The sequence below is a fragment of the Dermatophagoides pteronyssinus genome, unplaced genomic scaffold, assembly GCF_027571235.1.
Source record: "Dermatophagoides pteronyssinus isolate colony J.1.1.1.1 unplaced genomic scaffold, Derpt_VIB-CSIC_2022.12 sq0018, whole genome shotgun sequence".
In the NCBI taxonomy this organism is placed as follows: Eukaryota; Metazoa; Arthropoda; class Arachnida; order Sarcoptiformes; family Pyroglyphidae; genus Dermatophagoides; species Dermatophagoides pteronyssinus.
Window position 1 is genome coordinate 464,062 of NW_027461542.1, and position 213,143 is coordinate 677,204.

At 28.5% G+C, this 213,143-nt stretch overlaps 47 protein-coding genes and 2 long non-coding RNA genes across 67 annotated transcripts; 27 read left to right on the forward strand and 22 right to left on the reverse strand.

Annotated features, from left to right (window-relative positions):
• The first annotated feature begins 939 nt into the window (after positions 1–939).
• On the forward strand, positions 940–2,328 carry LOC113796907 (methionine aminopeptidase 1D, mitochondrial-like). Its single transcript, XM_027347201.2, has 2 exons — positions 940–1,601; positions 1,678–2,328. Exons 1-2 carry the CDS (start codon positions 1,011–1,013, stop codon positions 2,053–2,055), a joined length of 969 nt encoding a protein of 322 aa, XP_027203002.2. The 5' UTR covers positions 940–1,010; the 3' UTR covers positions 2,056–2,328.
• Positions 2,329–2,439: 111 nt separating this feature from the next.
• Positions 2,440–7,776, forward strand: LOC113796900 (cholesterol transporter ABCA5-like). Its single transcript, XM_027347194.2, has 6 exons — positions 2,440–2,632; positions 2,713–2,922; positions 2,984–3,179; positions 3,255–5,857; positions 5,933–6,436; positions 6,515–7,776. The coding sequence occupies exons 1-6, from the start codon at positions 2,444–2,446 to the stop codon at positions 7,700–7,702; spliced, it is 4,890 nt and encodes a 1,629-aa protein (XP_027202995.2). The 5' UTR covers positions 2,440–2,443; the 3' UTR covers positions 7,703–7,776.
• Positions 7,777–7,842: 66 nt separating this feature from the next.
• LOC113796902 (poly(A)-specific ribonuclease PARN-like) lies at positions 7,843–10,084 on the forward strand. Its single transcript, XM_027347197.2, has 2 exons — positions 7,843–8,929; positions 9,002–10,084. The coding sequence occupies exons 1-2, from the start codon at positions 7,957–7,959 to the stop codon at positions 9,808–9,810; spliced, it is 1,782 nt and encodes a 593-aa protein (XP_027202998.2). The 5' UTR covers positions 7,843–7,956; the 3' UTR covers positions 9,811–10,084.
• Positions 9,986–10,845, forward strand: LOC113796909 (protein Abitram). The gene is given in 5 exon segments (XM_075822626.1): positions 9,986–10,095; positions 10,097–10,200; positions 10,280–10,412; positions 10,487–10,633; positions 10,701–10,845. Coding segments are annotated over 5 exon segments (537 nt in total). The 5' UTR covers positions 9,986–9,990; the 3' UTR covers positions 10,749–10,845.
• A 1,002-nt stretch (positions 10,846–11,847) lies between these two features.
• Positions 11,848–17,902, forward strand: Chc (clathrin heavy chain). Its single transcript, XM_075822617.1, has 9 exons — positions 11,848–11,989; positions 12,059–12,364; positions 12,435–12,911; positions 12,981–13,142; positions 13,220–13,507; positions 13,572–15,521; positions 15,579–16,581; positions 16,646–17,046; positions 17,109–17,902. The coding sequence occupies exons 2-9, from the start codon at positions 12,323–12,325 to the stop codon at positions 17,811–17,813; spliced, it is 5,028 nt and encodes a 1,675-aa protein (XP_075678732.1). The 5' UTR covers positions 11,848–11,989; positions 12,059–12,322; the 3' UTR covers positions 17,814–17,902.
• Positions 17,903–17,954: 52 nt separating this feature from the next.
• Positions 17,955–20,452, reverse strand: LOC113796903 (beta-1,4-glucuronyltransferase 1-like). The gene is made up of 4 exons (XM_027347198.2): positions 20,026–20,452; positions 18,701–19,964; positions 18,406–18,632; positions 17,955–18,319 (listed from the first exon to the last, which is right to left on the reverse strand). Exons 1-4 carry the CDS (start codon positions 20,212–20,214, stop codon positions 18,125–18,127), a joined length of 1,875 nt encoding a protein of 624 aa, XP_027202999.1. The 5' UTR covers positions 20,215–20,452; the 3' UTR covers positions 17,955–18,124.
• A 188-nt stretch (positions 20,453–20,640) lies between these two features.
• LOC113796908 (uncharacterized) lies at positions 20,641–22,188 on the forward strand. 2 transcript variants are annotated; one of them, XM_027347203.2, is made up of 4 exons: positions 20,641–21,319; positions 21,388–21,673; positions 21,763–21,850; positions 21,973–22,188. In XM_027347203.2, exons 1-4 carry the CDS (start codon positions 21,298–21,300, stop codon positions 22,186–22,188), a joined length of 612 nt encoding a protein of 203 aa, XP_027203004.1. In that variant the 5' UTR covers positions 20,641–21,297. The 2 variants fall into 2 exon arrangements, with proteins under 2 accessions (XP_027203004.1, XP_075678740.1); XM_075822625.1 differs by having other exon boundaries at positions 21,970–22,082.
• LOC113796887 (uncharacterized) lies at positions 22,142–24,523 on the reverse strand. The gene is made up of 3 exons (XM_027347176.2): positions 23,459–24,523; positions 22,668–23,383; positions 22,142–22,571 (listed from the first exon to the last, which is right to left on the reverse strand). The coding sequence occupies exons 1-3, from the start codon at positions 24,480–24,482 to the stop codon at positions 22,269–22,271; spliced, it is 2,043 nt and encodes a 680-aa protein (XP_027202977.2). The 5' UTR covers positions 24,483–24,523; the 3' UTR covers positions 22,142–22,268.
• A 114-nt stretch (positions 24,524–24,637) lies between these two features.
• Positions 24,638–26,871, reverse strand: LOC113789265 (uncharacterized). The gene is made up of 3 exons (XM_027338781.2): positions 25,836–26,871; positions 25,085–25,776; positions 24,638–25,017 (listed from the first exon to the last, which is right to left on the reverse strand). Exons 1-3 carry the CDS (start codon positions 26,869–26,871, stop codon positions 24,733–24,735), a joined length of 2,013 nt encoding a protein of 670 aa, XP_027194582.2. The 3' UTR covers positions 24,638–24,732.
• An 84-nt stretch (positions 26,872–26,955) lies between these two features.
• Positions 26,956–29,432, reverse strand: LOC113789266 (uncharacterized). The gene is made up of 3 exons (XM_027338782.2): positions 28,341–29,432; positions 27,607–28,268; positions 26,956–27,551 (listed from the first exon to the last, which is right to left on the reverse strand). The coding sequence occupies exons 1-3, from the start codon at positions 29,344–29,346 to the stop codon at positions 27,267–27,269; spliced, it is 1,953 nt and encodes a 650-aa protein (XP_027194583.2). The 5' UTR covers positions 29,347–29,432; the 3' UTR covers positions 26,956–27,266.
• Positions 29,433–29,462: 30 nt separating this feature from the next.
• On the forward strand, positions 29,463–31,825 carry LOC142645694 (uncharacterized). The gene is made up of 2 exons (XR_012846766.1): positions 29,463–30,872; positions 31,269–31,825. It is a non-coding gene; the product is annotated as an uncharacterized LOC142645694 (long non-coding RNA).
• LOC113789267 (uncharacterized) lies at positions 30,812–34,216 on the reverse strand. Its single transcript, XM_027338783.2, is given in 4 exon segments — positions 30,812–32,624; positions 32,679–33,352; positions 33,406–33,537; positions 33,540–34,216. Coding segments are annotated over 4 exon segments (1,479 nt in total). The 5' UTR covers positions 33,925–34,216; the 3' UTR covers positions 30,812–32,336.
• A 338-nt stretch (positions 34,217–34,554) lies between these two features.
• On the reverse strand, positions 34,555–36,981 carry LOC113789276 (uncharacterized). The gene is made up of 3 exons (XM_027338794.2): positions 35,912–36,981; positions 35,177–35,844; positions 34,555–35,111 (listed from the first exon to the last, which is right to left on the reverse strand). The coding sequence occupies exons 1-3, from the start codon at positions 36,909–36,911 to the stop codon at positions 34,827–34,829; spliced, it is 1,953 nt and encodes a 650-aa protein (XP_027194595.2). The 5' UTR covers positions 36,912–36,981; the 3' UTR covers positions 34,555–34,826.
• Positions 36,982–37,335: 354 nt separating this feature from the next.
• On the reverse strand, positions 37,336–42,796 carry Fs(2)Ket (Importin subunit beta Fs(2)Ket). Of its 2 annotated transcripts, none has more exons than XM_075822619.1 (5): positions 42,102–42,794; positions 41,975–42,033; positions 40,157–41,909; positions 39,177–40,080; positions 37,336–38,863 (listed from the first exon to the last, which is right to left on the reverse strand). In XM_075822619.1, coding segments are annotated over exons 1-5 (2,757 nt in total). In that variant the 5' UTR covers positions 42,142–42,794; the 3' UTR covers positions 37,336–38,862. The 2 variants fall into 2 exon arrangements, with proteins under 2 accessions (XP_075678734.1, XP_075678733.1); XM_075822618.1 differs by lacking the exon at positions 37,336–38,863 and adding an exon at positions 38,895–39,043 and having other exon boundaries at positions 42,102–42,796.
• Positions 42,797–42,962: 166 nt separating this feature from the next.
• Sec61beta (Sec61 translocon subunit beta) lies at positions 42,963–44,060 on the forward strand. Its single transcript, XM_075822627.1, has 3 exons — positions 42,963–43,119; positions 43,504–43,715; positions 43,787–44,060. The coding sequence occupies exons 1-3, from the start codon at positions 43,117–43,119 to the stop codon at positions 43,875–43,877; spliced, it is 306 nt and encodes a 101-aa protein (XP_075678742.1). The 5' UTR covers positions 42,963–43,116; the 3' UTR covers positions 43,878–44,060.
• Positions 43,801–46,866, reverse strand: LOC113796935 (glycerol-3-phosphate dehydrogenase, mitochondrial). The gene is made up of 5 exons (XM_075822621.1): positions 46,716–46,866; positions 46,447–46,616; positions 46,030–46,377; positions 44,425–45,960; positions 43,801–44,347 (listed from the first exon to the last, which is right to left on the reverse strand). Exons 2-5 carry the CDS (start codon positions 46,546–46,548, stop codon positions 44,144–44,146), a joined length of 2,190 nt encoding a protein of 729 aa, XP_075678736.1. The 5' UTR covers positions 46,549–46,616; positions 46,716–46,866; the 3' UTR covers positions 43,801–44,143.
• A 307-nt stretch (positions 46,867–47,173) lies between these two features.
• Cdc27 (cell division cycle protein 27) lies at positions 47,174–50,401 on the reverse strand. The gene is made up of 7 exons (XM_027347233.2): positions 50,036–50,401; positions 49,893–49,968; positions 49,364–49,825; positions 49,004–49,297; positions 48,022–48,935; positions 47,682–47,952; positions 47,174–47,605 (listed from the first exon to the last, which is right to left on the reverse strand). The coding sequence occupies exons 1-7, from the start codon at positions 50,057–50,059 to the stop codon at positions 47,487–47,489; spliced, it is 2,160 nt and encodes a 719-aa protein (XP_027203034.2). The 5' UTR covers positions 50,060–50,401; the 3' UTR covers positions 47,174–47,486.
• A 175-nt stretch (positions 50,402–50,576) lies between these two features.
• LOC113796884 (uncharacterized) lies at positions 50,577–54,072 on the forward strand. Its single transcript, XM_075822620.1, has 2 exons — positions 50,577–52,251; positions 52,377–54,072. The coding sequence occupies exons 1-2, from the start codon at positions 51,502–51,504 to the stop codon at positions 54,045–54,047; spliced, it is 2,421 nt and encodes an 806-aa protein (XP_075678735.1). The 5' UTR covers positions 50,577–51,501; the 3' UTR covers positions 54,048–54,072.
• Positions 54,073–54,408: 336 nt separating this feature from the next.
• Positions 54,409–61,237, forward strand: LOC113796936 (uncharacterized). Its single transcript, XM_027347232.2, has 3 exons — positions 54,409–58,126; positions 59,076–60,382; positions 60,454–61,237. Exons 1-3 carry the CDS (start codon positions 55,113–55,115, stop codon positions 61,215–61,217), a joined length of 5,085 nt encoding a protein of 1,694 aa, XP_027203033.2. The 5' UTR covers positions 54,409–55,112; the 3' UTR covers positions 61,218–61,237.
• A 171-nt stretch (positions 61,238–61,408) lies between these two features.
• Positions 61,409–63,057, forward strand: LOC113796932 (uncharacterized). Its single transcript, XM_075822624.1, has one exon. The coding sequence runs from the start codon at positions 61,540–61,542 to the stop codon at positions 62,791–62,793; it is 1,254 nt and encodes a 417-aa protein (XP_075678739.1). The 5' UTR covers positions 61,409–61,539; the 3' UTR covers positions 62,794–63,057.
• A 67-nt stretch (positions 63,058–63,124) lies between these two features.
• Positions 63,125–65,143, forward strand: LOC113796931 (uncharacterized). Its single transcript, XM_027347226.2, has one exon. It carries the CDS (start codon positions 63,575–63,577, stop codon positions 64,655–64,657), a length of 1,083 nt encoding a protein of 360 aa, XP_027203027.2. The 5' UTR covers positions 63,125–63,574; the 3' UTR covers positions 64,658–65,143.
• Positions 65,144–67,164: 2,021 nt separating this feature from the next.
• LOC113796960 (electroneutral sodium bicarbonate exchanger 1-like) lies at positions 67,165–80,243 on the forward strand. 6 transcript variants are annotated; one of them, XM_075822614.1, is made up of 13 exons: positions 67,165–67,367; positions 75,015–75,316; positions 75,381–75,668; positions 75,735–75,932; positions 76,185–76,487; positions 76,949–77,064; positions 77,115–77,302; positions 77,382–77,859; positions 77,928–78,061; positions 78,144–78,321; positions 78,405–79,295; positions 79,364–79,540; positions 79,629–80,243. In XM_075822614.1, the coding sequence occupies exons 2-13, from the start codon at positions 75,037–75,039 to the stop codon at positions 80,238–80,240; spliced, it is 3,843 nt and encodes a 1,280-aa protein (XP_075678729.1). In that variant the 5' UTR covers positions 67,165–67,367; positions 75,015–75,036; the 3' UTR covers positions 80,241–80,243. The 6 variants fall into 6 exon arrangements, with proteins under 6 accessions (XP_075678729.1, XP_075678728.1, XP_027203060.2 ...); XM_075822613.1 differs by lacking the exon at positions 67,165–67,367 and adding an exon at positions 69,043–69,266; XM_027347259.2 differs by lacking the exon at positions 67,165–67,367 and adding an exon at positions 70,763–70,881.
• Positions 74,221–75,009, forward strand: LOC142645676 (uncharacterized; the record flags this gene model as incomplete). The annotated part of the gene is made up of 1 exon (XM_075822538.1): positions 74,221–75,009. A coding segment is annotated over exon 1 (306 nt), but the record flags the coding sequence as incomplete, so codon positions are not given.
• Positions 80,244–83,718: 3,475 nt separating the features above from the next.
• On the forward strand, positions 83,719–91,272 carry LOC113796933 (uncharacterized). The gene is made up of 10 exons (XM_075822535.1): positions 83,719–84,059; positions 84,125–84,789; positions 85,084–85,715; positions 85,823–86,468; positions 89,327–89,388; positions 89,489–89,575; positions 89,659–89,914; positions 90,013–90,337; positions 90,495–90,633; positions 90,771–91,272. Exons 2-10 carry the CDS (start codon positions 84,286–84,288, stop codon positions 91,156–91,158), a joined length of 3,039 nt encoding a protein of 1,012 aa, XP_075678650.1. The 5' UTR covers positions 83,719–84,059; positions 84,125–84,285; the 3' UTR covers positions 91,159–91,272.
• An 891-nt stretch (positions 91,273–92,163) lies between these two features.
• On the reverse strand, positions 92,164–95,243 carry LOC113796882 (uncharacterized). The gene is made up of 3 exons (XM_075822537.1): positions 95,169–95,243; positions 93,246–95,080; positions 92,164–93,009 (listed from the first exon to the last, which is right to left on the reverse strand). Exons 1-3 carry the CDS (start codon positions 95,199–95,201, stop codon positions 92,856–92,858), a joined length of 2,022 nt encoding a protein of 673 aa, XP_075678652.1. The 5' UTR covers positions 95,202–95,243; the 3' UTR covers positions 92,164–92,855.
• A 1,765-nt stretch (positions 95,244–97,008) lies between these two features.
• On the reverse strand, positions 97,009–100,939 carry LOC113796934 (uncharacterized). 3 transcript variants are annotated; one of them, XM_075822623.1, is made up of 7 exons: positions 100,285–100,939; positions 100,098–100,195; positions 99,879–100,013; positions 99,490–99,658; positions 98,770–99,381; positions 98,460–98,692; positions 97,009–98,393 (listed from the first exon to the last, which is right to left on the reverse strand). In XM_075822623.1, the coding sequence occupies exons 1-7, from the start codon at positions 100,706–100,708 to the stop codon at positions 98,277–98,279; spliced, it is 1,788 nt and encodes a 595-aa protein (XP_075678738.1). In that variant the 5' UTR covers positions 100,709–100,939; the 3' UTR covers positions 97,009–98,276. The 3 variants fall into 3 exon arrangements, with proteins under 3 accessions (XP_075678738.1, XP_075678737.1, XP_027203031.2); XM_075822622.1 differs by having other exon boundaries at positions 98,770–99,658; positions 100,285–100,938; XM_027347230.2 differs by having other exon boundaries at positions 98,770–99,658; positions 100,098–100,183; positions 100,285–100,933.
• A 2,043-nt stretch (positions 100,940–102,982) lies between these two features.
• Positions 102,983–105,301, reverse strand: LOC113796881 (uncharacterized). The gene is made up of 2 exons (XM_075822536.1): positions 104,312–105,301; positions 102,983–104,253 (listed from the first exon to the last, which is right to left on the reverse strand). The coding sequence occupies exons 1-2, from the start codon at positions 105,291–105,293 to the stop codon at positions 103,031–103,033; spliced, it is 2,205 nt and encodes a 734-aa protein (XP_075678651.1). The 5' UTR covers positions 105,294–105,301; the 3' UTR covers positions 102,983–103,030.
• LOC142645674 (uncharacterized) lies at positions 104,790–106,211 on the forward strand. Its single transcript, XR_012846748.1, has 3 exons — positions 104,790–104,887; positions 104,984–105,505; positions 105,604–106,211. It is a non-coding gene; the product is annotated as an uncharacterized LOC142645674 (long non-coding RNA).
• A 181-nt stretch (positions 106,212–106,392) lies between these two features.
• Positions 106,393–109,127, reverse strand: Gle1 (Gle1 RNA export mediator). Its single transcript, XM_075822629.1, has 3 exons — positions 108,595–109,127; positions 107,211–108,524; positions 106,393–107,123 (listed from the first exon to the last, which is right to left on the reverse strand). The coding sequence occupies exons 1-3, from the start codon at positions 108,679–108,681 to the stop codon at positions 106,434–106,436; spliced, it is 2,091 nt and encodes a 696-aa protein (XP_075678744.1). The 5' UTR covers positions 108,682–109,127; the 3' UTR covers positions 106,393–106,433.
• A 372-nt stretch (positions 109,128–109,499) lies between these two features.
• Positions 109,500–118,592, forward strand: clu (clustered mitochondria protein homolog). Its single transcript, XM_075822628.1, has 6 exons — positions 109,500–110,252; positions 112,792–115,751; positions 115,822–115,965; positions 116,033–116,845; positions 116,919–117,044; positions 117,109–118,592. The coding sequence occupies exons 2-6, from the start codon at positions 112,941–112,943 to the stop codon at positions 117,784–117,786; spliced, it is 4,572 nt and encodes a 1,523-aa protein (XP_075678743.1). The 5' UTR covers positions 109,500–110,252; positions 112,792–112,940; the 3' UTR covers positions 117,787–118,592.
• Positions 118,593–118,691: 99 nt separating this feature from the next.
• On the forward strand, positions 118,692–119,538 carry LOC113796879 (uncharacterized). The gene has a single exon (XM_027347169.2). It carries the CDS (start codon positions 118,692–118,694, stop codon positions 119,505–119,507), a length of 816 nt encoding a protein of 271 aa, XP_027202970.2. The 3' UTR covers positions 119,508–119,538.
• A 637-nt stretch (positions 119,539–120,175) lies between these two features.
• LOC113796878 (uncharacterized) lies at positions 120,176–134,677 on the reverse strand. Of its 2 annotated transcripts, XM_075822523.1 has the most exons (3): positions 134,568–134,677; positions 122,870–124,005; positions 120,176–122,806 (listed from the first exon to the last, which is right to left on the reverse strand). In XM_075822523.1, the coding sequence occupies exons 2-3, from the start codon at positions 123,821–123,823 to the stop codon at positions 120,485–120,487; spliced, it is 3,276 nt and encodes a 1,091-aa protein (XP_075678638.1). In that variant the 5' UTR covers positions 123,824–124,005; positions 134,568–134,677; the 3' UTR covers positions 120,176–120,484. The 2 variants fall into 2 exon arrangements, with proteins under 2 accessions (XP_075678638.1, XP_075678639.1); XM_075822524.1 differs by lacking the exon at positions 134,568–134,677 and having other exon boundaries at positions 122,870–124,242.
• Positions 134,678–136,329: 1,652 nt separating this feature from the next.
• LOC113796877 (serine/threonine-protein kinase stk11-like) lies at positions 136,330–137,874 on the forward strand. The gene is given in 4 exon segments (XM_027347166.2): positions 136,330–136,678; positions 136,680–136,960; positions 137,034–137,504; positions 137,577–137,874. Coding segments are annotated over 4 exon segments (1,182 nt in total). The 5' UTR covers positions 136,330–136,546.
• LOC113796922 (uncharacterized) lies at positions 137,855–139,864 on the reverse strand. The gene is made up of 2 exons (XM_027347217.2): positions 138,600–139,864; positions 137,855–138,540 (listed from the first exon to the last, which is right to left on the reverse strand). Exons 1-2 carry the CDS (start codon positions 139,798–139,800, stop codon positions 138,002–138,004), a joined length of 1,740 nt encoding a protein of 579 aa, XP_027203018.2. The 5' UTR covers positions 139,801–139,864; the 3' UTR covers positions 137,855–138,001.
• A 122-nt stretch (positions 139,865–139,986) lies between these two features.
• Positions 139,987–145,600, reverse strand: LOC113796876 (uncharacterized). The gene is made up of 10 exons (XM_075822521.1): positions 144,917–145,600; positions 143,018–143,191; positions 142,856–142,956; positions 142,694–142,782; positions 142,579–142,632; positions 142,213–142,506; positions 142,077–142,143; positions 141,790–142,008; positions 141,447–141,723; positions 139,987–140,953 (listed from the first exon to the last, which is right to left on the reverse strand). Exons 1-10 carry the CDS (start codon positions 145,545–145,547, stop codon positions 140,298–140,300), a joined length of 2,562 nt encoding a protein of 853 aa, XP_075678636.1. The 5' UTR covers positions 145,548–145,600; the 3' UTR covers positions 139,987–140,297.
• A 5,470-nt stretch (positions 145,601–151,070) lies between these two features.
• Positions 151,071–151,958, reverse strand: LOC142645688 (uncharacterized). The gene has a single exon (XM_075822606.1). The coding sequence runs from the start codon at positions 151,956–151,958 to the stop codon at positions 151,071–151,073; it is 888 nt and encodes a 295-aa protein (XP_075678721.1).
• Positions 151,959–154,521: 2,563 nt separating this feature from the next.
• On the forward strand, positions 154,522–155,114 carry LOC113796912 (uncharacterized). Its single transcript, XM_027347207.2, has 2 exons — positions 154,522–154,614; positions 154,686–155,114. The coding sequence occupies exons 1-2, from the start codon at positions 154,537–154,539 to the stop codon at positions 155,112–155,114; spliced, it is 507 nt and encodes a 168-aa protein (XP_027203008.2). The 5' UTR covers positions 154,522–154,536.
• A 126-nt stretch (positions 155,115–155,240) lies between these two features.
• On the forward strand, positions 155,241–156,863 carry LOC113796910 (RUS family member 1). The gene is made up of 5 exons (XM_075822603.1): positions 155,241–155,356; positions 155,443–155,635; positions 155,712–155,950; positions 156,025–156,146; positions 156,212–156,863. Exons 1-5 carry the CDS (start codon positions 155,333–155,335, stop codon positions 156,816–156,818), a joined length of 1,185 nt encoding a protein of 394 aa, XP_075678718.1. The 5' UTR covers positions 155,241–155,332; the 3' UTR covers positions 156,819–156,863.
• Pfdn2 (prefoldin 2) lies at positions 156,810–157,676 on the reverse strand. Its single transcript, XM_075822604.1, has 3 exons — positions 157,425–157,676; positions 157,235–157,358; positions 156,810–157,177 (listed from the first exon to the last, which is right to left on the reverse strand). The coding sequence occupies exons 1-3, from the start codon at positions 157,577–157,579 to the stop codon at positions 156,938–156,940; spliced, it is 519 nt and encodes a 172-aa protein (XP_075678719.1). The 5' UTR covers positions 157,580–157,676; the 3' UTR covers positions 156,810–156,937.
• Positions 157,677–157,850: 174 nt separating this feature from the next.
• On the reverse strand, positions 157,851–159,277 carry LOC113796911 (dehydrogenase/reductase SDR family member 4-like). Its single transcript, XM_027347206.2, has 7 exons — positions 159,043–159,277; positions 158,781–158,961; positions 158,631–158,708; positions 158,537–158,560; positions 158,280–158,472; positions 158,090–158,213; positions 157,851–158,029 (listed from the first exon to the last, which is right to left on the reverse strand). Exons 1-7 carry the CDS (start codon positions 159,189–159,191, stop codon positions 157,915–157,917), a joined length of 864 nt encoding a protein of 287 aa, XP_027203007.1. The 5' UTR covers positions 159,192–159,277; the 3' UTR covers positions 157,851–157,914.
• Positions 159,278–160,905: 1,628 nt separating this feature from the next.
• On the reverse strand, positions 160,906–164,689 carry LOC113796917 (uncharacterized). Of its 3 annotated transcripts, XM_075822600.1 has the most exons (4): positions 164,298–164,686; positions 163,872–164,222; positions 161,402–163,359; positions 160,906–161,332 (listed from the first exon to the last, which is right to left on the reverse strand). In XM_075822600.1, the coding sequence occupies exons 3-4, from the start codon at positions 163,197–163,199 to the stop codon at positions 160,923–160,925; spliced, it is 2,208 nt and encodes a 735-aa protein (XP_075678715.1). In that variant the 5' UTR covers positions 163,200–163,359; positions 163,872–164,222; positions 164,298–164,686; the 3' UTR covers positions 160,906–160,922. The 3 variants fall into 3 exon arrangements, with proteins under 3 accessions (XP_075678715.1, XP_075678716.1, XP_075678717.1); XM_075822602.1 differs by lacking the exon at positions 160,906–161,332 and having other exon boundaries at positions 161,397–163,359; positions 164,298–164,689; XM_075822601.1 differs by lacking the exons at positions 163,872–164,222; positions 164,298–164,686 and having other exon boundaries at positions 161,402–163,389.
• Positions 164,690–167,704: 3,015 nt separating this feature from the next.
• On the forward strand, positions 167,705–175,693 carry LOC113796898 (uncharacterized). Of its 4 annotated transcripts, XM_027347187.2 has the most exons (17): positions 167,705–167,855; positions 167,936–168,664; positions 170,902–171,275; positions 171,340–171,513; positions 171,589–171,765; positions 171,826–172,002; positions 172,077–172,256; positions 172,389–172,658; positions 172,884–173,063; positions 173,224–173,406; positions 173,466–173,642; positions 173,715–173,891; positions 173,952–174,128; positions 174,202–174,381; positions 174,451–174,627; positions 174,696–174,935; positions 174,997–175,693. In XM_027347187.2, the coding sequence occupies exons 1-17, from the start codon at positions 167,834–167,836 to the stop codon at positions 175,426–175,428; spliced, it is 4,026 nt and encodes a 1,341-aa protein (XP_027202988.2). In that variant the 5' UTR covers positions 167,705–167,833; the 3' UTR covers positions 175,429–175,693. The 4 variants fall into 4 exon arrangements, with proteins under 4 accessions (XP_027202988.2, XP_027202989.2, XP_027202992.2 ...); XM_027347188.2 differs by lacking the exon at positions 172,884–173,063 and having other exon boundaries at positions 167,706–167,855; XM_027347191.2 differs by lacking the exon at positions 172,389–172,658 and having other exon boundaries at positions 167,706–167,855.
• Positions 175,694–177,672: 1,979 nt separating this feature from the next.
• On the forward strand, positions 177,673–183,248 carry LOC113796924 (ABC transporter G family member 20-like). 3 transcript variants are annotated; one of them, XM_075822631.1, is made up of 4 exons: positions 177,673–177,858; positions 179,920–181,062; positions 181,156–182,847; positions 182,914–183,248. In XM_075822631.1, exons 2-4 carry the CDS (start codon positions 179,946–179,948, stop codon positions 183,159–183,161), a joined length of 3,057 nt encoding a protein of 1,018 aa, XP_075678746.1. In that variant the 5' UTR covers positions 177,673–177,858; positions 179,920–179,945; the 3' UTR covers positions 183,162–183,248. The 3 variants fall into 3 exon arrangements, with proteins under 3 accessions (XP_075678746.1, XP_075678747.1, XP_075678748.1); XM_075822632.1 differs by lacking the exon at positions 177,673–177,858 and adding an exon at positions 179,430–179,838; XM_075822633.1 differs by lacking the exon at positions 177,673–177,858 and adding an exon at positions 179,852–179,876.
• Positions 183,249–183,404: 156 nt separating this feature from the next.
• Positions 183,405–183,949, forward strand: LOC113796925 (uncharacterized). Its single transcript, XM_027347220.2, has 2 exons — positions 183,405–183,473; positions 183,549–183,949. The coding sequence occupies exons 1-2, from the start codon at positions 183,450–183,452 to the stop codon at positions 183,906–183,908; spliced, it is 384 nt and encodes a 127-aa protein (XP_027203021.2). The 5' UTR covers positions 183,405–183,449; the 3' UTR covers positions 183,909–183,949.
• A 13-nt stretch (positions 183,950–183,962) lies between these two features.
• Nmt (N-myristoyl transferase) lies at positions 183,963–186,024 on the reverse strand. Of its 2 annotated transcripts, XM_027347212.2 has the most exons (5): positions 185,869–186,024; positions 185,125–185,814; positions 184,602–185,052; positions 184,347–184,535; positions 183,963–184,263 (listed from the first exon to the last, which is right to left on the reverse strand). In XM_027347212.2, exons 1-5 carry the CDS (start codon positions 185,913–185,915, stop codon positions 184,105–184,107), a joined length of 1,536 nt encoding a protein of 511 aa, XP_027203013.2. In that variant the 5' UTR covers positions 185,916–186,024; the 3' UTR covers positions 183,963–184,104. The 2 variants fall into 2 exon arrangements, with proteins under 2 accessions (XP_027203013.2, XP_075678750.1); XM_075822635.1 differs by having other exon boundaries at positions 184,347–185,052.
• A 5-nt stretch (positions 186,025–186,029) lies between these two features.
• Positions 186,030–186,984, forward strand: LOC113796919 (YEATS domain-containing protein 4-like). Its single transcript, XM_027347214.2, has one exon. The coding sequence runs from the start codon at positions 186,058–186,060 to the stop codon at positions 186,844–186,846; it is 789 nt and encodes a 262-aa protein (XP_027203015.2). The 5' UTR covers positions 186,030–186,057; the 3' UTR covers positions 186,847–186,984.
• A 160-nt stretch (positions 186,985–187,144) lies between these two features.
• On the forward strand, positions 187,145–189,342 carry LOC142645695 (beta-galactosidase-1-like protein 3). The gene is made up of 2 exons (XM_075822634.1): positions 187,145–188,553; positions 188,617–189,342. Exons 1-2 carry the CDS (start codon positions 187,212–187,214, stop codon positions 189,258–189,260), a joined length of 1,986 nt encoding a protein of 661 aa, XP_075678749.1. The 5' UTR covers positions 187,145–187,211; the 3' UTR covers positions 189,261–189,342.
• Positions 189,343–189,443: 101 nt separating this feature from the next.
• LOC113796870 (beta-galactosidase-1-like protein 3) lies at positions 189,444–191,582 on the forward strand. The gene is made up of 2 exons (XM_075822520.1): positions 189,444–190,853; positions 190,934–191,582. The coding sequence occupies exons 1-2, from the start codon at positions 189,509–189,511 to the stop codon at positions 191,530–191,532; spliced, it is 1,944 nt and encodes a 647-aa protein (XP_075678635.1). The 5' UTR covers positions 189,444–189,508; the 3' UTR covers positions 191,533–191,582.
• On the reverse strand, positions 190,867–193,950 carry LOC113796869 (alanine--tRNA ligase, cytoplasmic-like). The gene is made up of 3 exons (XM_027347158.2): positions 193,155–193,950; positions 192,896–193,090; positions 190,867–192,843 (listed from the first exon to the last, which is right to left on the reverse strand). Exons 1-3 carry the CDS (start codon positions 193,730–193,732, stop codon positions 191,586–191,588), a joined length of 2,031 nt encoding a protein of 676 aa, XP_027202959.2. The 5' UTR covers positions 193,733–193,950; the 3' UTR covers positions 190,867–191,585.
• Between the last annotated feature and the right edge of the window lie 19,193 nt (positions 193,951–213,143).

Sequence of the window (213,143 nt, forward strand, 5' to 3'; positions counted from 1 at the left end):
CTTTCCGATATGTCGATATTGTTGTTGTTTCAGTTGTTGTTGTTGTCGACGACAAAACTAAAAAAATATATATTCTTAACTTCTACCACCGAAGAAGAAGAAGAAGAAAAAAAATTCATTTTTTTTTCGGGCGAGTTCGTAATATGCTTGTGTGTGTTTGAATTTGACAAACAAATTTTACTATTTAAAAAAAACCCGATATAGCAAACATAGTGGTTCGGAATTTGTTGTTGTTGCTGGAACGATGATCGGAATCGAGAATTCTGAATGAGGAACGGTATATAGACTTTATTTGGGGTTTCTTTTTTTCGGGCTTGCTTCGACGGAAATCCCAATTTTTTTTTATTTCACATTTTTGGTTTGGGAAAAACCTTTGTTTTTTTGTTGTTGTTGACTAAAAGATGATAATAAAAATGTGTTGACCATCATCGATTTGATGATTTAACCAAAAAAAAAAAATGGTCAGATTTTTTTTCATTTTTGGTGAATAAAAATTTCATTCGAAAAAAAAACTTCGAACAAAAACAAAAATTTGTTCGAAACTATTTTAACCAAATATGTAGTCTCCCAAAAAACACGACCTGAATATGTATTCTGTTCATTTTTTGAATATACAATAATGTTTATATAGCCAGTTAACAAACCTTTAAGTCTTTCTTTGGCTGGTTCTATATAACCGGGATCCCAGTGTTTTCAATGTTTTTTTTTTTTTTTTTTTGTTCCATCGATACAAACCGAGAGAGAGGTGATCTTTGGATATATTTTTCTGTCAAAAAAAAAAAAAAAAAAAAATTATCGATGATTATGATATGGCGTTTTTTTGTTTGTTCTCGTTGTTCTGGATCATATCTTCAGAGACATCTTTTGATCATGATCCATAATTGTTTTGGCGCATTTTTTTTCAAAAATCAAAATCAACTATTTCGACCCATTTGGTTTATTTGTTCGAATCATCTGATATCGAACGTTTTTTTTTGAGCCGCGGCAATTTTTATTTTGTTATAACAAAAATGTTATCAATTTGTAAAAATAATTTTATAATTTTTCGAAATTTATTACAAAAATTTAATCATTATAATAATTTAGTTAAGCAAAAATTTTTTTCAACAACCAATTTTTTATCATATGAAATAATTGAACCTAAATATCCAATATCATCTATAACAAGAAATTTTCCCCGAGATATTCTTCTACCTGATTATGCAATAAATGGTCAACCAAATAAACACAATAATTCGAATTATGTTAAAAACCCTAATGATATTGAAAAAATATGGAATTCATGTAAAATTGCTAAAACAATTCTAATGAAAACTGGTGAACAACTTAAAATTGGAATGACATGTGAAGATATTGATGATATTGTTTATAATCTTTGTCTTTTACATAAATGTTATCCATCACCATTAAATTATAGTGGTTTTCCTAAATGTGTAACCACTTCGGTTAATAATATTGCTGTACATGGTATACCTGATCAAAGACAATTACAATCGGGTGATATTATTTCTATTGATGTTTCTATTTATTATAATGGATTTCATGGTGATTGTTGTCATACGTTTGCAATTGGTGATTGTGATCAACAAGCTAAACATCTTGTATGTAATTTTTAAAAAAGAAAATGATTTTTGATTCATTGAAATCTCTATTTATTCGTTCATTCTTACAACATAGATGAATGTTGCTGAATTATGCCTTTACGAAGCAATAAAAATTTGTCGATCTGGTCAACGAATATCAGCGATTGGAAAAACAATTGAAAATATTGCCCAAAAATATGAAATGAATGTTGTTAAAGAATTTTGTGGTCATGGTGTTGGTAAAGATTTGCATGAAAATCCACAAATTCTTCATTATGATAATAATTCTGAAGAAATTATGATTGAAAATATGATATTTACAATCGAGCCGATTATATTGGAAACATCAGCCAATGTGGTTATGTTTGATGATGGATGGACAGTAGCAAGTGAAAATGATTGTCGATCAGCACAATTTGAACATACAATTTGGATTCGTAAACATGATTCGGTTATATTGACTGAAATTTGAAAATTTGGTTAATAACGTTATTGTTTGGTCGCTTTCTAAATGTATCTTATCATCGATTTTGATCTAAAAAAAATTTTTCTCTTTTTAATTAATTCTATGGAAACCAATGTCAATGATGATGATCTTTGATTATCGATCTTTATCGATAATTTGATTAATTTCTTTTAATCCAATAAGAACGCGTTATTTTAGTGGATTGTTGTTGTAATTATTCCTTGGAATATTTTCATTAAAAATAATTTAATTAAAATTAAATTTTTTATAACAACCAAACGATTTTTTTTTTGCATTATAAAAATTGTAAATTTTTCTTTCAATTTTCGAAATTGTAAAGTGAAATTTCAGCGAGCAAGCAAGAAAGTGAAAAAAAAAACGAAAACGTTTAACAATGGAATCGTTTGCAACAAGAACACCGTCGTCTCCATCGTCAGAAGAACAATCATCATCAACAACAACAAATCAAAAGAAAAAACAACGTACATTCGAACCAAGATATATATCATTTCGTCAACAATTTTCAGCATTAGTTATACGTAATGTAACTATTAAAAAACGGCAATATATTAAAACATTGATGGTTAGTTATAGTTAGTTTTTTGTAATTTTTTTGTAAAATAAATTTATAATTTATAATTTATCAATCAATATATTTTCTAGCAATTATTATTTCCATTATTCATATTAAGTAATATGTTTTTTCAAAAACCGGATTTTGTTATTGTAAAACAAATTGATGATCCAATTATTGATTCAAAATTATATGCACCACCATATTTATCATTTTATCAAACATGGTATTTTATTAATAATAATGTATTTGATCAGGAAGGAATGATAAAATTTATAAATACTATTGATAGAATTGCTGTAAGTTTTTATTTTTACAAAAAAAATTTTAAATTACAAATTTTTTACAAAAATTTTTCAGCCAGTATTATTTCAAACAAAAATCTATTATAATACAACATTTCGTACATATGAACAATTTGAAAAATTTCATCTACAACAATCATTACAGGAAAATTTTTTATTAATTTCATTTGATTCATATAAAAACCGGACGATTGAATATACCATACGGATGGAAAAACGTTTTATACCGGTTATGCCGTTAGGTGGTGTTGGTGAGTGTTTTTTTTTTTTGAAAAATCAATGAATATTCTTTGCGAAAAAAATTGACTGACCACTGATTAACACAGGTGATTGTGAAGATAATGGTATAATGGCCAAACCAACATGTGATCCATATAAATTTTTTACATATGGTTTTTGTACAATACAAGCCATTATGGATACAGCAATTATAAAATTTATGGATCGTGGTTATATAAGTAATATTGTACCGAATTTTAATATCGGTATATTTCCACAACCATTATCATTCAGTATGAGTAAATATCATATGAAAATGGTTATAAGTTTTATAACATTATCGTTTATGCCATTTTTTTCAATCGTACCAGTATCATTGGTACAGGAAAAAGAAAAACGTATTAAAGAAGCAATGCATTTGATGGGTATGAAAACATTACCATATTGGTTATCATGGGCATTTGTTGAAATAATGCTTAGCATAATACCTTGTTTATTAACAACATTTGTATTTGTTTTATTTGAATTGACAATATTTATGAATCCATTATATTTTTATATAATGTTACAATTATATTCATTATCATTAATATTGATTGGATTTTTGGTTAGTGTACCATTTCAAACAACAAAAGTAGCATCGATTGCAAGTTCATTAACCGGTTTTTCAATACCATGGTTATTTTATGGTCTTGAATTAATGGCAATATCAATGGAAATGGAAAAATATATGGCCATATTTTCACCATTAGCATTTGCATATACAATTAAATATTCAATGCTGACTATTGAACATATACCATGGTATTCATTAACAGAATATTCACTTGGTTTTGGTATGATTATGATTATTATTGATATCATACTATATACAGTATTACTTATATTAACGGATATTTTCCTAACGAATCGGGAAACATTCATAAATACAATAATACGTTTATTTAAAACACCGGTAAAAAGTGAAAAATTAAAAGAATTACAACGAAAACGACGTCCGAAAATTGTTGATATTGAAACAGTGGATGATGATTTACAGGATGATATCCTAATACGTGTACGGAATGTATCGAAAATTTATGATAAATTTTCCATTGCTGTTAATGATTTATCAATGGATATATATGAATCACAGATAACAGCTTTGTTGGGACAGAATGGTGCAGGTAAAACAACATTAATCAATATGATTATTGGTTCAATGCAACCATCATTCGGTCAGGTTACGGTTTGTGATCTTAAAGTGGATAATATATTTCATGTTGCCGATTTACGTACACGTTTTGGTATTTGTTTTCAAGAAGATATTATTTTCGATGAATTAACACCATTGGAACATTTAAAATTTTTCGGACGTATAAAAGGTGCAAGCGGCCGGCAATTAGATCAGGAAATACGTTTCCTATTGGCACAAACTGATTTAACAGCTAAAATGCATCATACGGCCGGTGTATTGAGTGGTGGACAAAAACGTAAACTTTGTACAGCGATTGCATTGGTTGGTGGTTCACAGATAATAATGTTGGATGAACCAACAAGTGGTGTTGATCCATATTCCCGTGAGAAACTTTGGTCATTACTGCGTTCGTATAAGAAAAATCGTGTTATCATGTTAAGTACACATACAATGTATGAAGCCGATGTATTAGCCGATCGTAAAGCAATTGTTGTTAAAGGTGCAATTCGTTGTTGTGGTTCATCAATGTTTCTTAAGAATAAATTCGGTGTTGGTTATCATCTTCGATTGGAAATTGAACCAAAAACTGTTGATATAAAAAATGTTGAAAACATAATGTCCAATCATATACATGGATCGAAACTGGTACGACAAACACAAGATGAATTATTATTTACATTACCAAAAAATGAAACATTTAAATTTCCAACATTATTTGAATCTATAGATAAAATTATCGATACAAATCAAGGTATACTTGGTTATGGTATAAAATTAACAACATTAGAAGATGTTTTCCTGAAAATCTGTTATGAAAGTGATGAAATATTACAGGAACAAATTAATCAAACAACATCAACAACAAATCTAAATGTATTTGATTTTAATGAATTGAATAAGATAAAATTTAAACAAAATTCCTTTCTAGTAATGTGGTATTTATTTGATGTTAAAATGAAAGTAATACTTCGGAATTGGCAATTTTTAATATCAATCACTATACAAGCATTAGTAATTGTATTTTTTATGTTATTTACATCGACAAGATTAATTGAACAAATGCCACAACGTATCGTATTGGAATCAAATCAATATCCCGATCAATCGATTGTTTATTCCGGGCCGAATATTAAAAATGAATTAAAATTATTATCCAATTCATTTCGTCCAATCATACATGTTGATAGTATGATTCTGACAAATTTATTGGGTAAACATTATGCTATTACATATAATCATACTACCGATAATAATAAGGAAAATGAATTTGATTTTACTCTATTATTTAATAAATCATATCAATATGCATTACCAATATTACAAAATGCAATGACAAATATGTTATTACAAAGTGGTAATTTAAATAGTGATTCAAAAGAACATTTAAATCGTATTCGGACGGCTAGTTATCCATTACCAGATCGTAGTAATTCATTGGAAGATGGTTTAGATATGTTGTTTATTGTTATGTTTGGTATGTCATTGACACAATTTCCAGTTAATCTGGCAGCCGAAACGATTAAGGAACGTGATGTAAGTATAAAAAATTACAAATTACAAATTACAAAAAATTTACAAAAAATATTATATTTTTCCCATTACAAAAAGGATAATGTAAAAAGTTATTTAAACATAAACGGTATGAAAATATTACAATATTGGCTAGTAACAACAATGGTCGATTCAATTACATTCGGTATATTTGTATTTACAATCATTGTATCGACATATTTTTTCGTACCATTATCAATTTATGTAAATACATTTGCATTTATTTGTGCAATGATATTATTAATATTATATATACCATGTTCAATAATGACATGTTATGTATTTTCACATTTATTTAATAAACGTGAAGTTGCACAGGCGTTAATGTCAAACGTATCATCATTAATAGCCGGTTTTATGTATATTATGTCATATGTCATACGAGTTATATTCAAATCAAATGTATCATATCGTATTAATTATTTTATTTGGCCATTTTATATACCATTTGGTGCAATGCAAAGTTTAGTCTATGTAACTAGAGAACAAAAATTGGAAGATTTTCCCAGTTTTGGACCATATTTTTATTGGAATAATAATGTATTACCGGCATATGTTGCGGTAAGTGTGTGCGATTTTTGAATCATGAATTTTTCACTGAATTTTGCTGTTTTTTCTTCCGCAAACAAACCGCCGCAGATGATTGTACATTTTCTGATAGGAATGATTTTGTTACCATATTTAGATCATATGAAACAAGAACGACGTTCATTTAAATCAATAATTTGCTGTCAGAAAAGAAAAGATCCAAGTGATGAACCATCGATTGAAACCAATCCCGAAGAAGATTTACAAATGGATGAAGATGTTTTTGAAGAAAAATTACGTGTAAAACAAATACTACGATCAAAATTCAAAAATGATAAACCATTATTAGTGATTAGAAATTTAACAAAAGAATATCCAACCCAAACAGCAGTGAAACGTTTAAATCTTACTATGGAATCTGGACAGATTTTCGGTTTACTTGGTCCGAATGGTGCAGGTAAAACTACCGTTATGAAAATTATTGTACGTGATGAATTGGAAACATCGGGAAAACTTTATTTGGAAGCAGTTAAATTTAAAGATCGTTTACCACCAAATTTATTAGCATATTGTCCACAGGTTAATCCATTTTGGCCGGATATTACATTGATTGAACATTTATATTTATATGCATCGATACGTGGTGTACCGGGTAATCAAATGAAAGAAATTTGTGATAAATTAATCAAAGCATTCGGTATAACTGAATATAAAAATCGAAAATTTCGTAAACTATCCGGTGGTAATAAACGAAAACTTTGTCTACTAATATCAATATTAGCCGATGTTAAATTGACAATGTTGGATGAACCATCAACCGGTATGGATCCTAGTTCGAAAAGATTAATGTGGAATTTAATAATAAAAAAATTCGATCCAAATGGACCGAATAGTGCAATGTTAACAAGTCATTCAATGGAAGAAATTGAAGCATTATGTACACGTTTAGCTATTATGGCTAAAGGTAGTTTAAAATGTTTAGGTAACATACAACATTTAAACAATAAATATGGTAAAGGATATTTCCTTGAAATTAAATGGAAAAAAGGTTTTGATTTTGGCCGTATACAACAGGAAATCATTTCCATTTTCCCTGATATGCGTATTAATGAACAAAATCCTGAATTAATTAAATTAATTATACCACAAAATAATGTTAAATCATTGGGTGATTTTTTTCATACAATGGAAAAATTATCAAATGATAATCCTGAAATTGAAGAATATAGTTTAAATCAATCATCAATTGAACAATTATTTATTGAATTTGCTAAAATACATGAATATATTAATTTATAATCACTTTTTTTTCATTTTTGTCAATTTTTTTCATTCAAAATTTTACTCAAAATAAAATTTTTTTCCATTTAAAATTCCCTCTTCCTTTTGAGTATCGATATTATCGATAGATGTCGTACGGTTTGTGTTTTCAATTATTCGATTGTTTTGGAATTTCGAAGCACATTTTTTTTTCGTTTTTTGGTTGTCAATTTCCAATTTCGCATTCAGTTTATTTGTTGATTTGTCAAAATCATTATAAAATAAATGAAAAAATGGATATTACAAAACGAAATTTTGTCGAAAATATTGAACAAATTGATGAACAAATTTCCGATTGTGATTTCGTTTCAATTGATTGTGAATTTAGTGGTTTATTTCAAAATCAACGACGTAATAATGAATTAGATAATTATGAACAACTTTATCTGAATACACGAACGAATATAAATCAATTTCAAATATTTCAATTTGGATTATCATTGTTTAAAAAATTACCCGATGATTATATGTATGATTGTTATTCATATAATTTTTATATTTTTCCAACCAAATGTATTTTTTTACCTGAAGAACAACGTGAACGATGTTTTCTTTGTCAATCATCATCGTTAACATTTCTTGTTGATAATGGTTTTGATTTTAATCGTATGATTCGTGATGGTATTACATACATTCCATTAAATCAATTGTCAACAGTTGAAACAAAAATTAATGCAAAAATTCAAGAAAATCAATTGAAAACAAATTTTATTGAAATTGAAAAAGATGAAGATAAAAAATTCCTTGAAGAATTGAATGAAAAATTGAATAAATTCATGTCTAACGATGAACAACAAGAAGAAATATTACCACAATGTAATTCATATTATCGACGAATCATCTATGAAACTGTACAAAAATCATCATTTAAAGATTCGATTCAAATTTCCACCGGGAAACAAGATAATAAAGGTTCTTTGATATTGAAAAAAGGTACACCGAAACCAAAAGATGAACAAACAAAATCATTATTATTTGATAATATTGGTTTTACATTGATTATAAAATCATTGATTAAACATCAAAAACCAATCATTGGTCATAGTTTATTTTTTGATTTATTACATATTTATAATTTATTTATTGAACCATTACCGGAAAAATATGATGAATTTAAATTATCAATCAAAAGTTTGTTCAATTCAATATATGATACGGCCTATATTTCATTGAGTCCAAAATTGAAAAATTTTTTCCCACAAAATGGTAAGTGTGTGATACCCCATTATCACGGTATTCGAAACTAATTTGATCTTTTTCATTTTTCATATCCAAAAGCATTGAAAAAAGTATTCGAAACGGTAAAAAATGAACCATTTTTAGGAACAAAATTTTCATTAAAAAATTCATCAAATTTTGATGATGATAATCGTTATCATGAAGCTGGTTATGATTCATTTATAACTGGTTGTTGTTTTGTACAAATGATACGTTATCTTTGTGAGCAGGAAAATTTATTGGAAGATGAAAATCTACTTAACAATAAAATTTCGAATGAATTTCGAAACAAGATTTCTATTTTCGGAAATTATGATATAAAATTCCTGAATCTTCAAGGCAACGATGAACCATTAAATCGTAATCATATTTTTCATTTAAATTTTTCAAAATCATTTACACGTAATGATTTGAATGGAATATTTTCGGAATTTGGTGGTTTATATCGTATTGTTTTTTTGGATGATGAATCAGCATTTTGTATAATGAAAGATGAAAATAAGATTGGTGATGCTATTGAAGCATTGATTATAAATCCAAAAGGTTATCGATATGCATTTAAAATTCAACATTATTCAGAATTTATGAAACAACAAAAAACAATCATCAATCATGATAGAGATAATAGCAGTCCACAAATGTCGCAACAAACACCGAAATCATCAGCTAAATTGAAACAGCATCATACACCGACAACAACAACAACACCGGAACCGATAATCGATGAATGTTTAGTAAACAAAAAAATCAAGTTGAATACAACATCAACGAATATTGTTGGTGGTGGTGAAAAAAATAATCATTCATCATCACAATTGGTTGAAAAATTATTTGATGATAATATGTCATGGACGAATGATTGTCATTGATTTGATTTTTGAATCTTAATCTTGTTTGTTTGTTTGTTTTTTTTTGGTGAACATTTTTTTTTTAAATTGAAAAATTCTAAATAACTTTTCTCGTATAGATTTGGTGTTTTTTTTACCAAAAATGATGGCCATATGTATGTGTTGATAGAAGTGGATTTTGAAAAAATTTTTTGATTGAAAATGGCTTCAAATTCGGATAGTATTTTTGATGATATTTGTAAAATTGATAATGACAATGATGATAAAAATGAAATAAAATCAATGTTAAAACAGATACGTATTATAAAAACCATTTCCAGGCGTTTCTGAACGTTATTATCAATATAATATTTATACGAAAAGTAAAGATGGATATAATTATGATCAAATTGTTTTACAACATTCAAATCGGTTTGTGTGATTGGTCTTTCTCTTTGTTTTGTTGTAACCATTGTTTTAACGAGAATTTTGCCTTTTTTTTCAAAAAAAGCATTGCAGTCATTTGTCTATCACCATTACATGATATAATCTCAAAGAAAAAATCAATTAAAAATATTGATTTTTTTGGTAATAATAAACATGTAAATAGGCTTGATAATAAAGTAAAGGGAAAAGGAAAAAAGGTTTGTAAAAATTTTTATTATTAAAAAATCGTTAAAAGGAAAGAATTTTTAATTTTTTTGTAATTTACAAAAAGGGAGCACAAATGGTTGGCCAAGAATCGATTCTTTGTACAATTCATTGTCAAGATGGTACGACATATCCAATAAGATCTTGTTTACGTGGTAAAATTATTGAAATTAATAAATGTTTAGTTAATGAACCATCATTAATAGTCGAAAAGGTATACAGAATTTATTTATTTAATTATAAAAATTAAAATTTTTGTAAATTTTGTTTTGTTTGTTTAGCCTTTAACCGATGGATATATAGCAATTATATTGCCACCATTTAAATAAATAATAAAATACTGTAAATAATAATAATAATATAAATAAATAATGAATTTTGTTTTGTTTCGTTTTTTTCATTGAATTAAAATCATTTTAAAAGAAATTTTTTCGATCTTTCTTCCAATTTATCCAATTTTGTTTGTTTGTTTTTAATATATTCATTACGTTTTGTTTTTAAATTTTCTAAACGATTATTTAAATCAATTATTTGTTGTGGAATTTGATCAATATTATCCAATGCACATTGTTGATCAAATGGTATTTCAATTTTTCTTGAACAACGATGTAATTCTGTATCCAAATTGTTTAATATTTTATCCAAACGTAATTCATTTCGTTTTAACTGGAAATAAGAAAATAAGAAAATAATGTCCATGATTAATTTCTTCATTTAGATAATCATCTAAATGTTCTTACGTGTTCTTCAATCGAATCGACAGCTTCCATTTCTTTAAAAGTTTTTATAATTTTTAATTACAAAAAAAAATTACAAAAAAAAATTATCAAATCGAACAAACCGAAAAAAAGGCGGTTTACATTATATTCGTCTGTTTTGACTTGAATGGTAACACCCTACTCTGTATTCAATCTATAGAGCCATCTATCGATTCACTTGGCTAAACAAATCGCCTTTCTGATGAGTTAGCATAAAAAAAATGAAATAATCGAATCGAATGTGTTGTATACATGCCCCTTCATTCATTATATTCGTCCATTGTATTTTTCTTCTCAAATTTTTCTCATTTTTCCAATTTTATCAAAATAATTCTGACCTTTTATCATTCATTTTGTGTTTGTTTGTGTTCATCAATTTGATTTAAAAAAAATAAAAAATTTTCTGTGTTTGTTTTTTTTGACATATCCATAATCGATTACGTGGTATAGTTTTTAGAGAATATATTTGACAATTAAAATACACACACAGTGCTCTGACAGCCGCTCTTTCATCGTTGTCGTTGTCGTCGCTATCTCATAATCATCACCTGAAATTTTACTTGTATATATAGTGGCGCTTTTCATTTGTTTGTCCTGATCAACCAATCGATGTCATCATTTATATATAAAAAATTCATTGGCTGTTTTATTATATTTGCTGCTCCTTAAAACCAACCAAACATCAAAAAGGCTCCACATCTCATACACAACACAAATCAAGCCAAATCGGTAGTCGGCGTTTCACATTACAATTTTTTTTAGCTCTTTCTTTCGTTTATATTTTTTGTTAATATAAACTTCATCATCGTTTGGTCTGTTTGATTTCTGTTTGATTTTTCTTTCTTCTTCAATTTTCTATTTTTTAATTTTCACATCTTTAGATTTTCTTCTCAGTTTTTTTTGTTGGTTTGCTTGGTTTCATCAATCTTAATTGTCAAGAATTCAATCTAATTTGGTTTTTTTCCCTTAATTTTATTCATCAATTCTTTTTTTTATACTATCAAATTCTTATTTCCATACGTATTTTTCTTCTTTTCGAAGCCCGGTGCTAGTCTGTGTTTGGACTGCATCTTCATTTTTTCTTAAAGAAAACGTTTCGTTCATATTGATTGGTGAAATACAAAAAAAAAGAAAAACGAACGAAAATGTCTCAAATACTTCCAATCAAATTTCAGGAACACCTCCAGGTAGGAATTTCGTTTTTTTCTGCATTTTTTTCCATGATTTTATCCGTTTTTTCTTTTAAAAATTAAATAGTTAACCCAGATTGGTATCAACCAATCGAGCATTAGTTTCAATATGCTCACTATGGAGAGTGATAAATTTATTTGTATTCGTGAAAAAGTTGGTGATTCATCACAAGTGGTTATTATTGATATGGCAAATCCAACAACACCAATACGACGACCAATATCAGCCGATTCAGCCATTATGAATCCATCAACAAAAGTGATTGCATTAAAAGCACAACGTACATTGCAAATATTCAATATTGAAATGAAATCAATGATGAAAGCACATACAATGGAAGAAGAAGTTTTATTCTGGAAATGGATTAATGTTAAAACAATTGCATTGGTTACTGAAACTGCTGTTCATCATTGGTCAATGGAAGGTGATTCTACACCACAAAAAGCTTTTGATCGTCATGCATCATTGAATGGTTGTCAAATTATTAATTATCGTGCTGATCATCAAGCTAAATGGCTTGTTTTGATTGGTATTTCGGCACAGGTAATATTGACCATATATGAAGCCAGAATTTTCATATTAATCTGATGTATCAATTTTAAAAAAATTTAGAGCAATCGTGTAACTGGAGCCATGCAACTTTATTCTGTTGCTCGTAAAGTTAGCCAACCGATTGAAGGACATGCCGCTGCTTTTACAACATTCAAATTGGAAGGAAATACTGAACCATCAAATTTATTTTGTTTTGCCGCTCGTACAGCTGCAGGTGGAAAGGTAATAAGAATTTTTTTATCATTTTTCATATGTTTGAGTGCAACAAAGTAATTGACAAATTTTATGATATATAATAGCTTCATATAGTTGAAGTGGGTACGGCACCAACCGGCAGCAAACCATATCCAAAAAAACAAGTTGATGTATTTTTTCCACCAGAAGCACAAAATGATTTTCCTATTGCTATGCAAATGTCACCTAAATATGATATAATCTATTTGATTACTAAATATGGTTATATTCATTTATATGATGTTGAATCCGGTACTTGTATCTATATGAATCGTATTAGTGCTGATACTATTTTTGTTACGGCTCCATATGGACCAACTAGTGGAATTATTGGTGTAAATCGTAAAGGACAGGTATGATGTGTTTTGGAAAAAAGAAACTTCTGTTTGACTAATATTTAATTTTATTAATTTTAAGGTTCTATCGGTTAGTATCGATGAAACTAATCTAATTCCATACATAAATAATACGTTACAAAATTCTGAATTGGCATTGCGAATCTCTTCGCGAAATAATCTTCCTGGAGCTGATGATTTGTTTATTAAAAAATTCAATAATCTTTTTTCAACTGGCCAATATATAGAAGCGGCTAAAGTTGCAGCGACTGCTCCTCAAGGAATTCTTCGTACATATGAAACAATTCAACGTTTTCAACAAACTCCAGCGCAACCTAATCAATCATCACCATTACTTCATTATTTTGGCATTCTTTTAGATCAAGGAAAATTAAATCGATATGAATCATTGGAATTATGTCGACCGGTTCTTCAACAACAGCGAAAACAATTGTTGGAAAAATGGCTCAAAGATGATAAACTTGAATGTAGTGAAGAATTGGGCGATTTAGTCAAACCGGTTGATGCAACATTGGCTTTGTCTGTTTATCTGCGTGCAAACGTTCCGGTGAAAGTTGTACAATCATTCGCAGAAACTGGACAATTTAAAAAAATATTTTTGTACGCTAAAAAAGTAGGATTCCAACCAGATTATCTTAGTTTACTTCGTCACATTATTCGTAGCAATCCGGATAAGGCAACTGAATTTGCACAGGCAATTGTTTCGGAAGAAGAAAATCTTTGCGACATTAATCAAATGGTTGATGCTTTTGTTGAAGCCAATCTTGTTCAACAATGTACTGCTTTTCTATTGGATGCTCTTAAAAATAATCGTGAAGAAGAAGGACCTTTACAGACACGTTGTTTGGAAATGAATTTGGTTACTGCACCACAAGTGGCTGATGCCATTCTGGCCAACAAAATGTTCAGCTATTATAATCGTCCTTTGATTGCTCAACTTTGTGAAAAGGCTGGCTTATATCAACGGGCATTGGAAAATTATACCGATCTTTATGATATCAAACGAGCGATTGTTCATACGCATCTTTTGAATCATGAATGGCTGGTCAATTATTTTGGTACATTATCGGTTGAAGATTCATTGGAATGTCTTCGAGCAATGCTTACCAGTAATATTCGACAAAATTTACAAATTTGTGTACAAGTAGCAAGCAAATATCATGAACAGCTTACTACAACTGCTTTGATTGAATTGTTTGAATCATTCAAAAGTTATGAAGGTTTATTCTATTTTCTTGGATCGATTGTCAACTTTAACCAGGATCCGGATGTTCATTTCAAATATATACAGGCTGCTTGCAAGACTGGTCAAATTAAAGAAGTTGAACGTATTTGTCGTGAAAGTAATTGCTACAATCCAGAACGTGTAAAGAATTTTTTGAAAGAAGCCAAACTAACCGATCAATTGCCATTAATTATTGTTTGCGATCGTTTTGATTTTGTTCATGATCTAGTGCTTTATCTTTATCGTAATAATTTGCACAAATATATTGAAATCTATGTGCAAAAAGTAAATCCTTCACGTTTGCCAGTTGTTGTACGAGGATTATTGGATGTTGATTGTTCGGAAGATGTTATTAAACAATTGATTATGGCTGTAAAAGGACAATTTTCTACTGATGAACTTGTCGAAGAAGTAGAAAAACGAAATCGCCTCAAATTATTATTGCCTTGGCTTGAAACACGTATCCATGAAGGTTGTCAAGAATCAGAAACACATAATGCTTTGGCCAAAATCTATATTGATTCCAATAATAATCCGGAACGTTTTTTGAAAGAAAATCAATTTTATGATAGCCGTGTTGTTGGAAAGTATTGTGAAAAACGTGATCCACATCTAGCATTCATTGCTTATGAACGTGGACAATGTGACAAAGAACTCATTGGAGTTTGTAATGAAAATTCTTTGTTTAAAAATGAAGCTCGCTATCTAGTTAAACGACGTGATCCGGATCTTTGGGCTGAAGTATTGCAAGAATCAAATCCATACCGGCGACAACTTATTGATCAGGTTTGTTTTTTTGATAATTGTTTTGTATGTAATGACGAAATTTTTTCTTTTTTATAGGTGGTCCAAACTGCCCTTTCCGAAACACAAGATCCCGAAGATATTTCAGTCACAGTGAAAGCATTCATGGCAGCCAATTTGCCCAATGAATTGATTGAACTTTTGGAAAAGATTGTATTAGATAATTCGGTTTTCTCGGATCATCGTAATCTACAAAATTTGTTGATATTGACAGCCATCAAAGCTGATCATAGCCGTGTAATGGAATATATAAATCGTTTGGATAATTATGATGCACCGGATATTGCAAATATTGCTATCAATTCGGAATTGTTTGAAGAAGCTTTTGCTATATTCAAAAAATTTGAAGTAAATACTTCAGCTATACAAGTATTGATTGATCACATTAAAAATTTGGATCGAGCATATGAATTTGCTGAACGATGTAATGAACCGGCTGTTTGGAGCCTTTTGGCTAAAGCCCAATTACAAGAAAATATGGTTAAAGAAGCAATCGATTCATATATTAAAGCAGGTGATCAGGTTAATTATATGGATGTGGTAACTACTGCTCATCGAACAAACAGTTGGGAAGATTTGGTTCGCTATTTACAAATGGCTCGTAAAAAGAGTCGTGAACCATATATTGAATCCGAATTGATCTATGCTTATGCCAAAACAAATCGGCTAACTGATTTGGAAGAATTTATTTCTAGCCCAAATAATGCAGATATTTCTAAAATCGGTGATCGTTGTTTTGAAGATAAATTATATGAACCGGCTCGTATCCTATATGATAATGTTGCTAATTATGGAAAATTGGCCATTACATTGGTTCATTTGCAACAATTTCAAGGTGCTGTCGATTCAGCTCGTAAAGCCAATTCAACTCGTACCTGGAAAGAAGTTTGTTTTGCTTGTGTTGATCACAATGAATTCCGTTTGGCTCAGATGTGTGGTCTACATATTGTAGTTCATGCCGATGAACTTGAAGATTTAATCAATTATTATCAAAGCCGTGGATATTTTGAAGAATTGATTTCCATGCTTGAAGCTGCTTTAGGTAAGTGGTCATGATTATCATAAATATTTGTGTTTTTTTGAAAGCTAATAATCCATATTTATAGGATTGGAACGAGCTCATATGGGCATGTTTACTGAATTGGCTATTCTTTATTCCAAGTATAAACCGGCTAAAATGCGTGAACATCTTGAATTGTTTTGGAGCCGTGTGAACATTCCAAAAGTTCTTCGTGCCGCTGAATCGGCTCATTTGTGGTCAGAATTAGTATTCCTTTATGATAAATATGAAGAATATGATAATGCAATCATAACAATGATGAATCATCCAACCGAAGCATGGCGAGAAGGTCATTTCAAAGATATGATCACTAAAGTGGCTAATGTTGAACTCTATTATCGGGCTATACAGTTCTATTTGGATTTCAAACCTTTACTTTTGAATGATCTTTTGCTTGTCTTAGCACCACGAATGGATCATACACGTTCAGTGAGTTTCTTCACCAAGGTAATGTTTGTCTTTTATTAGTTACGACTCTATTATCTAATTGTTTTTTTCATGATTCTCAGACAAATCATCTACCATTGGTAAAGAATTATCTTCGTTCTGTTCAAAGCCTAAACAATAAAGCAATCAATGAAGCATTGAATGATTTGTTTATCGAACAAGAAGATTATCAAGCATTGCGTACCTCGATCGATGCTTTTGACAATTTCGATACGATCGCTTTGGCACAACGTTTGGAAAAACACGAACTGATTGAATTTCGACGTATTGCTGCTTATTTATATAAAAGTAATAATCGATGGAAACAATCAGTGGAATTATGCAAAAAGGATGGCCTTTACAAAGATGCCATGGAATATGCAGCCGAATCAAAACAAGCAGAAGTGGCTGAAGATCTTTTGCTATGGTTTTTGGAACGTAAAAATCACGCCTGTTTTTCAGCCATGCTCTATCAATGTTATGATCTGATTCGTCCTGATGTCGTATTGGAATTGGCCTGGAGACATAACATTATGGAATATGCAATGCCCTACTTGATACAAATACTTCGTGAATACACTACTAAAACGGATGAATTGAAAGAAACTGTTGAAACCAAGTTAGAAGAATCAGTTCAAAATGAACAAAAACAATCATCCATAGTTTATACACAAGATCAATTAATGTTGACCGCACCACCCGGTATGATTGGAGCAGCACCACCAATGTCCGGATTTCAACCACAACCACCACCCGGTCAACAATTCTTTCAAAGTTATGGAATGTAAAACCAACAACAATATCTTTCCAATACCCAAATTACCCAGTAATTTATCTTTTATGATTTATTATTAATAATAAAAAAATACAAATATTATATCCATAATTCCAATTATTATTTGAAGAAAAAAATAAATGCTGGCACGATATATGTCTGCCATCTTGATTTTTATTCATTTTATAGAAGAAAAGATAAATAAATGTTCAGATTAAACAAAAACAAATATATAAACAATATTTATAGAATTTCAATTTTTTTTTGTATAGAATTGGATGTTTTTTGGCTATTTATCAAAGAGAATCCATGATTTGATTTTAGTTAGCAATGATTTTTGTTACCATATTTTTTTCTCAATTCAGCCAATACCGATGTATAGATTTGATGATTATATTTTATATAAACTAAACGTTTTTGATCATCTTTTGGATGATATTTTTTAATACCGGGTGCATGTACAAGAAATGCATTATCCAAAATCAATAGATCATAATTCATCAAACACATTTGATACATCTGATTAAGGAAATGAAGGGGAAAAAATAGATTAAACATTCATTTATTGACAAAGTTTTTTTTTTTTGGTTGATAATCCAAAATACCTGAGACATTTTATCACGTTTTCCTTCCCATGTTAATCTTTCATCATAAAATGGTTCATCATTAGTACCAATATAAAGCGGTTCCCATTGATTACGATCATGTGTACGTTTGGTTATACGAAAAATATTCAACGTATTATTCTTTGGTATATCGTTGATCCAAATATTTCGATCGGGAAAATTTTGGCATTCATCACAAACATATCGATGAAAGAATATAGCATCCTCTGTTTTTTTTGCAAAACAAAAAGATCAAATTTACCAAAATGAACGAAAAAATCAACAAAAAACGTACTTGATTTAAAAAGTTTGGATAATTCTTGTTTAGTTTTTGGCGGTTGTTTAGTTGCTTTTACTTCAAATATAGGTAAAACATAAACATGTGGAGATTTAACATTGATCACAGGTAAAAGTCCTTTTTGTTCACGTTCGATTAAATCAAAAAATGCCGGAATAATACCAATATTTGGATATAATTCTATATCCGAAGCAAGTAAATATTTAGATTTTGATGATGAACGTGCAACATTACGTAGAATATTGATTGGATATGGAAGAGATTTGTTTGATCGAAAATCTATATTGTCGATTTTCAATATTTTCATTGTTTCATCTAATGATTTTGTGCAATCAAATTTATTTGTTTTTAGAAAACTATTTGGTCCGGAAATTTTGGCACTAGGTGGAAAGGCAATATCATAAACAAGATGCCAGAACACATGTTTGGCAATACATTCATTGGCACATTGACGTAGATAATAGATCATATTTACTGATAATTGAAAATCCTCTCCAGGTGCATAAACGGCCAACGAAATAGGACCATCCCAACGTAAACATAATTGTTCGGCATGATGTAAAAATCCCGGTCCACCTTGTGTAGTCAATGTTATTGTTCGACTATAATCAAATTGTCCATTACCGATAATATAATTTTTCAATGCTTGATATTTATTGCCTCTTGTTTCGGTTGTCCATGATGATGGTTCCAAATTAATATTATCCGGTATAATTAATTGTGAAAAATTTTTTTTAACATGTAAATTATGATCCATTATTTGTTTGATTACATCTTTGTTAAGTAAATCATCTAATGATTCTTTGGCAGAATTATCTTTTTTATTATTATTCTGATTATCTTTGGCTTCAATCATATCATTGATTTTACCATCAGCAAATGAATCTAAATCCATATGAATAATACTATTCTGTTCATCAGGTTTAGCACCTAACATTTCAATTTTTAATTTATCATTTTCATCAATAGATTTTTCATCTTCTTCAATACGTTTATAACTAGAATCATCAGCATTATTTTGGCTTTGTATTTGAACCGGATGATTATTTGAATCAAAAACTTTATCAATCGATTGATCATTTGATTTTATCATATTTTTATCATTTGTAATGACAACAGTATTATCGGGATTTTCTTGTCGAGATTGTTGTTGTTGTTGCTGTTCGGAATTTTGATCCAATTTTTTATCAATCGTTTTGACTTGGTTCATTTGATTCGTTCGAACATTTTCAACAATATGATCATTCGATGTTTGTTCATTCTGCCGATTCAATTACAAAACATTAGTAAGTAATACAAATTTATAATGATTATTAACTTACTTTGATTAAAGATTTTTTCGGTTCATCATCATTTGTTTGGCTGGTATCATGTGGATAAACAACATAACGACGATAATTTGTTGATAAAAATAATAGATAAATACCCAATAAAATATTGAATATAATCAATATTTTTAATATATAATGTGAATCAAGACGAAAATTTCTTAAATATCTCCATTTAAACATTTTGACTACACAAAAAACAAAAACTACAAAACAAAACTACAAAACAATGGAATAGAAACAAAAATTTGTCAACTTTTCATCACTTTTTCGAAATAGTTTCGTTATAGATTCGCGCTCACTTTCTTTTTTAAAAAAACAAACTGTCAGTTTATAGAAATCAGATTAATCATCCATCAACAGGTATATTCTATTGTTTAAATTATGCATATCATTGCTTTGATTCACGATAAATTACGTATCAGGCGCATCATTTAATTCATTCATTCAATATAATAAAATTGTCATGACCCCATTGTTGTTGAAGAAAAATTTATCTTGACAAGAAAAAAAATTCATAGCGAGCCATACAATCAGATAGCGCCATCTTTTGATTGAAAAACTTTTTTTTTCAAAATGATCAATTTCTCTTCATTCGAAAAATTTCGAAAAAAATGGATTAATCAAGCATTTGGATTTTGATCGGGTCATTTTCATTTCGTAAAATCGTTGATGTGTTTTGAAATCAGAAAAAAGCAAAACTTGTTTTACTATACTTATTGTCGGTCATCTGATTATGCATTTCAATTCAATTTGTTACAGATATTTTTGTTTGTTTGCTATTGAAAATTATCGGTTACATATTGAACATCATGTCAAAAATGATCAATTTGATGATAATGATAATATGGTCAATATGTTCATGGCTAATTTATAATGATCATTACCATTATTATCTCGTCGTTCGTTCGATTTTGATTACACGTTGCTTCAAATCAAACAAAACTGAATGATTGAATTGAATGTTTTTCTCTTTTCTTTTGCTTTCGATTAATCGATGTTTCGAAGGATTTCGCGAATCGAACAAAAGTTTCATTAACATTCATTATTATTGTTTTATTCAATTTGATTTGAAATTATTTTTCTTTCTCGTTCACACACACTGGCTATCTCTATATTGCAAATCAATGGTGATCATGAAATTATCAAGTTGTTTTTTCTGGGAAAAAACTTTCATTGGAAAAAAAAGTGTTCAACGTTCAAGTTTTACCTTGTTTGATGAATTTATTTAGTTTTGAATTTACTTATAATATTGATTGATTGATTATGAATGATAACAACGATACAGGTAAGTGTTTTGGACAATAATATTTTGTTGTTTGTTTTGTTATATTTTCGTTTGTTTTTTTATCATAGATTTAATTGTACGCAAACGAATTATCAATCATCGTAATAAACAAATTGAAACAAGAATAAAAAGACATGTGATTATTGAAAATGGTCAAATGATTTTGGATAGTGGTCCACAAGTAACAACTAAAACAATTGAAGATACCCGGCAAGAATCTGAAGAATATGATAAAAATGGTCAACAAACTCATTATACATCGAATGATGATGATGATCAAATAAATAAAAATGATGATGGCAATAAAGTTGTCAACGATACAAACAAATGTCATAAATCAAACTTAAACAAAACGTAAGTTTTTGTGTTTTCTTCTTTCTTGGTTGTTTGTAATTATCATTTATAATTTATAAATTCAAAATTTAATTTCATTTATCAAATAGATATTTGTTTGGTGAAGATATGATAAAGAGAAAAACAACAAACAGGATTAATATACCAAAATATTATTATGGATCAAATCCGTCAAAGGTAATATAATTTTTGATGATGATGATAAACTATTTTCTGATGATAAGAAATACATATTTTAATCATCATCATAATCTGTATTTTATTTTATTTTTTTTCATTATTTTTTTTCAAAAAAGTAGAATTTTAAAACCGAACATTCAACAATGATGAAGATGAACAACAATTTGTTAATGAAAAGTAATTCAATAATGAATGATAAAGCAATCATTGATGAACAGGATTGTCAATATGCATATGAAACGGATCGTTTTAGTCGAAGAATTAATCCCAAGTATGGTAATGAAACAAATCATCATCCTGAATATAATAAACGCACACAATTATGGTCGTTATAAATGTGTCAATGTTTTTATTTAAAAAATAGTTAATTTTATGGAATTATTAGTTGATTTTTTATAAAGAAAACAAATGTTATTCAAAATATTGAATATTCAAGATTATCATGAATTTTTACATTTTGATGAAAATATTCAATCAATTCATCGATTGATTTGGTAAATGAAAATTTTTGATCAACAATCAATGCAGCAAATCTTGAACAAGCATCACGTGCAAATTTCAAAGCATATTCCATTGGTGCAGGTAAAAAACTTGTATAAAAATTATTATAATAATAATGACACATTGTAAAACAAAATTCCTGTAATTGTTCAATAGTAAAATTACAATCATCGAAATATATTGTATAATGACATGGTTTCCAACAATGTTGATTTTGCTAGATTATTTTGACAAAAAAAAAAAAAAATAGAAAAAAAAGAAAGTTTAATTAAAATAAGTTCAAAGGGAGTAAAAAAAAATAACACTTGATTACCCATTGATTATTATATTCAAATGTTGATGGTACAATATTGATAATAAATTCTTTCAATTCATTATCATCAGATTCGGGATATAAAAAATTCATATTAACACTGATACCATTGTTGTTGTTGTTGTTGTCGTCATCATTCATACATGTTGAATTGATTGGCGGTAAAAAATATGTGGATGTATATTTATTTACGTAAATAATGGTTAATCGAACATCTGTCAATGATTTGTTGGTTAAAACTTTTTTAAAATCACCAATTGGAAAATTTTGAAATATAATTACAGTACGGGGGAAATAATTATTTTTTTCATAATATTTATCCAATAAATCTTCAAACATTTGTTCATAAATATTATCATTATAATCTAATGATATTTTATTAATCGATATATAACTTGTAAATATATCATCCACAGTACCGATTAATGAATGAAAAATTAATTTAATTTGATGAAAATGTTGAGCAAATTCATTAATGCCAACAATCATTGTTGTATTTGTATTCAATGGAAAACGTTTCCAATGATGTGGATGTACGATATTTGGTTGGCCACCAATTCTCAAACAAGTTTTCATTACTAAACTATCCATATATTGATTATTATTCAGATTATCCGAATTATTATCCGTACGAAAAACTTGATTTGCAATACCATAAATAGTATTACCATAGTATTTGATTAATTCATAAATTTCAACATCACCAAGTTTACTTCCTATAATGAAAAAAATAAAAAAATTTTTGAGTAAAATTTACAATTTAAAAAACAAAACAAAAAAAAATCACAAACCACGTGAAATGCCAAAAATAACCAAATCAATTTGAAATGTTTTCAAATTGGAAAAAATTGCATCAATTTCGGATACATTTTCCACCTGAACAAATGTTGAAATAAAACATTCTTTAAGATTAATACCATAGAATTTTGAACGTTTTGAAAAAAATTGTTTAAATTTTTCCATTTTAAATGAATTATAATTTTCATCCAATATGAATAATGCCCATGATAATGATTTTGGTGGTATCAAATAGAATGGTTTATGATCATTATGATGATCATTATTATTATCATCGGGTAATAATTTTGGTTTAATTAATTTATAACCAATCGTTTCCAATGGTAATAATGATAATTTTATACCATAATCCGATATACATTTAGATATTTCATCAACACATTTCAAAATATATTGAAAATACAATTGAAAATCAATATTCGTTTTTTCCGTCATTACACTGCGAACATTAGCTAATTTATAAACATTGATAATGTGTTCATGACAATCGATAGCAATCACTGATCTTGTTATATTTAATAATGATAAATTTTTCATTTGAATTATTGATAATCGATAACCAATACAAATTGATCGTACTGGATATTCATTTATATTGATTTTTTCCGTACAAAATATTGTAGAAATTTTTTTACGTTTTTGTTCATAAAGAAATTCGATAAAATTTTTCAAATTTACATCCATCATCATCATCATCATCATTTCGAATGAATTGAATGTTTGAATTTTATACAAAATTAATCGATAATTTTTATGATGAAATTCAAATTTTTCATCATTATAATTTGGACAACGATTAGCCGGTATATAGATGTAATCATTTTCATAATAACAATCATAAAGTATTCGAAGTATTTTTCGACAAAATTCATTCAATAATTTTCGTAAACAATAATAACCATCGATTCTTGGTTCGACAACAAATTTATATTTATTAATTTGAACATTTGATGAAAATGTTATTGGAAAATAATTTGTTTTCAATTTTATCGGTTGATTATTATCGTTGGTGATCATTGTTGGAAACAAATTTGTAAAAATTTCACGTTTTACAAAACTTTATTGGAAAAAAATTTTCTTCCTTTTCGAAAGAACATGCCGGATATAAATGAAAATACAACCAAAAAAAAACAACAAAACAATAATAGACTCGAGAGACATCTAGTGGAGAAAATTGTTAAAACAGAAATTATAAAATTTTTTTTATTTGAACGTTGATAGATTTTGTAATGATAAACAAACAAACAAAAAAAGTGAACATTTTCAATCAATCATCAACCGAATATTCAAGATTATCATGAACACGAACAATTCGGGAAAAATTTTTAATAATTTCATCAATCGAATCAATTGGTTTAATATCATTACGACCAATACATCTTCTTGCTGCTTTTTTGGCAAATTGTTGAGCCAATTCAAGTGAAAATGGTACATCATTTATATAGAAATTATCAAAATAAAAATGACACATTGCATAACAAAGATGTTTGATTTGAATATCAGACATTCCCGAATCATCATTGATTACTGTATATTTTGTTGTTTTGCATCGCTATTTGGGAAAAAAATAAAATTCAATGATTAACACACTAGACTTTTGTTTTGGTTTGGTTACTTACGACAGCTTCGTTTCCAATCTCAATACAAATAGCAAACTCTTTTGTCGAACGATTTAAAATAGGCTGTTGAAATTTAAGATCAACACAAGTCCCGATTGGAACTTTTTCGTCATCATTCTTAATGAAACGAATTGGTGAAGATTTATCAATCGAAAAGCTTGTCACTTTTATTCGTTCATCAATCGATTTAGCAGTAGTTTTTAAATCCGTGTATTGATCGTCGTGAATCCGTCTTTTTCCATGAAATATGATAATATTTTTAGGATATTTGCCATGTTCTTTATGATATTCTTTTAATAAACTTTCAAATATTTCTTCAAAGAGTTGTTTATCGTTTTGTTTTATTGAAACACGCTCGATGGAAATGTTTTGACAGAATTCGGTATCCATCGATGCCACAATTGAATGTGAGAAGAGATTTTTACGAATATTATCAAGCTTGAATTGATAACAAGAAGTTCCGACTACCATAGTAGATTCTGGCTTGAAAGGAAAAGCATTCCAATAAGTAGGATCGATTATATTTGGTTGACCACCTAGTTTCAAACAAGATTTAATCGCTAAGCTGCTATAAAATTCGGGCATTTCTATATTCCAATCAAGTTTTTCAATTAAAAATATTTGAGTGACAAGTCCATGATCACTAGTTGCATTTGATTTGATCTTTTCAAAAATATAATCGCTTCTAGAACCTAAATTATGAGAATTAAAGTTTCAAAATTTTTAATTATTATTGAATGAAATAACATACGTCCAGAAAGTCCAATGAAAACAAAATGAATATCACGAATTTTTAAATTTTGAAAAACTGTAGCAATTTCCGAATCATTTCGGATGTCAACAAATTGTGTTTCGAAACATTTTTCAAAATTCATTCCAAATTTTTTTGCTTTTTCAACAAATGATTCTTCAAATTTTACCATTTTATCTGAATCGAATGGATGAAAACAAAGAATGGCAAAATTTATCATGTTAGATGGTTTGCTGAAGAATGGTTTATCCGGCGAGTCTGGAATAATTTCTGGATGAAAAAGTAATGTTCCGTTTGTTTCGAATGGCTCCGAATGAATCTTGATACCGAATGATTCGATACAATTTTCAATGTCTGAACGACATTTTCTAAAAAATTCAAATTCTTTTTTAGGGCCACAATTTAATTCGTCACCAAAAGTTTTATCAGCTTCTTCAGAAATAGATTTCTGAAGAAGCTGATAAAACTCAAAAATCTGAATCTTTCCATCATAAAATATTACTTGTCTTGATATGAGAATCAATGGATCTGGCATCGGAATGATTGAAAATCGAAATCCAACAATAACTGAAATTCCATCCTTTGGGAATGGATATTCGTTTAGAGCAAATGTTCCATTATTTATCAATTTTTTCTGTTTCTCAACGAAGAATCGAAATAAATTTTGCAAATCTATTCCAGCTTCAGCCAAAGAATTGAATTGGCCATTATATTTTAAATTTATTGTAAATCGTTCATTACGAAAACCTTTTCGTAAATTAACAATATTTTTACGACTTTGAGTAATGATGATTAATGATCGTGAATAAATGAAACCATTTTCATAATAACATTCGATTAATACGGATGAATTTTGTTTAATAAATCTTTTCATAATATTCCGTACATCATTTTCATCATCAATATTAGGTGATATTCGAACACTATATTTATAAATGATGATTGGTAAAAATGTTAAACAAAAATAATTTGATTTTACAATTAAATTGGACATTTTTCCTGTTTGATGATGATGATGATGATCAACAGATTTCATCGAATGCAACAAATCGATCGAATGGCTCAATAATGGAATAACACAAAAACAAAATATATTTTTTTTCACTCATTATTAACAAAAAATAACCAAAATAATCTTTATTGATAAAATTTTTTTTCCCTGATATTCGAATCAGTGTTTAGCAACAAAATCTAATGGTGACACCTATACAAGTCACAAATACATTGTATATACATCTGTATGGAGACATGATGCAATAATGACTAGTGTTTGTTTTTATGATAAAAACAAAAACATTTGAAATATGAGCATTTTTTAAAAATTGATGACGTAATCTTTTTGTTGTTGTTGTTGTCTGTTCAGAATGTTTAGATTTTCATCCATAACCATATATGACCCGAATAGAATTTATATTATTATTATTCAATCAATCAATCATCAACAGGATATTCACGATAACCATGAATACGAACTTTACGGGAAAAATTTTCAAAAACTTCTTCAATCGAATCAATTGGATTGAGTTCATTTCGACCAAGGCATCTTGTAATTGCTGATTTTGCAAAATATTCAGCCAATTCAAGTGGATATGGTATATCATTGATATAGAAATTATCAAAATAAAAATGACACATTGCATAACAAAGATGTTTGATTTGAATATCAGACATTCCCGAATCATCATTGATGACTGTATATTGTGTTGTTTTGCATCGCTAAGAAAAAAAAATAAAGTTCAATGATTGACAAGATTTTTGTTTTGTTACTTACCCCGCCATCAGCACCGATCTCAGTACAAATGACAAACTCTTTTGGCCAACCGTCAAGCTGAACCAATTTAACACAAGTTCCAATTGGAACATTTCCATCATCATTCTTGATAAAACGAATAGGTGTAAATTTATCTACCGAAAAGCTTGTCATTTTTATTCGTTCATCGATTGATTTAGCAGCAGATTTTAAATCTGTATATTTTTTTCCATGAAATATGATAATATTTTTAGGATATTCGCCATGTTCTTTCTGATATTCCTCTAATGAATTTCGAAACATTTCTTCAAAGAGCTTTTCATCGTTTGGTTCTATTGAAAAACGTTCGATGCAAATGTTTTGACAGAAATTTTTATCCATTGATGCTACGATTGAATGCAAAAAAATATCTTCTCGAATATTATCGAGCCTAAATTGTTGAAAAGAAGTTCCGACTATCATAGTAGATTGTGGCTCAAAAGGAAAAATAATCCAATAATTAGGATCGATTATATTTGGTTGACCACCTAGTTTCAAACATGATGTAATTGCTAAATGGTCGAAAAATTTTGGTATATCTACAATCATATCTACTTTTTCAATTATAAATATTTGAGTGACTAGTCCACGGTTATTAGTTGTATGAGATTTGATCTTTTCAACCACAAAACTTTTCCTTGAACCTAAATTATGGAAATTAAAGTTTTTTAAAAATAATTTTTTTAAAGTTATTATTATAAAATGAAATAACATACGTTGAGAATATCCAATGAAAACAAAATGAATATCACGGATTTTCAAATTTTGAAATACTGTTGCAATTTCCAAATCATTTTGAATGTCAACGAATTGTGTATCGAAACATTTTTCAAAATTCATTTCAAATTTTTTGGCTTTTTTAACAAAAGAATCTTCAAGTTTTTTCATTTTATCTGAATCGAATGGATGAAAACAAAGAATGGCAAAATTTATCATGTTAGATGGTTTGTTGAAGAATGGTTTATCCGGTGAGTCTGGAATAAGTTCTGGATGAAAAAGTAATGTTCCGTTTGTTTCGAATGGCTCCGAATCAATATTGATTCCGAATGATTTGACACAATTTTCTATTTCGGCACAACATATTTTAAAAAATTCAAATTCTTCTTTTGGACAACGTTTCATTTCTTCATTAAATGCACTAACACTTTCACTGGGCAATGAATTATTAGAGATATGATATTTTCCATTATATAATACTGGATGTCTTGATATAAAAATCAATGGTTCTTTAATCAGATTGATTGATAATCGGAAACCAACTGAAATTCTATCGTCAATTTGAATAAAAATACCGGAATCGATTAATTTTTTCTTTTTCTGAACGGAGAATAGAAAAAAATTTTTCAAATTTATTCCAGCTTCAATAACCGAATTGAATTGGCCAATTTGTTTCAAATATATTGTAAATTCATTATAATATAAACCACAACACCATTTAATAGCTTTGTAATCTATTTCACGAAAATTGATTATCGTACTTGAATAAATAAAACCATCTTCATAGTAACAACCAAGCCATGATAAGAAATTTTTTTTTATATAACATTTTATAATTTTATCATAATCATCTTTAGGATAATTATCTGGTGTTATTTGAACACTATATTTATAAATAATGATTGGTAAAAAATCTAAAAAAAAATAATTTGATTTTATAATGAATTTTGATTCAACAACATTTTCATTGGTATTTTCAATATCCAATTCATTTTGAGCAGACATTTTCGATGATTTTGATGCAACAAATATGAATGGTTCAATCAAATGACACAAACAAAGACAGCAATCGAAATCGATTTTCTGTTTGTTTTTTGTTTAAATAATTAACAACAAACAAAATCAAATACTCATCATTTTAAAAAAATTATCATCTTTATTGACCGATAGTTTTTGTATTGTAATGGCGTTTTAGCAACAAAAATCTAATGGTGACATTAAAAGTCATGATGCATGAGGTGTCAAAAAACTCTTGAAATATGAACATTGAAAAATGATTTTTTTTTTGTTCACTGAAAAAAAACCATTGCCCAAAATAGTCAAAAATCGAAGTGGTCGCACATTTTTAGTCAAAATTGAAGTTAGTCACACACATTTAGTCATTTTAATGGACAGTCGCAGTAAAATAGTCAAAAACACTAATAGTCACTCTGGATTAGTCAAAATTCTGATTAGTCGGCCTGCATTAGTCAAATTCTGAATTAGTCACATTTACGTTAGTCAAAATTCTGATTAGTCAACCTTCATTAGTCAACCTATTATATTAGTCGCTTTCTCGTTAGTCAAATTCAGATTAGCCGGACTGCATTAGTCAACCTATTATATTAGTCGCTTTCTCATTAGTCAAATTCAGATTAGCCGGACTGCATTAGTCAAATTCAGAATTAGCCGCTTTCACGTTAGTCAAAATTCAGATTAGTCGGCCTTCATTAGTCAACATATTATATTAGTCGAGGAATTTTGGTCAAATTTCAAATTAGCCGGGCTAGATTAGTCAACTTTAAAGATTAGTCGCATAAGGAATGGTCAACCGGTTATTAGTCATCGTGGAGCATGCTCACTTGATTATTTGACGGACTTGTAAAATTTTTGATTTTTTCCAATATTTATTTAACAATAGAAATTCACAGATATTTCCGTTTCAGGCCAATGAATTTGTACTAATTATTTATGGATATGATAGACTAGTGAATGTACCTATTAGGGTTAATATATTTTATGAAAATTCTTAGTTTTTTTTCAATAATAAAGATTAATAAAATTCAAAATTATTAACCTCATTTTGCAAATGATTAAGATAATCAAATTGCTAACCTAACATAAAGGGAATCCGTAAATAACAAACTCAAATTGCTAACCTAACATAAAGGGAATCCGCAAATAACAAACTCAAATTGCTAACCTAACATAAAGGGAATCCGTAAATAACAAATTGGTAAATTGGATTAGTAATTAATATTTGTTATAAACGGATTCTCTTCATTTGGTATTATCATTAGTAATGAAATTATGATTTAAAATTGCATAATTTAAATTCGATTATTAATGCCACTGTTTGGTTTTTTGATTTTTCCAACTTGACGCATCGAGCAAAAAGTTCGAAACACGCACGCCAACTCAAAACAGTGCTTTAGAAAAACTAAAGTTCGTTTTCAGTTTTTTTTAACATGTGGTCATTGTTTTTCTCACATTTTGGCAATTGTTTTAATTATCGAATTTACAATGAATTGTTCCAAGAGGATATTCTAATGGCAAGTTCAGTTTTTTATAAATATAAAATGTTGATTCTCGTATCCAATTTATCTAAAATCAATAATCATGAATTGCGGGATAAATCAATATGATTACCCTCATGTTGTGCTAAATCGTTCAAGTTTTTTTCGAGATCATTTTTATGTTGGTGATTTGTCTCATTGTGCTATTCAAGAATAGTTGGACCATGTTTACCAAAGTGTGTGAGAATTTAATCAGGATAGGTCAGGTCAAGTTAGGAACATGGTTGAGTTATTTCCTATTGAATTAGCACAATGATGCATATTGCTGACATGAGAATGATCACTGATGTTGAACGATTCAAATTATTGATTTTGATACGAGTAATTTTTTAACTGGTTTCACCATAAATTAATTTTTCTATCATTTCACAGCAATGGTATCGGATTTACGAAACTGGAACCTTGATGATCAAGCCAAAATTCTTAAGAAATGAAAAATTATAAAAAGTTGGGCTGATATTGGTCATTGATGGTCAATATCATGAATTTTCAATGGTCATTGGAGATACTGATGTGAAATGGTGGATGGTTTCGCCAAATTTTGGTCATTTTTTTAAACCTATCGTTTAAACCAAATTATCGAAACATCCGTCTGTTTTTTAAATTTTTTGATAATCAATCAAAGAAAAATAAATTTAAGACTGGAGAAGTTTCAAAAATTTTTTTTGTTATAAAAACATGATCAAGTAAAACATGATCATCAAACAATCTTGGACAATTAATCGATTTCAAAGTGATAAATTCTCTGGTTCTTGCATAACCCAAGAAAGATACAAAAGTTAATTTGATAACACTTGGAATTGATCAAATCAAGAAAGTATCGAAGACCCAAAGAATTCAAACATATCTTTCTAATCATTTTGTTAATTTGTTAAAATTTTTATCTTTAAAAAAATAAATTTTTATATAAAAAATTGTAAATCGTAAAATCGTAAAAATTTAAACAGTATTCTGTATTCTGGATTCTGGATTCTGTAGGATTCTATATAAAAATTGCTATCCGTTCCGTTGACTAATCTAGCTCGACTAATCTTGCTGGGCTAATGAATCGTTGACTAACCTAGCTCGACTAATGAATCGTTGACTAATCTAGCCCGACTAACAAAAAACTTGACTAATCTTGCAGGACTAATGAATCGTTGACTAACCTAGCCCGACTAATAAAAAACCTGACTAATCTTGCTCGACTAACAAAAAGGTTGACTAATCTTGCTAGACTAACAAAAAGGTTGACTAATTTTGATATGACTATTTACAATTTGACCATTTTTCATTTGACTAATTTTCAAGATTAGTCAATGCATTTTTATCTTCAGAAATATTATTAGTCAAAAAGCAAATTAGTCAAGCTAGATTAGTAAAAAAAATTTTCAGTGTTGTCTGTTTAGGATGTTTTGATTTCCATCCATAACCATTAATGATTTACATTTAGAATTTATATTATTCATCATCAACAGGATATTCAAGATAACCATGAATACGAACTTTACGGGAAAAATTTTCAATAATTTCTTCAATCGAATTTAATGGATTGATTTCATTTCGACCATTGCATCTTGTAATTGATGATTTTGAATTTTGTTCAGCCAATTCAAGTGAATATGGTACATCATTGATATAGAAATTATCAAAATAAAAATGACACATTGCATAACAAAGATGTTTGATTTGAATATCAGACATTCCCGAATCATCATTGATTACTGTATATTTTGTCGTTTTGTATCGCTATGGAGATAAAAAAAATTTAATGATTAACTTGATTTTTGTTTTGTTTCTTACCAAACTATCAGCTCCGATCTCACTACAAATAGCAAACTCTTTTGGCAAACCATTTAAAATAGGCTGTTGAAATTCAAGGTCAACACTAGTTCCAATCGGAACTTTTTCGTCATTATTCTTGATGAAACGAATGGGTGAATATTTATCGATCAAAAAACTTGTCACCTTTATTTGTTCATCAAGTGATTTAGCAACAGATTTTAAATCTGTGTATCTTTTTCCATGAAATATGATAATATTTTCAGGATATTCGCCATGTTCTTTCTGATATTCCTCTAATAAATTTAGGAATATTTCTTCAAAGAGTTGTTCATCGTTTGGTTTTACTGAAACACGTTCGATGGAAATGTTCCGACTAAAATCGTTATCCATCGATGCCACAATTGAATGAGAGAAGAAATTTCTCCGATTATTATTGAGTTTAAAAAATTTAAAAGAAGTTCCGACTATCATAGTAGATTTTGGCTCAAAAGGAAAAGTGTTCCAATAATTAGGATCGATTATATTTGGTCTACCACCTAGTTTCAAACAAGATTTAATTGCTAAGCTTTCGAAAAATTCTGGAATATCTACATTCCAATCTAGTTTTTCAACTATAAATATTTGAGTGACTAGCCCATGGCAACTAGTTGCATGAGATTTGATCTTTTCAAAAACATAATCGTTTCTAGAATCTAAATTATAAAATATAAGTAATTTTTAATTATTATTGAATGAAATAACATACGTGCAGAAAGTCCAATGAAAACAAAATGAATATCATGAATTTTCAAATTTTGAAAAACTGTTGCAATTTCCGAATCATTTTGAATGTCAACGAATTGTGTATCGAAACATTTTTCAAAATTCATTCCAAATTTTTTGCTTTTTCAACAAACGAATTTTCAAATTTTCCCATTTTATTTGAATCAAATGGATGAAAACAAACAATGGCAAAATTTATCATCTTAGATGGTTTGCTGAAGAATGGTTTATCCGGAGAGTCTGGAATAATTTCTGGATGAAAAAGTAATGTTCCGTTTGTTTCAAACGGCTCGGAATGAATCTTGATACCGAATGATTCGATACAATTTTCAATGTCTGCACAACATTTTCTAAAAAATTCAAATTCTTTCATCGGGTCACAAAATTGTTCATTGCCGAAAGTTTTATCAGCTTCTTCAGAAATAAACTTATATTCATAAATCTTAATCTTTCCATCAGATATAATTGTATGTCTTGATATGAGAATTAATGGTTCAGGCATCGGAATGATTGAAAATCGAAATCCAACAATAACTGAAATTCCATCGTTTGGGAATGCAAATTCATTTTGAACAAAAATATCGGTTGTTAAGATTAATTTTTTCTGTTTCTTTATGAAAAATTGAAAAAAATTTTGCAAATTTATTCCCGCTTCAACTAATGAATCAAATTGGCCAATATTTCTTAAATTTATTGTAAATCGATTATTGCGAAAACCACTACTCCAATTAACAGTTTTGTATCGAATTCTATGTGAAAAAATTAACGAACATGAATAAATGTAACCATTTTCATAATAACATTGCGACGACAATAATGTTGAATTTTGTTCAATAAATCTTTCTATGATATTGAAAATTTCATTTTCACGATAAATATTCGGTATTATTTGAACACTATATTTATAAATAATGATTTTCGGTAAAAAATTTAAACGAAAATAATTTGATTTTACTAGGAAATTTGATTCAACAACACTTTTATCATTGGATTTTTCAATATTCATTTCATTTTGAGAAGACATGATGATCAAATTTCAATGAAACAACGAATGTTCACATAATAATAGAATCACAAACAAACATCATTCAATGTCTATAATCGACAATCGATTTTGATACTGATTATTTAGAACAAATATTATCTTTATTGGTAATTTTGTATTGTCAGGGCTATAGATATTCTAATGATAACATTAAATCACATTACATTAGTTTATGGAAAGATGATATAAACATCCTGTAAACATCATGTGTGTGTTATGATGTGTGTTTAGGTAATTTAAAAAAAACTTTTGAAATGTCTGCATTAAAAAAAAATGTTTTAATTTTGTTGTCTGTTCAGGGTGTTTAGTGTTTTTAATCCAATGCCATATATGGCACAAATAGAATTTGTATTATTCAATCAATCATCAACAGGATATTCAAAATTATCATGAATACGAAGTTTTCGAGAAAAATTTTCAATAATTTCTTCAATAGAATTCAATGGATTGATTTTATTTCGACCAATGCATCTTTTAGTTGCTAATTTTGCAAATTGTTGAGCCAATTCAAGTGTATATGGTACATCATTGATACAGAAATTATCAATATAAAAATGACACATTGCATAACAAAGATGTTTGATTTGAATATCAGACATTCCCGAATCATCATTGATTACTGTATATTTTGTTGATTTGTATCGCTATAGGAAAAAAATTCAATGATTAACTAGATTTTTGTTTTGTTTTTTTTTCGTTTGTTACTTACGACATCTTCGCTTTCGTTTTCACTGCAAATAGCAAACTCTTGAAACTCTCGAGACTGTTGAAATTTAAGGTCAACACAAGTTCCGATTGGAACTTTTTCGTCATTATTCTTGATGAAACGAATAGGTAAAGATTTATCTATCGAAAAGCTTGTCACCTTTATTCGTTCATCAATCGATTTAGCAGCAGATTTTAAATCGGTATATCTTTTTCCATGAAATATGATAATATTTTTAGGATATTTACCATGTTCTTTATGATATTCTTTTAATAAATTTTGAAATATTTTTCTAAAGAGTTGTTCATCGTTTGGTTTTTGTGAAACACGTTCGATGGAAATGTTTTGACAAAAATCTGTATCCATCGATGCCACCATTGAATGTGAGAAGAAATTTTTTTTTCGATTATTATTAAGCTTAAATTGTTTAAAAGAAGTTCCGACTACCATAGTAGTTTCTGGCTCAAAAGGAAAACAATTCCAATATGTGTGATCGATTATATTTGGTTGGCCACCTAGTTTCAAACAAGATGTAATTGCTAAACTGTCATAAAATTCTGGTTTTTGTTCATTCAATTGTAATTTTTCAATTAAAACTATTTGAGTGACTAGGCCATAATCACTAGTTGCCTTATATTTGATTTTTTCAAAAATATTATCGTTCCTAGAACCTAAATTATTGGAATTTAAGTTTTTTAAAAAAAATTTGCAAAATTATTATTGAATGTAATAACATACGTTGCGAAAGTCCAATGAAAACAAAATGAATATCAAGAATTTTTAAATTTTGAAAAACTGCAGCGATTTCCGAATCTTTTCGTGTGTCAACGAATTTTGTATCGAAACATTTTTCAAAATTCATTCCGAATTTTTTTGTTTTTTCAACAAACGAATCTTCAAATTCTTTTATTTTATTTGAATCGAATGGATGAAAACAAAGAATAGCAAATTTTATTGTATGGGATGGTTTCCTGAAGAATGGTTTATCAGGTGAATCTGGAATAATTTTTGGATGTTGAAGTAATGTTCCGTTTGTCTCGTACGAATTAATCTTGATTCCGAATGATTCGACACAATTTTCTATCTCTTCACAACATTTTCTAAAAAATTCAAATTCTTTCACTGGACCACAATTTAATTCACTGGAAAAAACTTTATCAGCTTGTTCAGAAAACAATTTAAAATCATAAATCTGAATCTTTCCATCAAATGTTATTACTTGTCTTGATATAAGAATTAATGGTTCAGGAATCGGAATGATTGAAAATCCAAATCCAACAATAACTGAAATTCTATCGTTTGGAAATGAATATTCATTTTGAACAAAAATTCCTGTATTTATCAATTTTTTGCTCTTCTGCATGTAGAAATGAACAAAATTTTGCAAATTTATTCCACTTTTAGCTAAAGAATTAAATTGGCCAGCTTCTTTTAAATTTATTGTAAATCGATTACTGTTAAAACCTTTACCAAAACTTACAATATTGTTACGAATTTGATCGGAAATGATTAACGATCGTGAATAAATAAAACCATTTTCATAATAACATTCAGATAATGATACGTTTTGTTTAATGTATTTTTTTACAACATTAATAATTTCATTTTCATGACGAATTGTAGGCATTATTTGAACATTATATTTATAAATGTTGATCGGTAAAAATTTTAATTGAAAATAATTTGATTTTACCATCAATGTTGATTCAGCATTATTAATATCATTAGATTTTTCCATGTTTCAAGATGAAATATTCTTCTTTAAGAAAAAAGGTAACCACAATAATGTTTTTTAAATAATGGATCAAATCCAATTTTTTCCCGATCTATTTATATATCTTTACAAAACAACTTATTATTCTCGATAATAGAAAATGATTTTTTTTAATTAGTAATTTTTGTATCGATACCCATAGATAATCTGTAAATGCATCGTTAGGTGTGGTTCAAATGCATTATTATAGATAAAATAACAAGTGTTGTTTTTTTTGAAAAGTATTTCTTTATTCCAAAAAAAAAAAATCCTGGATAACAGATTCCAAGAAATGATTTCCAAGAAAAGTGTATGTGTGGTGTGTATGTGTGTGTCTGGATTAATTAAATCAGACAATAAATGATTCTGTTGGTAATGTTAATCTTAAAAAGTTTATTTTTTTTAAAAAAAAGTTTCACTTACATACACTCACATACATACACACAAACTCTTTCATACATTTTATATCACTTGCACACCTGTTTAGATCTCTTCTTAGGAGTCCATATATTTCCATTATCGTTACTAATGAATATCCGTTTCCATTGATTACATCCAATGTTTCAGAACAAACACTTATACATAACCATAACCAAAATCAAACACAAACACAAACACAAACACAGACAAACACATCGATAGGACCAGAAGAGATCACAGAAAGTTTTGAAGAAAAAAAAATTTGATAATAATAATCTCATTCATTCATTCATTAATTTATAAACCTAAAATATTGTGTAACAAATAAATTAATTAGTGTATCGGTAGGGTTGGTTTTTAAAAAAAACGATCAATCAATAACGATCAACAAGAATGATTGACACAGAAACAAATTATTCGAATCCGATCCAATCAATCCAAAACTTGAATGATCATCATCATTGATTTTTAATGAGAATTTTTTTTTTTAATTCATTCATTTTTGTTTGTTTGTAAATTTGTTTATGGTGTTAAATTATCACATTTTTTTGTTTGTGTTGGGGATTTTTTTTTTAAATTTTTAAATCACACTCACACACACTCTCACTCTTGTTTTTTTTTTTTTTTTTTGTTTCATTAAAATCACACACACATATTCCATTTTTCTGGCACAATTTTTTTGTTTTAAAGAATTCTGTTATTCTTTTTATGGTGAAAAAAAAGAGTTGAAAAAAATGGCAGCTTTCATCATTTAATTTTTTTTGTTTTTGTTTTTTTTTCTGTTTGAAAATATTAATATATCACACTCATACAAATTCTTGCATACAATCTATTCTTTTACACACACACACACTCTCTCTCTCTCTCTCACACACACACACTCACTCACATTCAAACATAACTTTGATAATTCATTCATTGACAAAAAAGAATTTTACCGAATGAATTATCAAAGTTATGTATAATTAGATAAAATCTTTATGATAATTTTGTTGTTGTTGTTGTTGTATAATTGATTATTATGTGTGTGTTTGCTGTTGTTATATATTTTCATTGTCATTTGTTTCTATTTAGTGTTGTTGTTGTTGTTATTGTTTCACAGTATTCAATGTATGCATTTATTTATTATTTGTTTGTTTGTTTCAATGTATAAATTGTATTAAGATGTAAACAAAAAGAAAAAATTATGACATAATTTGTTGTTGTTTAAAAATGTTGAATGCAATGTTTTTTTCGATAGATTTTCCATATATGATCAAATGTTTTTCTTGTTTTCATCATCATCACACTGTGTTAAGATCAATGCCGTTGTTGTTGGTTGATTGATGTTTGTTGTTGGTTGTTGCTGTTTGATTTGTTGTGATTCGAAACGACAGATTTTGGTTTCCATTATTGTAACAAAGAAAAATATAATAAAGATAATAAACGGATATGAATGCAGATTTTAGTAGATTTTTTTTCCAACTTCTAATCGATTAATATTATCCAAATGTTTTTTTCAACCAAACAAACAGATTCTGTAAGAAAAAATAAAAAAAATAGAAAAATTTTTGTAAAAATTAATCATTGAGAATTATTTTTTTTTATCAACACAACAATAATCATGATCAAAATGTTTCATTTGTAAAACACGTGGTATCATTGATGTTATAGTTGTCGAAACATTTTCATTATTATCCACATCAAATATTCCATTACTATAAACAAAAAAGAATATAAAAAGGAATGCTTGATTACCTATTTTTCCTAATCTAAATCCGGATAAATATCATCAAAAGAAGTTTTGATTGAAGAAAAACAAAAAATTCAATGGAATAATCGATAACTTACCATGAAGCAGTAGCTGTATTATGTTGCATTTGTGCATTACCAAACATTTGCTGTTCAGCTGCTGTTTGATTCAATGTTTGTTGACCACCTTGTTGTAAGGCTTGTAATTGTGTTTTAACACGTTTAATTTCACGTACAGCAAAACCAATCGTACCACGAACTTTACTCGATTTTGAACGTTTACCACGTGCAAACATTTGTTGTATTTGTGGTAATTCACATAATGTAAGCATATCAGCACCAAATACATTAACTAAATCACCAATTAAACCGGCAGCTGATGATATAATGCAATCAGGTAATTCTTCCCATCGACTTGCAAGTGTAATCAAAAATTGATTGATGAGCAATATATGTGGCTGTAAAACTTGTATACATTTTGGATGTGGTCGATCTTCATCACCTTTTAATGCTTGTACAATGCCAGTATAGGCAAGTAAAATAGATTCCCAAAGATCATTTAAATATTCAACAAGTTCATAATTTATATGATTACATGAATTTGTTGTTGGCATTTGTTGAACGCTTGTATTAACAGCATCTACTAATGTTTGTAAAACATGATTTAAATATTTTTCAAATTCAAATCCAATAGCTAATGCAATATCGCCAAAAACTTTCAATACTTCAGATTTTACTCTTGGAATTAGATTACTTTGTAGTACTTCAATCAAAACAACAATTAATTCATCTGAAAATTGTGCAATATCATTTTTCAATGAATGACATAAATCCGAAACAATACCAATCGAAATTGAACAAAGTTGTGAATTTTGATAACTTTTTAAACCAAGAAATAGATAATTTTTAAATGTTGGTAAATAATTTAAGAATCCTTTTTCTAAAACTTCGGCCAATGTACCAGCAACAAGTAATGCATCTTCACTAACATTGCCAGTTTTTGCTATTGAACAAAAAAAAAGCAGAATTAGCATTTTTTAAAAAAATGTTCAAAATGAACAAGAAAAAAACAAACTTACAACTATATTCAAGAATATGAATCATAGCAGTCATTATGGCATCGGATATTTTAGGACCATCTTCAGGAATCATTTTTCGTAAAACCGATTGTAATGCTGAACAAAGTAATGATTGTAATTCTAATAGATTTTGATCCATATTTCCAGTATTTTCCAATGAAATAAATGAACGATTTAATCGATCCAAAATAATCATTGTTGTTTGTCGTACAATTTCATAACAATTTTGTGGACTATTTTTTATCATTTCCATTATAGCTTCATATGCTGATGAACGTAAATTATTCATTAAAGCATCTGGTCTTTCGGTACATTGAAGTAAATGATTAATAATATATTGAAAATATTCGGATAATGCATTTGAACGTGGATTTTCATCAACACCTTCAGCATTACAAGCAATATCATTGGCACTTTCCGATAATGAATTAAATGCCAAACATGAATGAACAGCAACACGTGGTTCAGATTTAAGACCTTCAATAAAAACATCCAAAACTAATTTTAATACATCAGGTTTGAAAATTACTTCGGATACTTGTTGACAAATTACTGAAAGTACCCACATAGTAGTGTCACGTACACAAACCGAACTATCATGTGTAAGATTTATTACCGTAGGTAATGCTTCTGTTACTATTGGTATTAATTGATTTTGTGATGGACCTTCCAATATTGAACCTAATGCCATCATTGCTGCTTCACGATAATGCCAATCAGGACTATTAATTTTCGATACAATAAAAGGCAATACAATCGGTGGTATATCATCACCAGTACAATTAGCTAATAATGCTAAACAAACTGATGCTGCTTTACATGGATTCCATTCATCTTCATCCGAATCTTCTTCTTGTTGTGTTAATATTTTTAATAATGATGGTACTAAAAATTGTAATGCACCTTTTGCATAAAATTTTGATGTACGTTGTGGTGGACGACCTTGTTCTTGTGCTTCAACTGCTTCATATTGTAATTCAATTTCTTCTTCACAAACATTTGACCAAAATTCAATACCTTGTAAACAAATATCTGGATGTGTACTTTTAATTGCTTGCATTGTAATTGGAAATAATGCTACACGCATATAATGTTCCATATGTTGATAAAATAATGACATTATTTTTACTAAACATTGTAATGCGGCTACCTGAACATTAACATCTTGACATTGTGTTGCTTCACAAACTACTTGCATTATATAATGTCTTTCATTTTCAGTATCAAAATTTGCTTTAATATAATCCAATGAATTTAATAAAGCAGTTGTTGCTGTTAATTTAATAGCATTGGATTGTTCATCTTTACGCATATTATTTACAATAGCTGTTAACATTTCATTTGATTGTCCAACTAATAATGCTGGATTTACTTCTTGACGTATATAACCAATTGTTTCTAATGTAGCAACTTTTGTCTGTTCATTAACATCTGGTCTAGTAGCATTATCGGTTAATAATTTTATCAAATCTGGCCATAAATTATGTCTTAATTCAATAGCAGCAATATATGCAATACATTGTGATGATGATGATGGCCGTCCAGTTTCAGTACCAAGACTATTCATAACATTGATCTTAATCTGATCACGAATTTCTTTCGGTAATGATAACCATTGTTGTTGTAAACGTGTTCTTTCTGTTTCATCTTTTGATGTAAGCTGATTTTTAAGCTGAAGACCAGCCAACATACGAACATAGCCATTTATTTCTTTATTAACCAAAACTTCTGATAATGATTTAAGATATTCGGGCTATATGAGTGAAACAAAAAATCAATTTTAGTTGAAAAACATTGAAAAAAACCCAAATTACATACCAAATTTGAGCGACAAAATTGTTCCAACAATTCATATGCTTGTCGAATTTCATTTTGATCTATTTAGAGAATAGAAAAAAAACAAAAAAATGATGCAAAAAATCATCAAAATTATCAATATACAAACCTTGTGAGATGGCTTTTTCAAGAATTGGAAGAATAGACATTGTTGTTGTTGTTATTGTTGATTTGATTTGAATACAAATATTCAAAACACAGAAAGCCAAACGACGAGGAAAAACAACCAGAAATTAAATTATCAAATTGTTGTCACAATTAAAAAAAAAATTTGGTTCGAATTGAAAAAAATTAAATTTCTTCTTCTTCTTTGATTTGATTTTTGTAATTTTGAGTATATTAAATTAACAATTAAAAACATTTAACATCGAAAAATACATGAAATGGTAAATATGTGTGTTTGTTTGGGTGAGTGAGTATGGTAGGTACCACGTTGTTGTTGTTGTTGTTGTTCGAATAATCAAGCCGGTCGCAACAACAATAATAACTGGTGATGAATTTCTCGTTTTCTTTGATGAAATTGGAAGAATAGAGAGTGGGAGAGAAAGGGGAGAAAATAAGCCGGTGATATATGGCGTATATTGAAAAACGCCTGAAAAAAACACGCACAACCTAATCGCAAATCGAAAAAATAAAAATCACTTTTTTTCAAGAAGTTTTTGCGATGAAAAACAACGACAACGACGATAAAATGATTTAATAATGATGATGATGATGATGAATAACGAAATTTGGAAAAGAAAAATAGAAGAAAAAAAACGTTGTTGCAAATTATAAAATCAAAAAAGAAAAAAAAGGCGGATAAGACTTTTGCAAAAAAAAAAAAAACAAGCGAGCAAAAACGGCCAATTTTTTTTTTTTTTTTTGTTCAAGAGGAGGAAAAAAGAATATATGCGCGCTATTGCGGATAGCATCATCCATCCAATGCCATGGCACATTGTAAAATTCATAGACATTGTTACGTCATTTTGTTTATGAACATCTCTCTCGTTTATCGAATGAATTTTACAAACAGGCCACGCAAACATTTTTTTTTTTTGTTGATCATCATCATCATTATAAACTTGAATTTAATCGAAATTTTTTAGTTTTTTTTTCAAAATTTAAATCATCAATTAATCATCATGGTAAACATAAAAATGAAAAAATTACCTGCCATTTGCGCATTTTACGATAGATTTTCCGTCATATAGTTTCATTTTTTTTTCTTCTGCAAATTTCGATCGATTTTTAATCGATCGATAATTCCTATTTAGTGTTTTTTTTCTTAATTTCTTTTTTTTTACTTTGTCATTTGCAATTTCTTATATTCTCATTTCCTTTTTTTGAATTAATACATTGCTCGCTATAGAAAATTTGTTGTTGTCGAATTTTTTATTCGAAAATAAAATTCGCTAATTAGAATAGTTTGTATTTTTCTTTTTTTTTCGCTGATTGATTGAATCGAATTTTTGTTCGTTTATTTCATTTTCTGATTTTTGATTTTTGATTGCTTTAATCCGTTTAATTAGCCATCACCAAGTTCAACATCAGTTGGTGCAAGCGGAAGATCACCAAGAGCAATGGGAGGTGGACGAGCAACCGGAGGTGGTAATAGTGGTGGTGGTACCGTTAGACAACGTCGTACTGGAACATCATCTGCTGCAGCAAGTGGACGATCAAGACCAGCACAAACAACCGGAATGTGGCATTTTTATACAGATGATTCACCCGGTATCAAAGTGTATGTTTTTTGATGTATCAAACAGATCCATCATCCCTTTAATTCATGTCTTTAATCCTTTCAATCAATAGTGGTCCAGTTCCAGTTTTGGTAATGAGTTTAGCATTCATTGCAAGTGTATTTATGCTTCATATTTGGGGAAAATATACTCGTTCGGTTTAAAATCGATAACCAACAAACAAACAAACAGCAGATTTTATCACCAGGACCAAAATTTATTCAATTTTCTTTTCTTTTTTTTGTGCTTATGTAGTCATCATTCTGATGCTAAAATATCATTTTTATATGAACAACAACAACAACTGAATGTTTAATGAAATAAAATTTATGTACAAAAAAAATGAATATTTTTCTCCTTTGTTGATGTTTTTTTCAAATGAAAATCAGTCTGTTTTGGTGAATTTTTCATTTTTTGTTGAAGAATTTATCTAGACACCACCACCACTTCTTTCAACCGAAATTCTTGATTCAAGATTCAATGCTTTTGCAAAACGATTATGTACGACAACACCATTCTTAATGCAGCTCATCAATTCCAGATATTCACCAAATTCAATTCGACCATTTTGATTTAAATCAACTTCGGATAATATTAAATGTAGATCATCATCAGTAACTTTAACACCTTGATCCTATTTGTGGAATAGAAAAAGGAAATTTGAATCAAACGAATAAAATCAAATTTGGTTGATTTCCGAACAAAACTTACTTTTAATGATCTTCTTAGATCATTAATACCAATATAACCTTTACGATCACGATCCAAAACATGAAATTGTTTACTCATTTGATTAATTTCATCTTTTGACATTGATATTGGTAATTGTGATCGTATCATTTGATTAACACTACGACCCATTTCACTATTTAGAAATTCTTTTGCATTATTCAATTCTTCTTCTTGTTGTTTTTTATTCCATTTAAGTTCTTCACTCATAATTTCAACAATACGTGGTAAAACTTCTTCAGTTGCTTGTACATTTAAAAATGCTAAACGTGTACGTCTTGCTATAACATCAATAGCTGTACATGCATATTCTCTTATTGCATAACGAACTTCAGCTTCAAGATATGGAAATTCAGTATGTAAACGTCGGCCAACAACTGGCCATCTTTTACCAGTAAGTTCTGCTAAACGTGCTACCGATTTAGCTTTATCACCATATGTATTAGCTAAATGCATAGCAACATCTTCTTCCAGACCATAATCTTGTACTAAATTTATATGTGTAGTTGGTGTCCATCCTTGTCCACCTTCTAATTTCAAACCAAGTGTCATACATTTACCTGCATGATTAAGCGTTTCAGGATTATCTTTTATAGCAGCATCAACTGCTTCTTCAGCCATAACACGATATGTTGTCCATTTTCCACCTGCAACGGTTACAAGACCAGTATTTTTACAAACATCAATAATATGATTACGTGCAATTGATTCAGTATTTGGTTTAGATGGATCTAATACCAATGGACGTATACCAGCCCATGCTGACATAACATCACCACGTCTAACATCGATTGTACCCGAAAGATAATGACGAATTTCATTCAATATAAATTGTATATCCTGTTCAGTTGGTGATGGATGATGTGTTACATCACAAGAACGATCAGTTGTACCGGCAATTGTCCATTTTTCCCATGGTAAAAAGAAAATAACACGACCATCACTAGTTGCTGGATCTAATAAACCCATACTTGATGGACTATAATAACCAGGTAATACAATATGTACACCTATACTTGGTTGACAGATTTTTCTTTGTGTTGCATCACTCATCTGACGTATTGAATCAGTAAATGGACCAGTTGCATTAATAATAACTTTTGCATTAACATTCCATTCTTCTTTTGTCAGTTGATCTTTTAAACGAGCACCAATTAATCGTCCAGTTTCCGGATCTTTCCGTAATGAAACAACCGCTACATGATTTGCAACTGTAGCACCATATCTTGCAGCACTTAATGCTATTGCAATATTCATACGTGCATCATTATGTTGTCCATCATAATAAACAATAGCCCCCTTTAATGATTCTGATTTTAACATTGGAAATAATTCCAAAGAATTTTTTTTCGATAAAAAATAACTTGATTTAAGATTACGACTACCGGCAACCAAATCATATGCTTTTATTCCAATCCAAAAATATGGTACCTGCCACCATTTATAAACAGGTAACATTATTGGTAATGCTGATGATAAATGTGGTGCTATATCCAAAAGATTAGCACGTTCTTGTAACTATTTGAAAATATTTAAAACAAAAAAAATTAACTTCTTTTACGGATTTCCTTTTAAAATGTTACTTACAGCTTCACGAACCATATGATATTGATCATAATCAAGTTTTAAAATAGCTTTTTGTAGATAACGAACACCACCATGTATTAATTTTGTTGAACGACTAGATGTACCGGATGAAAAATCATCCAATTCAACCAATGCTGTTGATAAACCACGTGTTATTGAATCTAATGCAACACCACAACCAGTTGCACCACCACCAATAACCAAAACATCATAAACATTATTTGGATCTTTTAATTTTTTCAACATTTCCATTCGACTGGGTAACATTTTCATTGGAACTAATTTTCTTTTCTGTTGTTCTTGTTGTTGATCATTTTGCTGTTGTTGTACATCGGCAACAACATCTCGCTTATGGAAATAAGAAAATTTTTTAAATTACTACACCAACCATACAGGTAAAAATTCAAAAAACCAAACCTGATTAATAAAACGATAAGCAGCATAACCTAAAACACCGGTACCGGTTGTATAAAGTAAAATTTTTCGAATTTGAAATCGAGAAAAATTTCCGGTTGCCATAATCAATCTATGAAATCAATGAATTCTTTTTCAGGAAAATCTTTGGAAATTTTTCTGTTGTTGTTTTTCTGATTGAGAAATTGTCACATCACATGGAATTTTTTTTTGATTTGAAAAAACAGAAATTATCAAAAATGAAATTAGTTTAAACATTGAATGATATATACCTTTATCATCGAATAACTTGAAAACACATTTTTCCCTCTATGTGTGTTTGTGTGAAAGAAGTTTTGCAAAAGTTTTTCAATGTCAAAAAACAACAAACAAAACAACAAACGGGATACAGCAATTAATATCTATTTTCAATTACAAAGATAAACAACGAGATATAAACACACAACATAAATAAAATGAATAAAATGAATGAATTTTTTGCAATGCGAATTACAAAAACAAAAATTCATCAATAAATGAAAATAATGATGATAGACAAATGAATATTCCTATATAGAGAAAAGAGTATCACCATCAAGAATCTTTTTTTCATTGAAGGTTAAATATATCCTCTATATAGTCAGTTATGGTTGAAAATAATATGCTGCGAAAAACACCGAAAATTCAGTTATTTTCAACCATTTTTCTCTTTCCCATCCTCCTTTCACTTTCAATTTAGTTTCAACAAATCTTCACCACACAAACACATATTTTTAATGATAATAATCAAATTATAAAGGGTAAATTATTTACATATTGTAATTCGTCTTGTTTTTGTTTGTAAATTTCCACTAATATTTTTTATATATTAATTTTTTTGAGAAGAGAAAAAAATATAATTAAAATAATCACAGCATTTTTTTTTTGTAATAGTAGAGGTTATAAATTTCTTTTCTCATAGAAAAAAAACACAGAAGATAATAATAATAATATTTTTTATAAATGTAAAATAATGGATTCAAGCTTTTTTTTAATTTATTGTTGATTTCGATTTTTTTTTTCATTCAAATATCTTCTTCGGTTGCATTCGAATCGATTGGATATTCTGAATCAATTTCATCATCTTGTTCAAGTTCTTCTTCATCGATTTCAGCATCAATTAATTCGTCAATTTCGGCCATATCTATGATCAATGAGGGGTGAAAAACATGAAAATTTTAATTTTTTGTTTCAATTAAAAAAGAAAATCAAATACATACCAATAGAATTATCAATAGAAATATTACTATAATTACTATTAATTGGTCCAGTAATATATGTACTTCGTTGTGTGAAAGGTGTTGTTGTTGGTGTTGAACTCATTTCGGATGATGTATCCAAATGACCAGTATGTATAATTAATTCTTCTGGTGATGTTTGATTTGGTTCGGTAAATTCTTTATGTTGATTTGCTGATCCTTTTGGATCGATATGTACGGCCCATGAAAAATTCAATAAAGCCAAATGTGTTTCACCACGAATTTTGTGTATCTAGCAAAACAAAAATGTTATTACGATTGAAATAAGAAAATGATTTTTCTTTTTAAATAAAAAACTTACTCTACCGATCAAAAAGAATACAACCGATTCTTTAGGTACCATTGTTTTTAATTCTTCTAATTCGGCTAATGATTGATCATATTCTTCCAAAGAAAAACGTATTAATGCACGTTGATATTTAATATTAACATTTTGTGGATCAATTTTTGTTGCTTCATTCAATAAATTTATAGCATCACGTGATTTTTTTAAATGATGCATTAGAATAGCTAAATGACACATTAATATTGGATTATATGGTGATATGTCTAATGCACGTTTATAATTTTGATATGCAAGATCATATTTTTCTTGTTTATAATATATTAAACTAATACCACACCATGCATTATAATGTCTTGGATCAATACGTGTTGCATTTACAAAACAAGACATTGCATTATCTAATTCATCGGCCGATATTAATTCATGACCTAATAATGTATATGCATAGGAAAAATTTGGATCAACTTGAATAGCACGTTTTAAAAATTTTATCGATATTTCATGATCTTTTTGTAATGAAAAACAATTTCCAGCAACACACCATGTTTCTGGTGCTAATTTATCAAATTGAATTAATTCTTGTGATAAACATGATAATTCTAATTCTTTTTGTAGATGCCATAATGCTGTACTATATATTTCTAAACCTTGTAAACGATATGGTTCAATTTTACGACAATTTTTAAAACAATTTATAGCATCTTCATACGAGCCCATTTCAAAATGACAACGGCCAATCATTGATAATACAAATCCAGTATTATAATGATTTGTTGGTAATTTTTTAAAATATTCAATTGCATCACGACAACGATATTCAGCTAAACGTTTATAAGCGATTGCAAATTTTTTTATCAATTCAATCAAACAATTAGCCGATGAACGTTCTGATGTTTTGACACCATTTTTTGCTATATCAAATGGAATAACTATAATAAAAAAACAAACAAACATTTAAACTTAAATAAAAGATCAACTAAATCTCAATAACAAATACCTTGTATGGTGGTTGAATCATTTTCATTATTATTTTTTTTAACAATTTTTTTACTTTTATCAAATGATATTTTACGACGACAACGTTTGACAGGTGTAACTGGTCGATCAACAACAACAAGTTTTTTTGCTGCTGAAGAATTTTCCTTTATTGAACGTTGATCAGAATTTATTAAACGACTACTACGACGTGTTAATATTGATGATGAATTATTTTTAACCGTTACCGGATTGACTAATGTTTGTTCATTATCAATAATCATTTGTGTATCTTGTTGAATAGATTCTTTGCGTCCTGGAAAAAATCAAAAAAATCAAATTATAGAAAAAAAAACATCACAGACATTTTTTGTCAACATACCACAGGAAAATTTTAAATCCAATTTTTCTGCATTAAATAATTGATCAATATCCACTTTGGATGGTTCAATTTGTAATAATTTTTCATATGAATACCATAAAAATGGATTCAATTTTAAGCTTAATGTATAATAATGTGTAGAAGCTTTTGTATCTTCAAGTTTATTAAATAATTGTCCCAATAATTGTGCAACAAATGATGCATTTTCACCATAAACATGAATTAAATCTTCTTTTGAAAATATTCTATCCGATAATAAATCATCATTGATTGGTTCGACTAATAGATTGGCTGCTTCTTCAATTTTACCCAAATGAAAACAACATTTTGCACGTAAAAAATGACAATTTGATGATTTATGTGCATTATATTTATTACGTGAAAGAATTGAATAAGCAACATTATATTTTCCCGAACGATAATATGCAGTTGCAAGTAAGTATAAATTTTCTTCATTGCTTGCTAAATTATAAAAAAAATTATCATTTTTTTTTGAATTTTGAGCAAAACAAAACAAAACAAAACCTACCTTCAGCATAAAGACGTTCGGAAAGAAAAATTGCATCCGGATAGGCATAATTATCCAAAGCAAACCATATGGCTGCCTATATTCGAACAAGAAGAACATTCACTTAAATTAACAAATTCAATCCGAAAAAAACGAATAAATACCTTGATTGGATCCTGTATAATCATGATTCAAATTGATTTTCACTTTCACTATTCAATCTGTGAAATAATTATCAATCAAAGGTGGAAAAAATGAATGAATGAAATGAATGATGATTTGTAAAAATTAAAAACAATCAATCAAAAAAAAAAAAATTCTTATGTTTTAAACGAAAACAACAAAATTCCGTTTTGAAAAAAACAAACAAAAAAATTCAATTTTCACGGGGAAAAAAAAATATGGGCATTGACTGTTCGGATTTATCACACACACACACACAGTGAGGGGAGCGAAAGAAAAAAAAATAACGAGCATATTCGGCAACTATTTACACACACACATCGTCTGTTGGATGAAAATATTTTATTTCCAAAAAAAATGATTTTTGATTTTTGGATTTTTTTGGGTTTTTTTTGACAGAATTCTTTTTTTCTTTTCACTTCCTCTAATTGATACACATATTTTGTTAAGTTTAAGTTTATTTTCACATTGATTCTTCAATTAAATAGTTTTCTCCAATTGAAATTTTCGGAATCACAAAAAAAAAACGATTTAAAAAAAAAAAATTCGAACGGCAAATGAGGAAAAGAAGGAGGAGGAGTTTCGAATTCATGAATTTGTATTTCTCATTGAGAAAAAAAAGTTTTTTTTGATCACGTGATATATACAAATGAGAACGAAACAAAAAACCAAAACAAAACAGACACAATTTCACATCTTTTATCCAGATCTTTATTATTACGAGAAGAAGAAGAAGATGGGGACAAAGAACGAGCTTATCACCTTTTTATTTATCATCATTTTTCGATGATTATGATACGTTTTGTCTTGTCTTGTATTTTCATTTATAACATTTGATTCGAATTTGTTTTTTGTTCTAAAATTCTCGAATTTTTTTTTCTCCTCAATCAATTCAACTAATGACAATCGTTTAATTAGTTAAAATTTTTTTTTACAAATCGAAATTGATAATCATCATTACCGTAAAAGGTCATTATACCTTGTTCTAATCAGCTTACCTATTTCAAATCCATTCAACAACAGCAAAAAACCTGATTTCTGTTGCTAAAATAACCGGAATTTTCTTCTACTTCTCACATAACAATTGACCTTATCATCATTATCATTCGGTCAAAAATATTGTGTGTTTGTGTGTGTAGGTGTATGTGTCATCACCATTATCATCTCTTCCTTGTTCATCAATTCCTATCGGGTGTCTGTGTCTCTCTCTTGGTGTGTGTGTGTTTGGTATTCGTCATCCTGAATGAACGTCAATTCTTCAAGTGAAGCAATAGCAGAAGAAGTTGAAGAAAAAACTGGCTTTTCCTCATCATCATCATCATTGATTTTTCCCCAGACGATTGAGCAACGAACAATTCATAATTGTGTTATGAGTGTGTGTTTTGGTTGAATTTACATGTTTTTTTTTCTGATTAATGAATGAATGAATGAATAAATTTCATCGATAATGTCAAACATTTTAGAACATCATTTGAATAATAATAATAATAATGATGCGGATGATATTGTGATATCGACAAAATCGAATGTTTTGTTGAAAAATTCTTCCATTTCTATCAATAATAATAATAATGATGTACAAGATGATGTTTATGATGATGATGATGATAGAAACCAGTTTACAATCAATGAATCATCATTATTGAATAATAATAATCTAAAACTAAACGATCAACAAGTTTTATATAATAATCATATATCAACATCTAAATCATTTCCCGTTATTCAAAATGATTATGTTCATTCTTTTAACGATACAATCGATTGTTCATCATCGACAACAACAATACCGTTAATCAATCTAACAAACGAATCATTTATACAATTATTTTTTCCAAATTTTGCTCAACAAATATCAACAACAATAATGAGTGGTTTGAATTGGATCAATCAGATAAATGCTGCAACATTGTTTCAAAATATTTGGACATCATCTGGATTTTTACGTCGTCGATTTTCATCATCTCAGTCATCATCACAGGCATCATCACCAATACCGACAACATCACCGATAAATAATGAACAATCAAATAATATTCAAGATGATTTTACATATAGACAATATAAATTTGCAAAAATTTTAAATGGTACAATACGATTACAAACACTGAAACCATCTGAATTGATTGAATTATCAAGTTTTGGTTTAGTTGAATTAGATAATGATATTGAACCGGGTATTGGACATGAATTTCAGGTATTTTTTTTAAACAAAAACAAAACAAAGCAAAAATTTGAATGTTTGAAATGTTTAACATTTTTTTTTCTATCAAAAATTTTTTCTTTCTTTTTTTTCCATTTATTATATATAAACAAACAAAGCGATATGAAAATGATAAAGCAACTTGGTGTGATAGTTGTGGTGAATTTCTATTTCCATCAGTTATGGATGATAATAATGTTGGCGGTGGTGGTGGTATCGATGATGATGATGATTCGAAAACAAAACAATTTAATAATAATAATAATAACAATGGAGACGACCACGATGACAACGATGTTGGACAAAAAAATTCATCTACATTAGCGACAACAACAACAAAAACATCAGTATCCATACAAGCTGATCATTTATTACGTACTTATTTTCAATGTACAAAATGTAAATATATATGCCATTGGAAATGTTTACATTTGATTAGAATTGATTGTCGACAACATTCACCACAATCAACAATGATGATGATTCCAATGATTCCATCGTCCAGTAATAATGATAATAAAACATTGAAAACAACAACTGAAACGTCGACGTTAAAATCCGATGAAATTGATAATAATAATAATATTGATGGTGATGAAAATAATTCGGATATATCGATTATAACAACAAACAACAGTATCGATTTGGAGAATAATCAATCAACAGCAACATTGTCAACGGAAACTTCATTTGCCGATGATGATGATAATGATGAAAGTTCAGACAATACGACAATGACCACTAGCAACAACAGTATAACATCCGTATTTATTGATGATAATATTGATGAATCGAAAAAAATCAATGGTGAATCGAATAATAATGTAAATCAACAAACAGCAGCAGCAGCTAAATCATCATCTTCATTGATAATTGAATCCTCATATTTAATAACACCAAAAATCATATCGGATTTACGTGCGAAAATTCTTAAATATAATGAACGTGTTCGTAGTCGTGGTTCTGGTTTAGGTATTACATTGATTGATGAACAACGTTGCCTATTTCGTGGTTTTTTACGTGTACATATGAATTTAACACGGCCAATAAATGTTATTGCCGGTAAACGACCACCATCAATTTATGATATTATTAATGATGAAGAAAATAATCAAAATCAACGACGTACATTGACTAGTTTCTATATGCCAAGAGATACGGTAAAAAATATTCATATTACAAGTGATAGTACTAGTCTACAGGTAATAAAAGCAATGTTAAAAAAATTTAAAGTTGTTGATAATCCACAAAAATTTGCCCTTTACTTACGTCGTCGTTTTCCTCAGGAAGAATTGAATAAAAATGGTAATAATGATGATAATGATGATTCAATAACCGATGATACAAAAAATCAAAATGAAATGACAATCAATAAATTTTTAAAAACAGCCGGTCATGAACATAGCCTTAAACGATTACATGATCATGAACGACCATTAATATTACAGCTAGAATTTGATAGTTTTGCATATTGTTCGGTTGATATTGTTTTACAAGAAAATGATAATGCTGATATTGCATGGGATGCATTTGAAATACCAGAATTAAGAAATTTTTTAAAAATATTAGAACGTGAAGAATATGAACATTTACAACATGTTCGTGCACATTATCATGAAATGCAACGTATTTTAAAAGCATTAATCGATTATGAAGAAAATAGATTAATAAAAAATTCTTACCGTAATAATAATAATAACAACAATAATAATAATAATAATAATGATACCGGTAATCAATCCGATAATAATAATAATAATACCGGTAATATTTTAGCTGTAACAAGTTGAAAATAGTTTATTATTATTTTTGTCCATCCAGAATGTTGTAATTTTTTTTTTTTTTGTTATTGTTTAAAAAATATTTTGAATTCATCAATTATATATCACATTATGAATTTAAATAAACAAAGTAAATAAAATTTTTATTTTTTTCGAGTTACAAAATAAAAAACCGGAAATTGATTTTTAGTTTTAAAAAAAAATTACAAAAAGAATTTTTGTAATTTTTACAAAAAAAAATTCCGATATTTATGAACAGTGAAATCGAATCAATGAAAAGAGCGACATTTTTTTTTCTTTTCGGAATGCGCAAACTCACTTTCAACAAACTTTTGTCTTTCTTTTTTTTTTGTTTATATTACGCTCCATGCTCCATGCATCAAATCCACCATGTTGTTTGTTCAAAAAAAGAATAAATGTCGCCATGCATGTTTTGTAAAAAATTAAAAAAATCCTGGTCAACAAAAAATAATTTAGTCAAAAAGATTTTTCAGTTTCTTCACCACTTTCTTCACAAATGATAACTGAAAAAACAAAAATAATCCATTACCATGTGTGGGGTGATTACTGTTTGTTTGTGGTTTTCCGTGTGATATTTTTTTGCTTTCAATCGACAAAAATCGACGATCAAAACAATTCAATCATCGAATCGAATCGATAGTTATTGAATTCATCAGAGAGTGTTATTTTTACCGTTACAAACAAAAAAAAATTATTGATTTTTTTTTTGGTTGAAAATTTTTTTTCCCCTTCCATTCGAACTGTAATAAATAATTAACCTGTGCATGTGTCGGTCATCTTATTCAAATTGATTGGATTTTCTTTCTTTTTTTCAAAAAAAATCATCATATTCATGAATTTGTGAAACAGTTTTCATCATTTTAAAATTTAAATTGGCAAAAAGAAAAAAAAATCCAATATGACCACCTTGGTTACGTCCTATATGAATTGATTTGTCATTTTCACTTTCATTGCGTTCATATTTTTTTTTTTTTTTTGCTGTTTGTTGTTGATACGCCATTTTTTTTCATCAAAACAAAAAATTCGAATCGGTGATAATCAGAACAAAAAAAAATGTCCGCTACAACGAATGTGTTTGATATAAATCAACCATCAACATCACAACAAAATCTCGTTCAATCATCATCAACAACAACAACGGATGAAATGAAACCGAAATTAAATCTTTCGGATTATCGACGACAAATTCGTAATCGTCGTCTAATATCGAATAGTAGATTGAATCAAACATCAAATAATGGTAATGGTAATAAATTACGTAAATGGAAAAAATTAAATCTACGTCGTTATGCAAATAATGATGATGAAGTTGATTTACAAAAAGTTATCTATTCATGTTCATATCAATATTATTCGGATGATTATTTAATGCGTATACATCAAATATTAAGTAATGATCTTGATTATCATATTGGTTATCAAAATTTTGATGAACAATTAACATTAACAACACATGACCAGCAATTGATTGATGAATTTGAGATAAATACATTTGAAGATGTTTATGATTTTGAATTATATTCAAAACAACAATCATTAAATTATATTGAACAAATGATTGAAAAACGGCAACAGGAAAAATATCAAGATCAATTGGCACAGGTTAGTTATGATGAACCGGATCCAAATATTTTACATGCAACATTTATTGATCCATTACGTGTTGAACAATTAACGAAACGTAAACGTCGATGTCCACGAACAACATCAACAACAACAGATTATTTATCAATTTGTGAACCAATTTTAGCCGATGAGGAAGAAGAAGATGATGAAGATGATGTTGGTGATGAACGATTACAATTAGCTAATGGCCATAATGAAGCAAAATTATCGAAAATTCAATCGATTGGAAGAAAAAAATTTCGTTCAAATAGCCAAACAACAACATCGACAAATGATTTAAATGGTAGTGATTCATCATTTTTTCCTGAATTATTTACCCGTACATCAAGTCGTGGACGTGTTATAAAACCAAAAAATAATGATCAATGGTTATTAGATATGGAAGAATTGGATGCATTGGATGAAATTATTGGTGCTTATGATCAAAATGATGATCATTTTGATAAAATGAAATCTACCAATGATGATGATAATGATGGTGATGAAAACATCCGACAACAATCAACAATGATGGAAAAGAAATCATCACCGAAAGAATCATCATCATTATTACCAACATCAAGTTCTCGTACATCGATATCACCATTTCGTGCGCAAATATCTGATAATAAAACTCGAACATCATTATCGATTCATAGAAATTATTCAATATTAAGAAATGGAAAATATTCATCATCATCATCGTTATTATCACGTCCAAATAAATGTCGTTCACTTTTAGCACAGCCATCATCATCATCATCATCGACAACAACAACAACAGCAGTCAATCAAACAAAATTACCATTAAAAATACATAATATATCTTATAATGGTTTACCAATGAAAATGAATGGTGATAGAAAATTATTGTTTTCACCGCAACAACAACAACAACAATGTTCAACAAGTAAAAAATATGAATCAACAACAACAATGATTTCATCGGAAGAATCAAAATTTACACCAATCGTACAGTTGGAAGAATTGGATACAAAAATAGATTCCGATAATGATCGATCTAATGATGAAAATAATCATCCTGATAATATTGATACAAATAATAAATTTGAATATCCACCGGATAGACCGAATAATTTACAACCAGCAAAAATATTTTCACGTTTTACACCAATGGGTTGGAAATCATTTTTAATTAGTCAAAATGATACGAAAATTTATGAATTTAATTATGGAAATTTAGGTAATGATCGTACAGTATTTATTGATACAATAAGAAAAATTGGTGATAATATTGATGAATCAATAGCATTTGATAATAATGATAATCAGAATAATAATAATAATAATAATAACAAGAATAAGAATAAAAAATGTAAAAAAATACCATTTTCATTTTCGGAAGTACCATTTTTAAATCGTCTACAACAATCGGATAATGAATTTCGTTTATATTTAAGTACAATACCAATGTTATTGAATATGTTGAATCATCGTGATAATGAAGAACAATCAAAACATTTTCAAGAAAAATCGGAAAAATATATTAATATTTTAGGTAGATTTTATGAAAAACATTGTCAACGGCGAATGAAAAAAAATATAATAAAAAAAAGATCAAGGCAATCATTATTGAGAAGATGGCTTATGAATGATGTTCAAGAACAATATTCACTTTATTCATTAAAACCATTTGATGATGTTTGGAATGCAAATCAACAACAACGTTTAGAAATATCGAAAAAATTTCAACCAATTCATACAACAATTAATCGTTCGATGCCAATTGTACCGAAATCTGCTTTTCCAAAATCATTTCAATCATCATCATCATCATCATCATCATCAAAATCTATTTCATTAACACCGAAACCGATAACAGTAACACCAACAATGACAGCCAAAGTAAATTCAAATGGTCAAATACAATTATTTCGTAAAGAAATAACACCAATCAAATTAACAACACATCCGAATAGATCAACAATTGGTTCGAGTGCAACAGCAACAGCTATTGCTGCTGCTGCACAAATTCAAAAATCAAATCAGAATTCTCAATTACCTGTTGTATGTAAAATTCCAAATAATGTTGGTTTTAAATTACATCAAACTTCGTTTGATACAAATATGAAAACTATTCAATTGATTCCATCGAGTATGTTTTCATCATCCTCAGCATCATCATCATCAACAGCAACAACAACATTAGCATCAACATCGCCGACATCAACAACAACAAATACGAAACCAATATCGGTTACATCGAAACCGATAATATTTCGTGTACAACCATCATCATCATCATCTGCAATTAATCAAATTGTACAACAAAAACGAATGGCCGAAGATCAACCAGAACAACAACAACAACAACAACAGGATCAACAGCAGCAGCAGCAGCCACCATTGAAAAAGATAAAAACTGAAATCAATGATGATGATGAAATAACAATCGTACATGAACATATACCAAAAAAACCGATCAAATTGATACAGGTAATGTTTTTTTTGTGTCAAGGAATTCTTTAAACCAAAAACTAATATTTTTCCATTGCACTTATATTTAGGTAAAACGAACAATCAACAATACAAAACAAAAATCTTCAAATCTTCAATTGAACATTTTGAATGATGAGAAAAAATTCTTTAATATACTTAAACGTTTACCATTGAAAAAACGACGTATAGCATCGAAAGTTTTAATGATGTATATTTTTGCTGCTATTATTGTTAAATCAAGTAAGTTTTTTTTTATTTGGAAAATTTCTTTTTTCGTAATTTATCATTTTTTTTTTATTTTCTTTGAAGAGAAAAATTCGACATCGAATAATAATCAAAAGAAAATCAGCAACCAAAATGATAAATTCAAAAAAGTTTGTAAAACAAAAAAACTATTTTCATATTTTTTTCTCATTAACATTTTTTTTCTCGTCATTTTAGAATGAAAATTTCGTCTATAATATGGATTTAGATTGAAAAATATGAAACTTTGATGCTGAAATCAATTTTTGTGATTACAAAATTCTTAACACATTCATCTCATTCGTTCAACTGGCTAATCAAACACACACACACAAGTCTGCAACGAAATAGCCTTGGTTTAATTTTTTTTTTGAAGCTCAAATTATTTTTTTTTCTGGATTAGTGATATTCAACATGAATCTTTAATTTGTTTTGAGAAGAAACTCGAGAATTTTTTTCCTCTTTTTTTTTGATTTAATTTGTTTGTTTGTTCATATTATTGATGATTATATTAAGTAATTAATTAATAAATAAATAATTTTTTTGTTTGTTTGTTTGAAACTTATAAATTCGTTATAATTTTATTTATTGAAAAATTTCGATTTTGATTTATTACTGGTTTTGCTGAATAAAGTTTTTTTTTTATTAAAAAAAAAATAGAATGTTCTGGTTTTTTCATCGAAACATATTGAAAATAACAACAAATAGTCCGGAAATATTTACAGGTAATGGACCAGATGCAATACCATTATCATATGTATCAAGTCAATTATTAACACAATTAGATCAAATACGTAAACAAATATTACAAATAATGTATGATGGTCAACCAGATGCAACAAAAGATGAACGTTTAAATGATTTATTAATACAATATTTTAGTTTATTTCGTGGTTTTATTTATTTACCAAGTGAAACAATTAAATCATGTGATGATTGGGAAAAATCAAAAAAAATTAAACATTCTGAACAATATTGTCGTTCACCATTACGAAAATTATTTCGTTTTAAATGGGAAGATTCATGTTCCGAATCAGCAATATCCGGTAATGATTGTTTATTTGAATTAACATCAATATTAATGAATTATAGTTTATGGTTAATGGATTTTTGTCGTACCGTATCAAGAATATTACCATTAAATTATTTAGCACAACATGTACAGGCATTTCAAAAAATTTTAAATCGTTCAGCTAGTATTTTCAAATATATTCGTCAATATTGTCTACCATATTTACCGGAATTATTAACAATGAAATATGATTTAGATCCATTAATAATCGATACATATTATTATCAAACAATTGGTGAATCATTGGAAATACAATTTTTAAAAATATTATTAGATATGTTGGTTGATCCATTTGAATTTAAATTAACTGATTATGGTGGCCCATATGAACCAAAATCAATTGCACAATTAACATTGATTGTTTCACGTAATTTTTATGATGCATCTGAATGTTTAAAAAAATCTTTAACAGAATCATTAAATAATGATAAAAATGAAACAAATTGCTATAAACAATGGTTAACATATTTAGAATTAAAATATTATTATTATCAATCATGGAATATAATATCATTAGCATATGATCAATGGTTACAAATTAATAATAATATAAAAAATGATCAATTACAAATTGCTAAAGATATTATTGAAGCTGATCGTTATCGTAAATTATGTAAAACATGTATAAAAAAATATAATACAAATCGTCGTGATAAACAACGTGAAGATCGTATTAATAAATCAAGTTTTTTAGCTGAATTACGTTTATATATACAGATGATCAAAGATCAGATACGTACAATGAAACGTGCATCAATTGAATTTGAATCATTTGATTATGAAAAAAAAGATGATATGGATAAAATTCCTTATAAATTACCATCATTTGATGAAATTTGGAATGTTAGTTTGTATAGTGAATTTGGTATACATTTAGATCAAGAAGATGAAAATGCATTAGAATTACAAACACCCGATATTAAGGAAGAACGAAGGAAAAAAAGTAAGTTTTTTTTCTTTTGTTATAATTTTTATTACAAAATTTTAATTGTAAAATGATATTTACCCTGTTAGAAAAACGAACAAAATTACAAGCATTAACAAATTGGTTAAAATTTAAATCAAAAGATATAAGAAAAGGTGGTGATAAACGTCAACAGCAACGAGAACAAAAACAAGATATTAATCTAAAATCACCAATGCCATATGGTGGTTATAAACAAACATCAAAAAAATCAAGAAAAAATATAACACCATTAACCGTACCGGTTGATGATTATGATTATGATGATGGTCGTCAAAGAAAACAATCATCATCTAAACCACCAATACGATCACAGAAACCGAAATTATCACCACCCATACAACAACAACAATCAACAAGAGGAAGTATACCTCCGCCACCTCCTCCTCCGCCGCCACCTCCAGGTAGAGGTAAAACACCACCACCTCCACCACCACCTTCAGGTAGAGGTAAAATACCACCTCCGCCACCTCCGCCACCACCACTTCCACCTTCTACAATAACAATCGAAAAAAGAAAGGAAGGAAAAGCACCGTTATTATTTTCAGGTAATACATTTCAACAGGAATTATTGGCAAGAATTGAACAACAACAACAACGTGGAAAAATCGGTACATTTATGCAGCCAACAAGACCACCACCACCGGAACAACCATTATCACCAAAATTTAAACGACCAACATCACCTATTGATTTAGTTGCAGCATTAAAACAACGTATCGGTGAATTACGTGATGCAACAGGAAGTAAATCTTTGGATGAACCATCAAGTAGTGAATCGGATTCATCATGGTTAAAATCTAGTAAATGTTAATGTTTTTTTGTTTTTTTTGGTGGGAAAATAAAACTTGGAAATTTTATTTTTTAAACAAAAAAAATTATCAAGATGAAGATTGACGACTATTTTTATCACTTGGATAAAAATCGAATTCGAATTTTTTGTGTGTGTGTTCGAAATTGGCATGCGCAATTCAATTTTTCCTTTTTTTTTTTTGGTGGCGAATTCGCCCAAAACTAATATTCGATTTTTTCATTTCGTTCGAAAAATTTCATCTTCATCATTCATTTTTCTTTTTCATTTATTTCTTCAAATTTTCTTCCATTTCAATCAATCAATCAATCAAAATAACATTCGAATGTATGATAAAATTCGTTATCAAATCATTAATCTTTACATCAATGTATGTGGTATTGATGTTGGTGAACAATATGTACGTATGATGTCAAAAGAAAGGTTAAATAATCGGCTTGGTTTGTTGGAAAATTTTGAAAAACAAGTATTAAAATTACGTTCAATTTTAAATGAAAAAATTGTAACTATCAATGATAATGGATCAATAATATTGAATGATCTTTTGATGAAATTGGATAAAATTTCTATATGTTTGATGAAATTATTCGATGAAACATATAATGAATATGAACAAAAATGTTCATCCAACGATAATAATATTATCATTAATATTGATGATACTACTAATAATGATTATGATGATGATAATAAAATTGTTGATCAAAATCCCGAAACAATTACAAATCAAATGGAACATTATGATATTAAAATCGATTTTCAATATGAAGATTTATTCGATGATCATCAAGATGATAAATATTTAGATTTAGAATGGAAAAAATGGTTCAAATTTAGTAATGAAATGTGTATTAAACTAAGGATTTATTGTGTCGATCGTTTTGATAATGAATTATCAAATGAAATGCGTAATGAATTGAAACAAATATTAAACATTCCGAATGATTGGAATAAAGAAAACAATCAATCAACCAAACAAATTGATCAATTTATTCAAATGATTAAAACATTACAAGAATTATGGTATGTTGTTGAATCTGTACATGAAACAATAATGAAAAATGGTTGTCATGATTATTTTATATGGTTATGTGGTGAATTTTCCAAAATTCTTATATTTCATAACAATGCAACGAGTGCAAAAGATTCATTCACATTTGTACATTTATTCAGTACAAAATGTCGTATCGTATTTTTTGATTTTTGTCGTGAAGGTATCTATCAAGGATATAATGATAATATACGTATGATCAATTCGGAATTAATAACAAAATTATGTCGTTCTGATTTCTTACCAAAAAATCTGGTTTTTGTTTGCTGTAAATATCTACTTAAATTGAAGAAAAAAATTCATATCAAATGTTTTATACGAATAATTCAATGGTTTGATTTGAAATTATTTATACATTTTCTAATGAAATCATATACAAATGAATCAAAACAAAAATATATTCGATCAATATTTGATGATATTGATCATATTATCGAATCCAAACATCAATCACCTTCTAATCATCAATTATCAACCAAAATGATTTCAACATTGAAACAAATTTTGGAATTGAAAAAAAATCTTTAGTTTAATCAAAAAATCAACAACAAAAAAAATGTTTTCAAAAAAAAATCGTTTTTATCCTAATCCTGTCGCCATCTATTATCGATTGACTAATATAATTCGAATGTTTTTTTTTTTTGGTGTGTGTGTGATCAAAACAAGAAAAAAAACAAGTTTTTTTTTCATTCATTCAAACTGTTCCACTACGAATACTGAAGTTGAAATGAAAAAAATTATTTTAAAAAAATTGAAATAAAAATCCACAAATCACCACCACATCATTTAGAAGTGGCAATGATTTTTTTTTTTTTTTGGTCACTTTGTTGTTGTTGATTCAATGTTTGTTCTAGTAGCATTATTATCGGTTATTATTGTGAAATCGAAAACTTCGAGTGTTTTTTTTTGGTGAAAAAAAAATGTTTTCCTTTTGACAATGATGTTGTATACAACATTTTCGAAATTTCCGAAAATTTTGGATATCGATAATGATGGTGGTGGTGACAATTTTTGATTTTTTTTTTTTCTTCGATACGAATTCCTTCGATTCGAACATTTTCGAAAATACTCTAATTATATTCTACAGGTGTGAATTACTCTGTAAATGAACCAAAGAAAAAAAACCCTTCGATTGTTTTTCACTCAATTCAAACTGCTCAATTCTGACTGAATGTATTATTATTTTTCGAAGTGAATAAAGTGCCTTGGTTTTTAAAATCAAAAAACTTTTATCTTTCAGTTTACAGCTAATTTTTTGTAATTTTTTATTTTGTTTGTAACATCAAGACAACCTCTAAAAAAAGTAAAAATGAAATCCTCAATTGCAATATTCATATCGATCAAATTAATATCGATCATTTTGATCAGTCAGATCGATAATCATAATCATCATAACGGATTCGTTGATGCATTTAAATTTACTGATCGTTTTTGTAATTATACTGCTTATCCAACCAATGGATGTGAAGAATCAGAATTTACAACATGTATCGATAATAAATGTGCTTGTCGTGATGAATCTGATTATATAATAATGGGTAGATTTTGTACAAAAAAATTATGTTCAAATGGTGAATTTTTTGATGCAGTCAAACAAAAATGTTCAGAACAAAGTAAAGCAAGTACAGATTTTACTGAAAATCATTGTCGTTATGATTATCATTGTTTTGGTCAACATATACGTTGTCGTCGACAAGCATGGAATTATATTTGTTTTTGTGAACCTGGTTTTCAATATGATTCATATTCGAAATTATGTTTACCAAAACATGGTATTGGTGGTCATTGTAAACATAATAATGATTGTGATGATACAACATTACGAAAAATGTTTTGTGATTTTAATCAAAAACAAAATGATAATGATAATGATGATAATGATAGAAAATCCTCAAGTGGTACATGTCAATGTCAAGAAAATCATCGTTATAATTATATTATTGATGGTTGTGAAGCATTGGCTGATATTAATGAACGTGAACATAATATGCGTACATTAGTTTTATTATTTGTTGCTGCTGGTCTTTTATTCGGCCTAGCATTGACTTGTAATTTTAGTTTTTTCGGTTTAGGAACTAAAAATCAGGAAATATTTTTACAACAATTAAAAGCTGAAGAACGTATTAGACAAATGAAACGTGATCGTGATCGATTATCACGTGCTGAAAATGGACAAATGTCAAACGAAAACGCAACAACAACAACCATACAACCGGAACCGAAAATAATAAGTTTGAATGGAAAAGACAACAATGATAATGATGATAATCAACAACAACAACCATCAACATTGAATGTTGTTGATAATTCAACAATCATTCAGCAGCAACAAAATGAAAGCACAAATAAATCATCTGTACCATCAAGAAAATCATTGATCATGTTGGAATGAACTGATGATCCAGAATTCCAGATACATTGCCTTTTTTTTTTGGTCCAAGAATGAAGCATTTCTTTCTTTCTTATAAAACGAAATTATCATTATTCCATCAACAACATTCAATTTTTTTTTAAATTTGACATTTATAATTTCTGTTAATTCTTTTTTTTATAATTATCTTTTTTATTATTTTTATTTTTTGACTTTTACTTTCAACAATTCTATCTATAATAATCCACTTCATTATCTTCTTGGTAAAAAAATACTTTTTATACTTTACAATTACAACAGGACATTTCGAAACTCACCCAAAGAAACGATCAACGATGTATTTTCTTTTTTTTTTAATTTTGTAAAAATTTTTTTGTAAAACAGTATTTCTTTTATAATAATCAGGCATTTAAACTTGTAATGCAGCTATTTTTTTTATATAAAAAAAAGACAACTAAATAATCGGTATTTTTCTATTATAAATATATACTCGTTCCTTGTTTGTAACTTTTTTGAATAAAAATGAAATTAATTTTTTAAAAATGAAAATTACAAAGTTTTTTTTCGATGAAAATCTTTTGGATAAAAATTTTGGTCAGTGGTGATGATCACCACTTGATGGCAGCACCATGTCTGTTTTTGTTTTTTTTTTGTGGAAAATTTTCAAAATCCTAACCACTACTGACCTCTATCGTTGATTTTTTCAAAAATTTTTTTCTATTCGTTTCAGGCGCGTGTTTTTATTATTCGCCAAATGAGTGAAGATAATTTTCCATTCAAAGAACAACAAGAAATACAATTTTCAATCAGTGTTTCAATTGCATCCTATTGCAGAAATCAAATGTATGCAAATTTCTTCATTGTTTTGCGCGCGCATCTAATTTCGTTATTCGTTTCATCTTCACATCTTCGCGTTTTTTTTTGGTGAATGGTAACAACGACGAACATATATAATGGATGTTTGTATAAGAGAAAAGGACTGGAAAGAGAAAAATGAAAATGAAATTAGCAAAGCAAAGCAAAACAAGCAAGAACCAAATAATCAAGCCAAGAATCATATAGAAAAAAAATCGTTTTTTTTCAGTTGTTCGTTGTGAATATTTGGCCATACATTTATATGTTTGTATGGTTTCCCTTGCATCGTCGTTGTCGTTGTTTTGGATATGAAATGTGTGTCTGGCGTGAGAACAACAACAACAACAACGATAACGAAGAAGATGAGAGAAGCCGGCACATTTCATATGGATATATTACATGCATCCATTGAAAAGAGAGTGAAGAGTGATGAGAGATGAGAGAAAAAAGGATAAAACACGCTCGCGATCATAATTATGTTTGATGATGATGATGATGATTTGAATTCAATCATCAAACATTTCGTTTGTTTTGCCATGTTTTTTGTTTTGTTTTGTTTTGTTTTTTGTTTCAAATCTCGATATCCGAATACAAAAAAAAATGATATGCACGAACCACCGAATGAACAATAATAATTTCAACAACTTCTGTATCATGAATATTTTATAAATACAGAAAAAAAAGTTTTCAATCCGAAACGAAAAAAACAAAAATGTGTTCAAAATTAACAAAGTTATCGACAACTTTGACGACAACAACATTAAATATTCATATAAAAATGATTTATTATTGGTGGATGATAATACCATTTCTGGATTGATTGATTGATTGATTGATTCTGTTTGATTTTTGCTCTGCTTTGATTTGATTTGATTGAAAAAAAATTCTCATCGTTAAAATCCTTGTTTTTTTTTTCTTTCAAAATTTTAAATGTGATTTTGCTGTTTGTTGTGCCAGTGCTTTCTACCAGTGTCTGTGTTTCTCGGTGCTGATGATGATTATATGGTGATGGCGTAATCTCATTCGATATTACGATGTTTGAATGCAACCCCAAAAATCATCATCACCAGAAACGAAACAAAAAAAATGGAAATATGAAAACGAAACAAACAAAAAAGTGATGAAAACCAAACTGATGAAATTGTTTGATTATCAATTCGTTACGAATTCTGATTGATTGATGATCATCATCATTGACAACAACAACAGCATAATCGAATCATCATCATCATCATTGAGTTCGTTTCAAATGAAAAGTGTAATTCTTTTCTGTTGGTGTTTTGTTTTCCATCATCATCATTTGATTGACAGAAATGAAATCCCAAAAAAATCCAGTACAATTTTTTCACTAATTAAATTATGATTATTGAAGAGGAAATTTCATCAATTAATAGCAGCAGCAGCGGCAGAACATATTTTGCATAAAATTTGAATTTGAATTTCATCATTTCATTTGATGATTTTGAAGTGAAAATGAAATCATTTTTGAAATTTTTCGGTGTGTGTAAATGAAATTTTTTTGTGATATAATTCCCTTTCAAATAAAAATTATCGATAATCGATAGTATCGATAGAATCGATACTGAAAGTGTTTTACGTTTTTTAAAAAAAATCCGTTCCCCGTACAAAAGAAGCCAAAGATTTTTTACCTGAATTTTTTTCATTAGAAAAAAGAAAAAACTTTACCAAATTTTTTTTGTTCTTTCTTTCTTCCCTTATCTCATTCTCATCGACAACTACGACGAATGCAATGAACAACAACAACAACAATCAAAATCTATCTTTAGATTGAAAAAAAAACAACCAAAGAATAATCGGCAAAACTAAACAAAATTGAACAAATTCTCTTTGCATACACACACACACATTCCAAATGGTAATGTAAAATTTTCATGTTTTAAAATTTAAATTTTAAATTTTTATTGATTGGTTGACGATTCAAACACCCAAAAAACGCATAATAAAACATTAACACCCACACCCACCCACGCGCACACGTGTTGATCATGATCGCATATTGTTTACCGTTTTATATGGCCATTTCCTTTTGTTTCTCTCTCATTCGGGATGTTTATTAACAAATTTTACATCATTTTTTTTTGAAAAATCTGAAATTAACAATCAAACACACACACACAACACACAAACAAACGAATTGACGTCATTCATTTGTTTTGATGAAAATGAAAAACAAAAACTGAACTGAACTGAAATGATTCTTGTGAAATTGTCGACTTTGTCTTGATTGGATTGTGCTTTTTATTCGAATATCAGATTCGAATTTTTAAAAGTTTTGTTTTTCTCGCTAAGTAAACACCCAATTTTTTTCGTGGTAAGAGATGGAAAGGGAAGGGGTTAAATTTCAAAAAGGGTTGAATTTTTTTTCAATGAAAAACAAAAAAATGATTGATTGGGAATCAATACGTGATCAGAATAAATTTACGAAAAAAAAACAAAGGATTTTTGATATAAAAAAGATACACACACACAATGGAAACTTTGAATGAAATTGATATCAAATGAATGATTTTTTTGTCCTTTATTTTATCGATGCTGAGGTCAAGTTAAATTTTGTATTTTGTAAGTTAAAAATTTTTCAAACGGTTTGCTCAAATATCCCAATAAAGATAAAGATAAATGATGATAACACGATGGAGAAAGTGTAGGATTGAAACCAGTCAAATACTGGCTTTCTCGAAAAAACGGACAAGGAGAAAGAAAGAAAGAAAAAAAAAGGCCAAAGTTGTTAACGTTGAATTATAGATGATATTCTTTCGTCGATGATTTTTTAACCATTTGACCAGCCATCATGAATGAATGAAGACGAAAAAGAAAGAAAGAAAAAAGAAGAAAAAACTAGACAAATGTGGAAAAAACCGGTGAATAAATACCGGTGTGTGTTGTCTTCTGTGTTTATGTCTTATATCATTTGGAAAAATCTCTAGTTTCTTTTTCTTCTTCTTTTTTTCCAGTTTTCTATCCATTTACTTCGTGTGTAGTGTCAGATTAACATTATCCATGTCGGTCATTGAAAATTTCTTTTCAATTGTTTTGTTTTGTTTGGTGTTATTTTCCGAAGATCATATTTCAAATTTTTCTTTCAAAAAATCGATTAATTCGTTTGGTGTTTTGTTTTGTTTGCTTTTTATTGATTCCTAATCACGTTTCAATAAATTTTTTCAATATTTTTCAATATTATGAATGATCATCATCATTATTTGTAAAATCAGATCAGATCATAACGGAAATGTTTCAATGTTATTTGTTGTGTTTGTTTATCGATCAGATCATGACAAAGTCATTCTATCGATTTATTGATTGATTGATTGATTTTTTGTTCACCATTATTATTATTATTACTATTCACCTTCAGATGTCATCTTATTGATTATCATTATCATCATCATTGGATGGTGGTGGTGATAATGATGATCTACTAACACCGATGATCTACCACTCCGTTTTTGTTTTTTGTTTTGTAGGGGGTGTGTGATTATTATTTTTTTTTCTACCTGAAATCATATCGTTATATAAAAATGAGTTTAATTTCGTTCGATTCAATCTTGTTCTTTGGATACCCCGAACAAGAATCCGAATTGTGATTTGTTGTGAGTGAAATATTTTCAACCAGCAACAACAGAATTTAACACTTTGCTTGATTCTTTTTGTGTGTTCAAACGGGTGTTTATGTTTCAATCAAAATTTTTTTGGGTTTGAATAAACAAAACAAAATTATTATCCATTGTTTCGCGACAGAATCGTAAATTGGAATCAGGTAATTAAAAACCTAAATAAAATTTAACTGTTTAAAAATTCTTTTCGATTCTCTCTTTATGTATTTTTTGTTAATATCTCACTCTGTGTGTATTTTATCTATTTTTAGAATCTGTAGTATTGCATCTTTTATCTCTTTTTTGTTGGTTGTTTGATTGAGAATTTAGGTCAAACCAAATTCACAAGATTCTTTTTTTTTTTTTTTTGGTTTGGTTTGAACATGAAAAATTTTTCATGGTCGGAAATCAATTCAAATGAATTATCAGAATTTGTCTATATTAACAACAATAGTTGATACGATTTCAGTCGAAATAGTTTCGAATGTTTTTTTACTTTCGAATATTCTTGTCGTCTCTTACAGAATAAATTGAATTTTGTTATCAAAAAAAAATTGAGAAAATGAAAAAAGATTGTCACGGCTACCGAATTGGTTTTCATTTGTATCAAATTTTTGGTTTGTTTCGTTCTATTATCATTTCAATTTGAAATTGACTTTTCCGCAAAATAAAAAAAATCCATAAGTATCTTTCTATAATGACATAGTTTTTTCCCGTTGACGTTTTTATTTTTTTAATCAATGAATTAAAGTGTAGTGTGGGGGGAGAGATAAATGTGGCTGTTTCTTCCGAGTAAAAATTCTAATTTTGATCGAAAAAAACTCATAATAATGATCATCATCATCATTTGTGTTGTATTATGGTTTTAATAGTAAGTTTTTTTGTTTTGTTTTGTTTGAAACAAAATATAATATAGTCGTAATTATATTCATTCTATATTCCAATTTTACAGTGTTACAAAAAAAAGGTAAAAAGAAAAAAATTCGTTTTTTTGGGTACCTGTACACAACACATATTCAATTCAAATATCTACCAGTCTCTCTATGCTGGTTGGTTGGTCGGTTGGACATAGTTATTGATTCTGCAGGTAAATAAGGTTAACGAAGAAGAAAAAAATCGATAGGTAGAGTGTGTGTGAGAGAGAGAGAGAGAGGGAAAAATATCCACAGAAAAATCGTTATTATTACAATAATATGCCGGCAAACTAAACGAACCACTGCCACCACGACCATCAGCGAACAGAAACCGAAAAAAAAACTCGAAGAAGACGAAACCACATGTGTAAACATTTGGCCATAGGATAAAGTGAGAGGGGGGATGGTTTTTTATCATTGTTATTTCATTTTTTTCGTCGTTGATCTTCAATTTTTTTCCCCCTCCACACTATTTCGAAATTTTGGATTGTTTTTTGTTTTGGAAAAACATTAATTTACCTCTCTATCATTTGATCTATCCCGTGCGGTGTCTTTTGTTTTCTGTCATCATCAGCAGAATTAGTGTTGTTTTTTCAGTGTCAAGAAATTACCGTAATCGTTTTGGCTTTTTGATTTTTTTGTTTTCGGGTTTTCTGATGTTCAATGTTTGAAGAAAATCCACCGCTGAAAATGTTGGCCAATTTCAGTCAAAATTAGTTTTTTTTTTGAAGAAGAAGAAGAAACCAAACCAGAAGAAAACAATGGCAAATCGAAATTGTTGTTCATTGTTATTAACACAATCAACGACATTATCATCATCATCATCGTCACCACCAACAATTAGAATGAAATATCAATTACTAACGTATGTTATTCATTTTTCTTTTACTTACCTGAGTTTTTCCAAAAGTTTTTCCAAGTTCTTTGATTCAAAGAAGATCAGAAAAAGCAATGTTTTGCTGTTTTTTTCATACCGATATTATTATCGAATAATCCATAAAGATTTGGTGAGATGGATCTATTCTGAAAATGAAAAACAAAGTGAAACTTTGTTTTTTTTTGACTACGTCATCGTTAACCTTGACTTGATTATGTTTTTTTTTGTTTCTGGTTTTGTTTTTTGGGATTTTTTCTCCACCCGATAATTTTTTTGGAATCGATTTTTTTCTCCATTTTTTTCGTTTGAAATCGATAAACATGTGAAATAATGATGATCTTTTTTTTTTTTTTTTTTTGTTTATGATTCTTTTGATTTCTCGTTTCTGGATTCGAATGAACCAAAAAAAAAAAGTTTCTTATTGGCCTACTTTTTTTACCAGTTTTGTTTTCGCTGTTATCAGATTCTTCAGTTTGCTTTCTCAAATTACTTCATCTTTTTTTTCGAATGGAAATTTGAAAGAAAAAAAATTCCTTAGAATTTTTTCATGGTGGCAGCATAAACATAAATGAATGATGATAATTAGTTTGTAGAAGCGACACATTGACAATCTCTCTCTCTCTCTCGATGTTAATTTGAAATGTTTTCGTTCTTTCAGTTACTAAATTTAGAATGTAATTTAGATCTTCCGGATTGATGATGATGATGATGTTACACAATCTGATCATGTCTGTTATTTTTTGTTGTTTTTGATTTTGAAAATGTTTCTTTTTCGGGTATTTTTTTTGGTTGAACAAAAAACTTTCTGGAAAAAAAAACGTCAAATGATGGAATTGAAAAAATTCTTATTTCGCGAGATGATGTCCTTGTCGGCCGTTTGTTTTTCCCATCAAATTGCTTCATATAATGTTGTTTTTTTTCGAGTTATGATTCGGTTTTTTGTTTTCTTCCAAACGATGAACATTGCCGACATTGACGTATTTTTTTTCGCTTCTTTTTTTTTTTGTTGAGTTTCCATATAGAGAAAGACCTTGTCCTCGAATCATCGACCATCCATCACGTCATATAGAGAATCAAAAAAAAAAAAAAATTCGAATGTTAACAGTTGATTCGTCCTTCACTCACTCAAACACACACACAGACAATAACTGTCCATCGAAACAATCGATATTTATTTATCGAAATCGATAGTTTGACCCGGAAAGAATACATTGATGATGTTTGAAAGAAATTCGAATCGAATCGAAAAAACTCAAAAATTTTGATTTAAATAATTTTTCTTGTTTTTTGGTTTTCAAATTCATCCATAAAATGTCATTTTATATGGACATGATAATGATAATGACATTGAAAATTTCATTGATGATTCCTCCTCTTCCCTCAAAACAAATGATATTTCCAATGAATATTTTGCGCATGTTAATTGAGAATTTGATGAACCAGAATTTCATTTTCTGGTTTTCTTTACATTGTTACAAAATTTGGAAATTTTTTGATTCGAAATGCATCGAAACGGAAACCCGAAATGAATAAAAAACAAACAAAATTTCGATTTGTCGCAACTTTTTTTTTCTCTCTCCCACTCATTTCGCCAATTCAATCTGATAAATATCCATATTTTTTTTCTTCTATGGATTCTTTTTTCCCGAACTATTTTATCATTCTTCTACCACAACCGATACATCCAAGATACAAATGTTGTTAAAATCATTATCGGGAGAAAGCAAATGATGTTTTTCGGGTAATAATTTTTCTGTACTACAAATAATAATGGTTTAGGACGCCATGAACCTAAACGTCTTTTATCGTTAGTTAGTTTTTTCCATCATCATTAATGTTGTTTTGGTTGTTGTTTGCAATATTCTATATCATTTGCCAACAACAACATTGAATTCTATAGGATTCTTTCTTTCTACACATCTGCATTAGACGCTAAACATATAGAGCGGCACTGAATGATTTTTGTTTTGTTTTTGCCGTTCACATGATGATGCATAGAATGAAACGAGAGAGAAAAACGTTATATATGAGAGGCGCCAGAATAAAGAATATTCTTTTGTTTTGGTTTTGTTTTGGGTATCGAAAAAGGCGCAAGCGCACACAATCCATCTTCTATCACTATGCTGTTTTGATGGTGAATGATGGGAAAAAAACTAGAAAAACTTAAACCAAACCCAATCAAAGATTCAAAAAAAGGAAAAAAAAGAGTGTGAGAAAAATAAGAGAGAATCTCAAAGTGTGACAAAGTGAAAGAATCTCTAGTGTTTCGAGGTGAAAGAAGAAGAAGAAACTTAAACACAGAATAACAGACAGATCAAGAATCAAGAAAAAGCGGTGCTTTTGGATATATTCTTTGATGTTTTGGTTACTCGATTCTGGTTTCTTGATTTTTTCTGTTGTTGTGCTGTTTTTTTCTCTGGTGTTTTTCCTGGTTTCATTTTCAAAAAAATTTCATTGAAATTTGTGTGTCTGGTGTGTTGAATCTGTGATCATCTGATGATGATGATTATAATGACATCAATCATGTCGTCGATTGGATAAAGGGGGAAAAACAGAACAACAACAACAACAACAAAGATTATCTTGATCGATAATAGAATATTCTTCAAATGATGACTAAATTACCCTAATTTTTCCATTGTGTGATTGTTATTCTTTGTAAGTGTTTTCTCTCTGTGTTTTGTGTGTGTGTAAAAACCAAAATTGAACAGCAATAATGGCTAATGTAACGTTTTTCTCATCCGATAAATCATCATCATTATCACCTTATTCAGGTGTTAATGATGATGATAATAATGATGATAATGATAATAATAACAATTATCAACAACAACAAATAAAACAAATAAAACTAATCAATAATGTCCATTATAATAAAAGTGATAATAATAACGATGACAATCATCATTGGCCATTAGAATATTGTTATTTTAGAAATAATTATTATTCTGGCCATCGTTATCATCATTGATAATAATCGACAATAATTGCGTGTTGTGCGTTTTTTTGAACGTGTTTTTTCGGTTCGTGTTTGTAACGTGTTACGTGTGTTTTGGTGTGCAATTTACGAATGTTTTTTGAATTTGAAAATTTTGAATTTTCAAAACAAATTTTCAAAGAAAAAAACAGAATTTGTTTTTTACAAAAAAAAAAATTCAAATTTTAAAAACAGTTATCACAACAGTAACAGTAAGTTTGGTTTGTTTGTTTTTTGCTAATTACGTCATTGTTTTTTTGTTTTTTGATTTCATGATTTGATGACGAAATTGAAAGAAAAAATGAGAAAATAGGGTACCGTTATTATTTTTAGCTTTTTTTAAAATTCACTTGATAGTATCATAATCACAAAATATCAAATGATTCGATATTTTGTTACTCTCTCTCTCTTGGTTTGATATTGAATAATTGTCTAATCATCATCATCATCAGTAATCATCATTTACACAACCACCTTTAACATTAGAAAAATTAATGATGATTATCAATGAACAAGTTCGTTTATTTCGGTTTTTCATTCATTTCATTTCATTTTGATTTTGATGGAAAAATTTCTATTTTTCCACTTGAACGCTGAATGAATGAATGGAAAAATCTGTCATTGACAGAAATTCTATTTAGGAAAATAACATTGAGGATTTCTTTTTAAAAAAAACTTTTTCATTCGAAAACAGATGTGTGTGTGTGTGTGTGTGTGTGTGTGCTTTCTCTCTATGCAAAAACCCAAATTGAATCCAAAGATGTTTTTGAAATTTTAAAAAATCAAATTCTCATAGTGTGTTTGCGTGAATGCATGGTTAATGTTTTTAAAAAATGGCAAATTTTCAACATTATATTTACCTACGCGTGCCGCCATCATCATCATCATCGCCATCAAATATACCAACAATTTCTATCGATCAATATCGATTCAATGATGATGATGAACAAAATGATGAACAAAATGACGAACAAAATTCTATACAACAAAATAATTATCTAACAGTTCCTTCACCAATTAATTATTATAATTCATTAAATACAAATTCTAATTATGAAAATGCTTTTTTTTTATCACGTCGTTTACGTAAACATTTACAACAACGACAACAACCACGAAAACCACGACCACCATTAATATTTAGACCATTAACAACAGCAACAACAATGTCTAAAGAAAATAATAACGAAACGGATGATGTTGCAAAAGATCCTGGTTCGATGTCCAATCGTCCAACATCGGAAACCGATGTTGAAGGACATCGTGTATTTCATGGTTATGGTGTTCATGTACCTGGTTCAGGTACAAGACGTCGTCCAGGTAGCGGTGGTGGTGGTGGTAGTAATGGTAATAATGGTAATGGTCATCGTCGTAATCGTAAAAATGGTTCATCAAAACGTTCAAAAGATTCGGAAGATGAATCGGATTCGGAACTTATGCGACCTTGTATGTATTTTGTTGATTGATTTTTGATTGATTTTTAATCAAATTAAATTAATTTTTACCATAGCGGATCGTGTACATTTTATTTTGGGTGAAGATGATACAACTGGTGGACATGAATCACATCCATTATTTAGTGAAATGGCTGAATTAGTATCAACAAATGAAGAAATGGAATGGCGTGAAACTGCTCGTTGGATTAAATTCGAAGAAGATGTTGAAGAAGGTGGTAATCGTTGGTCAAAACCACATGTCGGTACAATTTCCTTGCATTCATTATTTGAATTACGTAGCTGTATTTTGAATGGTACGGTTTTATTGGATTTAGAAGCATCTAGTTTGGATCAGATTGCAGGTAATTTATCGAATTTTGTTTTAAACTTGCAAATCAAATTAAATTTTCTAACTTCTAAAAATTCAGATTTAATGCTTGAAAGTATGGTACAAAATAATCAATTATCATCGGATGTAATACCAAAAGTAAAAGATGCATTATTACGTCGTCACCGACATCAACATGAACGTCGTCATCATGGTGATTCAAAAAATCGTTTGCCAATTATTCGATCGTTGGCCGATATTGGTAGAAATTCCAGTAGAAGTATGTTTGGATCGCACAGTAAGTTTTGTCTTGTTTTAAATATTACAAAAAATTCTGATTTTTTTGATTTCAACGATACGTAAAAGCAAACATTAAAGCTTAAGATTAGTTTAGTTTTCCAGGTTACCCATCTCATTTAAAATTTATCAAAACTTTCTTTTCTTTTCGTTTTTTCATTTCCATTCTTTCCTCTTTCAAATCATTACTTTTTCATTTCTATTTTTTTTTGATCTAATGAATGATTGAATGTTTGTGAACCAAAAACAAAAGGATCATTGGATAAAATCCTATCCGATGTTCCACCACCACCATCATCATCATCAACAACAACAACATTGACATCATCATCATCACAACAACCACAACAACAACAACAACAATCATCTATTACAACATCATATTCAAATCCAACATCACCGATTCCAAGTACCGGTACCGGTAATGTTTGTCATTCATTATCATCATCATCAACATCAACAATACCTGTATCATCAGCTCAACAACAACAACAACAAAATTTTAAAGGAAAAAATACATTAGGTGTACCGGCACGTAAAGGTGCTAATATTACTGGTATTGAAAAATTTTTTGTCCAAACATTTTTGTTTTGTTTTTGATTTGTTGTTTTTGTTTTTTGTCCAAAGTTTCAACCACATCCAAAAAGAAATTGCTGCATGTGATATTTGCTTTGTTTGTTTGTCTGCTATGTGTTTATCTTGTTTCCGCATCTTCTTTTTCTTTGTTTTTTCGTTTCCTTTGAAAAGCTTTTTTCACCAGTTTCCACACCATGTCATTTTCCGCTTCAATTTTTTGTTTTGTTTTTATCGACCCTTTTTTTGTTTGTTTGTTTTTTTTAGTTAGTTCACAAAGTTAGATTTAGCCGCTTGGATTCACTGAATTTCATTGTGTGTGCTTTGTTTTCATTCAAAATTTTTAAGAAAAAAAACAACAGCAGAATTTTTTGAAATTTTCTTTCTAATTTTTTCTTTTTCGTTTTTTTTTTTGATTAAACACCTGCACACAAACAAATATAGCTCATAGCGATTCATCAATGCCACAAAGTCCAAGCGCTCATTCATTACAAGCACAAGGTTCGGATGGACAACATTTATCCGGTAGTGGTGCTTCTTCATCCGATCTTCAACATAAAGTAAGTTTTGTTTTGGTTTTTCGGTCTTTCTAACCCTGTTTTTTATATAGCTAAATCAAGGTTTTATGCGAAAAATTCCACATGGCAGTGAAGCCGATAATATTCTTGTTGGTGAAATTGATTGTATTGATCATTCAATTTCAGCATTTATTCGCCTTAAAAATGCTTGCTATCTTGGTGATTTAACTGAAGTGCCCGTACCGACACGTTTTTTGTTTGTTCTACTTGGTCCACACAGGTTTGAATTATTTCAACAACAAAAAAAAATTGAAATTTTACAGTAAATTTCCTTCTTTTTTTTTTAAATTTGGATTTAGCATTCCCGGACGTTATCATGAAGTTGGTCGTGCAATGGCAACATTAATGTCTGATGATGTTTTTCATGATGTTGCTTATAAATCAAAATCACGTGATGATTTATTAGCTGGTGTTGATGAATTTTTGGATGCTGTTACTATTTTACCACCTGGTGCATGGGATCCATCAATTCGTATTGAACCACCTGTACAAGTACCATCACAAGAAACACGTAAAAAACCACAAGAAAAAGAAGCTGAAATTGATTCCGAAGAAGAAGAAGAAATTGAACGTGAACGTTCTGGTTTGAAAAGATCTGGTAGAATTTTTGGTGGTTTAATCAATGATATTAAACGAAAATATCCTTGGTATCTTTCGGATTTTACCGATGCATTTGTATTACAATCAGTTGCATCAATATTTTTCTTGTATTTTGCTTGTTTAACACCAATCATTACGTTTGGTGGTTTACTTGGTGATGCTACTGGAAACAATGTTGTAAGTAACTTTTTTTTGTTTGAAAAAAAGAAAATTCTTGATAATAATTTCAATTTTTTTCCTTTCAGGCAACAATGGAAAGTCTATTAACTGGTGCTATTTGTGGTATATTGTATGGTCTATTTTCTGGTCAACCATTAACAATTTTAGGTAGTACTGGTCCTGTATTGGTATTTGAAACAATTCTTTATGATTTTTGCAAGTAAGTGATTTTTTTTGAAAAACGAATTAACATTCATTAATTCACGTTTGTTTTTGTTTCTTTTTTTAATTACTTTCAATAGACGACATGATCTACATTATTTAAACATTCGTTTATGGATCGGTTTATGGATGGCATTCTTTTTATTAGTTATGGTTGCATTAGATTATAGTGCATTAGTTTGTTATATAACTAGATTTACTGAAGAAAATTTTGCCACATTAATTTCAGTCATTTTTATTTTTAAAGCATTTGAAAATGTAAGCAGCAAAAAAACAAGCATTTTGTTTTTTTTCATTTTGATTGAAATATTTCATTTTTCTTTTTTAAATTATTTTTTTAGCTATTCCATATTGGTAAAGAATATCCGGTTGATAGGTATCCTGATATACCTAAAAATTATCTTTGTAATTGTTCAATTGATGGTGAAATATATGAATTACAACGAACATTTAGAAATGATACAGCATTACGTGAATGTAAATTATTAGGTGGAACATTGATTGGTGATGGTTGTTCAACACCTACCTATCTGCCAAATGTTTTCCTTTTTTCATGCATATTATTTGTTGCAACATATGCTATATCGGTTTTCTTGAAAGAATTTAAAACGGCACCATTTTTTTCAACAAAAGTTCGACAAATTATATCAGATTTTTCTGTTGTAATTGCTATTGCATCAATGACAGCATTCGATATGTGGGTACATATACAAACACCAAAATTATATGTACCGGCACAATTTAAACCAACACGTGATGATCGTGGTTGGTTGATACCATTTTTTCATGAAAAAAATCCCGTTTGGTTAATACCATTATGTTGTATACCGGCTTGTTTTTCAACTATACTTATATTTATGGATCAACAAATTACAGCTGTTATTATTAATCGTAAAGAATATCGTTTAAAAAAAGGATGTGGCTATCATTTAGATTTATTTGTATTATGTATATTGATTGCAATTGCATCAATAATGGGTTTACCATGGTTTGTTGCTGCAACCGTATTGGCAATGACACATGTTAATTCATTAAAAGTTGAATCAAAAACATCGGCACCGGGTGAAAAACCACAATTTTTAGGTGTATTAGAACAACGTGTTACAAATATTATGATATTTTTATTGGTCGGTTTATCCGTATTTTTTACACCCGTACTTAAACATATACCAATGCCTGTATTGTTTGGTGTATTTTTATATATGGGTACTTCATCATTAAAAGGATCACAGGTAAAATATAATTATGATTTAATTGAACCTAACCTAACCATCTTTCCCTTTGTTCAATCATTTTACAGTTTTTCGAACGTATTCTCATCATATTTATGCCACAAAAATATCAACCAGATTATGTTTTCTTACGTTATGTACCAACATGGAAAGTTCATATGTTTACATTAATACAGATTATTTGTTTCTTATTATTATGGGCAGTTAAATCATATAAAAAGATTTCAATCATGTTTCCGCTTATGGTAAATTTTTGTTTTTGTTTTATTTAACCCTTTCATTTATTGATTGATTGAATTTTCGTTGTTGTTTTCTCTTTCTCTCTCTTTTTAGTTATTAGTTATTGTCATTGTACGTAAATTATTAGATTTTGTTTTCACACGTCAAGAATTGAAAATATTGGATGATATTATGCCCGAATCAACTAAACGTAAAAAGATTGAAGAAAAAGAATTATTACAAAAAAATGAAGATGATAAATCTGGACCAGGTGGTGGTGGTGGTGGTATTGGTGGCACTGCTGTAGGTTTATTACCTAATACAAGTTCAGGAAATGTTACAATACCATTAGCCAATGGTAATGTATTGAAAATACCAGTCAGTAAAATTGGTTCGGAAGAAGAAAAAGAACCAGATATAAATATTACTGAACAATTGGCTAAATCAAATGCATGGCGTTCAATCAATCATGATTCAAATGGTACACAAACAAAACCACCAACAACAACAACACAGAATGGTGGTGGTGGACAAAAGAAAAAAAATCGTGTGAATAAAAAAGATGCCAAAAGTGAAGAAGAACAAAAACGTTTATCAACAATGAGAGAAGAAGATGATGAAGAAGATTGTGGTATAACAATAAAAGTTGATGCACCAACACCAGTACCAACGGCTGTTAATTCACCAAAAGATGAATCATCGAAAAATAATGAAACACCTGTTTAAATTCTTATTTTGAAATGGGGAAAAAAATCAATCAATCAATCAACAGATCGATTCAATGTTTTATGCTCGACATTCACATACACACACACAAACATAAACACAGAATCCAGATTCAAAAAAAAGGCAGCAAAATCTAAATTTACAAATAAATTTACAAAAACAAACAAAAAAAAATATTCAATAAAGTAATACAAATGTAATACAATCATTTTCTCTCTCTTTCTCTGTCTGTGTGTGTGTGTGTGCGATTGATTTTTTTTTGATTTTTGACTTCTGACTTTTGATTTTTGACTTATGATTGATTGATTGATGATCAATAAATTGTGATTTGATAACTAACTAATAACTAATAACTATGTTAATTAATAATAATAATGTTAATTATGATAAAACAAAAAAATTACAACAAAAATTACAAACAAAAAAAATTACAAATTCTAATGTTTATTGTCGACTGTGAAATGTTGATGTTTTGGAAACAAAAACAAAGATTTGTTCAGAATATGAATGACATTAGGAATTTTGTTTTTCCTTCTTCTTCTTTTTTTGAAAAAAATTGTCTTTCGTTTTATTTTTTTTCTCTCTCTCTCTCTCTCTCTCTCTCTCTCTCTCTCTCTCTCTCTCTCTCGCGTTGCTCTTTTCATCATCATCATCATCCGAATCATTCATACTCAATCAATCAATCGATTCAATCAAATTAACACAAAAATATTCTCAAAAAATAACAACGAATTTCGTTCATTGTTCAATGGCGTTTTATAACGATAATGATCATCATCGAACATCATTTTGTGAAAACAAAATGGAAAACAAAACAAAGAAAAAACTTTAGCAAAATGAAAAAAATAATCGAATGTAACAATCATCATCGCCAATCATCACTATGATCATCATCATCATTTTATCACCATTCTAACAATATTTTTCAACAGAAAACAAAACAAAAAACTGATTAACATTTTATTCATCAATGTGAAAACGAACGAATAGCAATTTTACAAAAAAATTTTAAAATAATTTAACGTCCATTATAATAATTATTTTATTTTATTTTTATTTTTATTTTTATTTTAAAAAAAATTCGTTCTCATTATTATTATCTATTGTCAAGTAGTAAAATTATTATAATTATAATTATAATTTTCATTTGAATAAAATAAAATAAAAAGTCAATTTTAAAAGTGGAAATTATCGAAGAATAACCGAAAAATTGTTTCCAAATAACAAATTGACATTTATCAATTTTTTTTTATTATTAATCGCTAAACATTTTAAAATATTCTGTATTCTCGCTTCTTCTTTCTTTTCCTTTTTAGTTGGCTGGTTGACTGGTGGTATTCAGCCATACATATAGAGGGAATTTTATCATTAATGATGATGGTAGCAGTGAAAATCGAATCTATTTTTAGATTCCAACAACGCACACACGGAGCATGAAAAAAAACATTGCAAAAATGAAAGAAAGAAAGATTGGATAGCAAGGATGGATAGATAGATAGATGGAGAGAGAATGAATGAATGAATGAAAAACCATTTCATCCATGCATACCGGGTAACATGTGATATGGAAAAAATAATCTTTTTTTATTTCATAAAAAATTTATATCATTAAAAAAAATATAATTCGAAAGGAACGAAAAAAAATCTTACAATTTCAGAATTTCCATATTCTGTCGATGTTATATTGAAAATTATTATATTTGATTCTGTTTGATTTATATCAGAACAAAAAAAAAAATCTTGTACAGAATATTTTCTTCTTTCCCCCCCTTAAGTACAGAATTGATAAAATGAAAATGGTTTTTGGAATGTTTCATTCAGTTTGATTAGCTGTTGTCAAATGTAATTTGTAATTTGAAAAATATCCACAAAATGTTTGATCCATTTTGAATCGATAGTAGAATTTTCTCTTTTTCTTAAATAAACACACTTCATCAATATATGAGACAGAAACTGAACAAAAAAATGAAATACTTTACCGGTAAACATTTTAAATATTGACATTTGATTCGATCAAAACAAATAAATAAATAATGGTCATCCATAATATTCAATGATGATGAAGAAGTGGAAAAAAAATTCTCTCAACGATGATGATGGCCTTCTTATACCAACTCTGCTCAAACATTTCTCAAATATCAATTCAACCGGAATTTTCATTCCTTGCTTCTTTGCTTTTTTTGAACACAAACTTTATTTTGGATTGAATCGAAAAGTAAAATCAATAATAATAACTAGAATAGAATGAAAAGATAGAAAAAAAAGAATTCTGGATTCTGATTTTGTCTATGATTATTATTGGTTGTTGTTGTTGTTGGTTGGTTGTTATTCCAATATCATCATTATTATCATCATCGTTTATTTTGTTTCTTGTTTGTTTGTTTGGTGTTTGTATTTGCAAAGGTGGTGTGATAACAAACAACAACAACAGTAAAGTATAGTGCAAATATTCTCTGTTATCATCATCATTTTCATTTGAATTCTTTCATTCATAAGAATGAGTGCGAGAGAGAGAGAGAGAGAGAGAGAGAGAGAGAGAGAGAGAGAGAATGAGAATAAATGAATGAAAAAAAAAGAATCTTATGTTCCAAAGAATTTCTTTGCATAATAATAGAGTGAGTGAGGGAGAGTTATTCGGTTCTAATCAGAATAACATCAGAATGAAATGAAAAAAACATGCGCTTTACCTTTTTTTTTAGATTTATTCATCTTCATCATCATCATTACAATCCAAAAGAATCAAACAAAAAAAATGATAATGATAATGATTCTATACCCATATATATACATCATATACACAACACATATAGAGAGAATACCGTATAGAGTTTATTTTCTTCATTTTCATAGAATTAAACAAAAATTTCCAAATCAATTTTTGTTTCCTCTTCTTCTTCTTTTCTTCCATATTCGTTGTTGTTTCTTCCTATTCACGATTTTAATCTATTCTTTCTGCTCTCTCTCTCTCTCTCTCTCTCTCTCTCTCTCACTCTGCTTTATGATTATAATTATTCGATCAAAATTCTACATGACATAAACATTGATCTTTTCGTTTTTTTTTTTGTTGTTTAATAATAATGATTCCTGATATACAACAACAAAGCAAGCAAAAAAATGAAAACAAAACAAAACAAAAACAAAAAACAAATATAAACCATCCATACATACATACAATCTATATATCTTTTCTAACATAGAATATACGTATATCGTACGATTCTGTTTCTGTTTTGTTTGTTGTTCTTTATTATTTAAATGTTTTTCATTTTCATTTTCATTTTCATTCATTCGCCAGGTTACCCAGAATTCCCTAGCAATGAAAATGATGAAAATAAATTCTGCCACTGTGTATGGTATGTGTGTGTTTGGTTATATATGGTTGATAGAACCCATACGGTGATACAAACGGGGCATACCAGCCAGACACAGGAACACACACACATACAGAAGAAAATTGCGAATTGGATCCAATATTTGTTCCAGTCGGTTTGAAACCGTTGCCAAGTGTACATCATCATTCCATAATTTTAGTTTGTTTTTTTTCTGATTCAATATGAAACGATTTACAAACAACTAACTAACCTAACTAGCTAAATGAAATGACAAAAAAAAACCAAATAGTGAAACACAAGCAAAAAGGAAATATGCTTAATTTTCTGATGAAAAAAATGGACCAAATTTGCCTTTTTTTTGATATTCTTTTCTTCGGTTATGTGTTTAAGTGTGTAAATCATCATCATAGTGAAATTTTCTCAAATAAATGTGTTTAAGTGTTTTTATCGTTTAATGATGATGGTTCTTTTTCCACGTTCAATAATGGTGGGATTAATATTCCAAAGCACGTATCTGATGTGATAATGATGATTGTTTTTCTGTCTTTATAGTTTTCGGTTTAAGTTTATTGTTTGGTTATGTAACAATCGTTTTTCTCTCTCTCCATATTCTTTTTCAAAAATAAAAAACACCGTCGATTTGCCAAAAGTGTTAACGAAAAAATGAAAATGATAAAAAACTAATTTAAAAAAAATATTTCCATTTTATAAAAATGTTTGGAATATTTTCCATCAATAATAACGATTGGTTAATTACCACTATCAATGTGATGTTTAATTGTCGGTTTATCATTGAAATTCTATCCTATTTCATCAATCTGTTTACTGTGATATGGCTCAAATTTCATTGTTCAAACATCATCAATATTGATTATCAACAACAACAACAAAAACAGCAAAAATCAAATAATCGATTGAATAGAAAAAAATTTCATCTAATTTCATTTTCATTTTCATTATTTATAATTTCATTTGTATTTATAAATCAAAATATTAATAATGTTGAATCATTGATTTTAGATAATTTTTCAACAACAATAAACAAAATTGATTTTGTTGAAAAATCAATGGAAAACACCAATAATGATAATGATATTATTGAAAATTCCGATTCATCAATCTCACAACCAGATCTATCTGGTAATAACATTGATGATGATAACGATGATGATGAAAATTCAATGGCCAACAATGATTTTATTCTTAACAACGATGAAGTAAGTGATGCAGAATTGAAAGATAAACACATACTCAAATACACTGAAAAATACACACTCGAACAAAAAGAAATACTGAATTCTTTCGTTTGCAAAGAAAATACAGAATTTTCTTGAACCGGATTTTTCTTTTGGTAATTTCCTTAGTGTATCACATTAAATTCGTTTATTTTTCTGTAGTCGTAGTTGTAGTGTGTGTGTGTGTAATGTGGGTTTTATTACAGATTTCATTAATTCAATTCTTTCGTTTGTTTCGCTTTTTCTTTTCGTGAAAAAAAATACCCAAAAAAATAGGAAATTTTACAAACAATTCATTCGATTAGTGAAGGAAAATATTGTACGGCTTCAATGAATACTGCTACTGGTTTAACAGCTATTGGAACATTTCCGTCCGCAATCATTTCATCTGCATCTGTATCTGAATCTGCATCACATTCAATCATTTCTATGGTTAATATTTCAAAAAACAATGTGGGTGATGATAAACAAAAAATTAATAGAAAAAAATTACGTTTAAATCGTGATAATCATCAACAACAAAATTTTCATCATCAATTTCATCATCATCACCATCATCAACAACCGATTGTAATGGATGAAAATCTAAGTCAAACTAATCAAAATCAAAATCTATCAACATCGATTGTAACAACCAAAACAAAAATTATTAATTTATTAAATGAAATTAATAAATTTGAATCAATTTATTCACGATTTCATCATCAACAAATTAATCCCAAATTTTCAAATGAAAAACAATTATTTTTACAAAAAAAATTAATCAATAATGAACAATGTAAATGTGTTAAAAAATGTATTGATCTTTTAGCAAAAATATTATCCAATTATGAACCATTATCCGATCGTTTTCAATTAATCAATCAAACTATTATGCAATCATCATTGATTGAATCAAAAATATATAGGTTTGTTTCGGTTTATTGTTTATTTATCAATTTGTAATTCGGTTTGGTAATTCGTCTTTTTTCACTTTGTAATTTGTTTTCTTGACCACCACCTTGTGTCAAAATAGACTTTCAATTGCATGGATTCAAAACAATAATAATGATGTTCAACAATGGCCAATTTCAAATGATGATCAATCATCGATTGATGATGATGATATAAAATTACAATTTTTTCAATGTAATAAAACAATTGAAAAAAATCTATTAAATAATGAAAAATGTCATAATATTATATCGATAATTGAATCAACTGAAGTTATATCCAAATGGTTTTCCCCAAAATTATTGAAAATTTTAAAAGAAAAACGTTTTTTCAAACATTTAAATAATGATTCATCATCATCATCAACCGAATGGTCAAATATATTTTTCGATTGTTTTCATAATCGTTGGTTTATTACATATCATTCATTGATATTACAATCAATCTATGATGATGATAATGGTGATGATTTTGGTGATAATTCTTCTTCGTCAACAAATTCTACAACAGCCAAAAATGATGATGACAATGATGATGATGATGATTTTAGATATTGGTTTCGTGTACGTGGTATAATAAGTGCCGATATTGATATAACTGATACTGATATTAATCAATGTGATCAACAAAAATTATCATTTATAAATGATAAAACAACAACAGCAAATAATCTACGTACAACATTAAATCTCTATGGAACACACAAATGTCATAATGAAAATAGTGAGGTAAATTATCAATAAATTTGATTATAAATGATTGTTGTTGTTGTTTTTAAATTACAAATTAGTTTTGTATTGTTTTTTGATTTGTAAACATGGCAAAAAAAAAGTTTACAAATCAAAATAATTCTTTTCTATTTTCACCCAATAAATCTTGATTAGTGTGCATATAGTCAATTTAAACATTCGATTTCCCTTCACTCACTCACTGATGGAAACACAAATATTGACACTTTTTTCAATTTTTTTTTTCGCTATTTTTTTATCTTTTAAAAATTGATTGAAATTCAAAAAAACCTGCTACAAGCTGTTGTTGTTATTGTCATTGTTTTCTTTGCGTGATGTGTCATAAATGTGTGTGTTTTATATTCATATCAAAATCAGATTGTTTTCCACCATTTAAAATATTCACTTTATTAATTTAACTTTATTTTCACAATTCAAACATCAATATTAAATACAAATACAATTGTTGGCCACCAAATAAAATACAAATATTAACCACCAAATAAACCACCAAATAAAATACCACCAATTCCACTAATTTCCACCTGGGTCGAACTCCAGAGGTTTTCTACCAATGATTAACCAATATCCAACCAATATCCAACTTGAAATTCGACCAACGTTTGCCAAGTTTGATCGGGTTTATATATGCCCGATCAAACATCCATCCATTTGTTTTGTCTACCAAAAATCGCCATCGATGATTTCCTTTTGACCTCGTTCGGCGAATTTACCTTTTATCTTTTCCTGCCATTACCATATTTAGCCATAATCTAAATAAATGTTTTTAATATTATTTTAATCCAGATTCCGCGGCATCCTGTCTTTTATCTTCATTATTTTATTCAATTCCAATTCCATCCTGTACATAGTCCAATTTCATAAACTTGATTTGTTTATTTTCGTTATCGATTTCCATATTTAGCCATAATCTAAATAAATGTTTAATATTATTTTAATCCAGATTCCGCGGCATCCTGTCTTTTATCTTCATTATTTTATTCAATTCCAATTCCATCCTGTACATAGTCCAATTTCATAAACTTGATTTGTTTATTTTCGTTATCGATTTCCATATTTAGCCATAATCTAAATAAATGTTTAATATTATTTTAATCCAGATTCCGCGGCATCCTGTCTTTTATCTTCATTATTTTATTCAATTCCAATTCCATCCTGTACATAGTCCAATTTCATAAACTTGATTTGTTTATTTTCGTTATCGATTTCCATATTTAGCCATAATCTAAATAAATGTTTAATATTATTTTAATCCAGATTCCGCGGCATCCTGTCTTTTATCTTCTAAATTAATTTGTTATCAATTCCAATTCCATTTTTGTCCATAGTCCAAACTTCATCAATAAGATTTGTTTATTTTCGTTATTCGATTTCCTTCCAATAAGTTTTGTTTTGATTTTCCAATTCCCATGAATAATAATTTTTCCACCACATTCATTTTTTTCCAAAGAAAAAGAATATTCTTCAAATTGAATTTTACACTTGAAAATTTTACCGTTTTTTCCCGTTGTTTTTGTTTCCCAGAATTTATTTAAATCAAATTTTGAATCTGTTTTTTTTGTTCCACTTTAAATACATTCATTCATTCATCCATTTTTACGATTCTAATTTTACAATGTTTGTTTTTTTCCCCATTGTTTTTGTTGTTGTTGTTGTTGTTGTTGATCATTTTCATTTTTACGTGAAAAAACAACAGCTAATATAAACGACCATGATGATGATTATGATTCACTGGAAAACCAAAACAGAATTCAGTCAATAATAAACCTGCAATAGTGCGGTGTAAATGTTTGTTATTGTTGTTGTTGTTTGGGAAAAAATGAAAATAATAAAAATTTTCTTTCTTTCATTCTTTTATCGATAAAACAATAAATCAACAACAACGAAAACAACAACAGAAAATTCAATAAAGAATTTTTTGATGAAAAAGGAAATTGTTGTTGTTGAAATCGAAAAATGAAATATAAGAAAAAAAAGAGAGAATCCAAACAAGTAAAATATTTTACAGCACAAAAAGAGAGAATGATAAATCAGAAAAGAAAAACTTACGAAAAGTTTAATTGTGTGTGTCTGTGTGTGTGCGTTTTATTATCAGAGAAATTTTCCCATATTTTTCCCGTTCAATATCAGTGAAAAAAAATTCTGCCATAATTTCCAATTGTTTCGCAATTCCATAGGAAAATCGAATGTTAGTGAAATGAAACATCCGTTTTGAAAAGAAGAAAAACCTTTTTTTCCATAATGATGCAAGTAAATGTTTTCCAAACAGATTTGATATGAAAGCCGGAAAGTTTTTTTTTCTTCTTTTTTCTTTTCACTATCTATCTGGATTATTACAATTTATTCGATGACGTAAATGTGTGTGTGTGTATCTGATGATGATTTTTTTTTTTTTTTTTTGAATGTAAAAAAAAGCAATAACACATTCAACAAATTCATAGGTCTCATGTCAATTTTTTTTTTAATCAAACTTTTTCTTCCGTTTCTCTCTCTCTCTCTCTTCGATGTATTTTTATTTTCAGGTTTTTCAAAATGTCAAATGTCAATTTTAAGTAACGATTTGTTGTTTGTTTTTTTTTCCAGAAAAAAAAATGTTAAATACTTTCAACAGAAAAATGATGGAATTTAAAATTGTCGTTTTTCTTTTCCTATAGGAATTGCACGAAAGAGAGAGAGGGAGAGAGAGAGAGATAAACAGAAATGTATCACATTTGAATAATGATATTATTTTACTTTCGAAAAAAACTAAACTTTCCTTTTACCATTTCTCCTCATTCATTCATTCGATTATTATTAATTTTTGTTCAATCATATTCAAATTCTCTTTTTTTTTCTAGTGTATTTTTATATCTGGTGGTGGATTATTTCGTGGTGGTTATCAATGTCGTTGTAAAATGGGGTAAGTAAATATAACATATATGAAAATATTGAAAGTTAGCTTCACTGCAATGCATTTTCATAATGATCAACATTTTTTTTCAATTTCATTCAATATATAGTTTTCATTCAATTGTAACAAATTTTGGTCCAACATTCAATGGTACATTAATGGAACGTTCATATCAGGATAAACAGGATGGTAAAAGGTAAGTTAGGAATTTTTTTTTGATTCTCTCTTTTCTCAAATTCTGTGTTTGTATTTTTAAAAAATCAAAATTTGAATTTACAGTCCAGCATATGATTATATGTTTCAATGTGAACGTTGTCAACCTGGTTGTGAACAATGTCAAGATAATACACCATGTTTATCATCATATAATTATGCATTTCGTATATCATTATTAACAATAACAATATTATGTATAATATTTACATTTATATTGGCATTAAATATTTATCGTTTTCGTCGTTTAAAAGTAATAAAAGTTGCATCACCAATATTTCTTTGTATTACATTGTTAGGTTGTGCTAGCATGTATCTTGAGGTTTGTTTTTATTTTAATCAACATTATTATCATATTTGATCTTTCTTTCATTTAAAAAAAAAATCTTTTTTTCTCACCCAAAAAAAAACTCCATAAAGACTGTTATGATATTTCCAGTAATGAATACAGCCACTTGTATATTAACAAAATGGACCAGGAATTTTGGTTTTTGTTTAACATATTCATCATTATTATTAAAAACATGGCGTGTATCATTAACATATCGTGTAAAATCAGCACATAAAATTAAATTAACCGATAAACAATTATTACAATGGTTATTTCCAATATTATTAGTAATGGTTATTTATCTTGGTGCATGGACAATTTCGGATACACCGAAACCAAATTATATTGTTGATTGGAATAATTTAAAATTTAAACAATGTGATTATAGTTGGTGGGATCATAGTCTAACTATTGGTAAGTTTTTTTTATGAAGATTTTTTTTTGTTGTTGTTGAAAAAATTTCTCTCTTGAAAATTTTTTCCAATGTTGAAAAATTTTCCATTTTATTTCTATGCATGACGATGATGTTATGATAATGTTTATTATTTTTCATTTTTCATTTTTTTCCAAGGTGAATTTTTATTCTTGCTTTGGGGTATAAAAGTTTGTTATAATGTTCGTAATGCACAATCATTATTCGATGAAGCTAAATATATAACATGGGCAATATATAATATTACTATTGTCAATATGGTTATGATTCTTATTCAGTAAGTTTTTCATTTTTCCATTTTTGTTGTTGTTGTTGTTGTTGTGTTTGTCAAACAAACAAACGAAAAATTGTTTTCAATTTTTAATTTCCCATTTTCAATCTTGTTTTCTTCTTCTTCTTCTTCGTTGTTGTCAGTTTATTTATACTACCAGATTCAGGTCCTGATATAAAATATTTTTTCGGTTTTCTACGTACACAATTAAGTACAACAACAACAGTAATATTAATATTTGGTCCAAAATTTTATCGTGTTATTAAAGGTGAAGGTGATTTATGGAATACAAATTTACAAGCACGTTGTATGATGATGGCTGAAACATATGCATTCAATGGTATTAGTTTAGCACATGAAGAAACAACTGATCTTTATCAGGAAAATGATGATCTTAAACGTGAAATACAAAAACTTGCAGCCCAATTAGAATTAATGAAACTTTGTCAAATGGAATTTCGTAATCGTCATCTGAATAATCATTCAAAATTTTTACGTATTCAACAACAACAGCAATTACAACCAGAATAATAAAAAAAAATCGAAACATTGAAAATCAGAAAATTTAATCCAAACTTCCGGCAAACTTTACCTGAAACCTGGATTTTTCTCATCGTTCAACGCAATTTTCAAAAATCTTGAAAATATAGTAGCAAACGAACAAAAAAAAAACGATAAGAATTTTTTTTTTGCATCATGAATCCTAATGACGTGAACATCATGAATGAACACATCGTCTAATAATAATCGCGAATAGATTTTGGAAAAAAAAGTAGCAATGGGAAATGGAAAACTGTATGATAAGAATGGAACGCACAAACGAAACGAAACGAACTAAACGAAAGAATCCATTTAAAAAAACTACCTGAAACGAAAAAAAAATACCAAATTGGAAACGATTATATATGTGAACCATAAGATGAAAATCAACTTGAAACATACAAGATGATGACGTAAAACATACGATGTATTTATTTGTAATGTGTTATGTTATGTGTAAATTTGTTATCTATTTTTTTTTGTTGTTTTCATTCATTCTTTCAAATTGCCATGGAAACAAACATGGAATATATTATTTTTGCACATTTTATTCTCATTGAAAAAAATAAATTTACTGACAACGTCGACGATGATGATGATTCATTTTTTTATTATATTACACTGTGTGTTGGGATTTTATTCCGTTTGTTTATCCTCTCTCTCTCTCTCCCTTTACGGCACACGTTGATCTCGATGATGTTTGTTTCGAAAAATGTTAAACTATCAAAAAAAAAAAAAAATCAAACTAAAACTTTTTTTTTGAATGAATGATGAAGAAATGAAAGATAAAGGTAAAAATGAGAAAAACGAAGCAAACAAAAAAAAAACTTCAATTTATTTCAGAATCATCATGTTGTTGTTGTTTTCTTGTATACTCATCATTCATTCATTCATTTGTTTGATGAAAAAAAATAAAAACTTTTTTTTCAGATTGAAATTTGATCGTTATGAATCAAATTCTTCATTTTTTCAAACATGAAAACATTAGGTCATCATTTTAAAATGATTACAAAATTTGATTATTATTTTTTTTCTTGGTTAACATTCAATTTCAATTTTGGAAAACGAAAAAATTCAACGAATTGATTTTTGTTTACATTTTTTTTTTTGTTCTTTAACCTGTAAGTGGGGTTTTGTTCCGCTTCCAAAAATGATTGAAATAAAAAAAATTGATTGCCTGCATTGATTTATTTTTCGGGTTTTTCGAGCGTTTTGGTGTTTGTTTTGTCAAGTTTTACCCACAATATAAAATCTTGCAGAAGCGAAGCGAAACGATATTTTCATTCATTCATTTTTTTTTGTTATTCTATAAATAGATTGGTTCAAATAGAATCAAAAAAAGTGAGAAATTATGAAGAGAAAAAAAAAGAAATTCTTGTTTATAAATCAAAAAAATAAAAATAAAAATTAGCCAAGAAAAATAAAAATGATTCTGATCATGAAAAGTATATATCAAAAAAAAACACTGGAAGCAGATTCTATCATCATCATCATCACAATTGAAATAATAATAATCATTATCTAAAAATAGCCAAACAAACAAACAAACAGAAATAAAAAAAGGTTTCACCATCAACATCATAAACATCATCATTATTTCAAGCTGCTTGTTTTTGTTTGTTTTGTTGTTGGTTAGATGCCCGATGGAAATTTGTTTTTGTTTGTTTGTTTTCACTTTTTTTTTGCCACTAATTACCATCCGCATCTTCATTCGTATTGTCATCATCATCATCATCTGATTCATTATTATTATGGTTATGGTTGTTGTTGTTTACCAATTTTTCGTTGTTTGTAGAATTCTGTTCTTTTTGATTATAATAACGATTTTTCCAATCTTTATACCTATAGAGATATTGCAGAAGAGAGAGAGAAAGAGAGAAAAAACGAAACAAGATAGTGAATTAATGGCAAATTTTGAACTTAACATTCATAAATCATCATCATTTTCTCTGGAAATTTTAAACATCCAGAAACGAACGTAATTCGTCGTACCGGAACCAAAATATATTTAAAACCAAGTTTTGAAATGTGAATTTGTTAACCCAAAAAAAAAAAAATAAAAACTAAAAGAAACTAACCTCCAAATATCATGATATTTATTTGCTTCACCCCATTCTTCTTTATGATAAACATTTTTCCAACCATGTTTAAAATGTCCTTTATCAGCATAATGTTCATTTTTTCCTTCTTGTTTCATATCGGATGCAGATGCCGATGATGATGGATCATTGTCATCGGCCTCATCATTGTATAGGATTTTATTCTCCAACGGTAACATATCAACATTATCATTGATTGAATGATTTCTAATTCGTATTGGATTTAAATGGCTTGAACTTGGCTGTTGAATATCAAAAATTAATGGTTTAAAATCCATTGTTCGTGATTCTCTTGGTTGTTGCTTGAGTTGTTCTGGTTTCGGAATCATCAATATTTCATCATTATCATTATTCATTTCGATTGTTTTCAATATTGGTGGTTTCCAATCAGAAAAATTGAAAAAATTTGGCTCAATTTTTCTTTCCATAATAATTCCCATATCATTATCGAATCGGGTATTGGTATTGTTGTTTTTATTTACCGATTCGATTCGATCATTACCATCATTACCATCATCGTTATCTTCATCTTCTTCATCATCATCGATTTTATCATTATTTAAAATTTGTTCAGGTTCATAACGTGAATTATATGGCCAATTCGTTGTTGTTGTTGTTGTTTCATCATTATTTTTATTCAAATCAACTTTTGGTTGATTATTCTTTAATCTATTTATTTCCATTGATGATTCATCGAATGATGATGGTATTGATGATGATTGAAACATGTTTAAATCATTCCAATAAAATGGATGATATGATGGAATATTTAATGTTGTTGTTGATGGTGAAATAATCGTATTACGTAATCTTGGTTGAACAATATCCAACCAAAATGGTCGTTGAATTTTTTTCTGATTACGATTTTCTGATGTCAAAAAAATTTCTTTCGGTGTATTTAATATGAAATGATTTGATTTCTGTTTCATATTGATTAGATTTTTATTACTTTCATCATTTTGTTGTTGTTGTTGTTTCAATTGAATAGCATCTCTTAGTAATTGATCAAAAAGTATAAATCTTGTTAGGCTAATCGGTTCATTGAATAATGTTGATGACGATAATAATGATGGTGATGAATATTGAATTTTTGGTGATTGAAAACTTGATTCGGCCATTATTATTGGATTATCATTATTATTATTGATAATATTTTCGAATGGAACAAATGGTTCATATGAACTAATATCATTACTATCGTTAATGCCACTGCTACTTGTAATACCACCATTGTTGTTAATGCCACTACTACCGAAATTTGATTGATCCGTATTGAGCAATAATGTCGATGATGTTGATATTGATGGAAAATCTTCCGGTATATATAATGGTAATGTTAATTGAAATAATTGATTCGATGTTGTTGGCAATGATAATTCATTTGTTGTTGATGGTAATGGTGATGGTGGTGGATAATAATAATTGGATAAAATTGGTAATGTTGATTCAGACATTTGAAGATCTGTAATGATTTTTTGTTGTTGTTGTTGTTGTTGTTGACGATTATCCTTCCCATAATCATAACCATTATTATCATTATTATCCGGATTACGAATCGGTTCGAACACTGGAATTTCAATCGGTGGAATTATCGGCGTACCAAATATAGCCTGATCAGAAAATAATGGTATCGGTATTGTTTTCAATGATTTTGATTGTCGATGATTAAAATAATTAAAACGTTTCTGTTGATCGGATAACCATGTATTCGATAATTTGGATGTTTTTGTTCGTAATTTTTCAAATAATGATGTTGCAACTAATAATAAATTTGCATCGGCAACCTGTACAGGATTATTGCCTAAATTAATTATCTTTTTTTTTTGTTTGAAAATGATGAAAACAAAAAGGATAAACGTTAAATCAACAAACAAAGAAGAAGAAGCAAATCAAAATATTTACCCATAAATAAATTGTTATATAACTGATTAACATTTTGTTTGGAAAAAAAAGTTATTGATTCGTTTGACTAAAAAAGAAGAATGTTATCATTGGCCGAATCCTTTTTCTGGAATCAATTTCGTTTCATAATACCGAAGACGACGACGACAACAACAAAATCATCTTCATAAAATTGGTTAAGAAGAAATTTTCTTATGTTAACCATTTGTTTGATTGAACATTTGGATTGGAAAACATTTTTTTTACAATCCAAAAATCAAAGAAAAAACAACAACAACAACAAAAATTCTTAATTCTAATCATACAGTTTATATATACTGTGTTGGTAACTTGCTCTCCAGCTCTTCAACAAAATTTTATTCCGAAAAAAATATTCTTAATAGCCAATTTCTCTCTCTCTCTCACTCACTTGATCATAATAAATCACTGATGAAGAAAAACCAAAAAAAAAACACTTTTGATGATAATGAAAAAAAGACTAAACTAAACTAAATAAAAATTTCCCCAACTTCAAAAAAAAAAACATAATAAATAAATAAATGAAAAAAAAATTACAAAGAGAGAGAGAGTATCAATGATGATGATGGTCGAATGAAATTTTTTTTAGTTGGAAATTATAGAACTGGGTTTTTTCTTTTGATTACCCGTTTTGTAATAACCGATTTGTAATTTTGTTTTTTTTCCATTCATTCATTCATTCATTGCCTGTGAGAATTAGGTATATTTATTACACACACACACACACACACAAACACAGTGAGATTAAATAATGATAATGATAGAAATTAGATCAAAACAATTTCGATGATGATATTAATTTGAACGTTCAACAAAAAAAAAAATGAAGATTATTCGGACCAATAAATTTTCTCTCTCTCTCTCTCTCTCTCTCTGAATTACCCGCTTATTTCACGGTATTAATGATGGCCTCGAATAACCGAAACTATGATGATGGTGGTGGTGGTGGTTGTGAAAAAAAAACATTCATTTTGTCGCCTTGATTTTTTTATTATTATTATTTTTTCCGAAGACGAAAAAGAAGTAAAAAAAATCTCCATATCATTATGATGATTTAACACTGTCATTTCTTTTCGTTTGATTGATAGAATTTTGTTTTTTTCCTTCATTCATTTTCATTCTGATTCTCATCATCATTTTTTTTTATTTTTAATTTAAATTTCTCACTTACATTGTAATCATCATCATCGTTTTTCATTTATTCAAATGATGATTTTACAATCAATTTCAATAACCAAAAGAAAAAAAATCTCATGTGAAAATCTATCCAGGGTTTTTTTTTCATTTACTTGATTGCTGATCTAATTGTTTTCTTCCCCTAGTCGCCAATATCAGTCCGAACAAAAAACGAAACAAATTGAAAAATTACACGTATAATTTTCGAATGAAAACAAAAAAAAAATTCATTTTGAAAATCCAAATCCAAAATGAAAAAAAAATTCAAAGTTTTTTTTCTGTTAACGAAAAGGGATTTTTTATTGTAAATTTGTTGTTGTTGTTGTTGTTTTCAAAATGAAATACAGTTGAATGATTTTTTCTTTTCCACCAACCAGGTGTATAAAATGTAAATTTTTTCTCCCACTATACTTCTCTTCTCTACTTGTTGTTTAAAAACATTCATCATTCACAAACAGAAGATTATATATTCAATTTTTATGTGCTTTACAGGTATATAATTTTTGTTTTTGTTGTTGTTTTGTTTCAATGAGATAATCCTTGATTAATGTAAATTTTGTTTTGTCTGTAAATTTTTGTTTCTCATTCATTCATTAATTAGAGGGGAAGGGTGAAAACCATTGATTAACGTTTCAAAAGTAAATCATTTTTGTTTTTGGTTACAAATTTTACTAACACTGTGTGCGAAGGAAAGGGAAAAGTGTTGTTGTTGATAGTGATTATGATGATGATTATGATGAAATTATGAATTGATAAAGACAAGAAAATGAATGAATGAATAAAGATGATTAAAGATGATTAATATGCGATGAAATTGAAAACCAAACAACAACAACAAAAAAGTATTGAATTGTTGTTGTTGTTGTTGAATGATAAAGATGTGGATGATGAATGAATGAATTACATGAATGATATAAGCTTGAAACAAAACAAAACAAAAACAAAGGAATTTTCTTTCGTTTCCATTATATTGCTATGGGTATGTGTATGAATCAAACAATGAGAATATAGGTCTGGTATGTGTGTGTAGGTGTATTTTTTTCTGGTATTTTTTGTGCTTTTCTGATATGTTCAATTTTTAATCGATTTTTGCTTTGTTTTGCTTTTGTTTTGGATGTATAATACCATAATGTTGATGATGATTTTGATGATAAGAATTCTATTCAGACAGAATAAATAATTGATTATATTGATGATATAGTGGAATTCTTCTTTTTCTTAATAAGGCTTTTTTTTGTTGTCTTGTATTCTGGTGATTCTGGTGATTCTGATTTGTCATGTGAATATTTGATGCCGGATGATACTGGATGATGATGATGAAAATATTTTTTTTTGATTGAAAAAGATGTTTTTGTTGTTGTTGTTGTATTATGAGGATTATATAAACGATGAGAAAATGAATGAATGAACGAATGAATGGATGAATAAATGAACAAATAAAGTGGAATGGAATGTTTTTGTGGTAATATTTGATGCTGATGTAGAATGATGTTGGATGATGCTGATGTAGAATGATGATGTAGAATGTATGATGATAAATTCATAAATAAATAGAGAAAAAATGCCTCATGAGAATTAAATGAAAGAATTTTTTTTTTGCCTAGATGAAAGATCTAGATTCTGGATTCTTGTTGTTGTATGAAATGTATTTTTTGTTGTTGTTGTTGTTGATATCGCTAGAATAATTGTGTTGTTGTTGTTGTTGTTGATGATGATGAAGATGATAATTAAGATGAGTTTTTGTTGTTGTTGTTGTTGATAGGATGCAATTTCAATTATGTGTCATAATGAATGAATGAATGAATATTTTGATATGGTTGATGTTGTTGTTTAATGTTTTGATGTGTACCGTGTTGATTGTTGATTTTTTTCGGATCCAAATTAGATATTTTTATTTTGTGTGGGTTAAATTCGTTAATCATAATCGCCCGAATAATCATCACCTTGACCACCATCATCTCCATCATAATCGGCTGAACCACCACCACCACCATCCGAATTATCGCCTTGTCCACCATGATCATCATGATCCTTGTTTTTATTTTTATTGTTTGAATCGTAGTCATAAGAATCAAATTTTCCACCACCAAAGCTTACCGAATAATCATCATCATCATTGTTGGCTTCACCACCACCACCACCGCCACCACCACTATGATCATCACCGCCATCATCGTAACCATCGCCAAAACCATCATCATCAGCTAATAATAAACGTCTTTGTCCATGAATTTTTGTTGGTGTTGATAATGATGATGATGATGCAAAATCATTTACATCATTATGCAGTAATAAATCTTCGGGATCTGTATCATCCGGATCATCTGGTGCTTTTGATTTTTGTAAAAAAAAGAAAATTTTAATTACAAATTACAAATAATATCCATTCAACAAAAAAAAAGCTTACCATCATCATTACCAAGATCATTAACATTTTCATCATTAAATTCTGAAGAACCTAAATTTACTGCATTCGAATCTGGAATAGCCGTTTGTCCATGATCATAATTTCTAGCTGGAATTAAATTAGTTTTTTTCGTTGGTTGTTGATGAAAATAATTAAATCTAGTTGAATAACGTTTTGTAATGCCTTTATTACCACCACCACCATTAGATGATGGTACATTTGAATCAGCAGCTGATGTATGACGAAATTTATATTTAGAATCACCATATGAATTGATTGGTCTTCGTTCTGATTGAAATGAAAATGGATCAACACGATTTGATTCTAAATAATTTGGTGTTCGTCGCCGTCTTGATGATGATAAAATACCACTGCTGCCACCAACACCACTATCATTATCATCACTATTGCTAAATGCTGAAGATGTTGGCGATGGTGTTTGACGAGAATCATGATGATGATTATTATAATAAAGATGATTATGTGAAAATGGATTATTATTATGATGATGATATTGATGTTGAGGTATTGATTTCATCATTATACCATTACGTGGATAACGAGGATAATCAGCATTAATCGGTATAAATCTTGATTCACCAGTATTTGTTCCTTGTTGATGAATATTTGATGATGTTTTCGTTGTTGTTGTTGGATTAATTTTTTGTTTATTTTTATCACCATCAATAAAATGACATTCACGTGTCATAATGTACGAACCTCGTTTAGCAGCAGCAGCAGCAGCTAATTTTCCATCATTATCATCATCATCATCATTATCCAAACTACGTTTTTTACGTCGTCTACGAAATTCATCATCACTCATTACGTTATTACCGTTCGTTGTTGCTGATTGTCCAGGTAATGATGCTGAAATTTCTTTGTAAACCTGTTTGATTTTTTGGTTTTGGTTTTTGTTTTCATCATCAGCCATACGATGTGAACAAAAAAACAAAACAAATGATAGAAAAAAACAAAAAAAAAGCAAGGCAAAGAGATTCATTGATTTGAATTACATTACCGTTTCAAATCCATCGATTCAAATCAAATTATATGGGAAATAAGAGTGAAGATAGAATAAATAAACAAGAAAAAGAAAAAGAATTTACCGTTTTACATCCTTTTAATGCTTCCACACGGCTTGGTATATTGAATGATGCTGAATTATCCTGATCAAATTCTGATGTATCATCATTATTCCATGGTATATCGAAATCATTATCATCTTGGCCATTATCATGTTCCTGTCGATCAATATCACCATCAATTTCATCAATTATTTTTTGTGCATTTTTATTTTGTTCATTATTATAAATATTTTTCTTTACCGTTCCATCTCCTTGATTATCATTTGTTGGTGATTGTCGTTGTTCATCATCATTATCGATATCATCATTATCGTCATCATAATCACCTTCATCATAATCTAATTGTTAGTTTTTTTTGCATTCAAAAAACAAAAAACAAATTCATTTTTATCTGAATTGTTTTTCTGTGTGTTTGATTTTAGCTTACCTGCTTGTCCATCATTATCATCATCATCACGTGGATTATTACGTACAATATCCATTGGTATTGGTGGATAATGTTTAATATTTGGATCATCTAATGTCCATGGATCATAACTATTGTAAAAATTTCTACTTTCAGATGAATTTAGATTCAATTCTTTTGCTGTTGTTGATGGTGGCGAAGATTGTTGTTCTTGTTGTTGTTGTTGGCTATCATTATTATTATTATTATTTGGCAAATATTGATGAAAATATACAGTTGATGTTGCATTTGATGATTGATTTTTATCATCATTATTGTCACTATTATGTGTTGTTGTTCGTGATAATGTTAATGATGATGATGGTATGCTACCAATAGCATTGATTGTTCCAATCAAAAATAATGATGGAACACTACTGATCATTAGGATTAATATCACAAACATTTTAATCGATTTTTATTTTTCTGGTTATTTCGCCCGAAAAATTATTCAAATTCAATTCGGTTTTGTTTTGTTTCAAACACAGAACACAAACACAAAGGTTGTTTATCTGATTTATTTAATCAATTTTTTCGGTCTTGTCCCATATGATAAATGACAAAAAAAATGTTTTTCATTTTGTTGGAAAAAAAACCAACAACAAAATAAATAACACCAAACCAAAGAAACACACACACACATAAAAAGAAAAAACCAATAGGAATTTGATCAACAACAACAACAAAATTTTTTTTAAAATTTTTACCTTTTCATTCGAATTAATCTGTTTGATCTTTTATACCTGAAGATCTATAAAAAAAATCGATTGTATCGATTTTACGAAAAAAAAATCGAATCTTTAATTTCTCTTTTGTTGTTGTTGGTGGTGGTGTTAATCTTTCTCTTTACCATTTTTGTTTTTTCACTTTCAATTCAATTCTTTTCCGATTTAAGAACTTGTCAAACTCTTTAGGATCATTTTTCATTCATTTTGTTCATCATCGTCTACGTCGAAACCCAATCTTTACTTTTCAATTTCATCAACAACAACAACAAAATTGGATAAGGAACAACGAAGAAAAAATCTGGAACAACAAACAAAATTTTAATTCAAATCCGACCCGATAATTTTTGATCTACATTGGAAATCTATATACTCGACATATATCGGAAGGAGACATTGTTGATGTCTGAATTGATGTTGTTGTTGGATGACAAATGTGAAAATATCGTCGACAAACGATTACCACCACCACCATCAATCGATCGATCGATCGAAGTTTATTATTATTTTGTCGCAGCCGAATTTTGATTTTTCCCCCTGTTTAGATTTTCTTTCATTATATGGAGACAATTGGTAACATTGCTCTTCGACCTAACGATATTATTTCATTTTAAATTATTTACAGTTAATTTTCATAGTTCATGACATATTTATTTATTATATAAAAAAAAACCCGAAATCATTGTCAAATGATGTGATTTTTATAATCTATTTTTTTTTGAAATTTGAAATTAATTTTTTTGCAGAGAAAAAAGATTGTTACAAATTGTAAAAATGAAAACAAAACGGAACAATGGTGGGTGGTTGGTTGGATTTCGAATAAAGATGTGGGGGAGGTGGTGGGGGGATGTTGATGACTACAACAACGGAAAGATTAAAAACGAAAATGTCAACAAAATTTTCAAATATCAATTTGAAAATGATGAAAAAATTGAAATTGAAAATTGATTCGCTAAAAATGAATGAATGAAAGAAAGGAAAAAGACATGTAAGATAATATTGACAGTAACAAAAAAAAAACCAAATAACAAGGGGAAAAAACAAAACAAAAAATGATCAATCTATCCGTCATGCACTAAATGTCAATCGTTCGTTCACAATGTTTCGAATGGATCGATCGATCGATTCGATCGATTGATCGCCTGACCGACAACATTTTGTTTCATTTTGTTTTGTTTCTTCAATTCATATTCATTTTGTATTCATTCATTTTCTCTGAATTGAATCTAACCTAATTGATTGATTGATTGATTGATTGTTAAGTGTTTTATAAGGATTAGTGTTTTTCTTTTTTGTTGTTTACTTGAACACTCGCTATAGCAATTTTGTCAACCGCACATTCAAGAATGGTGGTGGTGGTGGTAAATTGTCGGGGGGGGGAAATTGATAATTATATCCAAAATTTTCAATATAATTTTGCGGTTGTTGTTGTTGAGGTTCATTAACACTCAATTTACACACACAGACACAGAGACACAAAAATATTGACAATTTTTTCATTACACCTTGTAATTGTTTCATTTTCCTGTTTTTTTTTCGTTAATTAATTTACCAATTTTTTCTTTTCATCTGTCTTTTTGTTTTCGTTAATTAATATTATCCAATTAATTAATTAATCGATAATATAAAATACCTTATGGACTATCTGAATGACAGAAAAAAACCCCATCTGCAAATATATATAGTGACTATTGCGACACACACACAGGATTTTTTTTCCGGATTTGTTTTGTTTTCGATTCGATTCGATTCAATTTATCCATCCTTGTTTTTTTCTGTTGTTGTTGTTATTATGAATTTCTTGTGATAATTAATTAACAAAATAAAACAACAACAACAACAAACAATGAATTGAATTCATTTTTAATTGCATATTTTGATGTTAATTAAGTAAAAACAAAAACAAAAAATTTATAAATTCAAAATACAAACAGATTTTTATTTTTTGTTTTACAGGATTTTTATTTTTGCTTGTTTTGTTTTGTTGTTACAAATATTCCTTTTCATTGATCAATATTATAATTAACAATTTTGAAAAATTTTTTCGTTTGACTTGATTTTGAATGATGATTTTGTTGTTGAGGATTTTTTCGTTTTTGTCGTCGTCGCTGTTGTTGTTGTTGTTGTTGTGGATCAATTCCATTCAAATGTTGATTATTAATATGAATTTTTTTATTCGATGGTGATGATGATTTTTCAATCAAATTATTTCCATGTTTTAATCGTTTATTTGATGTTTTTCGATCCAAATCATCATCATCATCATTATCATTATCATTACCATGATGATTATCATTCAATCTATATTCGGGTAAATTTGATTCATATTGATGATGATAAAAATTTATGATTGGTTTTGTTTTTTTGATTGGAATATTTCCAATATATTTTGAATTTGATTCGGGTACAGATAATGATGGTACTATTGATGATGATGGTATATGTAATTTATTCCATACTGGCCATTCAGATATTGGTCGTTGATATTTTTTATCATTTTGTTTATAATCATTATCATCGCTATCATCATTATTTCGGGTAATTTCATTATTATGATCATTATTATCATCATTATTATCGTCGTCGTCTTTCTTTTTTCGGTTTTTAGATTTTTTATCATAAAAATTTTCATTATCATCATCGTCGTCGTCAATATCATTATCGTCGTCATCATCATATGGATCCGATGGCCATGAATCACCATCACCATCATTATCAACAATATCTACATCATCGCTTTGAAATAGTTCATTAAATGGTATTTTTGATCGATATTTTTTACCATTATTATCATTATCATCGATATTTTTATGTTTTTTAACAATATTAATCTTTTGTGGAATATTATCCGATGATGCTATAAATGGTTCATCCATTGTCATTACATTATTGTTGTTGTTTGTTTTAATTGAATTATTTGAATTTTTTCGTACATAAACTACAATATATTTTTCAGTATTTTTATCTGGATTTTTTTGTTGTCGCTGTTGATCATGATTATCATCGTTTGTCGATGCTGTTGTTATTGTTTCATAGATGGTTTTACGTTTTGGACGATTTGTTGTTGGTGATGACGGTGAAATTGGATAAATTGTTCGTCGCCAATAAACTTTAGCAATCATTGGTTGTCCACGTTTTATTGGTGGTAATAGTGGTGGTGGTGATAGTGGTGGTGGATATTCAGTTAATTGTCCAACATTTGAATGAGCTTTTCTTCCTATACGAACTTTGAATAAAAATCGAATGATATTTTTACCAAAAAAGAATTATCTTTTGTCACTTACCTTTATTTCGATTTGATCGATTTATAGGAATTTCTTGATAATGATGTCGATGTCCATGATGTCCATGATGATGAGGATGATGGTAATTATGATCATGATGGTAATCATGTGAATCATCTTCAACAATAGATTCAGCTGGTAATATACGAGATTTCCTTGCTCGTTGTAATAAATGATTTGATGGTCGAAATAGTCGAAAACGTTTACCTTTATAAATAATTGTTTCAGGTGGACGAATATTTTTTGGTGGACGTTTTATTTCAATAATATTTACAACTTGTTTACGATTATCGATTAATTTTATAAGATCATCATCATCATCGTCATCATCTTGATCATCATCCTGGCCATTATCACCACCAACAACATTCGAATCACCACCCTTATTATGTCGAAATAGTATACGTTTATCTTTATCATTAAAATAATGATCAATATCACGTTCTAAATGATATTCATTGTTACCACCACCACCATCATTATTATCGCTATAAATAATTTTTGGTTTTGTATTGGCCAAAATTTTAATCGAATCTAATATTGGTTTTTCATCATATACGACCATTGATGATAATTGTAATGAAGAATTATTATTATTGTTGTTGTTGTTGTTATTATTGTTATTATTGTTTTTATTTTGATAATAATCATTAATATTTGTTTCATTTATAGATGATGATGATGATGATGGATGATGATGATAAATAATCGATGATGATGGATGATTGATCAATGATGATGATGATTTAATCGATAATGGTAATGATGATGATGATGTAATATTTGTTTTTGAATCCAATGTCGATATGATTGCCGGTGATGATATTGTTGTTGTTATATCGGTTTGATTCGGTGCTGCTATCAATAATGATGAATCTGTAACATTCGATGTTGATGATAATGTCATTTCGATTCGTAATAATATAACAATAAATAATAATAATTGAAAAATTATTATAAATCTAGCCATTATTGTTATCATTATTGAATACAGACATTGAAAACAAACAACAACAACATTCGGATGGTATTATTTCAACGAAAAACAAAACAAAACCAACCGAAAAAAAGAAAAGAAAAGAAAAAATATCAATCAATCGGATATTTTCGAAGAAAACCTTGAAAAAAAAGTTTCTCCTTAAAAAAATGAAAATTGTCGAATCAAAAACGTTTTGTTTCGTTTCGTTTTTCGAGGTAATAAAATTCATTCGATACAGATGATGACAAGAAATAATGATTTTTTTTTATTTCATTTTGTTTTTTGCCAAAATTTAATTCGCACAAATTTCTAGTTTTTTTCGATTTGAAATGAACAAAATAAAACAGAGAAGAAAAAAATCCAATATCGAGAGAGAGAGAGACTGGGTGAAAAAAAATGAACAAAGTTAATAAAAATCAGATAAAGATGAGACCTGGAGAAGATTTATTTTTAATTTCGTGGAAAAAGAAATAACAACAACAACGAAGATGATAAACACACCGAGGTGATTCTATACAATATCCAATGGAATGAGAAATGTAATGATTTTTTTTTTTTTTTGATTTTGTTTTTTTTTTGGTTTTTGATTTTTGATTTTCAACTAATCAATACTTTACACACACACATCAAACATAATAAACTTTTTTTCTTTCTTCGTTTTCTTTCATTTCACATTGGAAACATTTCAATTTTGACAATTCGTTATTATTATTGAAGAACTTTTTTGTCGAGAAAAGAAGTGAAAAAAATCAGGAAAAAAATCAACCGCCCGTAACTTATTGGCGTCGATATCGCCGATTTTTTTTTTGTTCATTTCGCTGTCCATATTGGAAAAAGTATTGCGGTTTTTTTGTTTCTTCTAACTGCGTTTCGTTTTTTGTTCAATTTTGACTTGGAATTAGGCAATTTCAATCCAAAATGAAAATTAACTTCAATGAGAAAAACAAAACAAAACGAAAAAATTTTAATGAAAAAAAAAACAAATATATTTTGCGTTGATTGGCAAAATTTAACAAGTCAAATTGCACATTTTGAATCTTGAATGACCTCAATCGTGGAAAGGAAAATTTACAAAATTAAAAAAAAAACTTTGAAACAAACATTGTAAACAGAATATTTTTATTTTGTAATTAAGAAAAAAATTCATCGTTTAGACATAAAAATATAAGATTTTGTAAAAAAATAATTCGGTACCAGACCATTTGGTGATAATTCTTTTGCTATACGTTCAACATTCACCATATTATTATTGTTTAATTGCGATAATTTTTCATCCATATTTTCTAATAATGATTTAAATTTCATCAAAGTTTGTCTTGATTCTTTCGATGTAATCGTTTCAATTTTTCGTATAAAATTTGTTTGTATAAAATGAAATAATTTTAAAAATTGACGACCATAAATGGATAACATTTTATGACCAGACATTGAAAGAAATGCATCCAATAATAATGCTGTTAATTGATCATATGGTTGATCATTCAATATCATTGCCAACCATTTCCAACCATATTGTATATTATGTGGATGTTCTTCCACGGGCATATTACATTGTATAATGGATGAATACAGTTCCATTAATGAAAACATTCTTGATTGAAATGTTTCTTCCTTTTCTAATTGACCATTTTTATCCAATTGATAACCACAAACAACAGTGTATTCAATTTCATTTTGATTCATTGTCCGAGTGGGAAAATATGGTATTACATATGGACAATGTAGATATAAATGTGAAAGAAATATATCACCAAACATTGGAACGTTTGACCATAATATTATAATAACTGGTGCTAATTTTAATGATATATTTTGTTGTTTGCTTGCTACAGTCTATTAAACAAATCAACGAAAAATGAATGAATGAATGAAAGGGTTATTCAGAATTCAGAGAGAATTTTCAAACCAAAAAAAACTTACCAATATAATTCTTACGGCCGTATTAATGGCAAAATGATATGAATAATCAGTATCACTAATATGAATTTTTTTCCCTCTATGTTCAAAATATTTTTGTCCAAACAAATTCAATAATCTGGATACTTTTTCACGTAAATGTTCAACCGATATATTACTTATAGTATTGATTATACTACGAACATACAGCTGTAATGCTGTACGTAATGGTTTTTTCAATTCATTATCCTGAAATTGTTGACAAAGATTTTCAAATTTTAGCAATTTTGATTGATATTCAATGTAAATATTATGGGATGATTGAAATTTATTTTTTACAATATTTTCTTGAGCATTATCAGCATTATTGTTATTGATTACGGGTTGCACAATCATCTCATTATTTGATTCAATGAACTTTTCAATGGACAGGTTGTTGGATTTTGATTCATTTCGCTGTTGTTGTTGTTGTTGTTGTTGTACAGGTGTGTGTTTTTTCAATTCTTTGAATCGATTGAAAAATTTTTCATTAATTTTTAAAAATTCTTTCAATTTATTTTCACATAATATCCTATCATCATCGCTGTATTCATTTCTTGATAAAAGTAATACTTCAATATCTTGTTCTAATAATTTGGCAATATTTCTTTGATGATTTAGATCATCATCGTTTGGAAATTCTTTCAAACAATCATCAAACATTCGAATAGAATTATTAATTTTTTCCTTTGAAACATTTATCTGCATACGTAATTCATTTTGTTTTTCTTTCAATAATATTCTATGTTTTTCTTCAATTTCTTTTAATTTTAGATTACGGTTTTTATTTTCATTATTAATATCATCATTCGCTGATGATGATGATATTGATTGTGGCCTTATTGAATTGTCCAATTCTTCTTGTAATTGTCGAATTTCTTGATCATATTTTTTCTGAAATCTCATCGATTCAAGTAGATATTTTTTCTGTATCATACGCATTTGATCTTCATAATTTTTCATCATTGATTCATTTTTTTCATTCCATTTACGTTGTTGTTGTTCTAATCGTTGAATGACTTCAATTTTTTTTTGTTTTTCATAATTTTTCAACTCAATATCGGTTATTGAAAAATTTGGATCATTAGATCTTTCATCATCTACATTATCATCAATGATCAAATGATCAAGTGAATCGATAAGTTTTTCATGATGATGATTATTATCAATACCATTCTTATTAGAGTTGATTGTTGGCAATGATGATAGTTGCGATTTATTCGATAATGCTAATTGAATTTTTGTTGATGGTGATAGATTTAATGTGGCTAAATTTTGTTTAACCGAATTGACAATTTCCTGAAACCAAAAGAAAAAATTATCAATAAAAAAAATTCGATCGAGTTTTATCACAATCAAACAAACATACCTCGGTACGTCCTTCTTCTTTCCAATTACAATCATATTTTAATTGACCTTTTTTGGTTTGTTTTAATGCTTCAACGATTGTCGACATTTTTGTTTTAAGAAAAAAAATTCAAAAAATCCTATCTTTTGATTGAAAATAGCGGCATTTTTTCTTCCCGGTCACATTTTTTTTCCATTCATCAGCTGATTGGAATATTTCTGGAACGTATTTTATGAATAGCAAATTCGAACTGAAAAAAATTCAAATTTTCAAATTTTTTCAAATAACGCGCTCGCGCGTACGGAAAATATCTTTTGACATTTAAAAACCGATGATAATCCCTTCGTTAATCCAACCCTGACGACGACGATGAAGAAAAAAGACGTCGACAACAACAACAACAACAAAAATTCCATCCAATTTAGCTAGAATTCTATTTTTTGAATCAGAAAAAATGAAAAAGAAAAACCGAAAACAACATGACAAAGAAAAAATGTGACATGATAGTTTTGTTTTTTGTTTGTTTGTTTGAATTGCGAAAAAAACAGAAAAGAAAAGATTAAGCTATTTTTAAACACACACACCAACAAAAGACAAAGACAATGACTATCAGAGGATTCTCTATGTCTTTATCATCATCATCATTTTGTCTCTTTTAGCATCTTTTGAAATGATCTGTAAAAACAAAAACAAAAAAAAACTATTTCGACCGCAACGGCAAACATTTATTTTGTTGAATAGAAATCAGAATTTGGAAAAAGAAACTGCTGAAGAGCGATAATCTTGGTCTAAGTAAGCAACAAATCAATAATCAATAATCGATTATCAAGGGTTTTTTCCTCTTCAGAAATTCTTTTTTTTCAAAAAAAAAAAAAAAAAAATCCCATCGTGTATAACATGTGAACCAAAAAACCAAACCAAACGAAACACAGACACAAACACACACACACCACATGCATGCACCATGTGCTCCATAACATCCTCGAAATGATGATGATGATAATTTTTCTATATCCACAAATGCTTCTACCAATGTGTTTTTACTCTCAGGAAAAAAAGAAGAAATTCATTCATTCATCACACACAATCATCGTTGTCGTCGTCGTCCAAAAATGCATGCTTGTTGATCATCATCACCAAAACAACACACTGTGTGTGTGTTTGAAGACAAAATTTTATCATTAAAAAGTTGTTATAAGGGAACGACGAAAAGAAACCTATATATAAATCATATCACAAAATTTTCTTTCGTTCGTTCGTTTAAATTACTTTGGTGACATTTTTTTTAAACAAACATTTCTTGTCTAATCAATCAATCAATAAAGATAATGTTGAATAAGAAAATCAATCAATAAATTATCAATTAAAATTGGCGATAATATTGGTGGGAGAAAAATGCGATCAACATAAACTCGTGTTTGTCTTTCACAGTGTCTGTGTGACTTGATGCAATGTGTAAAGATCACCAAGCCACTAGCAATTTTGTTCACAGATAAATTTTAATCGTTGTCGTCGTGGTTGTCGTTGTTGAATTTTTCCGAATTAAATTTAAAACAATCATTCGACAAAACGTTTGTTCGTTCGTTTCTTTTCCTTTTCATCATCATCATAATCATCGTTGAAAATTCTTGTTTTTTGCGGCTGAATTCCACCACCAAAAAACAAACAATTAAAATTTAGTAAGTCGTATTTTCTTTTCTCTTTTCTTTGATGAATGATTTCTTTCTCTCATCTGACATATATTTTACCCACAAACATGGTTAATTAGTTGATTTATTGATTTTTTTTTTTTGAATTGAAAAAGTGAAAAAATGAAGAAAAATTTTCAAAAATCTTCAGAATAGATCAGATTGTGAGTCGAATCTACAAGTGCGCATGTCTTATTCGAATTTTTTTTTCGAACATTCGAAAATCTGAATTTCAATTGAAATTTTTGAATTTTAAGATTTCAAATCTTAAAATGTTTTAAATTTTAAATTCATTTTTTTCCATCTCAGATTTTTAAAAATCTTGTTATCATTTCTGATGTTTGTTCCTTTGCTTTTTGTGCTCAAAATTCGTTCGAATCCATTTTATCGAAATTCGAATCTTTTTTTTAAAATTAAAATTCGAAAGAGTAAAATGAAAAAAACACCATTTGAAAAAGCATGCTTTTTTTGTGTTTCTTCACTTGTATGAATGATTTTTTCTTTCGTGGAAAAAATATGATGATAATGGTGTGATAGGTTAAATTGAAAACGAAATGAAAATTATCATCATCAATGTTTTCGAAATTCCAAAATGGTAGTGGCATTTTTTTCAACAATTTTCTTTGAAAAATTGGTTTTTGCTACAATTTTTGTTTTCTTCTTGCACAAACTACTGCATCATTCATTCATTTATTGATTCTTCACAATTCAGATGATAAAGATTTTTTGCTACTACGAACAAAATTGGCTATATAGCCGTCAAGAATTGACTTTTTCCACACTTTTTTCGCTACTTTTCTTCATCATCACATTATATAGGATTTCATTTCTATTTGACGATTTCATCATATGCATGTATGGAATTTATTCTCATTCAAAAAGTGAGAGAGAGGTCATCATCAGAAAACAACAACAACAACAAAAACGATATAATCTTTTGAGAACAGACGACCGGCATCGTTTCATCGTGAAAAAAAATTCGAGTTTCATTAGATTTTTTGTTGCTGTTTGTTTGTTTTTCCAAAAGATAAAAATTTTCAACAAAATTTTTTTCCCCACTGAATGGTAAGATAAGAAATGTTCACAAATGAATAAAATCAGCTTAAAGGTCAAATGCCATATCGCCAAACAACGACGACGAAAACGACAAATATTCATTTCTTCAAAGAAAATAAATTGTGAATTTCGATATTTTTTTTCTTTTGCTTGAATCTGATGATCGTTTAGATGTCATTTTTGTTGTTGTTGTTTTTTCATTTATTTAAACATCTAAATTTCATCCAGCATTTAGTGTTGTAGTTGTTGTTGTCTTCAATGTGTGTGTGCAATGAAATTCATATAATAATAATCTAATATAATCAACGTTTTCGTCTTCTTCGTAGTCGTTGTTGTTGGATGATCATGATGACCTTGTTGATCTTTTTCTTTTTCTTTTTTGGTTTTTCTTCAATTTTTTTTATCACATCAAAAAACATACAGAAGTTATTCTCTAAAAAAAGTATTTTTCTTCTGTTTTTCGTTTCGTTTTCCAGAACAAACAGAAAAATCGAATGCGGTTTTAAGGGAGATAGGATAGCGGAGAGATGCACTATCGAATCAAAAGAATCGATAGTTTGATTCGATGGTGATGACATTGCAAATAAAATTCGAAATTCGAATCTTCGATGTTTTTTTGATGTTTCGGTTCGAAAAATATCACATCATATTGTGGTGGATATCTTTGATGCCATTGATAAACACACTGAATCATTGTCTCCCTCTCTGTGTGTGTGATGTGTTAATCTTTTTTTCTTGTTGCTGCTTCGATTTCACATGTACATTTCCTTCCTATTTTGAAAAAAAATCTTGTTTTTTTAATTGAACCAAAATTAAATGAAAAAAACCAACTAAAACACCACCCGCAAACACGGTATTTTTCAATATATACGATGAAATGGCAATATTCATGATCCATTTGTTGTAATAGGTTGGTGATGATGATAATGCAAAAAATGAGATCAAATTGAATCAAAAAACCAATTTGTGTTTTTTTTTTCAACCAGAAAAAACAACAACAAGCAAACTTGATATAATAAAACTTTTGTTTATCATATATGATTAAATACATGGTGTGATGTATTAGAAGAAAGAAAAAAAATCCAAATAATGATAATATAATGATGATAATGATGATTATCAAATGTTTTATTAGAAGAAAAAAATCCATCTAATAGAGTTTTTAATGTTTGTATGGTTTTTTTTCTTATTGAAAAGATAGAAAATCTATAGGAAAAAAACCACATGTGTGTTTTTTTTCTCCATTTTCTAAATTTATTATTTTTCTCACGAATATTGACATTATATTTGGACATTATTAACAAAAAAAGAGAAACACGACACACACACAGAGAATCATTGATCCGTAAATCATCGATTCCATGGTGACCTTACCTCACCTTCATTCCTATTTTTTTTGTTATTGTTAACTTTTGATCTTTTTTTTTGTTGTTGTATTTTTTCATTGATTTTCTCATTTTCTTTTCTTTTCTAGGTTTTTTTAAATAGAAATTCTTTGCTGTTTTGGCTGAAAAATTATTTACACAACATTCAGACACTTTTACAAGCACTTTAACCCTTTTTTTACAAAAATAAAAACTGAATCCAATAATTCAAGTGATAAAATCTATTTGTACAATCATAATGCCTTCAGCATGTAGTACTGATCCTCCTCCTTCATCATCGACAACAACAACAACAACAGAATCAGAATCATCATCATCAACAACAACATTAAATGGTGAATCGAATGGTAATGGTCAAACATTATCGAATGATTTAATAACCAGTCAAAATGGTAATAATCATCATTCATCAACAACAACAACAACAAAAATGGTAACAACAAATGGTGATGGTTTTACCGAAGAAGATGTTGATGATGAATTACCATCAATTGTTAATAATAATACTGCCAATGATCAACAAGTAAAAAATGATGATGACATTGATGATATTGATGGTAAATCATCAAAACCATCATCAGCAAATATTATTGATGAAAGTTTTGTATTAATTCATGATAATAGTTTTAATATTAAATTATCGGCACCGGGTATCGAAACATTTGATCTACAAGTTAGTCCAGTTGAATTGGTACAAGAAATTAATCATCAATTAATTGATCGTGAAGATACTTGTCATCGTACTTGTTTTTCATTACAATTGGACGGTGTAACATTGGATAATTTTTCCGAATTAAAAAATATTGATGGTCTCAAAGAAGGTTCAATGATTCGTGTTATTGAAGAACCATATACTGTTCGTGAAGCTCGAATTCATGTACGTCATGTACGAGATCTTTTAAAATCATTGGATATGTCTGATTCATATAATGGTGTTGATTGTAATTCATTATCATTTATGAATATTATTGCTCAAAATGATCTTTCCGATATAAAGAAAACAAATAAATCATTACGATCAGATTTATTGGATTGTCTTCCACCTGATTATGTTCTTCCAATTACTGATCAATCAAACAATAATAATGGTAGTAATAATAATAATAATAATAATAACAATGTAAATAATCAATCGGTGACCAATAATAATTCGATCAATAATACAAATGGTAATAATACTAATATCAATCAAAATAATAATAATCAACAAGGATTAGGGATCAATAAAGGTTGTGATGTTCAATTAACACCATTAGAGCCACAAATCAAAGATCTTCCAAAAACACCATCTGCCTTGAAAGTTCTTACAGCATCCGGTTGGAATCCACCACCTGGTCATAGAAAATTACGTGGTGATTTAATGTATCTTTATGTAGTTACATTGGAAGAAAAACGATTTCATATCACATCATCAACTCGTGGTTTTTATGTAAATCTTTCTACTGATGAAGTGTTCAATCCTAAACCATCGAATCCGAAATTAATTTTTCATTCATTGGTTGAATTACTAAGTCATATAAGTGCCGCTTTCAAACGTAATTATTCAATTATACAGAAACGTCGTTATCAACGACATCCATTTGAACGTTTAGTTACACCATATCAGGTTTATACTTGGGCAGCACCACAAATTGATCATACTGTTGATTCGATTCGTGCTGAAGATGCTTTTTCATCAAAACTTGGATATGAAGAACATATGCCCGGTCAAACAAGAGATTGGAATGAAGAATTACAAACAACAAGAGAATTGCCAAGAAAAACTCTTTCCGAACGTATTATTCGTGAAAGAGCTATTTTTAAAGTTCATTCGGATTTTGTTGCAGCCGCTACACGTGGTGCAATGGCTGTTGTTGATGGAAATGTATTGGCTTTAAATCCAAACGAAGATACAAAAATGCAAATGTTTATTTGGAATAATATTTTTTTCTCATTAGGATTCGATGTTCGTGATCATTATAAAGAAGTGGGTGGTGATGCTGCCGCTTATGCTGCACCATCCAATGATTTACATGGTGTACGTGCCTATTCATCACTTAATATCGATGGTCTTTATACATTAGCTACGGCTGTTGTTGATTATAAAGGTTATCGTGTTACTGCTCAAAGTATAATTCCTGGAATACTCGAACGTGATCAAGAACAATCGGTTGTATATGGATCTATTGATTTTGGTAAAAATGTTGTATCACATCCAAAATATTTGGAATTGCTTAAAAAAGCCGGTTCTGTATTGAAAATTGTTCCACATAAAGTGATTAGTCAAGGTGGTGAAATGGTAGAGATTTGTTCATCGGTCGAATGTAAAGGAATTATCGGTAATGATGGACGACATTATATATTGGATTTGTTACGAACATTTCCACCGGATCCACATTATGTTTTGAACGATGGTGAAGAATTAAGTCAAGAAATGCGTGATGCTGGTTATCCACGTCGTCATAAACATAAACTATCATCATTACGTCAAGAGCTTATTGATGCATTTTTTGAATCACGTTATTTATTATTCATTCGAATGGCTTCATTCTATCTGCAACAATCTGATACGGATAATAAACTTGGATTACTTAATAAAAATAAACAACAAGCACAAATTGAATCTCAATCAAAATCTGATATTGATAATGATGATGATGAAAAGAAAACTGTCAATGAAGAAGAAACGAATAAAGATGATACAAAACAAGAATCATCCACTACATCAGACAAAAAAGATGATGAAATATCAAAGGATTATGAAAAGATTGCCGAAAAAATTGTATCACCAGTCAAAATTGATGAAAAAACAACAGCAAATGTATCGACTTCTACCGAAAATGAAACAATTGTAAATGAAAATGAACAACATAATACGAAAGAAATTATTCGAAAAGCTGCTAACGATGTTGGATCGTTAAGTGATTGTGAATTTGATGTTCGTTTTAATCCGGATATTTTTTCACCTGGTGTTGTTCACGCTGATAGCGATTCCGAAACATTCAAAAGGCAAAAACAATTGATTAAAGATGCAGCAGAATTTTTAGTCAAAATACAGATTCCAACTTTGGTAATCAATATTAAATTAAGAAAAAAGTTTATTCAATTGATAATTGTTTTTTTTCCTGTATATTCTGTAGGTACGAGAATTGTTAGACCATTCAATATATCTATACGATGGTTTGACATTGACCGATGCTTTCCGTTCGCGTGGAATCAACATCAGATATTTGGGTAAATTTACCGAAATTCTTTCCAAACAACAATCATTGGATTATGCTATGGTAATTTTGATGAATTTTTATCTGTTTTATTTTTTTATGATTATTATATTTTTTTTACACAATTTAGTCAATTGCTGTTTGCGAGTTAATTTGTCGTTCAATCAAACATATGTTTGTCAATTATATGCAAAGTGTTGAAGTTGTTTACATGGCAACAGCCATCAGTCATTTTTTGAATTGTTTCCTTTCATCGACAGTCACACAACCATCAATCATCGATGAAATAGGCAAACATTCAAAACGAAGAGGAAAAAAATTCCGAAATGGTCGTATGGTGATTTCACCGAATGAAAATGGTGCCGGAAAAAATGTTATTGATCGACAAAGTTTTGATTGGCTTTCATTGACACCGAAATCATTTTGGACACAATTACGTAACGAAATGGATAGTTATTATGGTTGGATTGCACCGAAAGATATTGATTCAGTGGAATCATTATTATATCGATATTCAATACAAAAAATTTCTTTACTTCGTATTGTTTGTATTCGTACTGGCATACAGGTTTTGCTTCGTGAATATAATTTTGATCATAAAAGTCGTCCAGCATTTACTGATGATGATATATTGAATGTTTTTCCAATTGTCAAACATATTTCACCACGTGCTAATGATGCATATAATTTATTTCAAAATGGACAACGAAAAATTTCGGAAGGAAATATTCGTGATGGATATGATTATATTTCTGAAGCCTTAAATCTATTCAATAGTGTTTATGGTCCATTACATCCGGATATTGTACAATGTCTTCGATTATTGGGTCGTATCAATTATGTACTTGGTGATTATAGTGAAGCATGTTCATATCAACAGAAGGCTGTTCTAATGAGTGAAAAAGTTAATGGAATTGATCATCCACATACCATTACTGAATACGTGAGTAAACATAAACATCATATAAATTATCATTATCAATTTCAATTAATCAATTACTTTTATTTTTTTAAAGAATTTTCTTGCCTTATATAGTTTTGCTAATTCACAAATATCAGCTGCATTAAAATTTTTATATCGTACACGTTATTTACTTTCATTGATTCATAGTCAAAATCATCCGGAAATGGCCATTATTGATGTAAGTGTTCTTTATCGAATGACAATTATTCTTTTTTATTCATTTAATCAACTTACAATTACAGAGCAATATTGGTCTTATATTACATGCTATTGGTGAATATGATTATTCATTACGTTTTTTGGAACATGCTTTACAATTGAATCTACGATATTTTGGAAAAAGAAATTTAAAAGTAGCATTAAGTTATCATCTTTTGGCACGAACATTAAGTTGTATGGGTGATTTTCGTGGTGCATTGAATAATGAAAAAGAAACCTATATGATTTATAAAAAAGAATTGGGTGAAAATCATGAAAAAACTAAAGAAAGTTCCGATTGTTTACGACATCTAACTAATCAGGCTGTTGTATTGCAGAAAAAAATGAATGAAATTTATAAAGGCAATATGAATACAATTATACCGCCAATACAGATACAGCCACCATCAATTAATTCGGTGATGGAATTATTGAATGTTATAAATGGTATATTATTTTTGCATATAAGCGCACAAGATGTAGAAAATCTTCGTGAATTACAAACGATAAAAACAAAACGGCAACAAAATCAACAACAACAACAATTAGATCAAGAACAAGAACCGGCATTACAATTGAATAATGATGATTATCAAGAAAATCAACAACAACAACAACAATCTAGCTCAAAATCAACAAATACTAACAATACTAGTGACAATAATGATTTAGATAATTTTAATGATAATAATAATAGTGCAATTACTGCTGCATCTTCATAATCAACCGAGGAAGAACTGTGTCCACTAATTTCTTCTTTTTTCTCAAATTACCATTCACCAGACACACACGTCTTGGCGTTTATCATCAGGGTCATCATTATCATCACGGAATCGATAAATCAAATCTCATATTGCTGCCACATTTGATCGAAAACAATTTTTTTTACCACAAACATTTATTATAATCTTTCGTATCATTGTGATTATTATTTTTTTTCTTTTTACTCTTCTCTTCTAAAACCGGAATTCGATCAACACGATTTGAAGAGGACAACAACAACAACAACATCAAAAACCGATGAAATTCAATTCATTCATGCTACCACTAACAACATCTTTTTTTTATATAAAAAAATATACAAATTCAAATCTCACGAAACAAATATCTGTTGATTGCCAAAATAATTCATTGAATAATTTTTATCGAATCAATGTTTACCACACACACAAAACAAAACAAAAAACTTTTTAGTGATTTTCTATATTGAGATATGATGATGATGATCATCATCATTTATATAACATGCATTTTGTTTCATTATTTTTTTTTTGTAGTATTTTTCTGTTTGTTTTGTTAATGAATTCTTAGTTGATTTGCACAAATTTTTAGTATCTTTTTTCTTTTCTTTTTTTCAAATGTAGTGTTTCTCATTGATATTCTATTATATTTTTTTTTCATTTTTGTTTCTTGTAGTTTGTTTTTTTTTCTCGTTCGATATTTTAGTGTGTTGAATATTTTTTTTTCTTCTCATTCGAAATTATTAATGAAAATAAAATTTAATATTTTTTTTTCCTCGTTTTGAATACGACAACAATGTGTTTGAATTATTTATTTGAATGTTTGAATTCAATGAATTTTTTTTCTTGATAGAAATTGAAATTTTGTTTTTTTTTTTGAAGAAAAAATGTCGGGAACATTTATCAATTTGAATGAAGTTGAACAACAACGACCAGAAGATGGTGAACTTGATGGTGATGATGACACCATGGAAACAACAGAACAACAACAACAACAACAAATATCATCATCGATATCAATTGCCGGTTTAAATATTGATGAAATTGTTGAATATATACAATATGATCAATCGATCATATGGAATATAATCGATGATTTAGGTTCAATTTATCAATGGCGATATAGGAATCAACGTTTTCGTAAAGTAAACAATATGAATGGTCGTAGTCATATATTATTACGACCAATCATATCTGAACAATTATGGAATGAATTTAAATTACGTATGTATGAAAATCGTTTCATTCTCATAACGTTAACCGGTGGAAAAAAATCACATATAATGTTATATTATTGTCATCGTCGTGTAATGAATGTTTTACCGGGTCAAAATTTATTAATTTTCGGTCCTGTTTCGATTTGTTTTAATGATTTTATCGATATTAATTGTGAATCAATTTTTGAATTAGAACGTATGCGACATATACATTTACATGGACGTGGTTTTAAATTTCGTGTACAATCTAATTCACATAAATTATTTCTTTATCCAACCGATATAATTGATGGTAAAATTAATTTCAAATGGATACAACAATTACCACCACCAACACCAACACCAACACCAACGATTGATAATCAATCGGCGGCTGATAATCAAAATCAACAACAACAACAACAAAATAATAATATCCACAATGATAATGAATCAACATTGATGAATGATCATTCAATACCGATTATTAATGAAGATTCATTGTAAAAAAATTAAAATAAAATTTTGTAAAAATAAATTCTGTTTTTAATGTAATCGATGGAACATAGATGGCGCTCCAAAGGATTATCCGTTTCGAATTTCGATTTGTTTCGGAAAAAAAAATATTTTCGAATTTCGATTAGTATGCAATAACCACACAGAACCAATAATAAATTTGCAAAACTTTTTTTCATTTTTTCCCGAATTTTAATTGTGCTAGATTGTTGTTGTTGTTGATGTTTTTGCAAACACAAGTGTTAAAACACCACGACGATGCCTATACCAAAAAATCAATCCGATCCTGCATTATCCGAACATGTTTTTGTACGTTTAATCATAATGTTCAAATCGGCACCAGATAAAATAAGTTTTGAACATGAATTACATGTATCATCCAAAATAACAATATCAACTATTGAACGATGGATTTATGGTTGGTATCCAACATTACGTAATAAACCGATCAGATATTATCATTCTGGTAATGAAATAAATCCTGATGTTGATCTTGTTTCAATGGATTTTAATTCACAGTTACAGATTATTTGTGAATTTCAACAATGATCCAAAAAATCCTTTCATCGAAAATACACACACACACATTTCATGGCTATAGCTTCAATAATCATTTTAAAAAAATTGATTTTTTATCATTTTTAATGTCAAAAAATGGACGGATGTTCAATATTATTTTTTATATTACAAAAAAGGGAATCCAATAAAAAGAAAATACCACCAGAAAAAAAAATTTTTGTATGTTTTTTAAAACTAATTAAAACAATAAATTTCGAATTGAATATGAATCACCAATGAATTTAACATTTGACAATAATAATTCTGCAAAAAAAAATCTGATCAAATAAATTATGGCTTAGTGCAGTGAGGGAAAAAAGAAAGAGTTGAAAACGAAAAAAAAATGCAATGGCACACACACACACACAAGGCAATGATGATTATTGATGACTGTCATTTTGTTTGTTAAATTAATAGAATCTTTTTGCATAATTTTGATCAATATAAATATCAACTTCATTATCATTATTCATCATCATCATCATTGTTGAATGATGATTTGGATTATTCGATTGATTTGCTGATGTTGTTGATGTTGTGGCTGCTGCTGATGCTGATGTTGTTGGTCCCGATGATGATAATGATGATGTTGTTATTGGTGATATTGATGATGAATTATTTTTTAATGCTGGTGTCATTGTTCGATGTGATTGTTGTTGTTGATGATGATGTGAATTATTCCAATATTGATGATTTGAATGATGATTCGGATGATGATGATCAGAATCATAATCATTTTGTGATTGATATGAATTACTTGCTGTACTTGTTGATGATAATAACATTCGATTTGAACTACAACCACCATTACTACTACCATTACTATCGGTATTACTACGTAGATCAATATGGCTTTTTGAATATTGTTGTCGTTGTTGTTGTTGACGATTTTTTTCCAATTTAGATGATGATGATTGTTGTTGATGTTGTTTTTGATGATGATTATGATGATGATTTGATTTATTACGTTCAATTAGATGACCATTATTGAATGTATCCATACTATATTGACCATTATGTGTTACATATGGTATTGATGCACCACCACCACCACCCCCACCATTTGCAGTAACCAATGTTCCATAACTAATTGCATGTAAATGATTTACTGATGGATAATGATGTAGATAACTTTCTAACCATGGGCTATTGAAATTTGTTGATTTTTGTAATGTTAACGGCTGTGGTGGTGGAGGAGGTAATGTTGATCCAATATAACGTGATACAGGATGTGTATAACCATTATGATGATGATGTGATGATGATCGTAATGTATCTGTCGATTGTGGACCAATAGGTATTGTATGTGTAATACGTGCTCTTGGAATACTTCTTGTACTATAAACCGAAACAGTTTCCCATTCATGATCAAATGTTGATTTAGCTAATGGTGATAATGATTTTGTTGATAAACAAGTAGCATTTGTTGATAATGTTCGTAATGGTGAATCTTTTGATGATGAACGATAAAAACAACAGCTAAATATTAATACAGCAATTATAATAAATAAACAAACGGCAGCCGATATTCCTATAACAATTTTATCAATATCATTTAATCGTTTTAATGTTGGATAAAATGATGATGATAATGTTGTTGTTGGTGGTGTACCAGACGACAAACCAGTAGTACGTATTGTTGGCATTGTTTTCTTTACAATTGGTTCTCGTGTATTCAATTCTTTACATTGACCATTTGGTATAATATTTTCACCTTCTTCATCATAATTATTTATTTCCGGATCATTTAAATCAAGATTAACAACACAAACAATAATCAATTCATTCGGTGCAATATATTTATCAATAGTATAACTATTTGTTAATGGTATTAAAAGTTCAGAACGATAAAATTCTTTTGAACCAAAATATCGATAAAGTATTTGATATCCTAATTGACTTGGTCGTAATGTTTCCCAACGTAGATGTATCGATCCATTTCTATATGTTACATCGGTTAATTTTAATGTTGCTGGACCAATTGATTGATGTTGGTGATGATGATTATGATTATGATTCGAATTCGATGAAGAAGATCGAATAGTTGATGTTGGTAATTGCCAAGATTTATTGTTCCATTGTGAAACATTATTATTATTCAATGTTGTTGCACGAGTTGTTGATGAAAATTGATCAATTTTTTCCTCATTAATCATCGGTACAACATGAACATAACTGGTAACAACATTTGCTAATGATGAATTTTCAGTTTGCATAGATTTCGATGTAGTTGTCGTTAACGGTGTGGTCATTTTCTTTGTTGTTGTTGCTGTTGATATCATCGTTGTGGCTGTCGATGGTTTTGATGTTGGTGATGGAGGATTCATTTTGATTGTTGTTGTTGTTGTCATTGGAATCAATGTTATCGGTGATAATATAGGATTATTAATCGAAACCAATGGTGGACAAACAAAATCATCCAAATCAATATTGGTAAATAATTTATTACGTAAATGTGGTGGCCGTGAACAAAATTGTGGATTTCTTTCACGACTTGTTATCTGTAAACTATATTCACGTGACCATTCAGCTAACCAACGTATTTTACAATCACATTCAAAAAATTTTCCACCAATACTTAAACCACGTAATGAATTATTTAAATGTTTAAATGTTTGTAATGATAATGTTTTTAATGGATTACCATCCAATGCTAATAATGTTAATAATTCATTTGAACGAAATGATTGTTCGGGTAATTGACGAATAGCATTGAAACCTAAATCAAGAACCTAGAGATTTTGCAAAAAAAATTTGAAAAATTTTAAAACTAAATTTAAAATAACTTAACTCACCCTTAATCCAGTAAGTTTACTTAATGCTAACAAAGGAAATTCAATCAACATATTATTCAATAATGAAAGTGAACTAAGTGAATCATTAAGACCAACAAATGTATCTGGATGCATTGAACGTATTAGATTTCTTTCCAATGATAATGCTGTCAATAGATGATGATTACGAAACATTCTTGGTTTAATTTCTTCAATTTTATTCTGTGCCAAATCTAAAAATGCTAATTCAGTTAGATTTAATATTGCATCCGGAATGTGTTTTAGATTGATTCCTTTTAGATTTAAATTTTTTAATGTACGACCAAGACCATTAAATGAATTAATATCAAGATGAATATCATGATTAAATGCTAATCGTAATGTTGATATTTGATTTAAATCTTCAAATGCTTGTGGCCGTATACGACGAATACGATTATTTGATAAATCAAGTGTTTTTAATGATTTTAATGTTTTTATAGTTGCCGGTATTTCTTTCAAACCAGTATTTTGTAATGTTAAACTATTCAGTTTATTTTCCAAACCAGCGAATGCATCTTTATCAATTTTTTCCAAAAATGTATTAGCCAAATGTAATTGTTGAATATCTAATTTTTTGAATGCATTTTTTGGTAAAATACTTAATCCGGTTGCATTATTTATATATAATAAATCGATTGGTAATCGTTGTACGGATGGTGAATTTAATACCTCTAATAATTGGCTAAAATTTGCCATCGGTGAACATTGTACCGAAAGACGTCGTACATTTGAATAACCACAAACACAATCTGAATGTAATGATACATGTATTGGTGTTCGTGGCCATGGACATTGACAATTGATTATTGTGAATACGGTAGCATATAAAATTATTATCATCGATATGATTGATGGTGGCCATATTGTTGAAAATTTCCAAATCTTGAAAATCCTATGATGATAATAACAGCGATTTTTGTTTAGTGAAGACATTTTTTTTCTCTCTTTTTCTTTTCAACGATGTTATCAATCTAATTTTTTATTCATTTTTCACGATTTTGTTGTTCTTGTTGCTGGGGATGATGTTTTTGATTTTGATTCATTTTTTAAAATTCATTATTCATTCCATTCGAGGGGTTTTCTTTTTTATTCTTCATCGAGATTATGGATGAAAACTGTGGGAAGAAAAAACAAAAATCAATGAAAAATCAATCATAATTAGATTAACAATATCAAATAATAATAATAATAAAAGTTCAAAGGTCATCGGATGATTGAAAATTTCGTGGGACGGTATTAAATCGAAGAATTTGAATTCGAATGTGAAGTGAGTGGGTGATAAGGTAAAACGAGATGAAAATTCCAAACAAATTGCCCATTTAACAACAACAACAATTTAACAAACATTTTACGATCAGATTTGCTGGTTATTTTCTTTCAGGATAAAACACACAAAACAATTTTTTGTCGATCACAAATAAATGAAGAAATAAAAGGCTTGTGAATAATAATAAAATTGCGAATCTAATCCGATCTATTGATTGATTGTTGTTGATGGTTTCATTTTATGAGAATTTTTCGCCATTCATCAATGGACATCATCACATTATCCCATTTAATTCAATTCTTTAATCAGACAAAGTCAGATACCGCCGTCACAAATCAATCACATTTTTGTTGATCGGGTTATATTGATCGGTTTTTGATGTTTTCATTTTGTTTTTCTTTTGGTTTTTTAACAAAAAGAAACAAGAAAAAAACTTTTGTCCGAAACAAAGTTGATCCAACAAAAGAAAAAAAAAACCCAACAGGAACGATATTATTGCGCAATCGCAAATCGAATGTTCAGTTCTGTTCGATTTTTTTCCCGTTCGATTTATCAATGTGATGAGATAATTTGTTGAATTTGAAATATTTTTTTTTTGTAAAAGAAGAAAAAATCAAACCAAAAATCAAGTTTCTTCAAATCGTTTGATGGTATTTAATGGAAAAGCTATAATTATTTATCATATTTATCATATTAAATTGATCAAAAATTCCTTTATCAAACTTTATTCGGTGAAAAACAAAACAAAAAACAACACGAAAACAAGAAAAATTAATTAATTCAGTTTTGATTGATTGATTGATTGATTGATATAGGAATCAATCACAATTAAAATTCGAATCAAAAAATCTTCAATCAGATTCTTCTCGGTTAAATCGTTAATTGTTTTGGACATTTTTCTTCTTCAAAAAAAATTTTTTGACAAAATAAACAGAGGCGTATGTTTCGGTCGAAATAGTCAAAATCGAAAATTCCATTCGATTTTGGAAGAAGAAGAAAATAATTTTTTTCCGCGGAATCAATCTCTTGTCATCATTATCATCATAAAGGTTCAATAAACTTTTTACAAATTTTTTTTCGGTTATAATTTTAATCAAAGTAATCCATGTAATAATCATCAGATGAACAAAAAGTGAATGAATTTTTTTTGTTTTTGATGTGAAAAAATTACATTTTTTTTTCTTCAATTTGTCAACGATTAAAAAAAATGATGATGATGATGATATTTGTTACGGACGATAAGTTGATTATATCAGATGAAAAGAATCGTGAACAATTATGGAATGTTGTCTTCAATTCATCATTCAACCTTGATCTTGTTTTTTTTCAAAAGGAAAAAAAACTTCTTCAATCATCCACATCCAAAAACATCATCATCAATTTAAGATAAGAAAATTGATTTTTTTCTTCGTTTTTCATTAAAGTATTATTAAAACAAAACGAAGCCAAAAAATTTCGAACCAAATTTGTCAAGAAAAAAGACATTTTTTCTCATAAAAGATCATTTCGAAATGAAAATAATTTCATTTGATAAATCAAATCGTAATTTTTTTATGTGAAGAGAATCGAAAACCACCTACACTGTGGAAAATAGAAAAAAATCCGAAGATCAAAGAAATCATCGAATCATTACCATAATAATCATTATCGGTTTGATGAGGGAAAATCATTTCAAAACAAAAATTGACACGTTACTATGGTCCTTTCTACTCCCACCACCACCATCTATCACTAAAAGTCGATGATTAAATTCGACATTACAATGACAAATTATCCAAAAAATAAACGAAAGAAAAATACACCTGTCGAGTGGATAAAATATTTATTTGAATTGCCATCGGTGGCCGGCTTTGATCTGAATCTTTTCGACAGTTCTCGTGCACACCAAAAAAGAAATAATAAATTATTTTTTTGAATTTCTGGAAAATTTTCTGGAATACCTATGGATTCAAATGATCAATTGATGGTAATTTTTTCGCAGAAAAAAAACAAGGTAACATTATTATTATTATTTTAATGGTAAAATTATTCGGAATAATAATAATTTGTTATCACTTTTGCAGTCGCCTCATCTGATTTGTAATGTCATTGATGATGCTAATGTTTAATGATGATGATGATAAGTAAGTAAGTAATGATGATCATTATCTATATCTATGTGTGTTTGTCTTATTCTGTTTGCTTTGTTTGAACCATATATTTTCTGGCATCATCATTGGTGATTATCGCGTGATAATGATCAATAATAATCATCATGCATGATACAAATCATTTTCAATTTTTTGTATGGAATATTACATAAAATTCAAGGTTAGTTTTGATTTGTTGTTTTTTTCACTTTGTGTTTGTGTTTGCATAATTTTCTCATTTCATTTTTGCTTATTAAGGTAAAAGGAGATAAAAAAATGCAAATTTTTTTCTACACCAACATCCGATTCAAAATGTGATTTGAATCCAGTTTTTTTTTTGAAGAAAAACATTCTGGACAAAATGCTCAAGTTTTTTCTCATCAAAAAATCTTGAATCAGTTGATAATTGGATTAATAAGATTTATGTTTGGATTTTAACACCATCTTTTTATCCGTTCAATTCAATCAGATGATGAACAACAGCGAACAAACAAAAAGCTGATAGATTTTTTTTCCTGTTGTTCAAAACAGGAAAAATAAAACTTCAAATATTTGTTTGTTTGAAGGGTTCTTTCAACAACAACAAAAAAAAATCCATAACAAAACAAAACAAACATTCACATAAATCATCTGTAAACATCATCATCATCATCGTGGTTATTAGCATCATCCATATCAGCCATAGAAGATGAAGATGAGAACAAATGGCCAAATATATAATGAGAATCCATATAGTTATTATCATCATAATCATCATCATTTGTCGATAATGTCGAAGAATTATTATCTTGTCGAGAATGGTATTGAATCAACTGATGATGATGATGATGATCTTGAACCAAAAAAATGAGCATTTTTTTCTTCGAAAGAATAATTTATGTTCGTTTATTTTTCCTGCCATTTTTTTTTGAAAAATCTTTTTCTTCATCATCAAAAAAATGAGAAGAATTCATTCAACCATATATGTCATTCAATCATTCGATCTTTTTCTTTTCTTTTTTGGCTGGTTTGTAAAATTTGATTGTCTCTTTTTAAATAACATCTTATCGCATATTGGATGATGATGACCATCATCATCGGGCAACAACAATGATGACAGGTAAGATCCGAATGTATATTTGAGTGAAGAAAACTCTCAAAACATCGACGATGTTGTTTTCTCGTTGATGATGGTGATTTTGAATGCAAAAATTGATGGCCGATTTACATTTCTTTTTTTCTCCGGTTATATCCATAGACAAATGTTTATCTAATTGAAGATTTAAAAACATTTTTTTTGACCATATCGTTCATCATTATATTTTGTTGTTGACCTTCATTTTGTTCTGTTTTTCATTGTCACTTGTCATCATTTTTGTTGTTGTTGTTGGTTGTTATTTATCATGTTTTTCATCATCATCACCATCATTATTATTATTATTACATAAATGATGTTTGACAATGAGAAAAAAAATGAGAAAAATTTTCGGATATATTTCGGGGTTAAAAAACATTAACATTAACCGGTAACTAAATTTCATTTCATTTCTTTTTTAGATTGGATTGGGATACATCGTTGTTGTCGTCGCTTGTTAATGACACATAACATCAAATCAAAATAATATACGACAATAAGCCAAATGTTAATCATAATCATCATAAGGTTTAGGTCTTCAGGTCAATGTTGTTGTTGTTGTTGTTGTTGTTATCCATCATTATCATCGTTATCGTTAAAAAAATGGACAATGAAAACAACAACAACAACAACAAAAATATCCGTAAAAAAATATCGAAAAATTTTTACGTCGAAAAATGTTTTTTCCATGTTTGATTAAAAAAGAAGTTTCTTTCAAACATTGAATGAATGTGATGAGATTCCAGAGTTTCCAGAGAAAAATTTCCAATTTGATTTGCTTGGTTTTTTTTGCTATTTTTGTTTTGTCGCAAAAAAATTGATTCAGAAAAAAAGAAACTGGAAAAAAGAAAATTCACATCGGATGAACAAAACGACAAATTCGTGACTTTTGATTGAAATAAAAATAGCCATAGTCAATCATCATCATCATCATCATCATCAGATGTAAATATGATTTCATAACATAATCATTATGGATAGTTTCACAGTACGCGAAACGCAGAATTCAAGCTTTTTTCGTCATCATCATCATCATCATCATTATTCACAGGTGATGATAATTGAGAAAAAAAAAGAAAAATCCTGAGAATATTTTTTCTTTTCATTTTCATCATTTTGAATTATGATAATGATCATTAGGAATCAATCAAGAGAACAAAATTTAAAAAAAACCAGGATCATGAATGAATGGATTCGAAACCAATTGTAAATTATTGTAGAAAATGTGAAAAAAACTTTTCATTTCAATTTCGTAATTTCCAGAAAATGAAATTACAACTTGTTGATTGGTCCAAAACAAAAAACAAAACGCTTGACCTTTTGTTTCAAAAAAATTTAATTTAACTGTTGACAAGATTTTGTTTCTTGTTTCAGATTTCGGTCATCGATTGATCAATGTAGACACAATCAAACAAAGCAAAACAAATGAAGTGTGTCTCAAATTTAACACGCAGGTAACACACAGGTAACATTACATCTGATCATCATCATAATAGTTTATTCATTTGTTTTTGACATTCATTCATTCATCATCAGCTACTTGCAATCATGAAGATGGCTACAATCGAGTCCCTACTTGTAAATAATCATTATCTTTTTGTAAAATGAAAGAATGAAAAAAGATGCAAATTATGATGATGAAGATTTTTGCAAACATCAACATCAATTGACATTGAAATTTTTTTCATTTTCTTCATTTTTAATTCAATCATCATCATTATTATTATCTCTTGTTTTGATGATGATTATATTAGCGGATTTTATTTCAGTTTTCAGTTAGTTAATTTCAGTTTTCAGTTAATTTCAGTATCATCATTGAAGAAAAAAAACGAAACAGGTGAATGTTCAATGTTTTTCGCATTTTGCTGTTGTGCTGTTTGGATTTGTTGAATGAAAAAATTGAAAATTTATTTAAAAACTTTTCGGGAAAAACAGAAGAAAAGAAAGAAAAAAATCATACAAACAACAAACACTTGTTGTATGTGACAAGGATTTTTTTTTTGTTGTTGTATTCATTCGGTCAGTATGTAGATTTTTGTTGTTTTTGTTGTTCAAGATTAACAACAACAACAACAAAAAACGAGATATTAAATAGGAAAAGCATCATCTTTCTCTATCTCTCTCTCGCTTCAGCCAACCAAACAAACAAATCACACATACACACAGAGATGATGATAATGATAATGATGATGACACACACACACAGCAAAATGTGACCATCATTTTGCATCTTTCAGTGGAAAAAACAGAGAGAGATGGATGGATACCTGATTCACACACACACACACACACAACAAGAATACAATCTTGTCTTTTTCCAGCCAAAAGCTTTATCATTCTTCATTCATTCAAGTTTTTTTTTGGCTTGAATTTTAAATAATAATAATATTTTCGTGAGATTTAGCCATCTTATTGAATGAAATGACAATATACAGCAAAGCTAATTATCATCATCTTTTCTTATATTAATGAATCTCTCTCCTCAAATCTAACCATGCTCTTTTGCATCATAAATTCAATGTATATGGTCAATGATGGTCATACTGGACTGTGGTGGTTGGTTGGTTGTTTGCAGAACCTGAATATAATTTAAATAAAATGTCCCCACTTGTCTTGTCCTGACTGACTGACTGAGTGACTCACAATTTAATCACATTCACAAAAAAAACTTTGAAAAAACTTCTTTGGCTTTTCATATAAAAATAGCCAAAAAAAGAAAAGAAAAAAAGACAGGAATTTCCATAAAGTTGACGGAAAAAGGAAAAAAAATGGATGTAAAATGTTGGTATAGAAAGGGTTAAGGGTTTTGTTTTTTCTTGTCAACCCTTTGACAACCAGTAAAAATGAAATGAAATTTTTTTTCTGGTAAAAAAGACGATTCTCGATAATTAAGTGATAAGGTGTGCGCTACAAACATAATGACATATTTTTAGGCTTGATTTTAACCAGAAAAACAAAACTGAAAAAAGGAAATAAACTGGAAAAACAAAAATGAATCTCATTCACCTACAAACCTCGATAATGTTGTTGTTGTTGTGCCCATATCGTGTTGTTGTTGGCTGGTCAACCAACCTACCAAAAAAAAAAAAAAAAAAAAAAAAAATCTAAGGTGAAATATCATCACCCAGACCAACAACAACAACGGAGCGAAAAAAAGCGAAAATGAACCAAATACCCTGATGATGGTGGTGATCATTATGATGAGAAATAAGAAAGGAAAAAAATACGATTCGGACAAACCTTTTTTTTTGTTGAAAAAATTGAATAAAATTTTTCAGAAAAAAAACCTTCATTCACGCAAACACACACAAGAATCTCATTGCCTGTAAGTGTGGATTGTTTTCTTCATTTTCTTCTACAGTTTTTCTACGAAACTTTCATTTGAACAACAACAAATATTTATCACATTTAGTAAAATAAATATAAAAAATATATTTTTACGTTTGATAATTATGTTGACCTCAAAACTAACGAATGAAAATTATAGACAAACGCAAACACACACACACCTACAACCGAATAACGTATTTGTGTTGTGTGTGTGTGGGATAGATTTGAAAATTGGAAAATATGATTCAAAATATGTATCGTTTTGTTTCGTTTTGTTTTCGTTATTTTCCATAATGTTTTATGTATTTAGTGCTTGTTTGCGAATAGTGATGACGACGATGGCCCCACATTTAGTTGATTTAGTTTTGGTTTACTTTCATTTTGCATTTTATAATGAAATGACCATCATTATTTTAAAGGAGAAAAAAAACGATCAAAAACAGTGATGATGATGGTGTTTGAAATAACTTTTGATCTTTGCTGGCCATCGATGATGCTGATGACCCGGTTTTTTGTTTCGGAATTTTTTTCTGGTTGGTAAAAGGATTGAATTTTTTCTTTTCTTGTTTGTGGTCATTCAAGATTCATTCATTTCATTGAAATACTCAGTGCGTGCTTGTAAATTTGGAAAAGACTTTTGTTTTCCTTATTGCAAACAATAGTCAACAAAGACATTAACACACACAAGACAAAATATTGCCTGATCAATCATCAATCATCAAATTTCCATTTTTTTCTTAATTAACAGGAAAAAAAATGAAAATTTTTTTCTGATTGATCATTCAAACATTGAATCGTTCAACATTGGATGATCATCTTTAATAAGCACTGTTTGTTTGTTTTTTCTGTTGTTTCAAATCAATCAAATTTGATCATCAATATTGATTTATTGTTGTTTTATTACGAGGAACTGATCAATTGAAATCTTTCCTTTTCCCACCAAAAAGCTAACAACAAAAAAAGTGGAGAAAAATAAACAAAATCCAAGGGAAAAATAAATGTTTTCTACCATCATCATCATCATCATAGGATGATATGAATTATTTGTCGTTTTGTTTTGTTTTTGAAAATATTTTCTAGGTCAAAATCGAAAAACAATATGGTACACCTGTGACATTTGAAAAAAATTCAATTATTTTTTCTGTCTTTTTGATTGATATTTTGTCTCGATTTGTGTGTGTCTGTGTGTGAAATAGGATCAATATCGATTTTCGATCACAAGGATCATCATTCTCATCAGGACGACGACAATGATGATCAAAAGAAAAAATGGTCAGAAAATTTTCAAAATTCATTCAACTGTAACCACCAATCGGAAAAAAAAACAAATACAGAGAGAGATACGCATTTATTCAATTGCTGTATATGCAGAACTCAAAAATCAATCAAAATTTGGTCGATTGGCGGGAAATATTTTCAAATATTTAATTTTTTCATTTTGCTTCCCGTTTCCTATGGTAACATTTTGTTTGTTTTGTTTTGTTTATTTTCGCTCTCATTTCAATGATAATAATTTTTAAGCAAAGTGGATGGAAATCAAATACAAAAATCGAGGCCAAACACAAACAGTATGTGTGTGTGTGTGTGTGATTGATTTCCCGAATTGATTTTTCGTTTGTTCTGATTGTTATTTGTAATTTCATATTTATCATTTGAATTTGAACAAAGTAGAAAAAAAACCTTAAATGGTCAAACTTTTATAAACTTTTACTTCTTCTTTTTTTCCAAAAAAAAAATGATTTACCATAACTCAAAAGAAGAAAAAAAAATCGATTGATACATATCGATCATTTGATTTGATTGATTGATTGTAATTGATCATCATCATTCTTCAGCAATCAAATCAAATCAATCGAATGATGTAATAAAACTACCGGTAAGATGTGTAGGATGTCTGTGTGTGTGTGTAAGTTACACACGTTGTTTATTATATAACCATAAAAAGTAACAAATTTTGCAATTTTTTAGTTGCTGTTTTTGTTGTTTTACATTGATCATTCATTGAAATGTTTATAGATCAAAATCGATTGATTGATTGATGTGGAGATTGTGATTGAATGTTGATGCTGTTTATTTTTCTTCAAGGAAAAATGTCTATCCTTTTTTTCAAATGTTTTTTGTTTTGTTTCGGTTTCCAAAGAGTGGAAACAATGTATGAATATGAATATAATGTTTTTCTGCTTTGATTTGAATAAATTTGAATACAACGAAAAACGAAACAAATAAACGAACGAATGGAAGAGGAAAAGAAATAGGAAACATTATTCATTTCAAGCAGCAGCAACAACAAAAATTTACATAATTTAATCAAATTAGATCAAGGTTAAAATAATTAATGAATTTTTTGTGTTCAGGTGTGATTGATTTTATTGATTGAATCGATTTATCATCATAATTTTCATAATAGAAACACTCATAACATCTATTATGAAACTTAGCAAACTGATTTACCTTGAAAAACACAGAAATTCTTTCTTTCATTTTTTTCAGCCAAAAAGTCATTAAACCCTAAACAACCATCACCGAAAAGAGATCAAAAATGAATTCTACTATTTCCACTATGTTTGAATATTTTGAAGAAATTTTTTTTATGTCGTTTTTCTTTTTGCAAATGTCACTTTTCAGATCAAACCAACTGAAAAGAAAGAGAACGAAAGGATTAAAAAATTGAAGAAGATTTAAATAGGAAAAATGCCTTGCATTGCCTAATCAACTATTAATTAGTATTTTGAATATTCGACCAAACAGCAAACAAACAAACAAAAAACCAATTATTTTTTCGCATCAACAAAAAAAATCCATGAAGAAAACCATAACATAACTGAATAAAATGAAATCCGCATCTCATTCACTTTTCAAAGATGCTTGTGTGTTGGTGTGTGTGAAAGTTCAATGTGATAGCCCTTAATGATTTGCAAATATAAAGAGAAAAATTCAAATGGTAATTTTAAAAGGTGTCATTTTCTAAAGTCACTTATCAGTGAATTGATGATGATAAGGATGATAATGATGAAATTCCGAAATGGAATTAAGCTTGGAAAAAAATAAACAATCTGTTTGTTTGTTTGTAGATGAAAGTTCAAAGTTCGCAACCATTTCAGTGAACAATTACGAATACAGTATTTTTTTGGGTTTTTCAATTCGCTAATAGCATCTCTATCATCGTCATTTAGCTGAAAAATCCATCCATTATTCTTCACTGTCGTTTGTTGATTCTTTTTTTTTTGTCTAAAAATAATAATTGATTTGACCACCATCAGTGATGAAAAGCTTTTCGAAAAAAAACCACGTTAACAAAATGAAAAAAAGAATCAACTGAAATTCATCTTTGATCTTTGTAAAGTTTGTTTTGTGTTCAACTAACTTCTATTATTTTTGTTTTTGTTGTCTAAAATTTAAATTACCATGATCATCATGTTTTTGTCAGGTAGCCAAATCAATGAATGAATGGATAGTAGGATAATGGAAAATGAACAAAGTAAGGGAGAAACATCGACTATGTTAATCCATTTTGGGTAAAAAAACATTGAATTTTTTGAAAAAAATTTCAGATAAATAATGATTATTATGATGATAATGATGATTATCTTGGCGTGATGAAACGATTTAACAAAAAAGTTTTTGTCGATGTTTAGGCATAGGGGGTTCGAAAGAACCGAAAAAAAATCAAAAATTGACTTCGAAAATGTTTTTGTTGTTGAAAACTTTCACTTAAAAAAAATTTTAAATTTTCAAGAAAATTTCAGATATTTAACAATAGATAATTATTAAGCTAATCATCATCGTCATTATTTTTCTGAATGGTCAACGAGAAACATGCAAAAAATATTTACCTACCCGAAATTGATTAATGAACGATGAATGACGCTAATTCTACCTTTTTTTGAACAAAAAGGTAAAATTTATATTAAGGATGATGATCAAGATGAAGATGATTATGTAAACAAACAAACAAACAAACAAACAACAAAAGAATTGTAAATTTTCAAAGAAACAAACATGAATGATGAGAAAATTTTTGTTTGTTTGATGATGATGGTTATGAATTTAGAAAAGAAAGGATAATAAGAAGGATGATGATTATTTGGATGCTGATCATAGGCGACAATGGCAACGACGACGTAAAAAAACTTATTATTAGAGTAGAATGTGTGGACAGATGTTCCAGAAATAATTTTCACAAAGAAGAAGAAAAAACAAAATATGATTTTTGAAGAAAAAAAATTGTTTGGCACGATGTTTCAATGAAAATTTTCATTCAACAACAGAAAAAAAAGTATGGAAAAAACAATTGAAATTCAGGATCCACACACTAGCACAGACAGTGAATGTTCCTAAAATTTTACATTTGGACATTTGATCAATTTGAATATAAATCGATATATTTATACAGGAAACAAACAAAACTTTTGGGCAAAACAAAAATCCATTCAGGTTTCTACTATAATTGCGATTTCATCAATTTAAAAATTGAATCAAATATTTCCGTTTCGTATGGATTTGAATAAACAAGGAAAAACACCTTGTAAAACAAAATCGATTGATTTTGGAAGGAAATTAACAAAATCGATTAACAAACAAAACACATCGAAAAATGCTGATAATGATAATGATTAGTGGTATTTTTTTGAATAATCAACAACAACAACAACGGTAAACAAAAGTCAGTGAAAAAAACCGTTGTTTTTTTCCTATGCGAGAGAGATAAACAGATAAACAGACAACGGATGAAAATAAATAAATATGGACACTACCTAACATTTGACAAACATTCATTCATTCATTTCATTCCGCTGTAATTAAAAAACAAAAAAAAGTAGGAACTTTGAAAATCGTTGAACTTTTATTTCAGATTTTTGTTCAGATTATGCAAACAAACAAACAAACAAACACGAAAAACCAAAAAAACATTTAAATGATTCGTTGTCATTTGATATTGATGGTGGTCATCATTGATTTGATTTTATTATCATCAATGTTACATTGAACTTTTTTTTTGGATTTAGATTGAGTTGATGGTGGTCCGAAACGAAGAAGATAGATAAAATGAAATCCACATAACACAAATAGACACACGATTCTTATTACCACCAATCTAAACGATGGTCAAACACAAACTGAATGGCCACTATAGTGGTGTGATGGTGAATTAGCATCAAGATGTAATGTTTTTTTGCATGGCAATGGTATGCGTGTTTATTTTCATGTGTCCACCACCACCATCACCGATTGTTGATTCGAGAGATAGGGACAGAGAGAGAGAGAGGATAGCGGCGGTTAAAACAATCAAAAAAAAGAAAAGAAAAGATTTTTTCAAAAAGAAGAGAACACACTAAACACATACTATAGCATCCGATGCAGGTGAAAAGGCAACTTTTTTTTCGCTGTTTGATTACAGGTGTGAGGTCTTTGCTTCGCGCGCCAAAAAAATTTGAAAAAAAATTTCCAATCACCAGTGTCGACATCTATGTTTTGCTAGGAGAAAAGATTGAATTAGAATTTTTTTTTTTTTTTTTTGATTTGAAATTCGAGAATTTTGAATTTTCAAAATAAATTTTTCCTTTTAAAATGAAAAAAATTTTTCATTTGTAACAAGGCAAGATTGTATACGAACGTACATTGTAAATATTGAAATAATGCCAAAAACAAATATTTTGGATGAAAAAAAATTGGAAAATGAAAAACAACAAACAATAAAATTCAATGAAACGGATAATGATGAAATGGATTTTCTAAAAACAATAACATTTACTGTGAAAACAGAAAAATCATTACATGATATAATGAAAAAACATCATCCGAATTAAAAAAATGAAATGATCGATATAAAACAGGTTGAAAATTTGGATGATGTTTTCCTTATTGGTTCGCAAGAAGAAATTTATCGTTTAAAAATACATAAATATAAAGAAATTAAACATTATATTAAAGGTGAAATATTAGGCCGATGGAAAATTTGGTGTTGTACGTGAATTTATTGATAAAAAAACATTGAAACGTTATGCAGGGAAAATTATTCGTACAAATATATTGAAAAGAAATTCACATTTACGTCATCAGATTAATAAAGAATTAGCCATTACATATCATTTTAATCATCCAAATGTATTACGTGTTTATGATTTATATGCAACTAGTAAAAAAATCTATATGTTTATGGAATTTTGTTATGGTGAATTGGCTGAATTTCTTAAAGTTTATAAATGTTTACCAAAATCACAATGTAAAGAGTATGTATAAATGTTTGATTTGATTTTGGTCAATTTTTTAATGGTCTTTTGGTTTTCCCACCCCCATTCGAAGCTATTTTGTACAATTAATCGAAGGTCTTAGCTATTTACATTCACATGGTATTATACATCGTGATATAAAACCGGAAAATATTCTTGTTACACCATATGATATAATCAAATTAGCTGATTTTGGTGTTTGTCAAGAAATATCAATATTTAAATTAGATGATATGGTATTTGGTAGTGATGGTACACCGCTATATCATCCACCTGAATTATTTCATCCAAAAATTATTCATTATTCAGGTACAAAAATTGATATTTGGGCTGCTGGTGTTATATTATATCAAATGTTAACTGGTGAATTGCCATTTTTTAATCGAACAAATACAACCGAACGTGATATTGATGAAATATTAACCGAAAATGTTCAATATCCATTATCGCTTAAACAAGATGTATTATTAATCGATTTATTTAATGGAATATTTGAAAAAGATTTTCGACATCGTATGTCGATAATGGCCATTAAAAATCATCCGTATGTTTTATTCTTATAAAACTTTCTTTTCAAAATCTTTTCATTTAAAAATCTTTTTCCATTGAATAATAGATGGATGCAAATCGATTATAATCGTCAACGTGATGAACCATTTGTTAAACTACCAACAGATAATCTAACAATTGATTGTTATCGTGGTTTAACAGTATTAACTAGAATTTATAATAAATATTATCCACCACCATCCGAAGAAAAATTAGTAAATTTTCGTCAATTTCAAGATTCATTAAAAATATTACCATTAATGCGTTCATCACGTTATATACAAGATCCAAGAAAAATTAATTTGATTGATGATAATAATAGTAATAAACAAGATGAATCATTTATAAAATTAGAATTAATTTAGAAAATTATAAATTACAAAAAAAATTACAAAAATTTTTAAAAAGTTTATTTAATTTTCTATTCATTAGATGGCAGCAAATGTTTAATCAATATCATTTTTAAAAAATTGAGCTTTTTTTTGGAGATTATCATTTCGAATCATAAACAAATTCATCATCATCATGAGCATCCGGAATATTATTGGATCCATTCGCAAATGACGTGTCATCATGATGATTATTCAAATGATTCGATGTTGATGGTGAATCAATAATTATTTTATGATCAAAATCATGAAATAATATATCTGATAATCGACATACTTTCTGTTCTAAATGTACAATTTTAAGCTGATCATTTTCATTTAATTGTTGCAAATTTTCATATCCTATTCGTAATGATTCATTTTTTTGTTGTTGTCGATAAAGATTATCATTTAATTCACCAATTTTTTCATTCAATTCATTAATTTGTTTTTCATAATCATTACGTTTATGATACCAAATTTGTTGAATTTGTTCACGAATTGTTATGGACATTTGTTGTTGATGATTATCAGCCATGTTACCAGCATCATTATTTTGAATCGAAATCAATTGATTCATACATTGTTTTAATGAATCCTGAAGAATTTGATTTTCTTTACGTAAATTTTCAATAATTTTATCTTTTTCCATCAACATTATTGCTGCAAAAAAACATCAATAAATTTAATTAATAAAGATTCAATCAACTCAAACACCATACCTGATGTTTGTTCAGCCGTACGAGCCGATTCGATCATTTTCAAATTGACCATAATTTTCTTTTCTTGTTGTTGTAATTTCAAACGATATTCTTGTGATTTTTGTCGTTCCAATTTCATAATTGAATAAAGTTTTTCAAAAATTTGTTGACATTCCAATGATATACGTTGAAAACTTTTTTTATTATTTAAAATTTGTTGATATTTTAACCATAATGAATCGATTGCTGTTTGATCATCATCAACATTATCGACATTCAAATTCATCGTTGTCGGTGATGATTTATCATTAGTTGCTGTTGTTGTTGTCCGGGTTGCTGTTGTTGTTGTCCGGGTTGCCGTCATAATCATCATCGACAACATTGATTCATCAGTATCGATGTTTTTGGATGATCCATTTTCGTTGACCAAAGGATTATTCTTTCGTAATGAATCAATCGAATTTTGTTGTTGTTCAATAATTGATTCTAATCGTATGATTTCTTCTTTTGCATCCTGTATTAATATTATGGCATTTTTTAGGGTTAAATCTTTTTCCATTGAACTTTGTTCTTCTTCTTCTACTTCTTCTTCTTCGGTTGGTTCCTTAAATGTTACCGAACGATCATTTTGTGAACGTGAACGTCTTGATGAATTTGTGACCATTTTTGATGATCGACTTAAATTTAATGGACGAAAATAAAAACCAAGACCCGAATCAATACGTGAACGAACATTTGAATAGGCACTTTTTGTATTACGTAATGGTTGCTTTTTTGCCATCATCGATGATTGATGATTTATCGATGATTTTGGTCGATGTTGTTGTTGTAGTTGTTGATCATCGATTGTCGAATGATACATTAATTTTAAACGTTCACGAAGACGTTCATTTTGTTGTTGTTGTTGTCGTAATTGTTGTTCTAATTCAAACATTTTTTCTTCCATTGTTATTTCCAATTCAGGTTTAAAATTTTTTAATATACGTTTTTTTTCCATTAATAATCTTGACATACGTGTATTTAAACGTTTAATCTGTTCACGTGCATCATTTATTTCACGTTTTAATTGTTGATGTTGTTCTTGTAGATTATCATAACGATTTTTTAATTCATTATCATTACCATAATACATTTGATGATTATGATTAATCATTGTTGTTGTTGTTGTAGTGGAATGTTTAGCCATCTGTAATAAACATGGTGTTGATTTATGACGTAACATTTTTTTTGGCTATCGATTGATTAGTTTGAATTGAATCAAAACTATTATGGTTAGGTGATTGAAAAGATCTGATTCTGTGATGTTTTGTTTTGTTTTTTTCAGGCCGGCAGGATTATTCATTTCATTTCATTTTTTAGCATGGTTTCCATGGTGATCATCCAAAAAACAACAGCAACAAAAGAAGAATGATTCACAAAAATCAAACATGATTTTATTATATCAAATTTAACAATGTTTTTTTTCAAATATTTAATATTATGATTACAAAAGTAAAAACAAATGTAATGATGATGTTTTGGGGAGAGATCAATTTATAAATCAATCAAATGAAATTGTAATTTTAAAAAAAACAAAACAAAAAAAACAAACAAAATTAAAAAAGAAAAATACAAAAAATAAAAAATAATAAAGAGATCAAAAATTAAAAATGAAAATTTTACAAATTAATAATAATTTAAAAACGAAGAAGAAGAAAAAGAAAAAATTACAAAGAAAAATCAAATATTGAATGAAATTATCTGAGAGTTAAGTGGTTGCATTTCAATTTTCATTGGATCGGAAATAAATTCATTATCATCATCATTATCATCATCATCATGATGATCATCGTTAGTCGATATTGGATGATAGCCATCATTTAATGTTGTTATTGATGTTGTTGAATGATCATTATCAAATTTATTGATTCCATTATCGATTGTAACAACATTATCGTAATCATCATTATCATCATCATCATCATCATTATTTGATGATGACATTTTTAAACATTCTTTTGATTCAATTAATTCGGTTGTTGTTGTTGTTGATGCTATTGATAGATGACCACCACCACCACTACTATTACCAAAACCATTTAAACCACCACCACCATTACTACCGGTAACAGCCATCGTTGTTGAACTTGGTGATAAAAATGATGTTGTTGTTGTATATGATATACAGGAATCACGTGATCGCATATTTTGTTGTGAATGATTATGATGATTATTATTATGTTGATTATGATGAATTTTTGTTGATCCTAAAATATTGATTTGTTCATCATTATTAGTATTATCATCATTAATATCCATTGAATTTTGTTGTTTAAATAAATTATTATTATAATTATTATTTGTACGGGTAACATTAGGATTATTAGGATTTTTACCTATTCATTTGAGAATTGGAAAGAAAATGAAATGAATTAGCAAAATTAGCAATTATATCGTGGATTAATCAAGTGTTAATTAATTGAAAATAAAACAAACAAAAAAAACAGAAAAAAAGGTTAAACGTGCATAAAATTATCATCATCATCATCATTAACAACAACAACAATATCAAACATTGCGATTGTTTGGTTAGTTAGAATTGGTGGTGAATTTCTATATTTATGATAAGTGCGATTTGTAATTAAGAGATGCACACGCCATTCCACAATCGTTATAATTTCCAAAATTTTCGTTCATTAAAAAAAACAACAACAACAAACAAAAAACTTAATAACAAGCTATCAATCGATTAAGAAAAATAAAAAAGAAATTTTTGTAAGAAAAAATTAGTATTTTTTAAAAAGAAAATAAATAATAAAAACTTTTCATTTACAAGATAATCATTTGTTAAATCTATAAAGATTTTTTTGTTTTCTCGAATCGAGTTACCTGAAATATTTGCTGATGAATGTTTAAATGATTTTATATTATTATTATTATTATTATTATTGATTACTAATTTTCTATTCTGATTAATCTGATTATGTTGTTTATGATGATGATGATAATTATAATATGCAGTTGTACGATAATATGTTGTTTTATGTGCAGGATACTCGCCTCCATAACGTAATGTACGACGTAAACGGAAACGTTGAAAATGATTTCGTAATGAATTTCTTACTTCACCATTACAAAAACAATATAATACAGCAACTGTAAATCCCTGTTTTATTTTTGAAATTATATATGATTGATATTGTAATATAATTTTAAAAATTTCTTAATTTACCTGTGTGGATACAAGTATAGCTTGTGAATACTGAAATATCCATTTGGCTGTTGGATGTGTTGGTGTGACCAATACAAACATATAGCCAACACCTAATAATGGAATGAGTACTAATAAGGCTTTTGCTGCTTTACGACGTTGTTTTGATTCAATTGAATTCGATGAACGTAATTTTGTAATCAATACCCACATTATTTTACCAAGAAAAAATATGTTTATCTATATTTTCAAAATAATTATGAAAAACGTTAATTTAAAAAAAAAACGAAAAAAACCTATAAACTTACAATCAAAACTACTAGGATAGGTACTTTATAGATGTTATCATATTCATCTTGAGCTTGAAATGGACATCTGTCAAGAAAAAAAGGGTTTTTTCAATGTTAAAAATTTGTAAAAATTCGTAAAAAAAAATTCTCTTACTGAACCAATTCAGAATCATAATTGGAGAAATAAAATTTTGTTAATAACCAACATAAAATAATTAATGCAGGAAATGCCCAACCAATTATTAAATATTTAGTTATTTTAACAAATTCAATTGAAAATGTTTTTACAACTAAAATATAAAGATACAAGCCTTCAACGAACATCCAGAAAAAATTTGTACCCATTAAATATGTTAATAATATAACCGTTATGCATGATGCTTTTTGTGATGTTGGTGATGGATATGCATGTAAACGATCAGTTGTTATCCAACAAATTGCAATTAATCTATTGAAGAAGAGAAAAATACAAACAAACCAAATATATTTTTTGTAAACATAATTGTCTGTCAAAACTTACAAATAAGTAGCCATTAGATTTGTATGGATAATATTACGTACACAACGTAAATCTCTATCATAAAAACAAAGAATAATAATGATAAACATTGAAATTCAAATTTAAAATTGTTTACTTGAAATAAAGAAATATGAATAATGCAATCGATAATGCTAATAATGATAATCCATATCCAAAATAATATATATAGGTTGTATGAAGATTCTAAATCAAAACAAAGTAGAAAACAAAAGAATTAACCATATGATTGATTAATCACATCCATCAATCAATTTACCTCGATCGGTATCGGTATGGCTGTATTCAATGCTTTACATTGATCATAATCAGCTCGTTCAGCCCAAGTTCCATTTGGTAAACACATTCGTGTTGCATTTTCTTTTTTTTTAAAAATTTTTCATTGATGAAAAAGAAAAAATCAAACAAAACAAAAACTTACGACTTGTATCATATTTAATACCATTAAAATGTGAAAAACAAGGTATAATTGCTTCATTACCGGCTAATGTACGCATCCAACAAGATGCACCATCCCATGCTGATGGACAATATTTTCCTAATGATGATAATAATGATGATGATGATGATTCATTATCATTGATATCGTTTAAATCTAAAATTTTAAAATTTCAAAAAAAAATGAAAATGAAAATTTCCATCAATCAAATATCGATCAATATTAATTATCAAGGTATGTGTGATTGCCAAAATATGTTTTTAAAAAATCGATCAAAAATCAATCAATCGATCGATCGATCGATAAATTACTTCAATCTGAATATTTTTTTTGCTGCTGTTATCAGGAAAAACAAGAAGAAAAAACACCCGAAATAACAACAACAACAACAAATCTTTCAATCTGAAAAGAATTTTCTTTTTTTTCTGATCTGGAATATGGCCAAAAATTGTCAAAAAAAAATCTCATTCATTCATCAAAATTCACTGGAGAAACAAAACTGACAATTTCATAAATCAAATTTTGAAGAAAAAAAAACTCGAAAAACTTTTGCTGAAAAGTTCTTATTCTGCAATTCAACAGAATCATTTTTCAGAATTCAACAGAATAAAAAAAATGTTCAGTTTGATTGGAAAAAAAAGAGAAAAAAGAAGACCCAAATATGCTGATTGAATAGTAGTAAATTGTTTGCTTGTTTAGCCAAAGAAAGTATTTTTAAAACGATTTGATTTATTCATTAATTGAATTTTTTTTTCGGTTAATTAATTAAATAAATTACAAAAAGATCAAAAACAAAAGAAACAATTACAAAAAAACAACAACAACAGAAATAATTACAAAACAAAACAGCATTTTTTGGCTATAAAAACAATAAAATCAAAAAAAAAAAAATCAAATTTTTGTTGTTGTTGTTGCTGTGGGAAAACATTTCCGTGGTAACAACGAAAATGACAACAAAAATGTGAAATAAAGTTAATTATCCTATTTTGTAATGAATAATTAATTCATTACAAAATTGATGTTGATGATGATGATGATAATTTGTATTTTATTACACAAACATACATACAGTTTTCCGATTCTTAAATGATAATTTTAATTTGATTTTAGTAAATCTTATCGAATGATCATTATCATCATCATTCCTGTTACGTAAATTATATGATGGTTATAAATCCGACCCAGAAAAATAATTCTTCTTGTCTGATTTTTTGAGCCGGTTGTTTTGGGATTTTTTTTCAAATTTCAAGCTAAAACATTTTTGATTTTCTGGTTTTTTTTCTGGTTTGTCAATCTCTCTAGGGTAATCTTTCTATTTGTAAATGGGTTTTGATATTTATTTTATGTTCCAAAATTTTTGTGAACAAAAAAAAAAGAAAATGAAGCCAATCAAGCTAACACCAACACCCAAATAAAAACCAAAACAGTATGTGGTGGTGGCTTTCATCATCAAAAAAAATCAATCCATTTGCAAATTTACATTTTGGATTCATTCATTCATTCATTCAATGAATGAAAAAACATTGAAACACAGTAGTAGGTGATTGTGTAACAACAACAAAAGCAAAAGAATGACATAATTTTTTTTGGTTTTTGATGATTTCATTTACAATGGTCATGATTTACTTAATGCATCATAATCATCATCATAATAACAATGAATTCATCATACTGGAAAGAGAAAAAGAATGTGAATTTTCAATGTGATGAATTTTGCTTGTTTGTTTTGTTTGAAAAATCAATATACCCGGATAAAAATAGGATAAATATTTGTAATTTTTTAAAAATAAATATATACTTTTATCATGTGTGGATAGAGAAAATAATGAAAATTTGTAATGGAATGTTTATTATTGAATTTTAATCAGTAAGCAAACTTACCTGTAAATTTTATAAAATCATTGAATAATGATTCTGTTGATGTTGTTGTTGTTGTATTTGTCAATTCTATATGATTAGTTTCATTATGTAACCATTCTCGTAATAAATTTGTATCATCATTCAATGATGATGATGATGATAATTTTGATTCAGTTGATGATGTTAAATTTAAATGATATAATAATGATGATAATGATGTTTGATCTAAATCAGTACAATTATTTTCAATTGCCATTTTAAGTGATGTTAACAAATGATTTATTAGTTTATTATCATCATCATTTTGTTTAGTTATATCATCATCAATTGATTGTTGTTGTTGTTGGTGTTGATCAATAATCGTTATATTCATCATTTTTGCTGTTGTTGTTGTTGTCGTAGCGGATGGCAATAGTAAATGTTGTTGTTGTTGTTGAGTAAATGCTGTTCGATTTTTCAAAATATATTCATATAAAATTGATGATAATGTTGTTGTTGTTGTTGTTTGATCCATTTGAACATCATTATTATTATTATTATCCGGATGAATATTATTATGATGGCTACTGCCATTAGCCATACGGAAATTCACATTCAATTCATTCAAAATAACATGAAAAAATTCAATTAAGTGTGTATGTATAAAGACCATTAAAGTAGGTAAGTGAGAGAAAAAAAACAACTTTTTACTAACGATAATGATGATGATGACCAAAAATATTATTCAACAACAACAACACTTTAATAACATTATTATTATTATTTGGACGATGATGGTGATAAATTGATTGATTGATTGATTGATGATCCAAAAAAACGAAATGGATAATGGAAAAATGGAAAAATGGGCAAAAGAAATGGAAAAAAAATGAAAATGTCATCATTATTATCAGGTAAGAAACGAAAAAAAAGTTATATTCTTTTTTTTCTTCAACCACCATAACTATATAAAAATAATTATTTTGTTTAGTTTTTGGTTGTTTGTTGTTTACCGACGGTAAGATGATAATACCATTGTGATTAATCTTATTATGAGAGGGAGAGGGGGAGGGAGAGAGATGGCAAATTTCTTTTTTTTTAATGCCGGTTTTTTTTTGCTTGGTGGATTAAGTTTGTTTGTTTTTTTTTGTTTGGTTTAGGTTTCTTCAAATTTATTTTTAGATTTAATTCAATTCAATTCATTCAATGATTAAGATGATGATATCGATGATAGACGATTACAATTGTGTTCATTGTAATCATTAAAACTTTTACTTTTACTTAACAATCATCACCTACACACACACAGCACTGTATAATAATCATTGTGGATAATAATTATTATTTTTAGGAAAAATGAAATTAATCAAGTGTTAACCTTATTATAAATGTTCCACCAGTGTCGTCATCCAAAAATCAACCAGAAATGATTAGGTGAGGGAAAAAACAAAAACAAAAATAGGAAGGACAAATTCTTTGTCAATTTAATAATAATTTAAATGACAGAAAAATAAAACTTTGGCCGGTAATCAAAACCAAAATATTTAAAGAGAAATATGAAAATTGGATCATTCATTGGATGGATAACAATTGGATGACAACAAATATATGGTTGTAGATCCGAAAAATAAAATGATCCATAATACAGGTATAGGTTTTCACTCTATTTTTTTCCCCCATTTCATCATCATCATCATTCTAATATAATTGAGTTGTCAAGTCATTTTCTATTTGAATGTTTCCGCCGATTGTTTGATAATATTATTTTGTCAAACTAAGAGAGAGAGAGAGAGAGAGAGAGAGAGAGAGAGAGAGGCAAGAAAATACCTGATAAGATATTTTAAATGTTAACACTAATACAGACGATGTTAGTTTTGTTTTCATTTCACAGGAAAAACATTACTTACAAAATTTTATGTTTCTCTCTCTTTCGATGACAACCTGCAACAATAATAATAATAAATTATCGCAAAGAAAACAAAAAAAAAAAACCGATTATAACGATATTACAACACACTCTCACTACCGGTAACCACCATCATCATCATGATCGAATGGATGTTTACTATGAAAAAAAAAATAATATTAAAATGATGATGATGATGATTATATTGTCATTATTATAAGGGTTTTGTTTTTCTTTATATTAACACTTTGTAAAACAATCTATTAGCAAATCTTGTACGAGCAAAAAAAAAATCGATCTAAAAAACATCATTGATATTCATTATCATCAACAGATGAAAAAATAATTTTAAAACAGTCGATCAAAGTGTTAACAACATAATGATGATGATCATTCATTTGATGCATGGCATTTTGCTAAAAACAACAATATGGAGATCTTAAATAGTTACTATTTACCCAAAAAGAATTGTTTGATCGATTGTTTATATTACTGTTTATTTAGGTGTGTGTTTTTCAGGTAAGTGATTGAGTGAATTGAATATTAACAACAACAACAACAACAACAAACGAAAACAACCCACATAATAATAATAACCACTTTAATAATTGTCCAAACCAAATAACTAACTGTTGTTGTTACAAATATCCAAATTCAATTTCATTCAAAATCAATTATCAAAAAATCAAATACAAATATCAAATTTTTTTTTTTGCTTTTCTTTTCTGGTTATTATCATCATCGTCAAAAAAGAGAGAGCTATTTTTAGACATTTTATATTATTATATAAACAAATAGCAGCAGAAAATTGTTTCTTTCTTTCACTATAGATTCAAAAAAGATAAGAAAAATATGGATATTTGATGATGATTTGGTTGCATCAAATTTCGTTAGTTTTTGTTGGTTAAATGAGATGAAATAACTTTCAATTTTTTGTGGATGGAGATACATTTGATATAAACTAAACATGTGTACATTATGCAAAAAAAAAAACAAAAAATATTTTTCAGTTTTTCCAAAAAAACAAAAAACAAACAAAACAAAAATTGATTGATGGTCATTCCATTATGGATTCTTTGGAATTTTTTTTTCGTTTTGAGTAATAACATCCGTTACGTCTTTTATGTATGCGAAAATCGAATGTTTTTTGTTTTTGCGTTTTGGAATTTCAAAATTTCAAAAAAAAAATCAAAACAAAAAAAAATTTGTCAAATTTTTTTCACACAGGTTTTTCCTGATTGAATCAAATTTCTTCTTCTTTACAAATCGAAAATTCCAAGAAAATAAACATAAATGGTTGATGGAATTTTCTTTTTCTTCTTGTTCTTCGATGTTTGAAATTGATTGATTGAATGATTGAATCACTTTTTTTCCCTTTAGGAATATCAAATTTTTCTATGAATTATTAAAGAAATGAATAATAATGAGAATTCAATATTGAAAAATCAAAAGAATTTTGATCGTTTTACAAGTGCAATTCTTTTTTCTTTTTTTTTGTCAATTAAAGAATTTTAATTGACAAAACTATAATGTCTCCAACAACAACAACAAAAAATATCAATTTTTTGGATTTGTTTGATTTGTTTTGAATATCAAATTCTGAAATTCTGTGTGTTGAATCTAATCAGATTTCATTTTGAAAAGAAATTTGAAATATGATTTTTTTGTTTTTGTTTTGTTTAAAAACCAATTTATGAAAATATTTTTCATTCAAATGTTTCAGTTTGCTACATTTCAAATATAAATTGATAACATGCATAAATTTTTATCATTTTATTCAGATAACCATCATCATTAATTTCAACAACAACAACAACTACTACAGAAAGAGTGGAAAACACCAAAGATACATGCATACAAAGTATTAAATGGGAAAAAAAAGTTTTTTTTTCGTTGATTCAAAATTTTAAATCCTACTTACCGTATTTTTGTGTGATTGCAATACATATATATAGAGCAAAGAAAAGAAAATCTGAAGGATTTTTTTCAAAGAAGAAGAAAAAGAGGAAGAATTTCTTGGAAAATTATCAAAAAAGTAAATAGTAAAAATAAAAAAATGAATTAATATTTAACGAAATTTAGCTAAAAACAACAACAACAACAACAACAGTTGGATTCATAGAAATAAAGATTCGTTTCTTCTAACGAATGATGATGGTTGTTTGACACACATGGTATGATTTCATAAAATATGATGATAATGATGATAATAGTGGATAGAAGTAGCAGTTTGAATGAAGAATAAATCAAATCAATAAAAACGATGAACGATATTATACTATAGTTTTTTTAATAATAATGATATTATTATTATTATTATTATTCGATATCGACTATGATAAACGATTATTAATCGGTACATACCATAATCAACCAAACAGATATTATACGAAAAAAAATTGAAGAAAAACAAAGACGTCAGACCCTAATAATAATAATCTTACCATCATCAACATTATTATCATTATCATAATCATTGTTTGTTGTTTATCGAAATTTTCTCTCATAAAGATTTCTCTATCTCTATCCCTCTGCTATTTATTTATTTATTTAGGACTAAATATTTTGTTGTTTACGATGATAATCATGATGATGATAATAAATTTAATAATAAATTGATGATGGTGGTAATGTAGAGAGAGAGAGAGAGAGAGAGAGAGAGAGAGAGAGAGAGAGAGAGAGAGAGAGAGAGAGACAAACATTCAAATAGCTAATCTATTGGATTTGTGTATGGGGGGGGGTTTCAGCAAATTTTTTTTGCTAGTTTATTGATTTGATTGATAATTGATATCCCTATGCGAAAAAAAGCCAAATGTTATTTTCATTTTCATTTTTTTCATTAATTGACTTATTATTATTATTGGACCATATAAATTATGTTGTGCGAAACAATAAAAAGTCAAGTTGTTTTTTGACAAAAAACAAAGACTAAATCATCATTTGGATTGCATAGGATTTTCATATTTTTCCCTTCGCCTTGCAAGAAAAAAAAGAAGATAAACAAAAATTCATTGAAAAAAAATATTATTTGACAAAATCTGATTGAATCTAAAATCCCAGAAGTAAATAAATAAAAAAAACGGCAACAAAGAAAGACGACGACAAAGAAGATGATTATGATGAATAAATCATAACAGGGTAAATGAAATGATATTTATCAAAGAAGAATATTTACCCAAAAAAAAAGTAACAAAGTAATCAAATGAAAGGGGAAAACAAAAAAAAAAAAAGACTTACCATTGGATTTATTTTCTTTCTTTGATTTGATGTCTATGGTCGTCTATTTGCGTGTATTATATATAATAATAATGATGATGATTTTTTTTCCCAATGTTTGCCCGATTTTGTAGTTTATTCAAACAAACGAAAGAAAGAAACATCATCAATAATTTACTGTCGTTGTTGTTGTTTTTGATGTTGTGCATGTGCTGAATGATGAACAAAATGAAATAAAACAACGAATAATAATTTTGTATATGAAATGTTTTACTGTTTCATTTCATTTCATTTGTTTTTTTCCGTCTTTTTTGTTTGATCGAAATTGAATTCAGACGGGATGTTCAGAAAGATGTTCCAGGAGAGATGTTTTCAAATATCAATTCTTTTACTGTCACCAAAACAGAAACGAAAACAATATATCAAAGTAGCTGTTGCTATTGAATTGGTGGTTTGGTTTGAATCTACAGGCCATCATCATTCTCCAATTCATGAATCGATCGAAATGATTTTGATTTTTTTGTTTCTGGATTTCGGAGTCGATTCTTTTCACTATTTTTCACTATATAGATACTAAAAACATAAAAATCTAATGAAAACCACACAAACAAACACACACAGAAAGAGAAGAATGATAAATTTTCATTTCAATACTTGATTGATGGATGTGGATCGATGGATCGATTGATTATTTTATTTTGGCATTTTGCTGTTTTTTTCGGTTGTCGATTTTTGTTTTGTTTTGCAATGTTCAATATTGGTCGAGAATAGATTTTGCATGAATGTACAAAAAAAATTCGGATCTTTTGAAGAATAGGAACCCCAAAGTTGCCTTTTGAACAATAGGAACCCCAAAATCAAGCTATTGAAGAATAGGAACCCTAATTTTTTTCAAAATGTTTTCATCAATGATTGTTTTTATTATTGTTGAAAAATATATTTAATCAGTCAAATTTAATAAAATATCGTAGTATTTTTATTAATTAAAAAAAAAATTTTATTCTTTTTATTTACAAAAAATCACATAGATTACAAACACCTAAAGGTGCCAAAGAACGTTTCAAACAACATGATTCAAACAAAAATATATTGCTGTTGAATAGCTTCTAAAAAATTATTAAATGTGTCATTAGTGTGACGTTCTCGCCACATCATTTCCCATAAATAATTCTCAAGATGTTCACGTCGACACCCATTCATCTTTTTTATCATTTGCTTGCTTTTATTCCAGTAGCTCTCAATGGTTTGAGTATGTACTCCTGAAATTTTGTCAATGAAATTTAACTTGTGGTTGACCGTTCTATGTTCGAATCCTAATTCACGTTCAATATTAGTGTATGCACGCCATTGATCGGAATGGATAATCGATCCCGGTTTCGCCACTTTTTTGATAATTTTCAATAACGTCTTGGCATCTCGTTTGGCCACGATTTCCATATAGCCCAATGCTGGTCGAGTGCTGCAATCGACCATTCCAAATACCCAAATGGGATTTGGGCTTCTTCCGCGGTGATATTTTGGTTTGGATGAAAAGCAACTTTCATCTATTTGAATTATCCGTTGTTCTCCTCCCAACTTTATTGGATGTTGATCAAAATATCTTTTGCATATTTGTCTGAAGAAATTAAATACATCGACCATTGTATGATTGCTTACTCCCAGAGTTTCGCAAACATGTTTTTGTGATAATCCTCTTGACCACAAAATAATTGCGTGAATCCATGTACATAAAGCCAACTTTGAGTTGAAAAAGAAAGAATCACGCCGTATAGTTATTCTTGATTTAAATTTTTTACATTTGTTATTATCACATTTCCAAGTATATTTGTCTTTTGCTTTGGAATATGGTTCCCATTTCATTAAGTTTTTACATATTTCACATTTCATTGTGGATGCAATTAGTTTTTTATCCTTCATCCAATTGTATAATGGTAATACATCACTATTATTTATCATAGGCATTTTTTTTTTTTTTTTTTTTTTTTTTCAATTCAATTCAATTTATTGAAAAACGTTTATCCGAAAATTTATCATAGGCATTATATTTTGACGAATTTCTTGGTTCATATTCATGATTTATTTTGAAAATTGCAAGAACAAGAGTGTTCCAAGTTGATAATTGCACAAAAATAAGACGTCAAAGGTTAATTAACAAAGGGGAAAATCACAATTAAGTAAAATCACAATTAAGAAAATCACAATTAGGTAAAATCACATTTGAGTAAAATCACAATTAAGTGAAATAACAATTAAGTAAAATAACAATTAAGTAAAATCTTCATTGAATAAAATGACCATTGGGTAAAAATGTAAAAGATTATATTTATTTTATTTGAAAATGAAGAATGTAATAGTTTTCAAAGAAAGAAAGAGAAAACAATGATTTTGAAATGCTGTGACATTTAAACTTTTAACAATAACATTGTGATCGTAAATGAAGATTATTGGGTTTGTAGGTTATTTCTTTTGTTTTCTTAAAAACCGTTGGAAAATTCATTGAATTATGGGCGGTCCCTAAGACATTGCGTGGTCTGTGTGTGATTCAACGGTTCAAGATTCTTATTTGAAATTTTTCGGTTGGCATTTCTTCGTGCGTTTCATCATCACCTAATTTCCCTAACCTAAACTAACCTTCCTTAATTCCTTTCTCTATTTTCACAAGTTTGACATTTCATCGTGCGTTTCATATCCACATTTTGCTCCAAAAATGACCATTGGGTAAAAATGTAAAAGATTATATTTATTTTATTTGAAAATGAAGAATGTAACAGTTTTCAAAGAAAGAAAGAGAAAAAACAATGATTTTGAAATGCTGTGACATTTAAACTTTTAACAATAACATTGTGATCGTAAATGAAGATTATTGGGTTCGTAGGTTATTTCTTTTGTTTTCTTAAAAACCGTTGGAAAATTCATTGAATTATGGGCGGTCCCTAAGACATTGGTTTGTGTGTGATTCAACGGTTGAAGATTCTTATTTGAAATTTTTCGGTTGGCATTTCTTCGTGCGTTTCATCATCACCTAATTTCCCTAACCTAAACTAACCTTCCTTAATTAGGTGTGATATTTCTTCGTGCGTTTCATATCCACATTTTGCTCAAAAAATTCCCATTGAGTAAAATAACCATACAATGTCAATTCGCAGAATTTGTTCCAAAAATTGCTTTTTTTTAGTTTGATCAGTTAGGTTTTCCTCCGGAAAACCTAACTGACCTAAGAAATTAGGTTTTCCTCCGGAAAACCTAATTTCCCTAACCTAAACTAACCTTCCTTAATTAAGTTTGATATTTCTTCGTGCGTTTCATATCCACATTTTGCTCCAAAAATGACCATTGAGTATAATAACCATACAATGTCAATTCGCAAAATTTGTTCCAAAAATTGCTTTTTTGGAGTTTGATCAGGTAGGTTTTCCTCCGGAAAACCTAACTGACCTAAGAAATTAGGTTTTCCTCCGGAAAACCTAATTTCCCTAACCTAAACTAACCTTCCTTAATTAAGTTAGACAATTTTTAACTTTTTTTTTGTTTTTTGGAAATATCACTTTTATTCTTTTGTCGTTATTTTCATGTAATTTTTTAATTATGTTTTAATGTTTTTTGTTGCTTTTTCAAAAAAACATTCTTCAAGAATACATTTCCATGCTATTTTAAAAATTACATGATGAAAAATTTGTTTTTTTTTCCAAATTAACCTTTTGAAGAATAGGAACCCAAAATTTAACCAATTGAAGAATAGGAACCCAAAACCACTCTGGGGTTCCTATTGTTCAATTGACCCAAAAATTCAAATATTCAGCATGTTTTTTTTTCGGTAGTTGTTGTTGTGGTTGTCCGTTGATGATGGTAGTGCATTTGACATTCAACATTATCATCATCATCATCATCATCGACGACAATGGCAATAATGAAATATTTTGTCCATAAAGAGAGAAAGAGAGAATGAAGAATTGATTTTTTTTCGCCAACAACAACAACAACAGTGATTAATTATTATTATTATCACTTTGAATAACAATTGATCTGTTTTCCGAAATATTTCGAGATAAAACAATTTTTTTCGTTGAATTCATTGCGTAAATGTAAATGTTATTTTGCCAAAGAATTTTCGTTTTCAAATAAAGAACAGAAATCCAAACCTTAAGAATAGATTCTCTATATCTGTTGCTTGTTCATAGTGATTATAAGGATGATGATGACAAATTTTCAATGATTTAGCATTATTGATTGATTGATTGATTGATTGAAACTGTTATTATTATCATTGAAAATATATTAAGATTTCTTTCGAAAAATTTAATTATTTGATGATGATGTCATCAAGATGGTCGATCAATTTATCTTCCGGATCATTGAATTTCTCTTCCTTTCGTTGTTGTTGTTGTTTTTTTTCTGATCCGAAATGATCATTTTGTAATCTGGAAAGAAAAATGACCAGGCAAAAAAATACCGTTATTAACATATATAAATGGTTTTTTTTATTTGGAATTTTTAGATCGATGTTACATACCTGCTGGATTTTATTTATTTATCGGATATTATGATGATGATGATGATGATAAAAATTTTGATAATAACGTTGTTGTTGTTGACGTTGTCATCATCATCATCAATAATGGTTTGATTGAAAATTACTTTCGGGATTTGATTTAATTTATAGTTTCTTTTTGTCTTTTTCTTCGCGTACAGAATGGAAATTCTCCTGTTGTTCATTTTCTTGGCGGTATCGGAAATATTCATAAACTTTATCATTCAAATAATCATACAATAAAAGATTTATATCGTTTACATTTAAAATTTCATCAATTTATGGCTGATGGATTATTATCATCGACGACACCAAAACCAGCGGTAAAAAATGACGAAAATATGGCCAAATTTTGGCTTAATTATCAGAATTTTATATTCTATCCAACTCATCATCATCATCATCATCATGGTAAAATACCAGAAGTTTCGATTCCTGATGATTCATGGTGGTGGTGGCCATCATTGAATGAAACCATACATTGTGAGGATGAACCAACAATAACACCGGCAACAACAACAACAACATCGACAACTAGAAAACCATTTTTAATACCAAATTATTATTTTTATGATAATGATGAAAAGTGACGATAATTTACTTCGAACCAGAAAAAACAACCAAAAAAACAAAGATCAAAACTCGGATGTCGAACACCAAAAGGAAACATTCGAACGAAAAAAAACAATGTAGCATTGTTTATGAACGGTCCTTGTTTTGTTTTTTTGATCAACGTAACTCGTGTTAAAAAAATTCTTGATGAAAGAATATTCTTCAATCAATCAATCAATCAAGTAATCAAAATTAAATGAAATTAAAACGAATATTAAAGGTTTGATTGATATGAATGGATTGGTTTTTTATTGATTAAAAATTGTTATTTCTTTTTTTTCCGGGTGGGTTGTAATGTTTTCATAGAAAGCATTTTTACCGAATGGTTATCCACAATCGGTCAGCAATGATTATCTTGAATATCAATGTTGGGATAGTATACAGGCATTTTGTTCAAGTATAATGAATAATTTAGCAACACAAGCATTATTTAAAGGTGTTGGTGTTGGTGATTCATCAGCTACTGTTTTAGCTGCAACAATAACCTGGATACTTAAAGGTTTTTGCTTAAATCTTATTTGATTTGTTTCTAGAATCAATTGAAATTTTTGTTTTCTTTGTTTTCCAATCATAAGATGGTACATCAATCATTGGATCATTAATATTTGCAACCATACAATGTACACAAATGGATTCGAATTGTAAACATTGGCGTTTATTTGCCGATCTTATTAATGATTTGGCTATTTTGATTGATTTATTGAGTCCAATTTTTATTGGTCATTATTTTACAATTATACAATGTTGTTCAGGAATATTACGATCATTGGTTGGTATTGCTGGTGGTGCAACACGTGCAGCTTTAACACAACATGTATGTATAGGAATTTTTAATTGTAAATTTTTTTTTTAAAAAATATTATTTTTTTTTCATAAATTACCAATTAGCAAGCTAAATGTAATAATATGGCCGATGTTTCAGCCAAAGATCAAAGCCAAGAAAGAATTGTCAATTTGATTGCATTGATTTTTTCATTAATATTTATTCCATTTGTTTCCGATCAACCCATGTATGGATTTTGCATTTCAATCAAGAATTTTTAATTCATTTTCTTTTTTTTTCTTTTTTTCGCAGATTAATATGGACAATGTTTACAGTATTTACAACTGGTCATATTTATTCAAATTATCGTGCTGTACGATCAGTACGTATTGAAGTTTTTAATAAAAAACGTTTGGCAATATTTTTAGATAATTTTCATTTCAACAACAACAACAGCAACAAAAATCTATCAATCGATTCAATCAACCGAGAGGAAAATGTTTGGTTTTTTTATTCAACCAAACATGATCAAATATTTAAAAATGTTCATTTTATTCAACAACGACAAAAACAACTGCAGCAAACATTGACAAACAATTCAAAATTGATCAAAGATCCTATGAATAATCAATTCATGATTGATTATCAATCAAATCATCAAATCGTAATTTATTTGCATTCCAACGAATCAACACCAATGATTGAAGCATTATGTTTAGTTTTTATATTAAGAAATATGGATCGATTGTCATCGAACGATAGAAATCCAATCGAAATACATATGAAAAATATGTCAAAAATATGGAAAAAAATCAACGAAAATGATTGGAATATTTCACATGTTTTAATGGCCGAAACATTTATTGATAATGATGATGATGATAGTGATGAAAACTGTGATCATAAAAAATCTGATTGAAATTTTATTTTTTTATTAAAAGAATTTCTTTATTTTTCCAAACAATTTTTTTGTTTGGAAAATATTTACAGATTTTTAGATTGTAGGGGAGGGTGAAGGGTTAAAAAAAAAAGAAAGATTTATTCAACTAAAATCGATGATTTTGATGAATCTTTGGTTTTAGATTTATTTTCATTATTAGCCGAACTATCACCAGATATGGTTGAAACATTCGATTTTTCTTGTGATGATGTTATACCACCACCACCATCGACAGCATTACGAATCAATGGACCAAGATTATGTTGTTGAATATATTCATTAATAGCTGTTCCTTTTGTTTTAACACTTTCACGATAGGTTTCAATTGTTTTTTTGAGCTTTTTTTCGAAAAAAATAACATTGATTATTATCTATTGAATTGAATCAAAACATACCATTTCGAAATTTTTCTCCAATTCGGGCCGTACATTATCAACAGTTTGTTGTACAAGTATTCCGCCAATTAAACGATAACAAGTACGATCATTGTTCACTTCTTTTAATGCATCGATTACAAGTCTGATTAAAAGTAAAAAAAAAATTATTTTTTAAAAAATGATAAAATTCGAGTTTTTTCCGAATTACCGATGTTCAGTTGCTTCGGATTCAAGTTCGGAAACTTTTTGCGATAATGAACGTTGTTCGGCACGCATCTTATTCAGATTATCAACAATTGTTTGCATTCGACGTTGATTATTCAACATTGCTGCCGGATTATTAGCAGTTGCGGATGATTCCATAATGATTATTTGATAATAACTAAATGTTTTTTTTTGGATTTCAAAATTTCAAGAACAACGAAAGAATTTTCAATAAAAAAAAACACATGTCAATTGACCACTTTGTTTATGAATGGATGATCATTTAATCAATTCTATTTTGGTTTTTGTAGGCGTGGCATGTATGTGGTCACGTGATTTTGAAACGATTCAAACAGTTTGCGCGCGACCACACCGAATAGCAAATCATTTCTAAAGTATATTTTTTTTTTGAATTTAAAAATTTTATTCATTTGAACAAAAACAATCAAATCTTTAATTGTAAATTAAAGATTAAATCAACAAACAGCTGTGATTTATAATCGAGAAAATATTCCACCACTTGCAACAAAACTTTCACCCGTTATATAAGATGCTTCTTCTGATGCTAAAAACGTAACAAGATTGGCCATTTCTTCGGGTTTTCCCATACTTTTTTTGGATTTCGAAAATTAATTGAAATCATTCATCAATAAAACATGTAAAAATTACCGTTTGATAAGAACCATTTTATGAAATTCTTCTTCAAAATCAGGATTTTGCCATAAAGCTTCACTGAATTTTGTTTTAATCATGCCCGGACAAACACAATTAACACGAATATTTCGGCTAGCACCTAATGGACAAAAATTTTCATAAAAACTATATTTACAAATAAGAAAAAAAATCAACAACAACATACAATCAACAGCAACGATTCGAGAAAGACCAATAAGCGCTGTTTTCGATAATGAATATGTTGCCAATAATGGCATCATTTGATAGCCAACAAATGAACTAATATAAACAATCGATTTATCACCCGGTCGATTTTCCATATGTGGTACTAATGCTTTGGTCAACAAAAATGGTGCTTTAACATTTACATCCATAATCTATTATTAATCATCATTTAGCATCATTTTAATTGTTCAAAATACGAATATTATGATATCTTACTTTATCATAGACACCTTCGTCGCTCTGCAAGAAAAAAAATTGTTTCATTTTATTTACAATCTAAAAAAATGAAATTCAAACGAAATTTACTTACATCAAGTATAGCTCCAATGGCAGGATTGATTGCAGCATTCGAAACAAAAATATCCAAACCTTTGTATTTATCAACAATCTATTTTGGATTCGGGAAATTGGCCAATTTGAATACTCAACATTTGAATATTTGAATATAGATTATACATACAAATTCGGTCAATTTTTGACGATCATCAGATTTACCAACATGACAAACTAAACCAGTAGCCGATTTAAATCCTTCATCATGTAATTGTTTGATGGCACGATCAACATTCGCCTGTTTTCGGCTACTAACGATTACTGTTGCACCACTTTGTGCAAGACGTTGTGCAATTGAAAATCCAATTCTAAACAACAATAACAACAAAAACTAAATTTTTATTTTCAAAATTTCCAAAAAACCAAAAATGATTTTCAGTAATTCTCACCCATCGGTTGATGCAGTAACCAATGCAATTTTCGAATCAAGATTATATCGAGCTTTTCCCGGTTCTATTGATCCGGATGATGATGAAAATAAACGACGACAAGAATGATTAAATTGTCGATTAATTATGGTTCGCCGTAAAACAAACATGTTTTTGTTATTTTTGGTCAAATGTTTTTAGAAAATGAAATTAAATCTGACGATCGGTTAGTTAGCAAATGCATATGTACCCTTGTTTGTTTTGTTCGATTAAATTACAACATTTTTCATCAACAGATGGCAATGCAATCATAGTTTTTATTACTCAAAGACAACGTCATCTATTGAATGAACATTGTACTAAAATTATCAAAAAAATTTTTGAAAATTCAAAATTCTTTCAAAAATTTGGAAAAAAATTGCAAAAAAACATAGGATAAATGTTTGGAACATAATCGAGAATATTTTTGTCGTATTTCCTTTGGTAATGATTCAAGCAAACAATTTTGTTTATCAATTTCCATTTGACAAAATTCTTCCGGTAATGGTAGAATGTGTCCATCAAGTTGTACAAATGATTTCGGATTATTCAACGATTTCGGTTCATCATCATTATCATGTTGATAGGTAGTAAGATCGATTACTTCATTTTTGAAAATCTTTTGTTGTTGTTGTTGATGTTTTGATGGTCGTTGAACCGATGAAAAATGTTGTTGCTGTGGTTGTGGTTGTTGTTGATTACCATTTTGATCATGTAAAATGGCCATCAATTGAATACGTTCTAAACGTTCATCAATCATTTCCAATAATTGATCAATTTGTTCATCATTATCAAAATGAACATTTTCAATTAAATGTTTACGATAACTATGATTATTATCATTATTATTATTTAATTGTTGATGATCAAAAACATTTTGAATTTTTTCCTGAAATGTTTCATTATTATCATCATTATCCAATGATTTACCATTATTATCATCATGATTATCATCAATTGGACAATTATTCATTGGATTTTTTTGTCGATAATCATCCAATAATTCTAAATATTCAATCAATGTATACAAATATAATGGTTTCAATATTGTTAATCTTTCCAAAAAATTTTTACGAAAAAATATTTTCGGTTCTGGTACCTGAACAATAGTTTCATCAATTCGATTATCTTTTACATCATTTTCATTGGACATGTTCTTGACAGAATGAAATTAACGAAAAAATTCTTGACCGAGCAGAAACAAAAAAAAACCAAAACAAAACAAACGAAAAAAAAGCAAATTCTACTCAAGAAATATTTCTAACGGAAATTTATACCGACCAAACAAAAAGAAAAGTTTCCAGTAAACAAACAAAATTCCAAATTCTATTCATTTAATTATAAAAAAAATTTTAGAAAACTCAAAACAAAAAAAAGCAATTTTTCTCCATTAGGAATACACACAAAACTTTCATTTTTCTTTGGTGATGATAAAATGATGGTAATGGAAACAAAAAATCAAATCAAATGAATAAGTAGAGAATAATTGAAAATATTGAAATCGATTGATTGAAAGATGATAAAGTGGAAAAAAATTGTTTTCTTGTGTTTATATAATCAATCAATCAATATTCGAGGATAGAAAGTTTTGTTGTTGTTGTTTTGAATAAATAAACTATCATTGATTGATTTTTTCTCGAATGAATTTTTAGCTAAATTTTTTTTTTTAGAAAATAAATATACACAAAGTGAATTTGAATGTTGGGGATATAGTAGCCAAAAAATTTTTTCCCCTTTGTTTGTTGTTGACTATCTACAAATATATGAGTGATAAAGAAGAAAAAAAAATTTTGATAACATGGATAAGAATAATTCGAAATTATTTGTGCAAACGATGATAATTGATGGTGGTTTTACTGTTTTCAACATTCACTTTCATCATCCCATGGATCACTTTCATTTCCATCATCATCATCATCACCACCATCAACACCATCTGAATCGGATAATTCTAATGCAACACGACGTGCCAATATTGATGCAACATCATGTAATGGAACATTTTGTTCAACTTCTCTTTTCTTTTCTTCAGCAACACGTTTCAATTTTATACCATGTCTTATGGCGGCCAATAAATTTGATCGTACATCATCATTAGCATTCGATTGTGTTAATGAATTTGGATCGATTTTTTTAAGGACAACAGATTTTAATTCTTCAGCTGTCGGTTTATTTGCTGTTTGTTGTTTATATGATGCTTGTTGATTTTTCATCGGAATCATACCATTTCCATTCATTGGTGGTGGTGGTGGAGGTGTTGAGGTATAATTATCTATTAAAATCGCATTTATAAAAAACAAATTACATTCAAATCGATTAAATTATGTAAATATATACTAACTGTTTGAATTTGTATTATTATTATTATTGTTGAATGAAGTGGTTGTCATTGCTCCTGTTGGAGGTGGAGGAGGCGGAGGCGGTGGTAAGGATGTATCAATCATATCATTAGCCATTCCATTTGACATTTGAGCATTTTGTGAAGCAGAAGGAGGAGGTGGTGGTGGTGGTGGCGGTGGAAGTGAATCTCTTGAAACCATTCGATTATTATTCATAGAATCTTGTCGCATTTCTACTTCCTGTCCATTGATCATCATCATTGACGTTTTTCTTGGTGTTCCTGGCTGAGAATTTGCACTGGAACTACTACCACTTCCACCCGGTGGTGCAGGCGGCGGTGCTGAAGGCCTTGATACTTGAGCAGCAGATAAACGTCTTGTTGGTGTTGTATTATTATTATTGGCCATATTAGCACTTGGAGAATATTGTTGAGGTGGTGTATGTTGTTGTTGTTGTTGTCCATATGACATTGTTGTCGTTCCATATTGTTGTTGTTGTTGTTGCTGTGTTGAAATCATTCTTGTTTGACCAGATGATAAATTATAACCGGATTGTTGTTGTTGGTTATTTTGATAATAATAATTCTGTTGTTGTTGTTGTTGCTGCTGTTGATGTTGTAATTCCAGAGAATTAGGTCTAGCTGATTGTTGTTGTTGTTGTAATCCAGGTTGCTGTTGATAAGGTATCGATGTAGGTTTAGTATTATTATTATTATTATTATTATATTGATGATGTTGTACATAATGATGTTGATAATTATTTGGATCTATATATGATCCTTCAATCACAGTATATCCTGTTCCAGATCCTGGTATTATTTGTTTTGCTGTTAAAATTTCCATTTGTTGTTGCTGTTGTTGTGTCGTATAAAAACCCGGATGATAATGAGAAGTTGGCTGATTTGTTGATGGATAATATTGTTGTTGTTGTTGCTGGGAAGGTGGTGGTGGTGGTGGCAATTGTCCATATGAATTTGAATCAGTTGATGATTGATAATGTAATTGTTTATTCGCTGATGTTTGTTGACGATTTCGTTTTGTTGATGATTTTGATGAACCACCTGATGTATTCTGTATATCACCACCATGATGTTGTTGTTTATTTTTGGCAATTTTTGTTGATCGTGAATGTTTGGATGAATGTGGTTCTTGTAACATTTCTTTACGCCATAATTCGAAAAAATAATTTGGATTCGTATAAAGCGTTAAACCATTAATATTATCATCACGAAATGGATTTAATTTATCTAATGATGGTGGTGGATCACAACGTTGATATACTTCACGTAATGAATCAGGTATTGTTGTACGTGCAACAACTTGTTGATCAAATTGTTCACCACTACCGGTAGATGAAATACCTGTCGATCCACCACCACCACCACTACGATGTATAATTGGTTTTCTTATTGTCATCATCATCATCATCATTGTTTGTTGTTGATGACGATAATAATAAGGATCATTATAATGAGAATTATCCTGTGATGATGATGATGAATCTAAATGTTCAACATGTTGTGATAATTGTTCAATTCTTGTTTGTAATTGTGCTGAACGTTGTAACATTGATTGTAAATCATCCAATAAACAACCAAATAAATTTTCAGCATGTTTTGATAATGATGATAATTGTCTAATAATATTACCAAGTGTACCATTTGTAACACATTCTAATTCATTTGGTATATTTGGTAATGATATTGGTTGATTATTTGTTGTTGATATATTATTACCGGTTGGTTGAAAACAACCACGTGATACATAAATTGGTTGTATAACTCTTTGTTCTAATGGCATCGTTGTTTACTTTTTTTGTATTTGGTGATATATTTAATTAGGAAAAAAAATGCAGATGATGAAGAAGAAATTATGAAATTCGATGATTGATTGGCACAGATGATGATAAGGATGGAATTATCCTTACAAATTATAATTTAAAGTTGATGTCTATGTAAATCTGTGTGTGAATGAACGGAAAAATAAAAAATAAAAATTTAGTAAATTTCTCTCTCTGTGTTTGATAAAATAAAAACCATTATCATCATCATCATCATTTGTGGCATACACAGGGAAAAAATGTGACGTATTTCATCCTTTTAACCAGGCGTTTCTATAGTTTTTTTTTCTTTCTGATCGATTGTATATATCATGATGATTATATGATTATAACATCTCACATTGCTAAATATCAAAACTAACAAAAACTAAACTAAACACACAACAACAGAGCCACATTGACAATACAAACATTAATTTTTTTTTCAAAACAGGACAAGCCCTTGTGTGTTATTAGAAAAAAAACATTTTATCATATAAAAACTTGCAATAACATTTTGTTGTTGTTCAAATGGCAAACGAAAACGGAAATCAAACATTTTTTTATTTTTCATTTGACAATGACAATCGATTTTTGTGAATGATGATGATGATCATTGAACGGATGAAATTTCATAAGAATTGAAACATTACCTAAACATTGAATTGATGTAAAATTGAAGAAAAAGACGTCGTTGTAATCACATCATATTCTTTTGGAATTGGCTTTAAAAATTTCTTTGGTTGAAGCGAAAATAGGTTGTATGGGTGATGATGATCAACGATGAATCATATCCTGATTGTTGTTGTTGTTATATGGTTTTATTATCATTATTAATAACGGATTGATTCGAAAAAATTGAAATCACTGAGCTCACAATCAAAATGATGATGATGATGATAGTTGAAATGGAAGACGTTTTAAATGTGATTTATGTTGTTGTTGTTTTTCAATAATAAAAATTACAATAAAAAATTTTTCAATTCATAATCCTTTGATCATTTCTGGAATGTGGAAAGAGAAATTAACTTTAGTCAAAAAAAAAACAATAAAATGACAATCGCCAAAAAAAAACGTACCCATTCGATTTCTTTTTGGATTCGATCGATTGATTAATTAATAAATCAATACAATAAAAGAAAACAAGCACAGAATGATACTATGGTAATCAGATTTGATAATCATCATCATCATTCTATCATTTATCCAACACAAATTTTTCGATTATCTTTTCAAATATTGATTGCAAAAAGTGTTGTTATTTGATGTTGTTGTTGTTGTTAGTAACACGGAAAAATTGCCATCAACCAGCCAAAATCCTCAATAATAATTTATGATCGAAACATGATGATAAATTTCACTGACTTTTACCATTGAAAAGAAAACGGATAAAAATTGATTAGTAATTAAATCGGAAAAATTACAAAAAATAAAAAAAAAAATACAATCAATCGGCCACACAAACAAACAGAAAAAAATTACAGAAACAGAAAAAAATTTTTAAGGAGCGAACTTTTGCTTGTAAGAAGAATAGGCAAAATTTTTTTTTTTTTTTTTTTTGATGAGTCGATCCATCAAAAGATACTTCCACTACTACTACTACTACTACAACTATCATTTGGATATAGAATCCTCTTGTCATTTCAAATAGGTAGAGGTAGATGGTGATGATAGCAGTATGCGGAAATTCAATTTTAAACAATACTACTACTTTTTTTTCGTATGTGTGTGTGATAGTAGTCAATAAATGAAGTGAATCAGAATTCCATTTTTCCACAATAGAATCATTCGAAAAAAAAAATACTTTGATGATTCGCTAACGGATGGCGCACTATTCGTATTTGGATCGACATTATCATTATCATCATCATCATCATAATTGGAAAAGTGTTCGCGAAACTTGTTCGAATTTCCCGTTGTTGATGTCGTGGAAAAATTCGGGTAAAATTTTGATTGAATCATCGGGTAAATATTGATCAATTTCCAAAATGAATTAATGATAATTATCCATAGAATTTCATTTTTTTTTCTTCAAAAATATTCATTAAAATGTTTTGGATGAAATTCTTCAACGAGGTCAACGGAAATGATTTGTTGTTGTTGTTGTTAATTGTGGCTTCAACAATTTGATCGTCATTAACAAAATGCAGTATTTGTTAATGGTCTTTACGCCTACACACACAAATATAAATTTATTTTTGTCTTTGTTGTTGTGAACATGAAGAAGAAGAAACTGAAAATACTACATCCATAATTACTGCTTTACTGAAAAAAAACTTCATCCATTCATCGCGAATGAAAAGTTTAAATCAAAAAGAATCGAATCGTATGATAAGATGATGAAATCTGTCATCCAAAAGAAAAAAAATCCATATCACACAATGGATATTCTTTGTTGAAATATAGCATTTAAAAAACCGAAACAAATATCAAATGTATGGTTTAAAAAAAAGAAAAATATTTCATTCAACTTGAAAAAAAATGTCAAATATCAAAGGATTTATAAATCAATCAATCAATTTTTTTTCGGCGATAACAAAGCGGCAACAAATGAAAGTGGATTTTTTCGTTTATTCGATTTTTCCGTTTGATTTTTCATCTTTTTTGATTGATTTTCATCAAGTTCAGGCCAATCGACGGATTTTTTATGCTCATTACCTGTCGGTTTGGTATTATTGTTGTTGTTGTTCAATGTTTCTGTACCATCGATTATTATTTTTGGATCCAGATCAATACCATTATCAACGGTGGTAGTTTCTTCATCATCATCATCATCCAAGAATAATGCTGGCGATTCATTTTCAACAAAATTCAATAGATTCAGTTGTTGTCGGATTTCATTTTTAACCGGTGATGATAATTGATAATGACGACATTTTCCCTGATGATTATAACCTTTATACGATGCTGGTGGAGCCATTCGATGAATAGAAGAAACGACGAAGAGAAGAAGAAGAAGAAAAAAAAATCAATCCAAATGGAAAATCAACGTGGAATACAAAGTAGGAACCGGAACATTTTCTTTTACAACTACCTACCGTAACTCGTATCGATTTATTCATAAATGACGGAATGAACCATCAAAAAAATAAAACAAAACATCATTCATCAATAAATGAAAAGATCATCCGAGTTTGGTCAGATCCGGTTTTCACAAAATTTTTTTTTCTCAATTGATTTTGAATAATGAATTTGATAAATGTGAACAACAACAACAACCCACTGAATATATCGCCTACGCTGATAAAAAGCTACTAATTTCAACCAAAAAAAAATGAAAAAAAGGTTTGTGTTTGATCGTCATTGTAAATCCACCCATTTAATTTCGTTTTTTTTTCTAAATATTTAATTTTAGAAAATTCTCTTTTTTCTTCCTTCTTGACAAGACGAAATGCAAAACAAAAAAAATTATTGACGTGGGCTGATAATAATGATTTGACAAGTTTAACATATATGTAGGATTTCCTTTTTGCTTTTCATCACCTGAAAAAAATACATGTGCATAAATACAAGAGGAGCCAAGACATTCTTTTTTTTGGTTATTTGATTTTTGTTTTTTTTTTTGTTGAGAACGAAAATCAAAAATAGAGTCAATGTTTGTCATCTTTTTCAAGAATGATTCCATTCGATCGGATTGTTTGATACAGGTAACATGTCATTTTCTTTTCTTTTTTTTTTGATGTTTTTTTAATCATTTTCATTTTTTTCAATTAGATTTGTTTTTTTTTGCAGCAAGCTAACTTAATTTCGATTCAGGTTTGTCTATTTTACACACACAAAAACATCTATCTATAATGTTTTTTCCCCAGCCACATCATATATAAAGCTATTTATAGCTATTATTTAAACAACAAGGTTTAGAATCATAGAATCGTTGTAGAAACATTTTGCAAGAATTGCATTTTCAAAGAATCATCAATTATCAATAATGATCGAAATATTTCATTGATTGATTGAAATTGAATCAAATAGAAATTTTTTCGGTCGGCATCACTGATAATGATGATGATGGTGAAGATGATTCTGACAACAACAAAAAAAAAACATTCTGCATTCCTTTCGCTTTTTCATTGCCAATTTTTCTTTCAGATTTTTTTGTTTTGTTTAAATTCCAATTTTCACTAACACTACACACACCTCATATCATTTTCACTTTCTCTTCTCTTTTTTTCACATCAAACACAATCCACTAAAAACATTCTAATTTTCTTTACACTTTTAAAATTTTTCTCCCTCATTTCTCTTGTGTTTGTTTGTATTTGATATAAGCAAATAATATTACATTATAGTTTCTTTTGGATGAAAGTCATATATTGTTTTCACATATTCAAACAGACACAAATTTCATTTTTTTTTGTGTGTGTTTAAATCACGGCTGATTGAAGAATCTGTTTCTCTTTTTTTCCAAATTTTCTTTTTAGACCATTATTCGACGACAAATTGTTTTGTGTTTTTTTGTGTTGTTAAAATAATTTTGTTCGAACATTGCGATCTAATCGATAACAAGATATGATTTAATTTCGTTAACATTTATCATCATCATCATCAATTTGGATAAATTGTTTTTTCGTTTAAATTTAATTTTCTTCACTCGAAAGCAACATTAATAATAATAATGGCCAGTTTACAATATCAAGGTATTTTGTTTTTGTTTTGGTCATTTGAATTTATGAATTTATGATTCGAATCGATATTATTATTATTTTTTTTTACATAGCACGTAGTGAATATTCATCTACATATAATAAAGGTGGATCATCATCATATGATTCAAGTTTAGAACGATCTAAATCTCCATTATTATCATCTGGTGGTGGTGGTGGTCCATTAATAACATCAGCTTTTGTTGATGGTTCACCATCATCTGGTGTTGGTACATCAACACAGGATTATAGTTATGCAACAACAACATCATCAACATCACCATTAGAAACTATTGTTCAAGAATATCAAACTGCTGATGGTGGTATTGGTAAACGTGTTTTAAAAACATTTACTACACAACAAACAACAACAAAAACAACACGTTATGGTAGTGATGGTGCATTACGAACGGAAACTACAACAGAATCCGGACCATATATACGACAAACATCACCAATGCCAGCAAGAAGTTCATCATCAATGTCAAAATTAACACATCATATTGATGAAAACTGTAAACATCAACATGGTCATCATCAAAAAGTTCTTAAATCTAATAGTCGTCCATTAACAATGGACGGAAATCCACCAGCTGGTTATAGTTTATATCATGTTGAACGTCGTGAAGAAACATCACGTACAAGTAGCGGTGGTGGTTCACAAATACCAACAACACCATCACGTAAAGTAAAATTTCAAGATGAAGAATATATTAATCGTAAAGAATTTGAACAAGCATGTTCATCATTACAATCATCAACAAAAGATATTGATATTCTTCCAGATCCAGAATTGGATACAGGTTAGTTTGAACTTACTTATTTTATTATGTTTTCTTTGGTTTCCAAACACCAAAATTTTTAACCTTAACCCTTTTTTATGTTTTTTTCTGTTTTTTACTAATTTAATGATTGACATGTTTATATATTTGACATGACATTGGCCTCAATTTATCATCAAAAACATCATTTATGATTATATTGGTGAAATAGAATGAGATCAAAACGAATACAGCAAACAAACAAAAAATAGTTCGAATATAGAGAGTTTTTTTTTCAGTTGCTAAATTTAGTTTAATGAAAACGAGAAAAAAACGGAATAACCATGCCAATCATCATCAATGATGATGATGACGCCTACAATCATAATATTCTATTCTCAATGTCGAATTTATTTTTCCTTTTCTTTTTTGTTGTTGTTGTTTAGACTGACTTTAGTTTTTTTTCTTTCCTCTTTCTTTGAGAAATATAAATATATTCATCAAGGTCGAATTAGTCGAATGATGATGATGATTTTAGCTAATTTTTTTTTTTTTGTATCAAAGCGGAAATATATCTTTTTTTTTACCAGAAAATTATTATGAAATTTTTTGAAACTTTTTTATATGTATATTCCACACAATTAGTTTGTTTATCTATTCAATTTTCTGTTTAGTTGAATAGTTTTTGTTCAATCGGTACTTGATTGATATTGACCATTTATGGTTCATCAATAATAGAAATTATCTCAATGATGATGGCTATAATTGATTTTAAATTATTATTTTGTTATGTGTGTGTGTATATCTTCAACCTTGTCATCAACAACATCAAAAGAAGAAGGATGTTTGTTGTTGTTGTTCATTGTTGTGTATATTGCTTCTGTTGTTTACTTTTTATGGTTTTAGCTTTTATTTCATTCAATTTTTCTTTCTTCATTCTCACTATCCCGCCATATTTTGTACATTCGTCACATAATAAATAAGTGGTATTTTTTTTTGTTGCTAAATATTCCATATATGGAATATGAATGGTGGTGGTGAAATTTCATTTTCCTTATCATCATCATTTGTAATAATCAAAAACTGGGGAAATAAATTTACAATTAGGAAATTGTTTTTTTTTCGTAACAAACAAGCAAACAAAACAAAACATATGTCGAAAGAAATTGAAATTTTGTTGTTTGTTAAAAATAATAATGATTATGATATTTATGTGATGCAAATAGAATTTTTTCTGCAGAAAAACAAGAAATAATTTAATTGAATTCTGGATGATTCACTGGAGAAAATAATGGATTACATCCAGAATAATCGTTTCATCGAACCGGGAAAATTGATTCTTTTTGGAAAATTTTGTCTAACTTTTTCGTCTAATTGATTTGTTTGTTTGTCAATGAACTTTTAGCTATTTATTTTTTTGTAGGTCTTGTGAATTGGTTTAGTTTTTTGTTTTTTTTATTTGAAAAAATTCTGAAAATATCATCAAACCACATACAAACAAGCCATAGACAGAATCTCAGTATTACTATTATTATTTCCACCCACATGGATTCACAGATTTTATCTTTGGTTTTTTCTCCTGTCCATGAATTTCACTTACTTTCTTTTTCTTTCATATTTATTTTATGATGCCATTTTCTTATTGATTCTTATTTGATTTGGCATCATTCCCAATTTTTTGTTTTCTATTTGCAACTTTTACAAAATTTAGTTCAAGAACTACACTGAAATAATAACATATGCGAAAGAAAACTAAACAAACAAACTTGCAATTTCACAAACTAAACATTTTATCATTACATTGATGTTGCCCCGTTTGAAAATGATGATGATGATGATGATCTTATGAATGAAATTCAAATAGAATGAAATAGAGAAAAATTGGTTCATAAGATATGGTTGACGTATATAATGAATATATGTTTTGATGTGTTAAGAAAACTGTTTTGATGCCAAACCATGGCCATTCAAAATATTCAGAATAAGTTTTGGTTTGAATTTAAAAAAAAATTCTCTTTTTTCTATTCACTTGAACTTGTGTATCTGATGTGACAAGATCATCATCGTAAAAATTCTTTCAATTGCCAATCTATGACAGATTGACAACATACAAAGTGAAAAAAGATCATTTTTTGTTTTGTTTTGTGGTTTTCCACTTCTATTCTGATTTCCTATTATTTACATTTATTGATTGGTGTATGATTGAATGATATTTTACCCTTTGTTCATTGTGTGTTGTTTATTTTCAAATGTTTGGTTTATTTTTTTTAAAAAAATAGATATTTCATTACATACAATTGAAAAAACTCATACACGTAAAGCACATCGTATTAAAGAAGAAGGTGAAAAATTTGAATACAATGATTTTGCTATGATACCACCAACAGCATCAAAATCACCATTACCACATCGTAAAACTGAAAGTCGTGATCGTAGCCCAGCACCAACAATGGATCCACGTGCACCAAGTCCTGTACATCAATTAATTGTACCACAAAAATATATTGAAACACGTACACCATCACCAAAAGATAAAATCGAACAACATGGTGAACATAATTGCAAATATCATTCACATCATTTGGATTATAAATATACACCACCACCGGTTAAAGGACCATGTGGTGCTTGTGGTCAATATATTGTCGGTTCGGTATGTTTTCATCATCTTCATCATTATCATCTTGTTTATTTATCTTAAAAAAAAATTTTTTTAGCTTGTAACCGCATTAGATCAAATGTGGCATCCGGAATGTTTCACATGTACAAATTGTGATACAATTCTTAAACCACATAAATATGTTGTTGAAGATGATAAACCATATTGTAAAGATTGTCATTTACGTTTGTTTGGACCACCTTGTAATGTGTGTAAAAAACCAACACAAAGTGTAAGTATTAAAAATCCGAAAAAAATTATGAAATTTGTTTTTCATCAATATGATATTTAATTGAAAATCAAACAGAATCGATATAATCTTTTGAATCGAATCTGGCATCCGGAATGTTTTTGTTGTGTTGAATGTGGTAAACGTTTAACACCGGATAATTTTGTTGAACGTCTTGGATCACCATATTGTATGGAAGATTATCATCGATTATTTTCACCAAAATGTTGTGTCTGTCATTTGCCTATCAAAGATGTAAGTAATTTTGATTGTATATTTCACAGAATTCAATTTTCAAATCATCGATATATGTAGAAAGCAATTAATGCATTGGGTAAAATGTGGCATCCACAATGTTTTAAATGTACACATTGTGGTATACCATTGGAAGAACGTAATTTCTATGAAAAGAATGGTTTGCCTTATTGTGAAAAAGATTATATGGATCTATTTCATCCAAAATGTTATGGTTGTAAAAAACCAATTACTGATGTAAGTAATTTATTCAAATCAAATACATTTGATGTTGATTTTTGTTTTGTTTGGTTGTTATTGTTTTACAAAAGGGTCGTCAAATGATTGCAATGGGCCATCCATGGCATCCAGAATGTTTCCGTTGTACTGTTTGTGTTAAACCATTAACACCAGAAACATTCAAAGAATATCAAGGCAAACCTTATTGTGAAAAAGATTATCATAATCTTTTCTCACCAAAATGTGCCGGTTGTACTAAACCAATTACTGATGTAAGTTTTTTTTTAACACATCAATAATTTTTTCCTTTTTCCTTTTCATTCATTTATCCTTTATAACCACTTTGATCTTTCTATTTCAAACAACAAAATGAAAAAAAACTATTTTTCATATAAAAAAACAAGGGTAAACCAGTGTTTAATAAAGGTCAATATTGGCATCCAGATTGTGATGCTCTTTACAATCGACCTACACCACCACCACCACCACCCAAAACCTCTACACCATTATTTCAACATCAACCACCACCACCGGAAATAGATATTGAATCATTATTAGAACCATTATTGCAAGAAAAACCATCTAGACCGATTGAATCCTATCATGTGGATACCGGTCATAATTTACCACCAATTAGACCAGATTGTGATGGTTGTCAAGGTCCAATCGTGGATGTAAGTAATTATTCATTGGTTCGATTGGATATAGCTCGAAATGAAATTATTGTCTTTTGTCTTGCACGGTGGCTCGAGTATTTTTCTTTTTGTTTGCTTATTTTGTCCGTCGTATTTTTGTTTTCATTGGCTTTAAATTTGTTTTTTTTATTTGTGTGTGTTTCATGATTGCGTTTGTTTTTCGTTCTTTTGGTTAAAATTTTTATTCATCCAAACATTTTTTAGGATAATTATGTATCAGCATTGGGTAAAAATTTTCATCCAGATTGTTTTCAATGTACCGAATGCATGAAACCATTGAATCCATATAATTTTTATGAAAAAAATGGTCTACCATATTGTGAAGATGATTATCATCGTTTATTTTCACCAAAATGTGCTGGTTGTAAACAACCAATTAAAGATGTAAATATAATTTCAATGCAATTTATATGGCAGTCAAAAAAAAATGTTTGCATCACCTTTATTTTTATTTTTTCCTTTGCTTTTTTTTCCTATGCTTTGCTTATTCTAATTTACATGACAATTCTTTATTGATTATTAACCGATTATGCTTATTTTGTAGAGTAATTATATACGTGCAATGGGTAAAGATTGGCATCCAAATTGTTTTCAATGTCATCAATGTAAAATACCATTGGATCCGGAAAATTTCTATGAAAAGAATGGTAAACCATATTGTGAAAATGATTATCATAAATTATTTTCACCAAAATGTTTTGCCTGTTCAAAACCAATACGTGGAACTGTAAGTTTTTCATAAAAAAATACTCATAATCATCTTATAAACATCTGTATTTTTCATAGCCGTTGCGTGCTTTGGGTCATGATTGGCATCCGGAATGTTTTAATTGCGATAAATGTCGAGTACCTTTATCACCGGATAACTTTTTAGAAAAGAATGGTCGACCATATTGTCCGAATTGTTTTGATAAACTTTTCCTGCCGAAATGTTTCTCTTGTTCAAAACCAATTCAAGGAACTGTATGTTTTCTTTTTTTAATATTAATATGTCATAATGAAAAATTACTATTGTTGTTATTGTGTTTTCAACAGCCATTGCGAGCTATGGGACATGATTGGCATCCAGAATGTTTCAATTGCGATAAATGTCGAGTACCATTATCACCGGATAACTTTTTGGAAAAGAATGGTCGTCCATATTGTCCTAATTGTTTTGATAAACTTTTTATGCCAAAATGTTATGGATGTTCGAAACCAATTAAAGGAACTGTAAGTTTTTTTTTCTTTTTATTTCTAACGAAAATAATGTCGTTGTTTTGTTTTCAACAGCCATTACGAGCTATGGGTCATGATTGGCATCCGGAATGTTTCAATTGCGATAAATGTCATATACCATTATCACCGGATAATTATTATGAAAAGAATGGCCGTCCATATTGTGAAAATGATTATCATAAATTATTTTCACCAAAATGTTGTGCATGCAACAAACCGATTAAAGAACGGGTATGTATTTGATGATGATGATTTAATTCCAATTCAATTTATGATAATCATTTTGTTTTTTGTTTGTGTAAAGCCTATTTTTGCTTTGGGTAAAGAATGGCATCCACAATGTTTTGTTTGTTCACATCCATCTTGTGATCGTGTATTGGATCCGAATGATTTTGAAACACATGATGGTAAACCATATTGCAAATTTCATTTTGGCGAATTGTTTTTGCCTAAATGTTTTGCATGTAAAAAACCAATCACTGATGTAAGTTTTATTTTAATTTTATTCACTGAAGTTGACTGATTTTTTCTATTGTTTAATTGTACAAAATAGAAAGTCGTATCAGCATTGGGAAAAACATGGCATCCAGAATGTTTTGCTTGCGTTCAATGTGGTGTACCATTGGATTTGAATGCTTTCCGTGAAAAAGATGGCCTACCATATTGTGAAGCTGATTATCATGCATTGTTTTCACCTAAATGTGCCGCTTGTGAAGCACCGATTGTTGAGGTAATGTAGAATCTTTGAAAATCAAAATCAAAATTTTCTGATTTATTAATCCAACAATGAAAATTTAGAAATGTTTGACTGCATTAAACAAAACATGGCATCCTGAACATTTTACTTGTGCTCATTGTAATAAAGCAATGAGCGATGATCCTGATGGCTATCATGAACATGATTCCAAGGGTTATTGTCGTCCATGTTATATTGAATTGTTTGCACCGTATTGTCGTGGCTGTAATAAACCAATTGTCGACAAGATTTGTGTTACAGCATTGAATTCGAAATATCATACCGATTGTTTCGTTTGTCGGGTATGTTTATGGTTTTTTCTATTTGAAATTTTATTTCAAATCTAATATTAATATTTATTAGGATTGTGGATGTGCATTGAAAAATGGAAATTACTTTGAATTTGAAGGTGAACCATATTGTGAAGAACATTTTCGTTGTAAAATGTGTCCAGATTGTGTACGATTACGTCGTGCACAGAATAAATTCTTTTCTGGTGCACAACAACAACAATCTACAACTAATCAACATCAACATCCAGTACCACAAAAAATGGACAGTTATATTCAACAAAAAGTAATTGATACGGCAACAATGCCTACTAATACACAACAAAAAGTTACATTTGCAAATGGAACATTACCATCTTCAAAACATCAACAACCTTTGTATACAACATCATCAACGTTACCACATCATCGTACACATGATTTAATACGACATTCACCGAAAAAAATAGCAGATCAACAACAACAACGTACAACATCACCATATTCGATTCGATTGGGAGCCTAAATAGACAACCGAAAAAAAATTTGGATTGAATGATTACAATCGTGAATGGAGTTAAAAAAAAGCAGAAAAATGCCTCAGGGTTATTATATAATGACATATTGACCCGGTTTTATTCAAAAAAAAACACACACAAAAGTGAACACGCACACAAATTATATTATTACATTTTGACAACAATTTGAGATTTTTGACAAATATTCAATTTCAAATGTTTTATGCTACAATAATTTTATGTTTTTTTCCCCCACAACCCGTTTATCCAAAATTCTTTTAACAAACAAACAAAAAAATTATGAATTTATTCATAAAATTTTTAATTTGATTATAACTAAAGATTATTATTAATAAAATAATTAAAATTTTCAGAAAATAAATTTGAAATTTGAATAATTCCTGGTATTTTCCAATATCACGTTCCACAGATCAGATTTGACAGAAATGAAAAGTTGCTATTTTTGTTGAAAAAAAATTTTCCTGAAAAAATTTGATTGAGGTCTATGAATGAATCGAAGAAACCCTTCATATTTTTTTTCCACTGTAGTTATTTCCGATTATCAACATTTTTGTTGTTGATATCCAGAGGAAAAAAATAAAAAATGTTGATTATAATCACTAGTTGTTTGCTTGTTTTTTTTTTTGGTTTTTGATCGACATTACACAGACATCCGGCCTAATCGTTATCGTTTTGGTTAATTGAGTTTTTTTTCATTATTTATTTCGAAATGACATAAATTGGAATATAGTGATCATCATTTCCATTTATTTTGTTTTTTTTCTACTGTTTCATTGATTAAACACAGGAACATCTACAACAACAACGACGACGACGACGACAAAAACTTTCTGGTCACAAAAAAATTAACAAAACAACAACAATGATAATGATAAACATCCAACCAACCAACCATCGATCATCATGTTTTGTTTTGAAAGAATTGATTGATTGATTGTCCAAAGAATGAAAGTAAGAAAAAACAATTGAAAATTTCATAAATCACTCTTTTTGGACAAAAACTTTTTCTTGTGTTTTTTTTCCATTCATTAATCCGAATCAAATCTCTGATTGGATAGAATTTCTCAATTCCTCAATCAAGGTTAATCCATCAAAAATTTTTCCATCAAAAGGCAACAACAACAAGATATTCTCATCACCCGATCATCACCCAAAAAAAAACAAAATTTTCTAGTCCAATTTGTTTGTTTGTTAGTTTGTGTGAAGAAAAGTGTATGTAGAGAAAATTCAATTGCAAATATTCAATCATTAATAATTTTGCAATTGAATTTCAATGTTGTTTTGTTTGTTTGAAGTGAATTTCCTTGGATTTACCTGAATAACACTGACATACACACACACACACACAAACACACATATCATCATCATCATTATCAATGAAAATTCATTTTCACCCCGAACTTTGATGATGATATTGATGATAATGATAAACAAGTAACCAATAAGAGGTTGTGTTTCAATGAACAACCAAACAACCAACCAACCAACCAACAACATTCATGCAATCAAATTAACTTTCATTCATTCATTACCATCATTCATTTATTATCTTTAAATAAACGACGTTTACAGCAAAAAAAAAACATCAAAAGACATCTCATTTATAATTTATAATTTTCAACAAAAATCTGTCTGAATATATCATCAATTCATTCATTCATCCATCAATACACATACATCTTTTTCTTATAAAAAAAAACATGATGATGATGAAAGACAGGTATGTTTTAAATGTTTACCTTTCTTTTGAAAAAAAATAAAGGTAAAAACTACAGCTACGCGCGCTTTTTTTTTGCAATGAAACGCGTAATTTATGTAAAATACCCTTCAGTATTTAGTTGCTGATGATAATGATGATGTTTTGTTTTTTCGGTTTCGGTTTAAAGATATTCACAAAGATGTAGTGGTGGTGGTGGTAGAATTCGTTGCATTCGTGGTGGTGGTAACAGTAAGTAGTCATTTGACCATCATCATTTCATTATTCGTTAGAAAAAGAAACAACCTTTCCGAAGCGAAGCGAAGAAAATAATTAATTTAATTTGATCAATGAACATCACCATACCTGCTGATTAAAAAAAAAATGTTTTATTTTTTCTTTTTAAACTAAAGAAAAATATAATATTCTGATGGTTGAAAAGAAGAAGAATGATCATCATTATCATTTTGATCAAATGGTTGGGTTTTTTTTTCTCATCATCTTTTCAAAGAAAAAATTGATGTTTTTGATCTGTTTTTGTGCAATGACAACAAAACCTATGTGAATTTATGATGCGACCAACAATTTTTTTTTGTTTTCGGCTATTCAACAACCAAACAAACAAACAAACAAAAAACCCAAAACAACAACAACAAATTAACGTTGAAAAATAGTTTTTTTCTTTCGGTTTAAAAATAGTTTAAATATCATCAGCATCCAGGTAATGTTTTTGTTTTTGTTTATTGGCAAAAATTCCCATTTGATCAACCGGTAAACCGGATTTTTTCGGTTGCGGTTTGAATGTGAATCAAAAATGAAATGATTTTTTTTTTTGTTTCACATTCAATATCATTACCATGACCATCATCTTGATATTGAAAAACTGACAAATTAATCCATCTATCAATATGCCATACCTGATGTATTTTTTTTTCTTTCATTTCAATTTCAATAACATTGAAAATATCATTACAAACAAACAAACAAACAGAAAAAAAAGTATGTCGCCATATCATTATCATCATGTTAATTGATGGATAAATATATCCTTGAAATATCAGCAAAAAAAGAAGAAAATCTTTATTTCATTTCACGAAAAGAGGGGTTCTCTTATCGTTTTTTTTTTAATTAAGAAACTTTTACTTACTTTACTTACTGACTTTACTTACCTTAACTTTTACTAACTGACCAAAAATGGTAATTTTTAATGAGAAATTTCCATTAACCAAAAAAAAAAAAAAACAAAATTCTTTGTGGTTTTTTTTCTTTACCAATAATAATTATTTAATTAGAATAGGTGTTTGATTGACAGTTGAATTGAGCAAAAAAAAAAAAGAAAAAATTCTGCTTTTCCTCATAGGACAATGGATGATCCATCATCATAATCAACATTTCTATTTGCATAATAACTTAATAAAGAACATTTATTAAATAATTTGATCATTGATCTGTTGAATTTTATTTTTCAAACAGCAACAAAAAAGAAAGAAGAAAGATAATAGAAGAGAAAGGGATATGCACGTGTGACAGCCAATCAATGATCTGTCAATCAATGATCAATTACATAATCACCATTATCCTTCTTTTTCCCATCAATTAATTAATCAAATATTCATTCATTCAATCAATGGATTTTTTTTTCCTGAAAAAACCGATTTTTCCAATGATTTTTTAATACCAATTTTATTTGAAAACAAAAATTTCTATAAATATTTTAGCAATGATGATGATGAAATAGATTTTTCTTCTTCGTTTTTTGTTTGTTTGTTTAATTAATTTAAAAAAAAAATCAATCCTTCAAATTAAGCCAAGGTCAATCAAAGTTGTTATTATTAGCAAATTTTACAATTGTTTTAAGAAAAAAATCCAAAATGGATTTAAATAGACATAATCCATGCTTCATTGATTCATTGCTTCATGAATTTTTTTTCTCGTTATCCAAACAAACAAACAAAAAAAAATTAATGATTATCTCTTGGTGTCTATAGGTAGATTTCGTTTGTTTTGGTAATTAGTTCATTAACTAACGAAAAAAAAAGGAAAAAAGGATTAATTCATTTTTTCCAATGAAAAACGATTATGGATTGTTACGAAAAAAAAATTATATAATTTTCTGAGGTAGATCAAATTTGTTCGGGTAATCAAATTTTCTTACTGCTACCACCACTGATCGATCGATCGATCGATCTTAATCAAATAAATCAAATAACAATAATCATCATCAATTATGATTGATTGATTGATAATTTCTTTGTCTCTCTCTCTCACCTTCACTCTTTTTTTTTTTAAGTGGTGAGAATTTCCATCATTCATTCTATTCAGGTATTGTAAGTGTGTGTTTGTAGTTTGTTTGTTTTGCATATCCATTGATCATTATTATTCAGTTAGTTAGTTAGTTATGAAGTTTTGTATTTTTGCTTTACCACGGATGATTGGCTGTTTGAGTTTCTAGTGATATTGCCCAAATAACACACACAAACACACACAGGTATTTTTGGTTGACATTGGTTGAATATTTGCTTATTATTTTCAAGTTGCCAAGTTTGTTCGTTCGTTTTTTTTCGCTGTTTCTGTCGATCCATCATTTTCTTCTTCTTCTTTTCTTTTTTGAATAATAAATATGAATGCACTGAAGATGTTTACGTTTGTTTATTTCATCGATCGATCGATCGTTCGATGATGATGATTATTTACGATTTTGGTCAGTTGGATGAACCATTCTCAGATTCACTGTTGTTTGTATAAATAACTGTTTTGTTTTGTTTTTTCTATATTCGTTTAGATTCAAGATTATTTAATTAAATCGAAATGAATGGCGATAAAAAATTTACCGGTTTTATTGATCAACAAACATCATTATCACCAACAACAATATTGGGAATAACAGCGGCGACAACGACAACAAACAATCAATTTGATCAATCAATGAATATATTTCGTTCAACATCCATATCAATATCGAATAATGATTATGATGATAATGATGATGATTATCATCAAAGACAATATCAACAACAACAACAACAACGATTACAATCACCACAATCATTATTTTTAGGAAAATCATGGGCTTATGAAAAAGAACGTAATAGTTATAATTATTATCGTTCAGAATATGATTCAAATGATAATAATAATATCCATGATGATAATGGTAATGGTAATGGTAGTGAAGAATCGGATGAACAAGATGAACAAGAACGTTTAGCATCATTAGAAGCATTACGATATGCACTACATCATGCACCATTCTGTCGAAATATGCATACATTAATGACTGTTCCGAATGAAGAATGTTTTGAAATGATTGGTATACCAACCAAATGTGCTATACGTATTGAATCATTTTCATATGAAAATATTCTCGATAATATTAATTTAGAAATACCTAAAGGTAAAATTTATGCATTACTTGGTTCAGCAAATAATGGTAAATCATTATTATTGAAATGTATTCTTGGCCGTATACCGATTTATAATAATTCACAAGCAATCGAAGTATTTGGACAACGACCATCATTAACACCATTATCAGCAATATGTGTTGGTTATATGCCACAAAAAATTGCATTACATCCAGAATTAACTATTGAACAAACATTACTTTATTATGGTCGTCTTTATCAATTACCACCAAGTATGATTTATTTACGAATAAAAATGTTGAATGATTTTTTCTTCGAAACTAATTATCAACAAAAATCATCTGATTATCATCATTGCTTTTCATCATCATCATCATCATCTACATTAACACAAACATTAGTAAAAGATTTAGATCAAGGAAATCAATGGCGTCTTTCATTAATGGTTGCCATAATACATTCACCACCATTATTATTGTTAGATGAACCAACCGATAATGTTGATCCATTTGTACGATCAACAGTTTGGTCATATTTGGAAAAATTATCTGAAAAAGATGGTAAGTTTTTTCTTCCATGTCCTTTTTTTTGATGATAATCAATCATTATTGGTGATTTTTTCCTTAATTTTTTAAAACAAAACCTTCATTTAGGAATGACAATTGTATTTACGACAAAACATCCTGAAGAATTATGTTATGCATATAAAGCCGGTTTAATGCGTGATGGTCATGTTTATATTGAAGATCGTCCAGAAGAATTATTAAGAAATTATCATTGTCGTACATATATTCAAATGTATAATAAATTTTGTATGTCAAATATACCAAGACGTTTACGGCCATCAATTGTTTATTATCAACAAACCAATAATGATGGACAAGGATTTTCAGGAAATTTAACAATACCACCACCATCACAATTAAGTTATCAAACAACACAATGTCAATCATTAGGCGAAGAAGATAGTGAAAATTCAATTGAATTTCAACATCATCAACATCATCATGATAGTTCTAGTTCAGATATTACTGAACCTGTAACATATCCAATGGATAAGCATGATGATGATGATGATCATCATCATCATCATCATAAAGATAAACATCATACAATCAATTCTGATGATTATGATGATGGTAGTGGTTATTCAGGTGATTCAATGGATGTTGAAGATTTACAACGTTCATCATTACCATTACCAATGGCACAATGGCCAATTGCTGAACGTCGTCGTACAGCATATATATCTCATTTATTTAATTTTGATTTTAAACGTTTATATTCATTAATAATGAAAAATTTTTTCATTATAATTGGAAATATACGTTTAATCATATTATTTTATTTTATATTTCCGGCTATGCAAATAATATTAATTTGTTTTCTATCAAGTCGACCATTAACATCGATACATAATCTACCTGTTACAATTGTTGCACAACCACAAGATCTAAATAATCCACGTATTGAACGTTTAATTCGTTATACAATTGATCGTTCAATTTTTAATCCAGAAATCATTGTCGGTGATGTTAATGAATCAATCAAACGTATACGTCGTGGTGAAACATTAGCTGTTATTATACCTTGGTTAATTGAACAAACAGTACCTAATTTTCAAAATTCTAGTCAAATTAATGATAAGAATAATGGCAATGATAATAATAATAATAATGATGATGATGATTTTACCTATTGTGATCAATTAATTTATAATTGGCGAATGGGATTCAATTCAACAATGTTTGGCCTTCGTTTACATTTGGATGGTTCAAATTTTTTCATTAATTATCTTATAAATTTTACATTGGCTGATTCAATGCAAAAATTATTAGCCAATGATGAACGTATGCATGAATTAATGCCATTTGATTGTCCACAAATATATCATTGGATGAAACAAAATCATATACCAATTTCATTGGAAATATTAAATTTTCGTACAAAATTTTCAACATTATATGAAAATGTACGATTACGTTTTATTGAATTTATATTACCTGGTACATTATTGGCAATTGTTTTTGCTTATGCATTAGTTTTAACGGCATATTTATTCATTAAAGAACAAATAGCCGGATTACAGGAACGTTGTTTAACGGCTGGTGCATCCGGTATTGAAATTCTCATATCACATATGATCTCTCAATCGGCACTTTTTTTCCTACAAGAATTATTATTAATATTCATTATGAAAAATATATTTGGTATACCAAGGCGAACAATACGTTGGTATGGACCATGGTCATTAATTTCAATGCTTGGATTTATGGGTATTATTGCCGGTTTATTTGTCGGTGTTATTTGTCCACGACCAAGTTCAGCTGCATTTTTTATCTCAGGTAATCTTTATTTTAGTTTGTTTTTGTTCAATCATATATTAATCAATTTAATTCAATTTCGAATAGGAATTTTTATACCTGGTTTTGTTCTTTCCGGAATTATTTGGCCAGTTGAATCATTACCAAGATTATTTTATTATATTAGTCTATCATTACCATTAACACAACCAATCAATTCATTACGTTATATTATATTTCGTGGTTTAGATTTACGTTTTGAAAAAATTATATCTGGCTTTACAATATCATCATTATATATTATTATATTGGTTTTATCTACATTAATTATATTTAAAATTAAAACATCATCTTGAGCTTCATCATTTCATTTCAATGTATTTATTTCAAACCCATATGTCTTGTCATTTTTGATTATCTCTTTTATAATATCCATCCAATTCATAATGTGATCATTTTGTTTTTTTTTCTCTCAAAAAAATAAAGTGCCAATATCAAATTCATTAGAAAAATATATTTTTATTCAAAGCAAAAACAAAACAAAAAATGAAATAAATTCGAATTTTTTATTATTTATAAAAGTAAATATATTTGTAAAAGTAAATAAATGTCCACAATTTTCAATCTTGAACAAAAACAAAAAAATGAACAAAGATTTTGAAAATTATGTAAGTATGACTGTGTGGATCATTATTAACTGGTTATGTTTGTTTTATTGTTTTGATTTACATTTAAACATTTAGTTTCGAAAAAGACTTGGATCAATCAAATATTATGATACGGAAGATTTTTTACAAATAACACGTTATATTTCTGATTATTCATATCATTTTCGTATTGCTGAATTATTAAACATACCATTTCGTCAATGGTTATGGTTAGTAATTGGTTTACTGATCAGTGAAATATTAATATTATGGATAGTATTAGCTATACTTATTGAACGTTTATATGTATTGGCTGAATTTGAACATGAATGTAAAAGACGTTCAAATCAACAACGTTCAGTTTTGATGCCACCAAATACTAAAATTAATATTTCAATGTCAAGTCAATCGGAAACTGCTGAACAAACAACAACAACCGAGAGAAAAATGAAATGAAAAAAAACTCATTAAAAAATACATTTTTTTCTTTTTGTAAATTCTTTTGTAAAATGACTAATTAGAATTTCTAATTTATTGTTTATTTCCAAATTTTTTTTTTATAAAAAAAACTACAAACAAAATTTATAATAATAAAAAAAAATTCATAATAATATATTATAATAATAATTTTCAAAAAAAAAAACATTTTTTTTCATTGTAAAACGACTCCAACTTTTTCCGGTTTCATTGGTGGACATTTCCAATTGAATAGATAATAATGTAGATTACCATCACCTTCACCGAATTTTAATTCTTTTAAAAATACTTCATTATCTCTTTGATTGAGTGCATTGAATACATCCAGATTAGTCTTTTGAGGGAAAAAAAAGTGGAAAAAAATATTTCAATTTTAAATTCTGCTCAAAGTTCTTCATCATAATAAATAATACATACATTTTTTGCAATAATCAATGCATCATGCATCAATTCTAATAATGTACAATGTTCACTTGGTACATTATAAAATGAATATGCAGCACGAATTTCTTTATATTGTTTATGATCCATAACTGTTGATGGTAATATATAAAAACTAAAAAAACCGATTATTTCTTTTTCTTCTTCATTATTTTCATTGGACCGCTGTTTAAAAACAAAAAAAACAAAACAAATTAATTGAAAATTTTTATCAACAAACAAAAAATCTACCTCAACAACATATGAATCGACAACATCGGTTCGTGGAAGTAACCAATGAGCCATTTCTTCTTCGGAAAATAAAGGCACCAGATCAAAATTTTCCATATATTTATTCATTAATATTTGAACCTGTTTAATATCATTCGATTCAAATTGTCGTAAACCGGATAATTTTGGCTGTTCAGGTAATCGATATAATTTTACTGTACGTGCAATAGTCATATTACGTGTTAGATGTGAAAAACCAACTTCAATCAATTTTTTTGGATTTAATGAACGATGAAAATAACGACATGTTGAAATTGGTTTCGGCAGAAATACACCGGCAGTATATAATGCTTGAAATATTCCTTTCAAACGTACACGACGTGTTATTTCACTAATCAATACTGGTGCCATACGTTTTGAACGAAGTTTTTTATGAACACAAAGAAAATTTATCTCAACAGTTTCCAACACTCTAAAATTACGTTGATATTTTAATAAAACAAAAAAGATCAAAATTCAATCAAAATCTTTATAAAAAACTTACTTATCATATACACGAATTGTTGATGGAATTGCGCTAATAAATCCAACTAATTTACCTTTCTTTTTCTGATCCGGTTTATATACACGTACGCCTACAAACCAATCAGGATTCCAACCCGGTGCTTGTAATACCCAATGAAGAAATTCACGTGAATAATTAAATCTAAACATATTATCATCATCTTCAACATAATTTTCGGCCAACAATGTATATAATTCAAACATTTCTTCACTGTCTACTTTATCCAAATCTAAACTAACCCATTGAAAACCTGAAGGTAAATTAAAACATTCTTTAGGAATTTTTTCCGGTTCAATTGGTGGATGAATCGGTGCATTTAGATCGGCAGGTGGATCATCTTCTTTCAATTTTGGAACTGGTTGTGTTTCCCAAAAATCATATCTTTTTTTCAATGCATCTTCACGTGATTTTGGTTGATCGATACCGGTTCCAAGTCCCATTGCAGCCGATTTTAGTTGTAATCGATCAAGAGCACGTTTCAAATCTTGCATTGTTTCGGCCGAATTTTTCGATGATGATGAAGGCTGTGTTGGTACATTCGAAATAGCCGGATTCTTTTCTTTATTCTTTTCATGTTTAACATCATCACCTTTGTTAGTAATATCGCCATTTTTAACAATATCCATTTTATTATTATTCAGATTTTCTGTTCTTTGTTGATCCTGTAGCCTAAAACAAATTTCATAATTATTATAAAACAAATATAATTTGCAAACAACAAACTTTTTCGATTCTCCCGTCTCTTCTAAATCTTGATTCATATTGCTCATTTTATTTTCGAATAAAACAAATTAATTTAAAGAATTTTGTTTTTCATTGAAAACAAAAAAAAACAAAAAAAAATTAAGCAAGTCATGAAATGAAATGAGCTCCGTATAGCCTATTAATAAATGAGGTAATCCAACCATTCGAATGGTAAACACATTTGATTCTGTTTTGGATTTGGTTCTTCTAAGCTTAATTTCGTTATTTGATTATATCGATAAAACAAAAATGACAAATGAATCAAAATCATCGACTAACAATATTCAACAACAACAACAACAACAAGAACATGAAGATTTTGGTCCACGTGTTAAAGGTGTAACAATTGCCAAACCAATTGTTTATGGTAATGTTGCACGTTATTTTGGACATAAACGTGATGATGGCCATACACATGAATGGAAAATTTATCTACGTTTTTATAATAATGAAGATCCATCGGGTTATATAAAAAAAGTTCATTTCAAACTGCATGATTCATATCCAAATTCGCTTCGTGTATGCGAAGAACCACCATATGAAGTTGATGAAACTGGTTGGGGTGAATTTGGTGTTGCTATACGAATCTATTTTAAAGATCCAAATGAACGTCCATTAAATTTATTTCATGTGCTGAAATTATTTAAAATTGAACCAGGTGCAGCACCGGATGGTGGTCCAATGCCTGTTTTTACTGATTATCTTGTTTCGGAATTTTATGATGAAATTGTATTCTCTGATCCATCAAGAACAATGTTACGTTTATTAAAATCAGCACAACAATTACCACCAAGTATTGCAACAAGATCTGAAACTGATTTTGAAAAGAAAAAATCCGAAACATTACAATCATTAATATCGGCAAAAAATAGACTTGGTTCAGAAATCGATGATCTAAAACGTCGTATCCAGGTTACCAAAGATGAAATTGTTAAATATCAATCAAATATGATCTAAAAAATGATTGATTATGGAGGCTATTATTTTACTTTGTATTTTTTTTTCTTTTTATTTTTCAATTAATCAACAATCTTTATCTCATTTCATTGAAATACCAATAAAATTAATCATCTAAAATAAACAAAAAAAAATTTTTTTTTGTTTAAATCAAATAAAAAATCTTGATATTGGATTTTTAATGTTAATGAAAATTGCATTATCATTTTGACTTTTGGATTTATTAGCTGATTTCATTCATTATAAACCCTTTTTTTTCATATAAATTTTTTCAAATTAAATAAATAAAAATTTTTTTGATATAAATTGTCCTTGCCATTGATTGTTTGCACGTACATTCGACGACAACAAATTTTAAAAAAACGATGAACAAAATCATTTTTGCCTACATCTTTTCCTATATTTTATTCATAGAAATTTGTTCGGCTAAATTGCCAACATTATATGAATATTATACAAATAATGGAAATAAAATTGATATCGGTCTTGAAGCAAATGGCCCGGAATTTACCTTAAATCATAAACCATTTGTTATCTATTCCGGTTCTTTACATTATTTTCGTATCGTACCTGAATATTGGCCACAAACATTACAGAAATTTAAAGCAGCCGGTTTAAATACTGTACAATTTTATATACCATGGAATCGTCATGAACCACAACCGGGTCAATTTGATTTTGATTCATATGGTTTGAATTTAACTGAATTTCTAAATGAAATACGTAAAGCTGATATGTTTGCTATTGTACGAGCTGGTCCATTTATTTGTGCCGAATGGGATCTAGGTGGTCTTCCATCTTGGTTACTTAAAGATCCAAATATGAGTCTACGAAGTCTATACAATGGTTATTTAGAACCAGTACGAAAATATTTCCGTAAATTATTCGAAATACTTGATCAATTTCAATTTACAAAAAATGGTGGACCTATTATTGCACTCCAAGTTGAAAATGAACTTTTTGGTGATCCTGATAGCGATATTCATAAGGAAAGAAATTTAAAATATCTGGATGAACTTCATCAAATGATTGTCAATGAAAATCATTTTGAACAATTATTATTTACATCAGATAATCTTTGGGTGGCTATAGATGTTCCAGTTCGATCTTTAAAATATTTACTGGAAACGGCAAATTTTAACGAAAATGCATCGGCGTTATTACAGTTAAAAAATAATCAAAAAAATCGACCGGTTTTTGTTTCAGAATTTTGGCCCGGTATGTTCGATCAATGGGGTGATAAATCACATAAACGTTATCCTGCATCTAAATTCGAACAACAAATATCCGAAATTCTTTTCCAGGTAAATGGTTCGGTAAATTTTGATGTATTTATTGGTGGTACAAATTTTGCCTTTTATAATGGTTTACGTGTTACAACATCATATGATTTTGATGCACCATTATCCGAATCGGGAAATTATACGGAAAAATATTATAAAACACGTGAATTGTATACAAAATTATTGGCATCTGGACGACAACCAGCGATTGAAATTCCATCCAAACCACCATCAATTGTAATGGCAAAAGCTTATGGTGATTTAACAATGAAAGAATATCTTAATTTCGAACAAATTATCTCACAAATGAAACCTATTGTAATGAAACAGGCATTATTTATGGAATTTATTGATAATTCATCTGGTTTTGGATTCATATTGTATCGATTGAAAACTAAACCAGTTCAAACATTAAATATAACTGGTAATATTATTCATTTTATCCATTAATTTATAATTTGATTTGATTTTTTATCATCGCAACCAGGACCAATCAAAGATCGAGCCATAATAATGATTAATGGTAAAATCTTAACGAAAATTGAAGATGGTGCTAAAAATTTAAGTATCCATTTAAAAAATCCATCTGAATGGTTTGCTAATTCAGATGTAGACGAATATAATTTGGATATTTTAGTGGAAAATCTTGGTCGTGCAGATTATAACATTGCTTTAATGAATAAGGAACGTAGAGGAATAAACAGTACAATTCTTCTTGATGGCAATGTTTGCAACGAAATTCATACATATACTTTTGATTTTAATCAAAATTTTATGAAATCTACTGTCCATTCAAAATGGAATCCAATTACAACGAATGATGATAATAATGAAAAAGGTACACGATTATATCGGACACAATTTCGAATAGAATCCAATCCAACTGATACATTTATGAAATTACCCGGTTGGACATATGGAAATGTTTTCATAAACAATTTCAATATTGGACGTTTTGATTATCGTGGACCGCAGAAAACATTATATATTCCTGGTCCATTATTACGGTCCGGTGAAAATGTAATACATATTTTAGAATTGGATAATCGTGGTTCAAAAATCCAATTAATCGATCATCCAATTTGGCAACAAGAAAATCTCATTTTTTCTCAGAAATTCAATAAAATTTAATTAGTTAATTAAAAAAAACTTTCAAGTATACCTTATCAATAAAAAACAAATAAAAATCTTCTCTTTGTTTTAGATACGATAATCATTTTCGGTTTTGATTTTTTAGATACTTAAACTATATTGATATCAAGCTTATTTATACCACTTTTTTTCATGGAAAATTTTGATATAAATTGTTGATGTTATCAACATCATACACGTCATAGTGATGCTGTTCAACAACAACAACAACAACCAAAAAATAAACGATGAAGAAAATCATTTTTGCCTACATCTTTTCCTGCATTTTATTCATAGAAATTTGTTCGGCTAAATTGCCAACATTATATGAATATTATACAAATAATGGAAATAAAATTGATATCGGACTTGAAGCAAATGGCCCGGAATTCACCTTAAATCATAAACCATTGGTTATCTATTCCGGTTCGTTACATTATTTTCGTATCGTACCTGAATATTGGCCACAAACATTACAGAAATTTAAAGCAGCCGGTTTAAATACTGTACAATTTTATATTCCATGGAATCGTCATGAACCACGACCGGGTCAATTTGATTTTGATTCATATGGTTTGAATTTAACTGAATTTCTAAATGAAATACGTAAAGCTGATATGTTTGCTATTGTACGACCTGGTCCATATATTTGTGCCGAATGGGATTTAGGTGGTTTTCCATCCTGGTTACTCAAAGATCCTCATATGAAACTACGAACACCATACGATGGTTATTTAGAACCAGTACGAAAATATTATCGTAAAATATTCAAAATAATCAATCAATTTCAATTTACAAAAAATGGTGGACCTATTATTGCACTTCAAGTTGAAAATGAACTTTTTGGTGATTTTGATAATTGGCAAAATGTAAATCAAAGCTTAAAATATTTGGACAAACTTCATCAAATGATTGTTGATGAAAATCATTTTGAACAATTATTGTTTACATCGGATCCAGTTTCTGCAGCTAAAAAATTACCAGTTCAATCATTAAAATATCTACTGGAAACAGCAAATCTTAACGTTGATGCATTGGATGGATTAACACAGTTGAAAAATAAACAAAAAAATCGACCCATTTTTGTTTCAGAATTTTGGCCTGGTTGGTTCGATCAATGGAATGATCCTTCACATCATCGTTATTCAACATTATTATTCGAACAACAAATATCTGAAATTCTTTTCCAGGTAAATGGTTCGGTAAATTTTTATATGTTTATTGGCGGTACAAATTTTGCTTTTTATAATGGTGCACGTATTACAACATCATATGATTATGATGCACCATTATCCGAATCAGGAAATTATACGGAAAAATATTATAAAACACGTGAATTGTATACGAAATTAGTGGCAACTGGACGACAACCAGCCATTGAAATTCCATCCAAACCACCATCAATCGTAATGGCAAAAGCTTATGGTGATTTAACGATGAATGAATATCTTAATTTCGAACAAATTATCTCACAAATGAAACCTATTGTAATGAAACAAGCATTATTTATGGAATTTATTGATAATTCATCTGGTTTTGGATTCATATTGTATCGATTGAAAACTAAACCAATTCAAACATTAAATATAACTGGTAATCATATCCATTAACTTAAACTCTATTTTATTTTACTTTACATTTTTTTTGAAATTTGACTTGATTATCTAAACCAGGACCAATCAAAGATCGAGCCCTGATAATGATTAATGGTAAAATTTTATGGAAAATTGAAGATGGAGCTAAAAATTTAAATATCCATTTAAAAAATCAATCCGAATGGTTCGCCGATCAAGATGATGAATATAATTTGGATATTTTAGTGGAAAATCTTGGTCGTGCAAATTATGTTACTTCATTAATGAATACTCAACGTAAAGGAATAAACAGTACAATTCTTCTTGATGGAAATGTTTGTAACGAAATTCATACCTATACTTTTGATTTTAATCAAAGTTTTATGAAATCTACTGTCCATTCAAAATGGAATCCAATTACAACGAATGATGATAATGAAAAAGGACCACGATTATATCGGACACAATTTCGAATAGAATCCAATCCTACTGATACATTTATGAAATTACCCGGTTGGACATATGGAAATGTTTTCATAAACAATTTCAATATTGGACGTTTTGATCATCGTGGACCACAGAAAGCATTATATATTCCTGGTCCATTATTGCGGTCGGGTGAAAATGTAATCCATATTTTTGAATTGGATAAACGTGGTTCGAAAATCCAATTAATCGATCATCCAATATTGGAATAAGAAAATTTTTTTTTTCCTGAGAAATTCAATAAAATTTATTTTAAAATATATTTTTAAAAATATTTTTCACCTATATTTTGTAAATTTTTAACAAGTTTATCTACAATAATTTCTACATTTGTATCGATTGTTAACTGAAATTTTGACATTTTTTTCAATCGTTTTGTTGGTATCGATTGTACGATATTTGCAAATTGATTACTATCGATAGCCATTTGAAACCATGAATGTGCATCTAATTTTGATTGAAATGCTGATGGTACTGATACCTGTATTTGAATGTTTGATCGATCAAATTTCATTATTAATACCAATGGATTATGGCCATAAAGATCAAGACCAATTTTCATTAGAAAATCTTTTAAATTTTCATCAAAATTCGGTATAAAATCAATATTTAACAATGAAATGATTGTATATGAATCACTTTTCAGCATATGTTTTGATGCTTCCAATTGAAAATGTTGAATAATTTTTTCAATAATTTCATTCGATTCATTTTCCAATTCAATTAATTTCATATCACATTGTTGAAATTTTTTATCAATTTTATCTGTAAATAAACCAAAACGTTGTGATAATGTTAAATCATTTGTAATTAAATCCTGAACTGTTTGTAAATCTTTACGTATTTGATCGATTTCAGTTTGATTATCAAGAAAATTTTTTTTCGATTGAAATTTTCGAATTTTATCGATACGACTATCGATTCGTTCGATACAATCGATTATCGCCATTTGATTATGATCATAATTTTCATTAATTTCTATTTGTAATAATTTAGAATATTTCAGTATAAATGTATTTCTTGCTATTGCTGTTGAATATAATCGTAATTCTTCATCAATAATTTGGAATATTTTCGTTGATTGTTGTTCCAGTTCGGGAAATGCTTGACCAAGAATCTTAATAGTTGTATCGGCTGCCAAAAGAAATACATCCGTTTCGGAAACATTCACCGGCAGTGATTGAATTCTTGTCAAAGTTTTTAATGAATCACTTGCACGACGTATAACACGTCGAAGTAGATAACCAGCACCACGATCTGATGGTTCAATACCATCGGCAATAGCAATGGAAATCATTCGTGAATGATCAGCTAAAATACGATAAGCAATATCTTTTTCATCCATTAATCGATGTGAATATTTGGGCCATTTACATAGATTTTGTAATTGTTGAAAATATGGTGTAAATAAATCGGTTGCATAATTATTCGGTACATTTTGTACTAATGAAAGTATTCGTTCTAAACCCATACCAGTATCGACAAAATTTTTGTTCAATCTTTTAAGATTTTCATTTTGATCACTAAATAAATAAAAATCAAATCAAATGAATCAATCGAATCAAAGATTGTTACCGAAAATATTGTATAAAGACTAGATTCCAAATTTCCATTGAATTATTCATCATAAATTGTTTATTATCAACATCATTATCATTCGGTTCTTTTAATAAATAATGTATTTCGGTACATATTCCACAAGGGCCAGTTTGTCCCATTTCCCAGAAATTATCCTTCATACCTAAGGATAATATTCGATTTTTTGGAACACTGAAATTTTTTGAACGAAAAAAAAATCTTAATAAAACAATCAATAAAATAACAGGAACATTACCCAATCGAACGCCATATTTCATATGTTTCAAGATCGGTTTCTAAACCTAATGATTCATTACCGGCAAATATTGTTACAAACAATCGTTTTGGATCGATACAATAAATTTTTGTTAAAAGATTCCATGCCATTCGACATGCATCTTGTTTAAAATAATCATTAAATGACCAATTTCCTAACATTTCAAAAAATGTATGATGTGTAAAATCTTTTCCAACTGTTTCTAGATCACAATGTTTTCCACCAACACGAATACATTTCTGTGAATTTACAACACGTCGTAATCGTTTCAATTGTTCATTCAAATCATCATTATTTTCCATAAATATCGATTTAAATTGATTCATACCGGCATTAACAAACAATAATGATTGATCATTTTGTAATGGTTTTACCGGACTCGATCGAAAAAATTCATGTTTATGTTCATTAACAAAATAATCAATAAATGATTGTCGACATTGATTTGATGTAAGAAATTGTTTTGTATGATTTAATTGATTAAATTCTGTTGAAAATTTTTGCTGCCGATTGATCATCTGGTTTATCCATCGTGGTTGTAGAATTCTTGGTTTCATATTTTCAAAATTTTCAAAAACAAAACAAAATTCTGGATTCTGAAAATCACATGGTAAATATCACTGGGGAGAAAAAACATTCCAAAATCAACAGATGGCGCTCAAATTTTTTAAAATTTCGAACAGATCCACAAAAACATTCGATTCTTCTTTTCTTACCGAATGAGGATGTCCAACCTGATTCGAAAAATGATTTTTTTCTTTCTCTTGAAAAAAAATGTTTTCCCGAAATTATCATCCAAACATCATTGTTTTTTTTTCTTTTAAATATTGTCATTCAATCATCAAACTGAGCTTTATCAAACGCGTCAAACGTCAAAAAACAGCAGCAACAAAAAAAAAATATTGACCAACTTCGTGATCATTGGTTTTGTTCTCGACCATTACATTGTCTCTATGTCTCACTATGTTTAACTCTATGTTTAACTTCGAAGCAAGCAAAAGCCAAAAACCGTTATTTATTATATATGCTATACAGCTATTTGCTGTATTTCATTCGTGTGTCCTGTAAACAGAAAAAATCACCATCATCATTCATTCATTCATCCCTTCCTGTTGTTGTTGTTTTTTTGTTATTATAATGCATGTAGCATGAAATTTTTTTATATAAAAAATGACAGGTCATTCAAATATTGAGCCAAAAAAAAGAAAGAAAAAACTTTGAGCTAAAAAACAAGTTTCTGCTACGTTTCTTTCCAATGAACTTTTTTTTCCATTTTGATTTTAAATGAATTGAATTGAATTGAAAATGAACAACAACAACAACAACAAAAGTTGTTTTCTTTTTACTACGGCCATGATTGTTATATGATGATGATCATCATCATCATCATGGAGTGAAAACGACAAACTTCTTTCTTTTTGTTGATTATCTTCGTTGTTTTTTTTTCTCATTCATTCATTCATTTCATTTCATTTTGATCGTAAGACAACGATAATGGTGATCTTGATGATCATCATCATGATGATGGCATCGTAACGATCTTCATCATCATAATGAAAAGAAAAGAATTCATAGTAGAAAAAAACAAATCGACAAAAAGTGGATCGACAAGTTTATCGAATCATCAAATGCACACAAATGATATGTGTGTGTTCTAGTTTCTTTTTTTTATCTATAAAGAATCAAAAAGTTTTGTTGTTTTTTTTCACGCCATTCATTCAAATGTTTGCACAAGAACAAAAAACTATTTTTTTTCTTCTGATTGCATAAAGTGTTAGCCTATGATGATGATTAAATGTATTGTATAATTAGGCAATATGTGACTGAGATTGTGTGATTTGATGTGTTGTTTGTGTACACAAAGAGAGAGAGAGTTCAAATCACTAATTTAAATTGACAGGAATTATAATTTAATTTTCAATTTTTTTTGTGTCCGCACACATTGTGTGTTTGTGTCAGGGAAAGAAAAAAAGAAAATGCGAATGAGAATGGAATGTATGTTGTGTAAATGAAATTAATTTCATGTTTTCAGTTTGATAGTTTGGTGTGAAGCATCTTTCGGATATGCAGCCAACAAAATTGGTTTTTTTTTTGTTGTTGCTGCCTATCCGATTTTCATAATGATGACATTTAATGTTTTTTTCGATTGACAGACTCTCAAATCATCATCAATATTGTCAAGTGTCAATGTTTTTTTTTTGTTTTGTATGGTTGATTTTTTTTTATTTCTGTCTCACTTTTCTCGCATTCTATAAATAGCCAAACAAATAGAGAATTCTTTTCAATTCGACATGTCAAGGCGTTATTTCAGTGAGAATGTTGTGTGTGTGTGTGTGTGTATTCGGTGTGCATTCGTCGATTACGAGAATCTTAAAGATCCAAAAATAGCAAAATGATGATGATGGTGACACCGAGAAGAAAAAAAGATCATAATTCTTTTTTACACAACTTTTTTTATAAAAAAAATCACTTTTCTTCATTTGTGAATGGAGCATTTTTTTTTTTGGTTGAATATTCTTTGCACCAATATCTCTATCATTTTCTATTCTGAGATGAATTCCTGTGTGTAACCACCACCATTATTATTATTACTTAATACCCAATGTAATCCATCGTAAACAGCAGCAGCAATAATAATTCGTAATAGGAAATGTCCATTAAGTTGACATTTTTATATATTTGCCAATCATTCTTACTCACTTTACTCTGATGCGATGGATAATATTTTGTCATTTTATACATGTGTGTGTATGCAATGTGCGGTGATATATTTATTTAGTCGTAAAAAAAAGAAGCATTATATAACCGGAATTTAGTGTTATATGTGAACAACAGAAAAAAAGCTTTAAAAAGCCCGAAAAAAAGTCCTGTGTGTGTGTGTCTGTATATGTCAAGTATGCCCAAAAAAGTTTTTCTTTCCATTTTCAATGATTTTATTCTAAAAGAAGTTCTGTTCGGTAAATGGCTTTTATTTCATTTTACGAACAAAACTGAAAACGAAAAATACTTACGGCTTTAGGCTTTTGATCAAAAAAATTTCTTTTTCTGGGTTTTTTTTGTTGCTGCTGTTTGTTGTTTGGGATCGACTCAATGGTTCCAGAATTTTGTTTTATTCCATAACATTATGTTACCAAACTATTTTAACTGTATGGTGTTTATGTGTTTTTTTTTGGATTCATTCTCACTTGCCATTACTTTGATATGATGATGATTGTATCCCATGTGGATCACACTCACACATGAATTTCATTTTCTCTCTCTCTGGTTCTTTATTCTCTTCCCCTTTGTTATTATTCTGGTCGTTCGATTGCGTGCTGCTTTTTATTTTCCTGTCTGTCGGTTATTTTTTTCCCTTTTCATAGAATCTGTTGAAAATAGAATGGAAATACTATCGTTTTTTTTTGAAATCGGGAATTGTAGAAAAACGAATCCGACCAATGTTTTGATATGACATGACATACACACACACAAAGAGAGAGAGAAACAGAAATTCCGTAATTGACTGTAACGTTAACGAATTCCGTATTTCGGAACATTTTTTTTTGGTGCTTTTGGAACATTATCTTCCTTTCTCAAATGTACACATCATTCTTATCATTCACAACAGGAGGTTTCCAGAATAAATCTTGATCTTGTTGTTGTTTCTCATTTGAATAAAGAATCCTTATTTCGTTCAATGGAATTTTGGTTTAATGGAACAAATGTTTTCCGTTTGATTCGACGCAGAGAAAACAAAATCTGACCAAAAACAAAAAATCAAAAATTACCAATTTTTTTTTGATTCGATTCGGTTGTAATCTGTAAACAGAATCATCAATCAGAATCAGGATGAAATCAATCAAACAATTTCTTTCTTTGTTTGCATTCAATTCAATCTAATTGAATATTCCAGTGGGATGATTTTTTTTTGTTTTGATTTGTCCAATAAATCCATTTAGTCACACAATATAGCTTCAAGCTATTTCTACTTGAATGATTTGTTTGTCATCATCATCATCATCAGCGGTCCATCTATGTGCATATAGGTGATTTGGGTTTTTATTCGAATTGAATTTCCTGAACTTGTTTTTTTTTGTTGTTTTTGAAAATTCTTGTCGATTATTTTTTGTTTTAACCCCTAATCACTATCTTGTCATTACCATTTAATTATTAAACAAGAACATTTTCAATTACATAATCGATAAAACTATATACGAAAAACATTCGGCTTGTTTTTTGAAAATTTCCCGAAAAAAAGTTAATTTATTGAATTTCTGAATTTATCGATTATAATTTGCAGATATTCTTCAATTATACTCGACCAGAATCATCATTTTGATGATTGAATATCGTTTTTTATCGAAATAATCGATAAAAAATTTACTCGAACGCGAAAATCGAATACAAAAACAAAACTGAGCTCAACACACACACACATTGCGCTCACAACAAATGTATTTTGATTTACCATTTTCATACTGTGTTGCCGTACTTACAATGTATGAACAATTTTTTTTTTCAAATTTTCTCTCATTACTTCAAGTTTTTTTTTAAAAAAATCAAACTAAATCGTTACAAGGATTAAATTTAATTAAAGCAGATCATTTTTATAACTTAAGATCCCTTTGTTAATATTGACACCAAAAAATATCATCATTGTTTTTACTAATTTTATCATCTAACAGGTTGGATTTATAAATGAAATGTATTATACAAATTTCCAAGAAAAAAACGATTATCTTTTATTTTATCTGTGTTATTTTTTTATAGTTTTATTACAAAAAAAAACCTTTCATTGATCCTGTTTTTTTATTATCTTTGTTATCTCCTGTCTGTATGTTGATCTCTGTAATTGAAATGAAAATTGATTGATTGTTTTATAGAGAAAATCTTGGTTGATAGAAAACACTAAACACACAACAAAAATTTCATCACCAAAACAAAATTTGATGCCAATCAATCAATCAGAAATCGAAATCCATTTCTTTTTGGCCAAAAAAAATAACATTGCAATATCCAAATGATTTCAATTTTGAATCAATTTTATCATCATTTTGTTATCATCATCATCATCATCATCATAAATGTCATAAATCATTTAGTTTGATTATATCCCGAAAAGACAGAAAGAAAGAAAAGAAATTTTTATTGTTTGATAACCAAAAATCTAATTAAGTGTTATTTGATTATAACACTTAGGTTATATATAGGGGGAAAAGGGGAATTTTTGTTTTTTTTGATAAATGAATTTTGATTGATTGATTTGATTGATTGGTTTCATCAATTGATGAGAATTGATTTTGTTTGATTTTACTTGTCAAAGCAATTTTTTGGAATGCTTTGTTTTGTTTGCTTTCTTTTCAAAGTTGCTATAGTTGTTAAACACACAGTAGTTGCTGTCAGAATCAAAGTAAGTTCGAAAATTCGAAACAGGATTTCGATAAATTCGAATTGTAATTGTAATCTTACAAGCGACCAACGTGTTTAGTAATTATAATTGAATCTATAGTATAAAATAATATAGTTTAAATGTTTCAACAGTTGTGATAAAGTCGAAAATGGCGAAATTGTTCAAGTTCCAATTTTCGAACTTTATTTGGTTCTGTTATGTTCTAAAAAAATAACTATTTTCATTCATTTTCAAACAGCCGGGGCAACAAGAAACAAACTTCTTGATTTGAAAAAAAACGTAAGCCAAAGTTTTTTGGTTTTGTAGATTTTTTTTTTTAATCTAGCGTTTTTCTTCCATAAACAGTTTTTCTTAAATGAATGTATTCTCATTGAATTGATCGATGGAAAGAATGCAAGTTTGACCCGTTATGGATTTCTTGAAGGGGAATCTTAACTTTTCATCATGACAATACGTTAAATAATGCATTTTGAAAAAGATGTCTTTTCTTATCGAAGTTAATTGATATCTTTGACATCTTTGAAGGCAAGATTTACCTAATAAATTTTATAAAGACTCAAATGATATAGAAATTAAAGATGGTTTGCAAAGATATCCTTCATTTTTTTTGTAATGGATAAATTTGGTTATATTGTAAAACGATTAAAAACTGGTTTATGACTAAAAAATTATTACAATATGCGATTCAAATAAATAAGCAAAAGATTTACTACGATAAAGCGCGTCACCATCAACCCATCAAAAGAATTATCAATATGTTTTTTATGTATCAACTATATATCAACTTTACATAATTGATAGTTACATATTTCATAAATGAATCAAACTTTATAAATCTTGAAGATAAATAAATTTGCTTTTATTCATTATACTATTATTCAATATATATGTAATACATCCGATGCGGAAACGCAACCCTTACATTAGCGTAGTTGTAAGCAAACAGAATTATCAACATTCAATTCTAAAACTGAGTCAAAAAAAAGCACTCCTGGATGGATGGCTATCATCTTTTGGTGTACCAACTCGAGAAATATTAAATTTTCTCAATTATGAAACCAATGTGATCATCCATTGTGACAATCAATCAACAATCCCCATATATACAATGGAAGTTCAATGAAAAGATCAAGATATTTCGATATCGAAATAAAAAAAAACTGATTTGAAATTTTCAATACAGATCCATCTATTTCCGTAGAATATGTCAGCACAAGCGATCAGCTAGCTGATACATTAACAAAGCCATTGTCGAAATTATTATTTGACAATTTTTCTTTAATTTTTAATTAACCGTATTCATCATTCAGGGGAGAAATCCATATCAATTGAATATATATTATTATCACAACGTGCTCGAACGAACATGTGTTTTTTAAAATTTTCAACTATAAAAAATTCAACGTAAATATAGTCATGATCCGATTGAACAACATAGCCAATTGACTTATGCTAATCTGGAATTATTCATGAAAATATTCGTCGACATGGTTTAACCACCAAATATCGATTCAGAGTACCAGAAGAATCAACAAGGACAACAAATTCAACACGTCATGATCCCTTTTATTGAAATTTGTTTGAATGCATTGAAAAAACATCTTGGATAATTGTTACTTTGGCATCAGCTACGTGTGAAAAGAAGTTACCGGAATGTTATTATTGTCATAAGACTGGACATATATTAGGAAGATTTGTTTTGCTAATCTTATATGTTGATGATGGTATCATTGCGTCTACTAGAAAAGATGATGTTATGGATGTATTTAATTCACTCAAGAAGAAACTTAAGATAAATATTGTGGATGACAATACTTTTCTTGGTATAAATTTTCAACGTCTACGAAATCAAAGATTGATTCTTTTGAGTCAATCGAAGTATATTGAGCAAAAATTGGAACAATTTGGCTTAATGGATTGTAAACCTACTCTAATAAAACTGTCAATAATAATGCCAGGTTATTCCACACTGCAAATCAAGAATTACCAACTGGTTTTGATCTACAATTCATTCGACGAGATCAAGCAATACAAAAAAATTCAACGTAAATATAGTAACGATCCTACCGTTTACCAAAGACTCAACAAACATTCTATGTATAAACTGATCAATGAAAACTTTGATTCGCTTAAAGCAATCATAAAGAAATTGACAGATTAATTCAATTTTTTAATTAAATTGTCTTCATATCATTCAGGGGGGAGAATGTTGCAAAATTTAACACCTTAGTAATTTTAATGATGAATACAATGTACAATATTTTTTCTATTTATAAATACTGAAAGTATTTTTTTTAAATAAAGCTTTGAAAATGTGAAGTTTATTTTCATCAAGTTTCAAATAAATAAAAATGATTTTATATCCAAACAAAAAAAAATCGAATCAAATTCTTGATATATTCCCGCCATTCAATTTGTTTTTCTGTTTGTTTCTGACCAACTTTCAAATTCAAATTCAAATTCAACGCACACCAAAAATAGACACACACACAAACACACACGGTCCTCCGATTCGAATGGGTGGAGTTTTTTTCCCTTGTTTTCCATCCATAGCCATTGCCATAGCCATAAACCGTCTTGAATGGCTATGTACATTTTGTTTGTATATATATGCTATGCCATGCCTGCCTTGCCACATGTATATATTTTTTTTGTATAATGCATGTCGTCATAGTTGTTCTATGGTGTTTTTTTTTGGCTGTTTTGTTTGTTTGGATAATAAGTGTCAGAGTTGGATGATTGTGGTTGGTTGGTTTGGTTATTTTTTTTTCCTTGATTATAATTCATATATTCTGTAATTCTGTTTGTTTGGCTTGAATTTGTAATTTTATTTCGAATGATGATTCTGATACTTTGAAACAGTTCTAGACAAAATGTATGTTTGTTTGTTGATGATAGCAAAAATAGGTGTTGATACCTGTTACCTGTAAAAAATTTTGATTTCAAAGAAAGAATCATCAAAGCTTAATGGTTATATTTTAGTCTCAATGAATTCTTTTTCATCAATTTCTATATCAGTCGTTCGGTAAAAAAGTGAAACATTTTTTCATTTGATTTGATTAGATCCTTGACAACATCGTTGAATCGGAAATCTCTTTTTTTGGAATTTCATTATTAAAAAATTGCGGATTCCTGTTGAAATGAAAAGATGCTAAATACTTTTTGAAACAATAAAATATCCTGGATCAGATCATGTTATTTATCATCGTTTTGTTTTTTTACATCGAAAATCCAACAATTCAGATAATCAAACATTTTCAGCTTGAAATCACCTGTATACCTTTCTTATTGATTTCATTTTTCAAAATTTCATTTTCCATTTCTAAACAATTTTGGGTTGGATGGTCGATTTGAAGAAAAATAAAACATTCAATTTTGTTTTTTTTACGCTCAATAAATCTACATCATCGACCAAAAAAAAAAAAGCAAACGCCATTCCTACACACACACAATTTTATTCCAATACATATATTATATATGAGCCATCAAAATGATAATCATCATCATCATGATGATGGCAGACTTGATGGCGTTCGGCTTCAAGCGATTAATAATAAAAACTACAACTACGAATCATCATTGTGGATGGCAACAGAAGGCCATCATCATCATCATCATGGTAACCAATTTTCATCATCATCATCATCTTGATGGCATTAATCATACACACACACACAATGATGATGCAAAGAATAATGATATAGAGAGAGAGATGGAGAGAGCGAATAAACAACAGCTGTTTTTCGAAAAAAAAATGTATTTATTGAATTTTTCATTGGAAAATTACATCTTTGATTCAGAACTGGATTCAAATCTTCCATTTTTTCAGTTTTGCCGCAGTTTCCACACACACATATATAGGATATATGAAAGTGACGCACACACAGGTGTTTTTTGCTTTTTACGAATTTTCTTCTTTCCACCCCCAAACACCTCCCAATGTTCAAATCTTGTAACGGTATTTATTAATAACCCCCCTCAAAAATAAAATTTATTTAAATGGGCCGAGATTATCTATCTCTATTCATTCATTTTTGTGATTTGCATGTAATTTCATATGCACAATAATCACATATAATAAATAAATTGAGTCGAAATAGCCGTCATAATCAACCATACAGCCACCACCCAGTTTTTAATACAAACCCACACACATCATCATCCATATAATCACCATTTTGAACTGAATTGAACCAGCCAAAAAACCAAAACGAAATGAAAAAAAGCCATCAAAATGAATGAATACTGCAGCATTTTTCTGATTCTAAAATATTCCATTTTCCTTTCGGGTTTGTTTTTTTTATCTTTCAATCGAAATTCTTCGTCATTTTCTGGTTACTATAGTTGTGTGTTGTGTTGGTGTGTGTGTGCATCATTCATTCATTCATTCAATGACAAAAAGTTAGTTAGTTAATTCAAGTTAGATGATGATGATGGGGATTGTTGTTGATGATATGAAATGTGAAGGAGGGATATGGTGGGGGGTTAAATGATGAACGAAACGAAACGAAACAAAATTCATGCTCGACAAGGCACAGAACGCCATGGTAATAATAATAATAATGATGATGATGATGGCGGCTGCTATTTTCAAATATATCGATGAATTCGGTATATCGCCTATTCCTTGCTACAATGCCCAAAATTATTTAAGCGCTTTTCGCTTATTTTTTTTTGTTTTTCGTTGTTTGACCATTAAAAACATCCCTAAACATTCATTCGGTGTTAAAAAACACACATCCAGATTATGTTATTTTTAGTTTTGGCTCAAAAAAAAATGATTCTTTCAAAATTCCGATATGGTAGATTTTTTTTCATTAACACTTAAGCCTAACCTTAATTCAAAGAAAAAAATCCTTCATTTGACAAAGGAATTTATTAACACTGCTGCACACACAATCTGTTCCAATATTTTCTCCACACTTTCTGGTATTCATTTCATCAAAATTTCAACCAAGAAAAAAAGAAATGTCGATTTGGCATATTTGGTTTTCTTTCGTTTCGTTATTTTTTCTGGTTTTTTTTTGCCATAGCCTAGCGGTTGTCATCATCATCATCATCATGTCCTCGATTATAGCATTCATGTTTCTCTTCGTTGAATATCTGTCGTGTCTATCAAAAAAGAAAACTTTACATTTCGCACACACACAGCATACAATCAATTTTTTTCCATTCCATTCTTTGCTGTTTTTTCCTCGATACACAACACACATAACACAAAAGATCTATTTCCAAACTAGCTTTTTTTTCTCTCTCTCTCTCTCTTTTCACCTCCACCAACCATCCATCTATCATTGTTGGTTAGCCACCCCAGAAAAAAGTTTATCCTGACCCGAACACCAACCAACCAACCAGCCATCCTGAACACCACCCAAAAAACCCCCCTATCAACACACAATGGCAATCAGCCAAAAACAGAACAGAAAAAAAAGAATGTCAGATCCAAAAAAAATGAGAGAGAGAGTTTCACAACAACAAAAACCAGGCTTTTTTTTGGCCAGGGCCATTTTTTTTTCTTGTTCGTTCGTTCTGAATGTGGTTATTATCATTTTGAATCAAGCAAACATACACACATCGGTGGAGTAGAAATAGTGGTGGTGGTGGTGATGGTGAATGTTTGTTATTAACGATGAATGAATGAATTGGCGGCAGCAGGACACGATAACGATAACGACGACGGCAACATGATGTGACTTGAAAAAACTAAATTAAAATTTCATAATTATAAGGACAATTTTCATATAGAATTCAATGATAAAATATCCTTATAATTTTGAATGATTGATATATGGTGATGATCATCATACCATAAATATACGGACTTTGACTCGTCTCTATCCTATCGTATCGTATCCATCGTCAAATCAAATCAGCAAAATAACAACAACAACAGCACACACACTGGATACAAAACAAAAACTTGGCAATGATGATGGTTGATGGTGGAGTTGTTAGTTTTTTTGTGTGTGTGCTGAAGCTGAAATTTTTTTTTCCTGCCTGCCTGATATTTGTTGTTGTTTTGAATTTCGTTTTGATGATGATGATGATGAACGAGAGAAGGATCCATGCATGCACTGTACAACACAATTTGAGCAATTTTTTCATCATCATCATCGTTGTCGTGGTTGTTCGTTCTGAATAGATTTTCTGGCCATTTTTTTCGTTTCGAATGAATTTTTTCCACTGAAACAGTGTGTTCTTTTCTTTTCTTTTTTCGGAATGCGTGAGTTTTGGCTATTTTTTTTTCTTCTCGTTTCGTTTCGTTCGTGATGATTGTTAAAAGAAAATTTTTTTTCCAATTCAATCATCAAACGAACGAAAAAACACATTTCAGATCCGTTGATAATAATGATGATAGTTATAGATCGATTGAGCCAAGAAAAAAAAACGTAATAAATGAATGGCCCATTCCAAAATTGGAAAATTGGAAATTTTTTTTTTTTTTTTGCCAAAAAAAAGAGATCATTCGATATATAGTAGTAGTTTGTGGTAGTGGTATGATGGTAATGGGTAGTGGTAGTATTCGGAATGTAAAATCCTATTCACATCAAATAATAGAAATGAGCGGAGGGAGTATGTTCATCTTATCTGTCAAATTTTTTATATAGAGATAGATGAGATAGATAGATGGAATGGGTGTAAGTTGATGGTGGTGGTGGTGGGGTAGGCGGCGGGGGGATGATGAAGAGAATGAGCGAAAAAAAACAAGAATTTCATCATTCTTTCCACCAAAAGACTATATTTGTATTACGTGTGTTTTCTTCTCAATTTCTGCGTCATCATTATTATTTTGAATGAAACAAAAACGAAAAGAAAAGAATCCCAAATGTGCAGGAGATCCAAGGACGAAATGTGGATGATTTTGGTTTTTTCCATTTTAGTTTGGCTGGCTGGTTTTTGGCCTGCTCATTTGAATGAATGAATATTTGGGAAAAGAAAAAAAAATGGGAAATTAACAAAAAATAAAACTATAAGGATATAGGGCTTGAACTGATCTGATTTTGGAATGATTGACCATCATAAAATTCATCAATAGGAATGACATCCAAACAAACGCACCATCCGAATGTAATTTATTCATTGATGGAACATACCATTATGTTCAGTAGCAAAACAAACCAAAAAAAAAACAAAAAAATTAATTGTCACCATTCATTGCATGGATGACCAACTAGAATTGGGTAAAACACAGCAATCAGTGTTCTAATTAACTTCAACTCTCTCTCTTTATCTCTCCTGTGCTTGCTTTCGGTGTTTTTTTTAGGTTTTATCACACAGTTGGCCCAATGATAATCATGATCATTGTCGACTATTTTAACTTATTCAAGTCATTTCATTTCATTCATTCAGTTAGCCATTCACAATAGTTCGGAAAAAGAAAAATAACTTTGAAAAACGAAAAAAGAAAAAAGATCCCTGATTGCCGCCACAGCCATCAAAAGTTAATAATTGAGTGTATTTCGCGAGAAAGAGAGAGAGGTATATATAAAATACACACGACGACGACGACACTTGAATACGAAGATGGAAAAAAAAACTCGTATCTCTTTTCAGTTATTTTCTGAATTCAAGTTTTTTTCTTTTTTTACGTTCATTCAAATACACCAAAGATCATCATCATCATTGGAACATTGTTTGCTATTGTTTGCCCGAAGGCAAATATATAATTCGGCAAACTTGCTGCGCAAGCTTTTTTTTATTTGAATTTGCGATGTTTTTTTCTTTAAAAAAATCGAATGATGAGGATGATAATTTTCTTTCTGACCGCGTGTTTGGTTTGTGTGTGTGAAAAAAACCAAACCAAACTTACCCAAGCCCAATTATATATGATGGTCATGATTTGGTTGAAATAGTCGTTTTTTTTTGTTTTGTTTGTTGAGATTCTGTGTGGATCAGTTGGATTCGCTTCAATGATAATGGTGGGTAAAATTTTCAAACAAATAATTGTTCACACAATGCTAGTTGTTCAATTATCATCTTTTGGTCTAATCTAAACAACTGAAATCTGAAAAAGTTTACAAAACAACAAAAATGATAACGGAAATGATTGAAAAAACCCAATCATCATAGATTCAACAAACAAACAAACAAAAAAACCTAGGTCCAAAAACATATGTGTCACATGGTCACATTTGAAAATTTCATTTATGGGTGTTAGGAATACTGTGTGTGTGTGTGTATGTCATTTGAATGCACGAAAGAGAGAGAGAGAGAGAGAGAAGAAGAAAATAACCCAGAGTGACATGCCGAATCATCGGTTGAAAAAACGGGACCTGTCAAAAACACCTTTCGTTCTTCTATTTGTTTCTCCATTCTGTTTTCTGTGTTTTTTTCTCATTCATTCATCCATTTTTCTAGGCAGCAAATCTTCTCAATATTGGTCTGACTTTGCTAAATTTAATTTTTTTCTGTTGTTTGTCTCGAAATTGAATCTCTAGGACCATAAGCTTGAAATGGACCAAAAAAAAACGACTAGTGAAAAAAGAAAACAAACGACCGATCAATTCGTTGAATCAGTTGAACAACTAAGGAAGAAAAAAAATTTTTGACATTCAAATGTAAAATTATTGGGTTTTTTTCACTGGTGGTGGACACAAAAAAAAGTGTCATTGCAAAGCCAAAAATGAAATGTGAGATTTTCATTCTCTTTCATTTTCCCCTTGATTTTGATTTTGTCCGAATGTTTGTTTGGAGAGATTGAAAAGAGGAAAATAAAATGACCTTAGAGTTTGTTTTTTTATATATAGAAAATGAAAAAAGGGGGAAGAAAAACTGATCAAAAATTGATCGATTTTTGATTTCAATCAATCAGGTCAGATCAGAAAGAAATCAAGAATCTTTCAGTTGAGTGTGATAAGGGAAGAAAACAAAAAAAGTTTTTGAAAGAATTTTTCTTGGAAAGTTTTCCACCTTTTTACCACGGAATCGTTGTTCTCCAATTGATAATTTGGAAATCTGTGAATAGAGAATATGCAAAATTAGCAACAACAACAAAAAAAAAATCAATAAAATTTAGGTGAAAAAAAAACAAACAAGAAACGAAAACTAAAAAATTTGGAAATAAGATTTTTATAGAGTCGCGCGAGTCGTCGTGGTCGTTCTCATAGCCGTTTTTCAATTGCCTCCTGTTTTTTTTTTTTTTAATTCAGAGTAGCGCGCGCGGTTTGTTTGTTAATCTGTGTTAACTAAGTTTGAGCAAATGTTTCACACAATCCAGGAACCATTTTACAAGGTAAATGATAATTAGATTGGCAAATCATCAGAGATCGCCAATCAATGTAAATCGAAACAAAAAAAACCAAAGGCAATTTTCAATTTTCAAATTTCAAACATTTTCAGTTTTCAGGAAATTCAGGAAATTTGATGTTTGATGGTTTTCAAAGAATTTAATCGTTCCAAAAATTAATAAAAAAGGATAATAGTATTATCAAATCTGTAACGTATTATATGAACGTTTTGAAAAAAACTATGACTCAAAAAAAAACATTCGATTTGCGCTTGAGCATAAATCTTCGATTCATATCCTTTTTCCGTCTAGTGCTTTCTGTGATTCAGTAGTTATTCTATGTTTACCTGTCATTTTGATCAGTTCGTTATTTTCTAAAAAAAGCTCTCTGTTAATTATAATGAAATTAGATTTGAGTGACCAACAAACTTGGTGACCCGTACGTGATTATCATATTCTTTATCATCATGATTGACTCCGAAAAAAATGACAGATCGAAATGATGAACAACAACCAGTTAATGTTTCTGATGTCCCATATTGCAAACTATCGGTTCTATGATTGTTAATTTCAAAGAAAGACAGGCAATCTTTAAACAACATGATCAATGAATTGATGCAAATCTCTTTCAGCTATAAATGTTTTTTTTTGTATCTATAAAAGATAATTGTTGAATTTCTTTTTCGTGGTCCAAGGACACAACCCTATTTATATAACATTGTTCAAACCAAATAAATTTAATGGCAAAAATTATGACGATGGAACCAAAATCAGGAATCTATTATCTTCTATGGATGATAACTCACAACACAATGCCTATCATAAATATTTTTCAATTAGAAAAATCCAACAAAACAACGTTTTGAATGAATCGCAAATCTAAATGAATTCCTTAATCGTTAACTCGTTAACTCGTCATCGTTAACTCGTTAACTCGTCATCGTTAACTCGTTAACTCGTCATCGTTAACTCATCAAACATCCAAACTTGACAAATTTAAAGTTTGAATGAAGTTTCAAGAATAAAGTTTCTTTTTGTTTTCCGTGACAAAAGCCAACAGGATTCGAACCTGTACGGGGAATATTCCAATGGATTTCGAAGATTTGAAAAAAAGAATTGTCTATTTTTCAATATTTTATTTATAAAGTATTAAAAATCTTTGAAAGAGTATTTCATTTTGGGGGGGCTGTTATAAATTGTGAACTTTTGTAACATACTTGTATTTGATCATATAAAGCAAATAAGAAAATAAGTTACAACTTGTCCAGTTGTGAAGCTGAATCCAAAGCACTTCTGGATGGTTATCATTTATTGGTTCCAACAAGATAAATAATCCACAATTATCTTATCCACCTCGATTCGGTTATACATGTATGAATTCTCAGGTTACGCCATTATCATATAAAGAAGCATTAAACATGCCTGATTCACGTGAATGGAAATCAGCCATTAATGCTGAAATCGATCAATTACAAAAATATGGTGTCTTCAAGAAGATCCCATTCGATCCATCAAAGAAAACTATCCCGACCAAGTGGATATTCACCAGGAAAAGATCAGGTGCATATAAAGCCCGACTGGTTGCTTGTGGGTATCGGCAGTCGTATGGTATTGATTATTATGATACTGCATCCCCAACACCAGATCCATAATTATGTTATTCGCTGTGGTAACCAATCAACGATTCATATCTAAAAATAGTATCAAATAGTATCTACATCACCGTTACCGAAACATGGAATTCAATTCCGGTTTCGGACCTTGAAAAACTAGTAGAATCAATGCCAAAACTAATTAAAAATGCAAAAAAGCAAATGGCCAACAAATATTCATTATTAATTTGTAAAATATTAAAAAAAATTTTTGTAAAAATATCAAATAATAAATAAATTAGAATACTTTTTATTTTAAACTTGCAAAAAATATAACGCGACTTTTGTAAACCAATAAAAATAACTTATAGATAATTTTTCCTTCAAATTCTATATGAATCATTGGTGTTTGTCATTCATCATTCAGTGGATAATGTAGTAAAGTTTAGTTAATAATGTAAACTTTTAACACGTCATTCATTCATTCATTCATTAACACGTTGAAAACAATGTAAATCGTTTTTTCTATAAATATTTAGAAATAAAAAAAATGTGATTAGATTAAAATCAATAATTTATATATAGATCAATAATCATCAATCAGATGAATATATAGATCTGATCTAATGTTATCTGATGAAAATCTGTTATTCAATGGTTTTTCAATCACTTTTATATTCACTTATCATTAATCTCTCTATAATATCAATACATCTTTTTTGATGTTTTGATCAAAATCTAAATATCATTTCAAACAAACGAAAAAAAATTCCAATGTTAATGCATCTAAGCGAAAATAAAACATTTCAAGTTAGTTAATAAACTAAGAAGAAGATGAAAATTAAGAAAGAAAAAAACATTATATAAAGATAACATATAAATAGAAGTCAAAGGTCAAATGTGAAATCTGTTTACGTTGAAATTCATTGATTTAAAAGAGAAGAAGAAGAAAACAAACGAAAGTTTTTCAATGAACGTGACCAGAACAAAGATAAATGATGATGATGATGATGAAAGGTAAAGATAGGTAGGTAAAACGAAGAAGAAGAAGAAGAAAAAATGTTTGTAGTTTGTCTACCTTGTTGCTGTAATAAAATATTTTTTCTTCTGATTTGGTCGGTTCTTCAAGATTCCAGACTTGAAGTTATCTTCACTGACCGAAGAAGAGACTTTGGCAATCAAACTTCAAACATTTTCGAAACGTATTTTTTCACGAATTTTCATGTCTAAAATTGCTCATTTATCATCATCATCAATTGATGATTATTGTGGTGAAAATGAAATGAAAGAATTTGATTCCATTTTTGAAATGTTTGCTGTGTATCTTAATCTCCAATAACTTAGATCAAAAAATTCACCAAGAAATGAATCTTCGAATCATGAAAGATCAAAATAACGAGGATTTGGTACTTTTGTAATTCAATCAATCAAAAAAATTGATTTTTTTTCAATTAAAACCTATATTTGATTTTTGATTTTTTTGGTTTAATCAAAAATTTCAAAGTTTTTTTTCGGGAAAATTTTAAATTTTTTGAAATGAAAATGAAAACGAGATTTCATTCGGTTTTTTTTATAGTTCGAAGATTTGCTTCTTCTTTTGGGTTTTTTGTTTGTTTGTTTCAATCAATCGATTCAGGATTTCTGGATTCAATATGGCCAATTAGTTCTTCTTCGTTAAAATAATGGCTTAATGAAATCATTTTTCTGGTGCATCCTGAACGTGAAAATCCACATGCAGTCGAAATAGAAAAAAAAAAGTTGAACGGCGAATGAACATAGACAGACAACACATTACACAGACAGCATACACGCACAGCATTACATTGAATTACAGGGAGACATGCACACTATAATTTAAGCGAAACAAAATGAAAATAAGCGAAAAAGCGTCTTTTCCACTGTCAATATAAACCGTTTTTTTTACAGTCAAAAAAATTGTTTTTCGGCCTTGATTTTTAATAGAAAACTTTTTTTGTTAATTTAGTCATTATTAATATTGAACAAAATTACAAATTGGATAAATCTTGATTACAAATTATCTGTCAATATCTTTTCTATCTTGTAACCTATACTGGGTTTTTTATTTATATTTTGATTTACAAATTTAGATCAATGTTTCTCGAAATCATTGTTTAAACTTCGGGGTTAATCAAATTGTTTTAAATTACTTTAAAAAAATTATAGGTAACATAAATAAATCGATGAATCGATGATTCGATGTTTTTTTTGGAAATGTTTGCCATTTTGCTGTAATCAATCCATTGTTTATCTTGTTTCTTCGAATGTGAATTATTCGATAGGTTTCAAATTTCGAAATCCAAGTTTTTCTTTTGCTTATCAACCATGTGTTTTTTTGCTTTCCATCGATCCAAATGTCCTATTTTGTTTAGATAAATCTTTTTGTTTGTTTTGGGTTGTTCTGATTCAAATTCTTCAGAAAAATGTTTATATTTTACTGAAGAATTATGGTCATCATTTATCGATTATCGATGGACAGAACATTCCACAATTTTTAAACAAAACGTTTTTTTCCTATGTTTCAAATGTTTTGTCCTGTCCTCATTCTTCTTGTTGTTTCTCATTCCAATGCAGTCTGAAGTTTTGTTGGTTATATCGCGATTTAACACTGTCGACGGTTTTATGGTCGTCATAGTATCATCATCCTAAATAATAATCATTTACATTACTGGTTACAACTTGTTTATAAATATTTGTTATTGAAAAAAAAACTTTCGAACAATTTTTTTCGAAACTGATCACAGTTTAAACCAGAAAAAAGTGAACGTTTTTGAAATGCCAAAACAAAAACAAAACAAAAAACGTTTCTTTGATGATGTCATAAATCAAACCAAATCAAACCAAACAAACAAACAAATCAACCAACCAGTCGATTGATTAAAAATTGTCCTTGATAAATGCTCAACTTACCAATATTCATCATCATTTTGGATTTCAAATTTTTGATTTTGTTCACCTAAAATCACAAAATTTTGTCTATAAACGATTATCATTGGATTGGCCAAAAATGTATAGGACATTATTAATTTGATCGATTCGATCGAGCAAATATTGAATCGATTCGAATAAATTGATTGGTTATTGAACATTTTTAATCATCATCATTTCGTATCACATGTTTCATGTTCCTGTCACATATAACAACCATTCATTTGATGATGATCAAATATCAATCAATTTTTCAATTGCCCTTTTTTCATTGCTTGTCACCCAAAAAATCAATCAAAATCTCTGATGATTATAGATCAGATATGCAGAAAATCTAATCATATTTGGTCATTATCGATTCTTATTTTTCCTTCTTTTCTTTGATTTAATTGGTTTCAAATTGTTAGTTTTGGTTAGTTTTAGTTTTTGGATAGTTTTGGTTTGTCATTCATCCATCCATTTTTCATATTTATTTTAACACTCTGGCACTCTGTGTCTCTTTAACAACAATGTTTGCATTGATCATCATCATCATCATTATCATGATGATGATTGAGGATGCTAGAGAAACTCGAGATTCATCATCATCATCATCATCATCTTTTTCTCGCTTCCCAATACTTCAGTATTTCATTTCATTTCATTTTTTTGCCCATCATCCATTTTTTCTGATAGATAGACAAAACATACACACACAGATATTACATATACAGCAAAAAAAAATCCCAACATCATCATCAGTGGATCGGGCGGCAAAGAAAGCAAAAAAAAAAAAAAATATCGTCATTGGAATGCCACACACACACACACCAACA

What these genes read in the sequence shown, in the direction of transcription:
- LOC113796911 (XM_027347206.2), bottom strand. Translation starts at nt 159,191, where the DNA reads ATGTTTGTTTTACGGCGAACCATAATTAATCGACAATTTAATCATTCT. An exon ending in GTTACTGCATCAACCGATGG is followed by an intron (nt 158,962 to 159,042) that starts GTGAGAATTACT and finishes ATTGTTGTTTAG; the next exon opens with AATTGGATTTTCAATTGCAC. An exon ending in GTCAAAAATTGACCGAATTT is followed by an intron (nt 158,709 to 158,780) that starts GTATGTATAATC and finishes AATCCAAAATAG; the next exon opens with ATTGTTGATAAATACAAAGG.
- LOC113796903 (XM_027347198.2), bottom strand. Translation starts at nt 20,214, where the DNA reads ATGTTTAAATGGAGATATTTAAGAAATTTTCGTCTTGATTCACATTAT. An exon ending in ATCCAAACTTTTTAAATCAA is followed by an intron (nt 18,633 to 18,700) that starts GTACGTTTTTTG and finishes CAAAAAAAACAG; the next exon opens with AGGATGCTATATTCTTTCAT. An exon ending in AACGTGATAAAATGTCTCAG is followed by an intron (nt 18,320 to 18,405) that starts GTATTTTGGATT and finishes TTCCTTAATCAG; the next exon opens with ATGTATCAAATGTGTTTGAT.
- LOC113796933 (XM_075822535.1), top strand. Translation starts at nt 84,286, where the DNA reads ATGTTTGGAATATTTTCCATCAATAATAACGATTGGTTAATTACCACT. An exon ending in TTATTCTTAACAACGATGAA is followed by an intron (nt 84,790 to 85,083) that starts GTAAGTGATGCA and finishes CCAAAAAAATAG; the next exon opens with GAAATTTTACAAACAATTCA. An exon ending in ATTGAATCAAAAATATATAG is followed by an intron (nt 85,716 to 85,822) that starts GTTTGTTTCGGT and finishes GTGTCAAAATAG; the next exon opens with ACTTTCAATTGCATGGATTC.
- LOC113789276 (XM_027338794.2), bottom strand. Translation starts at nt 36,911, where the DNA reads ATGGAAAAATCTAATGATATTAATAATGCTGAATCAACATTGATGGTA. An exon ending in TTTCATTGGACTTTCGCAAC is followed by an intron (nt 35,845 to 35,911) that starts GTATGTTATTAC and finishes CCAATAATTTAG; the next exon opens with GTTCTAGGAACGATAATATT. An exon ending in AAAACGAAAGCGAAGATGTC is followed by an intron (nt 35,112 to 35,176) that starts GTAAGTAACAAA and finishes TTTTTCCTATAG; the next exon opens with CGATACAAATCAACAAAATA.
- LOC113796925 (XM_027347220.2), top strand. Translation starts at nt 183,450, where the DNA reads ATGAACAAAGATTTTGAAAATTAT. An exon ending in ACAAAGATTTTGAAAATTAT is followed by an intron (nt 183,474 to 183,548) that starts GTAAGTATGACT and finishes TTAAACATTTAG; the next exon opens with TTTCGAAAAAGACTTGGATC.
- LOC113796912 (XM_027347207.2), top strand. Translation starts at nt 154,537, where the DNA reads ATGATGATGATGATGATGATAAAAATTTTGATAATAACGTTGTTGTTG. An exon ending in CATCATCATCATCAATAATG is followed by an intron (nt 154,615 to 154,685) that starts GTTTGATTGAAA and finishes CTTCGCGTACAG; the next exon opens with AATGGAAATTCTCCTGTTGT.
- LOC113796935 (XM_075822621.1), bottom strand. Translation starts at nt 46,548, where the DNA reads ATGGCAACCGGAAATTTTTCTCGATTTCAAATTCGAAAAATTTTACTT. An exon ending in ATCATATGGTTCGTGAAGCT is followed by an intron (nt 45,961 to 46,029) that starts GTAAGTAACATT and finishes ATTTTCAAATAG; the next exon opens with TTACAAGAACGTGCTAATCT. An exon ending in ATCTAAGAAGATCATTAAAA is followed by an intron (nt 44,348 to 44,424) that starts GTAAGTTTTGTT and finishes TTCCACAAATAG; the next exon opens with GATCAAGGTGTTAAAGTTAC.
- LOC113796881 (XM_075822536.1), bottom strand. Translation starts at nt 105,293, where the DNA reads ATGATAACAATAATGGCTAGATTTATAATAATTTTTCAATTATTATTA. An exon ending in TCGATCAAATCGAAATAAAG is followed by an intron (nt 104,254 to 104,311) that starts GTAAGTGACAAA and finishes TTTTATTCAAAG; the next exon opens with TTCGTATAGGAAGAAAAGCT.
- LOC113796922 (XM_027347217.2), bottom strand. Translation starts at nt 139,800, where the DNA reads ATGTTACGTCATAAATCAACACCATGTTTATTACAGATGGCTAAACAT. An exon ending in TACGGCTGAACAAACATCAG is followed by an intron (nt 138,541 to 138,599) that starts GTATGGTGTTTG and finishes GTTTTTTTGCAG; the next exon opens with CAATAATGTTGATGGAAAAA.
- LOC113796902 (XM_027347197.2), top strand. Translation starts at nt 7,957, where the DNA reads ATGGATATTACAAAACGAAATTTTGTCGAAAATATTGAACAAATTGAT. An exon ending in AAATTTTTTCCCACAAAATG is followed by an intron (nt 8,930 to 9,001) that starts GTAAGTGTGTGA and finishes CATATCCAAAAG; the next exon opens with CATTGAAAAAAGTATTCGAA.
- LOC113796960 (XM_027347259.2), top strand. Translation starts at nt 70,778, where the DNA reads ATGGCAAATCGAAATTGTTGTTCATTGTTATTAACACAATCAACGACA. An exon ending in ATTCTTTATGATTTTTGCAA is followed by an intron (nt 78,062 to 78,143) that starts GTAAGTGATTTT and finishes TACTTTCAATAG; the next exon opens with ACGACATGATCTACATTATT. An exon ending in TTTTTAAAGCATTTGAAAAT is followed by an intron (nt 78,322 to 78,404) that starts GTAAGCAGCAAA and finishes TTATTTTTTTAG; the next exon opens with CTATTCCATATTGGTAAAGA.
- clu (XM_075822628.1), top strand. Translation starts at nt 112,941, where the DNA reads ATGCCTTCAGCATGTAGTACTGATCCTCCTCCTTCATCATCGACAACA. An exon ending in AAATACAGATTCCAACTTTG is followed by an intron (nt 115,752 to 115,821) that starts GTAATCAATATT and finishes TATATTCTGTAG; the next exon opens with GTACGAGAATTGTTAGACCA. An exon ending in CACATACCATTACTGAATAC is followed by an intron (nt 116,846 to 116,918) that starts GTGAGTAAACAT and finishes ATTTTTTTAAAG; the next exon opens with AATTTTCTTGCCTTATATAG.
- LOC113796908 (XM_027347203.2), top strand. Translation starts at nt 21,298, where the DNA reads ATGAATGATAACAACGATACAG. An exon ending in AAATCAAACTTAAACAAAAC is followed by an intron (nt 21,674 to 21,762) that starts GTAAGTTTTTGT and finishes TTTATCAAATAG; the next exon opens with ATATTTGTTTGGTGAAGATA. An exon ending in ATGGATCAAATCCGTCAAAG is followed by an intron (nt 21,851 to 21,972) that starts GTAATATAATTT and finishes TCAAAAAAGTAG; the next exon opens with AATTTTAAAACCGAACATTC.
- LOC113796910 (XM_075822603.1), top strand. Translation starts at nt 155,333, where the DNA reads ATGAAATTAAAACGAATATTAAAG. An exon ending in AATAACCTGGATACTTAAAG is followed by an intron (nt 155,636 to 155,711) that starts GTTTTTGCTTAA and finishes TCCAATCATAAG; the next exon opens with ATGGTACATCAATCATTGGA. An exon ending in TTTGTTTCCGATCAACCCAT is followed by an intron (nt 156,147 to 156,211) that starts GTATGGATTTTG and finishes TTTTTTTCGCAG; the next exon opens with ATTAATATGGACAATGTTTA.
- LOC113796936 (XM_027347232.2), top strand. Translation starts at nt 55,113, where the DNA reads ATGTCCGCTACAACGAATGTGTTTGATATAAATCAACCATCAACATCA. An exon ending in ATCAAATTGATACAGGTAAT is followed by an intron (nt 58,127 to 59,075) that starts GTTTTTTTTGTG and finishes AACAACAAATAG; the next exon opens with TCCGGAAATATTTACAGGTA. An exon ending in GGAAGAACGAAGGAAAAAAA is followed by an intron (nt 60,383 to 60,453) that starts GTAAGTTTTTTT and finishes TTACCCTGTTAG; the next exon opens with AAAAACGAACAAAATTACAA.
- Chc (XM_075822617.1), top strand. Translation starts at nt 12,323, where the DNA reads ATGTCTCAAATACTTCCAATCAAATTTCAGGAACACCTCCAG. An exon ending in TGATTGGTATTTCGGCACAG is followed by an intron (nt 12,912 to 12,980) that starts GTAATATTGACC and finishes AAAAAAATTTAG; the next exon opens with AGCAATCGTGTAACTGGAGC. An exon ending in CATGCTTGAAGCTGCTTTAG is followed by an intron (nt 16,582 to 16,645) that starts GTAAGTGGTCAT and finishes CCATATTTATAG; the next exon opens with GATTGGAACGAGCTCATATG.
- LOC113796931 (XM_027347226.2), top strand. Translation starts at nt 63,575, where the DNA reads ATGAAATCCTCAATTGCAATATTCATATCGATCAAATTAATATCGATC.
- LOC113796884 (XM_075822620.1), top strand. Translation starts at nt 51,502, where the DNA reads ATGTCAAACATTTTAGAACATCATTTGAATAATAATAATAATAATGAT. An exon ending in GTATTGGACATGAATTTCAG is followed by an intron (nt 52,252 to 52,376) that starts GTATTTTTTTTA and finishes AAACAAACAAAG; the next exon opens with CGATATGAAAATGATAAAGC.
- LOC113789265 (XM_027338781.2), bottom strand. Translation starts at nt 26,871, where the DNA reads ATGAAATCTGTTGATCATCATCATCATCATCAAACAGGAAAAATGTCC. An exon ending in TTTCATTGGACTTTCTGGAC is followed by an intron (nt 25,777 to 25,835) that starts GTATGTTATTTC and finishes CTCATAATTTAG; the next exon opens with GTTCTAGAAGCGATTATATT. An exon ending in AGATTGGAAACGAAGCTGTC is followed by an intron (nt 25,018 to 25,084) that starts GTAAGTAACCAA and finishes TTTCCCAAATAG; the next exon opens with CGATGCAAAACAACAAAATA.
- Cdc27 (XM_027347233.2), bottom strand. Translation starts at nt 50,059, where the DNA reads ATGATTATACAGGATCCAATCAAG. An exon ending in TTATACAGGATCCAATCAAG is followed by an intron (nt 49,969 to 50,035) that starts GTATTTATTCGT and finishes GTTCGAATATAG; the next exon opens with GCAGCCATATGGTTTGCTTT. An exon ending in TTCTATTGATAATTCTATTG is followed by an intron (nt 47,606 to 47,681) that starts GTATGTATTTGA and finishes CATTGATCATAG; the next exon opens with ATATGGCCGAAATTGACGAA.
- LOC113796907 (XM_027347201.2), top strand. Translation starts at nt 1,011, where the DNA reads ATGTTATCAATTTGTAAAAATAATTTTATAATTTTTCGAAATTTATTA. An exon ending in ATCAACAAGCTAAACATCTT is followed by an intron (nt 1,602 to 1,677) that starts GTATGTAATTTT and finishes CTTACAACATAG; the next exon opens with ATGAATGTTGCTGAATTATG.
- Nmt (XM_075822635.1), bottom strand. Translation starts at nt 185,915, where the DNA reads ATGAGCAATATGAATCAAGATTTAGAAGAGACGGGAGAATCGAAAAA. An exon ending in GAGACGGGAGAATCGAAAAA is followed by an intron (nt 185,815 to 185,868) that starts GTTTGTTGTTTG and finishes AATTTGTTTTAG; the next exon opens with GCTACAGGATCAACAAAGAA. An exon ending in CATTGATTATTGCAAAAAAT is followed by an intron (nt 184,264 to 184,346) that starts GTATGTATTATT and finishes TTCCCTCAAAAG; the next exon opens with ACTAATCTGGATGTATTCAA.
- Pfdn2 (XM_075822604.1), bottom strand. Translation starts at nt 157,579, where the DNA reads ATGGAATCATCCGCAACTGCTAATAATCCGGCAGCAATGTTGAATAAT. An exon ending in TCCGAAGCAACTGAACATCG is followed by an intron (nt 157,359 to 157,424) that starts GTAATTCGGAAA and finishes ACTTTTAATCAG; the next exon opens with ACTTGTAATCGATGCATTAA. An exon ending in TGGAGAAAAATTTCGAAATG is followed by an intron (nt 157,178 to 157,234) that starts GTATGTTTTGAT and finishes TTCGAAAAAAAG; the next exon opens with CTCAAAAAAACAATTGAAAC.
- LOC113796924 (XM_075822631.1), top strand. Translation starts at nt 179,946, where the DNA reads ATGAATGGCGATAAAAAATTTACCGGTTTTATTGATCAACAAACATCA. An exon ending in AAAATTATCTGAAAAAGATG is followed by an intron (nt 181,063 to 181,155) that starts GTAAGTTTTTTC and finishes ACCTTCATTTAG; the next exon opens with GAATGACAATTGTATTTACG. An exon ending in AGCTGCATTTTTTATCTCAG is followed by an intron (nt 182,848 to 182,913) that starts GTAATCTTTATT and finishes AATTTCGAATAG; the next exon opens with GAATTTTTATACCTGGTTTT.
- LOC113796900 (XM_027347194.2), top strand. Translation starts at nt 2,444, where the DNA reads ATGGAATCGTTTGCAACAAGAACACCGTCGTCTCCATCGTCAGAAGAA. An exon ending in AAACGATTAAGGAACGTGAT is followed by an intron (nt 5,858 to 5,932) that starts GTAAGTATAAAA and finishes CATTACAAAAAG; the next exon opens with GATAATGTAAAAAGTTATTT. An exon ending in TATTACCGGCATATGTTGCG is followed by an intron (nt 6,437 to 6,514) that starts GTAAGTGTGTGC and finishes AAACCGCCGCAG; the next exon opens with ATGATTGTACATTTTCTGAT.
- LOC113796879 (XM_027347169.2), top strand. Translation starts at nt 118,692, where the DNA reads ATGTCGGGAACATTTATCAATTTGAATGAAGTTGAACAACAACGACCA.
- Gle1 (XM_075822629.1), bottom strand. Translation starts at nt 108,681, where the DNA reads ATGTCGACAATCGTTGAAGCATTAAAACAAACCAAAAAAGGTCAATTA. An exon ending in AAGAAGAAGGACGTACCGAG is followed by an intron (nt 108,525 to 108,594) that starts GTATGTTTGTTT and finishes TTTTGGTTTCAG; the next exon opens with GAAATTGTCAATTCGGTTAA. An exon ending in CGGCCGTAAGAATTATATTG is followed by an intron (nt 107,124 to 107,210) that starts GTAAGTTTTTTT and finishes TTTGTTTAATAG; the next exon opens with ACTGTAGCAAGCAAACAACA.
- LOC113796887 (XM_027347176.2), bottom strand. Translation starts at nt 24,482, where the DNA reads ATGATCACCAACGATAATAATCAACCGATAAAATTGAAAACAAATTAT. An exon ending in TATTTTTGGCATTTCACGTG is followed by an intron (nt 23,384 to 23,458) that starts GTTTGTGATTTT and finishes TTTTCATTATAG; the next exon opens with GAAGTAAACTTGGTGATGTT. An exon ending in TTGAATATAATAATCAATGG is followed by an intron (nt 22,572 to 22,667) that starts GTAATCAAGTGT and finishes AAAATAATCTAG; the next exon opens with CAAAATCAACATTGTTGGAA.
- LOC113796869 (XM_027347158.2), bottom strand. Translation starts at nt 193,732, where the DNA reads ATGAAACCAAGAATTCTACAACCACGATGGATAAACCAGATGATCAAT. An exon ending in GAAATATGGCGTTCGATTGG is followed by an intron (nt 193,091 to 193,154) that starts GTAATGTTCCTG and finishes AAAAAATTTCAG; the next exon opens with TGTTCCAAAAAATCGAATAT. An exon ending in GTCTTTATACAATATTTTCG is followed by an intron (nt 192,844 to 192,895) that starts GTAACAATCTTT and finishes TTATTTATTTAG; the next exon opens with TGATCAAAATGAAAATCTTA.
- LOC113796932 (XM_075822624.1), top strand. Translation starts at nt 61,540, where the DNA reads ATGTATGATAAAATTCGTTATCAAATCATTAATCTTTACATCAATGTA.
- LOC113796917 (XM_075822600.1), bottom strand. Translation starts at nt 163,199, where the DNA reads ATGCCATTAGAACAAAGAGTTATACAACCAATTTATGTATCACGTGGT. An exon ending in TAATAATACAAATTCAAACA is followed by an intron (nt 161,333 to 161,401) that starts GTTAGTATATAT and finishes CGATTTTAATAG; the next exon opens with ATAATTATACCTCAACACCT.
- LOC113796870 (XM_075822520.1), top strand. Translation starts at nt 189,509, where the DNA reads ATGAAGAAAATCATTTTTGCCTACATCTTTTCCTGCATTTTATTCATA. An exon ending in TCAAACATTAAATATAACTG is followed by an intron (nt 190,854 to 190,933) that starts GTAATCATATCC and finishes TATCTAAACCAG; the next exon opens with GACCAATCAAAGATCGAGCC.
- LOC113796919 (XM_027347214.2), top strand. Translation starts at nt 186,058, where the DNA reads ATGGTAAACACATTTGATTCTGTTTTGGATTTGGTTCTTCTAAGCTTA.
- Sec61beta (XM_075822627.1), top strand. An exon ending in GATTCACCCGGTATCAAAGT is followed by an intron (nt 43,716 to 43,786) that starts GTATGTTTTTTG and finishes TTCAATCAATAG; the next exon opens with TGGTCCAGTTCCAGTTTTGG.
- LOC113796898 (XM_027347187.2), top strand. Translation starts at nt 167,834, where the DNA reads ATGGCCAGTTTACAATATCAAG. An exon ending in GGCCAGTTTACAATATCAAG is followed by an intron (nt 167,856 to 167,935) that starts GTATTTTGTTTT and finishes TTTTTTACATAG; the next exon opens with CACGTAGTGAATATTCATCT. An exon ending in GTACTAAACCAATTACTGAT is followed by an intron (nt 172,257 to 172,388) that starts GTAAGTTTTTTT and finishes TAAAAAAACAAG; the next exon opens with GGTAAACCAGTGTTTAATAA.
- LOC113796878 (XM_075822523.1), bottom strand. Translation starts at nt 123,823, where the DNA reads ATGTCTTCACTAAACAAAAATCGCTGTTATTATCATCATAGGATTTTC. An exon ending in GTAAACTTACTGGATTAAGG is followed by an intron (nt 122,807 to 122,869) that starts GTGAGTTAAGTT and finishes CAAAATCTCTAG; the next exon opens with GTTCTTGATTTAGGTTTCAA.
- LOC142645695 (XM_075822634.1), top strand. Translation starts at nt 187,212, where the DNA reads ATGAACAAAATCATTTTTGCCTACATCTTTTCCTATATTTTATTCATA. An exon ending in TCAAACATTAAATATAACTG is followed by an intron (nt 188,554 to 188,616) that starts GTAATATTATTC and finishes CATCGCAACCAG; the next exon opens with GACCAATCAAAGATCGAGCC.
- LOC113796882 (XM_075822537.1), bottom strand. Translation starts at nt 95,201, where the DNA reads ATGTTAATCAGTTATATAACAATTTATTTATGG. An exon ending in ATATAACAATTTATTTATGG is followed by an intron (nt 95,081 to 95,168) that starts GTAAATATTTTG and finishes CAAAAAAAAAAG; the next exon opens with ATAATTAATTTAGGCAATAA. An exon ending in AAATATCATGATATTTGGAG is followed by an intron (nt 93,010 to 93,245) that starts GTTAGTTTCTTT and finishes ATATCTCTATAG; the next exon opens with GTATAAAGATTGGAAAAATC.
- LOC113789266 (XM_027338782.2), bottom strand. Translation starts at nt 29,346, where the DNA reads ATGTCTGCTCAAAATGAATTGGATATTGAAAATACCAATGAAAATGTT. An exon ending in TTTCATTGGATATTCTCAAC is followed by an intron (nt 28,269 to 28,340) that starts GTATGTTATTTC and finishes TCCATAATTTAG; the next exon opens with GTTCAAGGAAAAGTTTTGTG. An exon ending in AGATCGGTGCTGATGGCGGG is followed by an intron (nt 27,552 to 27,606) that starts GTAAGTAACAAA and finishes TTTTTTTCTTAG; the next exon opens with CGATGCAAAACAACACAATA.
- LOC113796934 (XM_075822622.1), bottom strand. Translation starts at nt 100,708, where the DNA reads ATGTTTGTGATATTAATCCTAATGATCAGTAGTGTTCCATCATTATTT. An exon ending in CATTAAAAGGATGTAAAACG is followed by an intron (nt 99,659 to 99,878) that starts GTAAATTCTTTT and finishes AAAATCAAACAG; the next exon opens with GTTTACAAAGAAATTTCAGC. An exon ending in TGATCTTGGTAATGATGATG is followed by an intron (nt 98,693 to 98,769) that starts GTAAGCTTTTTT and finishes AAAAATCAAAAG; the next exon opens with CACCAGATGATCCGGATGAT.
- LOC142645688 (XM_075822606.1), bottom strand. Translation starts at nt 151,958, where the DNA reads ATGCCTATGATAAATAATAGTGATGTATTACCATTATACAATTGGATG.
- LOC113796876 (XM_075822521.1), bottom strand. Translation starts at nt 145,547, where the DNA reads ATGGTCTTTATACATACACACTTAATTGAATTTTTTCATGTTATTTTG. An exon ending in CCATACCGATACCGATCGAG is followed by an intron (nt 142,783 to 142,855) that starts GTAAATTGATTG and finishes GTTTTGATTTAG; the next exon opens with AATCTTCATACAACCTATAT. An exon ending in TTCATCAGCAAATATTTCAG is followed by an intron (nt 140,954 to 141,446) that starts GTAACTCGATTC and finishes TCAAATGAATAG; the next exon opens with GTAAAAATCCTAATAATCCT.